Here is a 255,772-nt window from a genome sequence, read left to right as displayed (position 1 = left end):
GTTGGAGGACATACTTCTCAGGCTGGTTCCGCCAGATACTGGGAGACCCGAGCCCCCAGCTCCACCTGCTGCTGGTCCCCGGGGTTCAGGCTCCGCCCCCCGAGCTTCTAAAGATCCAAGGTGCGTGAGGCACGAGGTCCATCCTTACCCTCCCTCCTGCACCCCTCCGACCCCACCCCCGAGGGCCCTGGCGCGTCCCCCCACGGCGATTGCAGACTCCTGGGCTCTGCTCCCCATTCCCGGAAGTCACCTCTCTTCTGGAACCCGGGGTCACCCTCAGACACTGCCTGACCCTCCATCCTCCAGGCGGGCAGCTAGCCGAGTGGTCAATTCCAACCCTGCTCCCACACCGCGGAGCGTGCCCTTGAGCAGGTGTGCGTCTCCATCAGTGTGACACTTCCAACACGGGCAACGGTGCTGACCGCACAGCCTGACTCACCTGAGATAACCTGAGGGCGGGGGGGGGGGGGGAATGAGAGTTCAGGGGGCTTAGCGATGCCTGGTCACAGAGGAAAGAAAAGCCTTGGGGAGAACCCCCTCTCACTCGGCACCCCACACCCCTCAGCTTCTCCGGCTGCATCGCCCCACCTGCCAACACAGGACTGGGAGCCACGAGGCTGGCGGAGGGTCCCCGCTGCACACGGGTCAGATCGCCTTGTAGAACACGTCCCCGGCTGTGCGGGCGTTCCTCTGCCCCGTTGCAGACACACACGGCAAGTGTGCAGGGAAAATGTATTACAGCAAAAATTTTCACTATGGATTTCCTTACGCCGCCGTAGTGACACCTGGTGTGGAGCCCGGTCGTGGGAGGGGCCGGGAAAGGGGGCTGTTCAGCTGCGCTGTTGCCCCGTGGGACCCTCCGGTGTGGGTACCAGGGGAATGCTGGCTTCATAAAATGAAGTCCCCTTTCTTCCATTTTCTGTGATAGATTGCATAAAATTGATACTAACCCTTCCATAAGTATGGGAGTAACCTGCCAGTGAAGACATCTGGGTCAAGAATTTCTTTGTTAGACAAGGTTTCGCTGTGAAGTCAGTTTCTTTCTTTCTTCTTCTTCTTCTTCTTTTTTTTTTTTCAGAGACAGAGTCAGAGAGAGGGACAGATTGGGACAGACAGGAACGGAGGGAGATGAGAACCATCAATCATCAGTTTTTCGTTGTGACACCTTAGTTGTTCATTGATTGCTTCCTCATATGTGCCTTGACCGTGGGCCTTCAGCAGACCAAGTAACCCCTTACTCAAGCCAGCGACCTTGGGTCCAAGCTGGTGAGCTTTTGCTCAAACCAGATGAGCCCGTGCTCAAGCTGGCGACCTTGGGGTCTCGAACCTGGGTCCTCGGCATCCCAGTCCGATGCTCTATCCACTGTGCCACTGCCTGGTCAGGCTCTTTTTAAAAATTCTATTAAAAAAATTTCCATTGAGGCCTGACTTGTGAGGGAGCAGTGGATAAAGCGTCGACCTGGAATGGTGAGGTCACCAGTTCGAAACCCTGCACTTGTCTGGTCAAGTCACATATGAGAGTTGATGCTTCCTGCTCCTCCCCTTTCTCTCTCTCTCTCTCTCTCTCTCTCCTATCTAAAATGAATTTTTAAAAATTTCCATTGATTTGAAAGTGAGAGAAGCATCAGCTCTTTGTTTCACTTCGTTGTTCCATGTAGTTGTGCACTCATTGGTTGCTTCTTGTAGATGCCGTGACCTGGGGTCAAACCCACGACCTCTGGTGTGCCAGGTCGACATTTTATCCACTGAGCCACCCGGCCAACGCTCCCTTATCTTTTTTTATACCTGCAAGGTCTCTGGTGACAACACTTCTTTCATCCTGTATATTTGTAAATTGTAAAAACTTTTTTAATATTCAGTGAGAGGAGAGGAGGCAGAGACAGACTTCTACATGCGCCCTCACCAGGATCCACTTGGCAAGTCCACTAGGGGGCGATGCTCTGCCCATCTGGGGTCCTTCCTCCCTTGCTCAGCAGCTGAGTTCTTCTTAGCGCCCGTGGTGGAGGCCATGGAGCCTTCCTCAGCACCTGAGGCCAACTCGCTCCCGTTGAGCCATGGCTGTAGGAGGGAAAGAGAGAAAGAGAGAGAGAAGCAAGAGGGGGAGGGGTGGAGAAGCAGATGGTTGCTTCTCCTCTGTGTCCTGAAATCAAACCTGGGACATCCACACACTGGGCCAACATTCTACCACTGAGCCAAAAGCAGAACTATTTCAACTTGCAGGTGATACTATGCATAGAAAAAATTTTAAAACCACAAAATCTGTCAAAGCTAATAAAATCAGCAAATTCAAGGAATATAAGTGAACATATAAAAATTAGTTACTGATAGCGTATCAGGCTTCCCCAAACTACGGCCCGCGGGCCACATGCGGCCCCCTGAGGCCGTTTATCCGGCCCCCCACCACACTTCCAGAAGGGGCACCTCTTTCATTGGTGGTCAGTGAGAGGAGCACTGTATGTGGTGGCCCTCCAATGGTCTGAGGGACAGTGCACTGGTCCCCTGTGTAAAAAGTTTGGGGACCCCTGAATGCTATCAGTGAACAATCCAAAAATAAAGTTAAGAATATCATTCATTTGCAGTAGGATCAAAAATAATAAAATACTTAGGAATAAATTTAACCCAGGTGAAAGACTGATCCATACTCTGAAAACTACAAAACACTGCTGGAAGAGGTTAAAGAAACACAAATATGGGCCTGACCTGTGGTGGCGCAGTGGATAAAGCGTCGACCTGGAAATGCTGAGGTTGCCGGTTTGAAACCCTGGGCTTGCCTGGTCAAGGCACATATGGGAGTTGATGCTTCCAGCTCCTCCCCCCTGTCTCTCTCTCTCTCCCTCTCTCTCTCTCTCTCTCCCTCTCTCTCTCCTCTCTAAAATGAATTAAAAAAAAGAAAAGAAAAGAAACACAAATATGTAAGGCCAGTGTTCATGGATGGGAAGACTTAATACCATGAGGATGGCCTTTTGCAGCCCTGGTTAGTTAGGTCAGTGGGTTAGAACCTTGACTGGAAACCTCAAGGCTGTGGGTTTGGTTCCCAGTCAGGATACATACAGGAAACAACCAATGAATGCTTCCCTTTCTCTCTCCCCCTTTTTCTCTCTGTCTTTCTGAAACTAATCAATACAAATTAAAAAATAGAAGATAAAAAGATGGGCTTTCTCACCAAACCAGTATACAATTTTATAGACTCACTATCAAAACCCCAGTGGCTTTTAAAAAAAATTGAAAAGCCAATCTTAAAATTCATACGATCCCTACCCAGATCGCTTGGTTTGGTTAGAGAGCATCGTTCCAAAGGTTGCCGGTTCGATCCCAGGTCAAGGTGCACACAGGAATAGGTCAATGTTCCTGTCTCTTTCTATCTCCTTTTCTCTCTCTTAAAAATCAATATATAATATTTTTAAAATTTCAAATAAAATTATGATGAAACCAAATAACCAAAACAATCTTGGAGCTCTGGCCAGTTGGCTCAGTGGTAGAGCGTCGGCCTGGTGTGCAGGAGTCCCGGGTTCGATTACTGGCCAGGGCACACAGGAGAAGCGCCCATCTGCTTCTCCACCCCTCCTCCTCTCCTTCCTCTCTGTCTCTCTCTTCCCCTCCCGCAGCCAAGGCTCCATTGGAGCAGAGTTGGCCCAGGCACTGAGGATGGCTCCATGGCCTCTGCCTCAGGCGCTAGAGTGGCTCTGGTTGCAACAGTGCGACGCCCCAGATGGGCAGAGCATCGCCCCCTGGTGGGCAGAGCATCGCCCCCTGGTGGGCGTGCCGGGTGGATCCCGGTCGGGCGCATACGGGAGTCTGTCTGACTGCCTCCCCGTTTCCAACTTCAGAAAAATACAAAAAAAAACTCCCCAAAAAACATTTTAAAAAATCTTGGAAAATAAAACACACACACACAACAAAAAATCAAAGTTGTAGTACTCACACCTCTTTATTTCTTTTATTTTTATTTTAGTGAGAGGAGGAGAGGCAGAGACAGATTCCCACATGCGCCCTGACCGGGATCCACCTGGCATGCCCACCAGGGGGCGATGCTCTGCCCATCTGGGGCGTCGCTCTGTTGCAACCAGAGCCACTCTAGCGCCTGAGGCAGAGGCCATGGAGCCATCCTCAGCGCCCGGGCCAACTCTGCTCCAGTGGAGCCTTGGCTGTGGGAGAGGAAGAGAGAGACAAAGAGAAAGGAGAGGGGGAAGGGTGGAGAAGCAGATGGGTGCTTCTCCTGTGTGCCCTGGCCGGGAATCAAACCCGGGACTTCTGCACGCCAGGCTGATGCTCTACCACTGAGCCAACTGTCTAAAGCCTTAATTTCAAAACGTGCTACAAAGCTGCTGTTGTCAGAATAGTGTGGTCCTGGAATAAAGGTAGACACAAAGGTCAATGAAGTAGAATTGAGAATTCAGAAATAAACCCATACACAATTGATCAGAGGATCAATTGATTTTCAACAAGGGTGTCAAGACTATTCACTAGGAAAGAAAATGTTTCTTCAACACAGAGGTAGGGACAATTGGACATCCACGTGCAAAACAATGAAGTTGGACACTTCCCTCACACTGTATGCAAAGATTAACCCAAAATGGGTCCAAAACCTACATATACAACCTAAAACTATAAAACTCTTGGGAGAACTTGACCAGGTGGTGGTGCAGTGGATAGAGCATCAGCCTGGGATGCTGAGGACCCAGGTTTGAAACCCCAAGGTTGCCGGCTTGAGGCCGGGCTCACCAGCTTGAGTGTGGGGTCACTGGCTTGAGTATGGGATCATAGACATGACCTCATGGTCGCTGGCTTGAGCTTAAAGGTCTCTGGCTTGAGCAAGGGGTCACTGGCTTGGCTGGAGCCCCCTCCCCCGCCCCAGTCAAGGCACATCTGAGAAAGCAATCAATGAACAACTAAGATGCCACAAGGAAAAATGGATGCTTCTCATCTCTCTTCCTGTCTGTCTCTCTGTCTCTCTCTCTCTAAAAAAAAATAATAAAAAAAAAGAAACCAAAAAACTCTTGTAAGAAAATATAGGAGCAAATCTTCATAATCTTAGGTTTGGCAATGGCTCCCTGTGTTCACCAGCCATAAACTATTCACTTGTTCTCTGTGCCTCTCAGGTCCCTGCTCTGAAAGGGCCTCACCAGTGCCTCGCCTCAGCACCCCCCTGCTCACGCCCCCCCCCCCACGGCTGTCCACTGGGCTCTTTCCCATGGCTCGGGGTCCGATAAGTCAGCTTTGCTCCCACAACAGGTTTCTTCGGTGATTTTTGTGCAGGAATGGATAATCGACAGCCCTTTTCACTCTGAGCGATATATATTGACTCCTTTTAGATAAAATAATACAGTTTCTGTGATCTGCTCCAAAATTAATTTGAATAAAAAGAAAATTTAAAAAAAAGAGAGAAATAGAGGCCCTGGTCGGGTAACTCAGCTGGGAGCATCGTCCCGCTACACCAAGGTTTCAAGTTTGATCCCCAGTCAGGGCACAGGCAAGAATCTGCCAATGTTGCATGAATAAGTGGAACAATACACCGGTCTCTCTCTCTCTCTCTCCTCTCTAAAAATCAATTTAAAAGAGGCCCTGGCCGGTTGGCTCAGCGGTAGAGCGTCGGCCTGGCGTGCAGAAGTCCCGGGTTCGATTCCCGGCCAGGGCACACAGGAGAAGCGCCCATCTGCTTCTCCACCCCTCCCCCTCTCCTTCCTCTCTGTCTCTCTCTCTTCCCCTCCTGCAGCCAAGGCTCCATTGGAGCAAAGATGACCCGGGCGCTGAGGATGGCTCTGTGGCCTAAGCCTCAGGCGCTAGAATGGCTCTGGTAGCAACAGAGCAATGCCCCAAGATTGGCAGAGCATCGCCCCCTGGTGGGCATGCCGGGTGGATCCCGGTCGGGCACATGCAGGAGTCTGTCTGACTGCCTCCCTGTTTCCAACCTCAGAAAAATACAAAAAAAAAAAAAAAAAAAAAAAAGATGGAGTAATTAAGGTTGGTTATAAATAGTTGAAGGTGAGTCATTATACTATTCGGTTTACTTAGGCATGTTTTAAATTCTCTATAATAATAGACAAGTTATTGTTATTTTCTTTAATCTTTTTTTTTAGATTTTATTTATTGATTTTTAGAGAAAACAAAAAGGAAGAGAGAGAGGGAAAGAGAAAAAAGGGGGAAGAAGCATCAGGAGGCATCAACTCATGGTAGTTGCTTTCTATATGTGCCTTGACCAGGCAAGCCCAGGGTTTTGAACCGGTGACCTCAGCCTTCCAGGTCCAGGTCGACGCTTTATCCACTGCACCACCATGGGTCTATTGTTATTTCTCTAGTCCTAACGGGGGGTGTTCACTAAGGCCACAAGGAGGCCCGTATCCTGGGAGCATTCCCAGTCGTAGTGGACATTGTGCTGGGGTCCACCTCCTGCGGCTAGAGGAAGGTGGGAAGAGTAGTGTGTGTAAGGGTTTGAGAGACATTATTCTTTTCAGCACCCACCTACCACACCCTCATTTGGAAATAAGAGTAGTACGAGTCACTTAAATTTGACATTTAAATCATGGTTCAGACAAAAAATGGCGTAGAGGATATTTTCTGTGTTTTGCCTGTTCAGAGAACGACACTCACAGAGAACCGTATTTTTAGCTGTGCTGAGAATTCCCTTCCTGCGTTCCACGCTGGAAAAAATGAACCCTGTTATTCTTTCTTAGAGTCCTGGGTCCTGAAATTGGACTTATTAGGATCCCCCAGCAGAGCGAAGCCAGATTTGAGCCTTTGAACGACCGTTCACAGAAGCTGACTTTTCCATTTCCATTGGCATTTCAAGAAAGGACCCAGCTCAGATCCCCATCCTGAGAATGGTGGGTCCTTCGCTTCTATCCGTGGGCTGGATGTGGCATTGTGTCATTGTAGCCGGCATCATTTGCTGTTTCTCTAAGTAGTGTCCACACTGGGAAGACAAGGTTTGGGCTGCAGAGTGCTCCTTGGGTCATCTCTTTCCTGGTTCCAGCCGCCCGGTGGGGCACGGAGAAACCTGGACACCCCACCCTACCCTGACCACACTTCAGCACGACTGTCACCTTAACAAGACAGCCACAGCGTGGCTTTGTGGGGACACGGGGAAATCTAAGCAGCAGAGACTGTGGGTGACAGCCTTTTTGGAGGAGATGAAGGCAATCACAGAATCCTCTGTGACAGGGACATACAGGAGAGAGTCTCTCCTCGGCCTCAACCCTGTCTGGCTCCTTTCACTCAGGACGCACCTCACCCTCGCTCTGTCCCTCACGGCAGCGACTGGTGGTGACCTCCTGCAGGCGTGACCCAAGTTGCCCTGGCTGTGGATGTGACCACAGAGGGAGTTCTTTGGGGTGACACAGTGTTTTGTATCCCGATCATGGTGGTGCTTACACAGACCCGTGCATCTGTCAACATTCATTTTTAACCAGATATGAATTTTACTGTATGTTGATTTTTAAAGCCAATTTTACTGCATGTTTGTTTATTTATTTATTTATTTATTTTTCTTTCTTTTTTTTTTTTTTTTTTTTGTATTTTTCTGAAGCTGGAAACGGGGAGAGACAGTCAGACAGACTCCTGCATGCACCCGACCGGGATCCACCCGGCTCGCCCACCAGGGGGCGATGCTCTGCTCACCAGGGGGTGATGCTCTGCCCCTCTGGGGCATCGCTCTGCCGCGACCAGAGCCACTCTAGCGCCTGGGGCAGCGGCCAAGGAGCCATCCCCAGCGCCTGGGCCATCTTTGCTCCAATGGAGCCTTGGCTGCGGGAGGGGAAGAGAGAGACAGAGAGGAAGGAGGAGTGGGGTGGAGAAGAACTGGGCGCTTTTCCTGTGTGCCCTGGCCGGGAATCGAACCCGGGTCCCCCGCACGCCAGGCTGACGCTCTACCGCTGAGCCAACCGGCCAGGGCCATATTTATTTTTTTAAATAAGAAGATTTTTCTTAGGAAGATCTGCTTGGTGACTTGAGTGTCAGAGGTGCTAAGAAAGTCAACCAATTAAATTAGTACTTGGAACATTCTCAGGAATGTAATCAGTCAAGGTGTTTAAAGTTTAGAAGATTTTAGGCCCCGGCCAGTTAGCTCAGTGGATAAAGCATCAGCCCGGGGTTTGGACATCCTGGATTCAATTCCTGGTCAGGGCACACAGGAGAAGTGACGATCTGTTTCTCTCCCCTTCCTTTTCTCCCTTCTCTCCCTCTTCCCCTCCCACAGCCAGTGGCACGATTGGTTCGAGTGTTGGTGGGCACTGAGGATGGCTTGGTTGGTCCAAGTGCATCAGCCTCAGGCACTAAAAATAGCTCAATTGGTTTGAGCAATGGCCCTAGACAGGGGTTACCGGGTGGATCCCAGTTGGGGCGCATGCGGGAGTCTACCTCACTATCTCCCCTCATCTCATTAAAAAAAAAAAGATTTTAATCTGCCATATTTGTGCAAGAACAAGTCACGCCGGTTGTTTACTTGTAAATGAAATAACAAGACACTGCACACCGACCAGAAGGGCCAGAGTCCAGAGCCCTGACACTCCCAGTGCCGGGGGGACACGGAGCAGCAGGCGTCCCCCTCGCTGCTGTGGGGGTGCAGGGGGTGCAGCTGCTTTAGAAGGAGGTTTGGTGATTTCTCACAAAACCAAACATCCAGCAAAGGTGCTCCCAGGCGTTCACCCGCAGGAGCTGGACGTTCACGTCCACTCAAACCTGCACAGGGCTGTTCACAGCAATTCTAGTCACAGTCGCCCAGACCTGGGAGTGACAGAGATGTCCTTCAGCGGGTGATGGGTAAACACACTGCGATCCACCCAGACAGTGGATTACTATTCCGTGATCAAGAGAAACGAGCTATCACAGGTCATGAAGAGACATTTCCTTAAACGCTTATTACTAAGGAAAAGAAGCCAGTCTGAAAAGGCTACATACACCCTGTGTGATTCCAACTCTGTGACAGTCTGGGGAAAAGGCAAAGAGCTATGGGGACATGAAAAGATCAGCGGTTGTCAGGGATTAGCGGGGGAGGGGTGAACAGGTGAGCACAGAGGATTTTTAGGACAGGGAAACGACTCTGTATGAGATTGCAGTAGTGGACACATGTCATCTCACAGCTGTCCTAACCCACAGAATGTGTACAGCACCAAGAGTGAACCCTCCAGTCAACTGTGGACTTGGTTAATAATAATGTATCATTATGGATTCATCAGTTGTAACCAATATAGCACCAATGCAGGAATAGGGGAGACGGGATGGGGCTGGCGACGTCTATTTCAGCTCAAATTTCCTGTCCCCCGGAAAACTGCTCTGAAAAAAAAAAAAAAAGTCTACGAATTGTATTTAAAATGCATGCCAAGTTTAACACAAGAATTACCGGCTTATAACTTCATTAACTAGGTTTATAATTTATGTTTAAGGATTTCATGCGTACGGGCTTTTAAAAAGCTTAACTTAATCCGGTATTGATTAAACCACAGGGACCCAGCTGCCCTCGCCTCGTCCACCCCCTCTTTGGGCGTCTCCACCTCCTGATCGCTCCTGACACAGGCTCAGGTCCCAGCTGCCTCTAAAAGTACAAACGCGAGATGGGGGGGGGGGGGGCTCGGCTCCGATCTGCACCCCACCGGCTGCACTCACCCCCCCACCCGATCTCTCTTCCCACCCCTCCCCCGCAGTGAGTGGCTGTGAGGTCGCGGGTCCGCGCCCCGCCATCCCCCGCGCACCGCGCACCGCGCACCACCTGCCTCGCGGCCTCTGGTCGCCTCGTTTTAGGTCCCAGCCGGGACCCCCGCCCCCGCCCCCGATCCCACCTCCGAGGCCCCTGGCGCCGAGGCTCCGAGGCTTTGCACTGGCCGTTCCAGGCGCGCCGCAGCCCCCGCCAGGACGTGCTCCCTCCTGCGGTCCCCCAGCCCTCGCGGGCCCGCCGTCAGCTCCTGGCTGACCGCCACCCCCCACCTCTCCACCTGCCCAGGGGCGCCAACGCGGCGGGACTGGGGGACGGGCGGCCAGGCCGCGTGACAGCTGGGGGGGCGGCCCTGACCTTCCCGCAAATCGATGGGGCGCGGCCGGGGCTGCGCGGAGCCGGGGCTGCGCGGAGCCGGGGCGGCGCTGTCCCCCCAACCCCCTCCGGCCCGCCCCGCGGCAAGCGCCGCTATAAGGGCCGCGCGGGGCCCGGGGCCGAGGGAACAGCGCTCAGCACCCCCGGCGCCCACCATGGCGCCCCGGCCCCTGCTGCTGCTGCTGCTGCTGCCGCCGCTGCTCGGGAACGCCGCCGCGCGCCCCGCGCCCCCCAGGTGAGTCGCGTCGCCCCTCGGGCCCACCCGCCCTGGCCCCGCGCCCGCCCACCACCCCGGCCTGGCTCTCACCCTCCTGCGGCCTCGCACCCCCACCTCACCCCCCAGGGCCCCACGACACTCGGACGGGACGTTCACCAGCGAGCTCAGTCGCCTGCGGGAGAGCGCGCGGCTGCAGCGGCTGCTCCAGGGCCTGATCGGCAAGCGCAGGTGAAGGCGCTGCCCCCGGGACCAGGCGCACACCTGCCTCGCGGTGGGGGCCGACTGAGGGCGGGGGGGGGGGGCCGGCCCTGCATGGGGGTGCCCCTCAGCCTCCGTCTCTTCTCTCCAACTCCAGAACTAATTCTGATTTGGGGTGGGGGGCAGCGAGCAGGACGCAGAGAACAGCGCCTCGGGGGCCAAGTCCGCAGAGGGCCCCGTCTGCCTGCTGTGGTCCAACGTGCCGGCCCTGCAGGCCTGGTGAGCACGCCGGCCGGCCGGCCGTACCCCCACCGGCAGTTCCTGCCACACACAGCCCCCTAGCCCTCCTCCCTTGGGTGACCTGGGGCCAGGGGTCTGGGGAGTGAAAGGGAGTCAGTTGACCAGCTGGGCGGGGTCGCCAGCTTCAAGCCGCAGCCCCTCACCTGGCTGCCCCTGCAGGATGCCCCTGAAGGTTGCCCTGGACCAAGCCTGGTCTACCCTGCTGCCTTCTGGACCGAGGTCTCCGGTCATGGCCTCAGACCCCGCCATCCCTGCGAAGACCCAGATAAGGCCTTGAGGACAAAGGAATCACCCCGGCCGGGACCAGGGCAGCCTGCACAGGGAGGGGAGGTGCGAGGGGTGCAGTTGTCACCAATAAAGGAGGAATTGAGACCCTGGCCTGCTGAGCTCCCTGTGTGTGCCGTCTGGGTACCATCGAGGCATCCCTGCAGGGCGGAGCTGTCCGCGGGGAAGAGGCCCCACCCAGGGAGTCCCGCCCTGTGGCCACGCCCAGCTGCCCTTTAAACCGGGGAAGCTGCAGGAGACGCACTTTCCCATTTCCTTATCTCCGGCATCGGGTCATCTCCTGTCCCACCGACTGAGCTCCCCAGGGCCCCCCCCCTTGTCTCCCTTCAGCAAACATGTAGGGACTGGGGGTGGGGGGCTGAGTTTGAGGAGGAGCGAGGAGGCTCAGGACGGGCGTGGCTCCCAGTCCGGATCGGGCGGTCTTGGACGGTCTTGGACAAGTGGTTCCGCCAGTCTGAGGCTGTGGAGCAGGGGACAGTGATGACGACCCAAGGGGTGCTGGGGGCTGCAGGATGCCCTCCAAGCACAGAGTCACTGCCACAGCAGAGAGATGGCAGGAGCTTGGGGGGTGGTATTACAGAAACGGGGGCAGGAGTGGCAGAGGCCCGGAGGCAGGAAGGCCCCTCTCAGCCCCTCCATCTCTGCCTCTCACCCGCTCTAGCCTGGCCTCTCCTTGGACGCTGGGCTTAGGGTCCAAGAAAAGACAGGGGTAGGGCAGTTGCGGGTCTGGGCTGAGGATTACCCCCTCCAGAATGACCCCATTGTCAGACCCCAGAGCCAGTGGGGACCCGGGTCCCCTGAAGCAGTGGTCCCCAACCCCCCGGGCCGCGGACCGGTACTGGTCTGTGGGCCATTTGGTACCGGTCCACAGAGAAAGAATAAATAGCTTACATTATTTCCGTTTTATTTATATTTAAGTCTGAACGATGTTTTATTTTTAAAAAATGACCAGATTCCCTCTGTTACATCCGTCTAAGACTCACTCTTGACGCTTGTCTCGGTCACGTGATACATTTATCTGTCCCACCCTAAAGGCCGGTCCGGGAAAATATTTTCTGACATTAAACCGGCCCGTGGCCCAAAAAAGGTTGGGGACCACTGGCCTGAAGCACTGTCATCTTCCTTCATGTGGCTCCATCGGGAGGAGCTGGCTTGTTTTGGGGACTGGCCAGTGTGTCCCCAGGACACAAACAGCCCTTTTCCTTCCAGATTGAGATGGTTGGTGTGGGGAGAGGAGGTGGCCTGGCCGGGAGGGGGGTCATGCAGAGCTGGGGCTTCGACCCTCCAGGGGCTGGATGCCTCAGGAGTCTTGCTCCAAGAGGGCTCTGCCACAGGAGCCCCGCCGAGTGGCAGCCAGGTGGGCGTGGGCACAACAAACACAGAAGCCAGAGGCCAGCCCCTTCCCAGTCCTCTTCCCCCGCCCCTAACCCCTGTCCCCCTGCGACCCCACCCCCACCCCCAGGCCCATGGTGCCCTGAGCATTTTTTTTTTTTGTATTTTTCTGAAGCTGAAAACGGGGAGAGACAGTCAGACAGACTCCCGCATGCGCCCAACAGGGATCCACCCAGCACGCCCACGGGGGGGGGGGGGGGCACTCTGCCCACCAGGGGGCGTCGCTCTGCCGTGACCAGAGCCACTCTAGCGCCTGGGGCAGAGGCCAAGGAGCCATCCCCAGCGCCCGGGCCATCTTTGCTCCAATGGAGCCTTGGCTGCGGGAGGGGAAGAGAGAGACAGAGAGGAAAGAGGGGGGGGGTGGAGGAGCAAATGGGCGCTTCTCCTATGTGCCCTGGCCGGGAATTGAACCTGGGTCCCCTGCACACCAGGCCGACGCTCTACCGCTGAGCCAACCGGCCAGGGCCCCCTGAGCATTTTCTGAGCTTCTTTCCCACCCTATCTTGGTGACTGTGGGTGGAGCCCCTGCTGGCCCCTGCCTGTGACCTGGCTCCTGGCTCCTGCCCAGAAGCCACTAGGCCTGGTGCTCGCTCGGCCAGCGGGAGCCCCCTTGGCGGAGGCCAGTCAGTCGTAAAGAATCATAAAACGGGGCGTTGCCGGAAGGGACAAAGGTCGTCCGGGCAGAGACTGCACCAGCGGGCGGTCAGCAGGCAGCTCGGAGAGGGTCCCGGACGCCGGACGGGCTCTGACCCTCCCACCGCCCCGAGATGGGGGCTTGGGCCCTGCTGCCCTTGCTGCTGGCCGTGGCCCAGGCCCAAGGTACACGGGGCCGTGCAGGGGGGCCGGGCGGCAGCAGGGGGCTGGGAAGACACTGACTGCCTCTCCCACTTTCCAGTCTGTTCCGTGAACAAAACCATCTTTGAAGTCGAGGAGAACACGATGCCCAGTGAGCCCCTGGTGGACATCTTCGTCCCCACAGGCCAGGACGTGACCCTCGGGTCCTCGTCCACCCGCTTCGCGTTTCACATACAGGAAAACCAGCTCTTTCTCATTGTGGCTCCTGACTATGAGGTACGGAGGGCAAGCCCGGGCTTGAGAGGGGGGCTGGGGGGTGGCCTACCCCCACGGGACCCCCACGGGACCCACGCGGAGGGCTCTCTGGGACCCTGAGGGTGTCTGCGTCCCCAGGCAGATCTGAGGGGACTGGGACCCTTGGGGGGACAAGGCTGCCTGGGGCCCCGATGCCCTTTGGGGGTAGCACAGACGACAGGTCCCGAGCAGGCACCTGCCCCTCTCGGCCCCCCCCCCCCATGTCCGCCTCGCCTGGGAGATGGGGACGGTGCTGTGGCCAGAGGGGCAGGTGACTCTTGACGCTCTTCCCCCTGCAGGAGAACACGATGCTGCAGGCACACCTGGAGTGCAGAAGGGGTGACACCGTGGTGAGTCTGGCCCCATGCCTTCCTCCTGGAGGCCCTGCGTCCCATGTGACATCAGAGTGCTCCTGGGCTTGGCCCCCCCCACTCCGCCCCGAGGAGTGACCTCACCCAATGGCGTGTTTTCAAGTGTCACCCTGTGCGGGTGACACCCACACTTCCTCTAGGCAGGCCTCCGACTCACAAACCCTACCGCCCTGATGAAGCGTTGCACCCCCTATGATGAGACACCCCGTCTCTAGGGGTACCCCCCACCCCGCACCACGTTCTTTTATTAGTAAATCTATTGGCTCTGCCTGAAGCTAGACCCTCCCCAGCTCTGCCTTCACTTGGGCCTTGCCCACCAGTGTCTCCTTTCCGGAACCTTCTAACTGGCCCACTCGCTGCCCTCTGGGCTCTGTCCACCCCAGTCCACCCTCTGAATCCTTGTCCAGAACTTCCAGGGAGGGATTCTAACTCAGAGTCAAAGCCCAGTGTGTCACTGGGGTGAGTGTCTTACGCCCTCCCTCACCACCCCCACCTCCGCTCCGGCATCTGCTCAGAGGGTGCCCTGCCGGCCGGGCTGTTCCACATCACGCAGCTGCCCCTCTGGCCCCACACACCTTAGCCAGCTCCTGACCCTGCTTCTCCTTCAGCGGAGGGGACTGTCAAACACACGGGCACAGCGAGGACAGGGTAGCGAGCCCCACGCACCCCCAGCTCGGCTGCGAGCCACGGCCCCATCCTGTTTCCTCTGAGCCCTGCGGACCCCCCCCCTCCCCCCGCTCCACCCGTCCCTAAATATCTCAGGAGGTCTCTCAAAGATAAGGACACTACTTCCTTTTCATTTTATTTATTGACTTGAGAGAGATCAATATTTGGTTCCACTGCCCTGACCGGGAATCCAAGCCTCAGCCTTGGCGTGTCAGGGCGACTCTCCAAGTCAGGGGAGCTGCCTGGCCAGGGGACGAACATTTCTTCTTCCATGTGACATGCTACTGTTGTCACACCTGAAGAAAGCAGGAACTCGGCGTCACTGGACCTGGGGGGAAGCCCACTGCCCTGTGGTCACCGATGCCCACCCACGGATAGCTGGATGTGGAAGGGCTCTTCCAATCTCTGGGACCCTCTTTCTCTTCCCTTTTTCCTTTGAGGTTTTATTTTATTTTATTTTATTTTTTACAGAGACAGAGAGAGAGTCAGAGAGAGGGATAGACAGGGACAGACAGGAACGGAGAGAGATGAGAAGCATCAATCATTAGTTTTTTCATTGCGTGTTGCGACACCTTAGTTGTTCATTGATTGCTTTCTCATATGTGCCTTGACCGTGGGCCTTCAGCAGACTGAGCAACCCCTTGCTGGAGCCAGCGACCTTGGGCTCAAGCTGGTGAGCTTGGCTCAAACCAGATGAGCCCGCGCTCAAGCTGGTGTCCTCGGGGTCTCAAACCTGGGTCCTCTGCATCCCAGTCCGACGCTCCATCCACTGCGCCACCACCTGGTCAGGCGAGGTTTATGTTTAAAGAAAAGTGATTGTTCTGCTGCTCTCCTCATTCGGGGGGGGAGGTCGGCAGGTGATGCCCCCCAGCTCCTGCGTCATCTCTCTCCGGGGCATTCGTCTCATTCAGTGTTGAACGAATTCCTTTTGTTCCTCGTCTGTACCTTCTGCTGGAGCAGAGAGCTTAGTCTTGTGACTGTGCTCCAGCAGCGAGGACGGAGTGGGGCGGCCACCCGTGCAGAGGAGGCTGACCCCCACCCCGTCCCCACAGGTGACCCAGCTGAGGGTGTTTGTGACCGTGCTGGATGTCAACGACAACCCGCCTGTGTTCCCCTTTGCGGTCAAAGTTGAGAGGGTCCCCGAGGTGAGCGTGAGGGAAGCCAGGGGCCAGTACCGCAGGGGGGGTGCAGTGTGTGTGGGGGCATTAGGATCCTGGGGTGAGGAGCTGGGGCGCAGAGGGTGGCCGGGGGCCTTGACCATGGGGATGGGTCCACGGGGCATCAGGGGCGAGGGCCAGACCAACCACCCTCCATCCCACAGGACACTAAAGTGAACACCATTGTCATCTCCGAGACAGAGCTCAAGGCCCAGGACCGTGACAAAGATGACATCCTATTCTACACTCTCCAGGAAGTGACGCCGGTCGGCAATCCCATCCCATTCCAACTCTGACCCCTTTTTTGGGGGGGCACCCCTGCCTTCCTACATCCTACCAGGGTCTCAGCTCTGCCCCTGTCTCCCCAGGGTGCCAGGAACGTCTTCTCCTTGGCGGGTGCAAACCGGCCCGCCCTGCGGCTGGACCAGCCACTGGACTTCGACAGGTGTCGGGACATGACCTTCCAGCTGGTGGTGCGGGTGAGCAGGCCACGCTGCCCCCGAGTCTAGGGCCCTCGAGTCCCCACCACAGCTGCCCCAGCCCCAGCCCCCAGGCTGACTGACTACCGGGGCTCGGGGCTTGCAGGACACCCGGGACGAGAATGCAGTGCCCAGCCACACGGCCACGGCCACCCTGGTCCTGGAAGTGCAGCCCGCTGACCTGCGGCCACCCTGGTTCCTGCCTTGCGTCTACTCAGACCCTCGTGTCTGCATCCACGCCCAGTACCACGGGGCTGTCCCCACAGGCCACAAACTGGTACCAGGGACAGGGAAGGGCAGGGCCAAGTCCAGAGCCGGGGTCGGGGTCAAAGGAGGCTCAGGCACGCTGAGGGCGGGGCCTCGGTGCCAACTCAGCTGCGGTTTTGAAACAAATGTGAACATCATGAACTACTCTGAAATAAGAATGAGGAGATGGGCTGGGCTGTCCTGGGGCAGAGCCAGGGACCTAGTGAGGCGGCTCGGGGGTAGAGGGGACTGGTGGGCCCCCCTAAGCCGCCTGTCCCTGCTCCCGCCGTGAGCGGCGCACCCAAGCACCAGAGGGCAGGGGTCCACCCCTCTACCCACAAGCTGTCCTGTCTCCAGCGGTGACACGCATCCTCCAGACCAATCCAGTGTCTCTGGGCTACGTGACTCATGAGCAATGGGGTGTGAGGGGCCGTGCCGTGTGATGACAGGCCTGACCAGGGGACTTCAGGTCACCCTGAGCAGGGGCGTGGAAGGGGCTGAGTGGGAGCCCTCACACAGGCCCTCACATGCACCCCTCTCTTCTCCGGGTCCCCACAGCCAGGCCCCCTCATCCTGCAACCTGGGCCCATCTATGCCATAGACGGGGATCGGGGCATCAACCAGCGTATCATCTATAGCATCATGAGGGGTAAGTGAGGACCAGTCCCAGCTTCGGTCTCCACGCCACACCCAGACTCCAGGCCCCTCCCCAGCCTGGCCCGAGGAAGCCCCAGCGGACCTGCCACATGGCAGAGCCAGCTGAGACCCTGAACCTTATGCCTCTGGGGGGGAGGGGGGCCCAACTCTCCCACCATCCATCCTCCCAGGTGAGGAGGGCACTTTCGTCATCAATGCTGACTCGGGCAACCTCACCATGACCAGGAGCATCCCCAGTCCCAAGACCTTCCTCTTGCTGGTCAAGGTGGGTCCCCTGGCCAGATCCGAGGGCTCTTCTTGAGACCCAGGCTGCTGGGCTCACGCTTCGAGGACCCACTGGTCATTGCCGTCTCTCCCCTCCCGCACACAGGGCGAGCAGGAGGACGGTGGCCGCTACACAGTGACCCAAGTCACCGTGGCTGCCCGTGACGCCTCGGGGAGCCTGCCCCGCTTTCCCGAGAGCCTGTACCTGGGCACCGCAGCTCTGGGCTCTGGCGTGGGCGTGGCAGTCCAGGATGCAGCCGCCCCCTCCCAGCCCCTGAGGATCCGGGCCCAAGACCCCGAGTTCCCAGTAGGCAACGCCTGGTCCCTGGGTCTGCTTGGCCTCCCCTCTGTGGGTGGGTTGGGGGATTACGGGGGCAGCCTGGGCCCAGGGCTCACAGGGTCTGTGTCCAGGACCTCAACTCGGCCATCACCTACCGAATCACCAACAATTCCGACTTCCGGATGAACGGGGAAACGGTGGTGACTGCCACCCGGCTGGCGCAGGCCGGGGTCTTCTACGCAGAGGTGAGGAGCGGGGAGCATCTCTGAGGGGCAGGGTGAAGGGGGGGCTGAAGAGGGACAAGCCCCCTTCCTGCCCCAGGTGGAGGCCAACAACACGGTGACGTCAGGCACAGCCTCCACAGTCGTGCAGATTCAAGTCTCCGAGCAGGAGCCCACCCCCACAGGTGAGCCTGGCGGGGGGGGGGGGCCTGGGTGACCTTCGGGGAGGGCTTCTTGCCTCAGGCGTGCTGGGGACAGAGTCAAGCCCAAGCTGTATCCCTGGCCCCCAGGCCCCCCCACACCCCCAGAGGCTGGAAGAACAACCCGGCCCTCAAGCAGCTCCACTTCGGAAGCCCCCAGCCCCCCCAAGCCTTCTCAGGGACCCTTCACGACCAGCCCTGGGGGGAGTGCGGGCCCAAACCCCCCTTTAACCAACTCCACTTCGGAAGCCCCCAGCCCCCCCAAACCTTCTCAGGGACCCTTCACAACCAGCCCTGGGGGGAGTGCAGGCCCAAACCCCCCTTTAACCAACTCCACTTCGGAAGCCCCCAGGCCCCCCAAGCCTTCTCAGGGACCCTTCACGACCAGCCCTGGGGGGAGTGCGGGCCCATACCCCCCCTTACCCAGCTCCACTTCGGAAGCCCCCAGCCCCCCCAAGCCTTCTCAGGGACCCTCCACGACCAGTCCTGGGGGCAGCGCTGGCCCACACCCCCCCTCAGGCACAACTCTGAGGCCACCTGCCTCGTCCACACCCGGGGGGCCTTCCAGTACGAGAACCAGTACCTCCCCCCCATCAGCCTCACCCGGCGGGGGCTCAGCACAGACCCCAAAGCCAGGAACCTCTCAGACGACACCCCATGGGACCAGCAGAACACCCCTACTCTCAGGTAGCACCCCCACTGGCCCTGGAGTCCCCCTCATGCTCCCTGACTCTTGATACTGAGCAGTCCTGGGAACCACGTGTAGGGCAGTGTCCACCCAGACTGGGCCAGCATGTCCACGCTGACTGTAAAATCCAAAGAAGGGGCTCCCTGGTCTGGGCAGACAGAAACAGGCCCTGGGGGACCCCAAAGAAGTCAACTGGGGAGTGTGCGGAGGGTAGGCCAGAAGCCAGATCTGGGGCGCAGTGAAGCCTACCCTTCCCAGGCCCCCCCACTCCACTAGCCCTGGCACTGCCAGCACCCCCCTTCCTGTGGTGTTAAACCCCTGCTTCCCTCACGGCCCCCCTCCCTCAGCAGCCTGGCCTCCCCAGGGGTCCCTAGAAACACAGGGCTGAGGGGGCAGTGGTGCTCTGGAGGGGCTGGTCTGGCTCGTTCCCAGGGTGTCCTGAGCCTGGCACAGGTTGGCACGGGCAGTGCTGGGTGCCGGGCCGACAGTGGGCAGTGGTGCTCTGGGGGGGCTGGCCTGGCTCGTTCCCAGGGTGTCCTGAGCCTGGCACAGGTTGGCACGGGCAGTGCTGGGTGCCGGGCCGACAGTGGGCAGTGGTGGTGGTGTTGCCTGCAGGGGCCGAGGACCCGCGCTTCTCAGCAGCAGAGATGGGGGCCCTGGGCGGCGTGCTGGCCGCGCTGCTGCTCCTGGCTCTTATCGCCCTGGGGATCCTCGTCCACAAGCACTATGGTGCCCGGCTCAAGTGCTGCTCGGGCAAAGCTCCGGTGAGGTCCTGGGGGTGGGGACGGGAGGGGCGAGGGACGGACAGACAGACGGGACAGTGAGGGCGAAGACAGAGCGACGGGAAGGTGGAGGCGGTGTTGAGGGGGGGGGGGACCAGGAATCAGCTGGAAGCAGGAGAACAGAGGTGAGGAGAGGGGGATGTAGACACCCCAGAGTCCAAAAGGTGGGGAGGAGACACGGACAGAGAAGACGGGAGGGACTGGCGGGGACCCCTGTCTCTGGGGAGGGCTGCGCGGGCGGGTTCTGAGCCCAGGCCTGGGGCCCGATTGACGCCTTGGCTCCCCGCCCCCTCCCCAGGAGCCCCAGCCCAGCGGCTTCGACAACAAGGCCTTCCAAGCTGACCAGGAGGACAACTGGGCCCCGGCCCCCAGCCCCTCCCCCGGCCGCACCCCGGCCGCAGTCCTGCCCGAGCCCGCGTTGCGGGCCCTGGCGCAGCCGACGCCCCCGGCCCCTGAGTCCCCCGGCCGCGTCCCCGAGTCCCCAGCGGCGGTCCGGGACGAGGAAGGCCCCGCGGGCGTGAAGTCCATCCTGACCAAGGAGCGGCGGCCCGAGGGCGGCTACAAGGCCGTGTGGTTCGGGGAGAGCATCGGGGCGGAGGCCGACGTGGTCATCCTGAATGAGCCCACGGCGGGCGAGGACGAGGACGAGGACGCGGACGCGGACAGCGCCAACAACTCGGACAGCGAAGGCAGCGGCGTGGAGGGCGAGGACGCGGGGCCAGGCCGGGGTCCGCACGACGACGCGCTCGGCGCCGACTCCACCTACATCTAGCGCCCCCGCAGCGGGATCGGGACTTGGGCGGCCCCGCCGCGCGCGCCCTCTGCTGCGCCGCGCAGAATAAAGTGACACTTGCCAATGTCGCGCGCCGCGTCGTCTGTCGTCTGTGGCTGCGCTCGCTTCGGCGCGGGGGTGGCGGGAGCCGGGCAGGGCGGGAGGGGCGGCCTTTCCTATAAACCACCTGCCGCGGGGCCGCTGCTGCGGGACTTCCCAGGTTCCGGCCAGCTGGCGGCCGCGGTTCCGCTCCCGCGGTCACTGCGGCCCGAGGGGAAGATTCTACCCGCAGCGGAGATTCTCGGCCTGGGCGAGGCTCAGGAGCGCTCGAGGGCATTCGGAAAGCAAGGTCTCGGGACCTTCCGGCGGGGTGGGGGTGGGGCACAGCCTGTGTCCTTGTGGGGTCCAGGGGGGGACAGTAAACACTCAGGCGCCCGGGCAGTGGCCTGTAGTGCGGGGTGTGACAGGGGCCAGGAGTAGCGTCCAGGCCATGAGTCAGGGACGGCGGCTGGGCCTGGCCGCTCCTGCCGCCCGCGATCCACCGCCACCCACCGCACTGTCCCCAGCCGGGCTCTGAGCCCTCAGCCCACAGCCTGAACCGAGGGGCTCCGAGCACGGGGCGCTCGTACCTCCCGCCCACCCGGCTCCGTCCGCGGCAGCACGTGACTTCAGAGCTCAGCCGAGCTCGGCCCGCCCTCGGCCCCGCCCTCGGCCCCGCCCTCGGCCCGTCCCCCAGGCTCCCCAGCTTAAATACGCCGGTTCCAGGCTTCTCGGCGAGACTAAACTTCCCGACCCGGCGGCTCCGGTTCCAGGTAAGCGGGACCCCTACCCACGCGGAGCCAGAGGGGCAACTCCTGGCTCGAGGTGGCGGCGGGGGTCACTGAGCACGGGCCGGGGGGAGGGGCAGTCTGGACGGGGAGGTGCCAGCCCCACGGTGGTGGGAAATTAGGTTTCGTTTTCCCGCCGTACGCGGCTTTGCGGTTTCGCTTTCCCGATGCCCGTCCCTCCAGCGGCGGTTCCCTCCTGTCTCTGCAGGGTCCAGCCTGCGCATCCCCCCAGGCCCGGACGCTGGCTCAACACCTGTGACTCCACGTGTGCGCGCTGCCACACCTGTACTCACACTCATCGCCACCGTTGCCAAGAACCCCATACCTGGGCAACGTCGTGGCCAGAAGCCATCAACCCACATCTGTGACCCCCAAACCTGTAACAACTGGGCCACATTTGTGACACCTGGCCACATTCCTGTGGCGATACATGAGCAACCCTTTCCTCCCTGTGTTAATACCTGATTGCCACTCGTGACCACAGACCCTTGCAGTGGGAGCCATGGCTGTGGACCCGGAGAGGTGAAAATCTGCCTTGCCTCCCTGGCGTCCGGCCCTCCGCACAGTGTACCACGCCCTGACCTTCTGGCTGCTCTGCCCGCAGGGGGACCTCGCGTGTGCTGTTCGCAGACTGGCTTTTGGGCGAGGTCAGCAGCGGCCGCTACGAGGGGCTGCGGTGGCTGGACGCGGACCGCACGCGCTTCCGCGTGCCCTGGAAGCACTTCGCGCGAAAAGATCTGGGAGAGGCCGATTCTCACATCTTCAAGGTGGGATCCCTGCCCACTTTGGGTGGGAGGTCCGACCGGTAGGCCGACGCCCCAAGCCCACGCCCCACACCCTTATCTACCTCCGCAGGCCTGGGCCATAGCCCGCGGTAGGTGGCCGCCCAGCAGAGGCCTAGGCGATCGGCCGACCCCGGAGGGCCCACTCCGAGCCGGCTGGAAAACCAACTTCCGCTGCGCTTTGTACAGCACGCAGCGCTTCGTGATGCTGGAAGACAACTCGGGAGACCCCACCGACCCGCACAAGGTGTATAAGCTCATCTCCAACATAGGGTGCAGAGGTGAGCAATGGGGGAGGCTGCGGGCCAGGGTGGAGGCATGGTGCCGCTTGGGGCGCTGGGACTTCGTTCTGGCCAGGTGCAGCCACGCCCCCCTGGCCGGATTTGTGGTTTTAGAAAATGGTCTAGGTCAGGAGGATGGTGCCAAGTTGGAGGGGGATCAAGAGGAGGAAGCTGATGGCCGACTGGGACTGAGGGAGGGGGACATGAACCAGCTTAGTGTCTCAGGTCCCAATGCTGCCCCCACTCCAATTCTCCCTCAGAAGGTCCAGGCCTTAACCAGGGAGAGGACCAGGCCCTTGAAGATGCCCCACCCACAAGGGTAAGGCTGCTTTGCACTCCTTGCTCCTGGCTGGGGGCTACCACCTCACACTGGGCTGGGGGCTGCTTATACCTACACCGTCTTCCCCTGCAGGGTGGGCTCCTCGAGCCATGCCTGACAGGAGGTGCTGGTGGACCAGCCAGGCTGAGTCCTGTGCCCTGTGCCCCAAGCCCTCTTCCGGGACCAGCTGGCTACACGGAGGACATCCTGTTTCGGGCTCTGCAGGAGAGCTGCGTGGAGGACCACCTGCTAGAAGCGATGCAGGGGGTGGCTCCAGTCCCTCCAGAGGCTGCTGGTGAGGGGCTGTGTTACATGGGGTGCTGGCAGAACAGCAGAGCCTCTCGGCTGGGGGGTCGTCGTCCAGCAGGGATGGTGCCAGCCGTGGCTGAGCGGTACAGCTGTTCCACTCTTCTTTTCAGTTTCAGAGCTCCCTAACGGGGAACTGTGCCTTCCATGGGCTGCCGAGGTGGTCCCCAACCCTGGGTCACAGCCCCAGGTGACAGGTGAGAAAAGCCAGGGGCTGTGTGGAGGGAGGGGCCGGTGGGCCAGGTACCAGCTCAGTACCTTCCTCCCCAAATGCAGGTCCAGCCCCAGAGACCTGGCAGCCGCTACCACAGGAAGAGCCCTGCACCAAACCTGTCCTCGGGACCTCCACCCAAACGGTGGGGCACAACTGCCCACAGCTCGGTCTGCATGCAGAGCCCAGCCTGGGGGCCCTGGACGTGACCATCATGTACAAGGGCCGGACAGTGCTACAGGAGGTGGTTGGGCGCCCAAGCTGTGTCCTCCTGTATGGGCCTCCAGGCCTAGACATTCAGGCCACAGAGCCCCAGCTTGTGGCCTTCCCCAGCCCCGCCGAGCTCCCTGACCAGAAGCAGCTGCACTACACAGAGAAGCTGCTGCAGCACGTGGCCCCAGGCCTCCAGCTGGAGCTCCGGGGGTCTGGGCTGTGGGCCCGGCGCCTGGGCAAGTGTAAAGTCTTCTGGGAGGTGGGCAGCTGCCTGGGCTCCGGCAGCCCCGCCACCCCTGCCCGCCTGTTGGAAAGGAACTGTGACACCCCCATCTTTGACTTCGGCACCTTCTTCAGAGGTCAGTGGCGCACCTGCCCTGGGACTGAAGCCCCCTCCCTTCCCAGCCCCCCCCCCTCACCAGAGCCCCCTGGGACTGAAGCCCCCTCCCTTCCCAGCCCCCCCATCACCAGAGCCCCCTGGGACTGAAGCCCCCTCCCCAGCCAGCCCCCCCCTCACCAGAGCCCCCTCTCGCAGAGCTGGTGGAATTCCGAGCTCGGAGGCGCCAGGGCTCCCCGCACTACACCATCTACCTGGGCTTCGGGCAGGACCTGTCGGCCGGGAGGCCCAAGGAGAGGAGCCTGGTCCTGGTGAAGGTGAGGGGGGGGGGGCCCGTGGGGGAGGCGCTACCCCTGGCAGCCCCAGCCTGGCTGACCGTGCCCTCCCTGCAGCTGGAGCCGTGGCTGTGCCGGGCATACCTGGAGGGGGTGCAGCGAGAGGGGGCGTCCTCCCTGGACAGCGGCAGCCTCAGCCTCTGCCTCTCCAGCTCCAACAGCCTCTACGAGGACCTGGAGCACTTCCTGGAGCGCTTCTTCATGGAGGTGGAACAGCCAGCCTAGGCCGGGCAGTCCCCTCCCTGATCCAATAAAGAGGATGAAGAATGGATACTGGACTCCTGACTGGGGTGGGCTCAGGGCTGGGCCAGGGAAGGAGGCGATCCCCACACCCACCCACATACACCTGCTTTCTGCTGTCTTCACAATGAAGAAACTCACACCACACATTTCAGAGCCAACACACTCTACTCAGAACACAAAACTCCCTGGGGACAGCAGACCTCTGCTCCTGCCTAGTGTGTCGGGAAGCACGACACCGGCTTCCTCAGCGCCGCACCCAGGGCCGTTCCCGGCTTTGTGACCCACCCACACTGCGCTCTGCCCCACGGAGGCAGCCAAGTTTAGCAAACACTTGAGCCGTCTCTTATAGAGCCCTACCACCAAAGAAAGTGGGGTTTCTCAACAAGAGAGGCAGTCCCTCTTCCCTCCAAGGCTCTGTGTCAGCAAAGGGTTTACTTTTTAAGTACCCAGTCAACAGAAGTTTCTAAAGATAGTCCATTTTTGATAAATAAGAACACAATGAAACAATGTATCTATAATATACATATAAAAAAGTCCAGTTTAAACTGAGCAGGACAGGTGCACAGACCACGTGTGATCACAGGAACCCTGAAAACAGTGCTGGGAGTCCCCAGTCTTCTGCTTCTGCCACTCCTTACAGCTCTGCGGGGACAGGACAGCACCCTGGCATCGTGCAGTGTGGCCTCAGCCCTCGGCGCCCTGGGCAGCAGGCTCCTCGCTGGCCTCCGGCCTCCGGTGCCGACGCATGTGCCTGTACTTGTCCACGTACGCCTTCACCAGGTTGCCCACCTTCACAGGGTTGATCTCTCCGCTCTTGCTGTGGCAGATCTGTGGGGAGAGGAGGCACAGTTACCCAGAGGCCCTTTCACACCCAGACGTTTGGTGGTCAGTGATGGCCCTGTAGGTCCCACCAAGGAGGCAAGAGACACTTCAGTGTTGCTGTCCTGTGATTTCCTTAGCCTGTGTAACAAGTAACAAGGACGGTGTCCTAACACCCCGCCACTCACGAGGTGCCGTGCTGCCCTGGCCACATGAGCCAGGCCAGAGCGCCTTCCTCCGCTCAGACCCCTAGAAGCCAGACAAGGAGACATCCCCGCCCCCTCCCCCCTGCCCCCGGCAGCCCACCTTCTGCACGGCCTTTCGGAGAATGTCCTTGTATTCGTCCTTTGTCACCTCCCTCCTCTGGTAGAAGGGCTTGATGGCTAGTTTCACCTCCTCCACTGCTCGTTCCTGCATGTGCAACTTCTTCATGTACTGGGGGCAAGGACACGCATGTGAGCACCTGCACGGCCAGGGCGGAGGCCTCAGGGCCCTCTGGAGAGAGGCGCGGTGCTTCCCACCCTGCCAGAGCCACCCCACAGGGGGGAGGGGAGGGGCTCACCTCTTCGTTCTTAACCTTCTCTGTGGCTGGCCGGGGGTTGGCCGTCTTCTCCTCTGAGTTGTTGGTGGCAGCGGCATGGCCAGCCGGTTCTGAGGCTGTGGTCAGAATGGTGGGCACTGGGGCCGGGCTCGGTGCCACCCCACAGCCTGCCAGGGGAACGCTCCCCTGCAGAATGAACTGGACCGTGGGCTGGCTGACTGGTGCATAGGGCGGGACACTTGAGGGCAGAGCCAGGGCGGGAGGCAGGTTGGGGCTATACACCTAGACAAGAACACAGCTCACTGAGCGCAGCTCCAAAGCTGGCGGCACCCCCAAGCCCTCTCCCGAAGCGCCTTGGCCAAAAGGGGTGGTGTCGTGATGGCCCAAGTGCAAGGTCACCTCCCTCCAGCCCAGCCACCCACCTGAGCAGGGTCAGCACTGGGGAAGCCAGGCTCCGGAAGCATGTCACCAGGAGTGGGCTCGGGGAGGGGTGTCTGCTGGGAGTCCACCACAGGGGCCCCGTCTTCAGGTCCCCAGGCCTCCTCCTGGGGCTGCTGCGGCCTGTGAAGCGGCACCCCTGCAGGCCAACACAGGGGGGTTGGTGCTTTGCAGGAAGCATTCCAGCCACAGGGGCCTCAGGCTGGCTGCTGCCACCTCCCCGACCAGGGCCTGCTCTGCTAGTGTGACCACGGGGGCCTGAGCTGCCCAGGGAGAAGCCATGCCCGGCATGGCCTGTGACGGCCGCTCTGTGCATCCTATACGCTGCCCCAGCCTGCCCGCAGGGCCACAGGAGAGCAGCCTACTCACTCAGGCCTCTGTCCTCAGCCAGGGCGCTGCCGGCCGCCTCCTGCAGGTTCCAGGTGACTCTCTTCACTGGGGCTTTAGCCCGCAGTACAGGGGTCTGGCAGGGGCCCTCCTCCTTCCCCACCAGCACCCTGCCCTCGGTCTGGGCTCCCAGGGCACCAGGTACTGTGGCCTTGACCTGGTCCTGCTGGAACAAGACCTTCTCCTGGGGACCCCCTGTGCAGGGTGGGGGCTGCACAGCATCCTCGCTGTGGATCAGTGACACCTCCTTCCTGATGGCAGCCACGGCCGGGCTGGGGTCCTGGTGCTGGCTGACCGGGGGCACAGTGGGGGTGGGCGGGAAGTCCCACTCTGGGGAGGAGTCTGTGCTCTCGGGGGAGGGCGGGGAGCTCATGTCGTCAAGCTGCATGAAGATGCCTTCACTTGAAAAGTCTTCAAAGAGGTGTCCTGCCTCGACAGAGTCACCATAATCCAGGTCCTCAAGTGGACAATCAGCCGGACACTGGGCCAGCACCTCCGGGACAGGCGGGGCCTTTGGGGGGGGCTTGTCGGTCTCAGCGCCTTCTGGCTGGGCATCAGTTTCTGCAAAGGCCAGTGGCCTGGCTGGGGGCTCCGCGCCTGGCCTCAGCTCCTCCTGGGGAGGGGGTACGGGGGAAGCCTCCTTCACAGGCAACTTCCTCTCTGGGGAGTGGGATCGGGATCGGGAACGAGGCCGGGCCCGCTTCTCGTGGGAACGAGGTCGCCGGTGCTCCCGGGACCTGTGCTCTGAGCTAGGGGACCGGGACCTGTGCTTCCTCCTCTCACGGGAGCCCCACCTGGCTCGGGCTCGCTCGCGGCTCCTCTCCCTGGTGTGGCGGGGCCTCCGGGACCTCTCCAGGCTGTTGGGCGGAGAAGACCCCCTTCCCCGAGACCTGGACCCTGACCGCCTCTTCTTTCTCCTCCTGCTCTCGTGGTGCTCGTGGGAGGAGCTGCCAGGGCTGCCTGAGCGGGAGCGGGAGCGGGACCTCCACCGGCCGTGGCCCCAGGACTCCCTCTTCCTCTCCCTGCTCTTGTCCTTGGTCTTTTTCCGCTTGGCTCGCTCACGGCTGCTGGAGCTGTCGCTGGAAGACTTCCGACCTCTGGCCTTGGGCTGGTGCCTCTTGGCGTGGTCCTCGCTCACCGGGGGTGACACGGACCTGGAGCTCCTGTCCCCGGAGTGGGAACCGGAGCGGGCCCTCCGGTGCTCGCTGCTGGTGGCTGGCTTCCTCTTGTCTTTCTTCCTGCCGCGGGAGCTGGACGTCGAGCGGGAACGGGAGCGGGGCCGCAGCTCCACGACCCTGTGGGTGGTTGCTGGCAGGGCCTCTGGCTCCGCCACAGTCACACAGGTCACCGTCCGCTCCTCAGAGCCGAAGAAGGTGCTGCGGGGCGGCTGGTCCTCGTCGTCCCAGGGCTCCGGCAGAGACGGCCTCTGCGTTCGGGAGGCTGCGCCTGGGCCTCCGGGGGGCTCCCCCCCGTCCAGCCCGTCGGCAGGCCCCGCGTCCCGGAGCCTGTGCACGCTGGAGGACGGCCCCCGAGAGGGCTCAGGCTCCGTCCCAAAGACGGCCTCCACCGTGTAGGAGGTGACGCAGCGCACGGTCTGCAGGGGCGGGGCCTTGGGGCTGTCGACGCAGATGGTGCGTGTGATCTCTGAAGGCCGGAGCCCGGGGCCGAGGCGCTCGGGGCTGCTGCCCGCGGAGCTGGAGTCCGAGCCCGTGGGGTTGAAGGGGTCGTAGATCTCACTCTTGAGCTGCTTTGTCTTCCTGAGAGAGAAGAGGGGCGAGGGGTTCTCCTTCCTCGGCGCCTTGTCGTCGACGGGCCGGAACGTGTGGCAGAAGCCGGGGCTGCAGAGTCTGCTGGAATGCGCAGTGTTCCCGGGAATGTTGATGCGGAAGCTCTCGAAGGTTGAGCCGCCACTCTTCCCCCTCGAGGGTCCCAGCGGGGCTGGGGACTGGGTGCCACCCCCCGAGTGCACACTGGGCTCCTGCGGGCCCCTGCCACGGGGCTCGCCTTCTGCCCGGGCGCCAAGGCCAGGCTGCCCGGGGCCCTCCCTGCCCGTCAGCCGGCTGATGCAAGAGCTGGGGATCTCGACACGCTGCCTGCCGGTGGGGGCGGGAGCCGTGTCCGCTGGCCTGCTGCTGTCTCTTCTCATCTTTGGTATCCTGGGGAGCTCAGAGATGTCCCTTCTCCTGGGAGCTGGCTTTGGGGCCTGTCCTGGCACTGCCCTCTTGGCCGGCGAGGCAGAGGCACCACTTGAGATCTTGGATGTGAATCTAAGAGGCACAGTGTGCTTACTGTTGCCATTCGTTTGGGGGTTGTCACGTCGTTTTAAGCCGGGACTGCTCACGTTGAACAAGTTCTGACCTTGGCCTGACTGAGGGGTCACTGGGAAGTCTAGTCGCACCTCAGCCCCCGACATGAGCCCAGGGCCGGAAGACGGGGTGGGCCTGCCTTGGCAGTGCAACCCCAGGCTTCCCAGGTGCCCTGAGGATGGTGCTGTGGGCTGCAGGCCGACCCCCGAGGTACAGCGGTCTCCGCCTCGGGACGGACCACCTGAGTTCCGCTGAAAAGAAACAGGTGCTAAAAGACAAAACATCAAACAGCAATCAGGTCCCAGCATGTCTTTAAAAAGCTCAATGATGCCTGACCAGGTGGTGGCACAGTGGATAGAGCGTCGGACTGGGATGTGGAGGATCCCGGTTCGAGACCCTAAGGTCGCCAGTTTGAGCACGGCTCATCTGGCTTGAGCAAAAAAAAAAGCTCGCCAGCTTGGACCCAAGGTCATTGGCTCGAGCAAGGGGTACTTGGTCTGCTGAAGGCCCGCAGTCAAGGCCCATATGAAAAAGCAATCAATGGACACCTAAAGTGTCTCAACGAAAAACTAATGATTGATGCTTCTCATCTCTCCATTCCTGTCCGTCTGTTCCTATCTATCCCTCTCTCTGACTCTCTCTCTGTCGCTGTAAAAATAAATAAATAAATAAAGACTGCTAGGATTATGTCAAAAAAATAAATAAAAAATAAAAAGCTCAATGATGCCTGACCAGGCAGTGGCGCAGTGGACAGAACATCAGCCTAGGATGCTAAGGACCCAGGTTCAAGAGCCTGAGGTCGCCAGCTAGAGTGTGGGATCACAGACATGACCCCATGATCGTTGGCTCGAAGCCCAAGGCTGCCAGCTTGAGCAAGGGTCACTAGCTCAGCTGGAGCTCCCCAGACAAGGCACACAGGAGAAGCAATCAGTGTACAAGTAAAGTGCCACGACCACGAGTTGATGCTTCTCATCAAAACACACCCCCCCCAAAAAAAAACCACACACAAACCCTCAATGACTTAACTTGACCATCAAGACTGACAGACAGTGCAGTGTGCCTCGGAAGTGCCTGCTCTCTGGGCACAGGCCCCAGGGGGCCGCGGGGGCTGCCCTTTCCCTGCTGTGGAGCTGTGTGTGATCAGGACACGCCCAAGTGTGCAGTGTGCCCTGGAAGTGCCCGCTCTCTGGGCACAGGCCCCCGGGGGGCCGCGGGGGCTGCCCTTTCCCTGCTGTGGAGCTGTGTGTGATCAGGACACGCCCAAGTGTGCAGTGTGCCCTGGAAGTGCCTGCTCTCTGGGCACAGGCCCCCGGGGGGCCGCGGGGGCTGCCCTTTCCCTGCTGTGGAGCTGTGTGTGATCAGGACACGCCCAAGTGTGCAGTGTGCCCTGGAAGTGCCTGCTCTCTGGGCACAGGCCCCCGGGGGGCCGCGGGGGCTGCCCTTTCCCTGCTGTGGAGCTATGTGTGATCAGGACACGCCCAAGCCAGTTACCGACCTTCCACAAGGTGGGCTGGGAGGGCTGCCTTCACATCCCATCTACACACTAGCTGTCTGTCCTCACAACCAGACCACTCCACCTCCAAAAACCTGCCGGAGGCCCTGGCTGGTTGGCTCAATGGTAAAGCATTGCTGGGTGGATCCTGGCCGGGGTGCCTGTGGGGGAGTGTCTGCCTCCCCTCCTCTCACTGAATAACACCCCCCCCCAAACCTGCAGGAACCCAGACTAGATGGAGGCTCCCATGGGGCTGGCTCCATGGCTGTGAGAGCACGGGCCGGCACACTGGCTGTGGAGGCCCGTGGGCTCTGTCACCCCGACGTACCTGCTCGCAGACCCTGTTCAGAACAGGATGTAAACAAACAAAATCGAGGGAAGAAGCTGCCCCTTCCTCTACATTTTCTGAGTGCAAATGCCCTCAGCACCTCCACACGCACACGTCTCTGGAAAAGGCGTGGAAGACGCCTCACCTGCCCGCTTGGCGCTGAGCGAGCCGTCCCGGTGGATGGTGACGTCAGCGCTGTCCAACATCAGGAGGCTCTGGCCGAACAGGATGCTGCCCAGCAGGTCAGGGACGGGGGCCTCGTCCACGTCAGGCTCCGGCGCCGTGGTGGGGATGCTCCTCCTGCAGGCACAGACCAGGCCCTGCCACCCCTGCCCTGCCCTGCCCTCGGCCACACCTGGGTGCTGTGGCTGAGAAGGGGCCGTCCACCAGCCCCCACAGGAAAGAGTGAGACCCGCCCAGCAGCTCCAGCTAAAGGAAAGCAGGAGTCGGGTGGAAGCAGCCCACAGCGCCAACAGGAAAGGCATCTCCAAAAAGGCATCGGCTTTTTTGGTTCAGTTCCTTTTTCTTCAGAGACCCAGCCAGAACCAGAGCAGCAGCCTGGCCCCCGCCTGGCACCTCCCCGTGGCACCGCCTGCCTCGTCGTCCCTGTGCTCTCACATCCCCACCAAGGAGTCAAGGGCGGTGCCACAGAGGTCTCAGAACCTGGGTGGTTGAGTGCCAGGCCAGCATGAAGTGCCACCCCAGGACCTCTACTCTTCGCTGTCCTGTCCCCCCTCAAGACACACCTGGAGAGCCCCACGGAGACAGGCCTGGCCACAGGCTGGTGGGACCGCAGGGCCGAGCAGGACAGAACCCTCCTCTTGGCACTCAGAGGGGAAGCAGGGCTGGCAGACGGCTCTTCACTGCTGGAGGGAGGACACAGGCCAAAGGGAACAGGTGACCCATGCCTGAGGCCCGGGGACATACCCCGGACCCTGCTCAACAGTGCCCAGCAGGATGGGCTAAGTGCTGCCCCCACGGCAGCACTCCTGACTCAATACTGCACACAGGGCTGTACGGCAGGTTCATGGGGATGGGGTGGGGGCAGACGTGAGAGTTAGACTTGCTCTAGGTCGGGGACAATCATGAACAAAGTTGTTTCTAAACCCCCACCCAACTAAAATTGACTACAGGCAGGAATCATCTCCCTCATTTTACAAATGGCAACCCTGAGGCTAAGCCTCACCCACCACAGGGTGACGTGCCCACTGCCCACACTAAGGAAGGAGGGAGGGGAGAGCCTGCTCCATGATCCTGCGGGCGGTGTCTGTACAGCACTGTCCCCCTGGAAGTCACCTGTCGAAAGGGTCCAGCTCATAGGGGTCTCCAAACAGCGAGAGCGAGGCGGCCCCGATGTCTGCGCGCATCAGCCCCAGGGCGGGGTCCACAGGCTTGTACACGGAGGGGAAGCAGGCTCCGCGGGTCGGCCTCCGGAGGCCCAGTGTCCGCGCGATGCGGCAACGAGCTGTGACTTCATTCTGAGCCGCAGCAACGAAGGAAGAGGGCGGAGTGGCGACCCTGACCCTGCTCTGGTGGGGACGCGGCCCAGCAGCAGCGGAGGCCCCGCCGGAACCGGGTCAGCTTCACTCCCCAGAGCTGACCGCACACTGGCTAGCCACGCCCAGCACAGCACTCGGCAGGGTCAGCAGGGGAAGAAACCACTCACTGATGGCTAACCGGCAGCTGAACGTGCAGACCACGTGAGGAGCAGGCACCGAGGGCACAGGGCTCCCAGGAGGCCGTGGCCAGACCCGGGTGGGAAGCACTCTGTGCTGCTGACGCACTCCGGAGCCCTCCACTCAGACTGCACAGCTCTTACTGAAGCTGCGCTACGTGAGTTACAGGAGCGAGGCAACGGCAGTGACCAAGCACAGAAGCAGCAATGTGCAGACGCGCAGCAAATGCCTTCCTCGTCTGCTCCGGGGGCTCCAGGAAAGGGCCACACCAGCCAGGGGTTCAGGCGCACAGGGAGGGCCTTGGCAGTCCAGGGCTGGTGACCTGGGGACTTCAGCCAGGACCAGGCAGCTCTGCCCTGGAGGACTCCTCTACAGGTGCCGCCCTCTCAACCCAGCCCGGCAGCCCGAGTACCCAGGTCAGTCAGGGAGACTCCTGACGAGCCGTGGTACCGCCCTGCTCCCTGACAGGCCTCAGGATGGGCACACAGCCCCCCAGGACGCCTGGCCCCAAAGGGCCCTGGAGAACAGCTTAGCTCAGCTCAGTCTCCAGTCCATGCTACAGAAACGTCCATCTTATCAGAGAGTCTCCAGCACACACAGAAGAGGCTGTTCCCAGGACCCACCACCCTCTAGGGAGCCCGGAACCAGCGCTACCTTTATCTTCTTCCCTTTTCTCTTCTTCGTGCGGCCCTGCCGTCTCCTGGACCTGGTCCCAGAGCTCCTGCTCCTCACGCCCGGCCTGGCCTGGGTCTTCTTCTTTCCCTGCCCTCTCTTCCGTCGCCCTGCAGAGAACACGCGGAGGGTCTGTGCATCACCGGGGCCACTGGCATCTGCACACCGCCAGGAATGGCATGGGGACAACCACATGTACCTGAGGACTTCAATGGAAAAACCACCACAGTTTAAAACCCTGCTGCCCGCCTGACCAGGTGGTGGCACAGTGGATAGAGCATCGGACTGCGATGCCGAGGACCCAGGTTTGAGACCCAAGGTTGCCAGCTTGAGTGCAGGCTCATCTGGTTTGAGCAAAAGCTCACCAGCTTGGACCCAAGGTCGCCAGCTTGAGCGCAGGCTCATCTGGTTTGAGCAAAAGCTCACCAGCTTGGACCCAAGGTCGCTGGCTTGAACAAGGGGTCACTCGGTCTGCTGAAGGCCCGTGGTCAAGGCACATATGAGGAAGCAATCAATGAACAACTAAGGTGTTGCAACGCGCAATGAAAAACTAATAACTGATGCTTCTCATCTCTTTGTCCCTGTCTGTCTGTCTGTCTCTCTGCCCCACTGTGGAGGGAGGGGCGGCCACACACAGCAAGGATGGTGTGACTCGAGTTCGCTTTGCTCTGCAGACCCAACTCTGAGAACCAGTACAGACTTGACAGAGTTACGAAACAAATTAGAACAAAACCAACCCTAACCATCAGAGTATGATGATAAGTGACCCTGGCTTGGCACCCACTTGGTGGTCTAACCAGAGAACTCTCCTGAGAGACTTGGGAAAACACGACTGTGCGTGCATTTCTAGTGCAGACACACCTGGTGCTCAGTCCTGACCTACCGTCCCCCCCAGGCAGCCACGGGTGAGCTCAGTGGGACCAGCCAGCAGCCTGGGTACCCAAACTCCAGATGTCAGGCACCCGAGGCAAGGGACCTGAGCACGGAGCCAGGACTGCAGTGAAGACAGCGGATGGGCTCCCTGCTCCATGCTGGTGAACAAGCAAGACATCGGAATGTGAGCTCCAATGTGCTGAACCCCAAGGTGCTGACCACTGAGGGCGCTGCCGAGCAACGCAGTGCCCAGGTCTGTGAGCTGAGGACAGACCAGGGCAAGCAAAGCCCCGTGGACCCTAGTCCCTAAAGCCTTACAATGGCTGGTACAGGTCAGCCTCCCCTCGGGGTCCCAGAGCAACCCACCTCCCTGGGCAACGTGCAAACACAAACCAACCAAACCAGGCTTCCTCCTAACCCTGCAGGAGCCTCCAGGCTCCAACCACAGGCCACGGCAGGAATGGCCGAGGGTGTGTGGGGGGGAACGGGCCGAGGGTGTGGGGGGGGAACGGGCCGAGGGTGTGGAGGGGGGAACGGGCCGAGGGTGTGTGGGGGGAACGGGCCGAGGGTGTGTGGGGGGAACGGGCCGAGGGTGTGTGGGGGGGGAACGGGCCGAGGGTGTGGAGGGGGGAACGGGCCGAGGGTGTGTGGGGGGAACGGGCCGAGGGTGTGGAGGGGGAACGGGCCGAGGGTGTGGAGGGGGGAACGGGCCGAGGGTGTGGATGGAGGAACGGGCCGAGGGTGTGGGGGGGGGAACGGGCCGAGGGTGTGGAGGGGGAACGGGCCGAGGGTGTGTGGGGGGGAACGGGCCGAGGGTGTGGATGGAGGAACGGGCCGAGGGTGTGTGGGGGGGAACGGGCCGAGGGTGTGGATGGAGGAACGGGCCGAGGGTGTGTGTGGGGGGAACGGGCCGAGGGTGTGGAGGGGGAACGGGCCGAGGGTGTGGAGGGGGAACGGGCCGAGGGTGTGGATGGAGGAACGGGCCGAGGGTGTGTGGGGGGGAACGGGCCGAGGGTGTGGAGGGGGAACGGGCCGAGGGTGTGGATGGAGGAACGGGCCGAGGGTGTGTGGGGGGGAACGGGCCGAGGGTGTGGAGGGGGAACGGGCCGAGGGTGTGTGGGGGGGAACGGGCCGAGGGTGTGGATGGAGGAACGGGCCGAGGGTGTGTGTGGGGGGAACGGGCCGAGGGTGTGGAGGGGGAACGGGCCGAGGGTGTGGAGGGGGGAACGGGCCGAGGGTGTGGATGGAGGAACGGGCCGAGGGTGTGTGGGGGGGAACGGGCCGAGGGTGTGGAGGGGGAACGGGCCGAGGGTGTGTGGGGGGGAACGGGCCGAGGGTGTGGATGGAGGAACGGGCCGAGGGTGTGTGGGGGGGAACGGGCCGAGGGTGTGGATGGAGGAACGGGCCGAGGGTGTGTGTGGGGGGAACGGGCCGAGGGTGTGGATGGAGGAACGGGCCGAGGGTGTGTGTGGGGGGAACGGGCCGAGGGTGTGGATGGAGGAACGGGCCGAGGGTGTGGAGGGGGGAACGGGCCGAGGGTGTGGATGGAGGAACGGGCCGAGGGTGTGTGGGGGGAACGGGCCGAGGGTGTGGGGGGGGAACGGGCCGAGGGTGTGTGGGGGGAACGGGCCGAGGGTGTGGAGGGGGGAACGGGCCGAGGGTGTGGAGGGGGAACGGGCCAAGGGACCCTCAGGACAGAAGACCTCTACAACCCAGAGGACAGAGACACTTACCAGGCACAGCCAGCAGACAACACAGGTCTTACCTGGCTCTGGATTCAAGTCAACTATTTTTTAAAATTCTAGAACATTTACGACACAATCAGAATGTTCAGCACTGACCGAACATTCTTTCTCGTGGTGGTAAGCAATCACTGCTCATTTCCTCAGGCAGAATAATGGAGTTACAGGTCAGTGTTTGTTTTGCTGACAGACAGAAAGAGGGAGAGAGCTGAGAAGCATCAACTCACAGCTGTGTCACCTTAGTTGTTCACTGATTGCTTCTCATATGTGCCCTGACCCAGGGGCTCCAGCTGAGTCAGTGACCCCTTGCTCAAGCCAGCGACCTTGGGGTCATCATGTTGATGATCCCACGCTCCAGCCAGTGACCCTGCACTCAAACTGGATGAGCAGGCCCTCAAACAAAATAGAGCACAGGAGGCATAAACACACAGTGCCACTCTGTCACCACAGGGGACCTGTCACAGGCTTAGCACTCCAGGGAGAGGGGAGCTGCTGAGCAGCACAACTCAGGAACATGGTGGAGCTGCAGTCACAGCCGTGACCTGGACAGGAGCATGATGAGGAGTGGGGTACCCACAGCCCGCAGCTCTGCCCAGGACGTCACCAGGGAGGAATGCAACTTACGGAAACGAAACTACGCAAACCAACTCAGAAGAGGATAAGAACACTTGAAAAGCACAAGAGGCAGCAAAGCTGAATTAACTATGCCAGCTGTTCCCACGCAGAAAAGCGCCAGTCTGGGCCTCACTGCATGACGTCAAGTTCCTGCACACGGCTGACCTCTGGGAACATTTCAGCGAGGCCTGCAGCACTCAGAGATGAACTACATCCAGACCGCCGGGCAGGAGGGCCCTGTGGGGACTCCAGGTCCTGAGGGAACCGGCGCACACAGAACCAGGTTCCACGCTGTTGGGCACACACACCGCCGGCAGCCACCACGCCAGGCCTACCTGCTTTCCTTCTCCGTTTGGCAGGGACCCGCAGAGTCGTGGGGCGCTGATACACAGCAGTACTCAGACCAGAGACAACGGCTTCGATGGTCTCGTCAAGCAGAGAAGACAGGTACCTGGGCACATCCTGCACGGCAGGGGTGGGGTTGGAGGGCCGCCAGGCTCGCTCACAACTCGTCCTCCCCGCGAGAACCCAAGGCAGTGCCACCAAAGGGCACACACTCAGCCCTGGGGCTGCCACACTGAGCGGGCAGCACCCTCTCGCTTCCCATGGGCGGGGACCTGGGTGGGAACAGGTGCAGGTGTGAAGAGAGGCCTCCTAAGAAGCAGGCTCAGGGCAAGAGTGGAAGGTAAGAAGGGCCAGGCAGGAGCCAACGGGGCTCCAAGCAGAATGGAGGAGCAGTGAGTGCCCCACAGGACACGGACGCTGGTGGAGGCACAGGATGTCAGGAAGGATGCAGGTGGGGGAGTGGCATTTGTGACGAGGATCCCAGGCCCCCGTGACCCTGCTGCCATCTCTGCACCCCCAGCCCACCCCGACGGCAGGTGACAGCTTGCCCTGAGGTCTCCTGTGAACCCCAGGCCTGGAGCAGGAGTGCCTACCTGGGTGCTCTGGGCAGTGGACATGCGGATTCGGTTCACAGTGGCTCGGACTCGCTCGCTCTGCCTTGTCCTGGCAATGGCCCGGGTCTGTCCGGTGCGAGGCCGTAGCCGGCTGGCAGTGGGTACCACATCAGCCATGAGCAGGGAGACCTCTTCCTCACTCACAGAATCTGTGTCTTGGAATAAAGGAGATGCCGGGCCGCTGTGCAGCTGGGCCCCCAGCTCCCACCCAGAACCTGCCTGACTTGACAGAGGACCTGAGCGCCTCCCACTCTGGGCTGCACAGTCGCCCGAGGAGACAGCACTACCTGGGAGAGGGGCAGCAGCTCCAGGGCCGGCACACTCCGGACAGAACCACTCGTCCACTGGCACCTCCTGGAGAGGGGGGTCCAGACACTCCATGTGGTACCTACAGGGGCGGAAGGCCCGTCAGACAAGGGCCAGCCTCACACCCGCAACCAAGCACACCAGGAAGCAGGCGCCAGATGCACCCAAGACCACAGCGCAGCCTGCTGCGCGCCGAACTGCACCCCCAGATCCACAAGTTGACTGCATTTGGAGATGAGGTCTTTGGGGGTGATTAGGATTAGACGAGGTCATTAGAGTAGGACCCTGATCGTCAGAAGAACGGGGAGACAAAGGGCTCCCCCCGCCCCGAGCAGAAGGCCTGAGATTACATAGCAAGAGAGGCGTCTGCAGCCAAGAAGAGGTCTTGCCAAAATGAACCTGCCAGCAGCCTGGACTCGACCCAGCCTGCTCTGAGGCCCCACTGGAGGACACGCAGTCTGGCCTTCTCAAGGGTCTGACACCTCACACCTAAGACCCTTGTCTTCTTAGTCCCCGTCATTCCTGCCAGCACTGTGGGTGGGCAAACCTCCACGCAGGCCTCTGAGCATCTCTGCCTCCAAGGGGGCCCGTCGCGGTGCCCACACTCCCACAGGAGAGACACTGCCGGAGGGACCGGGCTGAGAAGGCCCAGCACAACCCCGCGGGCTCCATGGCTGACGGTGGCAGGTGTCGCATGCCCACCCTCACCTGGCAGACTCGCCTGTGCCAGCTTGAGCCGCCCATTGCCCCTCCTGTCCTCCCACTGTGGGCGGCCCTGAGAGCTCCCGAAGCGGGCACCTAACACTTCACGACCCAGTCTGCGCAGACGAAGAAAGGAAGGCGTTTTCGCCGTCAGGCATCAGAAATGCTGCCTCAGCACAGTGACTCAGCTGCTGCCGTCCAGGCTCCGAGGAGAGAGGTTTGGGGACAGCTGTTGGCACGGGCAGTCTGCGCCAGAACCCTCCAAACTTCTTCCAAAACTCCAGACAGCCCTGAGCAGGCAAAACCCACCGTGGACAGCATGTGAAATCCGGAGCCCAGATCCAGTTCAAGGTAATGACCATGCAGTGCTCACAGCACTGAGACAGCTGAGACACAGGATGGACAGGACACCTTCCTCCGTGAACCCTCCTGGGACCTGACATGAGAACCTCGGGCAGGTGGCACCTCCTCTGCCTAGGCCAGCACCAGCTGGGGGCACCCCGGATCCTAAGTCAACTCCAGCCTGAGGAGGCCCCAGCCATGGTCTCGGGAACATGGGGCGAACTGTGGGGACTAAGACGACGAACTAAGGGTCTCAAGTCAGGAACTGAGTGGTGACTTCTCTCACTTTCCAAGGACCCAACATGACTGGGCCATTCACCGCGCGCCTCAACTGCTCAGAGCTCGTGCCGAGGCCGCGGGGTGTGTGACAGATGCCTGGACAGGCCAACCTGAGCTCACAGCGCATCCATTCTCAGGCGGCCAGAACTGCCCTCCCACCCAACAGGGACAGCCCCCACTATGTGTTTTGGGAGGTCCTGAAGTGTCTCCCTAGTGAATAAATACCTTTAAATGAGAAAAAACACAGAAGTAATCTGCACCTTATCTCACACAACAGTGAAACGAACCTGTTTTTTTGTTTGTTTGTTTTTTTTGTATTTTCCTGAGGTTGGAAACGGGGAGGCAGTCAGACAGACTCCCGCATGCGTCCAACCGGGATCCACCTGGCATGCCCACCAGGGGGCGTTGCTCTGCTGCAACCAGAGCCATTCTAGCGCCTGAGGTAGAGGCCACGGAGCCATCCTCAGCGCCCGGGCCATCTTTGCTCCAATGGAGCCTCAGCTGCAGGAGGGGAAGAGAGAGACAGAGAGGAAGGAGAGGGGGAGGGGTGGAGAAGCAGATGGGCGCTTCTCCTGTGTGCCCTGGCCGGGAATCAAACCCGGGACTCCTGCACACCAGGCCGACGCTCTACCACTGAGCCAACCGGCCAGGGCCTATGAACCTGGTGTTTTCATGTATCTATAAAGGGCCCCTGATTGCCTGACCTGTGGTGGCGCAGTGGATAAAGCGTCGACCTGGAAATGCTGAGGTCGCCGGTTCGAACCCCTGGGCTTGTCTGGTCAAGGCACATATGGGAGTTGATGCTTCCAGCTCCTCCCCCCTTCTTTCTCTCTGTCTCTTCTCTCTCTATCTCCCTCTCCTCTCTAAAATGAATAAATAAAAAATAAAGAAAAAAAAATTTATAAAGGGCCCCGATCTTAAAACGAGCAATGGAGAAACTTTAGACTTGTGATGGTAAGTTGAAAGAATTCCTGTAAGAAAGTTCTGCAGACTGCAAACACTAATGTGAGGGTGTCCAAAAGTCAGTGAATCACAGTATTTGTCATGTGTCAGGCCATCCGAACTTTATGTACTTGAATTATTTTACCTGTTAAATAATTCAAGCACATAAAACGTAAAATTCAACTTATATTTTAACTTTATAACATTGAAAAAAAATTAAAGTTATCAAACCACCTATGTTACTGTTATAGTTCCTAGGATTAAAAATAGATCTTGATCGAAAGAATTAAGAATAAATTCTTCAATTTAGAAACTTACGAAAAAGCTTAGGCTTTGTAAATAAAAGTTCCCACAGCCTCATCCAGGGCCACTGAGGCCCTGAAGGCCACTAAAGACACACAGTTTGGTGTCCGGTGGGAGTGGGATGGCTACAAAGTCACAGCCAGTGACAAGGGCCACAAGGACCAGGCTCTCCTACCACCCAGGCCGTGCCCAGTGACAAGGGCCACAGGGACCAGGCTCTCCTACCACAGGCCGTGCCCAGTGACAAGGGCCACAGGGACCAGGCTCTCCTACCACACAGGCCGTGCCCAGTGACAAGGGCCACAGGGACCAGGCTCTCCTACCACAGGCAGTGCCCAGTGACAAGGGCCACAGGGACCAGGCTCTCCTACCACAGGCCGTGCCCACTGACAAGGGCCACAGGGACCAGGCTCTCCCACCACAGGCCGTGCCCAGTGACAAGGGCCACAGGGACCAGGCTCTCCCACCACAGGCCGTGCCCAGTGACCAGGACCACAGGGACCAGGCTCTCCCACCACAGGCCGTGCCCAGTGACAAGGGCCACAGGGACCAGGCTCTCCTACCACAGGCCGTGCCCAGTGACAAGGGCCACAGGGACCAGGCTCTCCTACCACAGGCCGTGCCCAGTGACAAGGGCCACAGGGACCAGGCTCTCCTACCACAGGCCGTGCCCAGTGACAAGGGCCACAGGGACCAGGCTCTCCTACCACACAGGCCGTGCCCAGTGACAAGGGCCACAGGGACCAGGCTCTCCTACCACACAGGGACCAGGCTCTCCTACCACACAGGGACCAGGCTCTCCTACCACAGGCCGTGCCCAGTGACCAGGGCCACAGGGACCAGGCTCTCCTACCACACAGGGACCAGGCTCTCCCACCACACAGGGACCAGGCTCTCCTACCACAGGCCGTGCCCAGTGACAAGGGCCACAGGGACCAGGCTCTCCTACCACAGGCCGTGCCCAGCCCTCCCTTCGCACCCCAGCACGGCCACAGCACAGGGCTTGTGTGTGTGCAGTTCTGACGGTCCCTGAGTCCCAGGCCACCCTGCCCAGCTGCCTTCTCACACTCAGTCAACAAACACTCCCCAACCACAGCAATGGCTACACTAGTTGCAACTTTGAGGAATTCCAAAAGGCAAGTATCACCAGGTCCAGTGAATGATTACAAAGTGTAGCTGCAAGCTGCGTTTGAGAGAAAGGGAAGACAAGACCCCTGAGAATGTGTGCCCCCCCGAGGGCGCGGCCGAGCCACAGCCTGGACGTCAGCCAGCATGGCCACCGCCAGGGCCGCTCCGGCCACCAGGGCTCCAGCCTTCCTACCTACTGCTTCACGGCCCAGCCCTCAAAACTACTCCTTGTACACCTGGAACCCAGAGAAAGTCCAGGTGTACCAGCCTCCTTGGACTCTTCCACTACCTCTGGGGGTGCATGCTCCCTAAAGCAACGGCATGCACAGTGAGCAGCACTCTCACAACAATGCCCTAGCAAGCTCTCCCAGTGCACAGGGAGGACCCCCCAGAGGGGTACGGAGAGAAGGCCTACGTGACAGAGGCCCCTGGACACAGCGCCCACTGGCCATCAAGGGAAACGAACAGCCATGTGAGGTCCACAGTCATGAGAACCCCTAAGGGGGGGCCTGACATGTACCCCATTCTTGACGCTGGCCAGCCCTGTCCCCAGCTATCATGTCCTCCTGGCCCCTTTCTTTGTCTAGATGTATTAAGTGCATCTCTGCAAGAAGCCTCGGAATCTTCTCTGGAACAGGTGGAGAGTATGAATGACAACAACCCAAAGGGCCTATGGGGTCTCCTGGCTACTGACAGATGTCGTGAAACGCATGGAGCTGATGGCAGGGCACCACGCGACTCCGGGACGCAGGCGCCTGAGAGGGGGGCCGTGGCACCTCTGAGAACGGCAATGCAGGTCGGTGGGTGTGACGCAGACCAGCAGCCCTGCCGGCCTTCCGCTAACGGGGCCGTGCTCACAGCTGACTGACTGTGTGCACATCAGGGACTCAGGGGCCCCCTCTTGCTTCTCCAGCTCCAGGAAAGAGTGCCAGCTGTGGGCGGGCCTCACACTTACCCAGCGTCACAGCCGTCGCAGAGGAGCAGGCGGTCCTCCCGGTCACTGCAGCCGCACACCTCACAAAAGGTCGGGTCCTCCTCCTCATCCTCTCTGGCCCTGGCGTTCTCCACTGGGATCTGGAAGCAGAAGGCACTGCTGTTCACATGGCAAATGGAGCCCAACCCAGAGTCTGGACAGTGCAGGACTGGGTTTGCAGTTGACCAGAGCTAGTCCATCAGCTTCCTAAGACTTCGACATGTTCCGTAGATCAGCCCAGCGGCTTGGAATTAATGTGCATGCAGTGATACCTATGTTTTTGTGACCATTTTAAGGTACTTAACCAGGAAGAAAGAGATGGTTTAACACAAAACAAAGGGGTGCCCATGGCAGTGCCCTAGCACAGAGGAAGCAGACAGCAGGGCCCTGACGTGAGGAAGCCCACCCCACGCACTGCCCCTGGGTGACGACGAGAACAGGAAAGCAGCATTCAGGCAGCAGGTATGAATCTCTCAACAACTGTCATATAATCAAGCAAAGACGCAGAAACACGACCCCAACACTGACAGTCATGGCTATGCACTGAACCTGCTGCTACATTACGGGTCTTCTCAGGGGCACAGTTAATTATGTGCAAGGTCTGAGCACCGTCCCCTGGCCACAACCTGCAAGCCCGCCCCAGGAACACTTCCTGCAGTGTCAGCAGCCCCTGGGTCACATGCGAAGACACACCCTCTGCCCGCGTCCTGGTGCCGGGCAGGGACCGCCCTGTCCCGTCCAGGCCGCACTCTGTGCTGCAGGTGCAGTCACTCTCAGCGAGCGCTAACTGGACTGGGCGTGGCTGTGGACTCTCACCTGAGTCTCCTGTCACACACACAGGAGGAGTTCGGGGTCCACACCCTTTATCGGCAGGTTGCCCATGGGGAAACTGCCTACGCACCCAGAGGCCCAGGCTGCTCAAGGCCCCAGCTCTGGAGCAGCAGGGCAGAGGGCTCGGAGCAGACAGGAGGCCTGAGTCAGCAAAACCGAAGCTGCCACCTGCAGCTCAGACCCAAGAACACACCAAGACGATGCAGTGTCAGCAGAAAAAATGCCACCGGAGAGCCTAGGCCCCAGCATGTGTGGCTTTGTGCGCTTTGTACAGAAAGGGCAGGTTCACAGTTATGAGTCACTGGGGCCTTTCCTGGTGTTTAAATCTAAGGCATGTCTCTAGGAGTCTCTCCAATGCTTGTTCTGTACATCAGATGTGTGGAGGCCCTGCAAGTCTCTAAAAGGCAAAAAAGCAGCCTGACCAGTGGTGGAGAGGATAAAGTGTTGACTGGGACACTGAGGTCCCCAGTTCAAAACCCCAAGGTTGCTGGATTGAGCCCAAGGTCACTGGCTTGAGCAAGGGCTCACTAGCTCAGCTGGAGCCCCCCAGTCAAGGCACATATGAGAAAGCAATCAATGAACAAAGTGAAGCAACTATGAGTTGATGCTTCTCATCTAATCCTTCTACCTCCCCTTTCTGTCTCTCTAAAATCAGTAAAAAAAAAAGCAATCTCAAACCCGGTCCCAAGAGCACAGGCCGCCCCTCAGGGGCCCCCATCTCCCCATCTGCCCTGGCTCGAAGGCCAGCTGAGAGGTCAGAGACACACGGGCAGGAGAGAGCCTGGAGGGCTGCCGACCTGCGTCACCCGTGACGCCCCCACTGCCCTCTCCCTCCAGAACCCACACAGCCAGCAGACAGGGGAGCACCTTCAGCCACCGTCCACAGCTGCAAAGGGCCTTTTTGTGGGTTTCTAAAAAAGCATGGGAACAATACTCGTTTCAGGAAAGCAACTCTCAGTGTGTTTTCCCACGGGAGGGGGACCATGTAATGAACACACTACAGGGTTCACACTCACCTTTTTTTAAATTTATCTACTTATTCATTTTTAGAGAGGCAGGGGGAAGAGAGGGAGACAGAGAAGAAAGGGGGAGGAGCAGGAAGCATCAACTCCCATATGTGTCTTGACTGGGCTAGTCTAGGGTTTCAAACCGGCAACCTAAGTGTTCCAGGTTGACGCTTCACCCACTGCGCCAGCGGTAGACAACCTGGTCCCTACACCCACTAGTGGGCGCTCCAGCTTTCATGGTGGGTGGTAGCGGAGCAACCAAAGTATAAATAAAAAGATAGATTTAACTATAGTAAGTTGTTTTATAAAGATTTACTCTGCCAAACCTAGCGAAAATCCGATGTAAAGTACTTGGTTAGTAATCATGCTTTAACTTGCTGTAATTCTGCTTTATAAATTTTATAAAGTAGGCCCTGGCCGGTTGGCTCAGCGGTAGAGCGTCGGCCTGGCGTGCGGGGGACCAGGGTTCGATTCCCGGCCAGGGCACATAGGAGAAGCGCCCATTTGCTTCTCCACGCCCCCCCCTTCCTCTCTGTCTCTCTCTTCCCCTCCCGCAGCGAGGCTCCATTGGAGCAAAGATGGCCTGGGCGCTGGGGATGGCTCCTTGGCCTCTGCCCCAGGCGCTAGAGTGGCTCTGGTCGCGGCAGAGCGACGCCCCGGAGGGGCAGAGCATTGCCCCCTGGTGGGCAGAGCATCGCCCCTGGTGGGCGTGCCGGGTGGATCCCGGTCGGGCGCATGCGGGAGTCTGTCTGACTGTCTCTCCCCGTTTCCAGCTTCAGAAAAATACAAAAAAAAAAAAAAAAAAAAATTTATAAAGTAAAGTTACTTCCCTACTTTATAAATCACCATTACTGTGGAACCAGTGGGTGGTTGGAAAATTTTACTAGTAACAAAGATACAAAAGTGGGCAGTAGGTATAAAAAGGTTGACTACCCCTGCTCTGCGCCACCAAAAGCCAGGTCAACACTCACCTTCTTCAGGACTTTTCCACCAAACTGGGCTCGAATACAAATACACTTAAATATAGTTCGATCAACAGGACAGGAATTGGCATTCTGTAAGAAACAAAAACTGTATCAGCATCCTATTCAACCACTTTCATTATTAACACTACACTCAAATAAAGCATGCACTCAAGAACCTGACAGTGACGGTGCAGTGACGGTGTCAACTGAGGGTGCCGGAGGCTCCTGACCAGAACCCCAAGGTCACCACCACAGAACAGGCTCGTCAGCTTGAGCGCAGCGTGCCAGCTTGAGCACGGACTCACCGACACGACCCTATGGTCACTGACTTTTGAGCCTTCCAGTCAAGGCACATACGGGAAGTAATCAATGAACAACTAAAGTGAACCAAGTATGAGTACCAACTCTAAAAAAAAAGGGATGCACTCAGAATCTGTCAAAAATGCCTTTACAGTGGAACTCATGTTTCCCAAGTGCCTCCACATGCTGGCCCTGCCCTAAGCTGCTGGGAACCCCTCAGTGAAGAGACAGAAATCACGTCTCTAGGAAGAGACAGGAAGGCAACCTGGGCATATGCACACGATGAGTTCATAGGTGTGAAAGGAACCAAGGGAGGCAGTGTTGGGGACAGGGTGACTGGCCACAGGGGCCCCTCCTCTTCAAAGCCTTTGCAATGTTTCCATGAGACTCGCTGACATTTTTTAGTAAATTCTGAGGGTTTCACCTATCACATAAATTGTGAATACCTTCTTGTCTCAGTGTTTTCAGTTCATTTTAAATTGCCTCCATTGCATACACTGTACACACCAAAAAGAACTTAGTAACTAAATGTTGATATGCCCCACACAGCCCCCACCCACAGCCCCCCCACGCCCCCCTCCCCCAGGTGTCTGGGCAGCTCTGGCCCAGCACAGGGCTCGGGCTGCACCTCTGCCCCCTGCCAGGCAAGCCCCAAGCGGCTCCCGTGCACACCCGGGATGTGTCTCAGACACGCGTGGCCTTCCCCTTGCTGGCTCCCAGCATGCTCACTGGGGGCGGACGTGCCACACCCCACCTGGCTGAGAAGCCCCAAGCTGCGTTACTCCCCACGTGAGCAGTGGGCTCCGCCTTCCACACGAGCCCCACGGGGCTGCACAGCCCTGTCATGCTGCGACTCCTGCGGCCCCTTGTCCACTGTGGTTCTCTCCTCGACTGTCCCTGAGCCTGCTGGCAGGCCGGCCCACTCTGGATGCCCTGCAAAGGCAGCAGCACTGCCCTCATTTCAGACCTGGAGGCCACATGACACTGTGCGTGGTGTGAGCTGTCCCTATGTCACACACACTTTCAGAAGAGCCTCCTCTGGGACAGGAGGTGCCACCGCCATCCCTATGGACCCGTCTCCAGGCCCTGCCATGCTCCCAGCCTGGTGGAGATTCCCAGGTCAAGTCCAGTGTGAACACCACACCACAGTTGATAAATTGTAACATCCAGGAGGTGACGGCTCCCTTTGGCAAATCCGTGGTACGTTCTTTCTCTCCTGCAGGGGTCGCAGGCCCTCCAGGTGCCAGGGCTCTGGTGAACCTGCATGGCCACGGCCTCCCTGCAAGGAGACGCCTCCAGACAGGGGTCCTTCCTCACTGCTCTCAGCTGTCTCAGAGAAGCTGTGAGTGTCCTTCCATGACTCCCTTCTTTGTATCTGTGAACCTTTGTTAGCCTCGTTTCCAGCGCCTTCGCGGAACTTCACATTCCAGCGGTCCACGGGGTGTGTCGGCAGTATGAAGACAGACAGCAACACCCTGTTGTGTTCCTCAAGTGAAGAGAAGGCTTTCCTTGCCCCAAAATATCAGCCTAAATCTGATCTGGGTTGTAGCTCTGTTGCCACAAAGCAGAGACCAAGTGCCAGAGGCAGAGAAACATCCCACAGGACACTACAGCAAGCCAGCAGACATGTGGCCACGTGGACCGCATGAGTGACCTCTCTGTCCCGGGTCACACAAATGCACTGTACAGGGACGATTCTGAACTCGCTGAGGAACGGGAGAGCAGGGCGGTGTGCAGGCTGCACCGTCACCACGCATCTCGCTGGATCATGACTCTGTGGTGCTCTGCGACCTTCGGTGTTCGGGCAGGGGAGGGAGAGGCGGGGTACAAAAACGAGGCAGGAATAAGAAGGGCAGAGGTCACAGCTCCTGAGGACAGTGGTCAGCACGAAGTAAGCATCACTCATCTTTGTACTATAATATGTCTTTGAGGCCTGACCTGTGGTGGTGCAGTGGATAAAGCGTCAACCTGGAAATGCTGAGGTCGCTGGTTCGAAACCCTGGGCTTGCCTGGTCAAGGCACATATGGGAGTTGATGCTTCCAGCTCCTCCCCCCTTCTCTCTCTCTTCTCTCTCCCTCTCTTGTCTCTCTCTCTCCCTCCCTCTCTCTCTCCTCTCTAAAAATGAATAAATAAAATAGAATTATAATACGTCTTTGCAATTTTCACAATAAAAACTGGGGTTTTTTTGTTGCTTTTTTTTTCATTTCTTTTATTCTTTTTCACAGCAAAATGTTTAAGAAGGAGGAGGAGGTACCACTTCTGAAGTTCATCACAGGACCCGCTGCACGTTTCTGGTACATGCCCTGCACCTGCTTTAGGATGGTCCCACTTCTTCCAGGCCACACCTCAGCACTGTCCACTCTCATGTCCCTTCTGCATCTGAGGCTGACCCACCCCACCATGCAGTGCCATGCACCTGACCACTGCTGACTCCAGGGCCACAAATCGCCCCAAGAGTCATTGGCCTGTCAATAATGCTCCTCTCCAGCCTGACCAGGCAGTGGCGCAGTGGATAGAGCGTCAGACTGGGATGTGGAGGACCCAGGTTCGAGACCCCAAGGTCACCAGCTTGAGCGTGGGCTCTGGTTTGAACAAGGCTCACCAGCTTGAGGCCAAGGTCGCTGGCTCGAGCAAGGGGTCACTCGTTCTGCTGTAGCCCCACGGTCAAGGCACATATGGGAAATCAATCAATGAACAACTAAGAAGCCGCAACGAAGAGTTGATGTTTCTCATCTCTCTCCCTTCCTGTCAGTCCCTACCTGTCCCTCTCTGTCTCTGCTACACAAAAAAATAATGCTCCTCTCCTGCCACAGGCCCCACAACCCGAGAGCCAGTGGCACAGGGGGAAGCCAAGACCACACCACAGCTCAACCCCGGGGCCCCAACTTCTGCCACAGGCAGAGCCAGACCCAGCACGAGGCCGGCCACCGGCTGGATTACTCCTAAAGACAAGGGCCGTCCCGACTCTTTGGAGAAAGAACCCCAAAGAGAAGCTGCCTCACCTTGGACCATTCCACGATACAGTCCAGGCAGAAGTAATGGGCGCAGGTCTCCGGTGTCCCCACCACCTGGTCCCTGAACACGTTGAGACAGATCGGGCAGCTCTCAGAGTCATCGTCAGAATGAAACGCGCTGCCAGCCTCCTGAGTCCCCTGAGTGTCTGCTGCCACCGCTTCACCGCCGTCATCCTCGGAACGCTCAGAACCTTGAGGAAGAGGGAACACACTGAGTTAGAGCCCTGGGAGCAAGCAGCTGCCGCCACACTCAGAAAAGCGGGTTCCCCAATCCCACACTGGAGAGACGGAGCTGTCCACAGCCCTGCCAGGTACGACTGTTATCAGAGACCTCACCTAAAGCTGATTCAAGACACGGGGACCCGGCACTGGCTAAGCAGACACAGCGGCTCAAGCCCCTGCCCGGGGCAGAGTCAGATGCTGTGGAGCAGGACAGCCCAGGGCCAGCGCACATGCCCCATGACTGGGTCAACTGCCCAGGCCAGCAGCCCACATTCCCAACCCCTCCTCAAACACGGCATGAAAGAACTGTCCACCTTCAAACAACACTGTCCTCAGAGGCCCCTACTTTCCCTTCTTCTTGGGTGTGGAGCGCACAGGTTCCTAACCAGACAGCCTGGCCCGAGTGCTGGTCAGTGTCTGGGCAGAAATGTAAGGAGACACCTTTGGTTCATGGCACGTTCCGTTTCTCTGCCCTTTCCCAGCTCCTCTAAAGTAAACACAAGTGCTCGTGTCTGTATGTAAAATAATAAAGGCAGAGAACAGACGAAGGTGTGGCAGCCTCACCTGCCCCAAGACCCCGCCCATCCAGTCCCTGTGAGTGTGGGTAGGACGGTGCCCACCTCGGCCACCACCCCGCCTGCTGTCACGTGCAGAGAAGTGACTGGGTGGCTCAGCCTCAGCAGGAAGCTCTCCAAACAGCAATGTTTTTTCTACTGGCTACAGAAAAGCTGGAGAGGCGCTCCTGCTGAGTGGCAGGAGGTGGCCGCCTGAAGCTGACAGTCCCTGCCCGACAGCAGCCAGAAACAGGACGGCAGCCCTACACCACAGGGACCTGAATTCTGCCCATAATCAATGACCCCAGAGGAGGAGCCTGGGCTCGGAGGGGAATCTCGGCCCCGGAAGCCCTTGATATCAGCCAGGTGAGCCTGAGCCAGGAACTAGTTGCCAGCACCCGGGCAGCTGACCTGGGGGGCACGGAGATGCTGAGCACACTGCTTAAAGCTGCTACATCTGTGGTCAATTGTTATCTGCAAGAGAAAACTAATGAAGTGGGCGTGCACAAAGCCGTGGCAGACAGCGGGCGCAAAGCAGAGCAACAGCTCCCTCTGATCAGCTTTCCTGCTCTTCTGAGGACCAAGGGGACAGAAGCAGGAGGAGGCCAGAGGAGCTGACTCTTCTGGTGGAACTGAGGGCTCAAGAACTCAAGGGAAGGTAGAGGGCCAGCCAGCTGAGGGTCACTGGGCCCCTCTGCAGAACCTCGGAGCAGAGAGCAATGCTTTCAACAGAGTGAGAGTAAAGACACACACAGGAGTGCAAAGCCCTGACCTACCTGCCTCCCCTACCCTTCCTCAGGGTCCCTACCAGACAAGAGACCCAACCTGGTGCGGAAGCTGGTTGGTGGCAGGCCAGGGATCCTAGTGCAGATGAGGGCAGGGTCTCCAAGAAGGGCAGACAGTCCACATGACGACCACACCAGAAGGAGACAGAGCGAGCAGGACCTGGCATCAAGGCTGACAAGGAAGGCTGCACCCGGAGCGGACCAGGCCACAGAGCGGCACAGCTCCCTCAGGACCCTCGGGCACACAGTGCGAAGCTGGGGAGGGAGAGGGAAAAGCCTAACATCTCATCTTTCCTGTGAGGCCTGAGCAACAACGTCCAGAGTGGAAACACAGCAAACATCAACACAAGTGATTTTCCGGAAAAACACGAGGGCAGGAAAAGCAATAAGATAAGTCGAGAGCTCCCATGGAAGAGAACCCTGGAAAGTGCCAAGCCTGCAAGAAGGCAGGTAATGAGGGCCTTTGAAGACACCCCCTCCCAGGCCCCTAACACTTCCCACAGCTACAGAGACGCGACTGCCTGCCTCGTTTCTGAGATGGGTGCTGGAGGAACACAGAGTGTGCAGGGGAGTGTCACATGCCCTCAGCTGCGACTGTGCCTCTAAGTGCCGTCCTGCATGTGGAGCCAACTGTCCCCTCACAGCACTCTGCCTCCCCAGGTCCACACCACCACTGCCCACTCATTAGCTGCCCTTCAGACCATGGCTTAGAAAGTGTTTTTCTGGAAGCTTCTTCTTCCTACCCCAGGTCGAGTTCTTCCCCTTCCCGGGACACCGCTGCTCACTCCCTTGTGGAGTCTATCACCTGGTACCACAGCTGCTAATTTATGTCACTGTCTTTGCGGCTGGGTGGTGAACTCAAGGACAGTGAGGACCCCAGATGAACTGGCTCCCACCTTCCCTCCATTCCTCGTCCCCAAGTCTCTGTATCCAACAGGCCCTCAAAACTTTTGCTCCGCCTGACCACGCGGTGGCACAGTGGATAGAACATCGGACTGGGATGCCGAGGACCCAGGTTCAAGACCCCGAGGTTGCCAGCTTGAGTGCGGGCTCATCTGGTTTGAGCAAAAGCCCACCAGCTTGAACCCAAGGTCGCTGGTTCGAGCAAGGGGTTACTTAGTCTGCTGTAGCCCCACGGTCAAGGCACATATGAGAAAGCAATCAATGAACAACTAAGGTATTGCAACGAAAAACTGATGATTGATGCTTCTCATCTCTCCGTTCCTGTCTGTCTGTCTCTGTCTATCCCTCTCTCTGACTCTGTCTCTGTAAAATAAATAAAATAAAATAATAAATTAAAAAAAACCCTTTGCTCCAGGGATGAACTGACAGCACCTCACATTCTCTGCCTTCAGCCCTGTCCATGCCAGTACCTGTGTCCCAGACCTGCTGCAGGGAAGCCCGACACCCAACTCAACATCGGGAAACAAGCAGAAGAGCCACGTTTATGACCTGCACTCTCAGGACAGAATCTTACGTCTCTGCTCAGAATCCAAAATCGAACTCTGGCCTGACAGGTGGTGGCACAGAGGATAGAGTGTTAACCCAGAACACTAAGACTGCCAGTTCAAAACCCAAGGTTGCCAGCTTGAGCATGATGCAACTGACACAATTCCAAAGTTGCCAGCTTGAACGAGGGGTTGCCAATCCAATACCCGGTCAAGGCATGCACAGGAAGCAATCAATCAGTGATCAACTAAAGTCAAGCAACTAGGAGTTGATACTTCTGACTCTCTGTCCATCTCTCCTCTCTCTGTAAAACCAATAAATAACATCATTAAAAATAAATAAAGTGAATTAACAATGAGTTGATTCTTCTCTCTCCCCCTCCTCCCTCAAATAAATAGGTTAAGTACATAAATAATGATGTCACCAACACACACAGCCACAAACTCACACTGATGGACACTGTGCCGACCCCAGTCATTCACGAGCACTATCCCGAATGTGGTGGGTCCCTTTCTGGAACATTCTGACTCTGACAACCACAGGAGCTGGAAAGACTGTCATGACAGACCTGGCAGATGCTTTGGGACCGTGTCTCTCCTGACCTGACCTAACCATGTCAGAGGGAAAGCAGTGGTGAGCAAACCTCCAGGGTCCAACACCAATCTACCGGCAGCAGCCCAGCTGCACCTCACCTCCAGAGACGTAACCAGAGATGGGCTGGTGAGATAAGAAACACCCTTTCACTACTGAAAAGGCATTTTATGATTTAGGCCAAGCGTTCAGAGATTTTGCAAATATGATTTTTATACTTGTGTGTGATTCACACCAGCTCAAGATGGCCGATCGCAATCCTGCTCAGGAAGGGCTATTACATTGTAAATGGGGAGGTTTTCCTACTAGAAGGTTCTGAAAGGAAGGAGGAAGAAGACTCGGACCCCCTCCCTTCCCCACACCTGTGAGGAAGAAGATAAACAGCTAGGAATGCAGGAGGGGGAAGAGAGATTTGAGTAACCCTTTCTTCTCCCCTTTCTTTCTCCTTAATGGGCAATTTACAAAGCTTATCCTCTGACATCATCTAGCCCCCTCCCATCCTGAAACCCTGTGACTGACATGTACCTCCCAGTGGTCGGCAAACTCATTAGTCAACAGAGTCAAATATCAACAGTACAACGATGGAAATTTCTTTTGAGAGCCACATTTTTTAAACTTAAACTACATAGGTAGCCCTGGCCGGTTGGCTCAGCGGTAGAGCGTCGGCCTAGCGTGCGGAGGACCCGGGTTCGATTCCCGGCCAGGGCACATAGGAGAAGCGCCCATTTGCTTCTCCACCCCTCCGCCGCGCTTTCCTCTCTGTCTCTCTCTTCCCCTCCCGCAGCCAAGGCTCCATTGGAGCAAAGATGGCCCGGGCGCTGGGGATGGCTCTGTGGCCTCTGCCTCAGGCGCTAGAGTGGCTCTGGTCGCAATATGGCGACGCCCAGGATGGGCAGAGCATCGCCCCCTGGGGGGCAGAGCACCGCCCCTGGTGGGCGTGCCGGGTGGATCCCGGTCGGGCGCATGCGGGAGTCTGTCTGACTGTCTATCCCCGTTTCCAGCTTCAGAAAAATGAAAAAAAAAAAAAAAAAAAAAAAAAAAACAAAACTACATAGGTAGGTCCATTCCTTATCGAGGTAGCGCCCGCACGTGGTATTTTGTGGAAGAGCCACATTCAAGGGGCCAAAGAGCCGCATGTGGGTCACCAGCCTCAGTTTGCCAACCAGGGAAAGTCTAGACAAAGGAATCACGAAATCCATGCATGTGAACTTGTGTTTTGTAAAGGGTATATAAGATGTAAGAGATCTATTTCGGGGAGCATGTGCCCTTGGAGCTATAGCTCCACGTGCTCCACCGGCTTAATGAATCCTTTCTCCTCTGACAGCTGTCTGAGTGTCTGTCCTCCACTAGGTGCCTTCCTGCAACCCTGGGACGGGTACTCGACCCTGAGGACCTTGCAGGCCACAGAGCAGCCCGGGCGGCTGGGAGGCAGAAAAGGCACTGCAGAAGCATCCACAGCTGAGCAGCACGGACTTGGGCAGCACCATCGCCCTTTACAGCAACAATCACAACACAGAAGTTCAAGGACACAAACGTCACCCATGGAGATGCGCTACAAATTCCTAATCAAGGCGTTTCCTGCACGTGCCAGCACTCTCCGTGGTTCTGGTCAACATGGCCAGAGCGAGCACAGGCCCGGGCCTCGGAGTCCTGGTCCGGGGACTGAGCCAGGGCATGCCTGGCAAACCTGCCTGGGGCCCAGTGCCCGGGGCCGGGAGGGCGGGGTGCCAAGCCCTCTGCTCATTCTGCCAGGAAGTGTAGAAGGCTGTCTCTCCCTGGAAACAGCCCATTCCTGCTGCTCCACACTCCCGCCCTCACCACAGAAACCTAGCAAATCATGTCATTAAACCGAAAAAAAGTGGTACTACAAAGTGAGCCATCATCCCAGTGGAGGCAGAGTTTCCTCTGCAGGGTGGTGGGCTGTCCCACAAGGCCCACGTGACCAGGGGGTTTCTCCCTAACTTCTCAGCCTTCTGCTGGCCGGCATGGTTACGGCAACAATTCCACCAAGTACGTTTTGTAGCCAGCTGTCCCATCACACCTAGAGGAGACAGAGGAGGCTGGTGCTGTCACCAGAGCCGTCCTCAGGCCCCCTCCTCGTGTCCTCACCAGAGCCGTCCTCCAGGCCCCCCTCCAGGCCCCCCTCCTCGTGTCCTCACCAGAGCCGTCCTCAGGCCCCCTCCTCGTGTCCTCACCAGAGCCGTCCTCCAGGTCCCCCTCCTCGTGTCCTCACCAGAGCCATCCTCCAGGCCCCCCTCCTCGTGTCCTCACCAGAGCCGTCCTCCAGGCCCCCCTCCTCGTGTCCTCACCAGAGCCGTCCTCCAGGCCCCCCTCCTCGTGTCCTCACCAGAGCCGTCCTCCAGGTCCCCCTCCTCGTCTTCTCCATCGGTACTGTCGCTGAGCTCGCTGCCCGTGTCATCCTCAGAAGCCCCACTGTCGCCGTCACTGCTGTCTTCTAGACCAAGACAGGCAAACACAGGCCGGAGGCAGTGTCACAGCCGAGGCAGAATGAGGGCTGGTGCGCAGAGGCGTGCAGAAGGCACATGCCACAGGGGTGAACGGTGGCTGCTGGCGGGACAGTGAGGTGGGGCCGGGGGGGACAAACGCAGGAAAAGCAGAACCCTTCTCATCTATTTACCTCTGCACTCTTGCGTTAAAAATATGACAAAAGAGCCCTGGACAGGTGGCTCAGTAGATAAGAGCACCGTCCAGGCGTTCTATAACGGGTTCAATCCCCAGCCAGGGCACGTATGAAAAGCAATCAATGAGTACACAACTGGATGGACCAAGTGGACCAATGAGTTGATGCTTCTCTCTCTTCCTCTCTACATCAATGGAAAAAAATTAAAAAACGAGCCTGGCCTGTGGTGGTATGCTGGACAGAGTGTCAACTGGGAAGGCTAAGGTAGCTGGTTTAAAACCTGGGTTTGCCCGGTCAAGGCATATATGACAATCAATGAACTAAAGTGAAACAAATAAGAGTTGATACTTCTCATTCCCTAACATCTCCCTCCTCTTTCTCTGTAAAATCAATAAATAAAACCTCAATAAAAGATTGAAAGACGTGTAGACATCATCTGGGCAACTGCCAAAAGGGACTCAGCTTCTCCAAGAGCCTAGAAGGTGGGGACAACACGGTGACCCGCTTCTCCTGGGGTGCAGGCCATGAACACGTGCAGCTGCCTCTGGCAGGAAGGGGAGGTGGCTCACCAGCATCACTGGCCAGGGCAGCAGCGCTGAGTCGCAGGTGAGCATCCGGCCCTGGACTTTGGTCCACAAGTTCGTCTAGGCTATCGTCATCCATTGCTGGACATTGGAGTTCAGTCTGAAAGAAACCAGAGTCAAGTAATTCCCAACTGCACCAGGCTGTAAAGCTCCCCCTCAGAAAAGATGACAGTCACTCTCAACCCATCACAACCCTATGACACATGTCCACCTGTGGGAGAGGGAGAGCAAGGTGTGAGAGAGCACAAAGCAATGCCACCCACAGAGCTGTGCGCACACAGACAGACAGACACTTACCTGCAGAGCCACGCTCAGTCAGACCTCAGTTTATACAAACCTAAGGCAGCCTCAGAACGGCGGTTTTGTTTGGATGAAGTGAAATGACTTATCGGGTGAGGGAAAGCGGGCTTTCAACAGGGCCGGTCGCCAGAAAGGCCTAGGTGACAAGCAGGGCACTCTCCTGACACTCCTGACAGGTCCCTCTCAGCCACGGCTAGCCAGTCTGCCCTCCACTCACTTGACCCCTACTGGGAAGCCGTGAGCATTAGCTTGCCCCCAAATCATCCCTGGAGCAGCATGGGGCCACAGAGAGCAGAGGTGAGGCTCTGCCTCTCAGCTGCCGTGTCCACCCCTCCTGGGCTGCTGACCTCCAAAAGGAAACACCTGTCCTAGCTTCTCCACAAGGCCAGTGCATGGATAACACAGAACATCTAGACAAATGACTTCACAAGTGTGTCAAGACACACTCCTCCTACACCAGGTCCTCCAACTCTGGTCCCCAAGTAAGGGTTCCTTTCTCATCAATGCTACTCACTCATTTCCCAGATGACCCTTAAGAACCCCCCTCACAGGGAGTCATTCAGTAACTTGATCGTGAAGTAAGCCTTCCCGGTCGTATAGTGCTTCCCACTGAGTCCAGCCTCCACGGTCACAGAAAAAGGGGTCCTTGAGAGACCAGAGGGCAGAAGCACAGAGCAAGCCCAGTGGAAGGTGGGTTTGGCCGGCAGCATGCCCAGGAGCCAGACAAGGCTGTCGTTCCCAGCTCCCACATGCAGGCATCCGGGGCAGCGACTACCACCAGCCCCGAACGGGACCAGGGCCGATTCAGACCCAGGAGACTCCCGTCCCACACAAAGTCCAAGACTCTACAACAACACTGAGCCAGGTTCATCTGATGAAACTGTCAACTGCCACATGTTGCTTACCCCTGAAAATAGTAAGTTCAGATGGGGTTTTACGGAGCTGTTACGCCCATCAACCTAGTGCCCTAAAATTAAGAAAACCAGTCCTACTTGATGAAGGGTCTGTGCCCCTTGCTTTGTGCCTCAGCAACACTGCAGAACCCTGCCTGTCCTGCACCCATGTTCTGGCCACAACTCCTGCTGGAGACTCAAAAACCAAAGACGAATGACAGGGCCGAGCCTGTCCAGGAGCATGGCACTGGTCCTGTGGGTGCAATGGCTGCAGTGCTCAGATAAGAAGACCTGTGACTCTCCGGCCACAGCCATGATTGTTCCCCCTGGCAGCCACATCATCCTGGAATACCTGCCCCTATTGGACACAGCACAGTTCCTGCTCGTAGAAACACAGTCCATAAGGGACGAGAGTACTCACACGCAAACCTACCAGGGAACACTATAGACACCAGAAAATGCAGATCCCAAGGCCACTTAGGAGATGACAGAGAACAGGAGTGCCGCGCTGGGGACTAAACCTCACTTGATGCCATGCCTCACATGCACAAGGAAGGGCAAAGGTATGAACCGATGACCCTGGGCTCCTTACCCTGGTGTGCTGCAACCTAGGTCTATCTATGAGGGGCAGTGGCAGGACCTGCTTCAGAGGACAAAGAGGCCATGATGGGTTGTGGCACAGGGGGCTTGCCAGAAATGCCAGCTCAGGAATGCGGCTGAACTCAAGGAGTGCCAGCACCTGTGGGCAAAGTCCCGTGGGCCTAGGGGTCCTTATTCACTGCTGCTGAAGAGGACTACCAAGCCCCCCCCCCCACTCCTACACCAGGGTGAGGGAGCTCTAATTAAGGCTGCGCACTTCTGCAGGGGAGCCACAGCCGCTCCCAGCTGCAGGCCGCCTTTGGGGTGCTAGCAGCCTCCAGATCTGGGGGAGGAAATTAGAAAGAATACTTCCTTCTCTCTTCAAATTCCGTGACGCAAAGCACCTGCAGTTCTGACCGTTGCTAATGGAACCAAAAGAGCCTCTGGTGTGGTAACTACAACGGTGCCAGGCCCTGGGCCCGGCCACCAGACCCACGGGTCATTGTTTATGCACCACCATCCGCCACAGTGACTGGGAGACTTCGCCACCAAACTGTCACGGACGTCAAGACAGCTAAGTCGGCCACTGAGAAGTTCCACGGGAGGGTTGCCGACAGGATGGCCCAGGCGGGGCTCTGAAACCAGCCAGGTGCAGGGACTGCGACAGAAGGGGCCGGCTATTATTTACTATTCTGTTATTCTGACTCAACGTTCTCCTCATAGGTCTAGAAAGAGGGAAGAGGAGCGAAATCCCAAGTTAAACCTCATCTCGGCCTCGGGTTCTGTCCCAGCGCGACCAATGGCCCAACCGCGGTTGGCCAGGCCGGTTACCCTTCCGCTGCTGCACAAACGAGCAGTGTGGAAACTCCCAAGTTGCTGTGGATACGGGGCAAGCTGCTTAACCTCTCTGGGCTCAACGCGGGGGCTACTTCCTCCCGAAGACTGGTGCAGGCTGCAGACTTCAGGACTAGGAAACAATCCCCCCCAACCACACGGGCCGGTCCAAATGGAGAGAAGCCAACGAAGCGACGTGAACCAGGAGCTGGGAACGAGTGAGCGAGGGGTCTCCTCGCTCAGACCGGCCCGAGCGACAGCGCAGGGGGCCGAGGGGGGGGTCCCAGGAAGAGGGGCTGGGTTCCCCAGCGGCTGGGACAGGAAGGCGGTCACCCCGGAACCCCGCCTGCAGGCTGAGGGACTTCTCAGACTCGGCGCGAGGCCTCCCCGCGCCGGCCCGGGGTCCCTGCCGCTGCCGCCCTCCGGGGCCAGCGCGGCGCAGGCCTCGCACCGCCAGGCAGGCCGCAGACAAAGCGCGCGGCGCCCAGAAGCGGCCCGCGCGGCCGAGACGCGGCAGGGACCCCGGGCTGGCGCGGCCTCGTACGTACCCGGGTACCTCACGCCTTGCCGGCCGCTCCCGGGAGCTCACTGCCACCCGAGCGAGAGCCACGACTAGGCCCGGTCGCCGCTGCCGCAGCCGCCGCGCGCTCCTCGACCCGGAAGTGCACGGAGTCGGCTTCCGGGGCCCTCCCGCCCCGCCCGTTGGAGGGAACCACTAGGACGAGGGAGAGGAAGAAAGGCTTGGACCCCGCTCTTCATCATCGAGGGGCCTCGAGGCTTTGAAACGTTGCTGAACTGTATACAGATCATCCAGGAGCCCAATGTCGTGCGAGATTTTTGTGCTGTCTAACCTCTGCCGGTGGGCTGTCCCAGGACGACACCCCCACCGGAAAGTTGGTGCAGCCTGCCGCCCCGCCCGCCGCCCTGGGCCAATGGGAGCGGCCTTCCGTCGCACCTGGGGCTCCGCCCTCACCCCGGCCCCGCCCCCGGGCTGAGGCCTCAGCATCTCAGGCACCCCCCTCCCCTCCCCTGTGGCGGCGGAGGAGCAGGTTGGGGCCCGCAGCTTCGCGCCGGGTTTCACAGGAGGACCGAGCACTGTGAGCCCTCTTGTGCGTGGCTCCTCCGGCAGCGGGACGCCGCGACTCCCGCGCGGTCCACACCCAGAGCTCAGGGAACACTGAATCGTGCCCCACGTGGTGTGTCATCAGCGATTCGTGCTGTGATAAGAGATAAGCAGGGTGGAACCCGCGCGCGCAGTTAGGTGATGATGAGCATGGACTTGGCAGAGACGGGAGGCTGAGACGCAGACAAAACGAGCCAGCGGACAACAGACAGAGTGGCTGAGTCAAGGCAGGGATCGGCCAGAGGGGGAGTGGAGGGGTCTGGAGCAGGATGACATGCACTGGCTGATAGGACCCCCTGGGTGTCCGGATGGGAAACAGACTGCGAGCAGCCAGGGCGGAACCCGGGGACCAGTCACAAAGCCACCACTTTGGTGATTCCTGTTCAGGGACTATCCTGAGCAGGTCAAGATAGGAGCCATGTTCAGGGGAGACACACATTTGGGACTTCCCAGAAGAGACTTTGAAATGGGCCACGCGACTGGAGCTGGGCAAACACTGCACTGGAGATAAAAATGTGGGAATTGTGTTGGGGGTGGGAACAGCAGGGGACCAAGGCCTGAACCCTAGAAACTACAAAGGAGACCAAAAAGGAGCATCAGGGTTTGGGGCCCGTGGACAAGCCAGGAGAGGGGCTTCTGGAAGCTAGTGAAAGAAAATGCATCACGGGGGTTGGAGCTTGGAGCCTGGGTGGAGCAAGGAGTGGCCACTGGTAACACTCAGGACAGAAGCACTGCGCGGGGGTGGGGGGGGCGGCGGTGCTTGAGGGAATTTAAAGACAGGCGAGTAACCAGCAACAAGTCTTTGCAGTGGTTCTGCACAGGGAGGGACAAATGGAGGTAGCTGAGGGGCAAGTAGCCCACCAGAGGGCTGATTTTTGTTTTCTGCTTATGATGAGAGAAGAGGAACTTACAGGGCCTGGAAAGGACTTTGCAGAAAGGGAGAGTGAAAGATGCCAGAGAGGTGGGGGGCTCCACAGTGACCCCTCTCTGTGGGCCAGAGGGAGAATCTGGACAAGATGGCTAGCACAGTACAGTGCCTCTTGGGTATCACCCAGGCAGGCCAGGTCGCTGAACCCAGATACTTGGCTCCAAATGTATAATAATGTGACCTCAGGAGAGTTTCTCAAACTCTGTGCCTTAGTGTCCTTGTCTGTAAAACAGGGACGTCGAGGACGGGATGAGTGAGTATAGGGGCAGCACTTTGGGTGGGGTCCAGCCTGGTGAATACCCTGCACCAGCCACCTCCCCACCCTAGAAGCTACTCAGCTTGGAGTTTGACATGTTGCTGGCCATTCTACATACACATGTCTATCTGCTGAAGACCATGAACTATAAGGACACTGCCCAGGAGAGACTTCCAAATGGGTGGCGGCTAGGAAGGAATTGGACAAGCATTTTATGATCAGCTTGGAGTCCCCTTGGAGGGGGTCAGCCCCTGCCACTTCCTCTGCAGGTGCTCCTGGGACATTGTCATAATAAATACATGCACCCTCAATGAGATACAAAGAACACTTCCTTAGCAGGCATCCTTGAGCCATGCACAACCTACCCAGCCATGCCAACCTGTGCTCAGATGTGAGACATGTCCCCAGGGAACTGCCCAGAGCCATTGGTCTGGACCCGAAACAAGCAGAGGTAGTACCCCTTGAGAACATGGATATATGTATCTGTACCTCTCACCTACTGTTGCCCCTCACATGCTGACACAAATTCCTTAACCTCCCACACACAGGTGGACACCTTCCATATATACCCCCATTGATGCTGTCACCTCTGGTGCTCCCTGACCAGCCACCCACCTGCCACCTCTCACATGCTAGTGCCAAGCAAGGATGCACATGTGCACCTTGCCCACTTGCCCCTCACAGACCTGCACCCCAAAGTCCTTGCTATGTTCCTGCGGTGTGCTGGCACCCCCTGCTCCTACTCCTCACAGACTCAAGCAGGCATAGACATCACATGGACAGGAAAGTAGAACTGGTCTGGGAACTAACTCCCCTGGTTCTCTCTAGCCCAGGCCAGCCCTGACCCCTGTCATCAGGCCTGCATGCACACAGGGCCAGAGCTGGAGGAGGAGAGAGGCAGGGCTGTGTTCCCTGGCTTAGGAAGGTGGTATACTCGTACTGGGGCCACCGTAATAAATGACCACAGAGTAGTGGCTTAAAACAACACAAGGACATTCTCTCACATTCCTGGAGGCCAGAAGTCCAAAATCAAAGTTGGCAGGACCATGCTTCCTCTAAAATCTGTAAGGAGAATCCTGTTTTGCCTTTTCTGGTTTAGGTGTTCCAATCTCTGCCTTTGACTTCACACTGCCTCCTCCCTGTGCATCTGTATTTCTCATCTCTCTCTTTTATGTTTATTTTATTGATTTTAGAGAGAGGAAAAGAGAGAGAGAGGAACATCAATCTGTTCCTGTATCTGTGTGCCCTGACTGGGGATCGAACCAGAAACCTCTATGCTTTAGGACTATAACCAAATGAGCTATACAGCCAGAGCTTATCTGTCTCTTATAAGAACACGTGTCATTGGGTTTAGGGCCTGCCCAAGTAATCCAGGATGACCTCACCTCAAGATCCTTAACTCAGTTACACCTGCAAAGACACTTTCTTTTTTTTTTTTAATTTTATTTATTTATTTTAGAGAGGCGAGAGAGAGGGAGAGAGAGAGACAGAGAAAGAGAGGAAAGAGAGACAGGGGGGAGGAGCTGGAAGCATCAACTCCCATATGTGCCTTGACCAGGCAAGCCCAGGGTTTCGAACCAGCGACCTCAGCATTTCCAGGTCAACGCTTTATCCACTGCACCACCACAGGTCAGGCCGCAAAGACACTTTCATAGCCAGGTCACATACACAGCATTTAGGATATGGACATATCTTTTTGAGGAGCCACCAATGAGCCCACTACAGAGGGTGGTAAGGGGTGCATTTGGAACTGCCAGGACTGGGGCACAGCTGGGTTGTTGTACCAGCAGGGCAAGACAGGACCTAGGAGTCATCCTGACTTCTGGCCTCTCCATGTCCCTGAGTCCCAGACTTCTTCCTTCCAAACCTCTGCTCTGTCTGCCTCTCCCCCCCATGCCCTGTCCTGAAGGTGTGGGCCTCATCAGGGACCTGCACAAGCCAGGCCTTGATGACCCCTCAACTTCTGACCCAGTACAGCTGAGCCACTCATTGTTATGTGTTCCTTCCCCATCCATAGGTGGCCACACCCCACAACACCCTGCACCAGGCTTCACACTCCTGAGGTCCCAGGCAGAGACAGACGCTGCCCTGAAGCCCCAGCACTGCTACCCAGGCGACAGTTTTGAAGGAAGAGATGAAGTGACCATGATGGCAGCTAGCTGGCTCCAGCCCAGGCTTATGAGGGATGCAAGTAAGTCACTGGGGGCAGGAAGGACCAGGAAGCCAGGATGGCTGGGGCTCTCACCCCGGTTCAAGGACCATGTGGAGGAGACAAGTGTGGAGCAGAGGGGCCTTTTGAGCTGCCTGGAGCCAGGAGAGTGAGGTCTTCAGGGAGGGTCATGCTCTGAGGCAGAAGCCAGGGACCGGCTGCTTTGAAGAGGTGGGGGAAATGGGGGAGCTCTTGCTGACCTTGGAGGGGACACAAAAGGCTTGTGAGGAACCCTGTGCCAGGAATAAAAGGGTAGCAGGTATTTCTCTGCCCAGTTAGGGATCTAGATGACTCTATTCTGCCTCCGGCATACCCTCAGCCATGGAGGCGGGAGGGGAGTGTGAAGAAAAGAGGGCCAGAGCCAGATGTCCCTTGGCTGCCACCTTGGGAGCTCCAGCCAGGAGTCAATAACTCTAGGTCTTAAATAGTTCATTCCTTTGATTTATACCTTCTCAGTGTTCGGGACAGGACGGGGCAACTCGAGGGGCTAAATCGCCCAGGGCCCTGCGCCCGCGCTCCGAAAATCGGACTCAGAGCCTTCCGTGGTAACAGATCCAAAGGAAGGGGGATCCAGGGCCGGCCCGCGGGGGTTGCGAGTCGGACACCTTCCCCGCTCTGCCCCGCCAGACAGACAGACGGCCGCGGGCGGGGTACGCGCGGATGGTGCGGGCGGTACAGGCGTCCGGAGGCCGAGGCCCGTCCTCGGCACCGGCTCGGGCTGCGGCTACGTGAGCCGAGTCCCGCGGGTTCCCTGGGAGCCGCTGGCCACCGCGCGACGGGCGGGGCGCGGCGCCTCGGGCCATACCACCCGACCCGACCGGCGGGGGAGCGGCGCCCCAGGCCCCGCCCGGCAGGTGGCGGCCCCGCCCCGAGGCCGACGTGCGGAAAGGAACGCGCCGGCAGCGCCCGCGAGGGGCCGCGCGGCGGTGGGCGTGGCGTCCGCACCCCCCCTCGCGCCCACTGGCTGCGGCCAGGCAGGGTAGACCCGGCCCGGCCGGCAATTGGCTGCGGGTTTTTTTTATATTTGCATAGGGCGGGGCACCGGGCGCGGGCGCGGAGACGTGGGGCGCGAGGGGGACAGCGGCCGCTACGGAGTTGGGCCGAGAGCCGGCGATGGCCCCGCGCGCGGGGGTCGCAGGTGACGCACGAGGGGGTCCCAAGCCGGCGGGCGGGGGGCGCACCCCCAGAGGCCGCCTGCCCTCGCGGGCTACAGGGGCTCGGACGCCCAAGTTGGAAGAGAAGGAGGGGTCGGGGTGCGGGACGACCCCTCCCTCCGCCTGCTCGGCGGTCCCTCCAGGCGCAGGGCAGCCACTGCCCACCGCACACTGCGCTGCTCAGGAACCACTGTGCGTGTGACAGCGGCTGATCTGTTCCTGGGCAGCGCGACCGCCCCGGCCCCTCTGTGACCCTGCTCTATCGGACAGGGGGGAGACCACACCGGACAGGGAGAGGCCACACCGGGTCGGAGGGCACGCGCCAAGGGGTGGGGGAGGGCGCCCTATGGAAGGGTCTCCCTGTGTGCTCCCTGCAGACACCGAGGGGGTGGGAGAGAAAGAAAGGACCTGGAGAGGGCTTTGCCCCCTCCGCGTAAGAGGTCTCACAGGTCGGACCAGATGCCCTCTCGTAGGGAACTTTCTTTTACTTGTGTGTCAGGGTGCCAGGTGTGCAGCGATCCTGGGACGGTCTTCTGGATGTTGCCAAGCTGAGGACAGCCCTGGGCACAAGCGGACTGGAGCCTCCAGGACCAACCTCCTGAGGGACACCTCTGGGATCTTTCTGAAGAAAGACAGTGACAGATTTGGCTTTTATGTGCATTTCTGCCACTTCACACAAGGCCACTAAGGATGGCAGGACCCCACGTATGGTGCCCAGCAACCTGCCCCTCCAAGAGTGGGGGCACCTTGTCAAGTCCCTGGCCTCACCACTGGCCTTCTCTGCTGAGTGAAAATCTGCTGAGCGTGGAGTGTGTCCAGAGCAGCTTCCAGGCCTGCAGGGGCCAGGATGCCTGCAGCAGCCCCTGGGCCCTCTCAGGGCCGTAGGGGTTGGTGGCTGGAGCTGGGTCTGCTGTTTTCCGAGAGCTGAGGGACTTGCATGGACTCACCACTTCCCTTTGGAAGAACCGTGTCCTGATGGTCACTGTGGTATCACACCTAGTGGGCTTGGTAGGGTGAAGCTCTGCAGGTGACAAGGAGGCGGTGATGATGGCCCTTGGTGTTGAGAACCAGTGGGGCTGATTTGTCGCCACTGGGCAGTGACTTGCTGTGAGTGACGCTCAGTGAACCCAGGCATTCTCAGCCAGCCCTAGAGGGCACTTCTGTGCTGAGGATGAACAGGAGCTCTGAGCTCAGTAGGGGCTCCAGTGCTGTTCCTCCAACAGTCTGGCCCTGAAAGGCAGCAGTGACCGGTGACAATGGCTGCTTCGTCCTCACACCAGGATCCTCGCTCAGCTATGTGGAGAGCTGACCTAGCCTGACTTGGTCCTGTCCTGCTATGAACTGGACATTTGGAGGGAGTTGGGCGTTTTTCTCACCTCAGGGCAGCTCACAACATTGTTTTCAACGTACAATTTGCAACTCAAAAGTTAACTTTTCAGCCACTCAAAGGTTTGCTTAGTGATGTGAAACACTTCTAGCAACGTTCTGGTGGGGATTTTGTACATCTGAAATAGCCACTGGGGAAGGTTCTCCACCTTGGCTGCTAGAGAGGACCCCCCTCTGAAAGGGGACCGTTAGCTTGCTCAGAGCCAGTAGCAGACTGGGGACAAGCCTCTGGTGGTGGCTTCCGAAGGAACAGGTGTCCCTTGGAAACAACACAAGAAAGCCTGGGTGTGTGAGCTTGGCTAGCTCTGTGCCTGCTTCCCCTTGGGGGCTGAGAAACTTGGTGAGGAAGCTCCTGGCACTGAGGGCATGGGCTAGTTATGCACATCCCCAATGTGTGCAGGATGGTCCCTGGATGGCACTTGCTCTGCCCCTGCTGGGCTATATACTCAGCTTGGGAGATGATCCCGTGCAGCAGCTCAGGGCTGGTGCCCAGATCCATCCAGCCTTCCGGAGTGAGGGTGGGAAGTGTGGGTGAGGGGAGCAGGCCCCTTACACCTGATGGTGACCGCTCAGAGCTCCCAGCCCTTCCACCCAGGATGCAGCCCCCTCAGTCTTCCCAGTCCAGGCTGCACCCCATGTGACCCTGTGCTTGGGTCTGTGGGGCCACAGGTCAGGCCAGCCCAGACCCCCAGGAACAGGCTGCTTTGAGCTGGGCCGCAGGCTCAGGCAGCAGTGTAGACAGAGGTGTGGCTGGGCTGGGAGCTTCGCAGAGGAAGCCTGGGCCGGGTTCCTCTGACACTAAGGTCAGAAGCCACCTTCTGCCACTTTGGCTGACCAACCACTCCCCATCTGGGCTGCTGCTCAGCAGGAAGTCCCCGGTCCTGGTTACACCCCTCAAGCTGGGCTCTTGGCTTCCTTGTTCCTGACGCTTGGCACTTCATGGCCTGAGGCCTGACTCAGAGCCACCCCAGGAGAAGGCTGACTCCATCCAAGTTGCCCAGCCCAAAACTTAGTATCAATACAAAGACCCTCGTGACCTAGGATGTCTCCACCCTGTTCCCCGCGACCACCCATGGCTGCACCTGAGGCTTAGAGTCCCCAAGTTCTGGCCATGACAAAGGTCTCCCGATCTTCGCCACCACCCTCAGAGCTGAGAGCCTGCGGCTCAGCCCAGCAGAGAACTGTGATTTGGATACCTGCCCTGATTTCAAAGCTGTAGGCACATAGCAGAGGCTTCCCGCCCACCTGGGGAGCCAAGGGGGGTGTTGGAAGGCAGGGCGGCCACACCCTCAAGAGCCTACAAAGCTCCTCTGGGCAAAACTCCCTGGGCCTGGCCAACCCAGGAGTCTGGGGACCCGCCCCCACGAGCTCTCAGACTCAGACAACCTGATAGGCAGGTCTGGCTCGTCCTTGAGCCCTCATACCCAGGAGTCACTCCAGAGTGGGAGGCAGTTCCTGCTGCTGCTGAGGAGCAGGCCAGAGGAGGGGAGCCAGGTGGGAGAGGATCACATAAAACCTATGCCAGGGCTGAGGCTTCTTTAGGCTCCAGACCATCCGTCTCCAACACCAGGGCCAGGCTGCAGAGAGCTTCGAGGGTGGCTCAGCATGGCAGCCTGCAGTGTGAGGTCCTGGGAGCCACAGCCTTGGACCTGAGTGACCGATGACCCTGAGAGACCCCCTTCTCAGGAGCTCTGGCTGTGGCCAGCCCCTGGCAGCTCAGGGTGCTCCCCAGTGACCCTGGGTGGAGTTGCAACTGTTAGACCCCATAGGCTGTGCCTAGTGCTGCCGCAGGACACACTCAAGCCGCTTCAGGCCGTTTATTGAGGTTTGAGTGTGCGGTAGGGGAGGCAGCACACATACATACATGTATACACACTCCCACACACATACACAGGTACTGAAGGATACCTCCCACATGCAAGCACATACCCACAGACTGAACACAGTGGCTGTGCATCTCCCGTCCCCAACAAGGAGCTGTGGCCTTTGCAGCCTAGCAGGTTCTGAGCTGGCCAAGCTTCTCCAGGGGGCTTGGCAGACTTGGCAAGTACCAGGGCAAGAGCCCTCAGTCTCCTCCTGCCCCCCACAGCAGGAACAGCAGGGTTCCCAAGTGTTCTGCCTCAGGCCCAGGGCACGAGGGCTTCCAACTGCACGGGGGCATGAGTCCTCTGTGACCACCGACTCCTCTGTTGTCCAGGCTGGGCTGGCCTGGGCTGCCCTTGCTCGTGTCATTAGAGCCCAGGGTTGGGTTGGCAGTGGACATTCACTCTGGGACAGATGCTGCTACCTCCAGTTCTGCCTCATGGGGACAACTGTGGAGAGGACATAGGCTGAGGGGGCTGAGGGGCCACAGAACGATCTCATCCCACCCAGAGTGGGTCAGACAGACATACCCTCCGGGCTCAGACTGGACACTATGGCAGGACTCTGGGGGTCTCCCATCAGGGGCTTTTCTCTGGCTGGAAGCATGAGGTCCTGTGGGGAAAGCTGGTCAGCCCAGAGCCTGGAACTGAACTGGGCACCCCCACTGACCCAGCCTCCCTCCAGAACCACTCGGACCTGTGTGCCTGGGGCGGCCCCCGTCTGCTGGATGAACTGCTGCAGGTTACACTGACGCAGCTCCCGGTTCAGCTCCTCGAGCTCCTGGGCCTGGGCCTGGGGGACATGGGACCCTCAGGGGACACAGCCATGGGGCTCCAGGGCCTGCTGGTCTCCCTCCTCTGACCCCCAGACCAACCCCTCAATGTACCCATGTCAGGGGTGCCAGTCCTGTGAGCTCACCTGCAGGGCATGCTCTGCAGCCTCCAGAGCCCTGCTCACCAGGGCCAGGCTGCCCTGTACCTCTGCACTCTGCCGTTCCTGGGCAGCCAGGTCCTGGCGCAGGCGCTCCGTGGCAGATGCCGTGGGTGAAGGGGGCCCAGGGGCCTCCGTGGCCAGATGGAGCTTGGCCTCCAAGGCGCGAGCCTGGGCATCCAGAGCCTGCAGCCGGGCAGTGTGCTCGGCTGTGGCTGCACTCAGCGCCTGCAGCCGCGCCTGCCCCTCGCGCTCCCGCGCCTGCTCCCGCCGCAGCTCCTGCTCCCAGAAGGCCTCCTGGCTGAGCTCTGCTGCATTCCTCTGCACCCTACGCTCCAGGGCCTGCAGGTCTTCACAGCAGCCTGTCACGGGTGCTACAGAGGCCACAGGCTCCAGCAGCACCGGGTTGGAGGCCAGCCTGGGGCACCCCAGGCTAAAGGTCAGTGCTTTGTGGGGCTCCCGGTCCAGTGATGGTCTCGGCTTTGGGGGAAGGCTGGCACGGATTGGGCAGCGCTCAGGGGGTGGGCAGCTGTCTGAGGAGGGCCTACCAGTGAGGCTGGGCCCTGTCCGCCTCAGGACAAACTGGACATCACTGGCAAATTGTCCACAGGTAGCCTGGGCACCAACTGGACACTCCTGGGGCAGCAGCTGCCGTTCTTTCTCCCTGAGACGCTGCACGAGCACAAAACGGCCCGTCTGGCCTGGGGTGGAGGAGAGGGGTCAGCCTACGTCCCCACCCCCACCCCTTGTCCACCTGGATTGAGGAACTGGGTGGGGGCAAGAGGGATCAGCAACCAGGCCCACCCTCCTTAGGGGAAGATGGGGCCAGAAGGCCAAGCCCTACCCCAGGTCCACCTGTTGGGCTTGTTTGCCCCTGGGGGTACTCACCTATAGCTTGGGCTAGTGCAATGACCACTTCCTGACAGGTGGTCTGCTCGGAGACCCCACAGACTACTCGCTGGATGCCGTCCACCCACACCTTCAGCTCCATGGCTGCAGGGCCAGAGAGCATGTCCCTGTCCTGCGGGTGAGGGCCACAGGGTCAAGCCCTACCTGGTTCTCCTCTCTTGCTCCTCCTGGACTGACCAACACCCTCAGAACTGGTTCGGAGCTACCCGCAGGTTACACATTCCTGGGGTGGGGGGTAATCAAGACCAACCCCACAAAGCGGGAACCAGTCTGCCCTCCTGAAGCACTTGGAGGCTTCCCCACTTCCCAGCCTCCTCTGGCCCCGCCCCACTCCCGGAACAAGGAGAATAATTAACCAGATGCTGGACTTCCTGCCCCCCCCCAGTCACCTGGCGCGGAGGGCACTGCCCCTCCAGCGAGGCACCGTCCCCAGTCACCCAAGCGCGCCCGCACGCAAACTCCGCACCCCGCTGCCATGGGAACGGGAACGCACCCTCTCCCGCGACTCAGACGTCGGCCCGCCGGACTCACTGAGCCCGAAGTAGGCAGCCCCCTCCCATTCCCGCCGATCGCAGCGCCCGCCCCGGAGACCGCCGTCCCTGCCGCGGGGAGGGTGCAGGTGCGGCGCGGCCCGGCTCGTACGCCTCCTTCTAAGTTGCCGCCTGGGCCGTCTCGAGGGCGCGCTCCACACTTAGGAGGCTCCTGGGCTTGGCACGGTTCTCACCTGGGCGCCCGCCGGCTTCCGAGACCCAGACTCGAACCGGCTCTTTCCCAGCGCTCCGCGCCGCCGCAACCTGCCGCCTCTAGCGCAGCGGGAGCGCCTGGGTCCGTCACCCATTGGCCCGCATCCCGCGCGCCCCACCCCGTGAGTCTCCATTGGCTCCTGGATGGCCCCGCCCACCACGCGCACACGCCCATTGGTCACCTTTGCTGCGCCCCGCCTCTCCCTATTGGCTCTTCGCCCGCCCCGCCCCCGGCGGCGCCCAGGTGTGGGCGGGGCTTGGCGGCCTCCGAGGGGCGGGTGGAGCCCGAGTCCACTCACACCCGAAGCCCGCGAACTACGCGGAAAGGCGACCGAACCGGCGGTCCGCGGGCGGCGCGTGGGGCAGGTGTCTGGCCCCATTCCCGGGCCCACTTCCTCAGAAAGCTGCCCAGTCAGCTGACGAGACTCCCTTCGAGGGAGGGGGGCGCCGGCCTGGGACCCCGCCAGCCCGCCTGCGCTCAGAGGGAGTAATGATGCCCGTTGCGTCCCCGGAGCCAGGGTCCCGCCAAGACCCCGTTCCCTCAGAGTCCGCGGCGACAGTCGTCGGGACCCACAGGGGTCAGGGGCTGTGATCAGGCGGGAGGGCGACGTGGAGCTGGTGGGCTGCCGGCCCTCTCTGGCTGCAGCCGGGCTGAGCCCTTGGTGAGGAAGGGGGCCCGCCCCAAGGTTGTTCGGCACAAAGGCCCCGGGCTCTTTGTCTGAGGCTCGTTCCCTCCTCCCCATCCTGCCCCCAGTGGGGCCCAGTGCCCCCCTGAGCCGCGGATACGCTCCTCGCTATGGCCAGTCCTGCCGTCCCCTGGGGAATCCCAAGCCAAGTTCATCAGCCGTTGCCCCTCGGCCGCAAGTCTCTTTGTGGAAGGCGTTCAGAACCACTTCTGCCCCATCAGTCTGGGGCCATGGGCCGTCTTCTCGCCTGCCCTTGTCCTGCCCAGCACAGGAGGCTCCACAGGATCAAAAGTTGAAAACCTGAATAAATGAATAATGAATGAAGGAAGGTGGGGTGGGGGACAAAGTCTGGACAGCACTTGCCTTGTGGGGTCAGATCTGGGGCCTCACTTTTGTTCCAAGGCAGAGAGAACAGTTGTCATGGTTACAGGCATGTCCAAGAGGGGTCCCTACGGTGGCCCAGGGGGTGGAGATGGGCAGGGGAAGGTGAGGTTTCTGGCTTGAAGATTAGATAGGTGGGCACTGGGCACTTGAGGGCAGAGGCTGTGGAAAGCACTGAGACGGAGAGGGTTCAGCAAGCCCCTCCCCCAGTTTCTTAGGGCTGTCCACTCCTTCCTTGTCTACCTTATGTCCGCTGAGCCCAGTCAAGTCTGAATTCTCAGGACTGTGTTCCTGCTGGCTTGTTGGACACACTCAGAGGCCAGCAATGCCCCCTAAACCCACCAATCAATCTTCACTGTCAGGCTGGGAACTAGGAGACCTTCCCCAGGGTTGCTTGGGCTGAGTGATGACTGACCATCGTAGGCCCTACTGGTCACTCTGTGGTCCCCTGGGCCTTCAGAAGTTAGTTGGGCAGTAGCTCGGCCTCACAGCTTCTCCTTCAGGTTCGACCAGCCCCCAGGAGGTAGGCCTGGGGCTCACTCAGGGTCATGGTCTGGTGGGGTCTCCTTGGAGGCTCCTGGTAACAAACAGCCCCTCCCTTTCTGGGTGCTGGTATCTATGGCAATGTTATAAAGCCTTTCTCTCCCCAGGCCTGCTTGGATTTCATGCCTCAGGTGAGTGTTGGGGGTAGGGCCCTGGGGGGTGGGGACATGGGTGTTGTTAGGTAAAACACCAACACCTCTGGGGACACTTGCTGTAGGCTGGAAGGGGGAAGGAAGTACCTCGGATCTTGGAAGGGTGATAGGAAAGACACCACGGGGAATGTATGAAAATCCAGGTGACATATTGCCTTGGGGGTGTGACCTGCTGCCATAGCCTGGTCAGAAACAAACAAGTGTGGACACCCACGTGACCCAGTCTGGTGTCCTGTGGAGCAGACACACATACCTATGGGCCTCCTTGGAGAGCCACCCAGGATGCTGCCTGGGCCTGTCAGGCACACACACGTGCATGTGGCCATGTAAGGAGAGCCCCGCAGGGGGACCCGTACATGGGATACAGGACAGACAGCCCCACCACCCCTCTCAGCTCCTCCAAGAACATCAAGAATGGCCCTCAAGTCGTGCCGGGAGGCTGGAGAAGCCAAGGAAGAGGCTTTCTTGTCTGTGTTGGGCAGAAAGCCGGCCAGTGGCGACATGGGGCTTCCCGCTAGCTCACCTGCAGGCCTGAGGCACACCCAGCCCAGCTCCACACAAGCAGTCTTCTCCTCCGTCAACATGCAGTAAGGCGGGGAGGAAGGAGTGGTCAGCCACTTAAGCCAGGCCAGCCAGAAGGTGGGCCTGATCAAGCAGGGACGGTGCTGGCACTGCAGGTTGGACCCCGAGTCCCTGGACCCCGGCACTCTGCGGCTGCTGTGGGGACAGCGGGAACTGGAGATTCAGGCCCTGCGGTGTGCCATCCAGAACCACCCGAGGGCACGGGACTGCCACATTCTGCAGAAGGTGGCTGGGCTTCCACCTGAGAGGTCAGCAGTGAAAAACTATAGGCCCCAGCCCAACCCAGCCCTGTCCGGGCCCTAACTGCTGGTTTCTGTCTGACCCCAACCCCAACCACTGAGTCTGACAAAAAATCCAACCTAAACTCAGCCCTGACCTTGACCCTGATCTTTGCCTGTAGCCCTAGTCCTTACCTGACCCTAACCCTAACCCAGGGGTCCCCAAACTACGGCCCGCGGGCCACATGCGGCCCCCTGAGGCCATTTATCTGGCCCCCGCCGCACTTCTGGAAGGGGCACCTCTTTCATAGGTGGTCAGTGGAGGAGCATAGTTCCCATTGAAATACTGGTCAGTTTGTTGATTTAAATTTACTTGTTTGTTATTTTAAATATTGTATTTCTTCCCGTTTTGTTTTTTTACTTTAAAATAAGATATATGCAGTGTGCATAGGGATTTGTTCATAGTTTTTTTTTGTAGTCCGGCCCTCCAACGGTCTGAGGGACGGTGAACTGGCCCCCTGTGTAAAAAGTTTGGGGACCCCTGCCCTAACCCTTAAAGAGCTGATACACTGTTGACCTGCCTAGACCCTAAGCTTAAACATGGTGGGTGCTGAACTCCAGCCAGCCCCCACCTCTGACCCAGACCTTTCCGAGCATGACAGGCCTGGCCCAGCAGCACTCTGTGCTCTCGGGCCCCTCTTGTTCCCCTGGCTGCTGACCCAGAGTTGGGGGCCCCTGAACTCGCCCCTTCCTCCAGGAGCCCTTGCAGTCGGGAGAAGCGCCTGCAGACCCAGGTCCAGAAGCTGACTCTGGAGTTGAAAGAACAGAAGGAACAAGCCCAGCTGGTGAGGCAATCAGGGAGCTGGGCTGGGGTTGGCCTTGGTGGGGAGGGGTCTGAGACGGCCCCACCCCACGTGGGCCCTCCTGGAGCAGGAAAAGGCGCATCTGGAGGAGCAGGTGCTGCAGACCAAGACCCTGCTGCAGCAGCTGGAGGCCCGGCTGGACGCCTTGCAAAAGTCCTGCCTCCTGAAGCTGGCCCAGTCTTCCTGGGTGGGCCGCATGCTGAGGTCATCCACTGGCAGTGTGGAGGTGAGCCTGGGCTCCGGGGCCCCCTGCTGCCTCCCATCTCCCCTCTCCAGCCCTCCTTGGACTTCCCTGACAGCCAGTCCAGATGTGTGCCGCTGCTGAGGGGCTCTGGCCTGCCCCGGAAGCCTGACTCCTCAGGCCACCTCTGGACCATGGCCTGGTTCTGGGAGTAACCACAAGCCCTGGGGCCCACCTGACACTCTCAGCAAGCATGTGCCTCCGGTGCTGGTGAGGTCGAAGGGGAGAGATGTCTCGGGGGGAGGGGTGCCCTTCTTCCTCTGAGCGCCTGCCCGCTTGCCTCGCCCCCTCTCGCAGGTGGTGACTGCAGAGGACCTAATGGACCCCAGCGACGAGAATGACGAGGCCCCCCCTGCTCGGGAGGTGAGCGAGGTCCCGCACGTGCGCTCATAGGTTCTGCAGGCCTGGGCGGGGGGGACGGGGGGCACATGCCTGTTGCTTTCTGGCCAGGGTTTCCGGCTAGAGGATGTGGACTGGAACGCCGTTGCCCGTCGGTACCCCAACCTCTTCGCTGACATGAAGTTGAACTCAGATTACAAGTGACTGTCCCTGGGCAGGGACCCCCCCGGGGGGGGCAGGGAAGGGAGGGCTTTGCCTTGGCAGATGTGGACCGGAGGTCAAGTTCCACCCTTAGTGTCACTGGACAAGTCACTCAAACCTTTCAAAAGTCAGTCAGTTCTCTGAGCTCTAGAATAGAGTAGGGACACAGGAAAGGCTTCCTGGCCACCACTGTTCTGCCCTGAGCCCTTTTCCCAGGCTGGGTCTGAGGGACCTGGACCACAATTTGGGGTATTTCTCCCACCTTCGGGAGGCTGGCTGCGGGCGGGGGGCAGGGCTAGGTCCAGGAGTAGAAGCTGAACAGCCAGTGAGCAGACTGTGGTCTGCAGGCACCTCAGGCCCCGGCTGACCCCGCAGCTCCCACCGGCCTCACCACCTGAACAGTGTGGCTCAGAGTTATGCCAGCAGGGCTTGGAGCATCATCTCAAGTGGAGCTCCCTGCCTCCTGAGGACGCCAGCCGCTCGGGGGCTGTCAACTCAGACTCTAGCAGTTGGCAGGCGGACAAGTGGTTTGTGGTGCAGGTGACGGGGCACCCACCCCAGTCGTCCGGCCACGTCTCTTTCGAGGGGATAGAGTCACACGCCAGGCGGCTCAGCGGGAACGCGGAGTCAGAGCCTGAAGGTGGAGTGGGGGGGCTCCCCTGAACCCCTCCAAGTAGTGCAAGCTACTCCTCTGCTCCGCTCAGCCTCCAGGGTCCAGCCACCCCTCCTGCCCTGGATCTGACCCCCGGTGCTGCTCCTTACCCGTGTGGACCCCCAGAGCACTGTGGGCCGGTTGGCCTCACAGATGTTTCAGGTGGACATTCCAGATGAGGGACCCCCTCCCAAACAGGCCTCCTCTCTCTAGATCTCGGGGAAACGCACTCAGACCTGCCCGACCAGAGAGTCCTGGTACCAGAGTCCAGTGCAGATCCTGACCACTGGCATCCAGCACTTTCTCTGAGGTATGGGAGTGACCCAGCATGGAGGATTGCGGGGGGCAGGAGCGGCTCTCCCAGCGGGAGAGGACCCTGCCTAGCGCCCTCCGCCCCAGCAGGACCGGCTCCTGCCTGAAGATCGTGGCTGTGAGCCTTCGCGAGAAGCTCGTCAGCATCCTTAACGAGTCAGTGGAGGAGACGGCCGACCTGGGCGGCTTCATGCTGCAGCAGCTGGCGCGCGACTTCCCAGTGTTCGTGTACCGCTTCCCACCCCACACGCTGCTGGCGCCCAGGCACCACGTCACGGTGCACCCTGCTCCCCGCCCCTCGCCCGCGCCCCTGGCCCGCGCCCGGCGTCGTCCCCAGGTCTGGAGCAGAGGACTAGGCAGCAGCAGGAAGCAGCTGTCCTCGTCCGTGGCTCGAGAGCCTGTCCACTTACACTCCAGCCGGAGCTTCGTGACTCTTCTCCTAAACCCCAAGGGCGAGGTCAGTGCGGGTCCCAAACCCGGGAAGCGGGTCGGGTTGGAGGAAGGCCTCCCGGGCTGGGTGTGACCACGTGCCCTTCCCACCCGCAGGTTGTAAGCAAGCACCAGGCCCCTCACTGCGTGACTCCTGTCTCCAGAATCTTCGACGACAACATTAACTTGTCTATTGACACCTTCCCGCTCTCCGAGGCCCAGCCTGGGGCCGACACTCGGGAGCAGCCGCGCCAACCCCGACCCCCAAGCAACGGTCGGGTGCGGGAGGCCCCGGCCCGGAGCCAGAGGCAGGGGTAGGGACCGCGGGGACCCTCGGTCCCTGCCTTCTCCCCAGGCCCCGCTCCCCCCAGACCGTCCCCCAGACCCCTGTCAGGCCCGTCCCCCACTTCCGCAGGCCCCTGGATTCTTCAGAGCACCTCTCAGACCCCCTCCCCCGCTGCCCCAGGCTCGCACTTGCCTGGACTCCCTTTTCCCGCAGGCGGGCTCGGCCCCCACGCTCCCCTCGCCCCACCAGGAAGCGGGCCCTGTTGCCGCGCCTAAGTATCCACAAGGTATCCTGCCCGCGGGAGGTGCCAGCGCCTCCCGAGAGCGCGGAGACGACCGCGCGGGAGCTCCTGCCAGCCATCCCCCGTGAGCTGGCGTGGGGACGCCAAGGGAGGGGCGCGCCAGCAGGGAGGGGGAGGCCAGTCCCCCGACCCCGCTTTCCATCACTGTCCCACGCAGAGGGCGCGCTGGGCTTCGCGGACCGCCAGGCTAGGAAGGAGCACAGGATCCCCAGGGTGAGTGCGCGCGCGCGGGGTGTCCCCGGGTACCCAGACTGCTCCCTCCGGCCCAGCCCTCCTTCGCCAGGCCCTGACTCCCCGCCCCGGGTCCCTTTCCTCTGCCCTCGCTCCCCGCCCCTCCACGCCGCTCCACGTGCTTCTCGGTCCCGCGTCCCCCAGGTGTGCCGGAAGAGAGTGGACCGGGGCTGCCCGGTGGTGGCGCTGTCGTTGCAGAGCATGGCGGAGAGAAGATTCGGTTTCCGCTTCCTCAGCTGCCCGCACATCACTTGGGATCCGCGCGGGCGGGTGTAGGGCTGGGCAGGGGCAGCCAGGCCAAACAGGCACCCGCACTCACGGCCCTCTCCCTCTCCGACTGCAGCAGCGGGGCATCCGCGGTAGGGCGCCGGGGACCGCGGCGCGCGGAGAGAAACGAGTGGGAGTCAGGCAGTGCCAGCTGTATAATTTATTGAACCAAGGTCACCTACGAAGTAAACTCATTTGTTACACCTGAGAATAGAAAATGATTCTGGTTTCTGGGTGTCCTGCCCCCCCCATCCCTCCAAGTCCGACGGGGATGGGAGGGCCTGGCAGCACTCTGTTCCAGCAAGGGCAAGCTCCTCCTCCTGGGACCACGGAGCCCCAGGGGTGTGGCTGGAGGGCCTGCGTGGAAGTGGACAGGACCAGCTCGGCCACCTCTGCCCGGGCCCTACCTGGTCTCTTCCAGGACTGCCCCCCTGACCACTCCTCCTGGGAAGGCGAGGCCCCTCGGAAGAGGTGGGTAGCTGGGCCCTCCTGGGCTCTTGCCGCTGTATCTTCCGTGGTTGTCCCAGCTCCTCACTTCTCTCCAGCAGAAGGGCTCTCTTTTGTGACAGATCCACCTCCTACCCCTAACAGCCCTCTCAAGCCCAGATAGATGCTCTGGGCTCCATGAGGCTCCACAACCAAGCTGGGGCCCCTTGACCACAGTCCCGGCCAGCGTGGCAGTGGGTGGGGTTTACACTAGGGGTGGGATTGGGCTGGGGTGATAGGGTTCAGGTGTGGCAGGCACCACAGGGCTGGGGCTCTGGCTGCTGGATCTGGTGCCGGCGTAAGGCCTGGACATCCTTGGGCTCGAGGGCTCGGGCCTGCGGTCACCTCCCGGGTTCTCAGAGCAGCCACGGCAGCCAGCCCCTTCCCCGGGCCAGGCCCCAAGCTGCCCAGGGCTCTGAGCCGACGCCCCCGGAACTGCAGGGCTTTGGGTCCCTGGGAGCAGCTGCTCGAATCAGGTTGCATGGGGACTTTGGGGGGAGAGGGGAGCAGGTTATAGCCAGAGGTCCTGAGAGGCCCTGCAAATGAAGGATGGAGCACATCAGACAAGGCCCCCCCACCCTGAGGAATCATTGGGGGGAGGTGGTGGCATCACCACAGGCAGAGCTGCAGTGTCCACTGTGGCTTCTTCCCAGGCCCTCTGCCCCCCAAGGCAGTACCTCCCTGACTCACTCCCCGTCTCCCCAAGGGAGCTGTGGATCCTTATCATCGTCACCTCTGACCCTTGCTTGAGCTGGACGCAGAGGCCAGAAGGCCTGGGCTCTGGCTTTGGGTCATTGGCTCCTGTCCCCAAGAGCCTGCTTATAGGCTGGTGGCTCTGGGCCAGTTTCTAAACCTCGGCCATAGAGCAAGGCTCCAGCACCCACCTCAGGGTAGACTATCCCAGTATGGCCAGTCACCCAGTTCCCAGGACTCAGGCTGGAATGGGAGGCCCTGGTCCTCTTTTTTCCCTGAGTGCCCATTGTCCTCACCACTCTGGCCCCCCTGCCTGTGGCTCTCACTCCATCCCTCCACCAGGTGGCTGGCCTTTGACCCCTCTTGACTAGCTGATCTCAGGGTCCACCCCTTCTGGCCCCTGACCCCAGGCACCAGCCAGCAGTGGAGGAGCAGAGGCTTAGCTCACCCTGTACCCGTGATGGGGGAGGGGGGCATTGTTGTGTGTCACAGGACTCTCAATCGGTCAAACTTCAGCCTGTGCTCCTGCTGCCCCTACTAACCATGCTCCTCCCCAGGCTTGCCACCCGGCTGTTTCACCAGTCAGTTCAGACCCTTCCTCCAGGAAGCCTCCCTGGGTTTGCTCCACTCGGCCTCTGTCACTCTGAAGCCAGTGTCCCTTGTGGAGGGCCTCACCTGGACTGATTCTGTGGCCTGAGTCCAGGACGAAGTCCTCCTCCCTGCCTAGGTGTCCTGCCTGCCAGGTGGGCTCCACCCTCTGCCAGCATCTTGCCCTGCTCCCTGAGAACTGCCCCGGGCCTGTCCTTCTCTTCGGTCCTGGCCCCTCACTGCCCCTGCCCTGGCCCTTTGCTGGGGGTGACTTCTGTCTCTCATCCAGCCCTGGTGGACTCATGGTACCTGGGGCCAGGCTTGGAGAGCCAGGGAAACTCTTGGGCCCAGTCTTGTCCTCTTGTTCTTCAGGGCCCTTCTGTGGGCCCCAGGAGGCCGCTGCCCTTTCCTGCCAGGAATCCAGGTGCCTATGGGGGAGGGGGCTGGGTGGTGGTAGGAGGAGGGGCTGCAGCCCTGCTTCCCCCCCTTGGAGCCTATCCCCAGTGCGTGTGCCTTGGGGTGGTACCCCAGCCTCAAGCTCCCGGCCGTCCTGGGGGCCAGTGGTCACTCAGCCAAGGCCGCCCAGCCAGGGCCCCGCAGTCAGACAGAACACACACCGCAGGGTTCAGGGTGGGGACAGGCACCCACCGCCCACGCAGCTCCTTCCGCGTCCAAAGTCCAGCCAATGCCAAGAGGTCATGACTATCTGCAGGGTCAGGCTGTGAGGTGGAGGCACTGATGGCCAGGCCTTCCAGCCTGGGTGGGGGCAGGTTTTCTGGGGGCAGCCTGGCCTGAGGAGGGAAAGGGCTGGTTTGGGGACAGACACGGCCGTGGAGGGGACTGGGAGGGCCTCAGCCCGAGGGGGGAGAGACGTATTAAGCTGTGCAGGGTGTGGGAGAGCAAGGGATAGGCCCTTTGACGGCTATAGCACTGTCCGCTCTGGAGGAGAGCCCAGGACACTGGTCTGTTTGAGGGACCCACGCCCGGGACCCGGGATGCCGGGGCACTGGTGTCCCAGTCCCCTGGGGGCAGGGTGTACCTGGCACCGGTGCTGGCGCTCCCGAAGGCCTCTGGTGGGGTTCCCGCAGAGGACGTGGCCTGCGCCTAGAGAAGAAGCCGTGGGTAGGCCTGGTTTGGGCTGAGGGGCTGCGGGGGCCGCGTCCTGCCAAGGTGCGTCAGTTACCGTGGGTGAGGTTGCTGGCATCATCCTCTGGGGCCGGGTCCTTGGGAAGCAGACCTTCAGGCAGGGGTCCCTTAGGAACCAGTAGGGAGAGGGCCCCAGGCCTGGGGGCCCCGGGCTGGGGCTCTGGCAGGGACAGCTTGGGGCCGAATCTCCGGCTGGGGTCTCCGTGGGGATGATCTGCCCAAAGGTCAAAATCAGAGGTCACCAAGGGCCATGCCAGCTGGCTAGTCCAAGAGCCCCGTCCAAGACCCTGTCCACAGACCAGTGTCTGTGTATCACGAGGCCCTGTTTTAAACCTCCTCTTCCTGGGGGCAGGTGGGCAGGGCTCTGGGGATGAGTGGTTAAAGCCACGAAGAAATATCCTATGAGGTTGTTCATCTCTGAGAGGCCTAAAGGGGGAGGGGACTGGTAGAAAGCTTTTGTCATGGGGGGGGCACAGGGGGGAGACCTCTTCTGAGGCTCAGGGTGAGGTCACCAGGCCAGGGGGGTACGCAGAGGTCAGGGTGAGGTCACCAGGCCAGGGGGGTGCGCAGAGGTCAGGGTGAGGTCACCAGGCCAGGGGGGTGCGCAGAGGTCAGGGTGAGGTCACCAGGCCAGGGGGGTGCGCAGAGGTCAGGGTGAGGTCACCAGGCCAGGGGGGTGCACAGAGGTCACGGTGAGGTCACCAGGCCAGGGGGGTGCGCAGAGGTCAGGTGGGAGGCTGCCGTACCCAGCCTGGGGAGCAAGCCGTCCAAGACACTGCCCTCCTTGATGGCCTCCTTCACCATGAGCCAGTCCTTGTCCAGCTTCCAGGAGGCTGGCAGGCCTGTGTGTGCGGCTGGCACCTCGTCCAGGACCTGCAGGTGAGGGATGAGCTTCCTCACCTCTACCCTGTAGTTGTAGCCCGGGGGTACCTGCGGGACAGAGAGGGGTGGCAGGCCTCGGGCCATGGGCCCTTTCAGCTCGCTGTGTCCTGAGGCCGCAGGCCCCAGACCCACTGTGAGGTGGAGCGGGGGAGCTGGGGTCCCTGGAGCCTAACAGTGACCCCTCCCAGGCTATCTGGGTCACTGTTAGGCACCAGGGACCTCAGGGAGTCTGGGCTCTCACCCACATGATCTCTGTGCAGGTCCCTAGCCAGGGCCCAGTGGTGCCCTCTGGCTGCCTGAGCTCAAGCTCTGGCCCAGTTGCCCAGAGGAGCAGCTGGCAGGGCAGATGGTGTGAGCTCCAGTGGGCATGGGTGCAGGGCGTGTGCAGCTGTGGGTGTGCACAGGCCTGCAGGGGAGGGGTGGCTCCGGACAGGGCCTGAGTCGCTGAGTGTGTGTGCGTGTCCACAGTTCTCTGCGGAGATAGCCTGTGCACATGGCCCCGTGGGTTTGGCCCTGACCCAGGAGGATGCACTGGCAGCTGCCAGGCCTCCAGCGAACGACAGGAGAGAACAAACTCACGGCGAACAATCCACAGGGTGCAGGTGGACCCCGGGCCAGGGGAGGGCCGAGGGGCTGGAGCCACAGAGCGTCCCCCCCCCCCCCGCTCTTGCACGCGGCTGGGTGGTCACCCACTATACCCACCTTGCTGGAGGGACTCGGCTGCAGGCACACCAGGTTTCCCTCGAGGGTGAGCGTGGCCAGCTTTGGGCACAGCTGCAGGTAGCGCACCTGCCCCAGGTCCTCCACGCTGTTGCCCTCTAAGTCCAGCACCTCCAGCTCCCCCAGCAGGCACAGTGGGCTGAGGTCTGAGACGTTGTTGTAGGAGACGTACAGTTCCTGGAGCAGCACGGGGACCTCAGCCAGGGCCCCGGCGCGGTGCCCTCCCCCGCCCAGGGCGCCACGGGCTCACCTTCAGGGCCGGAAGGGAGCCGATGCCATCCAGGTCGGACAGGCCACAGCGCGCCAGCCACAGCACATGCAAGCGACCCAGCGCGGTGCCCAGGTCTCTGCAGAGGGCAGGGTTGGATGGTCAGTGCTGTCCTGGGAGGGAGGGCTATGTCTGTGGCCAGGAAGGCCCTGGGCCGTGCCTCGCACCCAGCCGCAACCCCCATCTGGCTGTCTCCAGGTGCAGGGGCAGGTGGAGTGCGGCTTCTAGCAGCCTCTGAGCTGATTAGGAAGGGGCTCCCTGCAGACCTCGGTATCGGGTGGGTGGAATGTCCTATACCTTCTTCAAGAAGAAGAGCCCTGGCCGAGAGCCCAGCCCTGGACGAGGGGCCACCCCCGTGCTGGACAGCTCTGCCCACTCTCCCCTGCTGCCGCCGCAGTGGGGTGGCTGAGGTGGCCCCGTCCCCGGTGGGCTCAGCCCAGGGTGCTCTTCCTCAGTCTGTCCCCAGGCCTCGTTTGAGGATGACTTCCCCAAATCGTGCTCCACCCTCAGCCCAGCTGTGCTGACAAGACCTGCCCCACCCCCTGCAGATAGCCTGGCCAGACTAGGGTTCTCCCATGTCAGCACAACTATGGGGGGCAGACCTTCCGTCCCCTGACCTCTCTGGGCCCCCGGGGAACCTCTGGTTCCTTCTGTCCTTCCCCTTTCAGGCTGTGGGCCTCCTCGGACATTTAAGTTATGTTACGAATGCTTCTGGACTTCCGACTCGGGGTGAAGGTCTGCAGTGCTGACTGGGAACACGGAGCCACCCAGGAGACCGATGGGCGGGCTTCCCCTCGGTTTGTTGGGTGGGGGTGGTGGCAGATGGCGCATGACTCCCCTGAGTGCACGCTTTCCAGGGGCCTGGCTGCCTGCCCGTGCCCTGTGAGGGTACCGGTGCCCCGTGTGGGTACCGGTGCCCCGTGAGGGTACCGGTGCCCCGTGTGGGTACCGGTGCCCTGTGAGGGTACTGCACCGTCAACCCACAGGCTTCTTCCCCAAGGCTGGCTCCTCCCCTTGGCCGAGTGAACGTGGCCCCCGGCCTCCCAGGCTTCCAGGACCAGCCTCACCTCCCTCCTTTCAGCTCACGAAGGCCCTGGGTGAACCCGTCCGTGGGGCCTTTCGGCCTCACAGGTCGTAATTGCTGCACTAGCTCCGTGTTACTGCAGCCTGTGGCCTTCGATGGCTTTTCCGGTCATCTCCCAACTGCTTGACATCTGGGTCCAGTGGTTTCTTTCAGAGGAGCTGACCACACCCCTGTTCTTTGATCGGCAATTTGTTCAGAAACGTTTGCTGCCTCTGTGCCCCGCTGCCTTGAGTGTTTCTACGAGAAGTCTGAGGAAAACGCCATTATGTTTTTCCTGCACAGGAGAAGACTCGACCTATTTTCTTAGCTGTCCCCACACTTTGTCTTGAAGTCCAGTGACTTTATTTTGAGATCTGTTTTAGGGCCGGCCATTCAGTGTCAGTTTTTCCTTTCGCTCCGTAGATGAGCGTGGTCTTCTATGTCTGACAGGTTTCCTTTAATCTTTTAACTATTCGCTGTGTTGTTATTTCGGTTTACCTCCGCAGAGATGACAATTCAGCCGACGTCAGGCCTCCTCTGTTGGCCCTCTGTCTCTGGGAATCTTTTTTCTTCTTCTTCTTCTTTTCCAAGTGAGAGGAGGGGAGATAGAGAGACAGACTCCCACCTGTGGCCCGACAGGGACCCACCCAGCGACTCTCATAGGGGGGCTGATGCTCTGCCCACCTGGGGCCGTGCTCACAACTGAGCTATTTTTAGGGTCTGGGGCAGAGGCCTCACAGGAGCCATCGTCAAGGCCTGGGGCCCCTGCGATGGAACCAATCTAACGATGGCTGTGGGAGGGGGAAAGGGAGAGGTGAACTTCCCAAGTGACACCCGAAGTACAGCCAGAATAGATGGATGGGAAGAAGACGGGCTGGGAGACACCAGAACAGAGCGAGCGTTTCCGTGACAGTGGAGCGCCCACAGTCAGAGCTAACGGGAGGAGGCAGAGGGTCTGGCAAAGTCTGAAGTGCACCCAGGCTGCACACGGGACTAGGAGTGAACCAGGAGAGGGCAGACCCCCCTGAGCGGGGAGCAGCGGGTCCAGGCGGGGGCAACATCACATCCTCAGTGGCGGAAGAAATGCTTGCAATTCCAGGGTAGTGGAAACCGCCATTCAGTTCCTGTCATCGTTTCCAAATCCGCTGTTTTAGAGATTGTGCGTGTGTGTTTTCTTCCTCCAGGTGCGAGTACTGAGTGTAGAGGGAACGGGCACAGCAGGGGCCCCCCACCCCGGCCTTTCCCTGAGCCCACTGCCCTTGGAAACCAGCCACATGTGGGCAGAACACTGGTCCTCACACCAGCAACTGTCCGGGGCTGCGTTCTCTCCGGCCGCTGCTGGACTGACAGCCGTCACATTCAGATGGCCTTCTCGGCCTGGTAATAGTGCCTGAGACTGCCGTGCCGTGCGACGTCCACTGAGTGACGACACTAGTTTATCGGACTGTTTCATCGAGTTAGTTTCCTTGTACAAATGCTTGTGCACGCCCTTTGCAAACATTGTCTGCCTGAGTTCCAGGATTCAGTAACAGAAAGAACTTACAGATCCCATGACGGTGTTCACGGCCGTCTCGAGGAACGGAAGACGTGTTCATAACATTTATGCCTGGCCCTTTTCTCTTGGACTTGCTGTTTTTTGTTTTCTTACAAATGGTACAGCGTGTATCTTAATTTTATATCTTCCACTTCTCTTATACTATTCATCCTTTATTTTATTTTATTTTATTTTATTTTAATCAAGTGAGAGGCAGGGAGGCAGAGGGACAGGCTTTTGCATGTTGCCCCACTGGGATACACCTGCAACCTTTCTCTGGAGCCACTGTTCTGTTGTTTGGCAACTGAACTATTTTAGAGCCTGAGGAGAGGCCATGGAGTCATCCTCAGCGCCCCGGGCCAACTTGCTTATTGAGCCATGGCTGAAGGAGGGAATGAGAGAGAAAGAGGAGAGAGAGAGAGAGAGAGAGAGAGAGAGAGAGAAGGGGAGCAGGAGGGGTGGAGAAGCAGATGGTCGCTTCTCCTGTGTGTCCTGACTGGGAATCGAACCCGGGACATTCACATGCTGGGCTGATGCTCCACTGCTGAGCCAACTGGCCAGGGCCTCCTTTATTTTATTTGTATGCTTTGTATGTACTTTTATGGGTCTTTCAGCTAATTTGTAAGCTTAACGATGGAGGAAGTGGTTTTGTCTCTGTTGATAACGCGTTGGCGGTCAGGGTAGAACGCAGCTTTCGCTTACAGGGAAGGTGCGTCTCTGAAGCCACTTTCCAGACACTTCCCCCCAGTGGTGTCACTGTCACGTGGGGCCTGCGGGTCCAGCGCCCTCGTCCTGCGGCAGCCACGGAGGCCAGCAGTCTTCCATTTCCAGATCTGCTTGTGTTCATTTCTTTTGGATGTGAATTTGATAAACATCAGTGTAAATAAGGAAGACCTACAAACGTTTCAAGTGAGGTTGCTTGATTAGCAGCTCTGTTGCCTGACGTGGCAGAACCTGGCCAGGGGCCTGGGGTGCTCGTCCGGCACTGCGAGGGCCGCCAGTGCCCCCGCCGCCACCTCCTGGTGACACGGAGCCAGCAGGGCTCTCAGGAAACCCGCCTTGCTCAGACACCAAACCCAAGCCCGACGCACCCTCCTCCGCTTTGCTCTCTGCAGCCCCACAAGATAGACAGAAACCAGCCGCCTGTCCTTAGTCTCGCAGTCAGTCTTTTAGGTCAGTTATTAAAGTGCTGCCGTGCGTCACGTCCTCTGTCTCACGAGGCCATGCCATCTGCTGTGCTCATGGCACGCTGACCTTCAGCCCCGGCCCTCCTGGTGCAGGGACACCCTAGACCCTGAGGCCTCGCTTGGTGTTGAGGCATCCACCAGACACGCCCCCCCTGCGGCTTGGGGACCCTTTGCCGAAGGTGAACGACTAGCCTGCTGCTGAACACAGGCCCGGTATCACCCCCAGTAGGTGCCTCCAGGTAGTCAGAGTGGGTGATGTGAGCTCCAGGGCCCAGAGTCAGGCAGGAAGGGTGTGTCGGGGCCGCAGCCGGGTGCCCGGGCCTCCAGGAGCCTCTCCGTGGGGATCCACCCAGAGGAGACTTTACCCTGACTAAGCTCTTCCTTCAGTCTGCGGGACAGACCCCCCAGGTGGGGCAGGACTCCTCGGTCCCCTTGCCTGCGGTCCCCAGAAGGGGCACTCACCTCACGGAACCCAGGCGGCTGTCATTTAACTTCAGTTGGCTGAGGTTGGGCAGGTGGACCCCTGTGGGGCCACAGGGCGGAGGTCAGAGGCAGGCATGCCCATGGGCCTGCCCACCGCTCTGAACCCTCGCTGCCCCTGGGCCTCTGCTGCCCGGTGGCTTCTCTGAGGCCCGGCACAAGGCTTTCTTCTGCATTCATAAAGCATGCGGGCAGAAGGTGCCCCGGAACCAACAGGGCCACTTGGGGAGCCCCCAGGCCACTGGACTCCAGGAACTGGCTTGTAGGAGGAGAGCCAGCTGGCATGGGGGGGGGTGACCAAAGCTTGGGTCCCACAGCCAGCCACCTCCCAAGGCCCGCCCATGGGCACCTCCGGTACCCCACAGACCATAACCTCCGTCAACTTGTAACACTGGGTACAAGAGCACAGGAACCCCCCAGCCCATGTGCCTGTGCATCCCAGAGTCCCTGAGACAGGGTTCTGAGCTACCGACTCCTACCAACGACAGAGCCCCTCGTCCCTGGAATGAGAGTGTACAAGGCGGGTCAGGTGCAGAGCAGGCCTGTGGGGTACAGGTGGGCTTGCTGGGCACAAGGTGAACTTGGGGGGCACAAGGTAAGCCTGTGGGGTGCAGGGTGAACCTGTGGGGTGCAGGGTGGGCTTGCTGGGCACAAGGTGGACTTGTGGGGCACAAGGTAAGCCTGTGGGGTGCAGGGTGAACCTGTGGGGTGCAGGGTGGGCTTGCTGGGCACAAGGTAAGCCTGTGGGGTGCAGGGTGAACCTGTGGGGTACAGGGTGAACCTGTGGGGTACAGGGTGAGCCTGTGGGGTGCAGGGTGAGCCTGTGGGGTGCAGGGTGAACCTGTGGGGTGCAGGGAAGGCCTGTGGGGTGCAGGGTGAACCTGTGGGGTGCAGGGAAGGCCTGTGGGGTGCAGGGTGAACCTGTGGGGTGCAGGGTGGGCTTGTGGGGCACAAAGTAAGCCTGTGGGGTGCAGGGTGAACCTGTGGGGTACAGGGTGAACCTGTGGGGTGCAGGGTGAGCCTGTGGGGTGCAGGGTGAACCTGTGGGGTGCAGGGAAGGCCTGTGGGGTGCAGGGTGAACCTGTGGGGTGCAGGGAAGGCCTGTGGGGTGCAGGGTGAACCTGTGGGGTGCAGGGTGGACTTGTGGGGCACAAGGTAAGCCTGTGGAGTGCAGGGTAGGTCTGTAGCGTGCAGTGGTCCAAAGAGCAGAGCCTGGCAGGCAGGGCCCGAGCGAGCAGACCCACAAAGAGCAGTCTGGCCTTGACACTGGTGAGTGTGGACAGCGAGGGGCTCTTACCAAAGTTCCCCAGGCTGTGGTCACGGGTATCGACGCACATCTCCAGCATGCTCACCAGCCGAAGGTTGTCCACCTGGGCCAGGGCCTGCTGCAAAACCAGTGGGGGAGGGGTCATCCCTGGGAACTAGACAGTGGTTACTTCCTCCCAGGGGCCCTCCTTGGTGGCCCTCTGGGTCTGTCCCAGTCTGGCTGGGTATAAGAGGCTCCTGGTATGTGGTGCCAGGCAGGTGACAAGGCCAGGTTCACCTCCAGGCCCAGCCAAGGTGCTATGAGGGTCACTTTCCAGCCAGACCCAGCTCCTGGCACTTCCTGGGCATAGCCAGATTGGACCCAGTCTCACTCTCTCCTGCTGTCCAGGGTGTGTGTGTGTGGGGGGGGTGTTGAGAAGGACAGGAGCTGGTGGGTGGATCATCTAATGTGACAGCTCACGCACGCTGACAGCTACATGCTGGACGGGGGTAATGGGAAGGCGTGGGCAGCACAGGCATGGCCAGAGGGTCACATGAATGTCACTGAGGGGACCGTGGTAGGCACCGAAAGGGGGCCTGGTGGGAATGTCCGTCCACCTGCAATGACCAGATAGCTGGACCCTGCTCTGAATTGGGTCAGGAAGGTAGGCAGGGACCTCAAACAGCCAGGCTGCACATGGGGGGGGGGTGTATTACCCAGGTGTTTCCACGGAACCCCTCCCAGTGTGAGCGTGGGTGAGGCCAGGGGCCAGGGAGGGGCCGGGCAGTGATAGCCTCTGATCCCTCACCCCTCCCCAGAGACAGTGGTGGACAGAAAATGGCCAGGAGGGGAGGTGGGGGAATGCTGGGAGGTGCAGGGCTGCCCAGTGGGGGTCACGGGGTGGGTACCACCCCCCCAACTTGGAACAAAGCCATCACCGGCGGGACCCCAGCAGCTCCGGTTTCTTATTTTTTAATTTATTTATTTATTTTATTTATTTATTTTTTTTGTATTTTTCTGAAGCTGGAAACGGGGAGAGACAGTCAGACAGACTCCCGCATGCGCCCAACCGGGATCCACCCGGCACGCCCACCAGGGGGCGTCGCTCTGTCCCGACCAGAGCCACTCCAGCGCCTGGGGCAGAGGCCAAGGAGCCATCCCCAGCACCCGGGCCATCTTTGCTCCAATGGAGCCTCGGCTGCGGGAGGGGAAGAGAGAGACAGAGAGGAAGGAGAGGGGGAGGGGTGGAGAAGCAGATGGGCGCTTCTCCTGTGTGCCCTGGCCGGAAATCGAACCCGGGACCTCTGCACGCCAGGCCGAGGCTCTACCACTGAACCAACCAGCCAGGGCCTCCGGTTTCTTTTATTCCCTGCACTTTGCACTTTGCATGCTGTGTGCCTGGAGGGCTTGCCGCCCCGTCTCCCAACAGAACCAGGGGCTCCTCTTGGCTTCACAGAGGGGGCCTGAGAGCCCAGGTACAGTGTGCTCAGCAAATACTTGTGGAATTCCTGCCTAGCTCAGCCCTTCCCACGGCCTGCATGCTTGGGGGACGTCTGTGTCACCAAGCATCTGGGGTCGGCCTCAAAGGTGAAGCAGGCCCAGGGGACACATCCATCAAGCAGGCAAGGCTGGCAGGGCTGGGCACAGAGGGCAGGTTGGACACCAGCCGTGAACATTGCCCATGCAGGCCCCTGCAGCTTGAGCCCCCCGTCCCCCCCGTTTCCCAGAACTTACCAATCGGGTAGGTGACAGGTACTGCTCTACCAGCAGCTTGCTGGGGCCACCCCCATGGCTGTCTGGGTCCTTGCTCTGTGGGCAGGGGTTGTGCAGGCCCTGCCAGCTCAGCTCCCTCACTTGGACACTGGCCGTGCTCGGCCGAGGGCCGTGGGCCCTGTCCCAGGCTCGGTCCATTCACATCCAACCTGCCAGGACAGGCAGAGGCTGATCCACACAGCCCCCAGCATGTCCCCACATACAGCCTGGGGCCCAGGCAAGGCCCAAGGTGCCCTCACCTGCTCATCCTGCCTGGGGGCCTTGCTGTCCTCTTTCCTGGCTTTGGACCACACCCCCTACCTGGACAGGTCACCTTCCCTGTGTTTCTTCAGGGCCCATGTGAGGGGATCTGGCTCCAGACCACATCTGCTTAGCTGCCCATTGTGACCAGCAGCAAGCCGCTGCCTTGGGCCCTGTGCTTTCTCTACTTGATGGTCTCTGAGCCTGGGGGGCCCAGGGCCAGGGTCTCAGGGATATTCCCCACCCCACCCCTGTGCCCACTGAGCCCTCTCACCTGGAGGCAGAAGCCTTTTCCCACTGTGGGTCAAACATCCGGGTGAGGGGCTGGCATATGGCCCAGGTGGCACCTGTAATAGAGAGAGTAGGGTTGGCCAGGTCCTGGCCCAGGTCACTGTGCTTGTGGGACCGGACAGTACAGGCCAAGGCCAGTGGGCCCAGAAACAAACAGGAGCAGAGGTGGTAGGGGCTATCAGCCGGGGTCCTCTCCACCACCCTGATGGGGAACCTGGTCGGCTGATGAGGAGGACTGCCAGGTGCGTGAAAGATGTTGGGGTCCCTCCCAGTGCTAACGCTGGTCCTCATTCAAATTCCCACTCCCTCCAACCAAGTCTATCATCTCTCCGAAAGGGATCCTGGCTCTGCTGTCCTGTGGGCTGGTCCTTGCAGCATCTGTCCCTCCTGTACTCCCCTCCCCCAGGCCCCAAGGGAGGCTGTCCCTGTTCCTAGAGCACCGGCACCAGGCTCACCTGGCGTTGCTCTTAAAGACGCAGGTGCCTGTGTCTGGCCCCAGACCCTGGATTCATCTCCGGGGTTGACACAAGTCTGCCTGGAATGTCCTGGCCACCCCCCCCCCCCATCTTGGGTGGAGCCTCCCTGACCCTCCACTCTGCCACTCTTGTGCTCCCGCCCACCCTTCCTGGACTGACCTTCCTGATGAGACGGCCCAGCCCACTGCCCTCTGTGTCCCACGCCTCATCCGGTTCAGCGAGTTCCTCCACCAAGACCGGTGGGCTCTCTGTGGGCAGGACAGTTGCTTGCCCAGCTCACAGCGGACACAGAAGGGCTCTCAGATATCTGAGAGGTGCTATTGTGTATGCTTATCAGCTGCTTGTGGACGTTTAAGATTCATCTCCATCATGTTCACAGAGCCTCACCCCCACCCCCACCCTGGCCCAGGGAAGAGGTCAGCGAGGTTTTGACGGGCAGTGGGAGGGCTGGGCCCTAGGATAAGCTGCACAGGCCCTCTGTGCCTCTGGGACCTCACTTGGAAAGTGACCCACACATGACCTATGGAGTTCAAGGCCATGCAGGTGAGGTCGTGAGGCCCAACATAGTCTTATGAAGCTTCTGGCCAGGATTTCTTTCCGAAAGTTCCCTCTGCTGCCCCAAACCTTGCAAGAGGACCCCGTGACCCTGCACCCCGGGAAGATGCTGCCCCAGAGGTGGGGTGCACACAGGCAGCACTGAGGGGTCAGCCCACCACCCTCTTCCCTCCGTGCTCGACAGAAGCTGCCCAGGGATCCTACCCTGGACTAGGCCCAGAGAGGCCTTAGCCAGTTTAGCCCAAGGGTTGTGGGGTCCAAGGAGCAGGGCCTGGGCTGGAGGCTGTGGCTACCGTCTAGACACTGTCCCCACATTCATGCACTGGCCCCAACCTGTTCACATTGCTCATGGCCCTGCTCCCACCTGGCTCCTGCCACTCTGGAAACCTGGGGGGTTTGGCTCCGCAGCCCAGGCTAGTGTCAGCCCCTGGCTTGGCTCATCAGCTCTCTGGGTCCCCTTCGCCGCTCCATCCTTCACCACACGGGCAGAGGCTCCTCCCAAGTTGCCACCGTGGAGATCCCCCCTCCCCCTGCAGTCTTCTCTCTGACTCCATCTCTCCTGCCAGGGCCGGGCTGGGGGCCCTTTCTGTCCCAGTGACTAGGAGCCTCTCAGAGCACAGCCAAAGGTTGTAGGCAGGGTCCCCAGAGGGCCAGATTTGATATCTGGGGGAATCTTTGAGAACCCTTAGGCTTTGCTGCTTAATCCTCGCGCCCGCCCCTCGGCCTCAGTTTCTTCTCGGGCACCAGGGTTATAGCGAAGCCTGAGGCCCAGGACCCAGTGGCGAGCTCGCCGTTACCTGAGGGCTCCGCCCTAGTGCCCCGGCCCTGGGGGATCGGCCCTAGGCGCCCTCCGCCGCTGCTGGGCGCTCTCTGATTCGGGTTGGTTCTTCAGGCCGCAGCGTTGCGGGACCTGGGCGCCATGGCAACGGGGGTAGGACCTGATTTGAATAATCAAATATTCATGAGCCGCGAAGTTGCTTGGGCTCTGGAGGGGCGAGCCACACCCCTTGGCAACGGTTGTTATGGCAGTCTGGCCAAGGCTAGGGCAGAGTCCGGGTCTGGGCATGGGCCCTCCACTGGTACAGCCCCGCATGCGCGTGGGCAGCCCTAAACCTAGGGCAGAGGTGAGATGCCACCCGTGCCCACCTCTCCAAGGTGTGAGGCTCCCGTGAGAGTCGTTAAGAAGGCGGATTTACCTCCGCCTGCAAATGTGGCCGATGCCACGTCAAAAGGAAACGCCGTGGGAAAGGACCCCCTGAGGACAAGGGAAGTGAAGACCTGGATTCCTGGACGGGAGGCCAGATTCGCGCCCACAAGGGACGCTGCCACCGGCTCTCATTTATCCGCCTTTACTTAGCGTCTACGCGCGTTGGGCGCGATTGGGGATCTGCTCCAGCCGCGGCAGTGCGAGGGACTGCCAGCCCAGCACTGCCACAGCACGTGGGGTCGGCGCTGCGGTCGGGGCGGGGCGGCTACCCGGGAGTCCGCCAAGGTCAAGGCCTGAAGTGGGGGTAGACTCAAGAGGAAGAGCACCCAGCCTTCGCAGGAGGGGCCAGGTGGCACGGGATGCTGGTTGGGCCTTAAAGTACACTGCACCATTCTTTCTCGTAAATAAAGTTTACGCTTTACTTTGAGATTTTATAAAATGTTAGAAACATGTCTTTTTGAGAGTCTTGAAAGGAGCGTTTGTGCTTTGGGTGGGGAGAGAGACTTCACACCACGATGGAAACTTCTGGGTTGGATTTGTGGGTACCGTTTGTTAACTGGGCCACAAACACGGTGAGCTTCTCAGGGCTGGACCTCCGAGTTTGGTGGGAAGCGGGGCGGGCAGGCAGACGGACTGTCGGGCCTGCCCAAATTGCGGCAGACTGTTGGTCAGGGGGTCCCGGGCGGCGCGCTACATGAGAAGCAAGATCCCGTGCGTACGGGTGAAAAGACTGAGCTGGACGGATGGACTTGCTCCGCCGCGGGCTCAGATGTCCGGACTTAGCCCGGGCGCTTCTGCACCGCCTGCCGCTGGGCGCACGTCGTACCCCGCCCAAGGTCCCCGCTGAAAGCTGCCAGGCGTCCTGGGAACCACCTGCGGGGAAGGGGGTGCAGGACAGCCGGGTCCCCTGACTACTGACGATCCCAGGTTCCCGACGCGACACGGGCCCGCGTCTGGCACCCGATCCTCGCTTTGGTGGCCCCTCCGCCTTTCCCAGCCAGAATCCTGGGGCGCCCACGGTGCTGACCCTGCGGGACTCAGCCCTCCCCGAGGACTGTTTCTTCCACTCCCGGCCCCTCGCTGGGCTGCGCAGGCGAGACCTCGGAGGGTGCAGGCGCGGCAGTGCGTGCCGTCGAGGTGTCGAGGAGCCCGGCGAGGGGCTCCTCGACCAGGTCAGGAGCCTCCAGGAGGACCTTGACGACCCCGCCCCAGCCCACACCCAGCCGCCGACTTGCTTCTCCGCACACGGTCTCTAATCGCCCCGAGAGTCTAGCCTGTTTCCGGGAGAGTCGGACCCTCCCCAGAGAAGCTGTAGTCCCGGGACCCCCGGCCCCTCGAGTCGTCGCTCCCCTCCCGCGCCAGGAGGCAAAAGCCCCAGGCCGCGGCCCACGAGGGCGGACCAGCTCGGAACCGCCCTCCGCGCCTTCCGCTCCCGGAAGCCCCGCCCGCCGCGGCCTTGACGGGCGGGCCGCTGGAGCAACCGAAGCGGGGTCGGGCGGTTCCTGGGCGGGGTCCGGGGGCTCCAGACCAATGGCAGGCTGCGCCATACTGATGGACGGGCGCGGGGCGGTGCGTGCGCGTGAGCGTGCGCGGGCCCGGCAGAGAGTGTCCGCCGCTCGCGCTCGCGCCCGCCGCCCGCAGCCGCCGGAGCCGCACCCGCCGCCGCGGACGGAGCTCATGCACCCGGGCAGCTGCGCGCCTCCGCCCCCGCCCGCCCCGGCCCCGGGGGCAGTCGCGCCAGTGAGCGGTGAGTGCGGCGGGGGAGGCGGCCGCGGCGGGCTGGGGGGTGTTTGGAGTCGGGGCGGCGGGGCCGAGCGGCCCGGGAGCGGGGACCCGCCGTCCTCGCCGGGCGCGCGGGGGCGCAGGTGAGCCGCGGGCGGGGCGCTGCGGCTGAGGGGTCGGAGGGCAGAGGGCGGCGGGGGCGCTGGGCGTGTGCCTCGCCCTGGCCAGCTTCTCGGGCTTGGCGTCCCTGGCAGCCCTGTCCTCCTGGGGGGCCCCCAGGTGCCCTGCGGCAGTGAGTGGTGGTCGCCTGCGCCGAGGCCCGCCTGTGGCCATGCTCCGGCCGGGGTTTCTCACCCTCCACCGTCCTAAGGACCCCTTGGAAGAGCCCGGGCTCGGCCGGCGAGTCCGAGGTTTAGGAAGTCCACTGTCCTCACAAGGGCACTCCCTCCTTAAATCTCAGAAATCGGAGACACCCTAGCTGGGGCCTTGGCCTCAGGCCCTTTTCTTTCTCACTTGTCTTTGCACCTCCACCTTCTTTGGGTCTTTTCCTGTTGGTCAATCTGTGCTTCCCTGGAACCCATGCTCTAACCTGGTCTCCTCAACCTGCCTTGTTTTCTCCGAAGTTCCCATGGCAGGAGGACACTGCAGGTGACCCTTATTTTAAAAGTGTGGGTCTTCTCCTGGAAGCTAAGCTGAGCCCAACAGGTCAGGGGGTTGGGTGTTTTTTCTCCGGCTGTCACCCCGTGCCTGGAACAGTTCCTGGCATGTAGTAGGCACTTAGTAGTACTTGTTGAATGCACCCACATGCCCGGTGGATCCCAGAACCGGTTGCAGGTTGGCACAGACCTGCCTGGGCATGCTGTTGTGCGTTCCACCGTGGCAGGACCTGTTCTTGTAGGGAGGGGGCACTGGTAATCTTAGCCCAAGGCACCTCCAGTTCAGGCTTTCTGCCTACCCAGCAACTTCTAATTTGGGTGTGTGGTAGGGAGATGGCTGTCAGCTGTCATCCCTGCCTTTGGGGGGCCAGCTTCCTGCCTCTCGCACACAGTCACTAACTCTAGGTGGAGGAGGGGGCCTCCTCTGCCACCCCGGCCCTGGAGGTGCCACAGGTGGGTGGCAGGCCGCCATTCTGGCTGCCACTCCTGTTATACCTGGATGTTGGGGCCCAGAGCTCCACAGGTTGGCCCTGTGGTGGTCCTGAGCTCGGTTGACACGGCGTCCTTGGCAGGTGGGACAGGAGACCACCACAGTGCCTCGTGCCGCAGCCCCTTGAAGAGCGATGACGGAATATAAGCTCGTGGTGGTGGGTGCTGGAGGTGTGGGGAAGAGCGCCCTGACCATCCAGCTCATTCAGAACCACTTTGTGGACGAGTACGACCCCACTATCGAGGTGAGTGGGCCAGCTCCGCGTCCCAGCCCCAGACCCCCCAGTGGGCCTGTCGTCTGCCTGTAGGAGGGGATCCCCTGGCACGTAGGACCTGCGGGGCACAAGAGGTGCAGGGAGAGGTCGGTGCTGCCGATGCCCCGTCCCCAGAGGGTGGCAGAAGAGGTGCAGGGAGAGGTCGGTGCTGCCGATGCCCCGTCCCCAGAGGGTGTCACGAGAGGTGCAGGGAGAGGTCGGTGCTGCGATGCCCCGTCCCCAGCGGGTGTCACGAGAGGTGCAGGGAGAGGTCGGTGCTGCGATGCCCCGTCCCCAGAGGGGGGCACAAGAGGTGCAGGGAGAGGTCGGTGCTGCCGATGCCCCGTCCCCAGAGGGTGGCAGAAGAGGTGCAGGGAGAGGTCGGTGCTGCGATGCCCCGTCCCCAGAGGGGGGCACAAGAGGTGCAGGGAGAGGTCGGTGCTGCGATGCCCCGTCCCCAGAGGGTGGCAGAAGAGGTGCAGGGAGAGGTCGGTGCTGCCGATGCCCCGTCCCCAGAGGGGGGCACAAGAGGTGCAGGGAGAGGTCGGTGCTGCCGATGCCCCGTCCCCAGAGGGTGGCACAAGAGGTGCAGGGAGAGGTCGGTGCTGCGATGCCCCGTCCCCAGAGGGTGGCAGAAGAGGTGCAGGGAGAGGTCGGTGCTGCCGATGCCCCGTCCCCAGCGGGTGGGGGTCCCTGAGCAGTGTCCTCTCGCAGGACTCCTACCGGAAGCAAGTGGTCATCGATGGGGAGACGTGTCTGCTGGACATCCTGGACACAGCGGGCCAGGAGGAGTACAGTGCCATGCGGGACCAGTACATGCGCACCGGGGAGGGCTTCCTCTGCGTGTTCGCCATCAACAACACCAAGTCCTTCGAGGACATCCACCAGTACCGGTGAGCTGCCCACCCCCCTCGGAAGCCTCTCTGTCCTCGTGCCGTGTGCCTGGGTGCAGCCATGCCTGCAGCTCGCCAGCCAGCCGGCCAGCTCACTCCTTCCTCCTTGCAGAGAGCAGATCAAGCGGGTGAAGGACTCGGATGACGTGCCCATGGTGCTGGTAGGGAACAAGTGTGACCTGGCGGCACGCACGGTGGAGTCTCGGCAGGCTCAGGACCTCGCCCGCAGCTATGGCATCCCCTACATTGAGACTTCAGCCAAGACACGCCAGGTGAGCCGGCTCCCCGTCCTGCAGGTAGTCAGGGCCCCGCCCCGCCCCGCCAGGGAGCCTTGCTCATTGCCCGTCTCCCTTGACACAGGGCAGCCGCTCTGGCTCTGGCTCCAGCTCCGGGACCCTCTGGGACCCTCCGGGACCCCCGTGACCCAGCGGCCCCTCGCGCTGTAAGTCTCCCGGGACGGCAGGGCAGCGAGGGAGGCCAGGGCCGGGGTCAGCGCTGAAACAGCTCTCGGGGAAGGTGCAGGTTCCTGGAGAGAGCTGTCTTGAGCCAGGCCGGAGCGGTGACCCTGGGGCCCCAGCCCCTCTGCCCCCAGCATGCCCTGGTCCCTTAGTGGGCTGTTGAGGACAAGAGCAGTAGCTCAGAAAGGAGCTGGGCATGGGGTGGTCAAGCTTAGAGCCCACCCTGGGGGCGCCCTGCCCTGTGGGGAGCTGCTGAGGAGCTAATGTCTGATGGGGGAGTCCTGGGGCAGGAGGTGAGCAGTGGCTCTCAGTCTGAGGCTGCGGGTGGGGAAGGGGCGGGGATTCTGCTGGAGCCACGGCTCCTGAGGTCTCCAGGTCCTGGCCCTCAGGCCGAGTCCCCCTCTGAGCTGCCCCTTCTCCCCAGGGCGTGGAGGACGCCTTCTACACGCTGGTGCGCGAGATCCGGCAGCACAAGGTGCGCAAGCTGAGCCCGCCGGACGAGGGAGGCCCCGGCTGCATGAGCTGCAAGTGCCTGCTCTCCTGACGTCCCGCGGTCCCGTGTGCGGCCGGCACAGGCGCAGGCCCCGGAGGTGCCGGATGTTGGGAGGAGGGAAAGGAAGGAAGGAAGTGCCGCCTGAGCCCGCGAGTCCAGGGTCGGTGGACAGAGGGACTGGACCTCCCAGGACGCTTTGCACAGACTGTTATGAACTTAGGTCACCGGCACCCCAGCTGTGCCTCTGCTCGTAGCCCCGTCCCGGCCCGCTGGGCACAGGTTCAACTGCAGTAAATTATTCGATGGTCTTGATTCTGGCATCTGGCCGAGGCTGGGCAGCTGCGGTGTGTGCGGCCTCTCGTGAGGCACGGTGGGACCTCGGCTTCCTCTGACCAGCAGTCCCTCTGATGCTCAAGGTGTCCAGCACAGCAAACATAGGCTGGTTGTGCATTTTAACATTTTAACAAAAAACACTTTATTGATCTTTAACCATTAAGGGGGAACTGAGAGCAAAGGCGCGTCCCAAGGCCCTGGAAGGGGCCTTCTTAGGGAAACGTGGAAACCAGAGGGGAGGCTGGTGCCCGGCATCTCCGAACCTCTCGTCTGCAGGTGGGGTTGCAGTTCTTGTGCAGCCCTGACAGCGGCTGCTCTGCTCCAGCCCTGCCAGGTGGCCTCTCGGAGCCCGGGTCTAGGAGCCCTGCTGCCCTGTCTGTGTGAGGGTGGTTCTGGCCTCCTCTCCCTGCCAGGTGGTCTCAGAGCCCGGGTCTAGGAGCCCTGCTGCCCTGTCCTGTGTGAGGGTGGTTCTGGCCTCCTCTCCCTGCCAGGTGGCCTCTCAGAGCCCGGGTCTAGGAGCCCTGCTGCCCTGTCTGTGTGAGGGTGGTTCTGGCCTCCTCTCCCTGCCAGGTGGCCTCTCAGAGCCCGGGTCTAGGAGCCCTGCTGCCCTGTCTGTGTGAGGGTGGTTCTGGCCTCTCCCTGCCAGGTGGCCTCTCAGAGCCCGGGTCTAGGAGCCCTGCTGCCCTGCCCTGTGTGAGGGTGGTTCTGGCCTCTCCCAGCCCTGCCAGGTGGCCTCTCAGAGCCCGAGTCTAGGAGCCCTGCTGCCCTGTCCTGTGTGAGGGTGGTTCTGGCCTCTCCCAGCCCTGCCAGGTGGCCTCTCAGAGCCCGGGTCTAGGAGCCCTGCTGCCCTGTCCTGTGTGAGGGTGGTTCTGGCCTCTCCCAGCCCTGCCAGGTGGCCTCTCAGAGCCCGGGTCTAGGAGCCCTGCTGCCCTGTCTGTGTGAGGGTGGTTCTGGCCTCCTCTCCCTGCCATGCAGGGCTGGCCTGTTGCTTCCAGAGCTGCCTCAGGTCACCAGCCCCTGTGGCTTTGCGGGGCATGCTTAGGTCTCAGGTGGTCATGTACCGCTCGCTCTGAGAGGGCCCATCATGCTTGGGCTGGAACCCAGGACTGGCGAGTACTGCCGGGAAATCAATTCTTCCTCAGGCTGGGGTAAGCCTCAGGGCACCCTGCCTTCCAAGGGCCCATGTGCAGGCCAGGCCAGCATGAAGACGCAGGGCATGCTACTGGCTGGCCACGGTCTCAGGGCTACCAGGCTTTTGATCACTCCTCTGGAGGCCCTTGAGTATCCAGCTTCCCTGTGGCAGGGACTTTGGGGGCAGGAAGGGTGTCTTGGGCCCCAGGGCTTCGTCCTTAGTGGGCTGGGTAGGACCTGTCACTGGGGCCCAGGGGGTGGCCCAGGGAGGTGTTGAACGGGCCCAGTGTTGTGGCTCACTGAGGGGCCACCTGCCTCCACTCTGGGTCCACTGGGAAGGAATGCTGCAGCCCGCGAGTTAGTTGTCCTGGGTTGGGAGCAGACAGGCCAGACACAGCCTCTGGGGCCCCAGGTGGAGACTGCTTCATGCTGCCCCCTTTTTAGCCTTGGGGACAGCCTGGTTGGGCAGGGGGTCAGGCTGTTCATGCTAGACTGGCGGGCCCGGGTGGGCCAGCCTGCCCTCTTCAGGGAGCATCTCAGTGCTGGGAGAAGTGAAGAGAGGCCTGGGTGCTGGGGTGCTTGATCCAGGTCCAGGGGCATCGTGGGCACTCTGGGTGAGCGTCTCCCTCAGGTCACGTGGCTCATGCTGGGCATGCCCCGTGGTGTCTGTGGTTCCCTGCGGGGTGGCCCTGCCCGGACACGGAGTTACCCTCCGGGCTGCAGACCCCTCATGCTGGGTCATGAGCCACATGCCCTGTGGTGTCTGTGGTTCCCTGCGGGGTGGCCTTGCCCGGACACGGAGTTACCCTCCGGGCCGCAGACCCCTAGGCCCGCAGTGTCCACCCTGATGCCCATCCCCGGCCTGATTCTCCAGACCTTCCTAGGGCAGGAGAGGAGATTCACAGGGACCTGGGGCTTTCCCCACTTTTTATTGCCCCAAGAGAGTGACTCAGGAGGGGACTTATGCTTGAGCCCAGCTGGGGCAGGAAAGGTCACATTTCAGCCTTCTGACCTCATGAAGGCTTGAAGGTGCCTGCACAGGCTGTCGCCCTCCAGGGCCCAGGGCTAGGACTGCGTACCCTGCAGGAGCACCTTCTGGAGGCGTTCTAGGCACGGGCATGTGCGTCCAGCCGGGAGGGACCCCGCCTGTCCTCCAAGGCTCCTCGAGTGGCCTGCTGCTGTGTTCTGATGTGTGCCACTTAGGGGGGAGGGCCTAGGCTCGCACCCTGCAAGCACGGATGCACTTTGAGGACAGGGTATGCCGTGGCCATGAGCACATGCCTGTCCCCAGGACGTAGGCATCCCGTAGCTTCTGGGTGGGCGAGAAGGGGGTCTGTGGGGATCACAGGTAAGGGAGGGGCTGCCCGAGCAGGATCTTCCCTGGACCCGGGAACAGGGAGCATCTTGGCGATGGGTCCCTCTGGGCACCCTTACCCACCAGTGAAGCCCTGGAGGAACTACTGGTGGTGTAAATGCCAGTGGGCATCTGTTCTTGGACCTAACGGAGCAGAGGGTGCTGGGGCCTGTCTGGCGGGCGAAAGCCTCCTCATGGGAGCCCTGTGCTCACCAAACGCTTCTTCACCTTCGGGAGAGCTATCCTCACAACAGGGCCGTGAAGGACCTGGAGCCTCCAGTTTTGGGACCCCAGAATGAAGAAGCCTGAGAAGCTCACGTTCCCCCAACAAATCATAATCTGCCAATGACGTGAGGGTGGGGCCCTGGCAGTGCCTCCTGCTGAACCCAAGGCCTCCCCCCTGCTGTGGTCCCACTGCTTCGGGTCAAGCGGATGTGCCCACTTCAGCAACCCCCCTTCTCAACAGCCGCCATAGTGAGGGTATGGGGGTCCCAGCCCTGAAGGACAGTGTGGGCCTCTGGTCTCAGGAGTCGGGCTGGGGCACATAGAATGGGGACATGCTGCCATCTGGGCTTTGTCCAGCATGGGCCTGCAGGGCGGCCAGAGGACTGGCCAGGTGTGAGACAAGGGTCAGCACACACAGGAGCATCCAGATGGGGCTGGGGGCTGTGGCTACAGGGGCCTGGGGGTGATGTTGGGGGTGCATCCTTCGCTGGCGGGAGATGAACAGGGTGGGGGTCCCCACCCCCAACCCCACTGCTGGGGGAACCCTGCCGGGAGGCTCTCCTTGGCCCATGTGGCCACCGATTGTACGTGGCATGCCTCTTGCTGGCCAGCTGGGCTGTGCCCAGAGGGCATCCCCTCAGGACCATCAGCAGGATGCCCGCCACCTGGTCCAGGCCCTGGCAGTACCCACCTGTAAGCAGCAGACGCTGTTCAAGGATGCCCTCTCCCTGACAGTCCGAGCTTCTGCACAGACGTCCTGGGGGCCCACGCTTCCTGGGCTCCGGGGGGTGGAGTGGGACGGGAGGCGAGCATGGGCCGCAACACCACCGCAGTCTGGCCGCCGAGCTGTGCGCACGGCGACCGTGGGGTCTGGAGACCTCACCGTGAGAACAGGCCAGAGAACGCTCCTCAGCGGCTGTGCCTTGCTGGAATGTTCTGGAAAGAGCACCATGGGAGCTGCCCCCGGGGGCGCCTGCTCCTCTGTTGCACTGCAGGGGGTTCAGGCTCCACTCCTGGCCAGCAGTGGGGTCTCCGTCCTCAGGAGCCATGTCCACCAGGCCCTGTGCTGATGCGGGCATGCTTCTGCTGAGGGAGACTGGCCCAGGGCCTGCCACCGTGTGTGCTGGAGTCCCACCTGGTTTGTCCTGTGTGGTTGCAGACCCTCCATTCTAAGAGGTACCAGGGCCCCTCCAGACAGCAGGCCCGGCTGGGCTGGACACGCACGGCGCTATGGATGGAGCAGGCCCGACAGCAGGTGGCACAGGGCCTGCTGCCTGGACAAGGGACAACGGGTGTGAGTGTCGTTTGTCTGACAAACCCTGACAACAAGACAGGACAGGTGTGGCTCAGTGACACCTAGTTCCCACACCTCCTTCACCCCGGGCGAGGCAGACAGGACCAAGCGGCCCCTCTTTCTGAGATGGTCCCGGGAGCCCGGAGCACAGCCTGACTTCAGCTTCTGCCTTTCTGCACTTCTCTCAGCACAGGGCTCACACGCCTTCTACTCAGACTGCAAGTGAGGCCGTTGTCTCTCAAAAGAGAAATCAGGGTGACCTAACTCACCAACCCCCAAATAACTGCACTATACATGCAGAATCAATATTTTTTTCATAAAAAAGTTATTCAGCCTGACCGGGTGGTGGCGCAGTGGATAGAGCGTCGGACTGGGATGCAGAAGGACCCAGGTTCGAGACCCTGAGGTCGCCAGCTTGAGCGCGGGCTCATCTGGTTTGAGCAAAAGCTCACCAGCTTGAGCCCAAGGTTGCTGGCTCGAGCAAGGGGTCACTCGGTCTGCTGTAGCCCCACGGTCAAGGCACATATGAGAAAGCAATCAATGAACAACTAAGGTGTCGCTACGAAAAACTGATGATTGATGCTTCTCATCTCTCTGTTCCTGTCTGTCCCTATCTATCCCTCTCTCTGTTAAAAAAAAAAAAAAAGGTTATTCAATCACTTGTTTCTGAACTATAATTAAACTTTAAGATAAAAAGTCAAATATCTGAAGTTTTCAGGGCACCTCAATGTTGAAAACTTTTGAGAGTAAAGTCTACATACAAGGAAATGAAAATATCTCAGGTGTAGTTTGATGACTATTTTGATTCTGTTTTGGTTAGTTTGCATACATAAGTTCAGTCTTTGGGTTTTCTTTTTTTTTTTAAAGACTTTATTCATTTTAGGGAGAAAGAGAGAAAGGGAGGAGCAGGAAGCATCAACTCCCACATGTGCCTTGACTAGGCAAGCCCAGGGTTTCAAACTGGTGACCTCAGCATTCCGGGGTGACACTTTATCCACTGCGCCACCTCAGGTTGGGCACTGGTCTTTGGGTTTTCAACAGGTAGCTCCATCACGGACCCTTCACCCTGAAGTGCCCCTTGGCAGCAGGCTGTCCCCACATCACTGGCCCCTGGCGACCACTGCTGCTTTCTCCAACCCCGCCTTGGTTTGCCTTTCCCAGAATGTCCCGAGTGGATCCCACACGGGTCTGGCTTCTTTCACTGAGCAAAGTGCACCTCCGCTCATCCTGCACCAAGGGGGCCGACAGCTTCTTCCTTTTCATCAAGGACTGTGTTCTGTTTCATGGATCACCACCGTCCACCCACTTCCTGTGGAAGTTCACCTTCGAGACCGTCTGGGTTCTTCCAGCTTTCAGCAATCATAAACAGTGAGTGTTTCATGCGCGTTTTATGTGCATATGTTTTCAAACCAGTTGAGTAACTGTGTGAGCACTTTGGGTGGCACGGTGAGAAGCCACCAGACTGTTCTCCACAGTGGCTGCACCATCTGTGTCCTCCCACAATGGTGACAGTCCCTGCAGCTCCACGTCCTCGCCAGCATCGGGGCTGTCTGTGCCCTGGATGATGTGGCCATTCTAAAGGATGTGTAGTGGTGTCTTGTTTAAACACTGAACATTCTGTCTGGGTCTGTTGGCTGCACGTGGATACACCACACACACACACACACACACATGAACATTCTGTCTGGGTCTGTTGGCTGCACGTGGATACACTATACACACACACACACACACACACACACACACACGAGACTGGCTCTCCTGTGGGAGTCAGAACTGAGGACGGGTGCCACAGCCCCTCTCAGACCAGAGACTGGACGGCTCTCCCAGGCCCTGCCCCCTTGGGGTCAGTGGGACTCCTCCCTGCAGGACCGAGGAAGCAGATGGACTGGAGGGGAAGGGGTCCTGGCCCACTCCCTTGCCTCTGCTGGTGACGACCACTCTACCAGCTCAGGGAGAAACCCTTCTCAGTCCCTCCTGCCACCAGAGCGCCCTCTCCACCCACCTGGCTGCCCTTAGTCCCCAGCAGGGTCACCCCAGAGGCCCTGTGCTGGTGGAGATGGAGGGCCAGGGGTCGAGATGCCTTCTCTCCCTGCTGCCTGGTCCTCCCTGCTGTCTGGCTGGTGCTGCCTCCCCCCACCTCTTATCTTTGGGTCCTGTTTTTTTTTAAATATATTAAGTGCCTGGCCCAATCTGTTCAGAACATGGGCCCGTTTTTGATTGGGTCATTTGTTTCACTGTGTTCTAACCATATTTTGTTCCAGTTCCGTGAGTCCTTTGTTAAATGTAGGCTTTGCAGGTTCCTACTTGAGCTTTCCCTCTCGTTCTCCCAGGGTGCCCTCGCTGAGCGGAAGTCTCTAATTCAGATCAAGTCGTGTTGTTCAGTTTTCTCTCGCGCACGACTTCTCTTACGTGAACAGCCTTGTCCTCAGCGCCCAGGGCCGCCCCTTGTGGTGCTGGCCACAGAACGAGTCCCCCCACCCTCCAAAGAAACGGCATGTTTGTCCCGGGGTCACCGGTCGTGGCACAGACCCTCACACGCCTCCCGTGCTGAGTACGCAGCTCTCCTGGACAAAAGCGATTGGCCCCAGGGTGAAAGGGCTGGGCACCTGGCCCCTGTGCCCAGGTTTGCAGACAGGTACGGCTCGGGGGATGGTGGGTGCCCCAGCTCATCCTCACGCCCTGGTCCCCTGTGTGCCCTAGGCCTGCAGACAGCGGCCGATGGTGACGGATGTTTGGGGTGATGACTCGGGGCTCTGGGGCCGGTGGGCATGCCCACTGCACGCACACAGCTGTCTGGGATGGAGGCTGCATTACGGAGCCAGCTGGAGGGAACCGTGGTCTCCCTGTATCATGTCTTATAGCTTCACAGGAACCTACATTTTTCTCACAATAAAAAGTGGAAGCCCTGGCCGGTTAGCTCAGCGGTAGAGCGTCGGCCTAGCGTGCGGGGGACCCGGGTTCGATTCCCGGCCAGGGCACATAGGAGAAGCGCCCATTTGCTTCTCTACCCCTCCGCCGCGCTTTCCTCTCTGTCTCTCTCTTCCCCTCCCGCAGCCAAGGCTCCACTGGAGCAAAGATGGCCCGGGCACTGGGGATGGCTCCGTGGCCTCTGCCCCAGGCGCTAGAGTGGCTCTGGTCGCAACATGGCGACGCCCAGGATGGGCAGAGCATCGCCCCCTGGTGGGCAGAGCGTCGCCCCATGGTGGGCGTGCCGGGTGGATCCCGGTCGGGCGCATGCGGGAGTCTGTCTGACTGTCTCTCCCTGTTTCCAGCTTCAGAAAAAAAACGCAAAAAAAAATAAAATAAAATAAAAAAGTGGAATTAACAGATGGCTCCAGGCTTCTGTCTCTGTTGCCCCCTCCTCCCAGAGCTGCATCCTTACAGGCCCAAGGAGCCAGGGTGTAAAAAAATTTATTTATTTTTTTACAGAGACAGAGAGTCAGAGAGAGGGATAGACAGGGACAGACAGACAGGAACGGAGAGATGAGAAGCATCAATCATCAGTTTTTTGTTGTGGCACTTAGTTGTTCATTGACATGCTGCACAGGGGTCCACTGGACGGGGTGGGGGGAGGTGTGGGGGTGGGGAGATAAAACCACAGGATCAAAGTGCCCCGTGGGGCGGGCACTCTGTGACTAGCCACATCAGGGCTCGGAGCAGTGGGAGGGGAGAACAGGAGGTGTCACGGAGTCCCCACCTTTTCCCTCCGTTCTGCCCACTGCCACCCCACTGCATTCCCCTCCTGCTCAGACACTCAGAGAGCCAGTCAGTTCAGCCAGTTCCTCATCTTCCCCCAAACCAGCTCCTCTGCCCACTAGCCCCGTTTCCCCACCAGAAGGCTCGGGTCATTGTGGACGCTTCTTCCTCCTCCTCCTACCTCCCCAGCCCCGCTACAGCACCCTGCCAACGTGAGGCTGGGCCAGGCCGCGCCTGGTCTGCCACCATTGCCTCGGCCTCCCCATCCCTGTGCCATGTCGGGGACCTGTCGTGACCCTCACAGGCCCCAAGGGGCCCCTCACAAGCCTTCACTGCAGCCTCAGGGCACCTGTGACCAGAGTCATCTGACTCGGTGCTCAGCACCCAGCAGGAGGCAGCTCAGAGCAGACCTGAGTTTAGCTAAAGCAAATTAGTGTAATGTTTCTTACATGGTGATGTCATTAACAGCTACAGCGTGTTCCTGTGTCCTGAAGAGAAGATTAGTTCTGGTCTCCTCCCCAGGAGCCGGGGGCCCGGTCCATTCTGAGTTGCCAACTCCACACCAGTAACTCCCACACGCAAGGACACAGTGAGTCACATCTATTTGTTAGAAGCACCTAGTGTGGAGCTTCCTGAGTGCAAACCCAAGTACAGGTTGCATTTTTTTTTTTTTTTACAGAGACAGAGAGAGAGAGAGAGAGACAGAGACAGAGAGAGGGATAGATAGGGACAGACAGGAACGAAGAGAGATTAGAAGCATCGATCATCAGTTTTTCGTTGTGGCACTTTAGTTGTTCATTGATTGCTTTCTCATATGTGCACTGACCATGGGCCTTCAGCAGACCCAGTGACCCCTTGCTCGAGCCAGTGACCTTGGGTCCAAGCTGGTGAGCTTTTGCTCAAACCAGATGAGCCCGCACTCAAGCTGGCGACCTCGAGGTCTCGAACCTGGGTCCTCTGCATCCCAGTCCAACGCTCTATCCGCTGCGCCACCACCTGGTCAGGCCAGGTTGCCTTTTGTATTCTATTTTTTTTTTTTCCAAAGTCAGAAGTGGGAAGGCAGACAGACAGACTCCTGCATGCGCCTGACCAGGATCCACCTGGCATGCCCTGCCCATCTGGGGCGATCCTCTGTTGCAGCTGGAACCATTATAGTGACTGAGGCAGAGGCCATGGAGCTGTCCTCAGTGCCCAGGCAAATTTTGCTCCAACGGAGCCTTGGCTTTGAGGAGGGATGAGAGAGACAGAGAGGAAGGAGAGGGGGAAAGGTGGAGAAGCAGATGGGCGCTTCTCCTGTGTGCCCTGGCTGGGAATCGAACCTGGGACTTCCATATGCTGGGCTGGCGCTCTACCACTGAGCCAACCGGCCAGGGCTCATTTTGTATTCTTGAGGTGGTCCCAATTTCTGAGAACTGAAGGGCCAGGCACAGTATTAAGACAAAAACCCACACACCTACGAGACTGCTACTGGAACAGTGAGGAATGCTGAGCCAAGACCCAGAGGAGGGCTCAGCCCAAGGTCAATCACTGGAAGCACCTGCTGATTCAGAAAACAGCAGCTGCAAGGCTGAGGAACTGATCAGAACTTTCTGGAGTCCTGGGGTGCACGGAAAGAGTGCATTTCAGGGCCTGTGAAAGATGGGCCCCCTGAAATTCTCCAGGGTTGGGTCCTGGAAGAGCTACGCCCAGAGCAAGAGAGAGCAGGAGAGAGACCAGCCCGTAAGCAGTGAAGCTGGACATCAAGGACCCCGTCGCTTGTTGGGATTAGGATGATCTGATGACCGACTGCTAGTGTGCCTGACCTAGCAATCCGCTGGGCAAGATGACGCCATTCAGGGCACCGTACAGCTATGCAATGCTCTAGGACTTCTTCTGCATCCCAGTCTGACGCTCTATCCACTGCGCCACCGCCTGGTCAGGCTTCTAGGACTTCTTAAACATATGTGTGCAACAATCAATCAAAAGTAGCCAGGCACGGGTAGCTCAGCTGGTTAGAGCGCCGTCCCAATGTGCCACGGTTGTGGGCTGGATCTCCGTTCAGGACACACAGAGGGATCAACCAATGAAGGCATAGATAAGTGGAACAACAAATCAATGTTTCTCTCTCTCTCCCTTCATCAAGAGTAACACATTAGGGCAGAGGGAGATGTGGAAACAAAAATAAATATATGACAATGCTGAAATAAATGAAATTTCAATGGAGTAACTAAACTTTTTTTTTTTGAGAAAGTCTATGGCCATACCACCGTGACCACGCCTGATCTCATCTCATTTCGGAAGCTAAGTAGGGCTGGGCCTGGTTTGTACTTGGATCAAAAGGAGAAAAGGAGGGAGGGAGGAGGGAGAGAGGGGGTGGGGGGAGAGAGACACACACACACACACACACACACACACACACACATACACAGAGGAAGGGAGAGAGGGATTAGAGAGAAGCATCAACTCATAGTTGCTTCACTTTAGTTGTTCATTGATTGCTTCTTGTATGTGCCTTAACTGGAGGGCTCAAGCCAAGCCAGTGACCCCTTACTTAAGCCAGTGGCCTTGGGATTCAAGCCAGTGAACTTTGGGCTCAAGCCAGCAACCTACAGATCATGTTGATGATCCTGCACCCAAGCCAGGGACCCCACATTCAAGCCGACGAGCCAACACTCAAGCTGGCAACCTCAGGGTTTCAAACCGTGAGTGTCCCAAGCTGAGGCTCTACCCACTGCACCACCACTGGTCAGGCTGGAATAACTAAGCGTAGGACTCAATGGATGGGTCAGACACTAGGTTACTGTATTTCCCCGTGTATAAGACATACCTTTTCCAAAACATTTGGTGTCTAAAAACTGGGTGTGTCTTATACAGTGGTTGTAGACTTTTTTTACTTGCATTTCCTGCTTTTTCGTACTTGTTTTTGTGCTCCTTGTTGAAGACAACGAATCAGCAGACACAGGTGAGGACAAGCTAATGGATGGGAGTTTTGACAGTGATTGAGGAGTTGTATAAATTTATGATCAATAAAACGAGTTCAATAACTTTATGTAATACTATTTTTTTTTCAAATATTCGGGCCCTGAAATTAGGGTGCGTGTTTGACATGGGAATGTCTTATACATGGGGAAATACGGTAAACGGATAAAGAGAGAATCAGGGAACTAGATGGCAGGTCAAAAGACATTATCTAGCCTGAACAGGAGTGATGCAGTGGACAAAGCATCGGCCTGGGACGCCGAGACCCAGGTTCAAGACCCTGAGGTTGCGGCTTGACTGTAGGTCGCTATTTTGAGCATGGGATCATAGACATGACCCCATGGTTGCTGCCTTGAAGCTCAAGGTCGCTGGCTTGAGCAAGGGGTCACTGGCTCGGCCAGAGCCCCCTGGTCAAGGCATATGAGAAAGCAATCAATGAACAACTAAGGTGCCACAACTACGAGTTGATGATTCTCATCTCTCTCTCCCTTCCTGTCATTCTCTCTCTCTCTTGCTAAAAAAAAAAAAAAAAAAAAAGACATTATCTAGAATGAAATAGAATCTACTATAAAATTTAGTAAAGAGCATAAGAGACATGGGACAGAGTGAAAAGGTTGAGCATATTTTTAGTTGGGAGTTCTCGATGAAGAAGAGAATGAGAATGGATATCCAAATATCTCAAGGAAGAGCTAAGACCCTGGCCAGGTGTCTCAGTGGGTAGAGCATCACGCTGGCACATCAGAACTGTGGTTTCATAGGTTCAATCCCCGGTCAGGGCACATACAAGAAGCAATCAATGAAGGTCCAGTTAAAATGGAACTAACAGCCTGACTGCTGGTAGCACAGTGGATAGAGTCGATCCGGGATGCTGAGGTCTCAGTTTGAAAACCCTGAGGTCGCCAGCTTGAGCATGAGGTCGCTGACTTGAGTGTGGAATCATCAACATGATCCCATGGTCACTAGCTTGAGCCCAAAGGTCACTGGCTTGAGCAAGGGGTCACTGGCTCAGCTGGAGCCCCGTCCCTGCCGAGGCATGTAGGAGAAGCAATCAATGCACAACTAAAGTGCCGCAACTATGAGTTGACGCTTCTCTCTGCCTTCCTCTCTCTGTCTCTCTCTGTCTCTCTCTCTCTCTCAAATTAATGGAAAAAAATAAAAAGGAATAAAGAAGAGCTAAAAATTTCCCCAAATTGCCCGGCCATATAGCTTGGTTGGTATCTGGTTGGTTAGAGCATCACCCTGATACACTCAAATTCTGGGTTTAGTCACTGGTCAGGGCACATACAGGAACAGACTGATGTTTCTGTCTCTCTTTCCCCCTTCATCTCTCTAAAATCAACAAATGAATTAAAAAATTTATTAAAAAAACATGTTCTAGAAGCACTATGTGTATCAAGAAGGATAAATACAAGGAAAGACACAACCAGGCACAGCACTGTCACCCCCCCCCCCCCAGTGGATGCCTGAAGTCACAGACGGTCGGAACCCTACAGCCTATGCTCCCCCCTCCACACATACCTGTGATAAAACTCAGTAAGTTTGTATAAACAGGGTCTCTGTTTCTCTCAAAGTATCTTGTTACATTGTACTCATCTTAGCATATCTGAATTCCCAGCATTACTAGTCTTGTGCTTTGGACCACTGTGGAGTCAAATAAAGGCTACTTAAATGCAAGGAAGACTGTGACTGTTGCTGTACTAACCAAGATGGCTACTAAGCGGCTGATGGGTGCGGAGCACTTACAGCGTGGAAACGCTGGGCAAAGGGGTGACTCACATCCATGTCCAGGGAGGGGCGGAGCGGAATGGAGTAATAGACTTCATCACACTACTTAGAATGGTGTGCTATTTAAAACTTAGGGGTTGTCTATTTCTGGAATTATCTATTTAATAGTTTTGACTGACTGCAGGTAACTGAAAGCATGGAAAGTGACACCGTGAAGGAGGAACTACTGTGCAGGAAAACTGCTGACTGAAAATACAAGATGGGGCAAAGGTAGGTTCACAGCTGTGCGTATGTGCAACACAAGAGTGTGCTCTTGCCTTGGCCAGGTGGCTTGGTTGGTTGGAGCATCATCCAGATGTGCCAAGGATGCAGGTTCAATCCCTGATCCAGGGCGTGCGTGTGCGCGCATACACACACAGAAAAGAGTTTACTTTTGTATATATTTTGTGTGAGTGTGTGTGTGCATGTGTGTGTGTGTGAGAGAGAGAGAGAGAGAGAGAGAGAGAGAGGAGGGAGGGAGAAAGGGGGAAAAGAGAGATGAGAAGAATCAACTCGTAGTTGTGGCACTATAGTTGTTCACTGATTGCTTTCTCATACGTGCCTTGACTGGGGGGGCTCACGCCAAGCCAGTGACCCCTTGCTCAAGCCAGCAACCTTGGGCTTCAAGCCAGTGAGTGACCTTTGGGCTTAAGCCAGCAATGATCATCAACACTCAAGCTGGGGCCCTGGCCGGTTGGCTCAGTGGTAGAGTGTTGGCCTGGCGTGCAGGAGTCCCGGGTTCGATTCCGGGCCAGGGCACACAGGAGAGGGCGCCCATCTGCTTCTCCACCCCTACCCCTCTCCTTCTTCTCTGTCTCTCTTCCCCTCTTGCAGCCAAGGCTCCATTGGAGCAAAGTTGGCCCGGATGCTGAGGATGGCTCTGTGGCCTCTGCCTCAGGTGCTAGAATGGCTCTGGTTGCAACAGAGCGGTGCCCCAGATGGGCGGAGCATCGCCCCCTGGTAGGCATGCCGGGTGGATCCCAGTTGGGTGCATGCGGGAGTCTGCCTGCCTCCCTGTTTTCAACTTCAGAAAAATACAAAAAAAACAAACAAACCCAAAACCCCACTCAAGCTAGGGATCCTGCACTCAAGCAGATGAGCCCACAGTGAAGCTGATGAACCCACACTCTAGCCAGCAACCTCAGGGTTTCGAGCTGGGGCCCATAGCGTCCTGGGCCAACACTCAGTCCACTGTGCCACCACCAGTCAGGCTCCTGTATTATTTTTTATTATTGTATTATTTTCTTTTCCCTCTCTCTTTTTTTAGCCAGAGATAGGCAGACAGACAGACATGGACAGACAGGAAGGGAGAGAGATGAGAAGCATCAATTCTTCACTGTGGCATCTGAATTGTCTATTAATTGCTTTCTCATATGTGCCTTGACTGGGGAGTTCCAGCCAAGCCAGTGACCCCTTGCTCAAGCCAGAGACCTTTGGGCTCAAGCCAGTGACCATGGGGTCACGTCTATGATCCCACGCTCAAGCCGGTAAGCCTGCTCTCAAGCTGGCAACCTTGGGGTTTTGAACCTGGGTCCTCTGCATCCAGGCTGACACTCTATCGACTGTGCCACCGCCTGGTCAGGCATATTTTTATTATTTTCCATATGAACAACTTAAAATCAACTTTTCCCCATCCTGTAAACAGGAAACCTTTAAAGCAGCTGAGAGCCCATGCCACCCTCAAGGAGCAACTACAGACTGACATTCAGTGTGGAAGCCAGAAGACAACGGAATGCCCTCCTCAGAGTGCTGACAGAATACAGTGTGTCCGTAAAATCATGGCGCACTTGTGACCGGTCACAGGAAAGCAACAAAAGACGATAGAAATGTGAAATCTGCACCAAATAAAAGGAAAACCCTCCCAGTTTCTGTAGGATGATGTGGCAGCATGTGCGCATGCGCAGATGATGACATAACACCGTGTATACAGCGGAGCAGCCCACGGCCATTCCAGTCGAGATGTGGATGGTACAGAGGAAAGTTCAGTGTGTTCTGTGGCTCGCTAAATTCGAATCAATCGTGACCAAGTGCAACGTGAATATCGGCGCCTTTATAACGAAGCGCCACCACATAGGAATAACATGACTCGGTGGGATAAGCAGTTGAAGGAAACTGGCAGTTTGGTGGAGAAACTCGTTCTGGTAGGCCATCAGTCAGTGACGAGTCTGTAGAGGCTATACAGGATAGCTACCTAAGGAGCCCTAAAAAGTCTGTGCGTGAGCCCACATCGAACTGCACTGAATAGGTATGAAACTAGGAGAGTTTTCCTTTTATTTGGTGCAGATTTCACATTTCTATCGTCTTTTGTTGCTTTTCTATGACCAGGTCAAAAGTGCACCATGACTTTACAGACACACTGTAATTGCGAACCTGCAATTCCATACCCAGGGAAAATGTCCTTCCGACCCAGGGGACACACAAAGAAATTTTCAGAGAAACAAACACTGGTAGAATCCCTCACCAGTAAACTTACACCCAAATAGAACACACGAAGGTGTTCCCCAGGATTTCTGTTCTCCTCAGTGTTGAGTCCTTAGCACCTATGACTCGGCGGGGCCGAAAGGAGTGACTCAGTATTTATCGCTTGTAGGTGAGACAGTTACCAGCATTCACTGACAATATCAGATGAATGAAACATTACCCACAGATTACAAACGCTGCCTGAACGAATAAGGTCGATGCTTTCTTCCGTGTGTCTATTTACCTGTCTATCAAGGTCCCTTCGTCTCCGCTCTCCCACGCAGTCGCGGCTCCGCAGAGGACTGTTGTGTAGAATCTTAAGACCTAGACTCTGCTCCGAGTCACCAAACCGGACCCTGCCCACCACGTTCCCGTCATGGCCAAATCCCGAAGCGGAGAGCTCCAGAATGCGTCTCTATGTCCAAGATCCGAGGCCCGCCGACGGCACGCGTGAGACCGACCATCCATCATCCCGTTTCTCACCCCGGCCCTGTCGGCGGTGGGAGGGCAGAGCCGGGACTGCCGAACCTCTCACTGCCACTCTGCAAAGGAGAGCGGGCGCGCGCCCCACGCGAGGACCGGCCTGCCCACGGCCCCGCCCACCACCCCAGCCCCGGGCTTGGCCACGCCCCCACCGCGGGACTCACGCCGGACCACCCCGGCCACGCCCCCACCGCGGGGCTCACGCCGGATTACCCCGGCCACGCCCCACGGGGGGGGGACAGCCAGACCACGCCCACCAGTGACCACGCCCCCACCGCGGGACTCACGCCAGACCACGCCCACCCCGTGACCACGCCCCCACCGCGGGACTCACGCCAGACCCCCGGCCACGCCCCCACCGCGGGGCTCACGCCGGAGCACCCCGGCCACGGGGCGGGGACAGCCAGACCACGCCCACCAGTGACCACGCCCCCACCGCGGGTCAGAGCCGGGCAGGGGGACCCCCGCCCCTTAGGCGTGCCTCGTCCCCTGTCGGAAGTGTACCATCTCCTTCTCGGAGGCGGGCCCAGTGACAGTCCGCCGTCGTCTCGAGGTCAGTTTCTCTCAGTCCGACAACCCGCGGGCCAGTCAGACGACCGGCCGGCTTGGGGCCAGCCCTTACCGGTGCCGGCCTTGGGCGGGCCACCTGTGGATGCGCGCCCGGCGCTACTGCGGTCATGCTGCTCGGGCGACACGCACGCGCGCGCGGGCTCGCGAGGCGGGGCGGGCGGTTGCGCAGTGCGCGGCCTCAGGGGCGGGGCCGGCGAGGCGGCGGCCGTGGGCGCGTCCTGGGGACGTCAGAGCGCCACATGCGCCTCTGCGTGTGCGCGCCGGCCCTCCTCCCGGGGCACGCTGGGAGTCCGGGCGTGGTGGAGCTGCGCCTGCGCGGCGCGTTTCTCCGTGGCTGAGTCCCGTGCTGTCGCCAGGCTCGCCGCCTTGTTGGTTCCCAGCCAGCTAGGCAAACTAAAAGCTGGTTTAGACCGACCTTTCCCCCCAAACTGAGGAACCCTCGACCTTTTTCCCAAAGGGACTGACCCCAGGAAAGACAACCCTGGCAGAGGACACCCCTGGGTCGCACCGGTATTGGGCGTGCTACGTACCGGCTGGCAACTCGGCCCTGTTGGGTCACGTGAAAGCCTGGAGCGCCCTGGGTCGGCCACTCTGGGAGAGAAGACGTAACGGGGCCAGCACCTCAGGGAGGCCGCGGGGTCAGGGATGGCGTAAGGATTGGAGAAATGTAAAAGCGGGGTCCACACTTTGCATTATAGGACGGGCACCAACCGAAGTGCCCACGCGGGTGCGGGAGAGCTGGTGGCCTTCCGCAGCTTTTCAGCATGGTAGTTCAGCAGTGTCTTGGAAGGACCTCAAAACCAGGCAGGTCCCCTTCTAGGATGGTGTCGAGGTAAGAAATATCCAAGCCTGTAGAGAATTTTTATGCATTTATTGGAGTCAAGCTGACGACAGTTGCTGGAAGAAAGACTTCAGTGGATTAAGAACATGCTCCAGAGAATGACAGTCTTGCAGCTTATGTTGCACATTAAATAGAAGGAGGAGGCGGAAGTGGCGGTGGGGTTACGTGAAATCCATGGGCGGTAGATTCAGGAGCAGGAGGAAGCACCGTGGGGACGTCTCTGGGATTGGATAAAGAGTAAACAGGATAGTCACTTCTTTTACGTTGGTGGGTGCAGGATAGTTAACATTTACAACGCGTGGAAATGGTTTGTGGGGAACAAGATCAGGGTGACGGGTTCAGTGGTCTGCTCTGGTGATGTCTGGAACAGGGGACTATGGTGACATTTCAAAGATTTGTTATCTTAGATGCACAAAGATAAGGCAGGTTATCTTTTTTTTTTTTGTGTATTTTTCTGAAGCTGGAAACGGGGAGAGACAGTCAGACTCCCGCATGCGCCCGACCGGGATCCACCCGGCACGGCACTCCCACCAGGGGGCGACGCTCTGCCCATCAGGGGGCGATGCTCTGCCCCTCCGGGGCCACTCTAGCGCCTGGGGCAGAGGCCAAGGAGCCATCCCCAGCACCCGGGCCATCTTTGCTCCAATGGAGCCTTGGCTGCGGGAGGGGAAGAGAGAGACAGAGAGGAAGGAGGAGGGGGTGGAGAAGCAAATGGGCGCTTCTCCTATGTGCCCTGGCCGGGAATCGAACCCTGGTCCCCCGAACGCCAGGCCGACGCTCTACCGCTGAGCCAACCGGCCAGGGCAAGGCCGGTTATCTTAAGGGAGGCTGCAGGGCTAGGATATGACTACCCACGGTGAACCTCCTTTAGTTAAGAATTTCTTTTTTTTGAGAGAGAGAGGGAGGAAGGGAGAGACACAGAGTGAAACACTGATTTATTGTTCCACTTATTTATGCATTCATTGGTTGACTCTTGTATGTGCCCTGGATTGAACCCTTAACCTTTGTGTATCCAGATGGTGCTCTAATCAATTGACCTACCCGGCCAGGGCAATGTGGCCTTTAAAAAAGTTAGGTTGCCTACGTACCTATTCATGGATGTGTATATTACAGCAGCAGCATACATAATGCATTAGTGTTTTGTTGCTGCTGTAACAAATCACTGTTTGTGACTTTACAGTTCTGGAAGTCGGAAGTCCAAAATGGGCTTCAGGGGTTCAAATCAAAGTCTCTCCAGGGCTGGCTCCTTCCCAAGGCTGCAGGGAAGACTCTGCTTCTTGACCCTTTCTAGCTTCTGGAGGCTGCCTTCCTCCATCCTCCAAGTGCAGCCACTCCAACCTCTGCTTCCTTTGTCCCATCCTCTGTGACTTTGAACAAACTTGTTGCCCTCTCATAAGGACCCTCGTGACTACATTGGGTCTATCCAGGTAACCCAGGACAATCTCCCTATCTGGAGAGCCTTAATTTAGCCACAAAACCCCTCTGCCATTTAAGGTAACTATTGCTGGGTTTGGGGATGAGGATATGGCCACTTTGGGGGCCTTTATTCTGCCTGTCATTCCTAACATCTAGATTTTACTTAACAACGTGTGTTGTCAGAGCACTTGTCTTCTCTGGAAGATGGGCACCCCAGGCTTTTTTCATCTTCTCACCTCTGTCTGATTTTCTACAAAAGCATATATTGCTCGTGGCACAAAAATCATGTTAAAGTTGCTTGGAGTGCTTGCCAGTGACCCCAGAAGTCCCTCTCCTCCCCTCACCTACCCTCTGGCTGCAGTGTCCTCTGCCAGAGACCCAGCATTACCCTCATTTAACTGCATCAAGGTGGAAGAGGGATGCTCCCTGTCTTCACTAGACACTTGTCAGGTTGACAAGTTGCACCAGCTCCTGGGGAGCTTATGGAGGTCTTGGCCTTGGTGGTCTGCATATCCCTGGGCTCTCCAGGACCCCTGTCCTCACACTGGTGGCCCTGACCCCCTTGCTACAAAGGAAAGGACTGGCCCAGCCAAATACTCTCAAATTGAGTAACATTTCACTTGATCCACCCAAAGAACAGACCATCCAGGCAACCGGTCGGTTCTCATTGCCCCTGTCCAGACTGTGCCGCCCCCTGGCGGCCACAAACATTAGGCCAGGTCTGCAATGAGCATTATCCCACCTACGTGAACAGATTTCCCAGCCCACCTCCCAGCCCGCTCGCCCTGGGCTGCTGTTGTCCCAGAACCCTACCGGACACCCGCCCTGCCGTTTCAGCACTCTGCATTTGTGTTACCTAGCAGTGTTTCCTCCTTGGCGCTTTTCACATTCTAATTACTGCACTAGACTCAATTTCATTCCTTACCCTGGTCTTGCGCTCCGTGAGTGCTGGCTGAAACCTTTGCCCTGCTTTGCTCACGGATATAGCCCAGGAACAGTGGCTGGCACACAGCAGGTGTTCAATAAACAGTTGACTTGATGACTGCCTGAGAGATGACAACATGTGGCGCATTCCTGTTCTAACAAGTGTCCAAGTCAGGAGGGGACACTTGAATAGGTAACTGCAGCCCGTTGACAGACACTTGCCGCAGCTGTGGGCACCCACGGAGGTGACCTGCTCAGGCAGCCTGCACCTCAGAGTTACTCAAACAACGCTCTGTGTCCTGTGATGCATACTTATAAAATTCAACAGTGTTGCTTGGCCGGAGGTGGAACAGTAGATAGAGCATTGACCTGGGACGCCAAGGACCCCGGATCGAAGCCCCATGAGCATGGGGTTGCCGGCTTGAGTGTGGGATCATGGATATCCCATGATCGCTGGCTTGAGCCCGAGGCCGCTGGCTTGAGCCGAGGGGTCACTGGCTTGGCTGGAGCACCCTCTCCCCTCCCCTCCCATAGTCAAGGCACGTATAAGTAGCAATCAATGAACAACTGAAGTGACGCAACTATGAGTTGATGCTTCTCATCTCTCTCTTCTGTCTCTCTCTTGCTAAAAATAAAAGAAAAAAAAATCAACAGTGTATCCCAGAAGGTCATTATATATAGTTTTTTTAAACTGTTGGAGTGTGGGGGTGTGTGTTATAAACTATTTAACCATTTTCCTACTGATGGACATTTAGATTGTTTCCAGGTTTGGACAGTTACCCAGTGGCTGCAAAAAAGACACTTTGAACGTGTCTCCTAAGCTCACTCCGGAGTATTTCTCTGGATTGATAGGTAGAAATGAGTAGGCACCATTATAGGAAAGGGGACCTGGCCCTTCTCCCTACTTATTGCCCAAGGCCAGCCAATAGTGTGTGGGTCCTAGACTTCGTGCAGGAAAAATTTCACAACAGGTGTCTGGGTGATTTTGAGAGGATGCTTAATAAAGCCAGGGCCAGTGAAGCAAGGAAGGGGCCCAGAACAGAAGCAGCAGCAGGGGAGCCTGGGAGGGGCTGCTCTGGCCTCTAGAAATGTTATGGGAAAGCAATGAGTCTACGCTGGGAAGTCGGAGAAAAGAGGGCCGTGGAGACAGGTTCAGGGGGTGAGCCCAGGACAAGCTGCCGCTGCCCATTGCTCTCCTGGTTGCAAGTCTCCTGGGGTCCCTAGAGTTTAGGAGATGCACGCCTATGGGGGAAGAAGTGGGGAGGGGAAGTGAGAGATACTGCGCTCGCTCCGGAGAGGGAGAACAAGCGCTGGGTCCTTTGTTTAGAGGTTTCTTTTTTTTTTTTTTTTTGTATTTTTCTGAAGCTGGAAACGGGGAGAGACAGACAGACTCCCGCATGCGCCCGACCGGGATCCACCCGGCACGCCCACCAAGGGCGACGCTCTGCCCACCAGGGGGGGTCGCTCTGCCGCGACCCGAGCCACTCTAGCACCTGGGGCAGAGGCCACGGAGCCATCCCCAGCACCCGGGCCATCTTTGCTCCAATGGAGCCTTGGCTGCGGGAGGGGAAGAGAGAGACAGAGAGGAAGGAGGGGGTGGGGGTGGAGAAGCAAATGGGCGCTTCTCCTATGTGCCCTGGCCAGGAATCGAACCGGGGTCCCCCGCATGCCAGGCCGACGCTCTACCACTGAGCCAACCGGCCAGGGCCTGTTTAGAGGTTTCTTTAAGGGCTGGGGGTTTAAGGGAGGATTTCAATACAATATCCATCCGTTTTTCCTGGTGCCCTTTCAGGGTGGTGGTGGTCTGCACTGATTGCCCAGCCCCAGGGTAGGGGCTCATTAGTCACGGAACTGGTCCTGGGGCCACTGACCTGGTTTTGCTGCTTCTCTGGGCCTGGAGCAAAAATAGCACTGAGTCCTCGATGTCATCTTAAGGTGGGCTTCTGTAGCTGGTTGTAAACTGCTTGACCAGTTTGTTCAGCTAGGTGTCTCAGTTTACCCATTCGACCTGCCCAGGAATTTCCTACTTTCTTACTACCCTGCCTGGTGCACGTGCCGCCCCCAAACGCCTGCCCGATGCCAGTCTCACGCTTTGCGTCTCATCCACAAGTAATCGCCAGTCGTTTCATCTGCTCCAATCTGGTAGCGAAGAAGTGCTTCAGCTGTTTTGTTTCTGCTCCGGGGCAACCAGCGCCGCCCCGCTGCCGGGAGGAGGCGTGGAGGGGAAGGGGGCGGAGGTCTCTGTGGGGTCAGCCCGCCTTCCCGCTGTTCCGCCTGCAACCGGCGCCCCTGTCCGGAGCTGGCCTGGCCTCTGCCCGCTGCCCTGGCAGATTGAGTTCAAAGGCCAGTTGGGGCCAGAAAGTGGGTGGGCGAGTAAGCGGGCGGGTTGGACCCCGGCCCTCGTGGGCCTGGCCCCGCCCCCACAGCACAAGAGGCCCCGCCCCCAACCGGAGCCCCGGCGGAAGCAGCGGTCGAGTCCACGGAGCTGGTAGCGCAAGGTGAGGTCTGCGTCTCAGGGTCCCAGGGTCCCCGGGTCCGGGGGCGCAGCGGGCTGGCCGGGTTGGGGGGCATCTGAAGCGGCGCCGCCGGCGGAGCGGGAGAACGCGGGCGAATGGCGCGGGCGTCCTCTGAGGCCCGAGAAGGGCGCGGCCTGCCCAGGAGGGACCACGGAGCCCCCTGCAGAGCTGCGCGCGGGCAGAGGGAGCCTGCGGTCCGGGCCGCCCGCGCGGGGCTCCGTGGGCTGAGACGTGCCCGCCCGGTGGATGCGGCCGTGGGCGCCGCCCCACGAAGGCCCTGGCCCAGTTCCCGCCGTGGCGCAGCACCTTCCTGCGGAGCGGCCTGTGGTCACACTGGAAGCCACCGACCGGGGGCCCTGTTCGGCTCCTAGAGCCCAGGGAGCGGCCCAGCGGGGTGTGTGTCCTGAAGTGTGCTGTGCGTTCTAGGTCACGGGCCTTAGCCGGGGGCATCTTTTGGGGCCAACGAAGGGAATACCCCAGTGTTTGGTGAAACCGGACGGGCGGGGCGGGGGCGGCCTCTGCCGACGGGTGTCCTTGTCCTGTCTCTGTTCTTAATCTCAGACCATCTAGTGCAGCCCCTGATGTCAGAGTGTTCTGGGAGAGAGTGCGGCCTGGGGGAGCAGCCATGGGGCTCAGGTGGTCCCTCCAGGCAGGGAGGGGTCAGAATCAGCAACCCTGGCCTCTCTTCCTCTGCGTGATGGAGGATTCTGAGTCAGGGTTTGGGTGACCACACCCTGGGCTCCTGGGGTGGGGTGGGGTGGGAGGGTTCGGTTTTGCTCACATGCTCTGGGCAGTGGGCTGGCTGACTCTTGGTTGCTCTGTGTGACAGCTGAGTGACAGTCACAGACACCCTCACCCCAGTTTCAGCAGGCCCATGTGCTGGGACCTGCAAACAGGACTTCTGCCTGCTGGTTGTCCCTCACCAGAAGTGGAACCAGAGCGTTTGCTCTCCCCTCCCCGCTAGCCCTGGGATGGGAGGCGGAGCCCTCCAGCGAGGCAGGCCGTGCCAGGCTCAGACACACACACAGTTCTCGGGAATATGGGGGTTTTGAGAGAGGCAGAAGCAGAGCTCTCGGAAGCCCAGGGTTTCAGGGAACCAGGACCTCTTATGGTACTGAGTCATCTTGTTCGCTGGGAACATTCTAAAGGGCAACTCAAAACCAGGGCTTTCTATTGCTCTTCCATGAACCAGATCCCAGAACTGCCCCTGCCCACGTCAGCAGTGAGGTTGGCCCCATCTTCAGGGCCTCAGGTTTATAGTTTATTTGGAGTGAGGCTGGACCCTGGTGAGGTTTTAGGGCCCGTGATCAGAGGCTTTGCTTTTATCCCAGCCTGCCTGATGGCCGGCTGCTCTGACCCAGGGTGGGACAGAGGATGTGGCCTGGCCTGCCCCCAGTCCCAGGCCCCCAGAAAGGGATCATAGACACTGAGTCTGGGTCCCAGACTCCACCTGCTATGCCCTGTCCTGGGCAGCACGGCTGGTGCTTGGAGAACTGTCACTGACTGGGAGCACTGGTCCCTCCCACACGGCTGCTTCAGGGCAGTGAGGTCCAGGGAGAGGGGTCTCTGTGGGAGAGGGGTCTCTGTGGGAGAGGGGTCTCTGGCTTGTGGGTGGCCCAGCCGACACACCCCTCTTGTTCAGGGAAGAGCTGGCTGAGCCGGCAGGTCAAGTGCCTCCACAGTACTGCACGGATTGCCAGTCTTTTTGTTTTGTTTTGTTTTTTTGTATTTTTCTGAAGTGAGAAGCGAGGAGGCAGACAGACTCCTGCATGCGCCCGACCCGGCATGCCCACCAGGAGGCGATGCTCTGCCCATCTGGGGCGTTGCTCTGTCGAGACCAGAGCCATTCTAGCGCCTGAGGCAGAGGCCACAGAGCCATCCCCAGCGCCCGGGCCATCTTTGCTCCAATGGAGCCTTGGCTGCGGGAGGGGAAGAGAGAGACAGAGAGGAAGGAGAGGGGGAGGGGTGGAGAAGCAGATAGGCGCTTCTCCTGTGTGTCCTGGCTGGGAATTGAACCTGGGACTTCCACATGCTGGGCCAATGCTCTACTGCTGAGCCAACCGGCCAGGGCCTCGGATTGCCAGTCTTATGCTCCCCGGCTGGGTCTCTCCATGCAGTATCCAGGCCCTCTGGCCTCACCCCCCATTCTTGCTCTGGAAAATGGGTGCCTGGGTCCTGGCCCTCCTCCAGGCAGGAGGTGCCTACAAAGGCTGGTACAGGAGGCTGGGAAGGGAGTGCAGCCTCTGCTCACACAGCTGTGTCCCCACGCTCTGTGGCCCGTGGTGGCCTTTGCAGGGAAGCCAGTGGGTGCAGCCTCCTTCTGCCTGCCCCCATTTTCACTCCTGGAGGCTGAGGGCGGTTACAGGTGCTGAAAAAAGGAACCAGCACTGGCCAAGGGAGAGGCCATGGAATCTCCTGCTGGGTCTCTGGCTTCTGAAACCTTGAGAATTTGGTGAACATGTCCTTCTCCCTCTGCCTTCCACCTAGAAAACACTCGCCTCTCACCATGAGTCTCGAACTCCACTACGAGGAGCTGAGTGACACCCGGTGGACAGAACTCCTGCCTCTGATGCGGAAGTACGAGGTGGTCAGGTACTTGCCGGAGCCCCAGGAGTGGAGGGCAGGGCCCCGAGTGGCATGGTGTGCCCGGGAAGCACCCTCCTTAGGATGCACAGCGCCAGCTTGACTTTAACATGACGTGAAGTGTCATTCTTGTATTTTTCCCAAACATGTAAAAATGTAAATCCGTTCCCGCTCAAGCTGGTGGGTGAGACTTGGCGTGGCACCTCTGACGGCCGGTGGGCAGAGCAAGCAGCTGGCCAGGCCTCTGCCTCAGCCCTTCCTCTGGGACAGTCACTCAGCTGGCTGGGGGGGTGCTGCCTGTCCCTGTCCTTGCCTGTTACCGAGGTTCTCAAACCCAGCAGTTCCTCAGGCTTCACAAGACATACGTTGCTTGCTTCTTGTCTTTTTAATGGGTTTGGAACAGACTGACGTTCACAGAAAGGTTATAAGGATGGTTTGGGGGCACCCTTTGCCCCCTTCCCCCTGAAGTTAATGACTGTCACCTGGGACACTGGTCAGGATGAGCTCACCACAGCCGCCTTGACTTGGACGTCACCAGTTTTCCCACTGGGCCCTTTCCTGTCCCAGCCAGTGCAGGATACTGCGTGGCATCTGGCCACCTCCTGTCTGGGACTGTCCCTCTGTCCCTTGGCCTTGGCCATCTGCTTCTTGGGTCAGCTCAGGGTTAAAGTCCCTGTGATTCTTCTCGTGGCTGAGTGACATGTCTTTGGCAAGAATGAGGTTGTGTCCTCCCTGGCATACTGTACAGTGGGGTGTATGGTCACGACACCCCCCATGGTCACCCCTGACCGTCACTGTGACTGCCTTCTCAGGTGGCGTCGGCCGGGTTTCCCCTGTAAAGTCAGTGTTTCTCCCTCATTGAGGGTGAACTCGTGGTGACGTGTGTGACACTGCTCACGTCCTCTTTCCGCGCAGTCTGCCTTCCGACGGCAGCATCCCCAGTGGGTCTGCCCAGAGGGCACGGCGGGGCCTTGGCCTGACTGGCTTTCCATTTATTTACTCCTGGTGCCTCTGTCGGTTGTCACCCCCACACTGCGCTGCCCGCTGCTTACTCGATGTCCCACGGAGGCAGGCGGTCCTGCTCCTGCTCGTAGTCTGGTTTCACGTTCGTCTTATAAATGTCGCTCCCTGTCTGCGCCTTCTGAGAGGTGACAGGAGCTTGACATACTGACCGTGCCCCATGAGCACACGGTGCCCTGACACACATCCGTGTATGCGCCAGTGTCTTCAGCCAGAGTGTCACCATTCACCTCTCTGTTTCATTTAAAATGTCATGGCTGCCTGATCAGGCGGTGGCACAGTGGATAGAAGGTCAGACTGGGACGTGGAGGACCCAGGTTCGAGACCCCGAGGTCGCCGGCTTGAGCGCAATGTTGCCGGCTTGAGCGTGGGATCATAGACATGACCCCATGGTCGCTGGCTTGAGCAAGGGGTCACAGCTGGAGCCTCCTGGTCACGGCACATGTGAGAAAGCACTCAATGGAAATAAATAAATAAATAAAACGTTGTGGCTGTGAGCCCCGTTCTGGGCCCGCTGAGGGTCACTGCTTTCTGTGTGACATGACGGCTGAGTGTCCTGTCCGCAGGCTGAACGACTGTGGCATCACGGGGCAGCGCTGCGGGGACATAAGCTCCGCGCTCCGGGACAACCCCGCCCTGACCGAGCTCAGCCTCTACTCCAACGAGCTGGGCGACAGTGGCGTGCAGCTGGTGCTCCAGGGCCTGCAGGGCCCCACCTGCAGGATCCAGAAGCTCTGGTGAGCCCCCCGTGCTGGTCCCCGATGCGTCTCCACCCTCTCCGGCCCTCCCATGCGCCCCCTGCTGCCCGCGTCCCGGGGCCCCGGAGCCCCGTATGGCCGGCTCCCTGGCCTCCCTGAGACGCGGTGTCTGCTCTCACAGCCTCCAGAACTGCTCTCTGACCGGGGCCGGCTGCAGGACCCTGCCCAGCGTGCTGCGCGCCCTGCCCTCCCTGCACACGCTGGACCTCAGCTACAACCCGATGGGGGACGCAGGCCTGCGGCTTCTCTGTGAAGGGCTTCTGGACCCCCAGTGCCACATCGAGAGGCTGCAGTGAGTGTGCCCCTGCCCAGGCCCACTGGCAGCCCTGCCCCGGCCTGTGCTGGGCAGACCCCTCCCGTGTTGCCTGCGGGGAGGGTTGAGGAGGGGGCTCTCGGAGACAGATGTTCCTCCCCCATGATCTGGGGCTGTGACCCTCTCAAACGAGCTGGCAGCTGGTGGTGACCTGCACTTGCGTACAGCGTAGCCTGTACACGTGTGGCACCGTTCACGTGGGGATGGATGGACTCAGCAGTGGAGAGAGGGCTGTCTGTCTCGCTTCTGGTCCAGTGAGTCCGGAGCCTGCATAGATTCGTGGTCGGCAGGTGCACCCAAGAGGGTCTGGTGCTTGTGTTGTGAAGAGACAGCTCTGGTCCCCTGCTGTGCTGCCCAGCAACCCTGTGTCCACAGGCCTCCTCCCCGGGCAGGAGAGGTGACGTATTCCTGGGGCGAGGGCTGACCTCCCACCTGTCCCCAGGCTGGACTACAGCAGCCTGACCGCCGCCAGCTGCGAGCCCCTGGCCGCGGTGCTCAGGACCAAGCGGGAACTGAAGGAGCTCGTGTTGAACAACAACGACCTGGGTGAGGCCGGCGTCCGGACCCTGTGCCAGGGCCTGGCAGAGTCCCCCTGTCCACTGGAGTCCCTCAGGTAAGCACTGGGCTGGGTAGGGGGGGCATGGCCCTGCGTATGGTCTGCCCAGCGCCCACAGCGCCCCCTGTGCCCCAGGCTGGAGAGCTGTGGCCTCACCTCGGCCAACTGTCAGGACCTGTGTGGCATTGTGGCCACCAAGCCCTCGCTGTGCGACCTGAAGCTGGGTGACAACAAGCTGGGTGACACGGGCATCGCGGCTCTGTGCCCCGGGCTGCTGAGCTCCAGCTCCCAGCTCAAGACCCTGTGGTGAGTTGGACGCTGGGCAGGTAGCCACAGGGGTCCAGGGTGGCTGCCTGTGCATCTCACTGGCCCACCCCCTTGCTCCTCCCGACTGGCTGTGGCCAGGCAGGATGGGGAATGTCCTGCACTGGCATTGGGTTGGTGTTGCCCCTGGCGACCCTGCAGTGACCTGTCGCCTGCCCTCGCAGGCTCTGGGAGTGTGACATCACGGCCAGCGGCTGCAGGGACCTCTGCCGCGTGCTCAGGGCCAAGGAGAGCCTGAAGGAGCTCAGCGTGGCGGGCAACGCGGTGGGGGACGAGGGCATGCGCTTGCTGTGCGAGAGCCTGCTGGAGCCCGGCTGCCGGCTGGAGATGCTGTGGTGAGCGCAACCCGGGTGGGGCGGGGCCTCGGGAGGGGACCCGTGTGCGGGGGCGGGGCCTCGGGAGGGGACCCGTGTGTGCGGGGGGCGGGGCCTCGGGAGGGGACCCGTGTGCGGGGGCGGGGCCTCGGGGGCCCGTGTGCGGGGGGCGGGGCCTCGGGAGGGGACCCGTGTGCGGGGGAGGGGGGGGGCCGGTGGCCTGGTGGGGACAGGGCAGGGGGCTGAGGTCCAGGACCTGCTGCTGCTCCTGAGGGTCACAGGCGGGCGGGTCGGGGACAGCGAAGTGGTAAGGCTCTGAATTCCCCTGCTGGGCGGGGATGTGGAGGGCTGCCCAGGGCGCCCGAGGAGGCCTGGGCCACAGTCGTCCTCCGTTGACCTCTAGGGCGAAGTCCTGCTGCCTCACGGCGGCCTGCTGCCAGCAAGTCAGCGCGATGCTGGCCCAGAACAGATGCCTTCAGGAGCTGCAGATGAGCAACAACCACCTGGGGGACGCGGGCGTGAAGGGGCTGTGTCAGGGCCTGAGCCAGCCCGGCACGGTGCTGCAGGTGCTCGGGTGAGTGAGCGTCCGCGTGCTGCGTGCTGCGTGCGGCACATTGGCTCGGCCCCGCTGTCACCGTGCTGGTCCTTCCTCGCAGAGCAGGCCTGGCCCCACATGTCCCTCTGCATCGCTCTGCTGTTAGCTCCTGTGGGCTGAGCCCAGGCCGGCTTCTGCCTCCAGGGAGGACGGGACCCCAGTGTCTAGTCTGTGTCCCCTGCTTTTTCTGGGCCTACTTTGCTGTGTGGTCAGAGGGTCCTGGTCACTCTGTGCTGGGCTCCTGGACATGTAAGCGTCAGGCCTCTGGTGGTTTTTATTTCCACGAGGAGTGCCGAGTCCTGTCAGGTCTCAGGACCGGCCTCTGGCTCCCCGTCCTCCCCACCTTTCAGTTGTTGTCCACCGCACGTTTGTCTCTGTTCCGTGTCCTGGCCTGTGCCTTACCGCTGGCTTTCCTGGGGTACCTGGTGGAGTGCAGGCTGCACTGTGGGGATGGGCTCCCAGCACCACTGTGGTGCCAGGACCTCAGGGTCTTCTGGGAATCCTATGGCTGTGGGTCCTCAGCTGCCACACGGGGCAGGGGGTGCGGCTTTGGGGTCCCCAGCTCAGCCCTATGGCAAGCTGGGGGCTCTGCGGGCTTTGGTGTGTCACCTCCTGCTGGTGGGGACGGGTGCCAGGCCTGTCCTCCATCCTTCCTTGGGCCAGTACTCAGTCTTTCGCACTCCATGCCATCATCACACTTGTCCCCCCGTGGCCACTCCTCTGCCCACCCTGCTGACTCAGGCTCTGGCGAGGGAGGGGGTGGGGGTGTGCCCTCCTGTCACCCAGCACCCCCCACCGTCCCATGTTCTGGTGGAGACAGAGGCCCAGGTCACTCAGCCAGGCAGTGGCAGCCTGGGGAGATGTGCCCTTTGTCCCAACCTCTGCCCTGCTGTCCACCCAGGCTGGTGGACTGCGAGGTGACCGACGAGGGCTGCAGCAGCCTGGCCTCCCTGCTGCTGGCCAACCACAGCCTGCAGGAGCTGGACCTGAGCAACAACTGCGTGAGCGGGCAGGGCGTCCTGAGGCTGGTGGAGAGCGCCCAGCAGCCCAGCTGCAGCCTGGAGAAGCTGGTGTAAGTGATGCGGGCTGTGTGGCCTGGGCTGCCCAGCTTTGCGAGAGCAGAGGACACAGCTGGGGTGACCTCAGCTGAGCCCCAGTGACCTCTGTCCCTCTCTGTGCAGCCTGTTTGACACCTACTGGTCGGAGGAGACAGAGGACCTCCTGCAGGCTGTGGAGGAGAAGAAGCCAAGCCTGAAGATCATCTCCTGAGCCCCACTGGCCTCCCGCTCAGCTCCTGCGCGGCTGGGCCACCCCAGAGGCGGGGCTAGCCAGCTCCCTGGGGCTCCCACTCCTGGTGCCTTAGCTTTGACAGAAGAGAAATGCTCACATCAACTTCTGTGAGAACATCACGGACACTTTATAATTATTAAAGCACTTTTTGGGCAGAGGCTCCTTGTCCTTCCTTGTGGGGTCCCTAAAAGGCTTCTGTACCACAGGTGTGACACTTCCGTGAACTCTCGTCTTGCTGTCTAAGAGACCAGCACAGACTTGACAGCTTTAAACAAGTTAGCATCTCGTGAGCCCTGGCGAGGACACGTCCCCTGGGAACACTGCTCCCTGCAGTCCTGGCAGCCACAGTCTCTTCCACACGGCCTGTGAGGACGAGGATGCTGAGGGGCACCAGGATGTGCTCTCTGCCTCACTGGCCAGTGGTCATCAAGGCTTCAGTCGGCAGCTGGCCCAACAGCCCCACTGGGAGCTGTCCAAGAACACTCTCCTGACAGCCTACAGCCCTCTGGGTGGGAGCACAGCGCCCACTCTTGAGGCTAGCTGGCCTCATCTGGCCAGCGTGGGGCAACCAGCCCTGGTGGGCACAAGGAGCTGGGCCTGTGGGATGCAGCAGCCTTCAGTCAGCACCTAGGCAGCAGCGTCTAGCTCAGAGGTCCCCAAACTATGGCCTGCGGGCCGCATGCGGCCCCGAGGCCATTTATCCGGCCCCCCGCCGCACTTCCGGAAGGGGCACCTTTCATTGGTGGTCAGTGAGAGGAGCATAGTTCCCATTGAAATACTGGTCAGTTTATTTATTTAAATTTACTTGTTCTTTAGTTTAAATATTGTATTTGTTCCCATTTTGTTTTTCTACTTTAAAATATGTGCAGTGTGGATAGGGATTTGTTCATAGTTTTTTTATAGTCCGGCCCTCCAACGGTCTGAGGGACAGTGAACTGGCCCCCTGTGTAAAAAGTTTGGGGACCCCTGGTCTAGCTTGTTGCCATGGAACCCTTCTGAGTACCTGAGACCTTGGCTTCTGGGACCCTCCCCTTCCCGGGAAGCAGGGTTCCTGGCAGGAGCGATGAGCCCCGTCTGGGCAGGATTTGTGGAAGGTGGGCCTGGGAGTGCTGAGGCCAATGGACTGCCTAGAGGCCAAGCCTGGTACAAGGGGGCCCAGTCACCACCCACTGAAGGGACAGCTCACAGCAGGGAGGGGGGCGGGACCCAGAGGAGTGACGGGGAGGCACCCTCACCACCTGCCCGTGATGCAGCTGGCTCTCAGGGCCACACACTGGTGAGGCTGGGACAGAACATGAGTCCCCACGGGGCTCACCGAGCAGAGCCAGCCAGGGGAGGGTGTGGGGGGAGGGATGTATGAGCAGAGGCCGTCACCCCACCAGCAGAGCCAGCAAATCCTAGACACCCCCAGAGTGAGGGTGGCCTGGGGCCACAGCAGTGCTCACCAGCACCAGGGCAGGGCAGGATGGCTCAGCACGACAGGGAGCCTGCCATCAGGTGCCCTGCAGGCCTCTGTCCACTGCTGTCCGCAAGGCTCAGGTGGAGGTGGGGGGGCACATGGGTGCTCCCGGCCCATTCTAACCACCTCTAGGTCTGAAGTTCTCTCAAAAAGTACTTTACAAAAACTAAGCAAACAGGCCTGACCAGGCGGTGGCGCAGTGGATAGTGTCGGCCTGGGACATGGAGGACCCAAGTTTGAGACCCCGAGGTCGCCAGCTTGAGCGTGAGCTCATCAGGTTTGAGCAAAGCTCACCAGCTTGAGCCCAAGGTCGCTGGCTTGAGCAAGGGGTTACTCGGTCTGCTGTAGCCCCTGGTCAAGGCACATATGAGAAAGCAATCAGTGAACTAAGGAACTGTGATGAATTGATGTTTCTCATTTGTCTCCCTTCCTGTCTGTCCCTGTCCCTCTCTCTGGCTCTGTCTCTGCCACAAAAAACAACAACAACAAAAAACCCCAAACAAAACAAAACAAAAAACTAAGAAAACAAAAGCCCCTTGAAGTTAGGGTCTTCCAAGAGGCAGAGCAGAGCACCCACCCCAGTCCCAGTGAGCAGGGGCCAGGGTGTCCTCACAGCGGGGCACTCAGGAATGTGGGCACTTTTCACCTGTTTGCATTTTCAGGATCATCAGGCCTCCCTCCCACAGCGAGGGCCCCCCACCCCAGGCCTGCCAGGTGCACAATGCAGACCGGGTGACCCTTGTGTCCAGGCCGAGCGGCCCTGCTCACTGGACTCCTGCCGCTCTGGGTGACGTCCTTGGGGAGGTGGGTGTGGAGTGCAGAGGAGGCTGGGGTAGCAAGGACATGAGCTTCAGACCCTTGGCGATTTATTTGTTCTGTTTGCTCATGGAGATGACCATCATCTTGGGGCCAGGGACCCCAGGACCTCCTCTTCCAACCATGGACACAGGGTCTCAGAGTTCTGACCCAAAGCCACCACCCACACACCCTCCAGGGTTGGAGGAAGGCTCCCAAGGAAACGGCTCAGGGCTGCGGCCTTGATCCACCCCTCTGGGCCAGCTCGGGAGCTGGTGGACCACCATCAGTCATGTGCAGCCCGGGGCGAGTGGAGCCAGTGGGGACAATGACCGGGCCCTCTGGGTACCAGGACGTGGTGTGGTCCAGAGGCCTGCAGGGCGACCACACTGAAGGGGCCTGCTGGCCTAGAGCACGCCCGGCCATGCCTGTGAGCTGGAGAAGCCCCCAGAGCCAGGAGCACAGAAGTGCACACACGCCACACGCACACACACACCACACGCACGCACACACCACACGCACGCACACCAGCCCAACCAGGACGGGTCCCCCTCCGTGCCCCCACAGAGCCACGCTGCGGGCTGGAGGGAAGGGAAGCCCATCAGAGGCTCCTGGCGGGAATCAGGGCAGGGAGGGACAGGAGGCCTGAGTCCTGGGAGGTCGTGGGGGGCGGGTCAGTTCAGGGCAGGCGCCCCCTCCCTCGTGGCCTCCGCGGGCCCCTGGGGGTTGTCTGGCCCAGGTGGGTGCCCATCTGCGTTACCAACAGCGTTGGCCTGGTCACTGCTGCTCTGCTGCTTCTGCCGCCTCGTCTCCTTGTACCGCAGGGTGATGTCTCTGGGGACAGTAGGGCGTGTCACTGCAGCCCACAGGTCCCAGGGACTGCCCTCAGGCCAGAGCCATGCAGGGCCCAGAGGCCCGTTACACACAGCCCGGGAGGCGGGTGGCCCTCACCGCAGGAAGAAGCGCCAGACGGTCCAGGTAAGCACGAGCACGGAGCCGAGCGTCCAGCACTGGGCGATGTAGAAGGGCAGGGACAGCGTGAGCGTGTGCGGGTCGTACTTGACCACGATGAGCAGCTCTGTGGCAGTGATGGCGGCCACCAGCCAGGCCTGCTGGCCCAGCTTCTTGTGCGGCTTCCTGCGGGGGGAGGGCATGCGGTTGAGGGCGCCCGACGGCAGGCGCGGGGCACGGGCTCCATCCCCGCCCTGTGCTCACGGGTCGTCCATGAAGTCGTAGATCTCCCGCATGGCCACGCCGCCCACGTTCACGAAGAACACCAGCCGCAGCAGGACCAGGTAGTGCTCGGGGGGCAGCCACAGCACGAACTTCAGGTAGAAGGTGTTCAGTTCTGCCAACAGAAACTGGGGACAGAGGAGGGTGGGCGGCGGGCCGCGCGCGCAGGAGGCGGGCCGCGCGCGCAGGAGGCGGGCCGCGCGCGCAGGAGGCGGGCCGCGCGCGCAGGAGGCGGGCCGCGCGCGCAGGAGGCGGGCCGCGCGCGCAGGAGGCGGGCCGCGCGCGCAGGAGGCGGGCCGCGCGCGCAGGAGGCGGGCCGCACTTACCACCAGGATGATGCCGCACACGGCCAGCCAGCGGCGCAGGCTGGAGGCGGGCTTCCACTCGAAGCGGACCCAACTGTAGGGCGTGAACTGGAAAGCGATCCTCTTCATCTTGCCCCTGGAGCCAGGTGAGGGTTTTGTGGGGGCGTCGGCAGGTCCTGGTCCCATGTCCCCCCCTTGGCACCCAGGACAGACAGGAGAGGCCCACTCCCCAGTGTCCCCACCCCTCTTCCTGGACTGTTTTTCTCTCAAATCCAAACTAAACATGACGGGGCCTGCATCCCCTTCATGAGGAGGGCAGCCTTCCGAGAAGGGGTCAGGGATGAAGACGCTGGTCAGCGGGGTGGGCTGACTTCCCGGCCGCTGTGAGGGTCTTACAGGGTTCCCAGGTCAAATCCCAGGTGATCAGATGAGGCAAAATCCGTCACCCCTCCCAAAAGACCTATCTGATGGAGCCTAGCTGGACCTGAGGGGCACCTCCCGGCCCCACACAGATGCCAGGCCCCTGCAGCAGGGCACGCGGGGGACGTACTTATAGGTCGGAATGTTCCAGAGGCCCTGCCACTTGTATGTCTTCAGGGACAGCCACTCTAGAGTCTTCATGCCGCAGTAGATGCCCAGCCCGTTGCAGACCAGCACGTCCATGATCCACTGGGGGTGGGAGGCAGGCGCCGTGGGCTCGGCAGCTCCACACTGCCTCATCCGAGGGGCCCTGCGCCCGTGCCCCTCCCTCCAGAGTGGGACGGCCCAGCCCGGGTCCGGGTCCGGGGACACTGAGGGCCTAAGGACAGGCCCGGACAGAGGGTCCGCCCCCTCCCTTGCTGCCGGCACATACGTGGTCCCACCAGCACTCGCTGAAGTTGGGCAGCTGGTGCTCCAGGCTGTACTCCAGGAACTCGAACATCACGCTCACGATCGTGCACGTCCACCAGTCGCGGATCATCAGGGTCTGTGGGCCGGGCCAGGGGGTACGTGGCTGCAGCCTCCAGGGGTCCACACGCCAAGTGCAGGTGGGCGTCGCACCCCAAGCTCCCAGGTGGCTTTACAAACCCTCCGGACAGCCTGCCCATCTCGTACTGTGGTCCCCAGGCTACTGCCCATCAGACTCAGACCACACTGACCGTCAACCCATGGCCAGCAACGGCCCCCGACCACAGGGTGGTTGCAGCCCAGGACACCCAGCCTCCACCGAGCCCGCCTTACCTTCAGGTACCAGCCAATGAAGTGCGCAGGCACGAAGCCGTCCAGCTTGTCCTGGGAGGGGACACAGGCCTCACGTAAGCCCCACCCTGTGCAGCCCCCACAGCCGCACCCGGACCCGGTCACGTGATGTCCCTCAGGGCCCCTGGGGCCTCCCTCCCAGGCCCTGGGGACAACCTGGGGTCTTGCGCACATGTCCTGGTGCCTGTGGATGATGCCCCCTTACCCCTGAGGGCAGCAGGGTGCCCCTCCAATGGGGTCTGCCCCATCATGTGACGGGTTCCATAAATCAGAATAGGGCAGAGCTGGGGACAATTCCACACTCCACTCTGGCCCCACCCCACCCTCCTGGGCCTGGGCCTGACCTGCGTGCTCTGGGAGGGGCCCGTCCTTACCCACACGTTGTGGAAGGGGTCCGTCTCGTTGTCTGCATCGTAGATGAGGCAGTTTCCTCCATAGTCTCTCTCCGGCAGTGGGACCCCCAGCCTGGGGTCAACATACTTCAGAAACTGGCGGCCGTCCTGGACGGTCTGCAAGGTCAGCATTCCTGTTAGTGGGCCGGACACACACCTGCCCGACACGGACACCTCTCGCCGCACACATGGACAGGGTCTGTGGTGCACAGACGACACTGCCGTCCGCCATGTGGCCAACACGCTGTCTGCCCACTCAGGGCTGAGCAGACCGGGAGTCCTACGTCCCAGTGATGCTCTGTACCCCACAGGACCATGCCGCGTGGGGTCACAGTGGATCAGAGTCGAGCCTCCCGTGGGAGGGACAGAGGTGGCCCCAGCACTGGGGAGCTCAGGTCACTGGTCTCACTGTCCCTCCCCAAGTCACACGACATCAGGATAGCTTTTCCCAGACGTGCAGAGACAAACGCTAACAAACACCCTGGGGCTGTGGTTGGGGGGAGGATGCCCCCTGCACACCCATCCTCAGGACCCCGTCCCCACCCCCTTGCCCTGATTAGCAGCCCAGGGACAAAGGGGGATAGAGGCACAAGGCTGCACGGGCAGGTGACACTCAGACCTGCGCCTGTCACGTGATCGAGGCCTGTCCTTGGCTTGGGGTCTTTGGAAATGTCCTTCAGACAGTGACATGATACAGGAATGAAGCTGCCCATGTGCTTGGTAAGCACAGGACCTGAGGGTCAGAAGGGCTGTGTCCTGAGTCGGCGACTGGTCAGCAGGGGGTAGATTCTTGGATACCCAACTGTCAAATGTGAAAAACTGGGCAAATGTAATAAGTCTCTGAACATCTGAGGGCTGATGCCATCCGAGGAAGACAGACTTTGACAGCCACTCCGCAAAGGAGTGGTCCGGACAACCTCGGCCTTGTCTGCTGACAGCTCCCACGGACGGGCCGCAGACCGGGGGATGAGGGGCAGGCGGAGGGAAGGAGGGCGTGAGAGTGACAACAGTACTTAGACACGTGCAGACACACTGCTCGGTGCACACACATCCCAGTGCCATTGACTGAGGGGCTGCGAAGCTCTGAGTCCCCAGGTAAGGAGCAAACCAGCACCTGAGACCTTCCTCCAGGAAAGGACCAGGGCTCCTGGGAGAACTGACTGGTCCCCGCTGAGCAGAAAATGCCCGGGACAGGCCTGCAGCGCCTTCTGTGCCATAAAAATAGTATGTGTTAAAACTACAGGACAAAACACCACGGACTCACCAAGATGGGGCTATGCGAGGCATGCGGGGTACAAAGGAGAGTGTGCCCAGTGGCCAAAGTAATCTGAGCAACGTCATCACAGTGCTGGGTTAGAGCCCAGAGTGCAATACAGCTCCCGCGAACGTATACTGCTACAAAGGCCCGAGTCCATTCATAAGAGATGGAGAAGAGGCATGTCTCCTGTACAGAAGAATGTTCCGGTCTAGGAGGGCGGCTGTGTGCAGGGACCACCCTCCCAAGCACACCCAGGGGGTTGAGGCAGCATCTACGGTGACAGGTTATGTTGGCCATATGCACCCTGACCCCAGTCAAGTCACAAAAAAACATAGGTGCCTATGGAGAATGCACAGCTGACATCCTAACCAGTGATGGACAGGTGGCTCTTCCCCTAAAAGTAGGCAAGTGCTGGGTCGGCCCCCCCTCCCCGTTCCGGCTGAGGTCGCTTGGAGGTTCTAGCTGGGACAGCAAAGCAGGGAAAGGAAGACAGGCACCAGGTTGGAGAGGAGGACAGAGGACCCTCTCTCCATGAAGACGGCATGACCCAGTTTCCAGAAAACGCTCAGAAACCCACCAAAACAGCAGCAACAACAGAACTGTCAGAATACACAAGTTCAGCAAGGTTGCAAGACATGAGATGGCCACACAGAGATAAGCTGTGTTTCTACAGACTCGTAATGAGCAAACCAAAAATGAAACTGAGACAGTTCCCCTCACAGCGATACCAGGAAGCACGGACTACTCAGGACGCACGAACACGAGCTAAAGACACTCAGGACGTGAGCCAATGGGAAGGCCACTGTCCCTGAGGTGCAGCGCCCCACCGCCGCTACAGAAAAGGAGAAGGTGACCCGAAAAGGCACATGCCAATGCAAGACCCCCAGGGTCAAACCCACCCTGAAGAACAGCAGCAGTCGCTCCCCAACGCCACATCCTGTTGGAGGAACATTAGACTCAAGACCCGGCCAGGGCTCCTCGAAGCTGTCCCGGGGACCCAACAGGGACGCTGGGTAATGGTCACAGCCCAGAGGGGCCTAAGGAGATGTGACCCCTACTGTTCGAAGCTGTCCAGGGGACCCAACAGGGACGCTGGGTAATGGTCACAGCCCAGAGGGGCCTAAGGAGATGTGACCCCTAATGTTCTGTGGGATCCTGGGACAGAAAGGAGGCATTAGGGGTGTGAGTCCTGAGAAAGAAGACACTTAGTAAGATGGGCTCCTGGTGACTAACTGGGCTTAAATTAAAAACGACAACAGAGGCCCTGGCCGGTTGGCTCAGTGGTAGAGCGTCAGCCTGGTGTGCAGGAGTCCTGGGTTCGATTCCCGGCCAGGGCACACAAGAGAAGCGCCCATCTGCTTCTCCACCCCTCCCCCTCTCCTTCCTCTCTGTCTCTCTCTTCCCCTCCTGCACCCGAGGCTCCATTGGAGCAAAGATGGCCCAGGCGCTGAGGATGGCTCCTTGGCCTCTGCCTCAGGCGCTAGAATGGCTCTGGTTGCAACAGAGCGACGCCCCAGAGGGGCAGAGCATCACCCCCTGGTGGGCATGCCTGGTGGATCCTGGTCGGGTGCATGCGAGAGTCTGTCTGACTGCCTCCCCGTTTCCAGCTTCGGAAAAATGCAAAAACCAAACCAAAACAAAACAAAAAAACGACCACAGACTGGCAGCCATCTCTGCCCAGGGGCCTCTCATGCAAACTGCCCTGCAGGGAGAAGCCTGCACTGAACTGCCCCCTGCACTGTGCTGCTGCCACCTGAGCAGCCTTTATAAAGGAGCTCCTGGAATCCTATTTCAACCAATAGGACTGAGGCCTTTCCCATCCAATAGGAGCTGCACGGTACTGGCCAATCAGAGAAGCTCCATTCTGACTAATGAGAAAAGTGCCTTTGGAACCAATCAAACTGGGAGGATTTGGAGTCCTCACTTGCACAAGGAGAGACCAATCAGGGACAGAAACAGGGACAGGGACCGAGATTTCTGTCTCTGTACACCAGCTCCCCTCTCGACTCAGGGATCACACTTCCCTTTCCACTGAAGACTGGCCTCCCTGGCTGAGCAGCCATGGAGCAGAGGACGGGGTCACACTGGCCCTAGGTCACAGTGGGCTATTATGCACTGAATAAAGTTTCCTTCTTCACTGCACCCCAAATTGGAGTTTCTGTTGGTGCTGAGCTGGCATCAAGAACATTGGTTGACAGGAAAACCGACAATCTGGAAAAGCATGGATTTTAGTTAATAATGAGGCACTGATATCGGTGAATTGTAACACATGAGCCTTATTAATATAAGATGTTCATAATGAGAAACTGGGAGATTTACGGGAATGCTCCATACTAACTTTGCAATTTCATCGATCTGTATTTAAATAAAAGCTTTATTTTAAATAAATAAAACCAAATAGTGACCATAAAAAAATTTATTTTATTTTTTTTCTGAAGTTGGAAACGGGGAGGCAGTCAGACTTCCGCATGCGCCCGACCGGGATCCACCCGGCATGCCCAACAGGGGGCGATGCTCTGCCCTTCTGGGGCGTCGCTCTGTTGCAACCAGAGTCATTCTAGCACCTGAGGCAGAGGCCACAGAGCCATCCTCAGCACCCAGGCCAACTTTGCTCCAATGGAGCCTTGGCTGCAGGAGGGGAAGAGAGAGAGAGGAAGGAGAGGAGGAGGGGTGGAGAAGCAGATGGGCGCTTCTCCTGTGTGCCCTGGCTGGGAATCGAACCCGGGACTCCTGCACACCAGGCCAACGCTCTACCACTGAGCCAACCGGCCAGGGCCATAAAATTTTAAAGAAAAGCTGGTCTGCCAAGAAGACAAAGAGATGGCCATGAGCACACGAGATGTTCACCATCAGGAGCCTTCAGGGAAACCAAGCCAAACCACGTGGGATCTGACCCGACCACCTGACCACTAGGATGCCTACTGCCAGAAGCTAAGTAAAATAAGGAAGTAACAGAAGGAGTGCTGCTGAGCACCTGAGGAAACCGGGACCTCATGCATTGCTGGTGGGAATTTAAAACAGTGCAGCTGCTGTGGAAAGTGGTATGGAGGTTCCTCAAAAAGTTAAACATAAAACTACCTTATGACTCAGCAACTCCCTCCCACACCCCCCCTTCCCGACGGAACTGGAGCCTGACTAACAGACACGTGCACACTCACATGGACAGCACAGTCACAGCAGCCAAACCGTGGAAGCAACCTGAGTGTCCAGCGATGGATGATGGATAAACAAAATGTGGTCACCCCACACAATGGAATAATTTCCTGCCTTAAAAAGGAAGGACACGCCTGACCTGTGGTGGCGCAGCAGATCGAGTCTCGACCTGGAACGCCGAGACCGCCAGTGAGAAGCCCTGGGCTCGCCCGGTCAAGGCGCATACACAGCAAGCAACAAACAACTGAAGTGAAGCAGCTGTGAGTTGATACTTCTTGCTCCCCAACCCCAAAAAATCAATAAATAAAATCTTTTTTTTAATAGTTAATTTTCCAGGTTTAAATTATTTTTATTTATTCATCTTAGAGGAGAGAGAGAGAGAGGGAGAGAGAAAGAGAGAAGGGGGAGGAGCAGGAAGCATCAACTCCCATATGTGCCTTGACAGGGCAAGCCAAGGGTTCTGAACCGGCGACTTCAGCACTCCAGGTCGATGCTTTATCCACTGCACCACCACAGGCCAGGCCAATAAATAAAATCTTTAAAAAAGTAAAAAAGGAGGACACTTGGCCTTGGCTGGTTGGCTCAATGGACAGAGCATCAGCCTGGTGTATGGACGTCCTGGGTTCAATTCCTGGTCAGGACACACAAGGAAAGCAACCACCTGCTTCTCTCTTCCCTCTCCCCCTTTTCTCCCTCTTCCTCTCCTGCAGCGAGCAGCTGATTGGTCCGAGCCTTGGCCCTGGGCGCTAAGGATAGCTCGGTGGGTCTGAGCATCAGCCCCGGATGGCCCTCTTCCTCTCCTGCAGCGAGCAGCTGATTGGTCCGAGCCTTGGCCCTGGGCGCTAAGGATAGCTTGGTGGGTCTGAGCATCAGCCCCGGATGGCCCTCTTCCTCTCCTGCAGCGAGCAGCTGATTGGTCCGAGCCTTGGCCCTGGGCGCTAAGGATAGCTTGGTGGGTCTGAGCATCAGCCCCGGATGGCCCTCTTCCTCTCCTGCAGCGAGCAGCTGATTGGTCCGAGCCTTGGCCCTGGGCACTAAGGATAGCTTGGTGGGTCTGAGCATCAGCCCCGGATGGCCCTCTTCCTCTCCTGCAGCGAGCAGCTGATTGGTCCGAGCCTTGGCCCTGGGCACTAAGGATAGCTTGGTTGGTCTGAGCATCAGCCCCGGATGGCCCTCTTCCTCTCCTGCAGCGAGCAGCTGATTGGTCCGAGCCTTGGCCCTGGGCGCTAAGGATAGCTTGGTTGGTCTGAGCATCAGCCCCGGATGGCCCTCTTCCTCTCCTGCAGCGAGCAGCTGATTGGTCCGAGCCTTGGCCCTGGGCGCTAAGGATAGCTCGGTGGGTCTGAGCATCAGCCCTGGATGGGGGTTGCTGGGTGGATCCCAGCCAGAGTGCATGCAGGAGTCTATCTTTCCCTCTTCTCACTTAAAAAAAAAAAAGTGGGTTACACTGATACCCACTACAATGTGGAGGAACCTTGAGGGCATTGTGCTGAGTAAGTCAGACTCAGAAAGAAAAATCCTGTGTGATCCCACCTTATAAGGTCCCTGGAGCAGTCAGATTCAGAGGCAGAAACTAGATGGTGGAGCCCGGGGCTGGGGAAGGGGGAGGGAAGAGGGCGTTTCATGGGGACGAGTCTCAGTTTGGGAAGATGGAAAGCTCTGAAGATGATGGCGGTGACAGCTGCACCATAATGTGAACGAGCTTAATGCTTGTGAGCTGTGCCCTTAGGATGGTTAAGGTGGGAAATTTCATGTTATGTGTTTTTTACTAAAACTTAAAACTTTTAAATACGAGGCCCCGGCTGGGTGGTTCTGTGGATAAAGTGTCAACCCCAGGTGCCAGAGTGGTGGATGTGATCCTGGCAGGGCACACGTGAGACACCACCAAGGAGCACACAACTAAGGGAGCAAGTGGAACAATGAGTTGGTGCTTCTCTCTCCCTCTTTCCATTTCTCTTTCTCTCTCTCAGACCAATGGAAAAAAATTTTAAAATAATTTAAATATTAAATGTGCTGTAATAAAACTAAAGAATTGCAGAGAACTCTACATACCTGTGTGCATATGAAACAGGTGAAATGTGATGAGCTCTTATTATCAATTTCCCGGTTGGATACCTTCCTATATTTATGCAAAATGTCACCCCTGGGGACTGGGAGAGGGACACATGGGACCTCACTGTACAATTCTTTACAACTTCTTGTGAATCTAGAATTTTCAAAACAAAGTATTTTTTAAAACCCTCAAAATGGGGTTCTAAATGTAAAATCTGAAATGATGATATTTTCAGAAGAAAATACTGGAGAAAATCTTAGTATCCTGGTGTCAGAGAAAGAAACTTTAGCCATGACAAGAGATGGCGCCCAGGAAAGAAACCATGAAGTGTGGCTCCTGACAACGTGGGTGGTGACAACGCGGGTGGTGACAATGTGGATGGTGACAATGCGGGTGGGGACAACGTGGATAGTGACAACGTGGGTGGTGACAACGAGGGTGGTGACAACGTGGGTGGTGACAACGTGGATGGTAACAACGCGGGTGGTGACAACGTGGATGGTGACAACGTGGGTGGTGACAACGTGGATGGTAACGTGGGTGGTGACAACGTGGGTGGGGACAACGTGGGTGGTGACAACGTGGATGGGGTCTGCAGCACACATGGCAACAAGGCCCTGGGGCCAGGACAATGAGAAAGAAAGACATCCCCATTTTTTATTTTTATTATTTTCTACAACTCATTTTTTTAAAAGGCAAAAAACTTGATCACTCATCGAGGGGATGTCTGCATTGCTAATAGATGCTCAGGAAGCTGGTCTCCACGATCAGCCGTTTGAGCACCGTGCGGAGACGCAGCTGCTCCCGTAGGAAGTCTGGAAGGAAGCGTCTGCTGGTCCTGAGCCCCAACAGGGGTGAGACAGGCACCCAGGACGAACATAGACCCGCTGCTGCTGGGAAAGCAGAGTGGGCCGTCCTGGGGGACACAGCAGGGCAGCTCCTTCACGTCGGACCCCGTACACGACTGCCATGCAGCCCGGCGCAGGAGGACCCGGGAGGGGGTGCTCAGAGCAGCCCTGTTCCCACAGCCCCAAACTAGAAGCAGCCGCTGAAGGCACGGACTGCCGTGCGCCCACAGCAGGGAAGAGCGCTCGGCAACAGAGAGGATCGGTGTGTTGACAACACCCGAGTTGGGCACCTTTCAGAAGCATCGGAAGCCACACACCGTACAGTTCTGCTTATAGGAAATTCTCGAAGACAAAAACCACGGTGATTGAGGGAGACCAGTCCCTGGTTGCCAGTGCTGAGTGCTGGGGGTGGTGGGGGGGGGGTAGACTGCCTCTTGGGCAACACTATGGAGTCTGGGGGACAGGATGGCTCTGTGTCGTGATTGTGGTGTTTGCGCAAATATAACAGGTGTTAAAATTCACAGAACTGTACACCTACCCTAACAGTAAAATTTACCACATGACCATCAATAACCCTGCCACAGGCTGGCAGATTTCAGAGACTGTGAACAGGAAATTATTTTGAAACTGAAGATCACCCTCAAAATGTTCACTAAATTAAGCAGAATGAGGAATATTAATAAGATCCCACATTTTCGGGGAAGACGATCTCCTGACTGTTGCAGCACGGGCGAGGAGAGAGAAGGGACATGAAGCCACAGCTGGTGAACCACAAGGACCAAACCTCTAGTGAGGACTGGCCCGGGCCACCTGAAGCCACAGCTGGTGAACCACAAGGACCAAACCTCTAGTGAGGACTGGCCCGGGCCACCTGAAGCCACAGCTGGTGAACCACAAGGACCAAACCTCTAGTGAGGACTGGCCCGGGCCACCTGAACACGAGCACCAGGTCCTGGGGCAGGTGAACTTCTTTCCACCAGCTTTGGTCCCTTGCCCAGATCAGGAGCTCCTGCCACTTCGAGCAAAGGCAATCCACCAGGTGTCTGCATGGGAACCAGTTGTCCACTTGGCCCTCCCTGCGCCCACCTGACCCACGGGCCGTCAGGGCAAGGCCCATGCAGCACAGCCTGCACCCAGAGGTCCACACGTGCTAAGCTCCACACTCAGAACAAGACTCTGCTGAAAGGTCATGTTCCAGTCTCCTCACACAGATCCTTCCAGAGGTCCCCTCGCCCACTTTTGTTGGGGTTCAGCCTTGCTTCTGTGGACCTGGAGAACCCTCCATGGTCAACTGGGTAGAATTCATGACCAGAGTCCAGCAGCCACAATGGACAGAGGCCTCCCACACAGACTGCACTTGAGGGAAAAGCCACAGACTGTGCCTTCAGCCCCCCAGCCTCCTGACGGGGCTCCTGGTGGCTGAGCTGACCCCTGCAGGGGCTGCGGGGATGGTCTTCACACCCAGGCTAGACCCGCCCTGTCCAGCCCAAGCTGCACAGCTATACCTCATTTGCATTATACTGACCAATCCAAGCAACTCCATAACAACCAATCAGAACGTGCAAATCTGGATTCCTCATTTGCATAAAAATTAACCAATCGGGAACCAGGGCAGGAACTTTCTCTATAAAAGACAGTCTTCCATGCCTGACCAGGTGGTGGTGCAGTGGATAGAGCCTGAGACTAGGATGCAGAGGACACAGGTTTGAAACCCCAAGGTTGCTGGCTTGAGCGTGGGCTCATTGGCTTGAGTGTGGGATCATTGGCTTGAGTGTGGGGGTCATAGATATGACCCCACAGTTGCTGGCTTGAGCAAGGGGTCGCTCATGCTGCTGTAGCCCAGTCAAGGCACATATGAGAAAGCAATCAATGAACTAAGGAGCCGCAACAAAGAATTGATGCTTCTCATCTCTCTCCCTTCCTGTCTGTCCCTATCTGTCCCCCCCGAATCTGTCAAAAAAAAAAAAAAAAAAGCCTTCCACCTGACCTGTGGTGGCAACAGTGAGGTCACTGGTTCAAATCCCAGAGATCGCCTGGTCAAGGTGCATACAAGGAACAAGCAATGAACAACTGAAGTGAAGCAACCACAGCTGATATTTCTAGCTCTGCTCGGCCTCTCTGTAAAATCCTTTTTTTTTGGACAGAGACAGGTGCCCTGTGCCCTGACTGGGGAATCGAACTCACAACCTCTCTGCTCCAGAACGATGCTTCCTCCAAGCTATGCGGCCAGCGCTTAACTTTTATTAATTATTTTTATAGTTTTTTTTTTTTTAGTTTCTTTTTTAAATTTTATTTATTCATTTTTAGAGAGGAGAGAGAGAGGGAGAGAGAAAAACAGAGAGAGAGAAGGGGGAGGAGCTGGAAGCATCAACTCCCATATGTGCCTTGACCAGGCAAGCCCAGAGTTTCAAACCAGCAACCTCAGCATTTCCAGGTCGACGCTTTATCCACTGCGCCACCACAGGTCAGGCCTATTAATTATTTTTTAAAAAGAGTCAAGAGAGGGGAGAAGGAAGGGAAGCATTCATTTATTGTTCCACTCAGTCATGGCACTCTTTGGTTGCTTCCTGTGTGTGCCCTGACTGGGGATTCAATTACATCTTAAAGAAAAAAGGCCACCTCTGCTTTGTCTCCAGGATGCACGTCTGGTTTCCTGAGGCCGCATTCTGGGTTTGTGAGCTGTTCTCTTGAATAAAATTTCTCGTCTTTTCTTATTAAAAAAATTTTTTTTTAGAGTTGGAGGGAGAAGGACAGACAGACACAAAGGGAGAGAGATGAGAATCATCAACTCATAGTTGCGGCACCTTAGTTGTTCGTTGATTGCTTTCTACATATGCCTTGACTGGGAGGCTCCAGCCGAGCCAGTGACCTTTGCTCAAGCCAGTGACCTCAGGGTTTTGAACCTGGGTCTTCAGCATCCCAGGCTGATGCTCTATCCACTGTGCCACTGCCTGGCCAGGCAAGTTTTCTTCCGCACCTCAGACTGGGGGCTTTTGTTGACACCTCTGGAGGGGCTGTTATGCAAAATCCTCATCACCTCTCACTCACTTACTCAGGGGCCTCCTGGTCACCTAAACTCCCAGTGCACCCGAGTGGGAAGAGCTCTTACCTGGAAGAGTATGAAGATGAGAAACAGCTCGTAGACCACGCTGACGCACAGCCAGAACCTCCAGTATGCTGCAAAGACAGAGCACAGCGTCAGGGAGCCCGCCCGGTCCTGGACACACACGGTCCGCCCCAGGGACTCTATAAACCTAACTCAGAGTGAGCACACCTTCTCCCTGAGGTTTTCTTCCCTTTCCTTCCACTCCTGCCCTTAAATCTCTATTGTTTTTTCCCCATCTCACTGCAGCACAGGACAGCAGAGAGACACACCGTTTGCTTTACTAGCAGAGCTCCTAACCCTCAGATACAGAGGTCTGCAGGAGGTTTGGGGTGCATACATTTTATCATGCCAACAAAATCTTTTAACTCCAGTATGCTGAGTTGTTTATTTTTAAATCACAAATGAGTGATTTCTGCATTTAAGAGGATGGGCTCTTTTCTGTAAAGTGACGACTACATTAATGCATTTTCTGATCTGAACTATCCTCGAGTTCCTGCGATGAACCCAGTCTGGTCACCGTGACCCGTTTTAGGGAACTGTCTTCCGTTCTGATCGGCACACTGAAGAACTTGTCCCTGTGCTGACTGTGTTATGTGACAGCTGCAAGGAGAGGAGAGCTTAGAGGTCCTCAGCACCAACAAGGCTCTAAGCACACGAGGTGATGGAGGGTGATCTTTCACAGTAGGTGTGGGTATCGAGTAATCGTGTCGTACTCCTGGAACTTAGACCGCGCTGAGGATGGCCAGGACCCCCCTCCCCACCAGCCCGCTCTGGTTTTCCCTGGGGGATGAGATGAAGGAAGGGATGTCTACAACTATTCTCAAATACAAACGATAACTTTTACCTTCCAAGAATCTTGAAAATCCTATTTAATAAAGGCCTAAGAGTCTACTTTTCCTTTGCTTAGGTTGGTAAAAAGAAAAAAAAAATTACCAGCCTACGTTCAAGAACAAATTCACCTTGCATAAAAAAAGGTGGTGCTCACAAACTTCTAAGAGCCTCTGGACCAGGAGAGCCAGGCTGGGCCCTCCAGCTCACTGGCCACCACGTGGTGCGCCCCCTGCTGGGACAAGGGGCCGTAGGTGTGGCCACAAAGATGGCTGGGTAGGGTCGGGCGTGCCAGGAGCCAGGGCTCGGAAGGAGAGGCGCTGCACCCCCTCACGTCTGCAGGGCCAACCCAGCACCCTCAGGACAGGCGCTGCACCCCCTCACGTCTGCAGGGCCAACCCAGCACCCTCAGGAGAGGCGCTGCACCCCCTCACGTCTGCAGGGCCAACCCAGCACCCTCAGGACAGGCGCTGCACCCCCTCACGTCTGCAGGGCCAACCCAGCACCCTCAGGACAGGCGCTGCACCCCCTCACGTCTGCAGGGCCAACCCAGCACCCTCAGGACAGGCGCTGCACCCCCTCACGTCTGCAGGGCCAACCCAGCACCCTCAGGGGCCTGGGCTTCACCTGCTTCAGGAAGAACAGCCACAGGGGTAGATGCAGCATGAAAATGCCGCCTGGGGGAGGCGGGAGCACAGAGTGGTGAGTTCTTAGGGAAGCCTGCGGATGTAGTTCTGGGAGGCTGGGGACGAGGAGCTGAGGTGACAGACTGTTCTCCACGCTCTCAGGGACAGGAAAAGCAGGGAGAATGCTCCCTGGTCCAAGGCTGCGAGAGCAGCTGCAGGGGTTGTGGAGAAAGCACCTGGCGGCTCTCATCCTCCAGAGCGGCGGCCCCTTGAGATGGGCGTCCCCCCGCAGGCGCTCCGCACAGCGCCCCACTGGCTGCAGGCCAGGTCTGCAGGGGGCTCTTCTCCACTGCTGCCTGCTGTCCTCACACACCTCCATGGGGCAGCCCCATGTCCACCCAAACAGAAGGTGGGCTACCGCAGAGCCCCTGCCACTGTCACCCTGCAGTGCCCGCCAGGGTCCAGACCTGCCCCCCTGCCCCCAACGTCCAGCAGGCCCTTCCCCCGTATTTCCACCGCCAGAAGGTGGGGGCTCCCATCTCCCTGACTCAGTATCCACCCCCCACACACTCTTTCTGTCTTTCTAAACACAGGACCTGGCTGCCTCAACAGCCTGGTGACACCCTGGACATCGGAAGGAAGGGTGCCTTTTTCGTGGGTAATTCAAGTTAAATTCAGATAAAACCACGCCCCAGGGGCTCCTTTCAGAGCCCCCGAGGGGCAGGAGGGAGCTGTGCCCCACAGCACCCCCCGTGGAGCCAGAGCACCCTTCCTGCTGTCCCCTTGGCACGCTGCACAAGGCTGGTCACGGTCACCTGACGGGAGAAGCTGAAGGGTTTCTGCCAAGCACCAGGCTCACAAGACACTTGAAGAAAGTGATACAGAACAGACTCCCCATGCTGAAGACACCAGAGATCGGCAAGGACACGGAGTCGATGCAGAGCCCTGCACTCAGAGGGCGGCCGAGCTCAGCAGACCGGCCGTCTGCGGCCCTCACAGCGGGGCTGGGTCACGCCTGCCCGGCTCAGAGCAACCACAGCGGCAGCTTTCAGAGGCAGATGACCGGGCTCCTGCCAGGTGGGTCCCCTGGAGCCCAGGGTCAGACGCTGGGCCACGCAGATGCCCCCTGGCCAGTCTGACCCTGGAGGCCCGGGACGCACTGAGCCGTCCACTGTGCCCAGCTCCGGCCACGCTGCTAGCCGGGCCCTCTCTCTCCCTTCCTGATCGGCGTGCACACAGCTGCACCTGGTTCTCACTCTGGTTTCGGTCTCACCCCATCAGCTCGCCTTTCCCCTGCTCCGAGGCAGGATGGAGGTGCGGACCCCCAGGGGCTGGACAGCCCTCCCCGCCCGCAGTGTGCCCACGCCCTGCCACCTGGGGTGCTCAGAGACCGGCACCTCGTGGACAAGCGTGGTGCCCCCTGGGCCCCTGTGTAATAACCACGGCTCCTCTCCCAGGACTCTGTTGGATGGAGGACACAGATGTGCATATGGAAGTTCACTTCAGCTAAAACTAGAAACCACAAAACACATGACCATATGCAACTGGTTAGATTAACTGTAGTACGTGTGAATCACAGCTAACCAAGTAGCCATTAAAAATCCAGTTGTCAAATAAAATATAAGGAAATGCTTGTGTTAAACCTGAGGTAGAAAATGCACGACATGAAACCACTCACACAACACGATTCCAATCTTTTAAAGCCATGAATGTGCAGACGTGAACACATCAAAGCTTAACAGTGGTTATTTTTGTGAGTGGTATTTATTTTTACTTAAAATTTTTGTATTTTGCAAATTTTCTACAATAAATACACAACCTGACTGAGACAGAAAAGAAACGTTACTAAGTTGTGACGCTTCAGGAAAACCAAGTACCCCCTGGCCCCAGGGAGGCTGGACCTGGGACACCTGGGCTGGGGACACCTGGAAACTGGGCAGGCGTGCCCTCAGGCTCCGGGGTGCAGGGGCTGTTAGGACTCCCTTTCACTTCGGGGGTGGGAGGGAGACAGGACATTCTGCCACAAACAGCACCTCAATGGCCAGGTGGACGCCTAAGAACAGTCCCGTCTGAGCCCCCCCAGCCCGCTGGACGGTCCTGGGGGGCCTCGTCTGCAGGAAGAAGCCCGAGGAAGACAGGGTGGCAGACACAGGAGGGTGAGCACAGCTGCAGGACAGGACGAGGAGTGGAGGCTGAGGGGCTGCAGGAAGCACACCCTCGCCCTCCTCTGGGGACAGCAGCACGGGTGGCCGGCCGGGAAGGGCAGGGCAGGACACGCACACCCAGCCGCACAGACAGCAGCGCCCAAAGCAGAGCCGCCGCTCGGCACACACGCAAACGAAATGGCAAGTTACCTGGATGAGGTCTGGAAAATGGCCCGTCTTTAGCTTGTGTGACTCCAAAACACAAGAAAACCAAAATACTGGCCACAATACCTCTGCAATAAAGAACAAACAGCCCTCAGTGTGTGTCAGCGCGGACCAGGCGGCTTCTCCCAGTGGGGGCAGGAGGGAGCCCCGAGCCCAGGCAGTGACAGGCCCCGACCACAGGGGCAGGGCGGCTGGAGGCTCAGCGTGGGGGGCAGGGCTGGGCGACTGGCAGCAGGAAGGGCCGCTACCCGGGCCAGCACCCCCGTCTGCAGAAGAGCCCTCACTGGGGCCGTGCGCTGTCCCCACGTCACATCAGAGGATGCCTAGCGGGGTCTCTTACGGGATCCCGTGTGTCCATCTGCAGTACATCTGGTCATTTTCTCCTGCTGATCTGCCCTAGGCTAATTTGGTCAGTCAGCCAGAAGAACTTGGAAAGGTGGGAGGGAAGTTATTTTGCCTCCCCCCTCCCCGCCCCGTGTGATGAGCAGCTAGGAGCACTCCCCAGCAGGAGCCAGGTGACGAGGAGCAGGCAGGAGGCGAGAGTCCCCCAGTCAGCTGCCCTGGTCACTTTCTTGGGTTCAGCAGACATTAGAGGTGGAGAGTCCTAGTGTTTTCTGAATTTAGGTTGGCAGGAAGAAGCATCTGTGAAGCTGGCTCCTCAGGCCTGACGACTCAGGGGTTTGCTTTACCGACTCTTTCCACCCAGAGATGGTCACTTTTTCTGTGTCTGTGTCTCTTGTGTTGTTTGTCACAAGAAGGAAACAGACCCCAGGCACACTCCCACTGAGCCTGCTGTCTGAGCAGCCTCACAGGCTGGGAGTGGAGTTCTCTCCAGACGGGCGTCTGCTGAGATGAATGCTGCTGTGGGTCTCCCACTAAAAACCAGATCAGGAGTTTCCTTGTCTCGTTCCATGTCCCAGGAGCCCGGCCTCGTCTCTGGTCTCCACCCTCTGGGAGGTGCACCTGCTGGGTGCACCTGGTGGCCAGCTGAGCAGACTGGGCTTTGTCCGGCGGTGCCAGCTCCTGGGGCGTGTGTCACGAGAAGCCCCAGCCCAAAAGGACCTCTGTCGTCTCAGCCCCCATCCCATCCTGTCAGTGCTGGAACAAGCGCATTCCAGGGGCGCCTGCCGGGGCCACAAGTTAGCCGGTTTGTGGCGGGGGGCGTCTCACAGTTTGTGGGAGACCAGAGACACCATGTGTCTGCCACCCTCCCGACTGCGCAGGTAAGGAAGGCCTGTGCTTTCCCTGTTTGGGGAGTGAAGCTGTGGATCACAGGCTGCACTGTGTACATCACGGTAAAGATTTATTCTAGGCCTGGGAAGTTACAGGTACGCCACAGAAAGGCTTATTGGCTGGAACTGCTGTTGAGATGAACAGATCCTGCTGTCACTGGCCAGACGGACACAGATCCTTTGAACAGGAAGAACTTCTAAATGGGAGACTTTTTAGAGCCCTCACCATAACAGTGGTGTTATTGATACCTATAGAAAGACCCATTACTTTTAAGATCAATATAAAGAACTATAATGCCAAGCCTCCCAGACAAAACCCAGCTCCTTCGGAAGGACGCCTTACTGAGTCTGCTGTCTCCGCTTCCCTCATGGGTCCTAAAGACGTTAATAAAACATCAGGTTAACCAACGAGAGCAAGGGGCAGGGGCAGGGATGGTTCCAAAAAGGTGAAAAACCTGAGGTTATTAAGAAATAAGGTGAATAGAGCAAGTATCGACAGGAACAATACAAAGCAGACAGGGAAGTCACAGCACTCGCCCCAGAGGGTGGCAATTGTTAGACGGTTAAGAAATGGGATGAATACAACAGGCGCTGACGGGTGAAAGCAAAGGTTTCCACACATCCCGAGCAAAGCCTGGGCCAGAGGGACCCCCAGGGAGCCCCCCAAACAAATCTGCTCTGTCCAGCCCCGTGTGGAGAACAGTGGAGGGCAGAGACGACAACGAGAAACCCTGGACACCAACCCCTCCCTCTCCCCCTTCCCCTCTCGCAGCCAGTGGCTCCCCTGGCTCCAGCGGCTGCCTGGGCGCTGAGGATGGCTGGGTCGATTAGAGCGCTGGCCCCAGACGGGGTTGCCAGGTAAATCCCAGTGGGGGCACGTGTGGGAGTCCGTCTCTATCTCCCCTTCTCTCGCTTGAAAAAGAAAAAGAGGTATGAGATGTGTCACAGGACATGATGATTCTGTCCTGGTGATTCCTGAACGGATTAGAGAATAAGAGACAAACTAAAGGGCAAAGAAAGCTCTAAGAAGTTTATGAAAAAGATTTTTTTTTTTTTTGAGAGACAGACAGGAAGGGAGAGAGATGAGAAGCATCAACTTATAGTTAAGGCATGTTTAGTTGTTCATTAATCGCTTCTCATAGGCGCCTTGACCAGGAGAGTGGGGGAGGGGGCTTTAGCTAAGCCATGACCCCTTGCTCAAGCCAGCAAGCAGCCTTGGGCTCAAGCAAGCAACTATGGGATTATATCAGTGATTCCACACTCAGGCCGGCAATCCTGCACTTACACCAGAGTCTTCGGGCTGCTGAACCTGGGACCCACTGCACCACCAAATGTCAGGCCACAAAAGGATTCTTGGCCCTGGCTGCTTAGCTCAGAAGATTAAGTGTGTCGTCCCAAAATGACAAGGTTGTGTGTTTGGGTTTGATCTCTGGTCAAAGTGCACACAAGAAGCCACCAATGAGTGCACAACTGAGTGGAACCACAAACGAATGTGTCACTTTCCCCTTCCCTCTCTGTCCCTTCCTGTCTCTGTCTATAAAAAAAACAAGAAAATTAAGCCCTGGCTGGATAGTTTGGTTGGTTGGAGCATCATCCCGGTGTACAGAGGTTGCTGGTTCTATCCCTGGTCAGGGCACACAGAGAAGCAGCTCGATGTCCCGCTCTCTCCCTGACTCTCTCAAAATAAAGAAAGAAAGAAAGAAAGAAAAGAAAGAGAATTCTTGAGAAAGAAATTTTATGTTTGATCAAGCTGGATAAGACTGAGTGGAGCGCCTGACCAGGCGGTGGCGCAGTGGATAGAGCATTGAACTGGAATGCAGAGGACTCAGGTTCGAGACCCTGAGGTCGCCAGCTTGAGCGTGGGCTCATCTAGTTTGAGCAAAGCTCACCAGCTTGAACCCAAGGTCACTGGCTCGAGCAAGGGGTCACTCAGTCTGCTGAAGGCCCACAGTCAGGGCACATATGAGAAAGTAATCAATGAACAACTAAGGTGTTGCAACAAAAAACTGATGATTGATGCTTCTCATCTCTCTCTGTTCCCGTCTGTCTGTCCCTATCTATCCCTCTCTCTGACTCTCTTTCTGTCTCTGTAAAAAAAAAAAAAAAAAAAAAAAAGACGGAATGGAGGGTTTTTAAATAGCTTTACTATCAACAGTGTCCTAAAACTTAGCATTCTTTCAGCTGCTAAAGGATCAAGATTTTCTGTTGGTCTCCTCCCAAGAAGACATTGTGAGAATTTCTCTGCCTAGAAAGCAGAGTCTGTGTTTTATCAAAAGAATTTCTGTGTTTATGTTGCCTTAATGGGGTCTCTGAATCTGTGAGAACACTGACCCTTCTCCGCAGCAAGAGCTCGGTCTGTATCTGAAATGTCCTGGCTGAATTGCATGCAAAGGCAGCAGCAACAAAATATTAAGACTGCGGCCACTCAGCTTCTGCAAAAATGTCGTTTCCCTCCCAAACCCAGTGCCACACTGTCATCCTGACGCCCTTGCCCACGGCCACAGCCTGCTCCTAAGTCAGAGAAACGGAGGTGAGGTGGGTAGGCACGGCTGTAAAGCCACCGAAGTCTGCATTCCCCACCCCTGGGGAGGCACAGGAGCTGGATGTCACACGACTGCCACTAGGGTGCTGTCAGTCCGCGCTGTGCTCTGCTCGGGCCGAAGCGCCCGCCACCAGGCCGGTGCCCTCAGTGACCCAGGCGGTCAGAAGATGTTTCGTGTGGGGTAACCTTCCCACAACCTCCATGACTGAGACACCCACGTCACTCAGCTTGTCATCTGAGTGTGACGGAAAGCCACACAGACTTCTTGGAATGATCCCCGTCCCTATCACCCACAACCAAACAGGCCAGGTCACAAGAACTACAGAAAAACTGGACTCCAGCAGAACACAGCTCAACATGGCCTGGATGAGCGGGTGGGGAGGGTTACAGCTCTCCTGACTTTGTTTGAAACAATGCTAAGAGGAACAACACACAGTGATGGAAGATGATCTTACTTTGGGTGATGGGCACATAATGCAATGAACTGTTCAAATGCCACGGAAACATTTACCTGAAACCTATGTATGCTTATTGGTCAATCTCACCCCATTAAATTTAATTTTCTAAATAAAATAAAATAAAAAAGAAACTGCTAGCTTTCTTTAATTTCTTCTCATTTTCTAGATATAAGGAGATTTTTCTCTTAAGTTAGCTATGACTTAGAGCAATTTGGTAAATTACACCTTTTAAATTCTATTTTTTATTGAATTTGGTAGATATTACCTGTATAAGCAGAACTAAACCATGCATCTTTTGCTCCTTTACTTGATCGCTCCAGAACTCAGAGCCTCTCCGTGAGCATTCTTACTTTCTTGGCAATACTATTATCTGCATAAGTTCAGTAGGAATCCTTGCAAACTGGTTATATACTATTACCAAGGCCTTGACTGGCAGGTTGTGTTTGAGGGAATACACGTGTAGAGATGAACAGACGGCTTTAAGGAACCAAGAGAAAGAGTGGTTTATGGGAGCCAAGAAAAGCCCTTTGAAATGTCTGCCTGGCATCCTGCGTACAAGGTTCCCAACAGGTCAGTAAGCAGGTCACTTCCTGGCAGGTACAGGAAACTAGGTGTTTTGAGGACCTAGGAAGACAGGAACTCACTGAAATCTATAGGAGTGTAGGCAGAGTTGGATGGCAAGTCAGTCCTTGCCTTGGCTTTTCTGGCCTTGAGAAGTAGAGTTTGATCTGGAGATTGTTATGAAAAATTCTAGGCCCTGGCCAGCGGGCGCAGTGGTTGAGCGTTGGCCTGACATATGGTTGTCCCGGCTTCGATTCCCAGTCAGGGCACACAGGAGAAGTACCCACCCTCCCTCTCTCGCTTCTCTCTCTCTCTCTCTTCCCCTCCCACAGCCATGGCTCGACTGGAGTGAGTCGGTCCCGGTGCTGAGGATGGCTCCATGGCCTCTGCCTCAGGTGCTAAGAGCTCCATTGCTGAGCAACGGAGCAACGCCCCAGATGGGCAGAGCATCACCCCCTAGTGGGCTATGCCAAGTGGATCCTGGTCAGGGCGCACGTGGGAGTCTGTCTGTCTTCCCTCCTCTCACTAAAAAAACAAAACAAAAGCATTCTAGCAAAGCAGATTTCAGAGAGCCTATACGATTAATTACTATTCTTGCTTACTCGTATTTAAATAACAGGCCAAGTTTATTGAAACTAGACTATCTAGTAATAGTCTTAATTTGTCTACTTTTGTAAAACTAGGAGTGATTTTAGAGAAAATAATCCTTTGTGGATACCAGTCTAGTGCTGTTCATTTTCTTTTGACATTTTGTTCTTACCTGTAAATTGTAATGGATGCTGAGTTCTTCTGGTTTTGTCGAACATCTGGCTACGACTCTTCAAACTAACGTTCCAACTGTTACCCCATGTTTGACTCGGAATCACTGAGAATTAGAACTGACCTTTTCCCAAAGCCATGTGAGCTAAGGTTGGACAACTTGATAGATCTGGAGAAATCACCACACGACTCCTCTGGGGACAATCTTTGTGCCTTAGGCAGAGAGGTCACCAGAGACCTCAGGCAGCAAACAGGAAAACCTATCAGACACCCACTGCCTGACCCCACTCCACCTGAAGATGCTTTGAGACCGACATCTAGAAATCTTCTCGACTGCCTGCCTTCAGAACCCAGAAACTGGGATTATAGTCTGCTCCCATTATTAATCAGTTTCTCTTTTGTTTCCATAAAGATACCCCTTATTAAATACCTGATGCTTCACACCCTAGGCCTAACTTTGGGAGCCACCTGCAATATCACCTCATGAAATGAGACACAGCTGTTTAGCTGAACTATTCTCAAGACCAATACTGGTTCAGTGAGATATGGAACAATCAACCAACCAACATCTGGAATGTAACACTTCTCAGGAAGGCCCAAAGACCGAAAAAGTTCAGAACAGGGTTTCCAAGATACGCCACTGGAGCTGGGAATAAACGTGCTATGTTACTGATTTATTGATCTTAGTCTGACTAACACAAAACAGACCTAAATAAGAGCGTACTATAAAAAAATGTACTGGCCTGACCAGGTGGTGGCACAGTGCATACAGCATTGAGCTAGTATGTCAAGGGTCCCAGTTCGATTCCATCGTGGCTGGCTTGAGCCCAAGGTCGCTGGCTTGAGCAAGGGGTCACTGGCTCAGCTGGAGCCCCCCAGTCAAGGCACATATGAGAAAGCAATCAGTGAATAATTAAGAGTGCTGCAACTATAAGTTGATACTTCTGTCCCTTCCTTTCTCTCTCTCTCCCTCTCTCTTTTTTTTTTTTTTTGTATTTTTCTGAGGTTGGAAACAGGGAGGCAGTCAGACAGACTCCTGCATGCCCCCAACCGGGATCCACCCGGCATGCCCACCAGGGGGCGATGCTCTGCCCATCTGGGGCGTTGCTCTGTTGCAACCAGGGCCATTCTAGCACCTGAGGTGAAGGCCACAGAGCCATCCTCAGCGCCTGGGCCAACTTTGCTCCAATGGAGCCTCAGCTGCAGGAGGGGAAGAGAGAGACAGAGAGGAAGGAGAGGGGGAGGGGTGGAGAAGCAGATGGGCGCCTCTCCTGTGTGCCCTGGCCAGGAATCGAACCCGTGACTCCTGCATGCCAGGCCAACGCTCTACCACTGAGCCAACCATCCAGGGCCCCTTCCTTTCTCTCTTAAAAAAAAAAGTACTAATTGCCCTAGCCGGATAGCTTGGGTGGTGGTTGGAGCATTGTTCCAATGTGCAGAGGTTGCCTCTTGGGTCCCAGGTCAGGGCACATACGGGAACAGATGTTCCTGTCTCTTTCCTGCTCTCTCCCATTCTCTCTCTAGTATCAATAAAATAAACACTAAAAAAAAAAAAAAATGTACTAACAGACCCTGGCCAGTTGGCTCAGCAGTACAGTGTCGGCCTGGCGTGTAGAAGTCTTGGGTTCAATTCCTGGCCAGGGCACCCAGGAGAGCACCTACCTGCTTCTCCTCCTTCCCCCTCTCCTTCCTCTCTGTCTCTCTCTTCCCCTCCTGCAGCCAAGGCTCCACTGGAGCAAAGTTGGCCCGGGTGCTGGGGATGGCTCTGTGACCTCTGCCTCAGGAGCTAGAATGACTCCAGTTGCAATGGAGCATCGCCCCATGGTGGGCATGCCGGGTGGATCCCGGTCAGGCGCATGTGGGAGTCCCCGCTTCTCACTTCCAAAAAAAATAAATAATTAATTAAAAAAAAAGTACTAACGAGATACGCTTATAAAAGAATTTCTGAGCCCTGGCCGGTTGGCTCAGTGGTAGACCATCGGCCTGGCGTGCAGGAGTCCCGGGTTTGATTCCCGGCCAGGGCACACAGGAGAAGCGCCCATCTGCCTCTCCACCCTTCCCCCTCTCCTTCCTCTCTGTCTCTCTCTTCCCCTCCCACAGCCAAGGCTCCAGTGGAGCAAAGTTGGCCCAGGCACTGAGGATGGCTCTGTGGCCTCTGCCTCGGGCCCTAGAATGGCTCTGATTGCAGCAGAGTGGCGCCCCCAAATGGGCAGAGCATCACCCCTTGGTGGGCGTACCAGGTGGATCCCGGTCGGGCGCATGCGGGAGTCTGTCTGACTGCCTCCCCGCTTCCAACTTCAGGAAAATACAAAAAAAAAAAAAGAATTTCTGTAAAACATTAAATAAGGCTTACTGCTCTTATAACCATGATTCAGTAGCAGTAGCTTAATGCTTAGTTACATAATCTGTAGCAAATCAAGAATACATAATCAATCTTGTGCTTTCACCTCTGGCCAAGCTCTCACTGCAGGTGAGAGGCCTGTTCCCCTCGGCGACGCACGTCAGGGGTTAGCATCCGAGCAAGAACAGCACAGGGGAGCTGCTCGTTGGCCCCTCTCCACACGCTGAGACTGGCGGTGCAGATTCTCGTTCAAGCTGGAGGACGACCTGACCGCGGAAATGTGTGGGACCCTGTTACAGAGGACAGAAGCCCTAGCTTATGTTACTTGTGAGCTTCGGTTCCTGTAACCACCAGAGAAGCAGACCTGCCAGCTCTGGTGGATGTGCTGGCCTTCCATCAGTTATCCGGACACACTGGGCGGGCCTGCACATGGCCCTCCACAGAGAACTCAACCCCCTCCTTCAGAATCCTTTGTTCTATTCTTTGTCCACCCCCCTTCTCCTTCCTTATAAGAACCCCTCTGCCTGCACCAAAAAAGTGAGACGGGAGTTTGAGGCCAGGAGTCCCCCATCTTCTCAGTGGCTGGCACCTGAATAACCCTCTTTCCTTCTCATCAGCACTGGTCATGAATCTGGCTTTTCTTAGCAACGGGCAGCCAGACCTGCAGGTCACTTTTCCAGTTACACCATTTTAACACATGGATTATTTTGAGCTGAAGGCAATCAAGACCCTGTGGACTCACGAGAAACTTTTACCTGTCCCTTGAAACACTTAAATGAGTGGCTTTGTCCATTATAAGAGTTATAACCAGAAATTACTTTTTATGACCTATCTACAGGACAGGGCAAGCATCTAACTACTGTGCGTCTGGCCTTATTATCCTGCCAGTGACCCTCTTCCCTGATGAGGCCCCCCACACCTTACCGCCTTCTAGCTCAGAACGTCACCTATGCCTCCCGTTTCCTCTCTGTCCACAACCCTCTGCTGGATGTGGGGTTCCCACAAGCACGCATGTTGAACTGGGTTATTGTTCTTGCTGATCTACTCTCATGTAGATTTAAAGTTACACCAGTTGAAAGAACTAGGAGGGCAGAGGAAAGTTTCTTCCTCCCCCAGAATGTCCCCGTCTGAGCATTCACTACCTGCTGAAGGCCACCGTGGGCGCCTCCAGTTCTCAGCAGTCAGGAGTAAAGCTGCTGTAAAGATTCACGTGCAGGTTTTGTGGACACGAGTTTTTAATCCACCTGGACGAACACCTAGGAACACCACCGCTGGATCACACCGTGGGCGTGTGTGGTTCTGTGAGACCCTGAGCGCCCGCACACTGCTGTCCCACCTGAGTCCCACCAGTGGTGACGGTCCCTGCTCTTCGTGTCCTCACCAGCACTGGTGTGCGGTGTTTTTTTTGTTTGTTTGTTTTTTTTAGAGAGGAGAGAGAGTGAGAGAGAGAGAGAGAGAGAGAGAGGGCGGAGGGAGGAGCAGGAAGCATCAACTCCCATATGTGCCTTGACCAGGCAAGCCCAGGGTTTTGAACCAGTGACCTCAGCGTTTCCAGGCCGACACTTTATCCACTGCGCCACCACAGGTCAGTGTTTTTAACCATTCTAACAAGTAAGTGAGGTGTGTCTTAACTTTTTTTTTATTCTTTATTTTTCTGAAGTGAGAAGCAGGGAGGCAGACAGACTGACTCCTGCATGCACCCCACTGGGATCCACCCGGCATGCCCACCAGGGGGCGATGCTCTGCCCATCTTGGCCGTTGCTCCATTGTAACCAGAGCCATTCTAGCACCTGAGGCAGAGGCCACAGAGCCATCCTCAGCGCCCGGGCCAACTTTGCTCCAGTGGAGCCTTGGCTGTGGGAGGAGAAGAGAGAGACAGAGAGGAAGGAGAGGGGGAGGGGTGGAGAAGCAGATGGGTGCTCTCCTGTGTGCCCTGGCCAGGAATCGAACCCAGGACTTCTGCACGCCAGGCCGACGCTCTACCACTGAGCCAAGCGGCAGGGCTAGAGGTGTGTCTTAATCTGGGTTTCCCTGATGAGAAATGTGCTTATCTGCCACCTGCACATCTTCTCTGGTGAAGTGTCTGTTCAGACATTTTCACATTTTTTCATTGTGTTGTTTGTCTTCCTACTGTGGAGCTTTAGTTTTAAGAGTTCTTTGCATACTTTAGATACAAGTCCCTTATCCAATATGTTCTGCAAGTATTTCCTAGCATTCTGTGGCCTGTTTTTCCTTATTATTATTATTTTTTTTAGTGAAAGAGAGACAGGCAGACAAGGGAGAGAGATGAGAAGCATTAATTCGTAGTTGTAGCACTTTAGCTATTCTAGTTGTTCATTGATTACTTTCTCATATGTGCCTTGACGGGGCGGGGGGGTGTTCCAGCTGAACCAGTGACCCCTTGCTCACAATAGCGACCTTTAGGCTTAAGCCAGCAACCCCGTGCTCAAGCTGGTGAGCCTGTGCTCAGGCCAGCAACCTCGGAGTTTCAAACCTGGGACCTCAGCGTCCCAGGTGGCTGTTCCCTCCACTGCTCCACCACCAGTGAGGCTGTCTTCCCTTATCTTAACAGGATTGTTTATACAATCATACATATGTATTTATGCAAATATGTGAGTGCCCCGATGCCACCCACAGATAAATGGATGACTGAAGTGTGTGACGCCTCCATGTGGCAGAACACTCCCAGCAACGAGTGGACCACTGAGAGGCACCCTGTGCATGTCACAAGCCACTGTGCCGAGTGAAAGCAGCCACCTACAGGGGGCTTGCTGGACGACTCCACTCTGTGGAGCTGTACAACGGGCCCGAGGACCTGTGGTGACAGGCGGGTGGCAGCTTGGGGACAGTGGTGAGGACTGACTGCAAGGCTCAGAGGAAGCTCTCCATTCAGTGGCAGGCAGATATGCTTGTGGAAACTCACTGTGATCGAAAACACAGTATATTAAATTATACATTGATAAAGTTCACTTAAGAAAACTAAACCTATTATCCCAAACTGACAGAGCTTGTTAGATCTGCAAACAATGATACAGAAGCCAAAATAGAAAGCTTAAGGAAAACAATTGCCCAAATTTTTAACAATGTATTTTTAAAAATAAGCGTAACGTATACATGAAACCTTCTTCAAGGGCATCGAAAGCTCTGACATAAGAAATCAGCCCCCACAGCTTCCCGAGATGCTGACTGACCAAGCAGGAAGCTGCCCCGAGCACCCCGCAGAGCGCCCGGCCCAGCCCAGCCCGGGCGGGGGTGTGGGCACTGCTGAATGAGAACCAACCCCGGCCCTCGGGGGCTGCTCCCAGGACACCCCACACAGGCCCACTCCCACTGGGGGAGCGCCTTCTTCCTGTGACAACACATGCTCGGGGACATGGGAACTGCTCCTCTCTGCCCTAATTTCAGTCCCACGGGAACTTCTGCCGTGGGACCAAGTCCCGCCTCTTGGCCTCCCTGCCCAGCTGCGCAGACCCTGCACGTGACCCTGCACGTGACCCTGCACGTGAGGACTGCTAACGGAACCCTTGCGCAGGCGGGGTCGCGCCGGGAGGAGATGCTTCCGCGCATCCCCACCTCGCCCTACGCGCATCCCCACCTCGCCCTACGGACCCAGAAAGTCCCGCGGGGAGGAGCCACCCGGTACAGCCCTGACAGGAACGATGTCCAAGAAGTCGCTGCCCAGCAACTCAGCCAGAGTCTCCCTTTCTCCCAATGAACCTTCCTTCAAAACGTCCTTTTTCTCTGTAAGTAGCATTACTCTCCTTCGTTTGTTTGACTTGCTAAAGCTTGCCCATCCCTCCCTCGCTGCAATTGTTTGCCGTTCCTGAATAAACCCACTTCTTTCTGGTCAAAATCTAACGTTTATTTTGAAAGTCAATAAACCCAGCCAGATGAATGCACAGAAAAGATCAAGTTCTGCTTGGAAATCCCTCCAGGCAAACGTGGGCTTCTGCCAACAGCCTCAGTGTCCCCGTCTCCACAGTCCAGTCCCCTTCACGGGGACCTGCTGCAGAGAGGGCGGTCCCGGGCCCCGCACGCAGGCGCAGTGTGCAGCCCACGCTCCCTCCTCCACGCTGGACCCCACGGCCGTGGGCCGCGCTCCCTCAGGCCTGCGTGCAATCCCACGGGACCGGAGGGCCCAGCGCAACAGGAGGCAGTCCCGGGAGACGAGTGGACTTGCCGGCTGACACCCCGGGATCAGGTGACCAGGAAGACCCAGCCAAGCTGACTGGGAGATGGCAGGGGGGACGGGAAGACCCTGCAGGCAGTGGAGCCAGCACTACAGGGGAGGACAGGACGAGCTCCTCAAGGGAGCGGAGCTCTGAGTCCAGACACCTGGCAGCCATTTCTAACCAGGAGACGAGCTGGGTGACGAGGCCTCTTGCAGGTGGCTCTATAGCACCCGCCCGACAGGGAGCCGCCCGGTGTCAGAACAGGCCGCGGACCCCTGCAGAGCACATCAGCGTTCACACCACACCGCCAGGCCAATGCAAGAGCCTCGTGTACAGAAACAAGGCCTGGCCCCACCCACCAACGCTGACCAGTGGTCCCCAGCACTGCTAGGGCTTGAGTGAGTGCCTCCCCTGGCCTCTGCCCCCACCCCAGGGCCAGACGCCTGCTGGCCTCCTCCCACGGCCCCACCAGAGTGACTGGGGCCTGGGCCCTGACAGGGGGTCCCAGAAGAGCAATGGGGGGTTTGTGGGCCTGCAGAAGAAGTGTTGAGTCGTTCTGTGTCAGAAACGGGGGTGAGTTCTGAGACCAGCTCACTTCCTCACACTCTGCAGTAACTGCCTTAGAATCCACGGGATTCAGGCAAAGGACACAGACCCATCAGCCAGTCTCTGCTGGAGACAATACTGAGGAGACAGTATTTCTACTTCCTGACCTGAGATCACCCCCCAGACAGCCGCCCAACATCCTCAAGCCTGGTTAACGACTGGCATCGATGCAGCGTGGACACGGTGCTCGCTGATGGGGAACCCCCTGGTCACAAAGCCCATGTACTCCCAGACGTCCAAATGCACAGGCTCTGACATCGTAATTTATAACGAGAAAGATGTATTTGGTGTCTGTCCTCCTTTCTGGCACAGGGCCCCTAACACTCTTGAAATTTCCTGTGATGACAGCAATAAAGGTGCTCTCTGTTACGTGACTGAGGACAAGGGCCTGTCGTCAGGAGAATAAACCCTGTGCACGGAGTGGGGGGAATTTCAGTCCCAGCCCTGACCTCCCAGGGAGGGAACGGGGGCTGGAGGCTAAGCTCAATTACCAACGGCCAATGAACGAATCAATCGTGCCTATTACTGAAGCCTCCATAAAAACCCAGAGGATGGCCTGAGGGCTTCTGGGTTGGGGAACACATGAAGATCTGGGGACAGTGGCCCCTGGGGAAGGTGTGGAAGCCCCAGCCCCTGCCCCACACCCGTCTCCCTCCTGGCTGTGCCTGAGCCCTCTCCTTTCACAGCAAACCTGAGCTCTCGAGCGGGAACGCTTCCCTGAGTTTGGAGAGCCACTCTGGCAAACTACTAAATCAGGGAGCCTCTGATCCGGAGCTAGTCGCCAGAGCACAGGTGACAATCTGGACCTGTGACTGGTGTCTGGAAGGGGCGAGGCGTGGAGACTTGTGGGGCTGGCACTGCTCCAGGCAGACGGTGCAGGACTAGTTACACTGCAGGACACCTGGGGGGAGCTGGTTCACTGCCTGCCCCCCACGTCAGGACTGGTAACCACACCCCTCTGCAGGGTTCATCCTTGGAGCTGCTGCAGCGCATTCTGGTTTCTCAAGGGCCCAGGGTCGGGGGAAGGGGCTGTCCTGAGGGAGGTGCTGCAGGCCTCCCAGGGGACCCCAAGGCCCTGGCAGCTGAGTGCAGCAGGGGCCCCAAGGCCCTGGCAGCTGAGTGCGGCAGGGACCCCAAGGCCCTGGCAGCTGAGTGCGGCAGGGACCCCAAGGCCCTGGCAGCTGAGTGCGGCAGGACCCCAAGGCCCTGGCAGCTGAGTGCGGCAGGGGCCCCAAGGCCCTGGCAGCTGAGTGCGGCAGGGGCCCCAAGGCCCTGGCAGCTGAGTGCGGCAGGGACCCCAAGGCCCTGGCAGCTGAGTGCGGCAGGGGCCCGCACCCACCCTGGCAGGGAGCCTGCACCCTGGGCCGGGCCTGTCTACCTCTTGGTGTTGTAGGCCGTGTCCTGGGGCGTCTCCTCCAGCAGCGTCACATAGCCAAGCACGCAGGTGAGAATGAAGAGCACGGTCAGGGTGTGTGCACGCCTGGAACACAAACACAGAGATCATGTCAGAGCATGGGGGACACGCAACCTCCAACTCAGAAACCAGGACGAGCATCTGCAGCTGGGGGAAGACCCCACGCCGGATGGGGGGCCCCCAGAGCCCCGGAGTGCTCAAGGCCGTGCTCAGAGGACAGGGCTCCTCCTGGACTAGCAGGTGAGGAACACGCACTGTTCACTGAGCAGGTTATGCTGAGCGACTGGCCTCACGAACCACGCAACGGCCACATTCAAGATCCGCAGCAATACCCCAGGAACAAGAAGGGAAGGCTGGTGAGGGATGCCAGGGCCCAAGGCAGGAAGGGCAGACCCTCCCAGAGCCTTCGGTCAGGAGAGCCCAGGAGAGCCGGCGAGACCCCGAGGGAGACGCAGACTCTGGTCCCTGCTGTCCTCCCTCGGGCACGGTCATCAGAGCCTGCTGTGGGAGGAGAGAGCAGGCTCGCTGAGAAACAGGCCACAAGCAGCCAGGCCCCCAAACCGCAGGGACACAGAGCCGACCCTGGAACGAGCCTGCTGCAGCCCAGGTCAGACACTGGCCTGCGCCCTCCGCAAAGGCTGTCACTGCCCAGGTCCCAGGTCCCCGTGAGCAGCGCAGATCCTTGCGGAGACGACAGAACGTCTCGGGGCCTCAGTGTCCCTGTCGCCAGGAGATGCTTCCAACCTTGAAGGTTCCAGCAGAAACACCCTCCAGAACTAAAGGTTCTGGAATGGAGGACCGATGACAGGACCTGGGGGCAGCATATCTGCGCTAAGGGGACGGCTGAGATCTCGAGGAACGATGACAGGACCTGGGGGCAGCATACCTGCGCTAAGGGGACGGCTGAGATCTCGAGGAACGATGACAGGACCTGGGGGCAGCATACCTGCGCTAAGGGGACGGCTGAGATCTCGAGGAACGATGACAGGACCTGGGGGCAGCATACCTGTGCTAAGGGGACGGCTAAGATCTCGAGCGGAAGGGATACGACACCAGGAGGCAACCAGACGACCAGGAACGCAGGGAGAGCAACAGAAATGGCAAGTGGAGTCGAGGGTCCTCCACGTGCATTCTTTAAAGCACGGCTGACCTGCCAGGCCACGCCGGACACTGTCTGACAGCCCTGCGACTTCCTGTGGCCGGCGGGGAGGGTTCAGGGATGTTCACTGCAGCCCTAGAGCACGGCTGACCCGCCAGGCCACGCCGGACACTGTCTGACAGCCCTGTGACTTCCTGTGGCCGGCGGGGAGGGGCAGCATGTTCACTGCAGCCCTAGAGCACGGCTGACCCGCCAGGCCACGCCGGACACTGTCTGACGGCCCTGTGACTTCCTGTGGCCGGCGGGGAGGGGCAGCATGTTCACTGCAGCCCTAGAGCACGGCTGACCCGCCAGGCCACGCCGGACACTGTCTGACGGCCCTGCGACTTCCTGTGGCCGGCGGGGAGGGGCAGCATGTTCACTGCAGCCCTAGAGCAATGCTCCAAACACCACGTACAAGTGAGAACTGCTGAGGCAGAACACACAGACCGGGGGGGGGGGGGGGCGGGGCACTGGGGCTGCCTGAGCGCGAGCGTGTCAGCACCACGTGGGTGACCCCGAACACCAACTCTGAGAGCCTGTGTCACAGGGTGCCGCTCAGCAGGAGTGAAGAAGCATCAGTGGCCTGGTCTCGGGGTCTCCGACAGGAGGAGGAGGTCCCTGTGCAGGCCCGCGGCCAGGACGCAGTGCACGTGGCAGGAGGGAGCAGCTTCCACCTGCTGGTGAGGGCTGCAGGGGCCACACATGAGCAAGTTCACAGAACTACAGAGCTGGAAATGTGTGGTGACGTAAAGGATAAAACAGACTCCAAAAAGTCATGAGAAGTGCTGTCAGGATCCAGGACAGTGTGCCGGTCAGGGCTCAGAGCCCATGCAGAACAGTCCCGCAGGCCTTTGAGAAGGCTGTCCCCAGAGACCAGGACAAGGAAGAAGCAGGGAGCACGACCCCTGGACCCCAGCGGGCACATAGGTGCCCCTTGTGGGAGGCGTCCACCAGGGAAACAGACAGGACTATCTGAGGGACCCGGCCATGGTACTGACAGCCACCCTGCCAGGAGAGTTCTCGTGCTGGGCAAGTGTCTGTGACAAAAAAAACATGGTCTGAATGTCCTGGGGAAGAGATAGGGACGGCTGGGTCCAGGACGGGTCGGTGCTGCTTCGGGACACACGCACACAAGTGTGTCCATGGTGGGCACAGTGCTGTCCTCGCAGGACAGGGGTCGGGAACCTATGGCTCGCAGACAAATCTTTAATTAAAAAAATAATAACATTAAAAATATAAAACATTCTCATGTATTACAATCCATTCATTTCCTACCGCTCATGTTCATGGTTGCAGGTGGCTGGAGCCAATCACAGCTGTCCTCCGGGACAACACCACATTTATTGGATAATGTATCACGTACACGGGTCATTGTATGGCTCTCACGGAATTACATTTTAAAATAAGTGGCGTTTATGGCTCTCTCAGCCAAAAAGGTCCCCGACCCCTGCTGCAGGATCTAGGTGCCGGCCCCTCTGTGGGTGTTCCACAAGACAGCAGCCCTGCAGCCCACAAGCCAAAGTACAACATCAAAGCCTTTCGTCCAGTGTCCTAGCAGACTTTACCCCCTGGTATCTTTACTATTACTTTCCACAAACACAGTGGTTTTCCTGTAGTTGCTCTAGGGCAGCGGTTCTCAGCCTGTGGGTCGCGACCCCTAAAGCCATAGGCGACAGGCAGCTCTGGTCACGCATACTTCCAGTCTGCTCAAAACACAAGGATTACCTGAAAAGTAGGTAACTCTGACCCTTGACATAAGTGTTCACACTGCCGTGCAGGCAGCCACTGACTGGCCCCGGGGAGCAGAAATGAGGAACGGGGGGACTCGGTCCACCCCATTGAGGCAGGAAGGGGACAGGGGGTTCAGGGCTCAGAGGAAGGGCAGTCAGCCAGACTTCTTTAAAAAGGCTCCCTACTCTGCACAGCAAAGGAAACCCTTTGGGAGAGAGTATTTGCAAATCACACATCTGCTAAGTGACTAATATCTAAAATATATAAAGAACTCATACGCCCTGACCAGTTAGCTCAGTTTCTTGGCACCACCATCATGGCAGATTTGATCCCTGGTCAGGGCATATCTGGAAGCGACCAGTGAATGCTTCTCTCCCCCCCACCCTAAAAATCAATAAAAAAAACAAAAATAAAAAACAAAAAAAAACTGCCTGACCAGGCGGTGGCACAGTGGATAGAGCATCGGACTGGGACACAGAGGACCCAGGTTCAAGACCCTGAGGTTGCCAGCTTGAGTGCAGGCTCATCTGGTTTGAACAAGGCTCACCAGCTTGAGCCCAAGGTCACTGGCTCAAGCAAGGGGTCACTCGGTCTGCTGTAGCCCCCCAGTCAAAGCACATATGAGAAATCAATCAATGAACAACTAAGGAACCGCAACAAAGAATTAATGTTTCTCATCTCTCTCCCTTTCTGTCTGTCTGTCCCTATCTGTCCGTCTCTCTGATTCTCTTTGTCTCTGCCACAAAAACAAAAACAAAAAAACCCTCATACAACTCGAATAGCAAACAACAATCAGATTAAGTAACGGGAAGAAGACCTGAATAAAGTTTTCCAAAGAAGACACAGAGATGGCAGACACACACATAAAAAGATGATCAACATCACTAATCACTAGAGAGATGCAAATTAAAACCACAATGGGCTGACCAGGTGGTGCACAGTGGATCGAGTCTTAGACTGGGACGCAGAAGACCCAGGTTTGAAACCCCGAGGTCATTGGCTTCAGTGCGGGCTCACCAGCTTGAGTGCAGGGTTGCTGGCTTGAGTGTGGGATCACAGACATGACCCCATGGTCGCTGGCTTGAGCAAGGGGTCACTCCCACTGCTGGAGCCCCCCGGTCAAGGCATATATAGAAAGTATCAATGAACAATGAAGAATTGATACTTCTCATCTCTCTCCCTTCCTGTCTGTCTGTCCCTGTCTGTCCCTCTCTCGGACTCTCTGTCTCTGACACACACACACACACACACATTAAAACCACAGTGAGAGACTACCTCACACCTGTAAGAATGGCGGTCCTCAATACATCAACAAACAAGTGCTGGCAAAGAGGTGGAGAAAAGGGAACTTCGTGCCCTGGTGGGAATGCAGACTGGAGCAGCCACTGTGGAGAACAGTGTGGAGGTTCCTCAAAATATTAAAATGGAATTGCATCACAACCCAGCGATTCCACCTCTGGGTATCTATCTGAAGAAAATAAAATAATTAACTGAAAATAGATATGCACCTGTATATTCCATGCAGAATGATTGACAGGAGCCCAGATAGGGAAGCAACCAAAGTGCCCTCAACAGACAAGTGGATCGAGAGGCTGCAAACACACAATAAACTCTCAGCCGTAAAAAAGAACGAAGCCATAACATTTTGACAGCATGGACGGACCTTGTGGACAATATGTTAAATTAAATATGTCACACAGAGAAAGACAAATGCCTGCATGATCGATCGTATATGTACGATCTAAAACACATCAAGAGCCTGACCTGTGGTGGCTCAGTGGATAAAGCATCAACCTGTAACACTGAGGTTGCCAGTTCAAAACCCCGGGCTTGCCAGGTCAAGGCACATGCAAGAAGCAACTGCGAGCTAATGCTTCCCACTCTTCCCTGCCCTACCCCTGGCCTTTCTCTCTCCAGTCTAAAATCAGTAAGTAAAAATTTTAAAACTTTAGAAAAATAAAACACACCAACAACCAGACTTGTAGATACAGAGATCAGATGGTGGCTGCCAGAGGTGAGCTGAGGGAAAAATGAGTGAACGTAAATAAATAAAGTGCTTTCCTGGTTAATAGAAAAGAAACCACTTTTAGAATTACTTTATAAATTTCCCGTGTTGACAAGCAGTGATGTTTAAAAGGCATCTCATTCATTGTTCTGAGCACCTTCTGACATTTAATTATCATGATGGCACTTTGGCAAAGAACCAGCACGACCAGTCCAATTTCACTTGGGCAGAAGTTTGGGTGTAGGTATAACTGCTGTTATCAGGACAAAGCGCATCTGGACAGTGAGGCTGGAGCCCCTGTGAAGCAGCGTAATGTGCAGCTTGTGATGAGTAAAGAAAGACCCGGGGCAGCACCGGTCACCCTCACAGGGGGCTGCTGCTCAGGCGGCGGCCCACGCCCTCTCCTCCATGTTCATGTGACGTTTAAGTTTCCTGCTTTGATACTTTTTCTTGGAGAGACCACGCAGCATAGTGTAAAAATATGGATTTTGTCAGGGTTTGTTTGTTTTTTTTTAATTTAATTTATTGTGTTTACATAGATTCTAGTGTCATCCGGATTGCATGCCTCCCTCCCCTGCAACATGTAATGTCAGTTTTGCCACTCAATAAATTTGTGAAATTGAGTGACTTGATTTATCTCAGACTGTTTCCCCCATCTTCAAAGGGAGACTAGAAATATTAACTTGCAAGTTTGGTGGATAAAGTAAAATTACCATAAGTTTGGTTAAACAACACAGCGCATTTCAGACGTGCAGAAGTAACAAGGGGCGTTTAGGCAGCCCTGCTCCCTGCTGCACCCCGGCGCCAGGAGGACAACTGCACCCTTTGGCTTGGTGGCTAATGGATAACTCTGGGAAGGTCTGGGTCCTGTGATCCCGGCACAGGTGACAGTGGCCCTAAGTCCTATGACTTCAATCACTCAGCAAGGGCAAGGACGTGACGACAGCTGGCCGCCTGCCACACCAGTGGAAAACACCCAGTTGTCAGTCACTCCCAGAAATGACCACGCTCACTGTGCCGAGTGGACAGGAAGGCAGGCCTGCCAGCCCCATGAGAGAAGACAGGACCCTGAGGGTGCATCGACATCTCCGCCAGGAGAGGCCAGATCAGAGGTCTGTCCTAGGAATGCAAGGGCTTCGGGGCTGTGACAATGACCGCAGGACCAAAAAGGCAACAGGTGGAGAGTCGTGCTTCCCAGATGTGAGCAATGCCGGCAAACTCCTCACCACAGTGACTGAGCAAGATGTGTTCCGGGACCCAGGCACCTCAAGCATCCCCACACCCTGCTGGCTCCTGTGGGACATGCCATAGACGGGGTGTGAGCCCCTGAGCGTGCTCACTGGAGGGCAGTGTGTAAGACTGAGCCCGGGGAGGCACTCCCAACACAACACAGCCATCCAGCCAGCCTGGACTGGGGTGGGGAGTGGGGTGGTCAGGAAGCATGGTAACGCAGTGCCGTTTAATCTACAGGCGGCGTGTCACCAGCACCTCTCCAGGGCATTAGGTCCCAAAGCGTCCCCCAAACGACTTTTAGAAGTGAGCAGACACATCTTCGTGCACTTCCTCTGAGTCTGTAGACACTGGGTGTTCCCACTGGAGACCAAGAAGCAGGGTCCTTGCCACCTGGGGCTCCATGATCCTCACACCCTCCCGTGGGCCCAGTCTGGGGAAGCCCACATCCTGGGGCTGACAAGGCGGAACAGAGAAACTCCAATCCTCGTGCGTGGCCTCCATCCACACCATGATCCTGGCCCCAAAGAAGCCCAACTTTCTTTGGAAAGGGAAACCTTAAAAGCAAGGTTTAGAACCACGCAAAAGTTCTTTTGACTGATTTTGGAACATAAAAACATTCCCACAAATACATCCTTTTAATCTTTACGTTCATTTTTAAAAAAATATTCATTACTAAATTCTCTAATACACAAAATAAGAGCCGTTAAAATCCTAGCCCAGCAAGTCAGTGAGGGGGAACTCAGAAGAAGGTCAAATGGCTAATCTTTGCAACTAAAAGTAATTCTCGCCGGGCAGGGATCTGGCTACCTGCCCAGGTTAGGGGAGAGGCCTGAGGTTCAGCAAGAGGCTGCACACACCACAGACCCGGTCCCCAGCTGCTGCCAGGGGACAGTGCACCTCACACCTGCGGTGGGGAGGTCAGGACCTACGATCCATGAGGCAGGTCCCTGAAACCAGCCCGCCCTGTGCATCCCTTCTAGAAAGGCTCCCTGGCCCCGGCCAGCCCCCCTCACCAGCAGGCTGAGCTTTAGCTGCAGCCTGTGTGCCGTGCTTCCAACTGAGCAGGCGCCCTGTGGACCGCCGCTCGTGGCTCCCTGGCTTCCGCCGGTGCTGTGACACCCCGCATCCCTTCAGTAGGCTGTGTGCTTCTTGAGAAGCTCTCTGCTCAGTTTGAGAAGGGTCACTGGCACCCAGCAGGGGGCCCAGCCACCATGCTCCAGGACCTGAGAGTCTTCAGGGGTCACCAGAAGGTTTGTGAGAGGATGGTGCCCTCCCTCCTGCAGCCTGAGCAGACCAGACCAGCTGGACAGGCCTGATCCACAGGCAGTACGTCCAGCAGGACCCAGCAGTCTGGGCCACACCCCTGTGGACAAGGCAAGGCGTGCTGCTTTCCCTCCTACTGGCTCCTAGGGCCCCCCACATAGCACATTATCCCCCCACAGCAGGGCAGCGTGGCCACCCCCCAGCCCAGGGCAGCTGCTGACACCCACAGGAGAGACTCCCCCACACCCGCCGTCCTACATCTCTCCTGAGCATGACACAAACCAGGACCCCACGGCAGCCCGGACACACCCCTCCGAGGTGTTTGAGGACACCTCCCTCCCTGTCAAGCTGTCCCCCATCAGACCTCTCAAGTCCCACCACTGAGTCCTCAGAAAAGCTGTTTCCACGCCACCGCGCCTAGGACAGGGCTGTCCCTCCCGTGCGCCTTCTTGGGGCCGAGGCGCCTCTTCCTACTTCACCTCTGTCCTCCAGGGTTTACCCCAGGGCTCCAAGGCCAGCGCCGTCTGTCCGTCAGCTGGACGGGAACGGGCATCCAGCAAACACAAGCAAGGGGACGGCGTGTGCTACGGGCTCCCCCTCTTCCAGGTGCAGAAAGGGACCCTCGGAAAGGGGACGGGCTAGATCTCTAGACCAAGGTCACAGCCATCATCAGGCGGAGCAGCAGCACCCCTGGGGCCGGCCGGTCCAAGAGCTGCTTTCCCGAACCCGCGCGCACATCACACCAGCGCCAAGCCGCGGGAAGGGAAGCAGGAGCCCCAACTCCGCCAGCAGAGACCCCCGCCCCGGCCGGTGGGGACGTGCCGGAGGGCAGAGGGGAATCTGGGCAGGGAGGTCAGAGAGACAAGTCCTGCAGGATGCGAGCGACGGGGACGCAGAGGCCAGGGACCCCCGCGTGGGGGCCGCGGCTGAGAGCAGGGCGGGCCCGGGGACCCTCGGTCACCGCCCGGGGCCCCCGAACGACGTGGCCACGCCCCCCGCGACCCGGCCGGCCCGCGGCCGACCGCCGCCACTCACCAGAAGAAGGTGTTGGTGCCGTCGTCGTAGACCTCGGACTCGGTGCTGCGGCGACCCACGGGCGCGCCGTCCGGCGGCTCCTCCAGCGAGGCCTTGCCCGCGGGCACCGGGGACCCCGGCCGCGGCCCCCCGGCGCCCCTGCGCTCGCTCCTCCGCATGGCGCCTCGGCCCCGGAGCCGCTCCGCCCGCGCCTTGACCTCACGCGCACCGGGTCACCGAGCACACCGCCCACGGCGCACGGAGAGCCGGGAAGGGGTCGCGGCGCTCGCCGGCGGGGTCTCTCTGGAGAGCAGAGGCTGGGGGCGACTAGGAAAGGGTGGGCGGTGCATTGTGGGACGTGTAGTCCGCGCTCCCGGGCCGCGGGGCATGCTGGGCCTCGTAGTCTCCTACCAGCCGGGTTAGAGAAGCGGTGCTTGCTGGGAAGGATGCCTCCCGGTTGCTAGGTAACCGGAGCCGGCGGCTTGCGGGGTGGAGTGTTGTCCCTACAGAGCCACCCAACACAGGGACTACTCCAGACACTCCTCCTCAGGCGACCTGACCCGACCCGGGCCCCCAGCGCCGCCTGCGCTTTCCTAGAGCGCCTTCCTAGGGGACCCTCTACTCCAGCTGCGACGGACCGAAGCCTCCAGGAGCTCCAGACTCTATCCTACCGGTCGTTTGGTGGCCTGCGTTAGTTCTTTCGCGGGATCTCGTGAAATTGGATCGTTAGAATAGTGGGGTATGCCGACTTGGAGTGACTCAATTTGTTACTATAGACCGGCCTCATAAAAAACATGTAGTCCTGCACCACTTTGAAAATTGCGTTGATGGTGACACATTTCTGTGAATATGCTAAAAACTAATGAACTGTGCACTCTAAATGGGTGGATTGTATGGTATGTGGATTACATTTTAATAAAGCTATTAGAATATATATGTAGCCTGGCCTGTGGTGCCGCTGTGGATAAGAGTGTCCACCTGGAATGCTGCGGTCGCAGTTTCCAAACACTGGGCTTGCCGGGCCAAGGCACATACACCAATCAATGAATGACTAAAATAAAGTACCTATGAGTTGATAATGCTCATCCCCTATCCCTTCTCTCTGTGAAATCAATAAATAAAAATCTTTAAAAATATATAGAGGCCCTGGCCCTGGTTGGCTCAGTGGTAGAGCATTGGCCTGGTGTGCAGGAGTCCTGGGTTCGATTCCCGGCCAGGGCACACAGGAGAAGCGCCCATCTGCTTCTCCACCCCTCTCCCTCTCCTTCCTCTCTGTCTCTCTCTTCCCTTCCTGCAGCCAGGGCTCCATTGGAGCAAAGGTGGCCCGGGCACCGGGGGTGGCTATATGGCCTCTGCCTCAGGAGCTAGAATGGCTCTGGTTACAACAGAGCGACGCCCCAGATGGGCAGAGCATCACCCCCTGGTGGGCATGCCGGGTGGATCCCGGTCAGGCGCATGTGGGAGTCTGTCTGACAGCCTCCCCATTTCCAACTTCAGAAAAATACAAAAAAAAAAAAAAATCTATATATATCTATATATAGATATAGATATAGATAGATATGTAAAAGAGTGTTTGTGGGGGCTCACCTCCCCCCTCCCACCCCTGAGCAGCCAGGCCTGCCAAGCATGGAGTCTGATTATGATGGGACCCTCAGTCTTAGCCCTGACCACTATGCGGAGCCCTCCAGATAGGCTGGGGACCAACAGGCTGCCAGAAAACCAGAAAACATCGGCCCCAGGAGGTGTGCTATGGGACCTTCCAGGGCCTACTGATGCGCTCTGCCTGCCTTTGGGCCCATTCCCTGCCCCAGGTCCCAGCCTCATCCACCTAGTGTTGTCAGGTAGCCAGTGTGGCCTGACAACCAGCTTCTCTGTGACAGCCAATCTTTAGTGTGTGCGCGAGTGAGTGGAGGTGATGCTGCAAAGGACAGACAGGTCTGGACTTTGATGTTCATCCTGCAGGTCACAGGAAGTCATGATGAGGTTGGTGTCAGCCAGCTGCACTGGGGGGTGGGGACCAGAACATGCAGTTCTCATGTCACTGACCTTGCACAGACTGCTGCGTTGGGACCCGCTTTTCCCAGGGAGTGATGCTGGACCAATGAGCAGGAAGTGCCCAGAGCAAAGCAGATCCCGCACACCGCACCCCACAGGCCTGGAGCCATCCTTCAGGGCCCCTCTTCTCCCATCCCAGCTGGTGACGCTCAGGTGGGGATCCATTCCTGGGTATGGGTCTTTCTACCAAACTGCACCCAGAACCCTCCTCCTGGGGTAGAGCGAGGCCACCGCGGCATCTTCAGAGTGCAGAGGCTGGGCTGGGCGACATACCGGACCCCCAGGGGTTTCTGGCGCATCAGTAGCTCTGGTCCAGCGGTCCAGGCCGGGACCCGGCCGGCATGGGCGGGTCTGGGGGCGGGGCCTGGGTGGGACCCAGCACGGGCAGGGCATCCGCGTGTCGGTGTCCCTTGTGGGCGGTGGCGATGCGGAGCCGGGTTAGGAAGAGAGGGGAGACTGGGATTCCGGCGGGGCGTCCTCCGCCATGCGCACGGACCACGTGTTAGTTAATTGCCATCGAGCCCTGGCCTTGTGCCAACGAGAGTTCCCAAGCCATTACAAATGCCAACTATTATGCTCTTCACACCCCCTTAAGGGCCGCAGGTTCTATTTTCTTTCTTTTCTTAAAATTTTTATTTGCTTTTTTAAAATTTTATTGATTTTAGCAAGAGATAGAGAAAGGGAGAGACAGGAACATCAATCCGTTCCTGTATGTGTCCTGACCGGGATTGAACCGCCAACCTCTGCACTTCCCGACCGATGCTCCGCTCGACTGACCGAACTATCCCTATCCGGCTAGGGCAGCAGGTTCTATTTTCCTCTCTGTTAGTGACAGGAGGGTTGGTGATCCCCGAGCTCAGCTCCTTCTTACCTCCCGTGGAGCTTTGAGCCTCCCCCGTGAATTCCTCCACACCCCACGGTGAGCCCTCCACCTGCAGCTTTGCACCTGGGGCCCGATAGCTGAGTCTTACCTCCAACCAGTTCCTGTCCTGACCACCACCCTCCACCCTGGCTGCAGTCCTGCTCACCCCTCCCCTTCAGACACGTGTGGTGGGGCAGCATCCACTGCAGGATGTGGAGACTGGTAGAGGGGAAGTGGCATGGGCATTTCAGAAGGCTGGTCGTTTGTGACTCAGGTGGCCAGGTGGCAGGTGACAGGAGTTGTCAGAGTACTTTGAGGACATCGTCCATCGCTCTGCCTACAACTTGCGGGCTGTCCACGCAGCAGGACTCGAGGGTCCCCCGCCTGGGGAAGGGTGCAGAGGCCTTGACCTTCCTCAGCAGCAGGGATGACTGCCAGAAGCCCCAAGGCACCAGAGAGAAGCAAGGGCTTTAAAGGTGTCCAATAGCTAGGTCAAGCTCACCTGGACATGGCCTGACCTCAGTTCCCAAGGTTTCCTTAGGCCTACAGGACACATTCATGGTGGTAAGTAGTGAAAGTATTGGTGGAAATGCTTTCTAAATATCTGTGGGAGAGCCTGACCTGTGGTGGCGCAGTGGATAAAGCCTCGACCTGGAATGCTGAGGTCGTCGGTTCTAAATCCCAGGCTTGCCCAGTCAAGGCACATACGAGAAGCAAGTCTTATGAGTTGATGCTACTACCCCCTCCCCCCCACTTATCTTTCTCTCTCCTCTCTCTAAAGTTAATAAATAAAATCTTTAAAAAAAAAAAGATTTTAAAGGCAGTGGAGCAGTGGATAGAGCGTCGGACTGGGATGCAGAGGACCCAGGTTCGAGACCCCGAGGTCGCCAGTTTGAGCGCAGGCTGCTTATCTGGTTTGAGCAAAGCTCACCAGCTTGAACCCAAGGTCGCTGGCTCGAGCAAGGGGTTCCAGGCGTCCCCAAACTTCAGCCCCGCGGGCCGCATGTGGCCTCCTGAGGCCATTTATCCGGACCCCCCGCCGCACTTCTGGAAGGGACACCTCTTTCATTGGTGGTCAGTGAGAGGAGCACTGTATGTGGTGGTCCTCCAACGGTCTGAGGGACAGTGAACTGGCCCCCTGTGTAAAAAGTTTGGGGACCCCTGGACTCGGTCTGCTGTAACCCTCTGGTCAAGGCACATATGAGAAAGCAGTCAATGAACAACTAAGGTGTCCCAACGAAAAACTGATGATTGATGCTTCTCATCTCTCTCCGTTCCTGTCTATCCCTCTCTCTGACTCTCTCTCTGTCTCTGTAAAAATAAAATAAAAATAAATAAAAACATTTGGGAGAGAAATCTGCAAATTTGTAAAAGAACCATTGCTGCTGGTGTGGTAAATCTGTAAAGGTGAATAGATTTCAAGAAACTCCACTCACCACATGCACATCTGCCACTTGGGCATTTCCTTAAGGTTAACGAAGAGATTGGGGACAGGGCTGTCAAATCAGCCAAGACGGCTCTCTAAGACAGAAAACAGGAACTGGTGAGAATTCAAGGTTGGAGGGAGCAGCAGGGACACAGAAATGTCTCTGGCGTGAGGATATCAGGGGTCCGGGTTCCCACCCCTGTGCCTTCCTGGTGTGACAGGCAAGGACCAGCCTCCAGCAGACCTGAGGAACAGAGGCTCAGCTTCCGAGAGGGATCTCCCCTGCAGGGGCCTGCAACCAAAGAGGTGGGGGTGGGGTGCCTGGGACCAGCCCAAAGAGGACTCAGGAAGCCCCCGCTGATCCCATGTGCTGCTTCTGACCAGCATCCTCGGTGAGACATCTGAGTGTCCTTGGGTTGCAGGCAGCCGTTGGGGTTGGGAGGACAGGAGGTGCTTGCTCCTGTCTGTGACATTTTACCTGGGACACTCCTGGAGGCTTTGTCATCCTGACCTCCTTGGTGAAGTGGCCATCCCCCCTCCCCCCACCGCTCCTCAGTGAAAAGGGTCTGAGGTGCCCTGGAGGAGCAGGAAGGGGGGAGGACCTGTCTCCTGCCGCCCTCCGTTCCTCAGAGGGAAGACAACAGGTGGGCAGGGCTCTCTGGAGTTGGAGGAGGAAGAGAAGGGGAGCAGGGTCCAGGGTCCACGGGGAAGAGCAAGAGGCCCATGTGGGGCCTTGACCGAAGTTCTCTGCTCAAGACAGGGCAGCGTCAGCTCTGCCAATGGCCCCGGGTGGCTTCACTGCCCTGGAGGGGCTGGCCTGCTGCCCTGTGGCGTCTTCACAAGATACAGTCGAGCCTGACCTGTGGTGGCGCAGTGGATAAAGCGTCAACCTGGAAACGCTGAGGTTGCTGGTTCAAAGGCACATATGGGAGTTGATGCTTCCTGTTCCTCCCCCTTCTCTCTCTCTCTCTTCCCTCTCTATAATAAATAAATAAAATCTTAAAAAAAAAAAAAAACAGTCAAGACCAAAGGCTGATTTAGGGGAAATAAAGTTCATAATAATAGTCTTTAGTATGATAATAAAGTCAATTTAATTTAAAAAAGTAGTTTTTTTTTAAAAGTGATATGTTTGCTATAGAAAATTGGAAAACAGCAAACTAGAGGAAGAAAAGCATAATTCTACTATCCACAGTTCACATTCTTAAGCAAATATAAATATCCAATATTAAATCTATCCTTCCAGTATGCATTTTCAAAGTTAATGCATTTTTAACTTGACTTGAGATTAAAAAAAAAAATGTATACGTGTTTACAATGTTTTCCACTTAGTATGAAACAAGCACTTTCTATGATCTCATAAACTCTTGGAAAGCACCCTTTTTAAATGGCGGCTTAATCAGCATATGAACAGACCGGGTTCACTCAGACATTTTCCTGTTGCTGTGGATCATCTAGGTGGTTCACAATCTTTTCCTCAAAGGACCTACTGATACCTACATACTTTCATTATTTTGGACTTCTTCCTTAGGGAAGTTTACAAAAAGTTAAGTTAATGGACCCAGGTGTAAACAATTCTAAGGCTCTGTATTCTCACCACCGAGTTGCTTTCCAAAAGGGCTTGCTGGTCTTGTTTTCTCTCCAGGTGAGACTAGAGGAGACAGGCCCGTTTTTCCATCCTTCCCCTGAAGGGCCGGGCCTATTCCTCCTCCTCCACCACCACCCCAGACCAACCGGAGAGGCTGCCTTCGCCCTCAGAGGCCGCAGGTGCTGACTCCCGAGCAGACAGGGTCTGGTCAGAACCTAGGTTGCCCCACGCCCTCAGAAGGCGGGAATGAGAAGCAGGGTTTGTGCTGCAGTGGAAGTGGGAATGCTGAATAAAGACATTGAACAAGAGAGCTGCTGTGTAGACGCCTGACACGGGCACCCGGATCGGGGTGCCGGTAAATGGTTTTAGCAGAATGAAAATGCCACGCAGAACGTCTTGACCAGGGAAGGGGAGTTGGAGACTGAGGTCGATGGAGAGCCCAGCAGCTGGTGGCTAACGTGGACCTTGACTTCAGAATCGTGCTCAAAACCCTCGCTGTTTCCTGAACTCACACCCTTCGGCCTGTGGCAGAGACCGTTGGGTGCCCCTGTGCCCTTGCACCTCCTGTTTTAGAAAAAGGGGCCACCTTTCCCAGGCTTCCTCGCGAGGAGGTGTGGCCACGTGACTAACCTGGTGAAGGGGAGCACCACCCCTCCTTCACGCCTTCCCTTCCGTGCTGGCTCCACGTGGATGTGATGCCTGGAGCTGGAGCACCCATTCTGAGCCTTGTGGTAGTGGCACCCACATGTAAGGTGGTCAAGCCACAGTCGATAACGAGTCCTGGACGGGCTGCCTGCAGACGCTTCTCTCAGCCACTACGTTTCCCTAGCGCCAGTCACAAGGCATGACGGGTGTGCCATTAGAGTGGCCCAGGCTCTCTGCTGCCCCGTCCCTCCCATGTCGTTGACACCTCCCATAGTTCAGTCCTGGCCCTTGCTGTTGTCACAGCGTGCCATGGGTCCCCCAGGCAGAAATGTGGGTGTGGGCCATGTCATCCCTGCGGGAACCCAGCGCAAACATGACAACCCAGGGTCTGAACCACAGGGCTGCACAGGCTGCACGATGCTGCACCCCCAACACCACGGGTGCAACCTGCGCCATAGCATCATGGGTGCCCCGCGTGACACTTTGGGAGCTCCCTGCTCCCTCCAGCTGCCTCCATGCTGTTCAGTGTCTGCAGCTGTCTGTCCATGTGAACCTCTGCCCTGTGTCCTCAGCTTTCAGAGCCTGGGCGTCCCACCACCCTGGTGGGGGCAGTTGTCTGTCTCCCACAGGACAGCACTCTTGGGTGGTCCAGAGCCTTCCACAGTTGCTGCCTCGGGCCCACAGGACATGGTGGGGCCCTCCCTTTAGCCATCCGTGCACCCAGGGGTCAGCCATACGTTTGTAGGACCTCAGGGACTCCTCTCCCCCCAGCTGGTGTCCACAAAGCAGAGCCACAGGGTGGAAGAGAAAGTTTCTTTCTTTCTTTTTCTTATTTTGGTGACAGAGAAAGAGAGAGAGAGACATATAGAAACAGGCAGGAAAGGGGAGAGATGAGAAGCATCATCTTTTCATCACTGCACCTTAGTTGTTCATTGATTACTTTCTCTTATGTGCCTTGACTGGGGGGCTATAGCAGAGCAAGGAACCCCTTGCTCAAGCCAGCGAATTTGGGCTCAAGCCAGTGTGACTTTGGGCTTCAAGACAGCAATCTTTGGGCTCAAGCCAGCGACCGTGGGGTCATGTCTATGATCCCACACTCAAGCCAGCGACCTCAGACCTACACTCTGTCCGCTGCGCCACTCCCTGGTCAGGAGAGTCCGTTTCTTTTGGGGACCTGTCTTGCCCTCCGTCATCTGTGACCCAGTTTCTTCTGTAAGGGAGTCAACTCTGGACTTAGGGTGTGGAGGGTTGGATGCTGGAGCTTACCTGGGTTAGGTGAGGCCCCAGGTTAAGAAGAGCGTGCAGGGAGCAGGGACTGTGGGGCATTGGGGAGTGTTCCTGTGTCCCCATCTCCTGCTTCCCCTTAGGAGGCTGGTGTCAATCTGACCCCTTGTACGGGGTAAACCACCTCCGCAAGCGCAGACGCAGACGAGGGTGAAGGGACCTCGGGAAGGGTGTGCCCTCCGCCCCCACGCCGCTGGCTCCTCCCCTGTGCCAGGTGCGGCTGGCGGCTGGCTGGCGGGGCGGGGTGCAGGGACCAACCGAGGAGGCGGCGGCAGCGGGAGGCGGGAAAGGAGGAGGGGGGTGAGCGCCACCAGGAAGTCAGGCGGGACCCATCGGGCCACACTGCGGTACCGCTGGTGACCATGCACCTCTGTTGGCCGAACTCTAGGATACCACGGACTGCCAACATGCCGGTGAGTCGGCTCCTTGCGGGGTCCACACCCACGACTCTTCCAACCGGCCCGCCAGCCGCATGTGGAAAGTGCCCATGGGGTTCCTGGAGCCCAAGTGAGGCGCCCTTGGCAGAGCCGGACAGAGCGCTCAGCAGGGATTTGCTTTCCTTCTTTGGGGTGGGACAGAGGAGGACAGTTTTCCTCGGAGAGCAGCCAGGGATCCTGGTGACTCCACGGTGGGGAGTCTCACTGAGTAAGTGGACTCTAGATGGGCAGGGCATGTCCACCCCCAGTCCCAGACTGAGCAGCTTTGCCCTCGGCTGGCACCTGAGGGTGAGGGGGCTGTGACCCCGAGGGTGAGCTGACCTTGGGTAGGAGAGGCTCAGGGTAGCCAGCTGGGTCCTCTGCTCGCTGGGCGTCCCGCCCCAGGCAGAGGTGGGGGTAGTTGAGAGTTACTGGACTCTGATTCTGGTGGACAGAGCAGGAGGCTGTGAGGGGTCCTAGCAAGGTGGGCTGAAGAACACCCTGGGAGGACACCCTCTCTCCCCGCTGCCCAGGAAGAGGTCTCAGGGCAGGGCCGGCATCTGGGCGGGCAGTCTGGAGGAACCCACTGCACGGTGCAAGGTGGAGAGCGAAACCAGCCTCCCACAGGGCCACCCAGGGGCCTCCCAGGTGTGGGCCCACAGGCAACCTCTCACTCCACCTCTGCCCGGGGCCTCCTGGGTCCTTCCAGAGGCAGCTCTGGATCCTGGCATCCCCAGCCCGACCCCAGGGCCCCTGCTGGCTCCTTCCTTTCATGCTGGTCAGGTCCATGCTGGGGTGGGGGACAGGCTGAGCGGGCTCAGGACCGGTGAGAGGCGAGCATCTAGCTTGCTGAGGAAGGAGAATCAACCCTCTGAAGGACAGGTGCAGATGCAGACGGCTGGGCCAGAGATCCCAGCCCCAGCTGGGTCTTTGCAGCTCTTCCCCTGCTCAAATCCTTCCCAGGGCTGCCTGTCACCCCAGCTGAAGTACAAGCTCCCCAGACACTTGAGCCGTCCTCTGTGGTCTGGCTTCTGCCAGCCGACCCCCCAGCTTCACCTCCCAGCAGCTCCGTTCTTGCTCTGTAGGCTTCTGTAAAGCTAATGCCTGGAGGACCAAGTCTCTGGGCCAAGAAATGACCAAGTCTCAGGGCTGCCGAGTCCTCGGTCACTGGGAGTCTAACTTCCAAGTCCCTGGAGGTGCTGAGTACTGAGTCCAGGGAGGTGCTGGCTGAATACCTAATCCCTGGAGGTGCTGAGTACTGAGTCCTTGGGTGCTGAGTACCTAATCCTTGGAGGTGCTGAGTCCTGAGTCCTGGGAGATACTGAGTACTTAATCCTTGGAGTGCTGAGTACTGAGTCCAGGGAGGTGCTGAGAACCTAATCCTTGGAGGTGCTGAGTACTGAGTCCTTGGGGGTGTTGAGTACCTAATCCTTAGAGGTGCTGAGTACTGAGTTCTTGGGGTGCTGAGTACCTAATCCTTTGGAGGTGCTGAGTACTGAGTCATTGGAGGTGCTGAGTACTGAGTCCTTGGGGTGCTGAGTACCTAATCCTTAGAGGTGCTTGGTCCAAAGTCTCTGGACAGCAACTCCATGGTGCTCCTCAGGGACTGGGCACATGTTTCTGTCTTCCAGGAGTTGCCCCTACATTTTCTCCTCCTGCCAACCTCTTGCACCACAAGGCCAAGCTCCAGGCTACCCACTCTCCCTACTAGGTGCCTGGCCCCTCCAGACCCCTGTGTCCACTTGCACCACACACTGCCCACGAGCAGGGCACACAGGGCAGGCCACCTCCTCAGGAAGTGTCTGGGATGGATGGATGGATGGATGGATGGAAAGCACAGAAGGAATGATTTGACAGACGATGGGCACATCTGTACTGGGAGGGAGGGAAGGAGTGGACGGGGTCCAGACGACCTGCTGCAGAAGCTAAGCAGGCTGAGCCAGGGGGGGGCATTCGCTCGGAAGAGTGGTCAGAGGGCACCCGGCTGGGCCAGCCAGGGTCGTTCGTGTGCACTGTGGTGGGGGCAGGAGTCTCCCCTCGCTGGATGATGACATGGCACCCTACTTTCAGAGCTGAGTCAGGAGGGCTCCAGGGTGTGATGTGTCCCTTAAGAAGAATGAGGGGAGACCCACATGTGTCCATGTGAGGCTGGAGGGGTGTCACATGTGCGTGCTCAATGTGACCCTCCAGGCCAGGCTCAGTGGTGGTCACTTCTGCTCAGCTGTGTCCCTGGTCCCGCTGGTAACTGGGAGCCAGACTGGAAGGGCTGGACGGAGGGGACTTTCCCTGCTCTGACTCTTGGTGTCCCCAGCCATGGGCAGGAGGATCTCCGGGCCTCAGGGTCTCTGGAAATTTCGGTGGGGACTGGAAGGACCAAAGGGACAGTTACGCCCCCTAGAGCCAGGTGCCCAGAGTCCATCAACTGGATGCTGGTGATACACATGTCCCGTCCTGTCTGGTTGAGACTTTACTCTGTTTCCTGAGACAGAGATACTTCAGCTCTGCTGCTTTCTGAAAACTTGTCTGTGAAAGGCAGGTTTCTTCTCTGGTCCAGGATGGGGGAGCAGTTTCAGGTCCTGCAAGCCACACCTGAGTGCAGGTGTCTGTGGGCTGTTGGTGGGAGGGCAGGGAGTGCCCAGGAGCCAAGGGGAAGGGAGACCACTCGGGAAGAGAGGTGATGCTCTAGGAGAGGGGGGCACAGGGCCAGGGAGGGCCCTGGTGCTGCCAGGGTTGACAGTCTCCATGCTCAGGTGTGGGCAGCATGGAATTGCTGTCTGGAAACTCTGGACCAAGCACTGCCAAAGATGAGGTACTCAGCACCCCCAAGGACCCAGTACTCAGCTCTGTCTCTGTGGGACCCCAGCCTCTGACGCCGTTGCCACGGGGCTTCTCTGGTTGGAGTGATGCTTTGCTGGCTCTTGTGACTGAGCATGGGGCGCTGACCCAGCCCATCCCGGGGCCAGTAGCTCCTGCTGTGTGTGGGGAGGAGTGGGCTGTTGGAGAAGGGCTGCAGCTCTAGTGAAACAAATAAAAAAGACACCCCGTTGAGTTTCACATTGTGTGTGTGTGTGTGTGTGAGTATGTTCCATGATAACAATAATTGGGACATACTTATACCAAAAGGGATCTTGTTTATCTGAAATTCAAATGTGGCTGTATAGCCTGTGGTTTACCTCGCAATCCTGGGCGGCAGACTGGCTGGAGCAGTCCAGTCAGGCTTTCTGGAAGAGGCGTGCTTGAGCTTGGCAGGAATGTGGTTGGAGAAATGACAGGCGACTAGGTGGGGGACCAGGAGGGTGAAAGTTCGGGTCGTGGGCGACAGGAGCAGGGTGTGAGGGCCGTGAGCTGGGAAAGGGCTGGCCCTTTCGTGGGAAGGAGGCCATGGCAGAAGTCCAGGACCAACTGGGGCCGTGGTGGAGAAGAGGATGCCCAGACGTGCTGGCAGTTGGCGTGAGGCGGGTTCTCTGATGGACACAGCCCCTAAACTGCCCACCACACCCTTATGCCTGAGATGCTGCAGGTCCCTGAACTTCTGGGGTCCTTTGCCGCCCTGGGTAACTGTCAGTGAAGACATGGGCTGGGGTCCCTGTCACTCAGCACTGTGCAGGGCTACAGGATACAGCAGGGGTCCCCAAACTTTTTACACAGGGGGCCAGTTCTCTGTCCCTCAGACCATTGGAGGGCCAGAGTATAAAAAAAAACTATGAACAAATCCCTATGCACACTGCACATATCTTATTTTTAAGTAAAAAAACAAAACGGGAACAAATACAATATTTAAAATAAAGAACAAGTAAATTTAAATCAACAAACTGACCAGTATTTCAATGGGAACTATGCTCCTCTCACTGACCACCAATGAAACAGGTGCCCCTTCCAGAAGTGCGGTGGGGGCCGGATAAATGGCCTCAGGGGGCCGCATGTGGCCCGCGGGCCGTAGTTTGGGGACCCCTGGGATACAGGATCCTTTGTGGCCAACACCACCATGGCCAAGGCTGCAGGAGGTGGGTGACCTTGCCTGGGGGCAGGCGGTGTTGCCGTTTTCTGGCCTTCAAGTTCCAAAGCCAGAGACCTCACCCTACACTTCTGCTCAGGCCCCCACCCCCAGCGCCCGACACGACCTGCTTTGACTGTCTGCCTTGTCCCCTGGGCCTCAGCCACCTCGTTCCCCCAGCAGAGGGGACTTGGGTCACTTTGTCTCAGCCCTCAGAGCCTGCTCACGGGGAGCACACGAGGCCCCAGCTCCACGCCCAGCTCCCGCTCCTCCCGCTCGCTCGTGCAGGGTTAGCACATCTGTCGGTGTCATAAAGAGTTATCAACACAGAGCGGGGCGCCCTGTGCCCTTTGCCCCATTTTCCCTGAAGTCTGCGCCCATCGCCTGGGGCACTGGTCAGCATGAGGAGCCCAGCATCACTGCCTCCACTTGGAGGTCATCGCCTTTCCCACTGGGTCTTTTCTTGTCCTGGTCGGTGCAGGATCCTCCCGTCTGGGACTGTCCCTCTGTCCCTCCTTATCCTTGGCCATCTGCCTCTTGGGTCAGCTCAGGTCTAGAGAAAATCCCTCTGATGTTTTCTCACGCTGGGATGGGACTCTAGGTGTTTTTTGTTTTGTTTTGTTTTTCTTACAGAGACAGAGAGAGAGAGTCAGAGAGAGGGACAGATAGGCCGGAACGAAGAGAGATGAAGAGCATCAATCATCAGTTTTTCGTTGCGACACCTTAATTGTTCATTGATTGCTTTCTCATATGTGCCTTGACTGGGGGGCTACAGCAGACCGAGTGACCCCTTGCTCGAGCCAGCGACCTTGGGTCCAAGCTAGTGAGCTTTGCTCAAACCAGATGAGCCCGTGCTCAAGCTGGTGACCTTGGGGTCTCGAACCTGGGCCCTCCGCATCCCAGTTTGACACTATCCACTGTGCCACCACCCGGTCAGGCAGGATTATAGGTTTTAAGGAGGGGCCCTTTGCATCTTGGCTTACATTGGGCTGTTTGTCTTTTCTTAGGATTTTAGGAGCTTTTTGTCTATATTTCCAAACAAACCTTTGCTGGTCACTTGCCTTGTGGGCCCCCCCCCCCCCCACAGTCAGGGTTTTTATTTATTTATTTATTTATTTTTATTTTTATTTTTATTTTTTGTATCTCTCTGAAGCTGGAAGTGGGGAGAGACAGTCAGACAGACTCCCGCATGCGCCTGACTGGGATCCACCCGGCACGCCCACCAGGGGCGATGCTCCACCCACCAGGGGGCATGCTCTGCCCGTCCGGGCGGGTGTTGCTCTGTCGCGACTAGAGCCACTCCAGCGCCTGGGCTGCAGGAGGGGAAGAGAGAGACAGAGAGGAAGGAGAGGGGGAGGGGTGGAGAAGCAGATGGGCGCCTCCCCTGTGTGCCCTGGGCGGGAATCAAACCCGGGACCTCCGCACGCCAGGCCGACGCTCCACCACTGAGCCCACCGGCCAGGGCCCGCAGTCAGGTTTTAAGGAGGGGACCGCACACTATCACATCACATCCTGACGTCTAAGTGACATCACATGACCTTGACCTTCATTATCTGGGCGTGGGGGGGTGTCTGTGGAGTTTCTTCTCTGTGAAGTGACTCCTTTTTCCTCCCACTCACTTCCTTAGCCACTCAGGGCAGCGCACAGCAGACAGAGGGTGGGGCTCAGCCCCACCTCCCCGAGGCAGGGGGATCCAAGAGCAAGTGACATTGCTCCTGCTGTTACAAGAACCAAGGAGCCTGACCAGGTGGTGGCGCAGTGGATAGAGCGTCGGACTGGGATGCGGAAGGACCCAGGTTCGAGACCCCGAGCTCACCAGCTTGAGCGCAGGCTCATCTGGCTTGAGCAAAGAGCTCACCAGCTTGGACCCAAGGTCGCTGGCTCCAGCAGGGGGTTACTCAGTCTGCTGAAGGCCCACGGTCAAGGCACATGTGAGAAAGCAATCAATGAACAACTAAGAAGTCGCAACGCGCAACGAGAAACTGATGATTGATGCTTCTCATCTCTCTCCGTTCCTGTCTGTCTGTCCCTGTCTATCTCTGCCTCTGTAAAAAAAAAAAAAAAAAAAAAGAACCAAGGAGACTGGGGGAGAGTCTCGGGGCCTTGTACTTATCCACTTCCTCCTTAGGGTGCTGCCCTCTGATGTCAGTGTCTGTGTGTCTGTCCTGGACGTGTCCCCTGTGGGTCCTCGGTACTGTGTCACATTGGCCCCCTGGACCCCATGTGAGGCAGCGGCCCATTTGTGTTCCTGCTGTCCAAGCTGCCACCGTGTGGGGACAGCCCAGGGCTTCCATGTGGGGACAGCCTAGGGCTTCCGTCCATCCCCCCGCCAGTGGGGACACCGCCAGTGGGGACAGCCCAGGGCTTCCATGCATCCCCCCGCCAGTGGGAACGTGGGCTGTTTTCACCATTTAGATGGGACGTTTGCTTTTGTGAACACCCTGTCCTTGTCTCCCGGTGTGGATGGACCATGGGATGTTCATATTTTCCAAGTTTATACACCAATGTGTGCACCAGAGCAACAACACGGGGGGTCCTACTGACTTTGGTGCCATCAGCCCCTTAAAATGTCCGAGACCAAATGGGTAGAAGGTGGCGCCTCCTGGTCACCTGACCTGTGTGTCCTCACCTGAACCAGCTCCTTGTCTGTGAAATCCCTGTTTGCGTCTTGGCTTACATTGGGCTGTCTGTCTTTCCTTAGGACTTTGGGAGCTTTTTGTCTATATTTCCAAACAAACCTTTGCTGGTCACTTGCCTTGTGCCCCCCCCCCCTGCAGTCAGTACCCCAGGGCGACCTACTTGTTTATTGTTTTCCCTCCCCCCCAGCTTGGTGTTTTAACCCCTCAGTGTCCAGGAGACACTCTCCTGTAGGAACCAGTGAAATCCTTTTGTGTGCCCCCCCCCCCCAGGGTGAGGAGAGCCTCCAGATCGTGGTGGGGACCGAAGGGGACAGTGTGCCGCTGATGGAGTTCAGCAGTTCCAAGGTGAGTCTCTGCTCGGACTGTCCCGGGCTTGACCCCTCCTGCTCTCTGATGCCTGGCTGATCTTAGCCTGAGCCCGTACCCACTTCCTGCAGACTGATTCCTCTGACCAGTCGGTGGACTACGTTCTTGTGGCCGATATTGGCACTCAGAGGAACCACAGACGGGTCTTCCAGCAAAGGCAGTTCCTCAGAGAAAAGGGCTTCCGTTACAAGGTGGGCTGGCTCTGGAGGTTGGGGGGTAACGAGTGGGTCCCGTGAAGGGTCCGGAGAGGCGGCCTATGGTCTTGTGCCTGAGGGGCAGGGGCCGGGCCAGTGACCATGGATGGAGGGGAGGGTTCCGAGGGAGAGGAGAAAGTCCCATGTGGCCCTCCCCCAGGTGAAGGAGGACGGGAAGAAGGTGTTCTTTGGGATCCAAGCTGACGACAGCGTCTTCAACTTGTACCGCACGCTTCTCATGGAACCCAAGGGTCCAGCCCCCAGGTTGGGGCCCACCAAGCAGAGCTGCTCATTATCCAGTGGGTGTATGAAGACACTGTGCGGTCTCGACACAGTGGCAGATTCTGCAACTGGAAAACTAATAGGCCAGTCCCCAGTGGAGGACATTCCAGAAAGCACCAGGTGAGAGGCTGGCCTGGAGGATCACTGCTTATCACGCACACACCTGGTCCAGGCAGGACAGGCTCCCAGGCATGGCCTCAGGGCTCTGTGCCACGATTTCCGTGTCTGTGAAAAGGGATAATGGCAGCTTTCACCTCTCGGAGCGTTCTGAAAGTTACATGGGACTTAAAAAGTGGACAGGATTCAGAGAGGCCGAGAGGACCGTCCCAGCCATCCCTTCTGGCACTGAACCCAAACAAGGTTTCGTTACCTCTCCAGTCCAGACCCAGTACCCCTCCCTGGCCATCTGTCCCCAGCCTCTCAGGAACCTAACACCTCTCTCTCTGAGCACCTGCTTCTTCCTGCTGACCCTCCCGTTCCACAAGCTGGTCCACCTGCTCTCCCCACATTGCTCCTTTGTTACCTGCCTGACTCATCCTAGGCCCCTGTGAGCTCAGCTGAGGTCTTTCCAGTGGAGACTGGCCAAGGACACTCCCGGCACGATTTGATGAAGAGAGGGATCTTTGAGGATTTGAGAGAAAGGAGGGGGCTCCTGGGGACCCAGGAGAACTGGTGGATCTCGGGGATGAGTAGGGGCCCCTTGATGGGTCCTGGGAGGAGCAGGCTGGGGTGAGTGCCCTGGGGCATCCAAGGATCCACGTCTCTCAGGGGGATCTCAGGAGGAGTGTGGCTCTGCAGGAAGATGCTCAGTTGTGTCACTTCTTAGCTGTGTAGCCTTGTGCAAGTCACTCAACCTCTCTGAGCCTCTGTCACCACACAGGCAAAACAGCTCCCAGAGATGTAAAAGTGATTCAGGTACATACAGGTGTAAGGTGTACTCTGAATGCATGAGGGCTCTAGAAGGGAGATGTCATTGTAGGAGGGGGTATCAGTCTAGGCTTCTGGGGTCCTGGGAGGAGATGGTCCTCATCCTGAAGCCACGGTTAGCTGCCCCTTGGGGGAGGATTTCAGATGGTCAAGAATGAGTTCTTAGTTAAGTCCTGTATCTGAGCTCTGGTCAGGCCGTGAGGCAAGTAGGCTGTGGGCTCTGCCAGGGTGGTATGGGGTGAGGACCTGGCCAGACGGGGGTGGTATCCATGGAGGGTACATGGTGCCATCCTGAACCAGCTCTTGTGTTCCAGAATCCGAATTGTCGACTTCATGCTGAACAGAAAGACAGCAGCTGGTGGTGAGGACAGAGTGGGCAGGTGGCCAGGGCAGTGGTCCACCAGGAGGGTACTAAGGTGGGGAGAACGGGGCAGGTCCCTCCTTCCTTCATTCCCCTCTGACCTGAGACTCCCTGTAACCTTTAGACACTTTCTACAATTTGATGAAGAGAGGGATCTTTGAGACCAGGTTCCCCTTGCACAAGGTGAGAGGGAGGCTGGCTGGGGGAGGGTCTGACCTGAGGCTGGGACCCCAGGCAGGAAGCTCTTACTGTTGGTCACCTGTGCTTAGGAGGATAAAGTCCTGGAGAAGGAATGGGCCCGGTGGAGAAACATGGTCTGTGAGCAGCCCATTGATAAAATCAGGTAATACTGCCCCAAACAAATCACAGATGTATCTGTGTGTCCCAGAGGCCCTCCTGTGCCCCCACCGACATAACTGTGCCCCCACAGACACACCTATACCCCTAGCAAACATGCGGCCGTGTCACACACTGACGTCTTCCATACAGACCCTCCGCGCCCCCCATGTGGTGTGCCCCACCCAGGCGCTTGCCCCTTGTGGTCACCCCTCGTGCGGTGGCCCTGACGGCGCCGCTGTGCCCATAGGGACTACTTTGGTGAGAAGGTGGCCCTGTACTTCGCCTGGCTGGGCTGGTACACCTACATGCTGGTGCCCGCCGCAGTAGTGGGCCTCATCGTCTTCCTGAGCGGCTTCTCCCTGTTCAGTGCCAGCCAGATCAGGTCAGGGGGCGGGCCTGTGGGGGCGTGGCCGCCAAAGGGCGGGGCGGGAAGGCTGTGGTGGGCGGGGTTAAGATAGGTTGGGGGCGGGGCTGGGGGCGTGGCCGCCAATGGGGCGGGGCGGGAAGGCTGTGGTGGGCGGGGTTATGATAGGTTGGGGGCGGGGCGTCAGGGGAGAACCCCACCAGCCTGGTCCCCGCACCTCCAGCAAGGAGATCTGTGAAGCCGACAACATCTTCATGTGCCCACGCGGCGACCACAGCGGCCCATACCAGCGCCTGTCGGACACCTGCACCTTTGCCAAGGTTAGCCCCTCTAGCCCTGCAGAAGGGCAGGCCAAGCCTGTCCCACCCCTGCAGAGCTGAGTGCCCCTCCCAGGAGATGATGGGGGGCGGGGGCGAGGAGAAAGAGGGCCAGCCCTAGATACTTGTGTCCCTCTCCCCAGCTCACCCACCTCTTTGACAACGAGGGCACTGTGATGTTTGCCATGTTCATGGCTGTGTGGGGTGAGTTGCTGCAGGCACCTGGGGGGACCAGCCTGAGCTCCAGGGACACTCCTGCCCCCAGGGCCTTGGGCTACCTCCCCAGGGACACCTGTAACGTTCCTCCATGCTCCCACTGCAGCCACAGTGTTCCTGGAATTCTGGAAGCGGCACCGAGCCCGTGTGGTCCTGCATTGGGACCTGTATGGGTGGGACGAGGACCAGGTGAGGTGGGGCCAGGTGACCCAGGCAGGGGCTGTTTCTTCCCAGCGTCCTAGGTGGCCCAAACCTGGTTCTGCAGGGTCTAAGGCATGTGTCTCTATGTCTGAGGCATACGTCCCTATATTTGAGTCATGTCCCCATGTCTGAGGCATGTGTCCCCGTGTCTGAGACACGTGTCCCCGTGTCTGAGGCATGTGTCCCCGTGTCTGAGACACGTGTCCCCGTGTCTGAGGCACGTGTCCCCGTGTCTGAGGCATGTGTCCCCGTGTCTGAGGCATGTGTCCCCGTGTCTGAGACACACGTCTCCAGGTCTGAGACACATGTCCCCGTGTCTGAGGCATGTGTCCCCGTGTCTGAGGCATGTGTCCCCGTGTCTGAGACACATGTCTCCAGGTCTGAGGTGTGTCCGGTGCCCTCCCCAGGAAGAAGTGGCGCTAGAGCTCATTCACTGTCCTGACTACAAGCTGCGGCAGCATTACCACTCCTACTGGAGAAACACCATCATCCTCGTCCTGACCCTGCTCATGGTACTTACTCCTGGGGAGCCTGTGGCGGGCTGGCAACTGGGCTGCTGAACGTCCTCCTGTGCCCACTGTCCTGGCTACCCTCCTGCAGATCTGCCTCATGATTGGCATAGCCCATGCCCTGGTGGTCTACCGTGTCCTGGCCGCTGCCCTCTTCAGCACTTCATCCTTGCCCTTCCTGGTGGAGCAGGTGACGACAGCTGTGGTGGTGACCGGAGCCCTGGTACACTATATGACCATTGTCGTCATGACCAAGGTGAGTGGATGGGGCAGTGAGAGTATGTGTGGGGGGTCTCCACTGAGGCCCAGAGTGAGCCCTCCTGTCTCCCCTCCCTCAGGTCAACAAGAAAGTGGCCCTGAAGCTTTGTTCCTTGGGTGAGAGCAGGGGCTCCCAGCCCTCCCTGGCTTCCTGGGGGACATGAGAAGTGGACATGGGTGGCGGTGGGCCCTTCTTGCAATCTCCATTGCCTCTCCCACCAGAGGATGGGGGCTCTTACCTGGGAGACAGGTCAGGGTTGCACTGTGTCAAAGTAGGGACAGGCTACCCCTGGCCAGATAGCTCGGTTGGTTAGAGCATTGTCCTGCTACATGAAGGTTACAGGTTCGATCCCTGGTCGTGGGTTCTTTTTAAGATTTTATTTATTGATTTTACAGAGAGGGTGGGGGGAACAAGAAGTACCAACTCATAGCTGCTTCCCTTTAGTTGTTCATTGATTGCTTGTTGTATAAACCTTGACCAGGCAAGCACAGGGCTTCCAAATGGTGATCTCAGCATTTCAGGTTGACACTTTAACCGCTGCATCACCACAAGTCAGGCTAATAAATATATTTTTTTTTAGCAAGAGAGGGAAAGAGAGAGAGAGAGAAAATGAGAGAGACAGACAATGACAAACAGAAAGGGAGAGAGATGAGAAGCATCAATCCTTCGCTGTGGCACCTTAGTTGTTCATTGATTGCTTTCTCATATGTGCCCTGACCCTGGGGCTCCAGCTGATCCAGTGACTCGTTGATCAAGCCAACGACCTTAGGCTTCAAGCTAGTGACCTTTGGGTATCAGCCAGTGACCGTAGGGTCATGTCTATGATCCCACGCTCAAGCCAGTGACCTCAGGGTTTCGAACCAGGATCCTCAGAGTCCCATGCTGATGCTCTAGTCAGTGCCTGGTCAGGCTAAAGAAAATATTTTTTAATTACAAAAAAAGGTATAGAGACAGGCTGAGCGGGGGTGTTGTGGGGCGAAGGACAGGTGAGGGACAGCCTGTGTGTGTTCCCAGAGGAGCCCAGGACCTTCTCGGAGCACGAGAGCAAGTTCACCATCAAGTTCTTCACCCTGCAGTTCTTCGCACACTTCTCCTCGCTCATCTACATCGCCTTCATCCTGGGCAGGTGAGGGCCTCTCTCCACCGCATCTCCCCTCTAGAAATGGCAATGCCTGCTCTTCTCAGGGTTTTATTTTTATTTTTTTGTATTTTTCTGAAGTAAGAAGTGAGGAGGCAGAGAGACAGACTCTCCCATTCGCCTGACTAGGATCCACCCGGCATATCTACTAGTGGATGATGTTCTGCCCATCTGGGGCATTGCTCCGTTGCAACCAGAGCCATTCTAGCGCCTGAGGTGGAGGCCATGGAGCCATCCTCAGCGCCCAGGCCAACTTTGCTCCAATGGAGACTTGGCGGCAGGAGAGGAAGAGAGAGAAAAAGAGAAAGGAGAGGGGGAAGGGTGAACCTAGGACTTCCACACGCCAGGCCGATGCTCTACCACGAGCCAACTGGCCAGGGACTCTATTCAGTTTTAAACGTATCTCACACTCAGAAGAAGGGGAAACCCAGTATAGAAATGTGTGGAGGTTGGCCCTGGCCAGTTGGCTCATTGGTAGAGCATCAACCCGGCATGTGGAAGTCCCAGGTTCGATTTCTGGTCAGGGCACACATGAGAAGCGGCCATCTGCTTTTCTTCCCCTCCCTCTCCGCCTTCTCTCTCTCTTCTCCCACAGCCATGGTTTGCATTTGTGTTGGTCCCCGGGCACTGAGGATGCTCCGTGGAGCCTCCGCCTCAGGATCTAAAAAGAGCTCGGTTGGGAGCCTGGCCCCAGATGGGCAGAGCATCGGCCCCAGACAGAGGTTGACAGGTGGATCCCAGTCGGGGTGTGTGCGGGAGTCTGTCTATCTCCCCTTCTCTCACTTACAATAAAAAAAGAAAAGAAGGAAATATGTGGAGGAAGCCCACAGCTTCCTGCAACCCTGTGGTCCCTGTGGTCCCACCCCGAGGTGCCACCATCACCGCCCGTGGGTCTCACCAGACTTTCACACACTTACACGCCCATGTGGACATATGTGGTCCTGTCCTGTAAATAACTAGCACTTTCTACACTGGAAACATGCTGGGGGCCACGTCCAGGTCCGCCTCGGTGGGGACGCCTCGATCACCTCTGCACTGTGCGCGCTCTTTGTGGGGGGCTGCCACCTGTTTCCCCACGCGAGCGGGTGCAGGTTTGACTCATTCCTCGTTACAAGCCTCGCAGATAAAGCTGCAATGAGCAGGCCGTGTAACTCGTGCATAGACTTCCCCTCACCTTCATTAGCGCAGTGAACATGTTTGGTTCGATCAATATATACTCTTTAGTCTTTTCTGAAGAATATCATTGCCCTATTTGTTCTGTGTTTGTTTGTTTCTTTTAAAAAATTATTCTGTTTACTTTAGAGAGAGTAAGGGAGAGAGAGAGAGACAGAAACATCCATTTGTTCCTGTATGTTCCTTGGCCAGAGATCAAACTGACAACTGGCAACCTTTGTGTATTTGTACGATGCTCTAATCAACAGAGGTATCCAGCCAGGGCTGTTCTGTGTTTGAAATTGTATAAGACACACACATGTTGCCAATTGATCCCAAACTCTCTGCCAGAGCTTGTTTGCTTGCTTTATTTATTTATTTATTTATTTATTTATTTATTTATTTATTTATTTTACAGAGACAGAGAGAGTCAGAGAGAGGGATAGATAGGGACAGACAGACAGGAATGGAGAGAGATGAGAAGCATCAACCAGTTTTTCGTTGTGACACCTTAGTTGTTCATTGATTGCCCTCTCATATGTGCCTTGACCGCGGGGCTACAGCAGACTGAGTAACCCCTTGCTCAAGCCAGCGACCTTGGGTCCAAGCTGGTGAGCTTTACTCAAACCAGATGAGCCCACACTCAAGCTGGCAACCTTGGGGTTTCGAACCTGGGTCCTCCGCATCCCAGTCCGACGCTCTATCCACTGCACCACCGCCCGGACAGGCTCTCTGCCAGAGCTTTAAGACACCCCAGCTTCTCTAGAATATTCAAAGACATCTGGTATGCCACCTGGCATCCATACCCTCCCGTTGGGGTTGTTAATGGCCCTTCCATCCATGCAGAACCCCAAGTTCGCAGTGGTTTCCTGGGGGAGGGGGAAGGTGGGCATGTGATGGGCTTTGCTCGTAAGTGGCTCTGGACGCAGACCTGTAAGTTGCCACCCTTCCCCGGGACTGGAGGTTCTTGTCGCTGGCTCCCTTCCCTGGGTCCCTGCCATTGCACTTGTGGCTGGATGTCTTCTCCTGTCCCCAAGCTTCCGAATTTTTCAGCTGTGTGTCCGGTGGGTATTTTTCTCACAGAGTGCTTCAGTCTTCAGTTCCTCTGCCTGCCGGCTTTTATCTCTCTACTACAATCTTCGCTGTCACCTTTCTTTCAAAGAACCCTCTCACTGTCACATTCTGGTCCCCCCCCCCCCCCGCCGCTCCCCACCTGCTGCTCCCTCCCAGTGCGGCCTGCTCCACTCCTGGCTGCCCCCAAAGTATATATCAGTGCCGCCCAAGTGCCCATTTTTGTGACTTGAGTCACCATCACAAGCACCAGTGTTGCATCATTTACCTCTGCTCTCTCTTCTGCAGTTCTGTTTTGGATGTTGGATCTCCTGAATAGACCATCTAATAATTCTTTTTTCCCCCCACTTTTGTTCCAACCTCTGGGAGTTTTTCTCACTGTTTCCCAACCCTGCCACTGGGCGTTCCACTTCCGTCCCTGCCCCGAGTTCAGCGTGCTCCTTTTGACGCCTGCAGGCTCTACAAGGCCTCTCTCCTCCTGCCACCTGCACACCAGCCTGCTCCTGTCTGAGGACGGGGCCTCTTTCTTTCCCTCCACAGGGCATCAGTTCTGTTCCTTCTGGGTTTCTTTCACGCTCTTTTGCTGGTGAGTTGCTGGTTTTGTTAGGGACTTTCCTTAGATGGCTTTGATTCCCGGCCAGCTGTCTGTAATTGAGAAAGACACGTGCCAGTGGCTTTGTTCTGGGTCATGTGTCTCTGTCCATCTCTGGAGGGGAATCCCCGGTTTCCTGCCTGGAGGAGGAAAGACACTTGTCTGTGAGCTGGGAGCCCAGCTGGGGAAGGGACAGTGAGGGGGCTCACTGTGCATTGGCCCAACCCAACGACCTGAGTGTTTGGTTGTTCAGTCCTCTTAGAAGTGAGTCTGTCTTCCTGACAGGAGATCAGGGCTTGGAAGGGAGGCCTGGGTGGCACCCCAGTCTGCCAGAAGTGGGCTCTCAAGTCCGGGGGTGTTCTGAGCTGCCAGGCAGCACTGGGTTGCTGCTGAGATGTTTGGCCTGCAGGCTCAGGTCCAGCTTGTTGTCTCGAGTGGGCTGCAGGCCTCTGCTTTCCCTTCACCTGCACGGTGATGCCTGGTAGAGGGTGTCAGCAGCGGGCCATTTTGATTGACAGGTAGGAGTGCACACTTAAATTTAATTAGATATAGCTATAGCAGTGGTTCTCAAACTTTTTGAATTCGGGGCGCATTTAAAATCCTACAAATCATTGTAGGCACGCTATATACAAATTTCTGAGAAATATGTTATAATAATTAACTCAAATATTAAAGAAAAAATATAAAGTCCAAGCCTGCTTTTATGGTAATTAAACGAAATAAATATGACAAAATTAAATTTATTCTGACATTAAAAAACATTTTTCTTTTTTTTCTTTTTGTATTTTTCTGAAGTTGGAAATGGGGAGGCAGTCAGACAGACTCCCGCATGCGCCCGACCAGGATCCATCCGGCATGCCCACCAGGGGACGATGCTCTGCCCATCTGGGGCGTTGCTCTGTTGCAACCAGAGCCATTCTAGCACCTTGAGGCAGAGGCCATGGAGCCATCCTCAGCGCCTGTGCCAACCTTGCTCCAATGGAGCCCTGGCTGAGGGAGGGGAAGAGAGAGACAGAGAGGAAGGAGAGAGGGAGGGGTGGAGAAGCAGATGGGCGCTTCTCCTGTGTGTCCTGGCCTGGAATTGAACCCGGGACTCCTGCACGCCAGGCCGACACTCAACCACTGAGCCAACTGGCCAGGGCCTTAAAAAGCATTTTTATGTTACATTTTTTGAGTTATGCTTTTTAGAATTCATAAAAAAGAGGGATTAAAAATGACAAAAAAGTTATATTTTTATATATATAGATACATTCTTAGTAAGATTTAGTAAATTCGGCAGGTCCCGGCACAAATGTATTAAGTTTTTTCATTCTTGTGTTTATGAGAAACATGAGCCTGATGTGTCCTAGCGATTTCTTCAATGTTTGGGCATCTATTCAAAAGGCAAACTCTCATTTCCTCATCAATACATTGAAGAATTCTTCTGTTTTTACTCTTAATTGTGTTGAGTGCAGAAAACCCCCACCATATATATCATCTTAACTTTACCCCAAACAAAGGATAGAAGAAACTTGCCTCCAGTCTTTCCAGGGAACATGGGGGGTAGTGTAAACAATCCAGCACCACAGCTTAACAGCCTTTTGCAACCTAATCAGGCAAGTGAGGTGGGGGGTTGGGCAGACTGTCAGCTTACAGCCAATTCCCCACACCTCTGTTCCCCCAAAATCTAAACTACAAAAACCCTGTTAGTTTTTTGGTCCCCAACAGGCACATATTTCTCTGGAATACTATAAGGCGCACCTGGAAATCTTCTAAGGCACAGCACTGTGCCCTGGCGCACACTTTGAGAACCACTGAGCTATAGTGACCTCTAAAAATGTCATGCTCACTGACAAAGCCACTATGGTGTCTGCTGGTGCACACTTTGTCTTCAGGTGATGGGCAAAGTTTTTTTTTTAAAGTGCCTTTTTAAATAAAATGATTAGTGAGAGTCTTGCATCTTTCCAGATATATTTTTTCTTTTTTCTTCTTCTTGTTCTTTTTTTAAATTTTTTTTTAAGATTGTATATATTGGTTTTACCTAGAGCCGAGAGAGAGAAAGGGATGTGGGAGGTGCAGGAAACATCAACTCTTAGTAGTTGGTTCTCGTGTGTGCCTTGACCGGGCACACCCGGGGTTTTGAACCAGTGACCTCAGCATTCCAGGTCGATGCTTTATCCACTGCGCCACCACAGGTCAGGCTTTTTCTTCTTTTTTACATCCTCACAGATATTTACTGACCATTGTATTTCTTTTCCTATAATTGTTCAAATCGTCCCAGCATCGTTGTTGGTTATTGTAGCATCAGAGTCAGATGGATTCTCTTCTTCTTGATTGTATTAGTTTCTTAAAACCATTGTATATTGTAGGCCCTGGCCGGTTGGCTCAGTGGTAGAGCGTCGGCCTGGCGTGTGGGAGTCCCGGGTTCGATTCCCGGCCAGGGCACACAGGAGAAGCGCCCATCTGCTTCTCCACCCCTCCCCCTCTCCTTCCTCTCTGTCTCTCTCTTCCCCTCTGGCAGCCAAGGCTACATTGGAGCAAAGTTTGCCCGGGTGCTGAGGATGGCTCTGTGCCCTCTGCCTCAGGCACTAGAATGGCTCTGGTTGTGGCAGAGTGACACCCCGGATGGACAGAGCATCGCCCTCTGGTAGGCATGCCGGGTGGATCCCAGTCGGGTGCATGGGGGAGTCTGTCTGACTGCCTCCCCATTTCCAACTTCAGAAAAATACAAACAAACAAAAAAAATCATTGTATATTGTACTTTGCTTCCGATTTGACCATTTCTTTCTTGTACAGCTGTTTTTCCTGTAGTTTTTAATTGTCTTTTCTTTTCCTGTGTACCTTTACCATATCAAGTATGACCAGTCTCTCTCTATCATATTGTCTATTATTGCATGGATTCTCTTTTCTCCCAGAGACCTTCCTTGGGAGCCCTACACCCTCCCTGCACTGGGTGGGTGCCTGGCTGAGTCTCCTATATGATAGCTCAGTGTCTCTCAACCACAATTCCATGGGCCAGTCTGCCAGAAATTTCATCCTGGTCCATGAAAGAGTTAACTACCCTGATGTTGTATGAAGATTATAAACCCAATGATCTTAGTGGAATTCACTTATGCTCAGGGTGATTTCTATCTTAGGGTTCCCCAAAATGATACTCCTATTTTCACCAGTCCCCAAGTTTAAAATGGTTGAAAGCCGCTGGTGTAGCTGCCCTCTCTGGAAGTTTCATCTCTGGCCACCCCCTCCAGTTAGAGACAGGTGCTGCCCTCAGCCTCGCTGTCCTTCTAGGATCAACGGTCACCCTGGGAAGTCTGTGCGCCTGGCGGGCTTGTGGAAGCTGGAGGAGGTCAGTCGGTCCTGGACGCCCTGCGGCCGTGTCCCTCACCTGTCCTCGTCCCGGGCCTGACCCCCCCTCCCTGCCTGCCCACAGTGCCATCTCAGCGGCTGCATGATGGACCTGTTTGTGCAGATGGCCATCATCATGGGTCTGAAACAGACCCTCAGCAACTGCGTGGAGTACCTGAAACCGTGAGGACCTGTCCTTCCTGGGGGCCCCGTCCTCCGCCCCGTCTCCTGGAGCCAGTAGCTCCCAGGGGGCCCTCCCCCTACCCCCCGCAACGCTCCCCGTTCCCCACCCGATTCTCCTCTCCACCAGGTGGCTGAGCCACAAGTGGCGTTCAAGGTGGGGCAGTGTATCCGAGGACCCCGAGCTGGGGCACTGGCAGCGTAACTACCTCCTGAACCCTGTCAACCCCTTCAGCCTGTTTGACGAGTTCATGGAGATGAGTGCGTGGGTGGGAGCTGGGGCTCGGGGGTGAGTGTGGGCGCTCGGGGACTGGCGTGGGAAGAAGCTGGGGGCTGGGGGCGCGGGAGCTCAGGGTGACGCGCCCCCCGCGCAGTGATCCAGTACGGCTTCACCACCATCTTCGTGGCCGCCTTCCCGCTGGCCCCGTTGCTCGCGCTCTTCAGCAACCTTGTGGAGATCCGCCTGGACGCCATCAAGATGGTCAGGCTGCAGCGTCGCCTGGTACCACGCAAGGCCAATGACATCGGTCAGGGTCCAGCGGGGTTGCTGCGCAGGGCGGGGCGCTCAGCCTGGGGCAGGGATCGCAAGGGACTCTAGGACCAAGCTTATCCCCCTCTGCCCACAGTTTTCCAGGTTTTCCCAGGATTGGCTAAGATGGGGGTCTGGCAAGGGGGTGTTCAGCCCACAGGAAGAGGCACAGCTGCACCCACTCCTCAGGCCGCTCGCTCCCATCCTGGGATCTGACTGAAGGGCCTGGAGCTTCCTTGGGGGGCCCAGGCAGAGTGGTCGGCCTCTGAGAACAGGGAGCTGATGGAGGGAGGGGCCCCCATCAGTGCAGGTGGCCTCAGTCACCCCGACTGGCCTCACTGAGGCAGGCAGGTGTCAGGGACAGCTGGAGTGCTGGACATGGGCAGAGGCAGGAAGCTCTGTGAGAGAGGCCCCAGATTGGGCCCAGGTGGAGGGGTGCCACCCTGGAGTGGGACCCAGGAGGTGGAGCAGGCTTGTGGCAGCTGAGGGGTTCAGACATACAGGAGGGGTGGGGAGACCCGAGCCCCTCCCGTCTCAGTGAAGGACAAGGGGGTCAGAGAGGGGAGGCTGAGCTCTGGGGGCCTGGTCAGCTCTGCTCACCAGTGGCCTGGCCCCGTGGTTGCAATGGGGTGCCATTCGCTCTCGACCTCGAGGGAGGGACAGGTGGAGGCGGGTGGGCTGCACCAGTGGTTATGGCTCGAGTAACCAGATGCCGTCCCCTGACTGCTGTGACCCAGGGACCTGGCTGCAGCTTCTGGAGACCATCGGCGTGCTGGCGGTCATTGCCAATGGGATGGTCATAGCCTTCACATCCGAGTTCATCCCCAGGACGGTGTACAAGTACCGCTACGGACCATGCCGAGAGGCCCACGCTACAGTCGAGTAAGGGTGGCTGCCACAGAGCTCCTGGGGGAGCCTCCAGCTGTCCAGAGACCCCTGGGAAAACTGGCCCAGCCACACCCCAGCAAAGGGGAGCCCCAGGGAAGGGCCTGATGCTGCCAATATTGCCTCTTGCACTGACCTGCAGACCCCGGCTGGAGCCGGGAGTTAGGGTTAGGGTTAAGGTTAGGTCCCAGAACCAGGGTCTGAGCAGGAACTGAACACCTGCTCTCCAAAAGTCAGACCCTCTGTGGTCTGCTCCGGCACAGGAGGGCAGAGCAATGTCCTGATCCAGCCCCTCCAGCCTCTAAGGGGGTTCCCTCTAAAGCTCCCCTCAGCCCTGCAGGGGAGGCAGTTGGTTGTGGCACACCGAGTCCGTACTGCTTGTCCCAGAGGCCCCCTCCCACATAAGGGAATAGAGGAGGGGGTCTGCCCTGTCCCCACCCTGATGACCCCACCAGACAGGACTAAGCAGCAAGGAAGCACTGTAGAGACCTGAAGAGGCCACAACCTTAACCCCCCTATCCCTATCTCCTCTCACCACCAGCTGTCTCACCGGCTACATCAACCACAGTCTGTCCGTGTTTTACACCAAGGACTTCCAGTACCCTGTCAAGATAAAGGACTCAGAGAATGTCACTGAATGCAGGTTCGGACCTCCTCCCACCCCCATGAGTGCCCTCTGAACTCCTGACCCCTGACCTTAGGACCTTCCCCACCCCAGGTACCGGGACTACCGCAACTCTCAGGACTACAACTTCTCAGAACAGTTCTGGGTCCTCCTGGCCATCCGCCTGGCCTTCCTCATCCTCTTTGAGGTGGGCCAGACCTGGGGGGCCCTCCTCCCTCCCCCCCCAGCCCAGCCTGCTTGACCTCCCCACTGAGCCCCTGTCCCCACCCCCAGCACGTGGCGTTGTGCATCAAGCTCGTGGCTGCCTGGTTCGTGCCTGATGTCCCTCAGTCAGTGAAGAACAATGTTCTGCAGGGCAAGTATGATGATCTGAAGGGCAAGTACAAGATGCTTCAGAAGAAGTTGAATGGGGGACCAAGGCTGCAGTGTGGGATGGGCCTGGGTCCCAGGACCCCTGCCAACTTCACTCCTACCTCCAGGACCATTCCCAAGAGCACAGAGGTGTGAGGGACCCAGAGCTCTTGCTGGTGCCAAAAGCAGAGACTCAAAGAGTCGCCACTGTGACTGCCCACCCTGCCTGTGGCTCTGTGTGTGCACGGGGGCGGGGGTGTGAGAGACTCACCTATAAGTGGGTGTATGTGGGGGTTCACAGGAGGCCTGTATATATGTGGGGTTCTGGGAGGCCCGTGTATAGGAGGGGCGTCGGGAGGTCTGTGTATACGAGGGGTCCTGGGAGGCCTGTTCCATCCGTAGGTCTCAGGTTTGGCACAACCCTGACTCGAACTCGGTGACTACTGCCACTCATACAACTGGGAGGTGAGGGGCTTCTTATGCAGTCACAGCCCAGGAAAACCAGCTGTTCCTGGGCCTTCCTCTGACTTCTGGGCCCCATCCTGGCTGGTCAGGGGCCCCTGACCCCACCTCTTTGGCTTACATGGGCCAACAGAACTTTTAATAATAAAATAAAATCTCTTTGTGTCAACTTTTTGGCTTTGGTGGATTGTGTCTGCTTTCAGGGCTAGAAGGGAAACTGAGGCCCAATGAGGAAAGGTCTGGATTTGGCAGGGAGCCTCCTGGCCCTCCTCCTTCGAGTTTCCATGAGCTTCCATGGAGGGGCCCTTACTGAGAAGTTCTACTCTTCCTGCACCTGGGTTTAGGGGCTGGAGTCAAGGCAGGCTTCCTGGAGGAAGAGGAAAAGCTGGGGAGGAGTAACAGAACCACAAAAGGTGCCCCTACAGAAGGATGGTTGAGCGCCAGTTTTTTTTTGTTGTTGTTTGTTTTTGTATTTTTCTGAAGCTGGAAACGGGGAGAGACAGTCAGACAGACTCCCGCATGCGCCCGACCGGGATCCACCCGGCACGCCCACCAGGGGCTAAGCTCTGTCCACCAGGGGGCGATGCTCTGCCCCTCCGGGGCGTTGCTCTGTTGCGACCAGAGCCACTCTAGCGCCTGGGGCAGAGGCCACAGAGCCATCCCCAGCGCCCGGGCCATCTTTGCTCCAATGGAGCCTCGGCTGCGGGAAGGGAAGAGAGAGACAGAGAGGAAGGAGAGGGGGAGGGGTGGAGAAGCAGATGGGCGCTTCTCCTGTGTGCCCTGGCCGGGAATCGAACCCGGGACCTCTGCACGCCAGGCCGACGCTCTACCACTGAGCCAGCCAGCCAGGGCCCTGAGCGCCAGTTTTGTGCTACAGCCATGGGCACCAAGCGGGACACTTGGGTCGGTCCTCGGCGCAGTGTGTGGGCGGGTCTGCACCTGTTGCCGCCGCTGGGGCTGTCGCCTCTGCGCACCTGGCCTAGGTGAGCCGCCCCGCCCCTCGGTGGCGCGCTCCCCGGGTCTTGGCAGCAGATGAGTGGCTGTCACGGCTCAGGCCCACGGGGGTGAGTGGAGGTCGTCGACTCCCAGAAGTAGGGACCAGGCCTCTTGCCTCCGGATCAGGAGAGCCCCTTGACCCGAGGAGCCCGTGACCGGGCTCGGTCCCTCAGGAAGTGGCCCAGAGCCGGGTTGGCCTGTCCCGGTCGCCCGGAAGCCCGAGCCCGTCAGCGAACCAGCAGCCTGGGCCTCCTCGCTCCGCCCGACGCGAGCAGTGACTTCCTTGTGACCTTTGCTCAGGAGAGGGGAGGGGAGTGCCGACATGCACAGCGACCCCCCCACCAACGCCCCAATCTCGGATCGCAGGCCTGAGGCTTCCCTGTTCGCGGGGGGCCGACCCGAACCCGAGAAACGCGCAGGGGCCGCGTCGCTCCGGTCTCCAGGCGGAGCCACCGCCATCTGCGCGCTCCCGCGCCCCATGCGCGCTCCGAGCCGGTGCGCGCGCTTGCTCGGCTGCCTGGTCGCCGCACCTGGAGGGTGGGAGCGCTCAGTCCTGTCTACCCCCGGGAAGGCGGGGAGAACCCGGCGCCGAGGAACCGGGAGAGCAACACGGAGCCCCTCGGCCTGCAGAGGCCACGGCCTCCTATGCGCGTTCTTTCTTTCCTTCAAGAGAGACGTCTGGGGCGCAGCATGCGCGAGGCGCACAAGGGCTGCGCGCCCCAGATGAGGGGGAGACGCCGGGAGAATACGGGGTGCTGAGCGGCAAAGCGGACGTTGGGCGGGGTCTGCCCAGCGGGGTTTCCGCCCCGCCCCTGCCTCGGGGCCCAGGCCCCGCCCCATCTCGCCTCGGGCCACGCTATCCCCGTTGGATGGTCCCAGACTATCCCGGGTCTCTGCAGGGCCCTCCGCGAACCGCCTGGTCATTTGAGCGGTTCTGGCATCTCATCGTGGTGCTGTCCGAGAACTTCCTGGGGCGGCCCTGGTGCAGCCACAGCTTCCCGTGGGTCTCACGCTGGTGTAGGGGTTGTGGGTGGCCCGGCCTCGACCTGCTGACGGTGCCGCCCCCACAGGGAGGGTCCCCACAGGGAGGGCTGCTGGAGCTCACGGCAAGACCCATCTTCATCACCTTCGAGGGCCAGCGGAGCGACACCCCGCGCACCCTGCGTTGCACCTGCTACACCAGCACCACCACCTGGTGCTGCCTGGAGCTGGAGCACCCACTCTGAGCCTTGTGGTAGTGACACCCACGTGTAAGGTGGTAAAGCCACAGTCGATATCAGTCCTGGACGGGCCGCGTGCAGACGCTTCTCTCAGCCACTAGGTTTCCCTAGCGCCAGTCACAAGGCATGATGGGTGTGCCATCAGAGTGGCCCAGGCTCTCTGCTGCCCCGTCCCTCCCATGTCGTTGACACCTCCCATAGTTCAGTCCTGGCCCTTGCTGTTGTCACAGCGTGCCATGGGTCCCCCAGGCAGAAATGTGGGTGTGGGCCATGTCATCCCTGCGGGAACCCAGCGCAAACATGACAACCCAGGGTCTGAACCACAGGGCTGCACAGGCTGCACGATGCTGCACCCCCAACACCACGGGTGCAACCTGCGCCATAGCATCATGGGTGCCCCGCGTGACACTTTGGGTGCTCCCTGCTCCCTCCAGCTGCCTCCATGCTGTTCAGTGTCTGCAGCTGTCTGTCCATGTGAACTTCTGCCCTGTGTCCTCAGCTTTCAGAGCCTGGGCGTCCCACCACCCTGGTGGGGGCAGTTGTCTGTCTCCCACAGGACAGCACTCTTGGGTGGTCCAGAGCCTTCCACAGTTGCTGCTTCGGGCCCACAGGACATGGAGGGGCCCTCCCTTTAGCCATCCGTGCACCCAGGGGTCAGCCATACATTTGTAGGACTTCAGGAGCTCTTCTCTCCCCAGCTGGTGTCCACAATGCCCAGGATGGAAGAGACAGTTTCTTTTGGGGACCTGTCTTACCCTCCGTCATCTGTGACCCAGTTTCTTCTGTAAGGAAATCAACTCTGGACTTTGGGTGTGGAGGGTTGGATGCTGGAGCTTACCTGGGTTAGGTGAGTCCCCAGGTTAAGAAGAGCGTTCAGGGAGCAGGGACGGTGGGGCATTGGGGAGTGTTCATGTGTCCCCTCTCCTGCTTCCCCTTAGGGGAATGGTGTCAATCTGACCCCTTCTACGGGGTAAACCACTTCTGCAGGTGCAGACGAGGGTTAGGGACTTTGGGAAGGTGTAACCTCGGTGGAGGGACTTTGGGAAGGTGTAACCTCGGTGGAGGGACTTTGGGAAGGTGTAACCTCGGTGGAGGGACTTTGGGAAGGTGTAACCTCGGTGGAGGGACTTTGGGAAGGTGTAACCTCGGTGGAGGGACTTTGGGAAGGTGTAACCTCCCCCACACACACGCTGCAGAAACCTCCCCTTTGCCAGGTATGGCGGGCATCTGGCGGGGCGGGGTGGAGGAACCAACGGAGGAGGAGGCGGCAGCGGGAAGACAGAAAAGGAGGAGAGAGGTGAGTCCCACCCAGAATCAGGTAGGACCCGCCAGGCTACACTGCGGTACTGCTGGTGCCTATGCACCTCTGCTGGCCCGACTCTGGGATACCACGGACTGCCAACATGCCGGTGAGTCGGCGCTGCGTGGGGTCCACACCGATGCCCCTTCCAGCCAGCCCCGCCAGCCTCCTGAGGAAAGTGCCCATGGGGTTCTTGAAGCCCAGGCTGAGGTGCCCATGGCAGAGCTGGACAGAGCCCTCGGCAGGGACTTTTCTTCCCACCATTTGGGGTGGGACAGAGGAGGACAGTTTTCCTCAGAGAGCAGCCAGGGATCCTGGCAACTCCACGGTGGGGAGTCTCACTGAGTAAGTGGACTCTAGATGGGCAGGGCATGTCCACCCCCAGTCCCAGACTGAGCAGCTTTGCCCTCGGCTGGCACCTGAGGGTGAGGGGGCTGTGACCCCCAGGGTGAGCTGACCTTGGGTAGGAGAGGCTCAGGGTAGCCAGCTGGGTCCTCTGCTCGCTGGGCGTCCCGCCCCAGGCAGAGGTGGGGGTAGTTGAGAGTTACTGGACTCTGATTCTGGTGGACAGAGCAGGAGGCTGTGAGGGGTCCTAGCAAGGTGGGCTGAAGAACACCCTGGGAGGACACCCTCTCTCCCCGCTGCCCAGGAAGAGGTCTCAGGGCAGGGCAGGCATCTGGGCGGGCAGTCTGGAGGAACCTGCTGCACGGTGCAAGGTGGAGAGCGAAACCAGCCTCCCACTGGGCCACCCAGGGGCCTCCCAGGTGTGGGCCCACAGGCAGCCTCTCACTCCACCTCTGCCCGGGGCCTCCTGGGTCCTTCCAGAGGCAGGTCTGGATCCTGGCATCCCCAGCCCGACCCCAGAGCCTCTGCTGGCTCCTTCCTCTCATGCTGGTCAGGTCCAAGCTGGGGTGGAGGACAGGCTGGGCGGGCTCAGGACCGGTGAGGAGAGAGCACCTAGCTTGCTGAGGAAGGAGAATCAACCCTCTGAAGGACAGGTGCAGGTGCAGACGGCTGGACCAGAGATCCCAGCCCCAGCTGGGTCTTTGCAGCTCTTCCCCTGCTCAAATCCTTCCCAGGGCTGCCTGTCGCCCCAGCTGAAGTACAAGCTCCCCAGACACTTGAGCCGTCCTCTGTGGTCTGGCTTCTGCCTGCCGACCCCCCAGCCTCACCTCCCAGCAGCTCTGTTCTTGCTCTGTAGGCTTCTGTAAAGCTAATGCCTGGAGGACCAAGTCTCTGGGCCAAGAAATGACCAAGTCTCAGGGCTGCCGAGTCCTCGGTCACTGGGAGTCTAACTTCCAAGTCCCTGGAGGTGCTGATTACTGAGTCCTGGGGTGCTGAGTACCTAATCCTTGGAGGTGCTTAGTACTGAGTCCTGGGGTGCTGAGTACCTAATCCTTGGAGGTGCTGAGTATTGAGTCCTTGGGTGCTGAGTACCTAATCCTTGGAGGTGCTGAGTACTGAGTTCTGAGAAGTGCTGAGTACCTAATCCTTGGAGGTGCTGAGTACTGAGTCCTGGGGTGCTGAGTACCTAATCCCCAGAGGTGCTTAGTACTGAGTCCTTGGGGTGCTGAATACCTAATCCTTGGAGGTGCTGAGTACTGAGTCCTGGTTGCTGAGTACCAAATCCTTGGAGGTGCTGAGTCCTGAGTCCTGGGAGTTGCTGAGTACTGAGTCCTTGGGGTGCTTAGTACCTAATCTTTGGAGGTGCTGAGTCCTGATTCCTGGGAGGTGCTGGGTACCTAATCCTTGGAGATGCTTGGTCCAGAGTCTCTGGACAGCAACTCCATGCTGCTCAGGGCCTGTGCACACGTTTCCATCTTCCAGGAGTTGCCCCTACATTTTCTCCTCCTGCCAACCTCTTGCACCACAAGGCCAACCTCCAGGCTACCCACTCTGCCTAGTAGGTGCCTGGCCCCTCCAGACCCCTGTGTCCACTTGCACCACACACTGCCCACGAGCAGGGCACACAGGGCAGGCCACCTCCTCAGGGAGTGTCTGGGATGGATGGATGGATGGATGGAGAGCACAGAAGGAATGATTTGACAGACGATGGGCACATCTGTACTGGGAGGGAGGGAAGGAGTGGATGGAGTCCGGACGACCTGCTTCAGAAGCTAAGCAGGCTGAGCCAGGGGGGGGCATTCGCTCGGAAGAGTGGTCAGAGGGCACCCGGCTGGGCCAGCCAGGGTCGTTCGTGTGCACTGTGGTGGGGGCAGGAGTCTCCCCTCGCTGGATGATGACATGGCACCCTACTTTCAGAGCTGAGTCAGGAGGCTCCAGGGTGTGATGTGTCCCTTAGGAATAATGAGGGGAGATCCACGTGTGTCCATGTGAGGCTGGAGGGGTGTCACATGTGCGTGCTCAATGTGACCCTCCAGGCCAGGCTCAGTGGTGGTCACTTCTGCACAGCTGTGTCCCTGGTCCCGCTGGTAACTGGGAGCCAGACTGGAAGGGCTGGACGGAGGGGACTTTCCCTGCTCTGACTCTTGGTGTCCCCAGCCATGGGCAGGAGGATCTCCCGGGCCTCAGGGTCTCTGGAAATTTCGGTGGGGACTGGAAGGACCAAAGGGACAGTTACGCCCCCTGGAGCCAGGTGCCCAGAGTCCATCAACTGGATGCTGGTGATACACATGTCCCGTCCTGTCTGGTTGAGACTTTACTCTGTTTCCTGAGACAGAGATACTTCAGCTCTGCCCCTTTCTGAAAACTTGTCTGTGAAAGGCAGGTTTCTCCTCTGGTCCAAGATAGGGGAGCAGTTTCAGGTCCTGCAAGCCACACCTGAGTGCAGGTGTCTGTGGGCTGTTGGTGGGAGGGCAGGGAGTGCCCAGGAGCCAAGGGGAAGGGAGACCACTCGGGAAGAGAGGTGATGCTCTAGGAGAGGGGGGCACAGGGCCAGGGCGGGCTCTGTGGCTGCCAGGGTTGACAGTCTCCGTGCTCAGGTGTGGGCAGCATGGAATTGCTGTCCGGAAACTGGACCAAGCACTGCCAAAGACGAGGTACTCAGCACCCGCAGGGACCCAGTACTCAGCTCTGTCTCTGTGGGACCCCAGCCTCTGACGCCGTTGCCACGGGGCTTCTCTGGTTGGAATGATGCTTTGCTGGCTCTTGTGACTGAGCATGGGGCGCAGACCCAGCCCATCCCGGGGCCAGTAGCTCCTGCTGTGTGTGGGGAGGAGTGGGCTGTTGGAGAAGGGCTGCAGCTCTAGTGAAACAAATAAAAAAGACACCCCGTTGAGTTTCACATTGTGTGTGTGTGTGTGTGTGTCCCATGATAACAATAATTGGGACATACTTATACCAAAAGGGATCTTGTTTATCTGAAATTCAAATGTGGCTGTATAGCCTGTGGTTTACCTCGCAATCCCGGGCGGCAGACTGGCTGGAGCAGTCCAGTCAGGCTTTCTGGAAGAGGCGTGCTTGAGCTTGGCAGGAATGTGGTTGGAGAAATGACAGGCGACGAGGTGGGGGACCAGGAGGGTGAAAGTTCGGGTCGTGGGCGACAGGAGCAGGGTGTGAGGGCCGTGAGCTGGGAAAGGGCTGGCCCTTTTGGGGGAAGGAAGGCATGGCAGAAGTCCAGGACAGGAGGATGAGACCACGTTGGGGAGGAGGGTGCCCAGACGTGCTGGCAGTAGGCGTGAGGCAGGTTCTCCCATGCATACAGTCCCTAAACTGCCCACCAAACTTTTGTGCCTGTGATGCTGGGTCTTTAACCTTCTGGGGTCCTTTGCTGCCCTGGGTAACTGTCAGCTGGGACACGGGCTGGGGTCCCTGTTACTCAGTGCTGTGCGGGGCTACAGGATACTTAGACAGTGGCATAACCCCGTGTGGGGCCAACACCATCATGGCCAAGGCTGCAGGTGGTGGGTGATCTTATTAGGGGTATGTGGTTTGGGCATTTCCTGGGCTCTCAGTTCCAAAGCCAGAGATCTGTCCCTGCACTTCTGTCCAGGGCTTCCCCTGCCTGGCCCCCTGCATGACCTGCTTTGACTGTCTGCCTCGTCCCCTAGGCCTCAGTCACCTTGTTCCCCCAGCAGAGGGGCTTTGGGGCTCTTTGTCTCAGCCCTCAGAGCCTGCTCACTGGCCCCCAGCTCCTGCTCCTCCTGCTCGTGCAGGGTTAGCACATCTGTTGGTGTCATAAAGAGTTATCAACACAGGCCCTGGCCTGTTGGCTCAGCAGTAGAGAGCATCAGCCCGGTGTGTGGAAGTCCCGGGTTCGATTCCCGGCCAGGGCACACAAGAGAAGCACCCATCTGCTTCTCCACCCCTCCCCCTCTCCTTCCTCTCTGTCTCTCTCTTCCCCTCCTGCAGCCAAGGCTCCATTGGAGCAAAGTTGGCCCGGGCACTGAGGATGGCTCTGTGGCCTCCGCCTCAGGTGCTAGAATGGCTCTGGTTGCAACAGAGCGACGCCCCGGATGGGCAGAGCATCGCCCCCTGGTGGGCGTGCCGGGTGGATCCTGGTCAGGCGCATGCGGGAGTCTCAGTGTCTCCCCGCTTCTCATTTTGGGGAAAAAAAGAGAAGAGTTGTAAACACAGAGCGGCAGCGCGGGCGCCCTGTGCCCTTTGCATCACTTCCCCTGAAGTCAGCGCCCATCGCCTGGGGCACTGGTCAACACGAGGAGCCCAGCAATGCTGCCTCCACCTGGACGTCACCAGGTTTCCCACTGGTCAGTGCAGGGTCGTCCCGTCTGGGACTGTCCCTCTGTCTGTCCTTATCCTTGGCCATCTGCCTCTTGGGTCAGCTCAGGGCCGGAGAAGGTCTTTCGGATGTTTTCTCACACTGAGAGGGGACTCCAGGTTTTTTGCTGGGTTTTTTTTTGGACAGAGACAGAGAGAGTCAGAGACAGGGTCAGACAGGAAGGGAGAGAGATGAGAAGCATGAATTCTTCCTTGTGGCACCTTAGTTGTTCATTGATTGCTTTCTTATATGTGCCTTGACCGGGGTTGGGGAGGCCGCAGCAGAGCCAGTGACCCCTTGCTCAAGCCAGCAACCTCGGGGTTTCGAATCTGGGCCCTCCAAGTCCCCGTCTGTCGCTCCATCCTGGGCGCCTGTGTTTTTTGTTTGTTTGTTTTTTGTTTTGTTTTTTTTCTTTCTGAAGCTGGAAACAGGGAGAGACAGTCAGACAGACTCCCGCATGCGCCCGACCGGGATCCACCCGGCACGCCCACCAGGGGCGATGCTCTGCCCCTCTGAGGCGTCGCTCTGCAGCGACCAAAGCCACTCTAGCGCCTGGGGCAGAGGCCAAGGAGCCATCCCCAGCGCCCGGGCCATCTTTGCTCCAATGGAGCCTTGGCTGCAGGAGGAGAAGAGAGAGACAGAGAGGAAGGAGAGGGGGAGGGGTGGAGAAGCAGATGGGCGCCCCTCCTGTGTGCCCTGGCCGGGAATCGAACCCAGGTCCCCCGCACGCCAGGCCGACGCTCTACCGCTGAGCCAACCGGCCAGGGCCTCGGCGCCTGTGTTTTAACCCCTCAGCGCCCAGGAGACACTCTCCTGTAGGAACGAGTGAAATCCTTCTGTGTGTCACCCTCCCGCCCCCAGGGTGAGGAGAGCCTCCAGATCGTGGTGGGGACCGAAGGGGAGAGTGTCCCACTGACGGAGTTCAGTTCTGAGGTGAGTCTCTGCTCGGACTGTCCCGGGCTCGACCCCTCCTGCTCTCTGATGCCTGGCTGATCTTAGCCTGAGCCCGTACCCACTTCCTGCAGACTGATTCCTCTGACCAGTCGGTGGACTACGTTCTTGTGGCCGATATTGGCACTCAGAGGAACCACACTTACAGTATCCACCCTCCGAGTGACAACAAGATGTTCCGCCCGCAAAAGCATTTCCTGGAAGAAAAGGGCTTCCGTTACAAGGTGGGCTGGCTCTGGAGGTTGGGGGGTAACGAGTGGGTCCCGTGAAGGGTCCGGAGAGGTGGCCTATGGTCTTGTGCCTGAGGGGCAGGGGCCGGGCCAGTGACCATGGATGGAAGGGAGGGTTCCGAGGGAGAGAAGAGTCCCATGTGGCCCTCCCCCAGGTGAGGAAGGACGGGAAGAAGGTGTTCTTTGGGATACAAGCTGACAGCAGGATCTTCACCTCGTACCACATGCTGCTCAAGAAGACCAAGGGTCCAGTCCCCAGCAGTTCCCACACGGGGGCACATTCTGCAGCTGGAAAACAAACGGGCCAGGCCACCACACAGGACATACCGGACATCACCACCAGGTGAGAGGCTGGCCTGCCATCTGGCCTGAAGGATCACTGCCTATGCCGCACACGACTGGTCCAGGCAGGACAGGCTCCCAGGCATGGCCTCAGGGCTCTGTGCCACGATTTCCGTGTCTGTGAAAAGGGATAATGACAGCTTTCACCTCTCTGAGCGTTCTGAAAGTTACATGGGACTTAAAAGGTGGACAGGATTCAGAGAGGCCGGGAGGACCGTCCCAGCCATCCCTTCTGGCACTGACCCCAAAGGAGGGTCGTTACCTCTCCAGTCCAGACCCAGGACCCCTCCCTGGCCATCTGTCCCCAGCCTCTCAGGAACCTAACACCTCTCTCTCTGAGCACCTGCTTCTTCCTGCTGACCCTCCCGTTCCACAAGCTGGTCCACCTGCTCTCCCCACATTGCTCCTCTGTTACCTGCCTGACTCATCCTAGGCCCCTGTGAGCTCAGCTGGGGTCTTTCCAGTGGAGACTGGCCAAGGACACTCCCGGCACGATTTGATGAAGAGAGGGATCTTTGAGGATTTGAGAGAAAGGAGGGGGCTCCTGGGGACCCAGGAGAACTGGTGGATCTCGGGGATGAGTAGGGGCCCCTTGATGGGTCCTGGGAGGAGCAGGCTGGGGTGAGTGCCCTGGGGCATCCAAGGATCCACGTCTCTCAGGAGGATCTCAGGAGGAGTGTGGCTCTGCAGGAAGATGCTCAGTTGTGTCACTTCTTAGCTGTGTAGCCTTGCGCAAGTCACTCAACCTCTCTGAGCCTCTGTCGCCACACAGGCAAAACAGCTCCCAGAGATGTAAAAGTGATTCATGTACATACAGGTGTAAGGTGTACTCTGAATGCATGGGGGCTTCAGAAAGGAGGTGTCCTTGTAGGAGGGGGTATCAGTCTAGGCTTCTGGGGTCCTTGGAGGAGATGGTCCTCATCCTGAAGCCACGTTAGCTGCCCCTTGGGGGAGGATTTCAGATGGTCAAGAATGAGTTCTTAGTTAAGTCCTGTATCTGGGCTCTGGTCAGGCCGTGAGGCAAGTAGGCTGTGGGCTCTGCCAGGGTGGTATGGGGTGAGGACCTGGCCAGACGGGGGCGGCATCCACACAGGGTACATGGTGCCATCCTGAACCAGCTCTTGTGTTCCAGAATCCGAATTGTCGACTTCATGCTGAACAGAAAGACAGCAGCTGGTGGTGAGGACAGAGTGGGCAGGTGGCCAGGGCAGTGGTCCACCAGGAGGGTACTAAGGTGGGGAGAATGGGACAGGGTCCTCCCTTCCTTCATTTTTTCTCTGACCTCAGACTCCCTGTAACCTTTAGACACTTTCCACGATTTGATGAAGAGAGGGATCTTTGAGACCAGGTTCCCCTTGCACAAGGTGAGAGGGGGGCTGGCTGGGGGAGGGTCTGACCTGAGGCTGGGACCCCAGGCAGGAAGCTCTTACTGTTGGTCACCTGTGCTCAGGAGGATAAAGTCCTGGAGAAGGAATGGGCCCGGTGGACAGAAATGTTCTGCAAGCAGCGCATTGGTAAAATCAGGTAATACTGCCCCAAACAAATCACATGTGTCCCCTTCACAGACGTGTCTGTGTGTCCCAGAGGCCCTCCTGTGCCCCCACCGACATAACTGTGCCCCCACAGACACACCTATACCCCTAGCAAACATGCGGCCGTGTCACACACTGACGTCTTCCATACAGACCCTCCGCGCCCCCCATGTGGTGTGCCCCACCCAGGCGCTTGCCCCTTGTGGTCACCCCTCGTGCGGTGGCCCTGACGGCGCCGCTGTGCCCATAGGGACTACTTTGGTGAGAAGGTGGCCCTGTACTTCGCCTGGCTGGGCTGGTACACCTACATGCTGGTGCCCGCCGCAGTAGTGGGCCTCATCGTCTTCCTGAGCGGCTTCTCCCTGTTCAGTGCCAGCCAGATCAGGTCAGGGGGCGGGCCTGTGGGGGCGTGGCCGCCAATGGGGCGGGGCGGGAAGGCTGTGGTGGGTGGGGCCAGGCAACGGCCGGGTGGGCGGGGTTATAATAGGTTGGGGGCGGGGCTGTGGGGCGTAGCCGCCAATGGGGCGGGGCCAGGCACCGGATGGGCGGGGTTATGATAGGTTGGGGGCGGGGCTGTGGGGCGTAGCCGCCAATGGGGCGGGGCGGGAAGGCTGTGGTGGGCGGGGTCAGGCACCGGGTGGGTGGGGTTATGATAGGTTGGGGGCGGGGCGTCAGGGAAGAGCCCCACCAGCCTGGTCCCCGCACCTCCAGCAAGGAGATCTGTGAAGCCGACAACATCTTCATGTGCCCACGCGGCGACTACAGCGGCCGATACCAACGCCTCTCGGACACCTGCACCTTTGCCAAGGTTAGCCGCACCTTTGCCAAGGGGAAAGGAAGCGGGGAAAAAACATGGCCAGCCCTAGAGACATGTGTCCCTCTCCCCAGCTCACCCACCTCTTTGACAACGAGGGCACCGTGGTGTTTGCCATCTTCATGGCTCTGTGGGGTGAGTTGCTGCAGGCACCTGGGGGGACCGGCCTGAGCTCCAGGGACACTCCTGCCCCCAGCGCCCTGGGCTACCACCCCAGGGACACCTGTAACGTTCCTCCGTGCTCCCACTGCAGCCACAGTGTTCCTGGAATTCTGGAAGCGGCAGCGAGCCCGTGTGGTCCAGAAGTGGCAGCTGTTCGAGTGGGATGAGGACCAGGTGAGGTGGGGCCAGGTGACCCAGGCAGGCGCTGTCTCTCTCCAGTGCCCTGTGTGGCCCAGACCTGGTTCTGCTGGGTCTACGGCACGTGTCCCGGGTCTGAGGTGTGTCCGGCGCCCTTCTCAGGAAGAAGTGGCGGTTGGGCTTGTCAGCTGTCTTGACTACGAGGACTACGAGCTGCCCTTGCATCGGCACTCCTACTGGAGAAGCACCGTCATCCTCGTCCTGACCCTGCTCATGGTACTCACTCCTGGGGAGCCTGTGGTGGGCTGGCAACGGGCTGCTGACCGTCCTCCTGTGCCCACTGTCCTGGCTACCCTCCTGCAGATCTGCCTCATGATTGGCATGGCCCATGCCCTGGTGGTCTGCCGTGTCCTGGCCTCCGCCTTCTTCAGCAGTTCGTCCTTGCCCTTCCTGGTGGAGCAGGTGACGACAGCTGTGGTGGTGACCGGAGCCGTGGTACACTACGTGACCATTGTCATCATGACGAAGGTGGGTGGATGGGACAGAAAGAATATGTGTGTGGGGGGTCTCCACTGAGGCCCAGAGTGAGCCCTCCTGTCTCTTCCCGCAGGTCAACAGGATAGTGGCCCTGAAGCTTTGTTCCTGGGGTGAGAACAGGGGCTCCCACCCCTCCCTGGCTTCCAAAGGGACATGAGAAGTGGACATGGGTGGTGGTGGGCCTTTCCTGCAATCTCCATTGCCTCTCCCACCAGAAGGTGGGAGCTCATACCTGGGAGACAGGTGAGGATTGCACACTCCAAGTGTCAGAATAGGGACAGACCCTGGCCAGATAGCTTGGTCGGTTAGAGCATTGTCCTGGTACGCAAAGGTTGCAGGTTCAGTCCCTGGTTAGGGCACATACAGAAACATATTGGTGTTTCTTTCTCTCTCTCTCTCTTACTAAAATTAATACGTTTTTTAAAAAGATTTTATTTATTGATTTTAAAGGTACGGTGGGAGGAATGAGAAGTGTTAATTCATAGTTGCCTCGCTTCAGTTGTTCATTGATTGCTTGTTGTATATACCTTGACTGGGCAAGTCCAGGGTTTCCAACTGGTGACCTCAGCAAATCAGGTCGATGCTTTATCCACTGCGCCACCACAGGTCAGGCTAATAAATAATTTTTTTTTTTTAATGAAAGAAAGAGAAAGAGAAAGAGAGAGAGACAGGGATAGGAAGACAGGAAGGGAGAGAGATGAGAAGCATCAATCCTTCGCTGTTGCACCTTAGTTGTTCATTGATTGCTTTCTCATATGTGCCCTGACCCTGGGGCTTCAGCTGATCCAATGACTCCTTGATCAAGCCAGCGATCTTAGGCTTCAAGCTAGTGACCTTTGGGTATAAGCCAGTGACCATAGGGTCATGTCTATGATCCCACACTCAAGCCAGCGACTCCACACTCAAGGTGGTGACCTTGGGGTTTCGAACCTCAGTCCTCAGGATCCCAGGCCGACGCTCTATCCACTGTCCCCCCACCTGCTCAGGATAAAGAAAAAAATTTTAAATACGATAAAGGTATAGAGACAGGCTGAGCGGAGGAGTGTTGTGGGGCGAAGGACAGGTGAGGGACAGCCTGTGTGTGTTCCCAGAGGAGCCCAGGACCTTCTCGGAGCACGAGAGCAAGTTCACCATCAAGTTCTTCACCCTGCAGTTCTTCGCACACTTCTCCTCGCTCATCTACATCGCCTTCATCCTGGGCAGGTGAGGGCCTCTCTCCACCGCATCTCCCCTCTAGAAATGGCAGTGCCTGCTCTTCTAAGGTTTTCTTCCTCACACTCAGAAGAAGGGGAAACCCAGTATAGAAATGTGTGGAGGTTGGCCCTGGCCGGTTGGCTCATTAGTAGAGCATCAGCCCGGCATGTGGAAGTCCCAGGTTCGATTTCTGGTCAGGGCACACATGAGAAGCGGCCATCTGCTTTTCTTCCCCTCCCTCTCCGCCTTCTCTCTCTCTTCTCCTCCCACAGCCATGGTTTGCATTTGTGTTGGTCCCCGGGCACTGAGGATGCTCCGTGGAGCCTCCGCCTCAGGATCTAAAAAGAGCTCGGTTGGGAGCCTGGCCCCAGATGGGCAGAGCATCGGCCCCAGACAGAGGTTGACAGGTGGATCCCAGTCGGGGTGTGTGCGGGAGTCTGCCTATCTCCCCTTCTCTCACTTACAATAAAAAAAGAAAAGAAGGAAATATGTGGAGGAAGCCCACAGCTTCCTGCAACCCTGTGGTCCCTGTGGTCCCGCCCCGAGGTGCCACCATCACCGCCCGTGGGTCTCACCAGACTTTCACACACTTTCATGCCCATGTGGACATATGTGGTCCTGTCCTGTAAATAACTAGCACTTTCTACACTGGAAACATGCTGGGGGCCACGTCCAGGTCCGCCTCGGTGGGGACGCCTCGATCACCTCTGCACTGTGCGCGCTCTTTGTGGGGGGCTGCCACCTGTTTCCCCACGTGAGCGGGTGCAGGTTTGACTCATTCCTCGTTACAAGCCTCACAGAAAAAGCTGCAATGAGCAGGCCGTGTAACTCGTGCATAGACTTCCCCTCACCTTCATTAGCGCAGTGAACATGTTTGGTTCAATCAATATACACTTTGTGTTTTCTGAATAGCATTACCCCATTTGTTCTGTGTTTCTTTCTTTTTAAATTTATTCTCTTGATTTTGAGAGAGAGAGAGAGACAGAAACATCAATTTGTTCCTGTATGTGCCCTGGCCAGAGATCAAACTGGCAACCTTTGTGTATTTGTACGATGTTCTAATCAACGGATGTATCCAGCCAGGGCTGTTCTGTGTTTGAAACTGTAAAGTACACACACGTTGCCAATTGATTCTACACTCTCTGCCAGAATTTTTATTTTTATTTTTTATATTCAGTGAGAGGTGGGGAGGCAGAAATACAGACTCCTGCATGCGCCAGGACTGGGATGCACCCGCATGCCCAGGAGGGGGTGGTGCGCTGTCCTTCTGGGGCCCTTGCTCCGTTGCTCAGCAACAGAGCTCTTCTTAGCCCCTGAGGTGGAGGCCATGGAGCCATCCTCAGTGTCTGGGGCCAATTCACTACAATTGAGCCAGTGGCTGTAGGAGGGGAAGAGAGAGAGAGAGAGAGAGAGAGAGAGAGAGAGAGAGAGAGAGAAGGGTGGAGAAACAGATGGGCACCTCTCCTGTGTGCCCTGGCCGGGACTCGACCCTGACACATCCCCAGACTGGGTTGATGCTCTACCACTGAGCCAATGGGCCAGGCCCTGGCAGCAACCTTAATGCCATTTTCTCTGTAAGATGACAGTCATGGTCACCAGGAATTAGGACATGGATGTCTTCGGGGGTGGTCATTCTTTCTACCACAAAATACAACCTGGGTTTTTCTCTTGGAGAACACGTTTCCTCTGTGGAATCTTTGTCCATGTTTCTCAGTACAGAAGTTTTATAATTTTCTTCACACGGGGCCCACGGATGTGTGACTTTCACTGTCGTTGTTCTACAACTTTTCTGGTGTAGGTGACAGGTGAGACCTGCTGTGTCTCCCACTGGCTCCGTGGCATCCAGGAACGCCGGTTAGCTTGGCGTCAGCCTGGTTCCCTCTGAGCCCCAGATCAGTCCATTTATCCAGTCTTTCAGTTGCTCGATTTTGATTTTTCAGGCACATATTCACATTTCCTGAAACAAGTCTTTCCTCTGGAAATTTATTTTGCTCCAAACTGTGTTCAGTAAAAGTTGAACTGTAGGCCCTGGCCGGTTGGCTCAGTGGTAGAGCGTCAGCCTGGCGTGCGGAAGTCCCGGGTTCGATTCCCGGCCAGGGCACACAGGAGAGGTGCCCATCTGCTTCTCCACCCCTCCCGCTCTCCTTCCTCTCTGTCTCTCTCTTCCCCTCCCGCAGCCGAGGCTCCATTGGAGCAAAGATGGCCCAGGCGCTGGGAATGGCTCCTTGGCCTCTGCCCCAGGCTCTAGAGTGGCTCTGGTCAGGGCAGAGCGATGCCCCAGATGGGCAGAGCATCGCCCCCTGGTGGGCATGCCGGGTGGATCCCGGTCGGGCACATGCGGGAGTCTGTCTGACTGCCTCCCCGTTTCCAGCTTCAGAAAAATACACACACACACACACACACAGTTGAACTGTAGTGAGGGGTGCCTCCAGGGTCTCACCATGGAGCATGAGCCCCACCTCGGAGTACTAGTTTGTACTATTCATCATGGTATATGGGAATCAGGTGATTTAAACACTAAGTTACCCTCTGTGCACGCTTCCGTGGGGGCGAACGGAGGCTCTCCTAACAAGCCTTGCCTAGAACACGTCTCGGCACGACCAGCGGAGCCATCCCCCGTGCACATGTGATGTGCTTGCGTGTAAGCCTCTGCTCACCTGCAGGGAGGGCTCCTTTTCTTCCCTTCCACTGTGCCCCACGTCCCTGCTGTCCTCTGGCCCACCCCCTCCAGTTAGAGACAGGTGCTGCCCTCAGCCTCGCTGTCCTTCTAGGATCAACGGTCACCCTGGGAAGTCTGTGCGCCTGGCGGGCTTGTGGAAGCTGGAGGAGGTCAGTCGGTCCTGGACGCCCTACTGCCGTGTCCCTCACCTGTCCTCGTCCCGGGCCTGACCCCCCCTCCCTGCCTGCCCACAGTGCCATCTCAGCGGCTGCATGATGGACCTGTTTGTGCAGATGGCCATCATCATGGGTCTGAAACAGACCCTCAGCAACTGCGTGGAGTACCTGAAACCGTGAGGACCTGTCCTTCCTGGGGGCCCGTCCTCCGCCCCGTCTCCTGGAGCCAGTAGCTCCCAGGGGGCCCTCCCCCTACCCCCCGCAACGCTCCCCGTTCCCCACCCGATTCTCCTCTCCACCAGGTGGCTGAGCCACAAGTGGCGTTCAAGGTGGGGCAGTGTATCCGAGGACCCCGAGCTGGGGCACTGGCAGCGTAACTACCTCCTGAACCCTGTCAACCCCTTCAGCCTGTTTGACGAGTTCATGGAGATGAGTGCGTGGGTGGGAGCTGGGGCTCGGGGGTGAGTGTGGGCGCTCGGGGACTGGCGTGGGAAGAAGCTGGGGGCTGGGGGCGCGGGAGCTCAGGGTGACGCGCCCCCCGCGCAGTGATCCAGTACGGCTTCACCACCATCTTCGTGGCCGCCTTCCCGCTGGCCCCGTTGCTCGCGCTCTTCAGCAACCTTGTGCAGATCCGCCTGGACGCCATCAAGATGTTGAAGCTGCAGCGTCGCCTGGTACCACGCAAGGCCAATGACATCGGTCAGGGTCCAGCGGGGTTGCTGCGCAGGGCGGGGCGCTCAGCCTGGGGCAGGGATCGCAAGGGGCGCCGGGACCAAGCTTATCCCCCTCTGCCCACAAACAGTCTTCCAGGTTTTCCCGGGATTGGCTAAGATGGGGGTCTGGCAAGGGGGTGTTCAGCCCACAGGAAGAGGCACAGCTGCACCCACTGCTCAGGCTGCTCCCTCCCATCCTGGGATCTGACTGAAGGGCCTGGAGCTTCCTTGGGGGGCCCAGGCAGAGTGGTCGGCCTCTGAGAACAGGGAGCTGATGGAGGGAGGGGCCCCCATCAGTGCGGGTGGCCGCAGTCACCCCGACTGGCCTCACTGAGGCAGGCAGGTGTCAGGGACAGCTGGAGTGCTGGACGTGGGCAGAGGGGGGAAGCTCTGTGAGAGAGGCCCCAGATTGGATCCAGGTGGAGGGGTGCCACCCTGGAGTGGGACCCAGGAGGTGGAGCAGGCTTGTGGGCAGCTGAGGGGTTCAGACATACAGGAGGGGTGGGGAGACCCGAGCCCCTCCCGTCTCAGTGAAGGACAAGGGGGTCAGAGAGGGGAGGCTGAGCTCTGGGGGCCTGGTCAGCTCTGCTCACCAGTGGCCTGGCCCCGTGGTTGCAATGGGGTGCCATTCGCTCTCGGCCTCGAGGGAGGGACAGGTGGAGGCGGGTGGGCTGCACCAGTGGTCATGGCTCGAGTAACCAGATGCCGTCCCCTGACTGCTGTGACCCAGGGACCTGGCTGCAGCTTCTGGAGACCATCGGCGTGCTGGCGGTCATTGCCAATGGGATGGTCATAGCCTTCACATCCGAGTTCATCCCCAGGACGGTGTACAAGTACCGCTACGGACCATGCCGAGAGGCCCACGCTACAGTCGAGTAAGGGTGGCTGCCACAGAGCTCCTGGGGGAGCCTCCAGCTGTCCAGAGACCCCTGGGAAAACTGGCCCAGCCACCCCCCAGCAAGGGGAGCCCTGGGGAAGGGCCTGATGCTGCCAATATTGCCTCTTGCACTGACCTGCAGACCCCGGCTGGAGCCGGGAGTTAGGGTTAGGGTTAAGGTTAGGTCCCAGAACCAGGGTCTGAGCAGGAACTGAACACCTGCTCTCCAAAAGTCAGACCCTCTGTGGTCTGCTCCGGCACAGGAGGGCAGAGCAATGTCCTGATCCAGCCCCTCCAGCCTCTAAGGGGGTTCCCTCTAAAGCTCCCCTCAGCCCTGCAGGGGAGGCAGTTGGTTGTGGCACACCGAGTCCGTACTGCTTGTCCCAGAGGCCCCCTCCCACATAAGGGAATAGAGGAGGGGGTCTGCTCTGCGCCCCACCCTGATGACCCCACCAGACAGGACTAAGCAGCAAGGAAGCACTGTAGAGACCTGAAGAGGCCACAACCTTAACCCCCCTATCCCTATCTCCTCTCGCCACCAGCTGTCTCACCGGCTACATCAACCACAGTCTGTCCGTGTTTTATACCAAGGACTTCCAGTACCCTGTCAAGATAAAGGACTCAGAGAATGTCACTGAATGCAGGTTTGGACCTCCTCCCACCCCCATGAGTGCCCTCTGAACTCCTGACCCCTGACCTTAGGTCCTTCCCCACCCCAGGTACCGGGACTACCGCAACTCTCAGGACTACAACTTCTCAGAACAGTTCTGGGTCCTCCTGGCCATCCGCCTGGCCTTCCTCATCCTCTTTGAGGTGGGCCAGACCTGGGGGGCCCTCCTCCCTCCCCCCCCAGCCCAGCCTGCTTGAGCTCCCCACTGAGCCCCTGTCCCCACCCCCAGCACGTGGCGTTGTGCATCAAGCTTGTAGCTGCCTGGTTCGTGCCTGATGTCCCTCAGTCAGTGAAGAACAAGGTTCTGCAGGACAAGTACAAGGTTCTGGATGACAAGTACCGGATGCCCCAGGAGAAGTTGAATGGGGGACCGAGGCAGCAGTGTGGGATGGGCCTGGGTCCCAGGACCCCTGCCAACTTCACTCCTACCTCCAGTACCATCCCCAAGAAAACAGAGGTGTGAGGGACCCAGAGCTCTTGCTGGTGCCAAAAGCAGAGACTCAAAGAGTCGCCACTGTGACTGCCCACCCTGCCCGTGGCTGTGTGTGTGCACGGGGGTGGGGGTGTGAGAGACTCACCTATAAGTGGGTGTATGTGGGGGTTCACAGGAGGCCTGTATATATGTGGGGTTCTGGGAGGCCCGTGTATAGGAGGGGCGTCGGGAGGTCTGTGTATACGAGGGGTGCTGGGAGGCCTGTTCCATCCGTAGGTCTCAGGTTTGGCACAACCCTGACTCGAACTCGGTGACTACTGCCACTCATACAACTGGGAGGTGAGGGGCTTCTTATGCAGTCACAGCCCAGGAAAACCAGCTGTTCCTGGGCCTTCCTCTGACTTCTGGGCCCCATCCTGGCCCAACCCATCCTGGCTGGTCAGGGGCCCCTGACCCCACCTCTTTGGCTTACATGGGCCAGCAGAACTTTTAATAATAAAATAAAATCTCGTTGTGTCAACTTTTCAGATTTTGGTGGATTGTGTCTGCTTTCAGGGCTAGAAGGGAAACTGAGGCCCAATGAGGAAAGGTCTGGATTTGGCAGGGAGCCTCCTGGCCCTCCTCCTTCGAGTTTCCATGAGCTTCCATGGTGGGGCCCTTACTGAGAAGTTCTACTCTTCCTGCACCTGGGGTTTAGGGGCTGGAGTCAAGGCAGGCTTCCTGGAGGAAGAGGAAAAGCTGGGGAGGAGTAGCAGAACCACAAAAGGTGCCCCTACAGAAGGATGGTGGAGTCTCCAAGGAGTCCCTCCCCGGCTCCGATGTTTTCAGGGCTGGTTGAGCTAGTTTGGCTGTGCCCCTGGGCCTGGCCACGGGGCTCCTGAGCGCCAGTTTTGCGCTCCAGCCTTGGGCACCAAGCGGGACACTTGGGTCCGTCCTCGGCGCCGTGTGTGGGCGGGTCTGCACCTGTTGCCGCCGCTGGGGCTGTCGCCTCTGCGCACCTGGCCTAGGTGAGCCGCCCCGCCCCTCGGTCGCGCGCTCCCCAGGTCTTGGCAGCAGATGAGTGGCAGTCACGGCTCAGGCCCACGGGGTGAGTGAGGTCGCCGACTTTCAGAAGTCGGGACCAGACCAGCTGCTTGGGGACTAGGTGGGCCCCTTTCCCCGAGGAGCCCCAGGTTGGGCTCGGTCCCGCAGGAAGTGGCCCAGAGCCGGGTTGGCCTGTCCCGGTCGTCCGGAAGCCCGAGCCCGTCAGCGAACCAGCAGCTTGGGCCTCCTCGCTCCGCCCGACGCGAGCAGTGACTTCCTTGTGACCTTTGCTCAGGAGAGGGGAGGGGAGTGCCGACATGCACAGAGACCCCCCACCACCACCAACGCCCCAATCTCGGATCGCAGGCCTGAGGCTTCCCTGTTCGCGGGGGGCCGACCCGTACCCGAGAAACGCGCAGGGGCTGCGTCGCTTCGGTCTCCAGGCGGAGCCACCGCCATCTGCGCGCTCCCGCGCCCCATGCGCGCTCCGAGCCGGTGCGCGCGCTTGCCCGGCTGCCTGCTCGCCGCACCTGGAGGGTGGGAGCGCTCAGTCCTGTCTACCCCCGGGAAGGCGGAGCGCAGTAGTGGGGTGTGTAGCGGGGAGAACCCGGCGCCGTGGGCCTGGGAGAGCAACACGGAGCCCCTCGGCCTGAAAAGCCACGGCCTCCTATGCACGTTCTTTCTTTCCTTCAAGAGAGACGTCTGGGGCGCAGCATGCGCGCGGCGCACGAGGGCTGCGCACCCCAGATGAGGGGCAGACGCCGGAGACTACGGGGTGCTGAGCGGCAAAGCCGGCGTGGGGCCGGAGGCCCCGCGCGGGCGTTAGGGCGGAGGAGGCAGGGCTTTCTAGGAACCACAGATGTGGGGCCAAAAATGCTGGGCAGTGCAGGGGGCGTGTTTGGATTCCGAGGGGGTTTTCGCGAGAGCGCCGGAAGCCATGTGGGTTTTTCTGCTCCCCTTGGATACTGGGCCTGGGAAGCCAAGGAAGGTGAGGGACGTCAGCAGAGGGGGGTGTGCAGATCGGCTGGGTGCTGGTGGCACAGCGAGGCACACGGTTCAGTGGACCGTGGCCGGAGTTTTGAGAGGCAGCGACTCTGTTGGGGAACACGGGGGGAGCTCAGCTCTGCTTCCTTCCGGTGCTCCTAGGCAGTTCAGAGGTGGTCACTGCGCCCAGGCGCTCTGCTGTCTGCACAGCCTCCTGGCCGCTAGGCACCTCAGGGAGAGGCTGGTACGTCCAGCAGGCTGAGGCTCATTCAGTGGGACCTTCACCCAGGGTTCTTGAGGGGCCACAGAGGGGCTGACCAGGCTGGGACAAGGTCAGATTAAGGATGTCAGAAAGCTGATGCTACACTGAAGATACTCTACTGGTGGCCCCGTGTGGTAAGGGCAGGGATGGGGGCTCATTTCTGTGGATATCGTTAACCAGCCACTTCTTACTGGGCCCTGAGTCCCAGGTCAGTCTGGGGGTGGAGACGGTAGGGACAACTGGAAATGCTGGCTGTCCGGGGGACCCTCTGCCCAGGTCCCCTCTTTACTTCCTTATCTGGAAAAGGGGGCACTGTCCTCTTATCCCAGCCTGAAACCAAGGTCTACAACATGATACCACAGCCCACTTATAACTGCTTACCATTTGGGGACCACACCCGAGAGGTGGGCAGGGAGGAGACCCAAGAGCCCTTGCTCAAGGCCCCATTGTTGGCCGGAGTTTCCACAGGACACCCCCTCACCCTAGCAAGTCGGAGGTTAGAGACACACCTGGCCGCTCACTTAGTGGGGGAGGGAAGGGCATAGAGACTCCTCCCCCACTTCCCTAGTGTGAAGTCTCCAGAAAGCGGGCTGCCCTGCACTGCCCAGCTGGCCCTCGTGTGCGTGCAGAACCGTCCTGACTTGTGGCTCTGCTTGCCAGGACGCCCTCCCATGGCTCTGGGCCCCATCCTCTGGGCAGCCTCCCCCCCACACCTCAGGCCTGGCCTCGGGAAGTGCGGGAAGTACGCTGCCTGGGGGGCTGGGGCGGGCCCAGAGGAAGGAGCCCTTGACTCAGAGCTACAGGAAGAGCCGCGCGGGCAGGCGGGGCCGGCCGTGGCAGACGAGGCCAGAGCCACCAACTGCCTGCCTGCCTGGAGGGGGTGGGTACCTGGGTGGGGTTTAGACTTAGGAGAGGATGTGACTGCAGGGCCAGGAAGCGACGGCAAAGTTCTGATTAAAACACAAACAAAAGCCAGGTCCTCACCCTGCTCGGTGATGGGTCCAGAGCAGCCCTGGAGCTTTGGACTGGGCCAGGGGCCCAGCTGAGCAGAGTTTGCTCCCAAGTGCAGATCAATGGCCCCTCTGACCAGCATCCCCAGCAGGAGGAAAGAACCGGAACCAGGTGACTTTGTGTCCTCCCACAGCGGCCCCGCTGCTCTGCTCTGCGTGAGCCTGGACCCTCACTCGGTGATGCCTTCTGGGCCAGAGGCCTGTTCTTGGAGTCAGGCCTGGCTCAGGGGAGGCCCGCGGCATGTGTGGCATGTGTGTACTTGTGACAGTGAGGGACAACCGGAGGCTGTGTGTGTGTGTGTGCCAAGGGTGGGTGTGTGGTTGTGTGTAATGGGGAGGGTGCAGGACCTGTTCCAAGTATGTGTGTTGTGCGCCCACTCTGCAGACCACAGAGTGTTGGAGGTGTGGGAGCGTGCCCAGGGGCCAAGGGGGAGCTTAGTGCAGATGTGTGGGAGGAGGGGCTGTGTGTACAGGGGGAGGGTGTGCAACACAGACTGCAAGGGAGGGGTGTGAAAGGGGTGAGTGTGCAGGAGAGCTCACCCCCTGGCCTCATGAGGGTGCCAGAGGGTGTGGGCGCACTACCCCTCCCTGGGTCATCACGGTGGCCCTGGGGCAGGTGAAGGGTAGCCGAGAGCCCCTCCCCTCCCTCTTGTAAGGTGCCTGTGGAGACGCTGTGTTGCTGTCCCTGTGCTCGGCTGGCAGCTGGCGCACAGTGCTGTCTGTGGCCAAAGTTATATGTTAACTCATTTTGTTCTTGTTTAACTTGCTCCCTGGGGATAGCAGCAGCCTCTGACCCCTCCTGGCGCCCTGACTGACCCACCACAAAGACAGAAAGCAAGTCCTGTCCAGCCCTTGGGGTCCAGTCTGCTCAGCTAAGGAGCCTGTGGCGTCAGGGGTGATACCGTGGCCAGCCTGCCCACGGAGGCCCTGGTCAGACCATGGCAGGTAGATGGGTCAGAGAGGGCTGGGTGGGCACGGCCCCACTCTCACCCGCACCTCACTGGCTCCAGGCTGCCAGGTCGCCGGGTTCTGCTCACACTCCTCCAGGCGTGTGGGGGTGGGTGCTGCTGGGGGGTGCAGAGGGAGATCTGGGCTGCTGGGGGGTGCAGAGGGAGATCTGGGCTGCTGGGGGGTGCAGAGGGAGATCTGGGCTGCTGGGGGGTGCAGGGGGTTGCAGAGGGAGATCTGGGCTGCTGGGGGGTACAGGGGGTGCAGAGGGAAATCTGGGCTGCTGGGGGGGGCGCTGCACCACCAGATGATGGCTATTTTCTAAGACTCCTACTAGTGCTCATCAGCCAATTTTTTTTTTTTTTTTTTTTGCATTTTTCTGAAGCTGGAAACAGGGAGAGACAGTCAGACAGACTCCCGCATGCGCCCTACCGGGATCCACCCGGCAGGCCCACCAGGGGCGATGCTCTGCCCATCCTGGGCGTCACCATGTTGCGACCAGAGCACTCTAGCGCCTGAGGTAGAGGCCAAGGAGCCATCCCCAGCGCCCGGGCCATCTTTGCTCCAATGGAGCCTTGGCTGCGGGAGGGGAAGAGAGAGACAGAGAGGAAGGCGCGGCGGAGGGGTGGAGAAGCAAATGGGTGCTTCTCCTGTGTGCCCTGGCCGGGAATCGAACCCGGGTCCTCCACACGCTAGGCCGACGCTCTACCACTGAGCCAACCGGCCAGGGCCTCATCAGCCAAATTTTAAGATGAGAAATTTCTGGTCTCAGAGAGGTGGGAAGGCTTGCCCATGGTCAGCAGAGGGTCCTGGAGACCTTGCTCCCATTCCAGTCCCTGAGTCCCTGAAACCACCAGCGGCCACACTCACTCAAGCTCCCCCAGGAGCAGCCAGGGCTGAGGCTGCAGCGTCTGGCCCTTCATCCAGGGCTCATGTCCTAGGTGGACGAGCGGCCAGATGCTGGACATGTCACCAGCCATCCTGTTTTTCCTAGACCATAGATCACGTGGACAGTGGAAGCCTGGTGTCCTGAGCATGGCTAGCTAACCTGTTGGGTCTTCTCTCTGCAGGCGTCTGCAACAAGCCCCCTGACTTCCTCTCTCCTGCCGGAAACCAGGTCCTGGGGCCTGCCCTGGGCAGTGTGGTCACTCTGAACTGCACGGCCTGGGTGGTTTCTGCACCCTACTGTCCCCTGCCTTCCGTCCAGTGGCTAAAAGATGACCTGCCGCTGGGCAATGAAAGCCATTATGACCTTCACGAGGATTCTTGGTAAGAGACCACCCTGGATATGCCTATGACCTGCCGCCCGGTCTTAGAACCACCTGGAGAGTGACATCTCAGACATGACGGGCAGAGTGCCTCTCTGGACACAGACTGAGGGTCAGGGACCGGAAGGACAGGTGGCCCCCATGGATACCCTGTTTACCACCCAAGGCCTTGGGTGCTGGCCGAGTCCTACAGCCTGAAGGAGGCTGGGATCAGAGGACCCCCGGGACCCAGACCCAGGATCAGGGTGCCTGTCGCTAAACAGATCCACACCCCTCCAGAATCTACCTCTTCTCTTAGCTCACGGCCCCCGGGCCGCCCAGGAAGACCAAACCTGCAGCCTCTCTGGGTGAATCCCAGGCAGGTGGGCCTCTGGGGTGTCCACTGATGTTCTCAGGCCCCTGGTGAGAGGTTGGGGCCTGGTCTCCTCAGGGTCAAGGCCAACTTGTCAGAGGTGCTTGTATCCAGCGTCCTGGGGGTCAACCTGACCAGAGCTAAGGACTACGGGACCTTCACCTGTTCTGTCCAGAATACCAGCTCCTCCTCCTTCCTTCTCCGGAGAGCTGGTGAGGAGGAAAACACAGGGGTGCAGGGTAGGAGGGAGGCCTGGGGAGGAGGGCTTGGGGAGCCCAGAGACTGGAGGGTGCTGGGGGAGGGGGACAGTGGCTCAGGCTGCAGCTCTGTCCCCAGGCCCCGCGGGCCACTTGGCAGCGGTGTTGGCCTCACTGCTGGTCCTGCTGGCCCTGCTTCTGGCGGCCCTGCTGTACGTGAAGTGCCGACTCAGTGTGCAGCTCTGGTACCAGGACGTGTACGGGGAGGTGGAGATGAACGGTGAGTGGGCGGGGGTCAGCCGCAGGGCCTCCCTAAACTCTGCTCTGGGCAGGGGGTCGTTCCTAGTAAGCGGAGGCAGCTCTGGAGGTGGGAGAAGGATGCCCCAGCCTCGGAGGGCTCTGGTGAGCACCTATTCCAGGAAAGAGGGACCCCATGCAGCCCAGGAGGGCATAGGGCCTGGGTCAGCCGGAGGGGCAGGCAGCCTGTATTCTGCTGCACGACTCCACTCGCAATCCAGTATTGGGGAAGGGTGTGCGTGTGGGGGACGGGCCTGGGCCCTGTGTGCGCGTGTGGGGAGAAGGTTAGGGACCCCCAGGGAACGGCCCCTGGAAGTGGCTGCGGACTTTGAAGGTGGATGCGCTGACCCACCGCCGTCTGTCTGCAGACGGGAAGCTCTACGACGCCTACGTCTCCTACAGCGACAGCCCGGAAGATCGGAAGTTCGTGAACTTCATCCTGAAGCCGCAGCTGGAGCGGCGTCGGGGCTACAAACTCTTTTTGGACGACCGCGACCTCCTGCCACGGGCGGGTACGGTGGGTGGGGCGGGTACGGTGGCGGTGGCGGCGCCCGTCGGGGTTTCCGCCCCTCCCCCTCCTCTGGGCCCAGGCCCCGCCCCATCTCGCCTCGGGCCACGCCCCCTAGGGCCACGCCCCCTCGGTCCGTCTTACCCGGGGTTTCCCCCGCAGAGCCCTCCGCGGACCTCCTGGTGAACTTGAGCCGCTGCCGGCGCCTCATCGTGGTGCTGTCCGAGGCCTTCCTGGGGCGGCCCTGGTGCAGCCACAGTTTCCGGTGCGTCCCACGCTGGGTGAGGGGTGGTGGGTGGCCCGGCCTCGACCTGCTGACGGTGCCGCCCCCACAGGGAGGGCCTGTGCCGGCTGCTGGAGCTCACGCGCAGACCCATCTTCATCACCTTCGAGGGCCAGCGCCGCGACACCGCCGCGCACCCCGCGTTGCACCTGCTGCGCCAGCACCGCCACCTGGTGACCCTGCTGCGCTGGAGGCCCGGCTCTGTGGTGCGCAGGGTGTTGTGGGCTCTGGAGTGGGTGCGGGTTCCGTGGCCTGCTGCCCGGAGGACCCTCCTTTGAAGTTCCAGGAGCCAGTGGATGCACTGCAGAGCGTGTTGTTTGGGGCGCGGGAGGGGGAGTGGCTTCATCGCTTGCAACCCCCATGTGTTCACGTGCACTGTGTCCCACCTTGGCCCCTAGACGCCTTCCTCCGATTTTTGGAAAGAGCTCCAGTTGGCCCTGCCGCGGAAGGTGCAGTACAGAGCGATGGAGGGGGACCCCCAGACCCAGCTGCAGGATGACAAGGACCCCATGCTGATTGTGCAAGCCCGAGTTCCGGAGGGTCGGACCCTGGACGCGGAGCTGGACCCCGACCCAGAAGGCGACCTGGGTATGGGCACACAGCCCCGCTCCTGACCCTGAGAAACTCGGCCTGGGGTGGAGCGGGCTGCACAGGGTAGAGGCGACCCCTCCCTGCTGTCCCTGGATGGGATTGACCCCCAAGGACTCCCTCACTTGATAGCTTCCTCTCCAGAGGCACTTGGGCCTGAGGCCTGCCCAGAGCCTCAAATATCACCACCCAGGGCAGTGAGCAGGGAGTGAGCTCAGCTTAAGGCCTGGTGGTGCCCCTTCTCCAGGTGTCCGAGGACCAGTCTTTGGGGAGCCACCTGCTCTGCCGCCTGCCAGTGGGGTCTCGCTGGGAGAGGGCCGGGGCAGCGAGATGGACGTCTCGGACCTTGGCTCCCGCAACTACAGCGCCCGCGTGGACTTCTACTGCCTGGTGTCCAAGGACGACGTGTAGCCAGTTCCTCAGCTCCAGCAGAGCCACAGTGACAGCTGGGAGTGGGACCATGGACCCCGCCTGCCTGGGGCCCTGGGACCCCTGGGGAAGGGGGTGGCCCCAGTGCCCCTTTTTGTGCCAGAAAATAAAGTCTTGTTGGACCCTGCCTGGGCCTGTCCTCTCCTGGGGCAGGAAGCGGGGATGCAATGCCCTTCACCGGATACCTCTCCTGCCGCCTCGGGCTCTCCAGGGCCCTCGACTCCTCTCTCGTTTCATTCCCAGGGCCATTCAGACACCAGATCTGGCTGTCCGTCCCAGCCGTCCCTCTCTCCGTCCTTCTCCGTCCTGCGCTAGCTCAGGCACATCTCTTACCACAGCCTCCTCGGGTCCCTCAGCTAGGGGTCAGCATGGCTGTCCCCACCCCCTCTGATCCAGACCCATCCTGGGGAGTCAGGTCCCGTCGAGACTTTGAGTTCTGAGGCTTTGCAGAACTTGCTTGTAAAGCCTGGTTGTAAAAACATCAGCGGGGGCCCTGGCCGGTTGGCTCAGCGGTAGAGCGTCGGCCTAGCGTGCGGAGGACCCGGGTTCGATTCCCGGCCAGGGCACACAGGAGAAGCACCCATTTGCTTCTCCACCCCTCCGCCGCGCTTTCCTCTCTGTCTCTCTCTTCCCCTCCCGCAGCCAAGGCTCCATTGGAGCAAAAATGGCCCGGGCGCTGGGGATGGCTCTGTGGCCTCTGCCTCAGGCGCTAGAGTGGCTCTGGTCACAACATGGCAACACCCAGGATGGGCAGAGCATCGCCCCCTGGTGGGCAGAGCGTCGCCCCCTGGTGGGTGTGCCGGGTGGATCCCGGTCGGGCGCATGCGGGAGTCTGTCTGACTGTCTCTCCCTGTTTCCAGCTTCAGAAAAATGAAAGAAAAAAAAAAAAAAAAGAAAAAAAAAAAAACATCAGCGGGAGTTGTACAACCAAGTGGTCTGGTTCAGTGAGATGGGGGAGGGGTCCCAGAACCTACTGGATCCCAAGCCTCAGATGGACAACTTGAAGGTCCCTGGTCATGCCCCAGGCCCAAGGGAGGACAAAGAGAGCTGTTGGGCGCTTTTGCCACCCGAGCGGGACAGCACCGAAGTTGGTAGCGGTTATTGCGCAGGAAGTCCCCGCCTCTGCTGCATCTGCACCACAGGCGGCACTGAGGCCTCTGCTGCATCTGCACCACAGGCGGCACTGAGGCCTCTGCTGCATCTGCACCACAGGCGGCACTGAGGCCTCTGCCATCTACCCCACCTCCTCCACTCCTGGCCAGTTCTCCTCGCTGGACACTCCCTCCTCCTCGTTCAGGGTCTCCTGACCTGGAGAAGCCTCTGTGTGAGCCCAGGGGCAGACGTGGTTGTACTTGGGGGCGTTGTGGAGGACTCGGGGGTCAGACCAGCCAAAGAAGCATGCGGGACTGTGGATGCTGTCTTCACGATCACCTTTATTCCCGGCGCTGGCTGTCCTGAGGCACTGCCAGGCCATGGCCAGCCCCACGTCTGTCAGCGTGACCTGGTCATCACCCCCACACACCAGAGTAGCCTCAAACCCTGCCCCACCCCCCTGCCCTGCGGAAGCCAAGTCCCCAGCTGCAAGCTCCCTGTCCCCTGTCCTCTCCCTGGTGGCCCGGGCCTTTCCACGTTGCACACGGGGCTCCAGTGAGCAGCCCCTGGGCCATCAGCCTTCTCCTCCAGGCTGGCCGGCAAGCAGCACGGAGCTGCCCGTCTCTCGGAGTCTGGACGGCCGAGTCTCATGGTCCTCCTCTGGGAAAGGCCTCGCCTAGGGGCCCAGGAAGTCCTCCTTTCGATAACCCTTCTGTAGTTGGGGGAGGGCAGTGAGTGAGAGGGTGCCAGCTGCCCTGCATCCCACCCTGCCCTCCCCAGGGTGCTGGTGTGGACCCCTTTCCCTGGGTCAGCTGCCCTGCATCCCACCCTGCCCCCCCCAGGGTGCTGGTGTGGACCCCTTTCCCTGGGTCAGCTGCCCTGCATCCCACCCTGCCCTCCCCAGGGTGCTGGTGTGGACCCCTTTCCCTGGGTCAGCTGCCCTGCATCCCACCCTGCCCTCCCCAGGGTGCTGGTGTGGACCCCTTTCCCTGGGTCAGCTGCCCTGCATCCCACCCTGCCCTCCCCAGGGTGCTGGTGTGGGCCCCTTTCCCTGGGTCAGCTGCCCTGCATCCCACCCTGCCCTCCCCAGGGTGCTGGTGTGGGCCCCTTTCCCTGGGTCAGCTGCCCTGCATCCCACCCTGCCCTCCCCAGGGTGCTGGTGTGGGCCCCTTTCCCTGGGTCAGCTGCCCTGCATCCCACCCTGCCCCCCCCAGGGTGCTGGTGTGGGCCCCTTTCCCTGGGTCAGCTGCCCTGCATCCCACCCTGCCCCCCCCAGGGTGCTGGTGTGGACCCCTTTCCCTGGGTCAGCTGCCCTGCATCCCACCCTGCCCTCCCCAGGGTGCTGGTGTGGGCCCCTTTCCCTGGGTCTCCGGCTCTGCCCTGGTTTCCCAAGTCCCTCCCCATGTCCTGCCCCCAGCCCCCACACCACGGCCCTGCCTGCCCCGGATTGCCGGAACGTACCGCCCGGAAGTCTCGGTGGAGCTTATTGTACTGCCACAGATTGGCCAAGAGGCTGGAGGCTGCCCGGGAGGACTTCTCACTGTCGGGGCTGGGGGACCAGGACAGGAGTCAGCAGGGGACAAGCACAGCCAGAATGCGAGGCCCGGGGAGGGGGGGGGGGTCCTCACCTGTCACGCTTCTTCTTGATGAAGACCAGCTTCCGGAGGCCGTCGAAGTACAGCAGGTCGCGGGCGGCGATGGGACTGGCCACCACCAGGTTGTTGAGCACGGCAATGATGTTCACCAGCACGTCAGCCGGGGGGGACTTCTCGCCCACGCTGCCTGGCAGCTTCTCGATCAGGTGGCTCACCACCTTGGTGGCTGTGGGAGGCCAGGAGGGGAGTGTCAGCCCCTCTCTCGGCCCCCCGGGGAACCGCCATGCCCGTCTGCCCACCAGCTTGCTAGCAGCCGGCGAGCAGCAAATAAAGGCCAGATCCAGGGGAGGGCCCACTGGGCGGGCGAGGGCACAGCCTGGGGCGGGACGCCGACTCACACATCTCGTCCTTGTTCCTGGCATTCCGAGACAGGTTTCGGATGAGGCCGGTCAGCGAGCGCAGCTGGTGGTGGTCGGCCGTGCGGACGCGGTCCAGCAGCGGGTTCAGGATGCGCTCCTGCTCCAGAGCCAGACGGCTGAGCACGCCCGCCCACTGCAGGGGGGAGAGGGGCTGGTGAAGGTGCCAGAGCCCCCTGTGCAGCCTCACGGTCCGCCTGTGGGGAAACTGAGCCAGGACTGGCTCCTCTCTTCTTCTGCACCCCAGCCAGGACCTCACCAAGGGTGTCCCCTTGGCTTAGACCTCCCGGGAACCTCCACCCGACTCCGTGCAGAACCTGAAAGCTCAGGACCCCCGAGGCCTCTCCCGTCTGTGACGCTGACCTCAGCTCCTGCTGCCCCTCAGCGGCATCCTCTCTCCTGCCCCTCCTGCCCAGGCCAGAGGCCTTTACTCTCGGGTCGTGTCCCGCCTTCTCTCCTCTGTCCCTCTGGTGCTCTGACCCGTCCCCAAGTTCACACTGGTCCCGCCGTCCCTCTCCCAACAGACTATAAACTCCCGGGAACAGGCTCCCGTCCCAGTGCGCCCCCATGGGCCCTGCATGCGGCCGGGTGTGGCTCCCCTCAGGCCGGGGAGCCTGCTCTGCGGTCCCCTCACCCTGCGGTCACCGGCTGTGATGTTCTGCAGGGCCCCCGCTGCCGCCTCTGTGGTGTGCCGGTTGAGCTCACAGCGCTGCAGAAGACGGTTGTACAGACCCACGATTTGGGGGCTCCACAGCCACTCGAGGCCCTTGGGGTCCTTGGACACCTCGGCGAAGGTGAGCGCGTCGGCGGTGAGAGGCAGCTGGGCGGGAGGGCGCGGAGTGTCAGCCGGGCTCAGGCCTGGGCAGCTGGCTCCCACCCGCCCAGGCCTGAGCCCACCTCTCGGAGACGCCGGCTCTGTGGCGTGAAGCAGCCCACCACCTCGCCAGGCGGCGCCCCAGCCATGTCCCTACGGCCTCGGCCCTCGAGACGCTGCAGGGCCGAGGGTGGCATCTCGTCATACAGGCGGTAGGACAGGTTCCTCAGCACGCACACAGCGTTCTCCACGCTCTGTGGGGACAGACTGTGGTCGGAACGGGCTGGGAGCCCCCTGCCCCAGCCTCAGACTGTGGTCGGAACGGGCTGGAAGCCCCCCTGCCCCAGCCTCAGACTGTGGTCGGAACGGGCTGGGAGCCCCCTGCCCCAGCCTCAGACTGTGGTCGGAACGGGCTGGGAGCCCCCTGCCCCAGCCTCAGACTGTGGTCGGAACGGGCTGGGAGCCCCCCTGCCCCAGCCTCAGACTGTGGTCGGAACGGGCTGGAAGCCCCCTGCCCCAGCCTCAGACTGTGGTCGGAACGGGCTGGGAGCCCCCCTGCCCCAGCCTCAGACTGTGGTCGGAACGGGCTGGAAGCCCCCTGCCCCAGCCTCAGACTGTGGTCGGAACGGGCTGGAAGCCCCCTGCCCCAGCCTCAGACTGTGGTCGGAACGGGCTGGAAGCCCCCTGCCCCAGCCTCAGACTGTGGTCGGAACGGGCTGGAAGCCCCCCTGCCCCAGCCTCCTCAGCACCGCGGCCCCACCTTGTCCTCGCACTTGCCCACGTCCAGGGCATGGTTGATGTAGGTGACCAGGGCGTCCACCAGCCCGTGGCACTCACGCATCTTCTGGCGAGTGGCCTGGGAGGCTGAGCTGAGGTTCCTGTGGATGGAGGCAGATCAGAGACCCCCACAGGGACCTGAACCCCAGGGCTGAAGTCCTTAGTGACCGTTCCCCCAACGCCTCTGGCCCCTCAACACTTCCTGCTCCTAGTCCTGTCAGGACGCTGCTGGCCCTGGTCCCACTACACGACCATGCCATCCGCTCCCTGAAGTGTTCAGAGGAAGGAGGTTGCGAATGTCAGATCAAGTCCCTGTTTAATGGAGCCAGAGCCTGCAGCCCCCCGAGTGTATTGACATCACACCCGGTGGCCACACCTGCGACCTCTTCCACTCCTGGGTCGGCCTCGCTTGGCCTGTCTACTACTGGCCGTCTCTGCCTTGTTGCTCAGACCTCCCAGGCAACCTGCTGTTTCCCCAGGGCCATTGTCTCGGCCTCCTCAAGCCAAATGCCCCCTGCCCGGTGCACCTGAGGAAGCCCGTGGCGTTGTAGAAGATCTCAGCCTCAGAGGCATTCTGTTGCATGAGGGGTGGTCCCCCAGCCCCCGAGAGAGGGCTCAGCACCAGGTCTGTGAGCTGCTCCAGGGTGTCTCGGGCCAGGCGGTCCTTCAGGTGGTCGCTGGAGGACAGATTCCACAGGATCCCTGGGACAGGTGGGGCCGAGGCCACGGTCAGGGACAGCCCAGCAACCCCTCGGGCTTTTCCAGGGCTGGTGGGGGGAAGCGTCCAGCCTCCCCCAGGGCCCCGCCTGGCACTGTGGGAGGAAGCGTCCAGCCTCCCCCAGGGCCCCGCCTGGCACTGTGGGAGGAAGCGTCCAGCCTCCCCCAGGGCCCCGCCTGGCACTGTGGGCCACTAGGGGGGACAGAGTGTGACTTGGAGAGTCACAGGGCTGCAGCGGCCGCTGCTGAGGAGGACACGGCCCCGGGCACCGCAGACCTGATACAAGGGTGGTCGCGGGGACCGAGGAAAGAAGAGCCGGAACAGGGAGGGCGAGCACAGAGACACAGAACAGAAGGGACCCCGAGGCAGAGCAGGGCGGGGGCGGCGCGGGAGGGGCCCCGGGCACCTGTGACGTTCTTGCGCAGCTCGTCGTCCTGCTCACGCAGCGTCCGCAGCAGCTCGAAGATGCCGTTCTCCTCCACCAGGGCCAGCTTGTTGTCGGCGTTGTCGTAGATGAGGTTGCGCATGGCGCCCGTGGCGTGGCGCTGCACCTCCTGGTTGGCGTGGTTGAAGAGCTTCACCAGCCGAGGCACGGCCTGAAGGCTGCGGGCCTGTGGGCACCAGCACGCGGGGTTAGCACACGTGTGCACGCTGTACAGGTGTGCACAGAGGTGTGCAGAAGCATGCAGGGATAGACAGAGGTGTGCAGATGTGTGCAGGTATGTACAGAGCACAGGGCTAGGCGGGTCTGTGTAGAGATGTGCAGGTGTGCACAGAGGTGTGCAGAAGCATGCAGGGACAGACAGGTGTGCAGATGTGTGCAGGTATACACAGAGTGCAGGGCTAGGTGGGTCTGTATAGAGATGTACAGGTGTGCACAGAGGTGTGCAGAAGCATGCAGGGACAGACAGAGGTGTGCAGATGTGTGCAGGTGTGCACAGAGCGCAGGTCTAGGCGGGTCTGTATAGAGATGTGCAGGTGTGCACAGAGGTGTGCAGAAGCATGCAGGGACAGACAGAGGTGTGCAGATGTGTGCAGGTATATACAGAGTGCAGGGCTAGGCGGGTCTGTATAGAGATGTGCAGGTGTGCACAGAGGTGTGCAGAAGCATGCAGGGACAGACAGAGGTGTGCAGATGTGTGCAGGTATACACAGAGTGCAGGGCTAGGCGGGTCTGTATAGAGATGTGCAGGTATGCACAGAGGTGTGCAGAAGCATGCAGCGATAGACAGAGGTGTGCAGATGTGTGCAGGTATGTACAGAGTGCAGGGCTAGGCGGGTCTGTACAGAGATGTGCAGGTGTGCACAGAGGTGTGCAGAAGCATGCAGGGACAGACAGAGGTGTGCAGATGTGTGCAGGTATACACAGAGTGCAGGGCTAGGCGGGTCTGTATAGAGATGTGCAGGTGTGCACAGAGGTGTGCAGAAGCATGCAGCGATAGACAGAGGTGTGCAGATGTGTGCAGGTATGTACAGAGTGCAGGGCTAGGCGGGTCTGTACAGAGATGTGCAGGTGTGCACAGAGGTGTGCAGAAGCATGCAGGGACAGACAGAGGGGTGCAGATGTGTGCAGGTATACACAGAGTGCAGGGCTAGGCGGGTCTGTATAGAGATGTGCAGGTGTGCACAGAGGTGTGCAGAAGCATGCAGGGACAGACAGAGGTGTGCAGATGTGTGCAGGTATACACAGAGTGCAGGGCTAGGCGGGTCTGTATAGAGATGTGCAGGTGTGCACAGAGGTGTGCAGAAGCATGCAGGGATAGACAGAGGTGTGCAGATGTGTGCAGGTATATACAGAGCACAGGGCTAGGCAGGTCTGTGTAGAGATGTGCAGGTGTGCACAGAGGTGTGCAGAAGCATGCAGGGACAGACAGAGGTGTGCAGATGTGTGCAGGTATATACAGAGTGCAGGGCTAGGCGGGTCTGTATAGAGATGTGCAGGTGTGCACAGAGGTGTGCAGAAGCATGCAGCGATAGACAGAGGTGTGCAGATGTGTGCAGGTATGTACAGAGTGCAGGGCTAGGCGGGTCTGTACAGAGATGTGCAGGTGTGCACAGAGGTGTGCAGAAGCATGCAGGGACAGACAGAGGGGTGCAGATGTGTGCAGGTATACACAGAGTGCAGGGCTAGGCGGGTCTGTATAGAGATGTGCAGGTGTGCACAGAGGTGTGCAGAAGCATGCAGGGACAGACAGAGGTGTGCAGATGTGTGCAGGTATACACAGAGTGCAGGGCTAGGCGGGTCTGTATAGAGATGTGCAGGTGTGCACAGAGGTGTGCAGAAGCATGTAGGGATAGACAGAGGTGTGCAGATGTGTGCAGGTATACACAGAGTGCAGGGCTAGGCGGGTCTGTACAGAGATGTGCAGGTGTGCACAGAGGTGTGCAGAAGCATGCAGGGACAGAGGTGTGCAGGTGTGTGCAGGTATGTACAGAGCGCAGGGCTAGGCGGGTCTGTATAGAGATGTGCAGGTGTGCACAGAGGTGTGCAGAAGCATGCAGGGACAGAGGTGTGCAGGTGTGTGCAGGTATGTACAGAGCGCAGGGCTAGGCGGGTCTGTATAGAGATGTGCAGGTGTGCACAGAGGTGTGCAGAAGCATGCAGGGACAGACAGAGGTGTGCAGATGTGTGCAGGTGTGCACAGAGCGCAGGTCTAGGCGGGTCTGTATAGAGATGTGCAGGTGTGCACAGAGGTGTGCAGAAGCATGCAGGGACAGACAGAGGTGTGCAGATGTGTGCAGGTATGCACAGAGCGCAGGTCTAGGCGGGTCTGTATAGAGATGTACAGGTGTGCGCAGAGGTGTGCAGAAGCATGCAGGGACAGAGGTGTGCAGATGTGTGCAGGTATGTACAGAGTGCAGGGCTAGGCGGGTCTGTATAGAGATGTGCAGGTGTGCACAGAGGTGTGCAGAAGCATGCAGGGATAGACAGAGGTGTGCAGGTGTGTGCAGGTATATACAGAGGGCAGGTCTAGGCGGGTCTGTATAGAGATGTGCAGGTGTGCACAGAGGTGTGCAGAAGCATGCAGGGATAGACAGAGGTGTGCAGGTGTGTGCAGGTATGTACAGAGTGCAGGGCTAGGCGGGTCTGTATAGAGATGTGCAGGTGTGCACAGAGGTGTGCAGAAGCATGCAGGGACAGACAGAGGTGTGCAGATGTGTGCAGGTATGTACAGAGGGCAGGTCTAGGCGGGTCTGTGTAGAGATGTGCAGGTGTGCACAGAGGTGTGCAGAAGCATGCAGGGATAGACAGAGGTGTGCAGGTGTGTGCAGGTATATACAGAGTGCAGGGCTAGGCGGGTCTGTATAGAGATGTGCAGGTGTGCACAGAGGTGTGCAGATGCGTGCAGGGACAGACAGAGGTGTGCAGATGTGTGCAGGTATGTACAGAGTGCAGGGCTAGGTGGGTCTGTGTAGAGATGTGCAGGTGTGCACAGAGGTGTGCAGAAGCATGCAGGGATAGACAGAGGTGTGCAGGTGTGTGCAGGTATGTACAGAGTGCAGGGCTAGGCGGGTCTGTATAGAGATGTGCAGGTGTGCACAGAGGTGTGCAGATGTGTGCAGGGACAGACAGAGGTGTGCAGATGTGTGCAGGTATGTACAGAGTGCAGGGCTAGGTGGGTCTGTGTAGAGATGTGCAGGTGTGCACAGAGGTGTGCAGAAGCATGCAGGGATAGACAGAGGTGTGCAGGTGTGTGCAGGTATGTACAGAGTGCAGGGCTGGGCGGGTCTGTATAGAGATGTGCAGGTGTGCACAGAGGTGTGCAGAAGCATGCAGGGACAGACAGAGGTGTGCAGATGTGTGCAGGTATGTACAGAGGGCAGGTCTAGGCGGGTCTGTATAGAGATGTGCAGGTGTGCACAGAGGTGTGCAGAAGCATGCAGGGATAGACAGAGGTGTGCAGGTGTGTGCAGGTATATACAGAGTGCAGGGCTAGGCGGGTCTGTATAGAGATGTGCAGGTGTGCACAGAGGTGTGCAGATGCGTGCAGGGACAGACAGAGGTGTGCAGATGTGTGCAGGTATGTACAGAGTGCAGGGCTAGGTGGGTCTGTGTAGAGATGTGCAGGTGTGCACAGAGGTGTGCAGAAGCATGCAGGGATAGACAGAGGTGTGCAGGTGTGTGCAGGTATGTACAGAGTGCAGGTCTAGGTGGGTCTGTATAGAGATGTGCAGGTGTGCACAGAGGTGTGCAGAAGCATGCAGGGACAGACAGAGGGGTGCAGGTGTGTGCAGGTCTAGGCAGGTCTGTATAGAGATGTGCAGGTGTGCACAGAGGTGTGCAGAAGCATGCAGGGACAGACAGAGGTGTGCAGGTGTGTGCAGGTATACAGAGTGCAGGGCTAGGCGGGTCTGTATAGAGATGTACAGGTGTGCGCAGATTGTGCAGGTGGGTAAGGGTGTGCAAATGCATGCAGGTGCGTACAGTGGTGCGCAGGTGTGTGCAGAGGTGCGAAGGTATATAGAGATGTGTACAGAGCTGTGCACAGGTAGTTGCAGAGGTGTGCAGGTGTGTACAGATCGTGTAGATGCGTAGAGCTGTGCAGGTAGTTGCAGAAGTGTGCATGTGTACACAGGTTGTGCAGATGTGTAGGGCTGTGCAGGTGAATCCGGCTGTGTATGGATGTGTGCGGGTGTAGGTAGACATGTGCAGCGTGGTGCAGGTGTATGCAGACATATGCAAATCACTCCCTCCTGCTCCTCCTCTCTGAGGAGGATCTGGGCAGGATGAAGTCTGCCCAGCCGGCTGGGGGATCAGGAAGGGGTAGGGTGGTCAGGGACCAGAGGTCCGTGAAAGGTAGGGGTCAGCGAGGGTGTTCACGGTGGTCACCTGCTTCTTGGCTGCTGCGTCGCTGTAGCACTTGTGCTGAATGTAGGCTGCTCCCAGCACCTGCAGGTTGGGGTCTGAGGCCATGAGGTACTTAACTGCTGATGGCAAGTCAATGTCATCGAAGCTGCAGAGACAGGGGTCAAGGGTCAGGCTGACCCCGAGCACCAGCCGGGGCCATGGCAGCAGCCCCCTCCCCACGCCAGGCCCAGCTCACCCACTGCTGAGTCTCTGCAGGGTGCGTTGGCCGCTGTAGCTGTCCAGCCCACGCACATCCGGCAGGTGGCCCGCCTCGCCCAGGCTGAGGCTGAGGCTGCGCACTGAGGGCACTCGGGCCACGGGCTCCAGGACGCCCCCGGGCAGGGCCCCCGCCCCCACGCGGCTGCGATGGCTGCTCTGGAACCGCTGCAGGGTCCGCATGGCGGGGGCACGGATAGTCCGGCTGGGCGGCCCTTCCGCAGCATCGGGCCAGTCGAGGCCTCCCGCCCGGCCGGAACTGGAGCTGGCCTGGCGCTCATAGGCGAAGGCTCGGTAGGCGGAGGCGGCCGCGGGCTCCAGCTGCTCGGACACCACGCTGCAGTGGTCGTCCAGACCCCCGGACCCCAGCCGCAGTGAGCGCAGGGACAAGGTGTCGTAGTCCACCCGGCTCCCCGCCCCGCCACGCTCGTGGAAGGACACGGGCCGGGTGGGCATGGGGGCGCCGGGCGGGGCTCCTCCGTACCCCGCGGCGCCGAAGGCGCTGCTCCCGTTGTGGGCCGAGCTCAGCCTCCGGCTGCAGCTCAGGTCCACGGCTGAGCGGGAGGACCAGGCCGCGGGGCTGTGGGCAGGCTTGGCGATGGGCCGGAAGGTCTGTGGGCAGGACGGGGAGGGCAGTGAGGTGGTGGTGGGGGGCTGGGGCTCCCCCTGACCTAGGAGACCACAACCTCCCTCAGAGCTGCCCCCGTGGCTGTCACTCACCGAGGTGCTGTCCCCACTCAGGCCCTGGGAGCGGGAGCTGAAGCCTGTCTGCAGGGTGTGGTACTGGCCCCGGGCTGTACCTGTGGACAGGTGGACAGGGACAGTGGAAATTTGGCCGGGCCCAGTGGCAAAGCACTGGCCTCCCGCCTCCCCTCCTGGACCCTGGGACTCAGGCCAGGAGTGGGCAGGCAGGTGTCTGGACCCTGGTCCTTGCGATCACGTCATCTGTCTCTCTCATGGCTCCTCTCTCTTCCAGCTGTGCTGGGGGATAGACAAGCCCACCCCGATGACCTCCCAGAGCCCTGGGGAGTGTGCCAGGGACTCCTGTGTCAGTTCTCCTGTCTGCCAGCGTACAGCGCCCTCCTCCAGGAAGCCACACCGACCTCCTGTGAGCCAGTCCTGTGCTGTGGTCACACAGAAGTGAGGCTTCGCTCACCGACGGGTCTCCTTGGACCGGTCTGCCCTGAGGGGCCATCCCTTGTCCCACCTGACAGAGCCACACCCACCCCATCCAGTCATACACACACTGAGGGCAGTGGCGCCAGCCTGACTCCGTGGTGAGTGGACAGACGGGTGGGTGGACGGAGGGCAGAAGGTGGAGACGCAGGCGACAGATTGTCGTGAAGATGGGTGGATGGGTGGACAGACAGACTGGAGGGTGAGAGGGATGTCTAGGCCAGGAGGAGGGAGGGCGGGAAGGACAGTGAGCAGACACCTGGGTGGTGACCTGGTGGGTGCAGGGCGGACAGACAGGTGGGTGGGGGGTGGTTGGTCAGACGGGCGGATGGACAGATGAGGGGTGCATAGGAAGAGGGTGAAAACACCCGGGTCAAACCCGCAGCGTGGCGGGACAGACTGGGCGGGGTGGGCACCAGGGTGAGGCGAGGGGCAGGGTCTCTGGGCAGGGAGGGGCTGCCTGCAGGATGTGTCTCTGCCAGGGTCCTTGCTGGGGCCACAGCTGAGGTGGGGGGAAGAGTCCCATCTCCCCAGGGTGGGGTGAAGGGAAGGGACCTTGTGCCCCCCCCCAACCTCTGTTTCAGACCCGCCCTGGTTAATGAGGCTTCTAGGCAGGGACTATTAACCCTTTGACGCTAGTGAGGCTCAGCCTGGGGGGGGGTACACCCCCAGCCTGGGGATCTTACCCCCACCTCAAATTATAATCTTCCTGCCCCTAATTGGCAGGGCATCCAGGGTGGTAATTAATCCCTCTCTGCTCCATCCTCCACCCTGTGACCCCTGGGCACCAACTTGGGCACCAGCGAGGCTGAGGCCTGGGGGTCAGGGGTGAGGCCTGAGGAATCCAGGCTGCCTTGGTGGGCCCTATGCTGGATGACTTTCATGTGAACCACTATGGACGGGGGCCTCTGCCCCTGACATCCTGGGCGGTTCAGCTTACTGTCTAACCTTGGCCCCTCTCGCTGTGGCGGGGTGAGGGAGGAAATGGCATTAACAGTCATGCGCACACACACACAGTCACACAGGACGCACATACATGTGTGCACACGCACACACACATACACAGTCACACAGGACGCACATACATGTGTGCACATGCTCACACACACACCAGTGGAGTCAGGATGCCTGCACAGGGCAGTCTGGCTGGCCCTGTGGGCCCCTCCACCCGCTGTTCTCACAGAGAGTATCTGGGTCACTCCAGTGGGGCCTCCCCTGCAATTCCATAGGGGACCCTGGTCAGACGGGCAGGCGGGTGGCTCCTGTCCAGAATTCCCAGACCTGCCCTCACAGTGCTGTCTGCTCTTTCCCGCGGGGCACAAGGGTGGGGAGGGGCCCTGGAGTCGAGCGTCTGTGTCTTCCTGGGACCGAAGTGTGTGTCTGGGTGTCTCTGAGACCCTGTGCGAGCCTGTCAGGTGGGACGGGACGCGTGCCTATCCCGGGTTTGCCCCAGAGATGGGCCTGGTTGGCCGGCCTGGGCTGAGGGGGCAGGTGGGGCCCAGCCAGGCTCGGCCAGGAGGACCCCTGGGTCCCTGTGGGGTGGTGGGCGGCCCCACCCATGGCTTCTCCCACGCTCGCCTGGGCGGGGCGGTGACTCAGTGCAGGCCGCAGTGAGTCAGGGCGCTGAACCCTGGAGCCAGCCTCATGGAGGCCTGAGGCCCGGGCACCGCCACACCCGCCGAGACCCCCTCTTCCGCGGCCGTCCCCACCGCCAGGCGTCCGCCTACCTCTGGCCGCCCTGGCGACCCCGTCGGGCTCCGCGGTCCCGTTGTGCCTCGGCTGCTGGCCCAGCTGCAGCAGGCGGGCGCGGACCTGCTCCTGGACCCGGGCGGCTCGCAGCCGCTCGGCCTCCGGCCCCTCCGCGCCCCGGCGGTCCAGCTGCAGGTCGGAGGGCAGCGCCAGGGAGCACACGCCAGCCTCGGGCTGCAGGGCCGACAGCAGGAAGTTACCGTCCTGCATGGCGGCAGACACGCGGGGCCGAGCTCGCCTGGCCTGGGCCGCCGCGGCCGCCTCCAGCCCCAACTGTCTTCACGTCTCTCGTCCTGAGCCGCCCTGTCCCCGAAGTCCCCTCCTGGATGGCCTCGCCCAGAGCCTCCCGGAGACAGACGCCAACCCAGCCCTGAGCTTGGCTGGGGGCGGGGACACCTGAGCCAGGTGGGAGGGAGGGGCCACTGCCTGCTGAAGGTGGAATTTGGGCGGAAGAACAGGCCCTGCTCGGCCTAGGACGGCCCCGACGGGCCCCTCCTTCAGCCCATCCCAGGACGAGGCCACAGGGGCCACAGGGGTCTGAGCCCAAGTTTGTTCCCTCTGTAAAGGCCTCACCAGGCCGTCTGGGTCGGGGGCTGCCTAACCAGGTCCTATTGTCCTAAGGTCAGCCACTCCCAGGGGTCTGAAGCGGAGGGGTTCTGCCTGGGGGTGGGGGGTGGGGGTGGGGGTGCTTTAGGCAACTCCAGGAGCCCCGCCAGGAGGCTGAGGGGGACCCAGGCAGGGGTCGTTGTCACTGTTAGGGGTCAGGGGTCAGTGCTACGGGTCAGGGCTGAGGAGAAAGGGCTGAGGGCGGGAGGGGCCTTATCAGGACCTTGTCTCCATCCTGGGTTCCTTCAGAAGCTTCCTCCCTAAGGCAGACCCCTCCAGACCGCTGTCCCCAGGTGTTGGAAATCAGTGCCGGCTTTGCCCCCCACCTCTGCAGAGGCCTCCCAGGCTGGCTGGGCTCTCTCCGGAGCCCCTCCCAGGCTCCTGCCCCCAGGCTCGGAGGCGGGAAGGAAGCCGTTCCCAACACGTGAGTCAGGGCTCCGCAGGGCTATGATGGGACAGGCGGGCGGGGCTGCCCCAGGGGACTGACTCAGAGAGGCCCTCTTCCTAACCGGTGGGCTGGAGCTGGGTGTGCAGAACCCAGGAGTCCTGCAGAGCTGGGACTCAGGGGTCAGAGTGGGGGGGGGGGCTAGGCAGTGGGTCTCCCTGAGCCCCTCACCCAGCTGGAGTAGGCCTGGCATGGATCCAGGAGAGGCCCCTGGTAGACTCGGGGCACGGGCTGGGGGCCCTTGCGTACTCCCTGCGTTCCCCTGTCCCCGATGGGGACTCTAATAGCCTCTCCCTCCCTAGAGCCTGCCTCTCTCCAGGGGTCCTCCCCTCACCCACCAGAGATGTTTTCCTTAATTCGCAATCAGTCCTGCCAGGGACATGGCCCAAGATGGGAATGGGGTGGGGGGGCAGTGGCCTGGAAGGAGGAGGGCAGAGGTCAGTGCGGGGAGGAGGCAGCTGGGAGTGGTCAGAAGGCAGTGTAGGGGGGGGTTAGAGGGTCCCTGGAAAGGGCAGGATAAAGCCAGGGGCGGGGCCTCTACGCTGGAGGAGGGGGTACAGAACGGGAGACCTACCCATTTGGTGGTCCGGGGGACACTGCCAGGCCCGTGGTTCCTTCCCGAGACGGCTGCCGCCGTGTGAGGGGTCCGGGGCTCCATCCCCGGCTCGGCAAGCTCTTCGGGGAGACTCACTGTGGGGCAGAGCTGTGGGGGCACGGGAGGGCGGGGTGGGAACGCCCGAGCACCCAGCTCATCAGACCGGTTGCTTCCCTGGGAGACGTGTTTTGTGTGGAAAAATCCCGAGAGACAAGTTGGTGCAGTGCTGAGCGCGCCCGGAGGCGCACGCCTGGACAGGGACAGGCCCGCCCTTCACTGGGGGTCCCCCCAGGCCCCCTGGGTCCTCAGAGGCCAGGCCCGGGGGGCGTATGGCTGGGGCAGGCTGCAGGTGGGCCTCTGAAGGGCCTGTGGGGAAGCCCCCGGTGGGGGGGCTTTGGTGAGGTTGCAGCCATGGGAAGGAGAGTAGGCACCCCGGGGGTGGGGTGGCCGCTTTCAACAGCTGCAGGGTCCCCAAGGCCCGTTCTGTGACACTTCCTCTCCCCTCCTGGCAAAGAGGGCTGTGTGTACCCAAAGCTGTGAGGAACCTTCCTGAGGGCATGTGGACCCCTCCCCACCATGGACCTCTTGCCTCTGTGACTCAGTGTCCCTGGAAAGCCTGAGATCCCAGGCTCACTCTCTCTAACTGCTGCTGGGACAGTGGAACCAGCCATGGCCTGGACCTGTCCCTACCGCTCTCAAGCCCAGGCTAGAGCCCGTCAGACCCCTGGACCAGCCAGCTTTCTTCGGTCTTCCTCTACCTGGATCCCGTGTGTGGGGAGGAAGCAGGAGGAAGATGCACTGTGGTCTTCCTGGAGGAGGCAAGCCTGTGGCAGAGGGAGGAGGATTCACTGGGAGAGCTCAGAAGACAGATGGTAGGGCCCACTGCGTGGCAGAGCCTGGGGTTCCACATTCGACCCCTTCAGGCACCTTTGCTGCACCTTCAGGGCAAGAACCTGGAACCTGAGGCTCTCGAGGATGAGTTGAGTGACTCTCTTGAGCCTGAATTCTGCCTAGGCAAGACCCGATGGGGGACAGGTTAGCTGCTACACCCCTTCGTCTGACAGGGCTGAATGAACGGGCTGGGACGCCTCCTGGAGGCAGGGACCCCCGGGCGGCTGTCACAAACGTCTCGGAGAGAGAAGCTGGGGAAAAGAAGGAGGCTGTGGCGGAGAGGTCTCAGGGCCCAGAGTCAGAACGGGTGGTGGTGGTGGAAGGAGGACACCCCCCTGGAGGGGGCTTTGGTGACCTGGAGCTAGGGGTGAGACCCAGAGGGCAACCCTTCTTCCCTCCCCGCCGTGGGGAGCCTGCAGGGGGGCGTGTTAGGAGTAGAAGATGGGGAGGAAAATCTCAAAGATGTTAGCAGCAAAATAATAGTCAAAACAAAATTCAGGAGCGCGCAGGCGCACAGAGAAGTTGAGTCACCGCGGCGGCGGGGGCGGGGATCGGCGGTGCACACAGCCCACCCGAGTGGGAGTGGCGCAGTTCATTCAGCGCAGCCCCCGCGCGAGTTGCTGACCGGGGCGTGGGGCGCAGCTCGCCTGCGAGGGTCCCAGGGGTACTTGCTGCCTCTCGGCGTCTGGGCTGCTTGGCGCTGCGCCCACGCTCGCAAATCTTTCTTCATCGCGCGGTCTGGGCTCTCTCCAAGGCCAGCCCAGTCCCTGCCTCCTCCAGGGAACCCACCTGGGTTTTCAGCCTGGACCTCACCCTTAATCCTGGGTGCCCCTGGGTGGGACACACGGGACCTGGAATCCGCTGCTCCCCCAGTTCCCGATTTGCACCTTTGGTGTGAAAGGTACCCCAGGGATACGGGTCTGAGTTGGCCCCGGGGGTGGGGTTGGGGGGGCATGTTTCATCCACACTCATATCCCCCCCACCCCCGCCGTCGACCTGCCCCTCTTTCTGAGCTCTTCCCGTGCACAGGGTACTTCTCCGGGAAAGGTGTGTCTGACCACGACAAATTTAACTCTCACGGGAGCTCTCCTGCTGGGGTCCAGACGAGGAGCAAACACAATGGGCGGTCAGGACAGCTGGGAGCCTCCGGGATCCTTGAACCGCTTTCTAAGCAGAGGCCCCAATGAGGAACCAGTTTTGCACTGGAGGACCCAAAATGGAATTATAGGGTGGCTGGAGCCCAGACTAGAGGGGGGCGGGGGGAGGAGCCACGCGAATTTTTGGGTGCTTTTTGGCAGTGGAGTGATGATTTTAGACTTGTGTTTCAAACAGCTTCTGTAAGGAGAGTGAATTCAAGGAAGCGCTGAGACTGGTGGGCAGGTGGTGGTCTGGGGTCTGGAGGGAGCAGGGGGCTTGGAGACAAAGAGCTGTGGCCCCACCCCCTGCAGTGCCCCCCTTCCCCCAGGAGTGAAAGCTGATGCCACCTCCGTCAGAGTCCTGAGAGAAATAGCAATAAGGATTCACAGGCACGGTTTACCCAGGGCTGCCCATGTACTAGGCAGGTTGCTAAGAAAAATATTTGTCACACTCTGTCCTTAATCCTTGCAGGAACCCCAGCAGGGCGAAGCTGTGCCCGCCTCCTTCACAGATAGGGAAACCGAGGTTCCTTGAGGCCTGATGAGTTTCCAGAAGTTACAGTACGTAGGTCGTAGGGGGTTATAGAGAGACTTCTTACCCCGAGCAACAGCAGGGCAGGAGCAGTCATGGGGGCCTGTGCTGGCTGGTGGGTTGGGGGCCTTGGCAAGCAGCGAGGGTCCCCCAGCTAGGTGGAGGCCACCTCCTCCATTGGGGCTAATGGGTCTGTGCCACTTGCTTTAGTTTGGTTTAAACCTGTAGTCTTGTTTTATTAACATTTTTTGATTGATTTGAGAGAGAGAGAGAAACAGCAATGTGTTGTCCCACTCATGTACGCAGTCATTGGTTGATTCCTGTATGTGCCCTGTCCAGGGATCCAACCGACAACTTTGGCGCAGGAGGATGATGCTCTAACAGCTGAGTTACCTGGCCAGAGGCACTTTGGTCCTCTTCCCACTTCCATGAACCCTTTCCCTGCACCCTTGCCGCTGCAAGCCCCTTGCTCTTGGGTGTGGTCATCACAGGGCTTGGAAACTCTCAGTTGTCTTTGGCTTGAAGGACATCAGGGGACAACTTTTGGCTTGTACTTTCTCTCCCTCAGGACTTGGTGGTGTACGTTTTGCTCATTCTGCATCATGGAGAAATCAGAGTTGGCCTAATCCAGGTGGTGGTGTGTGTGTGTATGTGTGTATGTGTGTGGGGGGGGGGGGCACGTAACGCCCACTGCCTGCCATCCAGCAGGGTTTTTACCTCTGGAGTCCAGTGACTTCATGTATATGTGTTTTGGGTAATGTTTTGGCATCAGTGTTTTGAACTAGACATTCTGGCATTTATTTATTTTGGAAAAGTTTTCTTCTGCTATATCACTCACCTATTATTATTATTTTTTCCTTTTTCATTCCTTCTCATCATCTAGCTTGTCTACGCTCCATTTCCTACTGTCTTCTCATAAATCACTTTTAGCTGTTCCTTCCCATTTCATTTTGTGTGCTTTTCTCAAAAATGTCTTCTGTTTCCCGACAGGGTTTTCAACAATGGCTATTCTTAATTGTGAAATTCTAAAGTAGCTTTTGTTTCTGTAAAGTTTTTATTTTTCTTTTCTATTTCTCTACCAAGTCTGTCAGATAATTTCCTTTGTTTTTATCATTGATTTTTTTTTTAAATTTGGTAGGGAAGGCAAGTGTACACATAATACGAAGATCTTCGCCTGTATTTTTTTTTAAAGATTCTTTTCTTTTTTTTTTTTAATTTTTTATTTATTCATTTTAGAGAGGAGAGGGAGAGAAAGAGAGAGAGAGAAGAGACAGAGAGAGAGAGAAGGGGGGAGGAGCTGGAAGCATCAACTCCCATATGTGCCTTGACCAGGCACGCCCAGGGTTTCGAACCGGCGACCTCAGCATTTCCAGTTTCCAGGTCGACGCTTTATCCACTGCACCACTACAGGTCAGGCCTGATTTTTTTTTTTTTTGCAAGAGAAAGAGAGAGACAGAGACAAATAGGAACAGACAGGCAAGAAAGGAGAGAGATGAGAAGCATCAATTCTTTGTTGCGGCTCCTTAGTTGTTCATTGATTGCTTTTGGGGTGGGGGTGGGCTCCAGGAGAGCAAGTGACCCCTTGCTCGAGCTGGCAACCTCGGGGTTTTGAACCTGGGTCCTCTGCATCCCAGTTCGACTCTCTATCCACTGCGCCTCCGCCTGGTCATGCTCATTGATTTTTTTTCAGGACTATTTTTTTATAGCAGTTTTAGGTTCACAGAACAATTAAGAGGAAAGTACTGAGATTGCCATTCTCCCCACCCCCTCCATGCACAGCCTTCCCCATTACCAAGGGCCCCCACTAGAGGGCGTGTGTGTTACCCTTGAGGAACCTGCACTGATACATCCTAATCGCCCAGTCTTGGTGTTTGCACATTCTAGAGGTTTGGGCAAACGCACTCACCACTCTATCAATCGTATTTTCGCCGCCTACGGGTCCTCTGTGCTCACCTGCTCACCCTTCCCTCCCACTGCTGCCCCTGGCGACCACTGGTCTTTTTCTGTCCCCATAGTTGTGCCTTTCCCAGAGTGTCATAAGAGCTGGAATCCCGCACAGTGTGTGGTCCTTATCCTAAGTGTGTGGCTCCTCTCTTTTCGTAATATGTATTTTAATTTTCCTCCGTGTCTTTTCATGACCCGGCAGCTCAGTTCTCTTTGCCTAATATTCCACGGGCTGGATGGACTGTTGTTTACTCACTCGTTCTTTCTGTGGAAAGGCAACGTTGTTGCTTCCGAGTCTTGGCGATTATGAATCAAGTTGCTACACCCAACCATATCCAGGCTTTTGTGTGGACATGTTTCCAACTCCTCTGGGTAAACACAAGGAGCGCAAGTGCTGGATCCTGTGGGGAGAGTATGTTTGGTTTTGTGAGAAATCGCCAAACTGCCTCCGGAAGCGGCTGCACCCCCGGCACCCCCACAGCAGCGAGGGAGACGCCTGCTGCTCCGTGTCCCCTGGCCCTGGGGTGTCCGTGCTCTGGCCTCTGGCCTCTGGCCTCTCCAGGAGGTGTGCAGTGATGTCCCACTGTTTTAGTTTGCATTTCCCTGATGACATATGATGTTTGAGCATCTTTGCATATGCTTATTTGCTGTCTGTATATCATTTTTAGTAAGGTCTTTGGCCTATTTTTTTTTTTAATTTGGACTATTTGTTTTCTTATTTAAAATTGTTGAATTTTTGCCTGACCTGTGGTGGCGCAGTGGATAAAGCGTCTACCTGGAATGCTGAGGTCGCCGGTTCAAAACCCTGGGCTTGCCTGGTCAAGGCACATATGGGAGTTGATGCTTCCTGCTCCTTCCCCTGTTCTCTCTCTATCTCTCCCTCTTTCTCTCTCTAATAAAAATGAATAAATAAATAAATAAATCTAAAAAAGTAAATAAAAAAATTTAAAAATAAAATAAAATTGTTGAATTTTGCCTGACTAGTAGAGGCACCGTGGATAGAGTGTCGACTTTGGACACTGAGGACCCAAGTTCGAAACCCTGAGGTCGTCAGCATGAGCGCCGGCTCACCAGCTTTGAGTGCGGGGTTGCTGGCTCGAGCGTGGGATTATCTACATGATCCCATGGTCGCTGGATTGAGCCCAAAGTCACTGGCTTGGCCGGAGCCCCCTGGTCAAGGCACACCCGAGAAAGCAATCAATGAACAACTAAAGTGCCACAACTAGGAGTTGATGTTTCTCATCTCTCTCCCTTCCTGTCTGTCTGTCTCTTTTGCTAAAATAAACTAGTTGAATTTTAAGTTATTTTTATATTTGGGGTAATGGTGTTGGTGCCTTGTCTTCTCATTCTCCTGTCTTTGGCAGAGCAGAAATTTTCAATGTTTTAAAATACAGCTTATCGCCTGACCTGTGGTGGCGCAGTGGATGGAGTGTCGACCTGGAATGCTGAGGTCGCCGGTTCAAAACCTGGACTTGCCTGGTCAAGGCACATATGGGAGTTGATGCTTTCTGCTCCTCCCCCCTTCTCTCTCTCTCTCTCTCTTCTCTAAAATGAATAAATAAAAATAATTTAAAAAAATACAGCTTATCAATGACTTTTTTTTTAATTACTTTTTTTTTTGGCGCTCATCTGAGTCATTGCTGTACCGCAGGGAAGCTAGGTTGTTCCCCTCTGTGATCTTCTAGAAGTTTTTTTAAATAGTTTTGTGTTTTGCCTTTACGTCTGTGACCCACGTCGAGTTGACTTCGGTGAAGGGTGTAAGGTTTATTTATTTATTTATTTTTGCATGTGAATGTCAGGTTGTCCCGGCACCATTTGTTGTAGAGACAAGACTCTCTTTATCTCCGTTGTATTGCTTTGCTGCCTCGGCAAAGATCAATTGACCACGTTTATGTGGCTCAGTTTCTGGGCTCCGCATTATGTTTCATCGACGTACGAGTCTGCTCTTGAGTCAGCCCCACGCTCTCCCGGTTCCTGTCGCTGTACAGCCGGCCTTGAAGTTGGGCAGCAACAGTCCCCAGCTTTGTCCTTCTCCTTCCATGTTCAGTTGGCTAGTCTGGGTCTTTGCCTCCACGTCAACTTTAGAATCCATTTCTTGATCACTTGCTGGGATGATGGTTGGGATTGTGTCAAATCTAGACCAAGTGGGAAGAACTGACATCTTGACAATATTGAGACTTCCTGTCGGTGAACATGGAATGTCTATTTACTTATTTCTTTGTTTTAGTAGGAGAGAGACTGACAGGCAGGAACGGAGAGAGATGAGAAGCATAAACTATTAGTTGCAGCACTTTTAGTTGTTCATTGATTGCTTTCTCAAATATGCCTTGGCTGGGGGGCTCCAGCTGAGCCAGCGACCCCTTGCTCAAGCCAGCGACCTTGGGCTTGAGCCAGCAACCCTTGGACTGAAGCTGGCAACCTTGGGGTTTCGAACCTGGGTCCTCAGCATCCCAGGTTAATACTCTATCTACTGCGCCACCACCGTTTAGGCTTCCCAACACCATGTATTGAAGCCTTCCCCCCACCCCCTGCAGTGTGTATCCTTAAGTCCAGAGCTGGTTCTTCTCTTGTTGTGCAACATCTGTAAATGGGGACAATTCCATACGAATTAGGTACATGGGGAGGAGTGAGCAGTATCAGCTGGGGGCATCTGGTGTCTTCTGAGTAGGTAGGTAGGTTAGCTACGTGCTGTGCCTTGTAGGCACTTGGGCACTATGGACCAGCAGGACTTGTGGTGAAGTCCACATGACACATGACTTAGTGTCTATGAACATCTGGCTGCTCCAGTCAGCAGCCCCAGAGCTGATTGCCTCTTCTCTCTTTTTTAAAAAATTTCCCAGCAGGGCCATCTCCAGAATCTTATTGGGGCCAGACTGGAGCATCCATGTTTCCTTTCATCAGAATTCTTCCTGCTGCTCTGTGTCTACGGGTCATGAACCTCAATGAGGGATGACCTGAGGGTACAAGTTGGGTAAATCTCAAGAGGATTGTCTGGGCTACTGGACTCGTGTGCTGCCTTCCCATCGAATGTGAACGAGCAGGTACACAGAGTGACAGCTGCAAAGATGTCCACGCCCTGAGACCTGGAACATGTGACTTCCACCTCACATGGCAAAGGGACTTTGGACGTGAAAGTAAAGGGTGTTGATTGAGATGGGGAGATTGTCCTGGGTTATCTGGGGAACCCAGAGTGACCACAGGGGTCCTTAGGAGGAGGAGGCAGGAGGGTCAGAGTTGGAGAAGATGTGAGGGTGGGAGCAGTGGTGAGGAATAGGAAAGAGGCAAGACGTCGGGTTCGAATTCAGGCAGAGGAAGAGCCCGTGAGCGGAGAAATCCAGGCAGCCTCTACGGAGGAAGCAGGTTCCATCCTAAGAGCCTCCACTGGAGTGCAGCCCTGGAGAAAGAGCAATTTTAGGACTTCTGACCTTTAGAACTGTAAGGTTATAAATGCTACCACGTTTGTGGAACTTTGTCACAGCAGCTGCAAGTTGTGGAACCCCGTATCAGCAGGCACCCGGCACCACCATGACCAGAACCCAGCCGGACACTGGAGCTGAACCCCAGGATAGCCGGTCCTCAACAGCATCATTGTCTAGCCTCTGGGTCAGTTACTCTTTGGTGCCCTCCTGACCTTGAACTTCCAGCGACATGAACAAAAGCCAAACCTAGCTGATACCCCTCCACCTCAGATCTGGTCAGAGGACAGTCCCCAACCAGGGTGCCCCTTCCCCTTCGAGGAGGATGGGGCAGGACTGACACCCAGGTTGTTTTCATATGAAAGGGAGGAAGTACGTGGCTGAATGTTCTTTGCTCGCAGGTGGGAAGGGCACACGACCCCACAGGCACAGGGGGGTGAGGAGAATGTCCGAGACCCCTGTCCCTCCAGGTCCCAACACGGAAGCTCAAAGGGAGAGGATGGGAACGGGACAGTCACCTTGGGGGTCAGTGTGGCTGCAAATCAGGAAGGTGATCAGGAGCAGGGACAGTGCCCAGGGTCACCAGCAGGTGCAGAGCTCTCTGGCCATTGCAGAGGCCCCACCTCTGTCCCCCCCCAAGAGAGCCAGGCAGAGGACCAGTCAGTCAGAACTAAAAAAAATATTTCATTTCATTCTGAATAAAAAACGGAACAGACGAGAACTCTTGGAAATCCTGAAAACAATGTCATCGCTACGGCAAAATTTCACAGAAATTATCACACAGAGAGCGGGGACAAGCCCGGGCCTGACCCACTGTCCAGGCTGCCTCTCTGGGGAGGGGCGTGAGGAACGGTGGCCTTCGTGGGCCAGAGAGGGGCAGGCACTGATGGGGGCTGTGCCCCGGTGGTCGGTCCCCGGGTCCCCAGGAACCAGGCTCAGGACTGCAGCAGCGTCTGGGAAGGGCGGCCTCGTCTTCAAGCTCCCTCCACGCGGGAGCCCTTCCGGCCGTGGCTGCGTGTGCCCCACATGCCCCGCCGGGAGTGGTAGTGGTGGAAGAAGTTCCTCAGGCGCAGCCGCTCCACCTCCAGCCCTGCCTGCAGGACCCTGGGGGGGACAGGCGTCAGGGCTGGGGGGGCGGGGTTTGGTCTGGGGGGGTCTGAGCCTGCAGGACCCTGGGGGGGACAGGCGTCAGGGCTGGGGGAGCGGGGGTTGGTCTGGGGGGGGGTCTGGGCTATCCTGAGCCTGCAGGACCCTGGGGGGGACAGGCGTCAGGGCTGGGAGGCAGGGGTTGGTCTGGGGGGGGGGGGTCTGGGCTGTCCTGAGCCTGCAGGACCCTGGGGGGGACAGGCGTCAGGGCTGGGGGGGCGGGGGTTGGTCTGGGGGGGGGGGTCTGGGCTATCCTGAGCCTGCAGGACCCTGGGGGGGACAGGCGTCAGGGCTGGGGGGCAGGGGTTGGTCTGGGGGGGGGGTCTGGGCTGTCCTGAGCCTGCAGGACCCTGGGGGGGACAGGCGTCAGGGCTGGGGGGCGGGGTTTGTCTGGGGGGGTCTGGGCTGTCCTGAGCCTGCAGGACCCTGGGGGGGACAGGTGTCAGGGCTGGGGGGCGGGGTTTGTCTGGGGGGGTCTGGGCTGTCCTGAGCCTGCAGGACCCTGGGGGGGACAGGCGTCAGGGCTGGGGGGCAGGGGTTGGTCTGGGGGGGGGGGGTCTGGGCTGTCCTGAGCCTGCAGGACCCTGGGGGGGACAGGCGTCAGGGCTGGGGGGCAAGGGTTGGTCTGGGGGGGGTCTGGCTGTCCTGAGCCTGCAGGACCCTGGAGGGGACAGGCGTCAGGGCTGGGGGGCGGGGTTTGTCTGGGGGGGTCTGGGCTGTCCTGAGCCTGCAGGACCCTGGGGGGGACAGGTGTCAGGGCTGGGGGGCGGGGGTTGGTCTGGGGGGGTCTGGGCTGTCCTGAGCCTGCAGGACCCTGGGGGGGACAGGCGTCAGGGCTGGGGGGCGGGGTTTGTCTGGGGGGGTCTGGGCTGTCCTGAGCCTGCAGGACCCTGGGGGGGACAGGCGTCAGGGCTGGGGGGGCGGGGGTTGGTCTGGGGGGGGGTCTGGGCTATCCTGAGCCTGCAGGACCCTGGGGGGGACGCGTCAGGGCTGGGGGGCAGGGGTTGGTCTGGGGGGGGGGGTCTGGGCTGTCCTGAGCCTGCAGGACCCTGGGGGGGACAGGCGTCAGGGCTGGGGGGCAAGGGTTGGTCTGGGGGGGGTCTGGGCTGTCCTGAGCCTGCAGGACCCTGGAGGGGACAGGCGTCAGGGCTGGGGGGCAGGGTTTGTCTGGGGGGGTCTGGGCTGTCCTGAGCCTGCAGGACCCTGGGGGGGGACAGGTGTCAGGGCTGGGGGGCGGGGTTTGTCTGGGGGGGTCTGGGCTGTCCTGAGCCTGCAGGACCCTGGGAGGGACAGGCGTCAGGGCTGGGGGGCGGGGGTTGGTCTGGGGGGGTCTGGGCTGTCCTGAGCCTGCAGGACCCTGGGGGGGACAGGCGTCAGGGCTGGGGGGCGGGGGTTGGTCTGGGGGGGTCTGGGCTGTCCTGAGCCTGCAGGACCCTGGAGGGGACAGGCGTCAGGGCTGGGGGGGGCGGGGGTTGGTCTGGGGGGGGTCTGGGCTATCCTGAGCCTGCAGGACCCTGGGGGGGACAGGCGTCAGGGCTGGGGGACAGGGGTTGGTCTGGGGGGGGGGTCTGGGCTGTCCTGAGCCTGCAGGACCCTGGGGGGGACAGGCGTCAGGGCTGGGGGGCAAGGGTTGGTCTGGGGGGGGTCTGGGCTGTCCTGAGCCTGCAGGACCCTGGGGGGGACAGGCGTCAGGGCTGGGGGGCGGGGTTTGTCTGGGGGGGTCTGGGCTGTCCTGAGCCTGCAGGACCCTGGGGGGGACAGGTGTCAGGGCTGGGGGGCGGGGGTTGGTCTGGGGGGGTCTGGGCTGTCCTGAGCCTGCAGGACCCTGGGGGGGACAGGCGTCAGGGCTGGGGGGCGGGGTTTGTCTGGGGGGGTCTGGGCTGTCCTGAGCCTGCAGGACCCTGGGGGGGACAGGCGTCAGGGCTGGGGGGCGGGGCTTGGTCTGGGGGGGTCTGGGCTGTCCTGAGCCTGCAGGACCCTGGGGGGGACAGGCGTCAGGGCTGGGGGGGGCGGGGCTTGGTCTGGGGGGGTCTGAGCCTGCAGGACCCTGGGGGGGACAGGCGGCAGGGCTGGGGGGCGGGGCTTGGTCTGGGGCGGGGCTTGGTCTGGGCTGTCCTGAGCCTGCAGGACCCTGGAGGGACAGGCGTCAGGGCTGGGGGGCGGGCTTGGTCTGGGCTGTCCTGAGCCTGCAGGACCCTGGGGGGGGACAGGCGTCAGGGCTGGGGGCGGGGGTTGGTCTGGGGGGTCGGGGCTGTCCTGAGCCTGCAGGACCCTGGGGGGGACAGGCGTCAGGGCTGGGGGGGGGGGGTTGGGGCGGGGGGGGTCTGAGCCTGCAGGACCCTGGGGGGGACAGGCGTCAGGGCTGGGGGGCGGGGCTTGGTCTGGGGGGGTCTGGGCTGTCCTGAGCCTGCAGGACCCTGGGGGGGGGGGACAGGCGTCAGGGCTGGGGGCGGGGGTTGGTCTGGGGGGGTCTGGGCTGTCCTGAGCCTGCAGGACCCTGGGGGGGACAGGCGTCAGGGCTGGGGCTGGAGGGGGTTGGTCTGGTGGGGGTCTGGGCTGTCCTGAGCCTGCAGGACCCTGGGGGGACAGGCGTCAGGGCTGGGGGGGCGGGGCTTGGTCTGGGGGCGGGGCTTGGTCTGGGCTGTCCTGAGCCTGCAGGACCCTGGGGGGGACAGGCGTCAGGGCTGGGGCTGGCGGGGGTTGGTCTGGGGGGGTCTGGGCTGTCCTGAGCCTGCAGGACCCTGGGGGGGACAGGCGTCAGGGCTGGGGGGGCGGGGGTTGGTCTGGGGGGGGGTCTGGGCTATCCTGAGCCTGCAGGACCCTGGGGGGGACGCGTCAGGGCTGGGGGGCAGGGGTTGGTCTGGGGGGGGGGTCTGGGCTGTCCTGAGCCTGCAGGACCCTGGGGGGGACAGGCGTCAGGGCTGGGGGCAAGGGTTGGTCTGGGGGGGTCTGGGCTGTCCTGAGCCTGCAGGACCCTGGAGGGGACAGGCGTCAGGGCTGGGGGCAGGGTTTGTCTGGGGGGGTCTGGGCTGTCCTGAGCCTGCAGGACCCTGGGGGGGACAGGTGTCAGGGCTGGGGGGCGGGGTTTGTCTGGGGGGGTCTGGGCTGTCCTGAGCCTGCAGGACCCTGGGAGGGACAGGCGTCAGGGCTGGGGGGCGGGGGTTGGTCTGGGGGGGTCTGGGCTGTCCTGAGCCTGCAGGACCCTGGGGGGACAGGCGTCAGGGCTGGGGGGCGGGGGTTGGTCTGGGGGGTCTGGGCTGTCCTGAGCCTGCAGGACCCTGGAGGGGACAGGCGTCAGGGCTGGGGGGCGGGGGTTGGTCTGGGGGGGGTCTGGGCTATCCTGAGCCTGCAGGACCCTGGGGGGGACAGGCGTCAGGCTGGGGACAGGGTTGGTCTGGGGGGGGGTCTGGGCTGTCCTGAGCCTGCAGGACCCTGGGGGGGACAGGCGTCAGGGCTGGGGGGCAAGGGTTGGTCTGGGGGGGTCTGGGCTGTCCTGAGCCTGCAGGACCCTGGAGGGGACAGGCGTCAGGGCTGGGGGGCGGGGTTTGTCTGGGGGGGTCTGGGCTGTCCTGAGCCTGCAGGACCCTGGGGGGGACAGGTGTCAGGGCTGGGGGGTGGGGGTTGGTCTGGGGGGGTCTGGGCTGTCCTGAGCCTGCAGGACCCTGGGGGGACAGGCGTCAGGGCTGGGGGGCGGGGTTTGTCTGGGGGGGTCTGGGCTGTCCTGAGCCTGCAGGACCCTGGGGGGACAGGCGTCAGGGCTGGGGGGCGGGGCTTGGTCTGGGGGGGTCTGGGCTGTCCTGAGCCTGCAGGACCCTGGGGGGTACAGGCGTCAGGGCTGGGGGGGGCGGGGCTTGGTCTGGGGGGGTCTGAGCCTGCAGGACCCTGGGGGGGACAGGCGGCAGGGCTGGGGGGCGGGGCTTGGTCTGGGGGCGGGGCTTGGTCTGGGCTGTCCTGAGCCTGCAGGACCCTGGAGGGGACAGGCGTCAGGGCTGGGGGGCGGGGCTTGGTCTGGGCTGTCCTGAGCCTGCAGGACCCTGGGGGGGGACAGGCGTCAGGGCTGGGGGGCGGGGGTTGGTCTGGGGGGGTCTGGGCTGTCCTGAGCCTGCAGGACCCTGGGGGGGACAGGCGTCAGGGCTGGGGGGGGGCGGGGTTTGGTCTGGGGGGGTCTGAGCCTGCAGGACCCTGGGGGGGACAGGCGTCAGGGCTGGGGGGCGGGGCTTGGTCTGGGGGGGTCTGGGCTGTCCTGAGCCTGCAGGACCCTGGGGGGGGGGACAGGCGTCAGGGCTGGGGGCGGGGCTTGGTCTGGGGGGGTCTGGGCTGTCCTGAGCCTGCAGGACCCTGGGGGGGACAGGCGTCAGGGCTGGGGCTGGCGGGGGTTGGTCTGGTGGGGGTCTGGGCTGTCCTGAGCCTGCAGGACCCTGGGGGGGGACAGGCGTCAGGGCTGGGGGGGCGGGGCTTGGTCTGGGGGCGGGGCTTGGTCTGGGCTGTCCTGAGCCTGCAGGACCCTGGGGGGGACAGGCGTCAGGGCTGGGGCTGGCGGGGGTTGGTCTGGGGGGGGTCTGGGCTGTCCTGAGCCTGCAGGACCCTGGGGGGGACAGGCGTCAGGGCTGGGGGGCGGGGGTTGGTCTGGGGGGGTCTGGGCTGTCCTGAGCCTGCAGGACCCTGGGTGTGGGTGGGACGAAGTGGTCAGGACCCCAGTCCGGGAGCGAGGGGTGTCAGGGCTTCTGCTACTGTAGGTCCTGGAGGACAGGGACTCAGAGCCATCACTGGGCTCATAGAATCTGGCGGCAGCACTGGTTCAAGGGCTGTCCCTAGTCTGCAGGAGGCTAATGTGGGAAGTGGCTTCAGGGAATGAGGGAGGATCCCAGAGTCTCTCCAGGCCTGCATGCAGGCCCTGGGTGACAGAGAAGGAAGAGCTGAAAGTCTGTCTCCGTGATGGTAGGGTGGGGGTGGGGGGGGTCACCTGTCCAGGAGCTCCCAATCCTCGCCGCCCCACTGGTCCCGGAATTCCTCCGTGTTCATGCCTCCAACGCGGTCAAAGTCTGACTTGTAGATCCCAAAGAGGCCGAAGCCATTCACCTCCCAGTACCCTGGGTGGCAAAGGGCACCCTTCAGAGATCAGGTCCTGCAAGGCTTCCCCTGAACCTCAGGAGGGGTTTCACGGTGGGTCCCACCATCAGGGGGCTCCCAGGGTCACCCTTCCTTGTTGATATAACCCAGGAAACCTGCACATGACCAGGGTGCTGGGGGAGGCTCCTAGCAGCTGGGAATGGCCCAGGGATCATGGGGAAGGACCCGGGCACTATTGGGGGGGGGGTCCTAGCCTTGACCCTGGCATTGGTAGGACTCCTGGCATTACCGTGTGGGTCCCCAGGGGAGCTCCCGCAGCCCAGACGCATGACCACAGGTGCGAAGGCGAGCTTGCCCTCCACGCAGTGCTTGCGAATGCCATCCAGAATGTTGGGGGGGAAGTGGATGTGCAGGTCGCAGAGGAAAACGATGCTGCTAGCATCCTAGAGGTCGAAAGGAGGCCTGAGAGCTGCCCTCCCCGCAGAAAGGCGAGTTCCAGCTTTGCCATCCTTCCATCCCACCCACGCACCTCCACGGCGTCCACTCCCGCTTGCAGCCCCGCGGAGCGCTCGAAGTTTCCGGTTCGCCTCAGGTATTGGTATCTGGGGGGTGGGGTGGGTGGGAGGTGACAGGTAACAATTCTTCGAGGGAGGGCAGGAGAACCCACCTCCCCAGGAGGGAAGATGTCCTGGGTTCCCCCTGGTATGTATGTGGGAGGTGGGGGAGAGAGGGCATTGTTACCCGGGCAGCTGTGCTGCGTGCAGGGCCTGCTCTACGTCCATGTCTTCGCTCTCAAAGTCCACCAGGATGACGCTGAAGTGCGCGTCTCCGGTGCGGGTGTACAGCGCAGCCATGTCCGCCAGGAACTGTGCCACCCAGCGGGCCTGGTTCTTCACTGGAAGAGGATGGGGACACTGGGCCCAGTCCGCCCCCCACCGGTCCAGTGGCGCCCTCCCCCACTCCCCACGAGCCCTGGGCTTCGGAGAGTGTCCCCCCACCCAAACCAGGTGCCACCCCGCCGCAGTCCCGCGCACCTGGCACGATGAAATGAACCATCACATCCTGGCGCCAGGCCAGGTGCAGTGGCCTGCAGAGCTCAGGGCGGCCGTCGGGGCCAGTGGGGGCGGGCTCCGGGCTCTCTCCATCCACCTCCACGTCCTCTGCGCGGGCTCCCGGGAGGCGCAGGAAGACGTACTCGGACAGGCGCAGGCGGCCACCCCCGCGGTCCTGGAGCTCCAGCTCCAGGAGGAAGCGGCTCCCGCGAGCGGAGTCCCGCCGCTTCTCCACGTTCACGATGCGCAGGAGCACGTAACGCCTGGGAGGCGAGGCCGGATCAGCCCACCCGGGCTTCTCCCCGAACCTCACCCACGCCCTCAGCTTCCAAAACGAGGTCCCACCTGTTGCCCGATCACACCTCACACCCCAGGGGAGTTCCCGGAAGGCAGACCCATACTTCGCTATCCCCCCTCCTGGGGCAGCCCGTAGGGGGACGCCCCCCACCCTAGCCCGGTCCTCCCGGGTCTTCCTTCCACCGCGATCTTTATGACAGGCGCTGAAACCCGCGGTGGCACCCACTGCACACAAGACAAGGTTGCAGCGTCCTGAAGGGCCTTCTAGGACCTAGAGCAGTCTCCAGCTTGTGGTTTCCAGCAGCCCCTCACAGTAGTGAGCAGACTTCCTCTCCCCCCGGGGTCTTTGTCTTGGGGTGTCCCTCTGGCTGGCCCCATCCTCCCCAGCTCCCTCTGGGCCCTGGTGGCTCCTCTGAGAAGCCTTTTTCTGCATCCCCTTGCTGTCCTGGTCCCTGAGGGAAGATGCCACTGGTCCTGTCCTGAGCTGCCCTCGGCAGAGTACCTTACTTTCCCTCAGCTCTACCCTCAAGAAGAGGTTTCTCCTACTCCTGGGGGAAACAGGACTCTG

The 255,772-nt window shown here is 58.8% G+C and overlaps 15 protein-coding genes across 41 annotated transcripts in view; 9 read left to right on the top strand and 6 right to left on the bottom strand.

Annotated features, from left to right (window-relative positions):
* The first annotated feature begins 10,129 nt into the window (after positions 1-10,129).
* SCT (secretin) lies at positions 10,130-11,104 on the top strand. The gene is made up of 4 exons (XM_066360335.1): positions 10,130-10,253; positions 10,362-10,463; positions 10,620-10,712; positions 10,893-11,104. Exons 1-4 carry the CDS (start codon positions 10,174-10,176, stop codon positions 11,008-11,010), a joined length of 393 nt encoding a protein of 130 aa, XP_066216432.1. The 5' UTR covers positions 10,130-10,173; the 3' UTR covers positions 11,011-11,104.
* Positions 11,105-13,063: 1,959 nt separating this feature from the next.
* Positions 13,064-20,367, top strand: CDHR5 (cadherin related family member 5). The gene is given in 15 exon segments (XM_066368606.1): positions 13,064-13,229; positions 13,306-13,481; positions 13,799-13,849; positions 15,589-15,681; positions 15,858-15,959; positions 16,062-16,172; positions 16,279-16,449; positions 16,977-17,081; positions 17,251-17,340; positions 17,446-17,646; positions 17,751-17,864; positions 17,941-18,025; positions 18,560-18,727; positions 19,344-19,492; positions 19,809-20,367. Coding segments are annotated over 15 exon segments (2,142 nt in total). The 5' UTR covers positions 13,064-13,177; the 3' UTR covers positions 20,283-20,367.
* A 616-nt stretch (positions 20,368-20,983) lies between these two features.
* Positions 20,984-24,164, top strand: IRF7 (interferon regulatory factor 7). The gene is made up of 10 exons (XM_066369494.1): positions 20,984-21,094; positions 21,318-21,631; positions 21,714-21,876; positions 21,965-22,172; positions 22,433-22,491; positions 22,585-22,786; positions 22,911-22,994; positions 23,074-23,580; positions 23,757-23,875; positions 23,951-24,164. The coding sequence occupies exons 2-10, from the start codon at positions 21,612-21,614 to the stop codon at positions 24,116-24,118; spliced, it is 1,530 nt and encodes a 509-aa protein (XP_066225591.1). The 5' UTR covers positions 20,984-21,094; positions 21,318-21,611; the 3' UTR covers positions 24,119-24,164.
* A 385-nt stretch (positions 24,165-24,549) lies between these two features.
* PHRF1 (PHD and ring finger domains 1) lies at positions 24,550-58,172 on the bottom strand. 8 transcript variants are annotated; one of them, XM_066368733.1, is made up of 18 exons: positions 58,058-58,172; positions 54,889-55,003; positions 54,026-54,133; positions 48,066-48,268; positions 44,769-44,852; positions 41,942-42,060; positions 37,269-37,372; positions 36,964-37,139; positions 36,361-36,487; positions 32,778-32,905; positions 31,744-31,925; positions 31,194-31,313; positions 30,593-30,747; positions 26,304-28,895; positions 25,919-26,073; positions 25,518-25,778; positions 25,262-25,390; positions 24,550-24,964 (listed from the first exon to the last, which is right to left on the bottom strand). In XM_066368733.1, exons 2-18 carry the CDS (start codon positions 54,980-54,982, stop codon positions 24,821-24,823), a joined length of 4,881 nt encoding a protein of 1,626 aa, XP_066224830.1. In that variant the 5' UTR covers positions 54,983-55,003; positions 58,058-58,172; the 3' UTR covers positions 24,550-24,820. The 8 variants fall into 8 exon arrangements, with proteins under 8 accessions (XP_066224830.1, XP_066225011.1, XP_066224920.1 ...); XM_066368914.1 differs by having other exon boundaries at positions 31,194-31,310; XM_066368823.1 differs by having other exon boundaries at positions 37,272-37,372.
* An 8,195-nt stretch (positions 58,173-66,367) lies between these two features.
* RASSF7 (Ras association domain family member 7) lies at positions 66,368-69,215 on the bottom strand. 3 transcript variants are annotated; one of them, XM_066368069.1, is made up of 6 exons: positions 68,992-69,162; positions 68,247-68,379; positions 67,347-68,059; positions 67,125-67,220; positions 66,959-67,040; positions 66,368-66,877 (listed from the first exon to the last, which is right to left on the bottom strand). In XM_066368069.1, the coding sequence occupies exons 1-6, from the start codon at positions 69,142-69,144 to the stop codon at positions 66,849-66,851; spliced, it is 1,206 nt and encodes a 401-aa protein (XP_066224166.1). In that variant the 5' UTR covers positions 69,145-69,162; the 3' UTR covers positions 66,368-66,848. The 3 variants fall into 3 exon arrangements, with proteins under 3 accessions (XP_066224166.1, XP_066224079.1, XP_066224252.1); XM_066367982.1 differs by having other exon boundaries at positions 66,959-67,220; positions 68,992-69,215; XM_066368155.1 differs by lacking the exon at positions 68,992-69,162 and adding an exon at positions 68,761-68,958 and having other exon boundaries at positions 66,959-67,220.
* A 1,621-nt stretch (positions 69,216-70,836) lies between these two features.
* Positions 70,837-75,715, top strand: LMNTD2 (lamin tail domain containing 2). Its single transcript, XM_066367847.1, has 13 exons — positions 70,837-71,359; positions 71,450-71,602; positions 72,330-72,417; positions 72,506-72,661; positions 72,974-73,039; positions 73,127-73,215; positions 73,564-73,856; positions 74,082-74,178; positions 74,268-74,637; positions 74,727-74,923; positions 75,076-75,260; positions 75,354-75,409; positions 75,572-75,715. The coding sequence occupies exons 1-13, from the start codon at positions 71,187-71,189 to the stop codon at positions 75,701-75,703; spliced, it is 2,055 nt and encodes a 684-aa protein (XP_066223944.1). The 5' UTR covers positions 70,837-71,186; the 3' UTR covers positions 75,704-75,715.
* Positions 75,716-75,730: 15 nt separating this feature from the next.
* Positions 75,731-90,243, bottom strand: LRRC56 (leucine rich repeat containing 56). 3 transcript variants are annotated; one of them, XM_066368380.1, is made up of 13 exons: positions 90,120-90,243; positions 88,275-88,347; positions 87,722-87,909; positions 86,039-86,126; positions 84,724-84,784; positions 80,460-80,556; positions 80,192-80,386; positions 79,354-79,480; positions 78,645-78,821; positions 78,501-78,565; positions 78,110-78,252; positions 77,771-77,889; positions 75,731-76,716 (listed from the first exon to the last, which is right to left on the bottom strand). In XM_066368380.1, exons 3-13 carry the CDS (start codon positions 87,896-87,898, stop codon positions 76,391-76,393), a joined length of 1,575 nt encoding a protein of 524 aa, XP_066224477.1. In that variant the 5' UTR covers positions 87,899-87,909; positions 88,275-88,347; positions 90,120-90,243; the 3' UTR covers positions 75,731-76,390. The 3 variants fall into 3 exon arrangements, with proteins under 3 accessions (XP_066224477.1, XP_066224389.1, XP_066224571.1); XM_066368292.1 differs by having other exon boundaries at positions 75,732-76,716; positions 79,354-79,537; XM_066368474.1 differs by lacking the exon at positions 87,722-87,909 and having other exon boundaries at positions 75,732-76,716; positions 79,354-79,537.
* A 1,877-nt stretch (positions 90,244-92,120) lies between these two features.
* HRAS (HRas proto-oncogene, GTPase) lies at positions 92,121-95,806 on the top strand. 3 transcript variants are annotated; one of them, XM_066367713.1, is made up of 6 exons: positions 92,121-92,276; positions 93,480-93,641; positions 94,365-94,543; positions 94,656-94,815; positions 94,904-94,985; positions 95,426-95,567. In XM_066367713.1, exons 2-5 carry the CDS (start codon positions 93,531-93,533, stop codon positions 94,964-94,966), a joined length of 513 nt encoding a protein of 170 aa, XP_066223810.1. In that variant the 5' UTR covers positions 92,121-92,276; positions 93,480-93,530; the 3' UTR covers positions 94,967-94,985; positions 95,426-95,567. The 3 variants fall into 3 exon arrangements, with proteins under 3 accessions (XP_066223810.1, XP_066223640.1, XP_066223720.1); XM_066367543.1 differs by lacking the exon at positions 94,904-94,985 and having other exon boundaries at positions 92,122-92,276; positions 95,426-95,806; XM_066367623.1 differs by lacking the exons at positions 92,121-92,276; positions 94,904-94,985 and adding an exon at positions 92,371-92,394 and having other exon boundaries at positions 95,426-95,806.
* A 15,816-nt stretch (positions 95,807-111,622) lies between these two features.
* Positions 111,623-125,373, top strand: RNH1 (ribonuclease/angiogenin inhibitor 1). 3 transcript variants are annotated; one of them, XM_066367189.1, is made up of 11 exons: positions 111,671-111,748; positions 116,963-117,444; positions 119,950-120,054; positions 121,632-121,802; positions 121,945-122,115; positions 122,579-122,749; positions 122,828-122,998; positions 123,181-123,351; positions 123,734-123,904; positions 124,827-124,997; positions 125,107-125,373. In XM_066367189.1, the coding sequence occupies exons 2-11, from the start codon at positions 117,023-117,025 to the stop codon at positions 125,192-125,194; spliced, it is 1,812 nt and encodes a 603-aa protein (XP_066223286.1). In that variant the 5' UTR covers positions 111,671-111,748; positions 116,963-117,022; the 3' UTR covers positions 125,195-125,373. The 3 variants fall into 3 exon arrangements, with proteins under 3 accessions (XP_066223379.1, XP_066223286.1, XP_066223199.1); XM_066367102.1 differs by lacking the exon at positions 111,671-111,748 and adding an exon at positions 112,144-112,597; XM_066367282.1 differs by lacking the exon at positions 116,963-117,444 and having other exon boundaries at positions 111,623-111,748.
* Positions 125,374-127,523: 2,150 nt separating this feature from the next.
* On the bottom strand, positions 127,524-168,029 carry PTDSS2 (phosphatidylserine synthase 2). Its single transcript, XM_066367413.1, has 12 exons — positions 167,373-168,029; positions 158,929-159,030; positions 144,865-144,947; positions 141,060-141,127; positions 130,621-130,755; positions 130,229-130,279; positions 129,861-129,974; positions 129,558-129,676; positions 129,029-129,143; positions 128,685-128,830; positions 128,421-128,606; positions 127,524-128,303 (listed from the first exon to the last, which is right to left on the bottom strand). Exons 1-12 carry the CDS (start codon positions 167,528-167,530, stop codon positions 128,144-128,146), a joined length of 1,437 nt encoding a protein of 478 aa, XP_066223510.1. The 5' UTR covers positions 167,531-168,029; the 3' UTR covers positions 127,524-128,143.
* Positions 168,030-175,499: 7,470 nt separating this feature from the next.
* Positions 175,500-196,980, top strand: LOC136393477 (anoctamin-9-like). Of its 2 annotated transcripts, none has more exons than XM_066366208.1 (23): positions 175,500-175,621; positions 182,528-182,602; positions 182,695-182,814; positions 183,068-183,219; positions 184,341-184,387; positions 184,512-184,570; positions 184,657-184,730; positions 184,974-185,108; positions 185,314-185,410; positions 185,551-185,611; positions 185,730-185,812; positions 186,232-186,336; positions 186,425-186,589; positions 186,672-186,708; positions 187,607-187,718; positions 193,813-193,870; positions 193,955-194,052; positions 194,180-194,310; positions 194,424-194,576; positions 195,316-195,460; positions 196,005-196,106; positions 196,182-196,275; positions 196,362-196,980. In XM_066366208.1, exons 1-23 carry the CDS (start codon positions 175,571-175,573, stop codon positions 196,593-196,595), a joined length of 2,388 nt encoding a protein of 795 aa, XP_066222305.1. In that variant the 5' UTR covers positions 175,500-175,570; the 3' UTR covers positions 196,596-196,980. The 2 variants fall into 2 exon arrangements, with proteins under 2 accessions (XP_066222305.1, XP_066222236.1); XM_066366139.1 differs by having other exon boundaries at positions 182,978-183,219.
* Positions 196,981-197,877: 897 nt separating this feature from the next.
* Positions 197,878-224,823, top strand: SIGIRR (single Ig and TIR domain containing). 10 transcript variants are annotated; one of them, XM_066366539.1, is made up of 10 exons: positions 197,878-197,965; positions 220,583-220,747; positions 221,821-222,019; positions 222,449-222,582; positions 222,707-222,847; positions 223,233-223,376; positions 223,535-223,637; positions 223,708-223,861; positions 224,054-224,243; positions 224,491-224,822. In XM_066366539.1, the coding sequence occupies exons 2-10, from the start codon at positions 220,741-220,743 to the stop codon at positions 224,652-224,654; spliced, it is 1,236 nt and encodes a 411-aa protein (XP_066222636.1). In that variant the 5' UTR covers positions 197,878-197,965; positions 220,583-220,740; the 3' UTR covers positions 224,655-224,822. The 10 variants fall into 10 exon arrangements, with proteins under 10 accessions (XP_066222636.1, XP_066222884.1, XP_066222618.1 ...); XM_066366787.1 differs by having other exon boundaries at positions 197,886-197,965; positions 220,586-220,747; XM_066366521.1 differs by lacking the exon at positions 197,878-197,965 and adding an exon at positions 217,554-217,614 and having other exon boundaries at positions 220,586-220,747.
* On the top strand, positions 205,913-217,038 carry LOC136393629 (anoctamin-9-like). The gene is made up of 22 exons (XM_066366283.1): positions 205,913-206,028; positions 206,121-206,270; positions 206,432-206,619; positions 207,751-207,797; positions 207,924-207,982; positions 208,069-208,142; positions 208,401-208,535; positions 208,862-208,958; positions 209,039-209,099; positions 209,218-209,300; positions 209,427-209,540; positions 209,628-209,792; positions 209,875-209,911; positions 210,893-211,004; positions 213,767-213,824; positions 213,909-214,006; positions 214,133-214,263; positions 214,377-214,529; positions 215,274-215,418; positions 215,963-216,064; positions 216,140-216,233; positions 216,320-217,038. The coding sequence occupies exons 2-22, from the start codon at positions 206,220-206,222 to the stop codon at positions 216,551-216,553; spliced, it is 2,238 nt and encodes a 745-aa protein (XP_066222380.1). The 5' UTR covers positions 205,913-206,028; positions 206,121-206,219; the 3' UTR covers positions 216,554-217,038.
* Positions 224,824-226,083: 1,260 nt separating the features above from the next.
* Positions 226,084-239,829, bottom strand: PKP3 (plakophilin 3). Its single transcript, XM_066366041.1, has 14 exons — positions 239,700-239,829; positions 238,053-238,248; positions 235,870-235,949; positions 235,130-235,761; positions 234,916-235,039; positions 230,491-230,695; positions 229,894-230,068; positions 229,350-229,467; positions 228,673-228,843; positions 228,410-228,595; positions 227,758-227,911; positions 227,393-227,585; positions 227,226-227,313; positions 226,084-226,476 (listed from the first exon to the last, which is right to left on the bottom strand). The coding sequence occupies exons 1-14, from the start codon at positions 239,781-239,783 to the stop codon at positions 226,441-226,443; spliced, it is 2,442 nt and encodes an 813-aa protein (XP_066222138.1). The 5' UTR covers positions 239,784-239,829; the 3' UTR covers positions 226,084-226,440.
* Positions 239,830-248,351: 8,522 nt separating this feature from the next.
* B4GALNT4 (beta-1,4-N-acetyl-galactosaminyltransferase 4) overlaps positions 248,352-255,772 on the bottom strand; it is a 16,855-nt gene continuing 9,434 nt past the window's right edge. For both annotated transcript variants that reach the window (XM_066365879.1, XM_066365941.1), the window contains exons 15-20: positions 254,890-255,170; positions 254,597-254,750; positions 254,385-254,457; positions 254,145-254,298; positions 253,749-253,875; positions 248,352-248,743 (exon numbers count right to left, since the gene is read on the bottom strand). In XM_066365879.1, coding sequence (XP_066221976.1) covers positions 248,614-248,743; positions 253,749-253,875; positions 254,145-254,298; positions 254,385-254,457; positions 254,597-254,750; positions 254,890-255,170 — 919 coding nt within the window. In that variant the 3' untranslated portion in view covers positions 248,352-248,613. The remainder of the gene's footprint in view (positions 248,744-253,748; positions 253,876-254,144; positions 254,299-254,384; positions 254,458-254,596; positions 254,751-254,889; positions 255,171-255,772) is intronic.

Source organism: Saccopteryx leptura, chromosome 1 (genome assembly GCF_036850995.1).
Source record: "Saccopteryx leptura isolate mSacLep1 chromosome 1, mSacLep1_pri_phased_curated, whole genome shotgun sequence".
NCBI lineage: Eukaryota > Metazoa > Chordata > Mammalia > Chiroptera > Emballonuridae > Saccopteryx > Saccopteryx leptura.
This window is presented reverse-complemented; position numbering and strand designations above follow the sequence as displayed.

What these genes read in the sequence shown, in the direction of transcription:
- SCT (XM_066360335.1), top strand. Translation starts at nt 10,174, where the DNA reads ATGGCGCCCCGGCCCCTGCTGCTGCTGCTGCTGCTGCCGCCGCTGCTC. An exon ending in GCGCGCCCCGCGCCCCCCAG is followed by an intron (nt 10,254 to 10,361) that starts GTGAGTCGCGTC and finishes CTCACCCCCCAG; the next exon opens with GGCCCCACGACACTCGGACG. An exon ending in GTGCCGGCCCTGCAGGCCTG is followed by an intron (nt 10,713 to 10,892) that starts GTGAGCACGCCG and finishes CTGCCCCTGCAG; the next exon opens with GATGCCCCTGAAGGTTGCCC.
- IRF7 (XM_066369494.1), top strand. Translation starts at nt 21,612, where the DNA reads ATGGCTGTGGACCCGGAGAG. An exon ending in CTCCAACATAGGGTGCAGAG is followed by an intron (nt 22,173 to 22,432) that starts GTGAGCAATGGG and finishes ATTCTCCCTCAG; the next exon opens with AAGGTCCAGGCCTTAACCAG. An exon ending in AGTCCCTCCAGAGGCTGCTG is followed by an intron (nt 22,787 to 22,910) that starts GTGAGGGGCTGT and finishes TCTTCTTTTCAG; the next exon opens with TTTCAGAGCTCCCTAACGGG.
- PHRF1 (XM_066368733.1), bottom strand. Translation starts at nt 54,982, where the DNA reads ATGGATGACGATAGCCTAGACGAACTTGTGGACCAAAGTCCAGGGCCG. An exon ending in GGACCTGGAGGACGGCTCTG is followed by an intron (nt 48,269 to 54,025) that starts GTGAGGACACGA and finishes CTCTTCCTCAAG; the next exon opens with GTTCTGAGCGTTCCGAGGAT. An exon ending in GTGGAAAAGTCCTGAAGAAG is followed by an intron (nt 42,061 to 44,768) that starts GTGAGTGTTGAC and finishes TTCTGCTTCCAG; the next exon opens with ATCCCAGTGGAGAACGCCAG.
- RASSF7 (XM_066367982.1), bottom strand. Translation starts at nt 69,144, where the DNA reads ATGGAGACTCACGGGGTGGGGCGCGCGGGATGCGGGCCAATGGGTGAC. An exon ending in GGAAGCCGGCGGGCGCCCAG is followed by an intron (nt 68,380 to 68,991) that starts GTGAGAACCGTG and finishes CCTCACCCGCAG; the next exon opens with GACAGGGACATGCTCTCTGG. An exon ending in GTCCAGTCTGAGCCCGGAGG is followed by an intron (nt 66,878 to 66,958) that starts GTATGTCTGTCT and finishes TCCTCTCCACAG; the next exon opens with TTGTCCCCATGAGGCAGAAC.
- LMNTD2 (XM_066367847.1), top strand. Translation starts at nt 71,187, where the DNA reads ATGGCCCTCAAGTCGTGCCGGGAGGCTGGAGAAGCCAAGGAAGAGGCT. An exon ending in TTCTCCTCCGTCAACATGCA is followed by an intron (nt 71,360 to 71,449) that starts GTAAGGCGGGGA and finishes CTGGCACTGCAG; the next exon opens with GTTGGACCCCGAGTCCCTGG. An exon ending in GCCCGGAGCCAGAGGCAGGG is followed by an intron (nt 74,924 to 75,075) that starts GTAGGGACCGCG and finishes CCGCTGCCCCAG; the next exon opens with GCTCGCACTTGCCTGGACTC.
- LRRC56 (XM_066368292.1), bottom strand. Translation starts at nt 87,898, where the DNA reads ATGGACCGAGCCTGGGACAGGGCCCACGGCCCTCGGCCGAGCACGGCC. An exon ending in AGCCGAGTCCCTCCAGCAAG is followed by an intron (nt 79,538 to 80,191) that starts GTGGGTATAGTG and finishes TCTGTCCCGCAG; the next exon opens with GTACCCCCGGGCTACAACTA. An exon ending in CTCTCCAAGCCTGGCCCCAG is followed by an intron (nt 76,717 to 77,770) that starts GTACCATGAGTC and finishes CTTCATTTGCAG; the next exon opens with GGCCTCTCAGGACCTCTGGC.
- HRAS (XM_066367543.1), top strand. Translation starts at nt 93,531, where the DNA reads ATGACGGAATATAAGCTCGTGGTGGTGGGTGCTGGAGGTGTGGGGAAG. An exon ending in AGTACGACCCCACTATCGAG is followed by an intron (nt 93,642 to 94,364) that starts GTGAGTGGGCCA and finishes GTCCTCTCGCAG; the next exon opens with GACTCCTACCGGAAGCAAGT. An exon ending in CTTCAGCCAAGACACGCCAG is followed by an intron (nt 94,816 to 95,425) that starts GTGAGCCGGCTC and finishes CCTTCTCCCCAG; the next exon opens with GGCGTGGAGGACGCCTTCTA.
- RNH1 (XM_066367189.1), top strand. Translation starts at nt 117,023, where the DNA reads ATGCCAGTCTCACGCTTTGCGTCTCATCCACAAGTAATCGCCAGTCGT. An exon ending in CACGGAGCTGGTAGCGCAAG is followed by an intron (nt 117,445 to 119,949) that starts GTGAGGTCTGCG and finishes CCTTCCACCTAG; the next exon opens with AAAACACTCGCCTCTCACCA. An exon ending in TGTCCACTGGAGTCCCTCAG is followed by an intron (nt 122,750 to 122,827) that starts GTAAGCACTGGG and finishes CCTGTGCCCCAG; the next exon opens with GCTGGAGAGCTGTGGCCTCA.
- PTDSS2 (XM_066367413.1), bottom strand. Translation starts at nt 167,530, where the DNA reads ATGCGGAGGAGCGAGCGCAGGGGCGCCGGGGGGCCGCGGCCGGGGTCC. An exon ending in TACGACTTCATGGACGACCC is followed by an intron (nt 128,607 to 128,684) that starts GTGAGCACAGGG and finishes CTCCCCCCGCAG; the next exon opens with GAAGCCGCACAAGAAGCTGG. An exon ending in GTCTGGCGCTTCTTCCTGCG is followed by an intron (nt 128,304 to 128,420) that starts GTGAGGGCCACC and finishes TACTGTCCCCAG; the next exon opens with AGACATCACCCTGCGGTACA.
- LOC136393477 (XM_066366139.1), top strand. Translation starts at nt 175,571, where the DNA reads ATGCACCTCTGTTGGCCGAACTCTAGGATACCACGGACTGCCAACATG. An exon ending in CCATTGTCGTCATGACCAAG is followed by an intron (nt 186,590 to 186,671) that starts GTGAGTGGATGG and finishes CCCCTCCCTCAG; the next exon opens with GTCAACAAGAAAGTGGCCCT. An exon ending in ACGCAAGGCCAATGACATCG is followed by an intron (nt 194,577 to 195,315) that starts GTCAGGGTCCAG and finishes GCTGTGACCCAG; the next exon opens with GGACCTGGCTGCAGCTTCTG.
- LOC136393629 (XM_066366283.1), top strand. Translation starts at nt 206,220, where the DNA reads ATGTTCCGCCCGCAAAAGCATTTCCTGGAAGAAAAGGGCTTCCGTTAC. An exon ending in GCTTGTGGAAGCTGGAGGAG is followed by an intron (nt 213,825 to 213,908) that starts GTCAGTCGGTCC and finishes GCCTGCCCACAG; the next exon opens with TGCCATCTCAGCGGCTGCAT. An exon ending in ACGCAAGGCCAATGACATCG is followed by an intron (nt 214,530 to 215,273) that starts GTCAGGGTCCAG and finishes GCTGTGACCCAG; the next exon opens with GGACCTGGCTGCAGCTTCTG.
- SIGIRR (XM_066366392.1), top strand. Translation starts at nt 219,866, where the DNA reads ATGGCCCCTCTGACCAGCATCCCCAGCAGGAGGAAAGAACCGGAACCA. An exon ending in CTTCCTTCTCCGGAGAGCTG is followed by an intron (nt 222,583 to 222,706) that starts GTGAGGAGGAAA and finishes CTCTGTCCCCAG; the next exon opens with GCCCCGCGGGCCACTTGGCA. An exon ending in CGACCCAGAAGGCGACCTGG is followed by an intron (nt 224,244 to 224,490) that starts GTATGGGCACAC and finishes CCCCTTCTCCAG; the next exon opens with GTGTCCGAGGACCAGTCTTT.
- PKP3 (XM_066366041.1), bottom strand. Translation starts at nt 239,783, where the DNA reads ATGGAGCCCCGGACCCCTCACACGGCGGCAGCCGTCTCGGGAAGGAAC. An exon ending in GCTGCGCAAGAACGTCACAG is followed by an intron (nt 230,069 to 230,490) that starts GTGCCCGGGGCC and finishes CACCTGTCCCAG; the next exon opens with GGATCCTGTGGAATCTGTCC. An exon ending in TCCACCGAGACTTCCGGGCG is followed by an intron (nt 226,477 to 227,225) that starts GTACGTTCCGGC and finishes CCCCAACTACAG; the next exon opens with AAGGGTTATCGAAAGGAGGA.